Below are 281491 nucleotides of genomic sequence, written 5' to 3' on the forward strand. Positions count from 1 at the left end.
GGTATAAAGCAAACTTGAATTCTGCCCACTCAGTCACTAAGTTGAATCTTTAGGTATTTTCTTGACTTTCTCAAGGTCCTGTGTGGGGACACTGCTAGCCACTTTTGTGGTATTGTAAGTTTAAATAATTAATAATTACAGGCAAATGAAATAAAAATAAGATGGCATTTAGTTTAGAATGTAATACAATAAAGAAAATAGGCAAACAAACATTTTTCATAAATGTCTCTAGAAAAAATTGAAGTGTAAATTTCAGAAATTGAAGAAAATTAGTAAATGTTAGTGAGCAAATAAAATGTTTAAATATTAAATCAAACTGGGAAATGTTTTACTTCCTGAAAATTGAATTCTAACTAAAGTGGGAGATACTTAGAATTATCTTTAGTTAACAGGCTGCAGCAATAATTTAATAAATGACTTCAGGTATATTAATTGATTGTATTTGATATCATGGTGTCTGTATTATGAGTTTTATGTCCTTGTTAGTGAATCACAGGCATGCATTTCATGCATCATAAACTGCCAATAGGCCCAACACTAAGAGCACATCTTCATTTAAGTTTTCATGTCACTGAATCTCCGAGTGAATATTCTCACTCTAATTGTCAGTATCACTTAGAAGTTGATGGAATTTTTATTCAACTCACACGTAGGCATTTAAAATTAGTTTTTTCTACTTTTTTGTGGTAAAGCAAAACAAGTAAATGTTTTACAAGTGAAAGTGAAGTTTGGCACCAAGGTGAAACATCAACAGCCATTACTTTTAATCACTTTTCCAGCAGACTTGGAGCTACTGCGTTTCTATGTGTACAATGGTGTTCACTGATTTAGTATCAGGTCCACAGAAGCCTACTGCACTGCTCCATCATCTTACACAGAAACATGGAGACATGCAGAAATACTCAGAATCCTAAAATAAAGTTTAGGATATGATTTTTAATTTAAAAATGTCATAAACAAGGAAATACCAAAGCTGTAAACATTTTTATTATAAGTATCATTATGTTTTCATTAGAAGGTTTCTTAAATGTTAGAACTTTTATGTCAAAGCAATTTGTCCTGAGTTTATCAGAACTTGCCATTGATTGTCACACCTATCCTCAACCATTGCAGCGGTGACGGATTTGATCTGGGGGAGGTTGTTGTCTGCATCCTGGGTGCATGAAATGTCTTAAAGTCTGAAAAAAGCATACATCAGGGAAGGCAAAAGACAGTGGAGGAATGGGCTGCATGTGATTCAGTAAACTGAACTGAACATTTAGTAGGTGATGCTTGAGGAAGTGTAAATCCAGTGTACTTAGAAATAAGAGGGGAAAGCACATACGATTAACTGTTAGCTGTGATACAAACTTCTTTTTGAATACTACAGTAGTTTGAACGGGAGTTTCCTGCACGTGAGGCAGTTCCTTTATCGTTGGGGTACATCCAAGCTGTTAATTGATATAATTATCTTTTCAGTGTTGCTGAAAACAAAACTGAGGTCCTTGTGCATGCTACACAAGCACACTTCCACTTAGCCACCTACATTCTCAGTTTAGGATACAATTTTAAAGTGTGTGCTAAAATGACACCACGTTAGTGCTGTGACAGAGACTTAGAATGGCAATCCAATTCCCTTAATTACTACAGAACTCTCCTCGGAAGTCATGACACTTGAGCTGGCCATTGAAAAGTGACTGCTGCCCCAAAATACTTGTAGGAATGCAATGTTAGAATCAGCTGCTGCCTAGAATACAGTGCATACACCAGACTTCCTCTTTCACAGACTCCTTCAGGTCCCCAGCCTAGACACTGTCTCTCCATTTCTAGCTAAGAGACTTCACGTTCCAGAATATGTCACTTGGGGACTGAGTTTCCATCAAATGGGTGGTATTGGTGGCCACAGATCCGGTTTCCCATCCATCCTGGCCTCCAGCCTCAAGCAGAGGAATCAGAGCCTGGCTGGAGACTTGTGCTCTTCTGTGCACCACCCACTCCAGAAAATTGTGAGGCCCTCGCTGCTGCTGCTGGGATTCTGATTTCCTCTTTCCAGAACCCCTGCCATGTTGTCTGTCTGGCGCTGGTACTGAACTCTCTCAGAGGCCCTTTCATGCTGTTCCCAACTGTCTGCCTGTCCACATCATTAGTAACTTCTGGAATAAATTCTTTACTCTCAACAGTCCATCTAAGTGTCCCCTTGGACCCCAATCTGAGGCCATTCGGTACTAAAAAAGAACTGTGCATCTTAGAACAGTTTAGAGAAGGGGTGTCCAGTATCCATTGCTAACAGAGGACTGTGTCCTCTCATAGCCCCAAGCTGATTTTAAAGACAACTATTCTGAGGGGGTTGGCTGTTCTGTAAAATTAGGATCCTCAAAATAACCAAATGAAAACAAGATCCCTATTTGGAAAGCTAAAACATCAGATGAACCCAAAAGGGAAACAACCTATCTTTGTAAACGTCTTAAAAGTCATATTGTGTTATTTCTGCAGCTACTCTGTTGTTCACATGAATAGCTCATATTTTCATACCTAAACATAGGTTGGAATTTGGTAATAACTTCACATAATTGATTTGTAAGCACAACTGCCTTTTAAACTTGATAAATCCCCCATAATCATGACATCTATATAGGGCAAGACCATTAGAATTTTAGAGAATTGTGGCATTTAAAAAGTAAGTGTATTTGAATTGTGAGACTTGTGCAATCAAATAACTTGAATTCATCTATCCCCGAGTTATTATGAAGTTAAAGTTATCCAGCTTTTGTTGCACTGTTGAAAACTTCAGCAGAGTTTTGTGTACACAGGGAAGAAAAAAAAAGTATTTATCTGAAACAGTTGTGTAGACCTGAAACTAAATGTTTGGCAAGAGTAGCAGTTTCCAGTTTAAAAAAAACAAAAACAGTAATACCAATTTCATTACTTAGGATCTACAGTGCAGATAACTGAGATTCTTCCATGTTTATCTTATGTTTGATGTGTTGTTCTAATGCAATCACAGTCACTGAGCTCCAGCTCCCAGAAGTGTGCCTGAGACAGTGGGGCCCAATGGTTTACCCAGACAACATTGTACTCACTTTCTCTGCAGAAGAATGAGATTTGAGGACATCCTCATACCATTTATGGTTTTTTCTACTGCAATAATTTGAGAGGCTATTTTCCCTTCTGTAGGAATCCTATTGCCAAGGGAAATAAGAAGAATGAGCCCCATACCCTGAAGCCATAATTCACAATGTCTCATGTGGAAAGAAGAGGCAAATTGTATGTAGTTATATCTAGTTCAATAGCCTGTCTATTTCAAGAGGACAGGGTCATTTGTTGGCAAGATACTAACCTTATATGACCCTTTTCTCAAGAAACTCTACCATTGCGTAATGGAGGGATAGATGATGCCTAACAGTCTTTCATCCTAAGATCTAAGTTTTGGAAATCTGAAAACAGGTACCTGAGAGTAACTAGCTAAAATACCCCTGAGTATTTTCATGAAATTGATGTACATGCTAGTCCACCTGACCCAAGATATCCTTCAAAGTAAGATAAAAATATAAGCATATGCAAATGCCCTGGTAATTTTTTATACTTATTATAATGATTGAAATTTTCAATATATGAAAAATGCATCAATTGTCATTGACTGTCATTCAACAATAAGTTACTGAAGTTATTATAGATTGACAGGGTATGGGTATTTACACTGTGCTCTTTTTAGTAAGTCTTTCTAGAAATCTTCATTCATTTTCTATCCCAATTGGGTTTATAATATAGTGTAATTTCTTAGTCCCATTAAAAAAAAGCACATGAAGGAAACAAACCAACCCTCATTTCCTTTTTGACTCCACAAGATTTTTTTGTGTAATAGGTACATAATTCTAAAATTTAGAAAAAAAAACTGTAGGGAAATGTATGTTGTAAAGGTTGCAAATAGTTACTTTAGTTCACACATATTAAGACCAAGCCTGCCTCTCTCACTAGTGTTGTAGTTCATAAAAAGGGAACTCTTCTACAGTCACTGTGGCCCAATCAGCAACACTTGGCAGCAGCTTTTATTAGTCCATGCTCAAATGAAGATAATTTGACTTATATATGACTGTAGCCTTCATTTTTACTTATTTAAACATATTTGGACAAAGAATTCTACTTTTGTCTACACTATTCTTGATGCTAGACAGATTTATCATTTCACTATGTCTGTTATTGTGGACCGACATCTACCTCAACTAGCAGTATGAGTACACTGAGCTGAGACCTGAGATGTCCATAGCATGTTTTCTATTCCAGGATCAAGCTTGTACAGGGATTTGAATTTCCTTAACTATTCTCCAGAGAATCCAAAGACAGCTGCCCCATGCACATGCACAGTGCTTCATAACAACTCCAGCTCCATGGGCACTAACATAGATGTCCCAGCCTTGTTTTCCTCAGGGAATGAATTCAAGTCTTCCTTAGAAAAATAGGTAAGGTGAATGAAAATGAAATGCAGATAAGTGTTTATTTATGGACTACTATGAGAACTAAAACAGTATATGCTAGCAATTTGTATATCTACATTTCTCAAATGACTGATAAACTGATAAAAGAAATGGGTTACTAAAATATAGAAGCCTATTTATGTGAATTAGATTGTGTCCTAAGGGCAAGCTTTAAATACATAGCATTAGTTTAATAGCATTTGAACAGGGTTTTGATATAAAGCAGTCAATATTGTCTGAGTCCCTTAATAGGGTGCAGTATTCCATGTGCAGGTGTAAAAGATTCCAGGTACCACCAGCACCCCCTGTGATGGAATGAAGGCTAACACAGTGAGGACGGTTGACAACAGCATTTTTTAATATATAAGACTCTAATAGAGGGATTATAGAAACACATTTAATATATAATAGTGAACTTTAGTGTACTTACTGTGAAAATAGCACATTTATTTAGAGAGGGAGTTTATGTCCAAAGTTCTTATTGATGTTTTGAAATACATCCATTTCTGTCTCTTGCTGTAATTGTTACCAAGAAAAGGAAAAGTACCAACCATTCTCCTTGAGTCCTTATCCAAAGTCTTCTCTTTGTGATTGATGTTTCTCAGAGTCATCTAGAATGTCACATTAGTAAAATATTCTAGAAAAACATGAGAGTTTTTGTATTGTGAAGTCTACATTTGCCTGCATTCATGTCTTGTGCACATGGCTTGCCGTTCGATTCTCCACGTACCCTCCTCATAAGTACAGTGACATATGGTGCATTCATCGGTCTTCACTTCTCTACCAGCTGGGATGACAGCAGTTTCTGCAAAGCAGTTTGGGCCTGAAATGCAGAAAAAAATGTTTCATACTATTGAGTGTATAAATGTACAATGTATATATTAGGTAAATAGCAGTATAGTGTGTTTCATTTACCCTCTTATGAAGCACAGTTAGAAAAGCCAGAACTAGAAACACAAAGAACAACAACTTTTTTTCTGAATTGGAACCAATGTTACTTAACACTTTAGGACTTAAGCATTACTACTTTCACACGTAGACTACTCCATTTGGTGGGGGCTTTGTAGAAGTCACATCTGTAATCATCAGATTTAACTACTGTTGTTAAATAATTACTTAAAGAGCACAGCCAACCAGTAGCTTCAGAACCAGGCTCACTCTTCTTGGCAGGTTTAATAGAGAGAACTCAAACAAGAAAACTGTCAACCCACAACTTCCTACCTGTATTAAAACATCAGGTTTCACAATCAGAAATCACAGGATTTCTTTTCAATTACTGGCTTCAGGCCCTAACACCAGAGTTCCTTAAGTTTAGGGGCCAAATAAGTAAGTTCTTAGGTGATGATAATGCTTATCTGGAGACCACAGTTAGAACAACACCCCCAGTTACTGTACAGGGGTATGTCTTCCACAGTCCTTAAGAACCAAGAATGCCTGCAATCCTTGCTAGTAACACCAAGTAAAAGCTGATCAGCACAAAGGTGTGCCTTCAGTGCTTAATTTTAGGTATAAATTCAAGGGCATGAAATATGAACAGGAAAAATATTTCCAGTGTGAGTTGAAACTAATGCTGTTATACATGATTACTTGTTTGGGCCTCAGAGAAGACACTTTGAGGTCAGTTCTCTTCAGCAATAGGCAGCTACTTTCCACCTCTTGGGGACAATCAAGGGCAATAGGAAACCAGAAGGTGCCATGCAAACTTTCAAAGACAGGAAGCAACGGACTGTCCTATTCAGCTGTGCTAATTGTGAACCACAGCAATGACTAGCGTGACACCATAATCCTAAGGGTACTACTGACACACATACATTGATGATAACAACAGCTCTCTTATTGTACTTAGGGCCCACTCAACAAGAGGGCCTAGTACTGGAAACCTAGGGATCTTGGTTTCCATGGATCTTGGAAGAGAACTTACAACTGCCACTTTACTAAACCAGAATGATCCCTTACTGCATTCTGAATATTTGTCCTTATAGCCACAGATAAGTAAGTATATCTCAAATACACTGCATCAGTGTGGACTGCTTTGTATTGGAAATGGCTTGATTATGTCTTCTAAGGGAATTTGAAAAATAGTTTCCAATATGGTAACAGTAAGACTTAACAGGAAATGCCCGTATCACTTAGGAATGAACAGAATTAAGATTGTTGTTGTTGGTACTCCTGAGCAGCATTTCTGGCTTCATATCTGGTGATTTGGTCCATCCTTGTATACACTGCTGACAGCAATGCTTTTCATCATGAGGTGCTTACCAGGGACATGCAGCCAGTATGAACTTCTGTGAGTGGGAGCTGGATAAACTTCCTTTTTAATAAAGTAGCTTGCCTTGAGTTATGGTGATATAGTTTATGGTCTAATAAAGCTTGCCTGCAGATCAGAATGCTAAGCTAGCCACAGCCATAGAGGCCAGGCAATGGTGGTATAAACCTTTAATCCCAGCAGCCACACTAGTTAGCCACAGAGGCTGGATGGTGGTGGTGTATGCCTTTAATTCCAGCACTAGAGAGGTATATAAGCCAGGAGCTCAGGGTCTCATGCAGCATTCAGTCTCCACCACGCTGAGGATAGGATCACCCTAGCCTGACTAGAGTGCAGTCTGAGATTGGAGTCTGAGGATTCTTGAAGACAGGATCACCCTTTCAGTCTGAGGTAGAGATAAGAGCTAGTAGCTGGCTGCTTTACTTTTCTGATCTTCAGCTTGAACCTCTGTATCTGTTTCTGGGTTTTTATTATTCATACTACATTGAGTATATTGTTATATTAATGAAAAATTGGTTAAGATACTGACCCTTAAAGAATATATTAGATTGGCATTTTTCATGCAAAATAACTTTTAGAGTAGAGGATTATTTTATTATTATCATTTTTAAATGGTAACTTTTAATTGGAATTGTATGCCATGTTGCTATGTTTTCTTGCTTCAGATATTTATTAAGACACTACAACTCTGATAGTTTATAAATTATTTTGAATCAAAATGATACAAAATGATTGGTGAATTATATTAATCTTACTAAAATTTAAATTTTTTTTTTTTTTTTTTTTTTTTTTTTAGTTTTTCCGAGACACAGTTTCTCTGTGTAGCTTTGAAGCCTATCCTGGCACTCGCTCTGGAGACCAGGCTGGCCTCAAACTCACAGAGATCCTCCTGCCTCTGACTCCTGAGTGCTGGGATTAAAGGCTTGTGCCACCAACGCCTGGCTTAAAATTTAAATTTCAATAACAGTTTCCAATTATAGAAATTTTCTACAGCTTTCATATTTCAAGTAGCAGTGGTATAAATTAGCCAAGTTGTTTGTTATGGGACATTTGTACACTGTGTGAAAATGTATTGCTGTAATTGGTGTAATAAAATGCTGAATGGCCAATAGCAAAGAAGAGGCTAGGTGGGAATTCCAGAGGCATAGAGGACTCTGGGAAGAAGAGAGGGAGAGAAGCTAGTCAGGCACACAGAATGGGACAGAGGTGAAAGCCATGTGGTAGAACATAGATTAATAAAATTATGGGTTAATTTAAGTTATAAGAGGTAGTTAAGAACAAACCCAAGCTATAGTCCAGGCTCGCATAATTAATAAGATGTCTTTGTGCCATTATTTGTGAGCTGGCTGGCAGGACAGAGAAATACTCATAATTATTTGTGTCTGCAAGTGTAGGTATGCTTATTTTCTTTATCAGGCATAGTGATTTGTGGCAACATATTACTTATGAATTATCAAAGCTGGCCTGAGCATTCAAAAAGCAAAGTCAGCCTCAAGCTATAGAGATCAGGAAGTGGTGATACAAACCCAGCAGCCAGAAGCTAGGAGGTATTGGTAAACACCTTTAATCCTAGGACTCAGGATTAGGAGTTAGACTGGTCTCTGTGAGTCCAAGGGTTCCCCATCTAACCAAGATTGATCCAGTCCAAAGAGAAACAGCTCACACAAAGATAATCTTAGCACCTGGGACCACACACCTTTAATCCCAGCACCAGAGAGGTATAAAAGATAGGAGCAAGGTCTTCAGTAGTCAGTATTAGGCATTCATTCTCTAGCCACATTGAGGATAGGAAGACACTGAAGTCCCAGGATTCTCCAGCCACACTGAGGAGCGACAGTTGAAAGGTTTGGTGAAGCCAGGATCACCTTTCAGTCTGAGATAGAGTAAGAGCTAGTGACCAGCTACTTTGCTTTTCTGATCTTCTACTTGAAGTTTGAACCCTAATACCAGTCTCTGGGTCTTTTATTTTTCATGTTAAGGTTTTAAAATATTCAGATTTTGTATTTGCCAATTTAAATCAAACCATGTGGTTGCAAAGATGTAGTCTGAAGAGCTATGACACTTCATGCAATAGTTCACATTCATTGTTTTAAGTAATTATAACACAGTATTGAAAAGGAAGCTGCCATGGCATGATGTGTATGTACATCTTGGTTATTTTTTCATTTATTGAGTTTTTTATAATCAGTGCCTTAATCAACAACAACAAAAAACCTGTTTCCTTATTCATGAGCTCCCTCATGCCATGCTTCATAGTCATGTTATTCTCTTCTTCCCATCACCTTTAACACCTCAGAACAATTATAGCATTATTTTCTGTGTCTATAGTTGTATCATGAAAAGAACATTATGTAATTAGAGACATACAGCCAGTTAGTCTTTTGAGATTGACAATACAACAGTATAATTCCTTGCCTTTTGAGATTGACTCAGCACAATCCCTTACTGATTCCAAGTAGGGAGTTCATTCCTTCTTATAGATAAGATGTACTTCATGCCATGGGTATACTGCAGTTGAGCCATCTATTTATCGAGAGACCTTCCCTACAAATTTTTGAGCATTATATGTAAATATCTACAAACATCGCTATATGTTCCTGGTGCAAATAAAGTTTTCATATCTCCAAGGTGAATGCTGCAGAGAACAATTGCATGCGTGTATGATAATTGCACTTTTAGTTTTATAAGAAAGTGTCAACTAGAAATGTTTCCTTTTTGTGGGATAACGAAACCTCAGTGGGCCTGACAGCTGGCCTAGAGCATGAGCAGTAGATATCTCCTGACAGTCTGTCCAGAACAATAGTAAGAGCATGCACTGTAGATATGTTCTGACAATAGGGCTGGGTCTGCCAGAGGGCCTTGACAACAGCAGACAAGGGATGATGTAGACCTATGGATAGGGACCACATCACCTCAGCAGACACCAGCTTATTGGATCTCCTCCCCTGGGCCAGAGTTGGGGAGTATATAAGGCTTACCCTTCCTGGAATAAACTGAGCTTGTTGCTTCAACTTGTTCTGGATGCCTTTGATGTTGGTATCATGCCTACTTTCCCCACTCCCAAGGGACATCTGTCAGGTTCCTGCAACACATTTTCTTTAAAATTTATTTTTATTCTTTGAAATTTACATACATGTATAGAATGTATTTTAATTTCATCCACCATTACCTCCCTCCAATCTCCTATGGTCCCTCATTCCACCACCATCCCAAATTCATGTCCTTTATTGTTATTAATAACCATATGAGCCCACTCAGTACTGCCCATATGTGATGGTGTCTGTGATGACATACACTGAGGCATGGGCAACATGTCCCCAAGAAGAGTGCATTTCATAGCTATGCTTTTTACCTGTCCACTCTTGCATTCTTTACCCCCACTATTCTCTGATGTTCTAAGTTTTTAATGAAGAGAGTGGTTAATAGAGATGATTCATCTACAGCTGAGCACTCAGGATTATTATACTTGGTGCTTTGGCCATATACGTGTCCCTGTATTAAATGCTACCCACTAAAAAAAGTTAAATCTGTAACTAATTTGAGATCAACCCAAAATTAGGGGCATAGACATAAATATTTGGGAAGTAGTTTAACAGCATGTCCATTTACTATAACAAATTTCCCCAAATGTCAACCTATAAGTTCCCTTGTTATGGGCTTTTGACCAGGTTTACAATATAAATACCATCTATGGAGCAGGACATCATTTCATCTCCAATCAGAACGTAATTGGTTATCCCCATAGCCATCATGCCACTATTGCACCAGTTGGCACATCTTGCCAGGCAGGTCAGTATTGTATGTATCTTGCATGGCTCAGCACTGATTGAGACCACTGATGACTTTTCTTTCCTAAAAGTCTGATTAGCATCTTCTCATACTATTAAGCCAGCCAGAAGGGAGAGTTTCCTGGTCAATGAAGTTCTATGGGTGGACAGAGCTACTCCCAAAAGACATGAGCTACTCAATGAAAGTCTCAAGTGCTAGCTACAGGATACCTCCTTACAAGTTACTGGTCAGCGAGTCCTCAGCAACACCCAAAACAAAAGGTATTCCCATTGCTCTTGATTGTCCACCATAACTAGATGCTATTGCTAAAGACACTGATCATCTTGTATGCAAGATGTAGAGAATGGTTTTCTACAGAGACATCAAATTTTACACTCCACCCAAGCCCTGATTATTTGCATATTTAGGCGCTTTTGGCATTGTCACATATATTAGCTTAAGCCATTCTGAAAGAGAGGTAGTTCATTCTCAAATTTAAATGTTTGTTTCTTTAAAGACTGATAATGACCTTCATATAGTTTCCCTTAATCCATTTTGATGTTATATTTGTAAGAAAATATCTTGTTTGAAGGCTGTTTTGTCATTTTGGAAAATCATCAACTACCATCATTACAAAATATCTCAGTGAATGTACATTGCAAACTTTATGGTAACTGATGAAAAACACTAAGAATAGGGAGGGTTACAGATATTCTATGGAACCATAAAATGCCCAAATGAAATAACAAAGTGCATAAAAGTACTAGAGACAAAAACATGAACAAAGAACAAAAACAACAGATAGAAAAGTGTAGCAAATATTACAGATATAAATAAGTAAAATGATAGCAATTAGCACAATGAGTGTTCAATAGGCTGAATATATCAAGCAAGATTGTTATAACTTTTTTTATTGATATAACTTTAGGAGAAATATATGAATTTCTCATACACTTGTAACTTCAACAGTCATATACTAGAATGGACACATGCAGCAAACAGGAAGTAAGTGAGGACTGAAGGACCAGAAGAGCATCAGCCATCCATTTGGTCTCATTGGCTTCTGTTCATGTCATCCAACAGCAAGAGAACACACTTTTTTCTCAAGAACATTCGGAATGTTCACTAAGACAAAGCAAGTTATAGATCATGCAATGCATGTTAGAAAGTTTAAGAAAGATGGAAAATCATACTGTAAGTGCAGTTAGATCATGTTGGAATTATTGTGATTAATCATAGTGAAAATGCATTAGATCACAGCTGTCATTAACAGAAAAAACAGCAGTAAAACCCCAAATTACAATCGTACAGATACAATTAGACTGGAGTGCATGGATCAATTAAATAATATTTTAAATTAAATTAACGATGAAAACTATTAAAACCTGAGTGGTAGAAAAATCAAGAAGGGAACATATAGGATTAAATGCATTTAAAAAGCATTTTAAAGTATTTAAGTTTGTATCTTAGAAAACTAGAAAAGGTAGAGACAGTTAAATCAAAATCAGCAGAATAAAATGAGTCTTTCAAAATGTGGCACTGAAATCTTTGGATATGAAGGACTAGAAGACTCAGTCCAAATGTCCCACTTTATACAAAATTACTGGGTAGGTAGAACACACTTAAATTAAAAATGTAACAGTTTTATAAAGTAACAGGGTAAAGTTGTCAAAACACAGAATTCTTGGTGAGTTTTTGCATAAACATGAACATGCATGGTGAGGATGGACATGGCAGTACATGCCACCCATCAAATCAAGCCCTGAGAGGGGAGCAGGAGGATAGTGAATGAGAACTGTCTGAGTTATATAAAAGAGACAATTGGCGCATTTTATTTCATTCAAACATAAGCACTACTCTGAGAAAGTGTCAAAAACTAGGAGCACAAGCTACAAGATAGAAGAAAACATGTTGCAAGTCTTTTGTCTGGTAAAGAAAAAGTGCCTAGACTATAAATATAAACAGCTAGAGGTAGTAGATTATTCTAACTAAATAGCTTTTTCCAAACACAACTGGCATGCACACATGAAGTCACAGGTACTGTGACAACATGCATAAGACCTGCACATGTTCAAAGCAGACAAAAATCCCAGCAGGGAGAAGAAGTGGACACAAAGCTGCACCCTAAATGACACTTGGACATCAACCACACACAAAGGAGGCCACTCAGGAATAGTTGGCCAACACAAAATGGACTCCTTGTTCCTTCTGTGTGTGCACATGTGTGCTTTTTGTCTTTTTAATTTTAATAAAAATATATTAACTTTAGCCTTTTTTCTTCACTCCATATCTAGCCTCCCATGTCTCCTTGCTCTAACTCTCACATGTGCACTCCCTCACTTTCAAATTGATAGCCTTCTTTTTCTTTGATTGTTATACAATATAAATATATAACTAGCTTAGTCTCTTTTTGTTTGTGTGTATATGGTTTCAGTTCTGACTGCTTGTAATGGGTAACCAATTAGATGCCTCATTCCTGAGAAATCTAATTTCCCTTCTCTCAGAAGTCACTAGTTGTTTGTAGTTCTCTGTCTAAGGGTAGAACCCATAAAATTTCCTTCCTTCATGTTACCATGTCTATTGATATTGTCATTCCCCAGGCTTTGTGTTGGGAACCAAATCTCAGGGCTTGGCATGAGATCCTAGGCCATGCTTGGCAGGCCACATAGTTAACCTTTACATAGCCGCTCCTTAGAACCTAAGCTCAAGAAAAGAAACAACTTAAAGCAGTCCTCCACCCACAGGCTCGGTCAGCTAGGCAATCCTTCCTGGACCTTTTACTCATAAACTCTTTATCCTGCCAAACATCCTCTTTGTGGCTTCCTAATATCCTGCCTACACTAACACCTGGCTCACAAACAACCTATTCTACCTCTCCCCATATCCTGCTCTGCCGACTACATAAGCTAGCCTGAGAAAAAAGTAAAGTTTGCCACTTGATCAGAATCCTGTCTTATGGTCGTTCTTTCTGTGTCTCTTGTCCCCATTCCCTATCCCTGACTCTCTTGCCCCAGGTTGATGTCCTGCAGGTCGGGACAGCTTTGTTTGCACAGCTACATCTAAGATAAATGGTCTCACATCAGAGTTCCTGGTACTTTTGCTCTCACAATCTTTATGCCCCCTCTTCCATGATATTCCCTGAGCCATAGATCATAGATGTAGGAGCTGGGCTGCAGATATAGCTACTGGGCCTGGGCTACGCAGGATCTGTTAGTCTCTGTACTGTGCCACTTGGGCTTGCATTATTCCCCACAAGAAGCATGGACTAACAAAAATTCAAGTATCAACTGTTTGGTTGTGTTAGTCCTTACTGACCTCAAAAGCAATATAGACTACTGTTGTAGCCCTTGGTTGCTTCTCAGAGGGTGGGGGTGGGAACTAATGATAAAGATGCCAGGCACATTAGTGTTATAATAACACAATAGTATTAGACACTGAATAACATTAGTGTTAGAACTTAGAATACTGGGTTCAGATATCAAGATGGATCTAATCTCAAATCCTCTTTCCTGAGACCTAGCTTCCATAGTGCCAGAAGTTATGATGCAAGCTTCCAAGTCCTTCCCAGAAGTGACATGTATGAACCACAACAATGACCAGAATGGCAATATATCCAAAAAATTGCAATAGTGGAATCCATATGTTTGTGGTAAACAACAGCTGTTTCATTGAACTTAAGACCCTCCTTAAATCAACTGGAGGAAAATTGGTTGTGGTACTAAAACCTAACCAAATATTGGGTCTAGTAAGTTAGGTCATGGATACTAACAATACTCAAATATTTTCTTTTACAGATTAGTGTAGCTAGCACCCCCATCAAAGAAGCTTCTCCTACAGTAAATGGAAGCCAATGTTGAAAACCACAACTGGGCATGGCATAGACCAATGCGTTGTGAGGAGCCCAGGTCCAGTTATTTACTTTTAGGGGAAAATATGAACTGAGGTGGTAGGGAAGTGGGATATGGAAAGAGTTGGGAGAAGGGAAAGAATGTGACCAAAATGCATTGCCTCAAAAAAAATAAAAAATCAAATTAAGAAAGGCACATCATTGAGAAACTTAAATAAGTCAGTAAGAAGCCTGACTCACGAGGTGAGCACTAATCAATGGGAAGCAGAATTGTCTCTCAGTTTTCAACAAATCAGACCTTTAGAATTCTGGGAAAATCATCACTCGTAATTAACTGATGGGAAAATATAAATGAAATAACCATACTGGTGCATGAAATTGGACTTTGGTACTATAACCACTTAATGAAAAATGAATACCCATACATTTAGCTGTATTTATAATGGGGGAAAGCAAAGAAAAACCTTAAGTTTAATGACTTAATTTTAACATATAATAATCTTCTTAGTCATTTATTTGCTCTGCAATGGGCAAAACAACTTTGTAACTATGGAAAGTACATTCAGAAACTGTAAGTACTAATAGAGTCATATGGGTAATAAGTAATGATTAATTAAATCATTATTGACTTGGCCTAGATAACTAATGGTGGCTAATTCCGAAGTATTCTATTCTATAACAATAATGCTTTCTTTCCTCAGGGACAGTTGATGAATAAACTTTGGTAAACTGAACTTTCCTATGCTTGCCTGACTTCAGGACAGAGGGTTGACAGTCATATAGGCTGTTATTCATAATGTCTGGACCCCACAGATGCATGCCAGTGTTACTCAAAATCCATGAGCAGACAATTAGTGGACAGTGTGACAGTATTTAAGCGGGGTCATCTCCCAGCAGAATTGAACTATAAAATGTTTTCACAAGTGGCCATATCTTATAGAAGGGATTCACAGAGCCATTCTGCCTCTGCTCCTACCACTCCCTCTTAAGATGCCTGCCACCTTAAGAAAGTACCACTGTGGTACCACAAGGTACACTGAACTTGATAGCCACTTTATCTTGGACTTTTTCTGCCTACAGAACTGTGAGAAAATATGCTCTGATGTTTCTAAGTCATTGAGTTTGTAGTGTCTTACATTATTTGTTACTATTTTTATTTATGTTTGTTTGTGCAACTTACATGTGTGGGGGTGCTAGTGGAGGCCAGAAGAGTGTCAGATATCCTGAAGCTGGAGTTACATGCAGTTGCATGCCATCAAGTGGATTCTAGGACTTGAACTTGGGTCCTTTGGGAGATGGCAAGTGCTCTTAAAGACTGAACCATCTCTCTAGACCTGTAGTGTTTTGCTAGGACACAAGTATCAAGGATTGAAGGGCCTAGTAGCACTGTTACCAGAACTCATTCTTGGGTGGGTATTTACAGGAACCTTCCTACCTTTAATATCTACCAATGTCTCTACTGGAAAGGACAGCCTGTGCTGTGCTCTGGATACCAGCACAGGGTAAGCCATGACAGTGGTTCCTAATAGCTTGTTCTAACCTGACAATAAATTACACAGAGGCCCACAAATCCCAAGCTGGAACCTTGTGGGAGGATTGGAATCACTGCTGTCCCCATCTCTAGCAGAACTGCCTTCCACAATGCTAGTCATCAGTTCTCAACACAGGGCAGAACCCACAAGCTCACTGCAGCTCCACCCCTGTCTCTAGTACTTCATGCAACACAGACCAGAGCTCTATAAAACCTTTGTTGAGATTTTAGACTCTGATAATGAACTGTCATTCAGAACACCCTGCTAAAAATGGCAACCCTGTTGATGTGTATGCTGCTAGGGATTTTTATTACAATATGGTAAGGTATAGGAAACACAGAGCCAAGTGAAAAAGACACAAATAAGTGTGTGAAGTCATGCCCTGCTCCCTTTCACATGTCATTAAACACCCCAGAATAGCAGAGCAGTGAGATACAACTCCAGATAGGTGAAGCACTGTTTGTTTATGTTACAGTGTTTTATTTAGAGATTAGACTGCAGGTGACCTTTCCTTTGAAACCGTGAAATTAGAATAAAATAACCACTAAGTGCCAAACTTTACCTCCCATACCGGTTTAGAGACAGCTGTATTTCTTTCTTCCTTCCTGTGAATCGTGCTCCTTAGCAGAGCCCTGATTCCCATATATGAATTTCCACCACCATTATTTCTATAGATCAGTGTGGTTCTCAACCTTCCTAATGTTGCAACCCTTTAATAAAGTTCCTTGTGTTGTTGTGAACACAACAATAGAATTATTTTCACTGCTACTTTATAACTAATATTGATAGTTATAAACCATAATGTAAATATCTGATATGTAGGATATCTGATATGTGACCTCTATGAAAGGGTCATTCAATCTCCAAAGGGTCATGACCCACAGATACAGAGGAAGCAATCTCTTACAACTCAATTTTTTGTGCCTAAATCCTAATTTGTATGAATTAAGTTCACCGAATATAATCTCTAGAGGAGAGGAAAATTTGTTTTCTTAAGATCCTGTAATTTCAGCTGGGCATTGGTGGGGCACACCTTTAATCCTAGCACTCGGGAGGCAGAGGCAGGCAGAGCTCTGTGAGTTTGAGGCCAGCCTGGTCTACAGAGCCAGTGCCAGGATAGGCTCCAAAGCTACACAGAGAAACCCTGAAAACCAAAAAAAAAAAAAAAAAAAAAAAAATCCTGTAATTTTGTAGGCAAATGGATGGCCCTGAGTAAGGAAGCCCAGTCACAAAAAGACAAACATGGTATGTACTCACTCATATATGGATTTTAGACATGGAGCAGGGGATGGCCAGCTTACAATTCACATTGCCAGAGAAGCTGGGAAACAGGGAGTACCCTAAGAGAGACATGCATGGTACCCTGGAGAAGGAGAAGGGGACAGGATCTCCTGAGCAGACTGGGAAGATGGGGGGAGGGGGAGAAGGAGCTGGGAGAGAGAGCAAGAATAAGAGGGGAGAAATGAGGGAGCAGGAAGGTTGAGTCTGGGGAAAAATAGAGGAGAGCAGGATGAGAGATATCATAAGATACAGGGTTTGAGGAGAGATCTGGCACTAGGAAGATTTCTCAGAGATCTACAAAGATGACACCAACTAGCAATCTAAGTAGGAGTGGAGAGGCTACCTTAAATGCCCTTCCCCAATAATGAGATTGCTGACTACCTTAAATGCCATCCTAGAGCCTTCTTCCAGGGGCTGACGTCAGCAGAGACAGACACCCACAGCTAAACACTGAACTCCTGGAATCCAGTTGCAGATAGGGAGGAGTGAAGAGCAAAGGGGTCAAGACCGAGCTGCTGTAACCAACAGAAACAGCTGACCTGAACAAGGGGTGTTCATGGACCCCAGACTGATGGCTGGAAGGCCAGCATGGGACTGACCCAGACCCCCTGAACATGGGTGTCAGTGAGGAGGCCTCAGCAATCTATGGGACCTCTGGCATTGGATCAGTATTTACCCCTGGCCTACAAATGGACTTTGGGAGCCCATTCCATGTGGAGGCATACTCTCTCAGCCTAGACACATGGGGGTGGGCTTAGGCCCTGCCCTGGATGATATGACAGATTTTTGGGGATCCCCCATGGAGGGCCTCACCCTCCCAGGGGAGCAAAGGAGGGATGGGGTGGAGGTTTGGTGGGGAGGCAGGGGAGGACAGGAAGGAGAGAGAGCTGGGATTGACATGTGAATCATGCTTGTTTCTAATTTAAATAAAAACAAGAAAGAAAATAAAATGGATCATAGCCATCTATATCTTATAGTGTAGTACATACAGATTTGGTAAGGGTAAAGAAGACTGAATATAGTAGTTTCAAAGAGGAAGTATCAGTTAGCAGTTATTATGATTGTTTTCTTCTTAGAATTAAATAAACTCTATAGGGTGAAAACAAAAACAGAAAAAGATCCTGTAATTCAGGGTCCAGGTGGTGGTGGCACACACTTTTAATCCCAGCACTCAGGAGGCAGAGGCAGGCTGATTTCAGTGAGCTCGAGACCAGCCTGGTCTACAAGAGCTAGTTCCAGGACAGCCTCCAAAGCCACAGAGAAATCCTGTCTCAAACCGCTCCGCCCAAAAAAAAAAAGATTCTGTAATTTAATAGTGAAGCAACTAAAGCCCGAGTCTGTATGTGCATGTGTTTGTGTACACATTGTACTTGCACACACATAGCATGTGTTTGTGTACTTGTTTCTCTGTTAATCTACTACAAAGTTGTTTTTAACTAGAAAAGTTAAACATAGCAAATGACTCCAAAGCAAGTATGAAAACTAAGCAAATTTGGGTTCTTCAGAAAAACAATAGAGCCCTTTAAAGGAAAATGTGTCAGAAAACTACACCACCAAACCATCTCCTGTTCCCAGCATGGCACTCATGCTTACACTTCCTTTCTGCCTTCTGCTCTTCCCTGGGCTACTCAGAGTTCTTTAGTTACTTTATCCTTCAAGCTGATGTGGTATATCATATACCAGTCAATCTCCACAAAAATTCATGAAGTAAGACAGTTTTGGCCTGGTGTGGTGGCACATGTCTTTAATCACTGCTGTAAGGAAGCAGAAAGGGTTCAAGCCTGGCTTACAGAGTGAGTTCCAGGACAGCCAGGGCTACATAGTGAGACCTTTGTTCAATATATTTTCATTTATTATTATTAATTACTAAAGTATTTTTAAATTACATCACTTACCCCCTTTGCTCCCTCCAGCACCTCTCATGTCCCATCCCCCTCCTCAAATTAATGACATCTTTTTCTTCATTATTATATATAGTAAACACACACACACACACACACACACACACACACACACACACACACACACCTTGATGAATCCATTAAGTGTTGTTTGTGTATATCTGATTTCAGGGTTGACCCTGGGAGAGGCTATTTCTCCTTCTCAGCAGCCATTAGTTGCCCATAGTTCTTTTTCTAGGGCTGAGTTACCATGATATTTTTGCCTTCCAAGTTAGAATGTCAGCTGGTACTGTCCAGGTCTTGTTTAGGTAGCCATATTGTTGACGTATCATGAGTGACTCTTCCCTGTCACTCTAGAAGACAACCTCTCACAGCAGAGTTCCTGGCCCTCTGCCTCTTACGATCTTCCCACCTCTAATCTTTTCTTTGCATCTCTCTTCCTTGTTGTTCCCCAAGCCTTGGGGGCTAGAATTGTGTTATAGATGTACATGTTGCTTCTGGGCTCCCCATGATTTTTGTATTATGACCACTTGTGGCTTTCTGTAACATTTGTTGTAAAGAGAAACTTCTTTCAAGACGGTGGTAGCTACACTTAACCTGTACATATAAGGATAAACTTTGGAATGAAGTTAGAAATTATTGCTGGCCTCGTAAAATGGTGGTGATAACTTCTCTTTTAAGATTCATGACCTCACTAGCTCTGGGCTGTAGGGGATGCTGTAGCCATGCCTGCTTAGGGGCTGGCTACAGGTGTGCCTGACCATGCCTTCGAGGACATGGTCAGGGTGACATAGGGAAAGTTTAAGAGTGAGGGATGCTTACATGGCAGCCTGTTTTCGCTTTCATCTTTGGCTTGCTGTACTTACTGCTGCCCATCAGCTGGCTAGGTCGCTCTGTAAGTAAGGCTTTTCCATATTAAATTCCCTTGTAGTTTTACCTGGCTCCATATTGGTAATTTCTGCCTTTTTCTGGTTGTCCAAAGTGGGATCTTGTAAACCTAGGCCCCTTTTGGGAGAGTCTGCAGGTCCCACCAGGATGGCGGCCTAGACCAGGAAAGCGCCCTCTCTCCACAGATACTGCTGGCTTGCAATCGACCCATTACTCCACACAAGCACCCATTCTGGCTGCTGCTGCGCTGCTCAGAAAAGTCTGCCAAGCTGGGAGAGTTCTCCAGACCTCCCACGGTTTTACCACTGTGTGCATGGGATCAGCCTGGACTGCGGCCTACCAGTGCCCAGACACCTCCTGTGTTTGAACCAAGTAGGCCTCAGGAGTAGGTCTCAGCTTTCAGCAGGGACTGTGGCTTCCCCTGGCTGCAGCGGCCATAAAGGGCTTGGGAAAGAGAAGCACCTAACAGAGGTCAATAAAGGTACCAAGAGGCTAGAGGTTACTAATACTATGAACCAGAACCCTGGGTAGAAAGATCTTTCCCCAGGAGACTGTGAAGGCACCAGGAACCCAGATGTTTTAGCTGAGGTAGAATGGGACATATCAAGAGAAATTATAGACAAAAGAATTCTAACAATGCCTCATATGGAAGGCCACTGCCTTCTGTATTGTGTAGAATATGTGGTAAGGGAAGACACTGGACCAATGAATGTAGATCGACCAGGGATCTGCAAGGAAACCTGTTAAGGCCGGGAAACCACAAGGGGAGCCTCAAGAAGGCCCCCCACATCGAGAAAGGTCGGTCATTCCTAGTAGCAGTGGAAGACAATCTCTCACCGGACGAATAGATAGTTCTTTGACTATTGTGAAAAATGATACTGCTCTAAATGGGAGTTTGGCTAATGATGAAGAATCAAATGTGAATGGACAAAATGAAAACCACCTATTTTGGCAAACTTCTATTAATGATTAAAAGTGCTCAGTTGAAAGTGAAAATTAATAATAAAGTTATTATTGGCTTAGTAGCCACTGGGGCGGATGTGACTATTATTACACAAAAGTCTTAGCCTCAGAAATGGCCTCTTAGAGAGGCAAATGTACAATTTTTAGGAATTGGAACTCTATCTAGAGTTCAACAGAGTGTTGATTGGGAGGTCTGCATTGGAACGGAAGGACAGAAAGGGAGACTGAAACCATACGTGTCAGATATAGCTATAAATCTCTGGGGTCGTGATCTCTTACAGCAATGAAATACTCAGATTAATATTCCTCCAGTGTCAGATACAAATTATGTACAATCTTTAGATAGTAGAAAAGATCTGGTAAGACGCTATGGAAAATGGTTACCAATCATCCATGCTGTACAGAAATTAAATACAAATGATAGACCTTCAGGGGAGCCGAAGGCCCTGCCATTGAGGTGGCTTACAGATGAACCAGTTTGGGTAGGACAATGGCCTATGACCTCTGAGAAGCTAGAGGCTTTAGAAAGACTAGTTCAGGAAAAGCTAGATGCTAGACGTATAGAGGAATCTACCAGCCCTTGGAATTCTTCTGTATTTGTTATCAAAAAGAAGTCAGGTAAGTGGAGAATGCTGACAGACCTGAGAGCCACAAATAAGGTAACTCAACCAATGGGCTCTCTGAACCTGGAATGCCGTTGCCTTCCTTAATACCTAAAGGATGGCCAATCATAGTCATTGATCTGAAAGACAGTTTTTTCACAATACCATTACAGGAAAATGATAGAGAAAAATTTGCATTTACTGTACCAACTCTTAATAATTCACAGCCAGTTAGGAGACATCAGTGGAGGGTTTTGCCACAAGGAATGCTAAATAGTCCCACTTTGTGTCAACACTTTGTACAGCAACCTTTGGAAATAATTCGTAAGAAATTTTCACGATCTCTTGTTTATCATTACATGGATGACATTCTCTTGTCAGATTCTAATACAGAAACCTCTGGAACCTATGTTTGAAATGGTGAAGGAAGTTCTGCTTCATTGGGGGTTACAGCTTGCCCCAGAAAAGATACAAAGAGGAGATTCTATTAACTATTTATGTTATAAGGTAGACTTACAAGGAATCAGACCTCAAAAAGTTCAAATTAGAAGGGACTGTTATCAAATTCTTAATAGTCTTCAGAAGCTGCTAGGGGAAATTTCTCAACTACATACGATTATTGGTGTAGAAGGGCATGACTTAAAACATTTAAAAATGGCCCTTAAAGGTGACAAGGACCTAAACAGTCCGAGAATATTATCCAATGAGGCAGAAAGAGTTACAATGGGTAGAAAACAGAATATTGGATGCACATATATATATATATATATATATATATATATATCGGATAAACCTTAATTTAGACTGTATTCTGGTTATCTTGCCACCCAGAGAATACCCTTCTGGGATTCTGATGCAGAGGGAAGACACCATATTGGAGTGGATATTTCTGCCACATAAACAGAATAAAAAGTTTTTAAAGTCATATATAGAAAATAATTCTGATTTGATTCTAAAGGGCAAATTAAGACTCCGTCAACTGACTGAAAAAGATCCAGCAGAAATTATAGTACCTTTAACTAATGAGGAAATTTCCTCCTTATGGAAGGATAATGAATATTGGCAAATAGATCTTACTGACATTTTGGGAATGATTAGCAACAACTATCCCCAAACTGATAGAATTAAATTCATAGAAAAGACAGTCTGGATTCTTCCACATATTGTAAGACAAACTCCCATTTTTGGAGTTCTTACCTTCTACACTGATGCCAACAAATCAGGTAAGGCAGGTTATAAAGAAGGCGAGGTAAGTAAAATAGTTCAAAGTCTGTATACATCTGTACAGAAGGCAGAATTATATGCAATTCTCATGGTACTTATGGATTTTACAGAACCTCTTAATATAGTTACTGGTTCTCAGTATGCAGAGAGAGTCATCTTATACATTGAGACTGCAGAATTCGTTCCTGATAATACAGAATTAACTTCACTGTTTATACAATTACAGGAAACAATCAGAAACAGAAGTAATCCTATATACATTACACATATCAGGTCCCATACATATCTTCCAACTAGCACAAGGCAATGATGAAATTGATCGTTTATTAATTGGAAGTGTGCTAGAAGCCTCAGAATTTCATAAGAAACATCATCCAAATAGCAAGGGCTTGATAAATGACTTCTCCATCACTTGGCAACAAGCCAAGCAGATAATTAGAAACTCTCCTACTTGTTCCTTTTATAATCAAACTCCATTGCCAGCAGGTTGTAATCCTAATGGCATTCGGAGAAATGAGGTTTGGCAGATGGATGTCTTTCACTTTGCAGAATTTGGAAATTTGAAATAAATGCATCATGCTATAGACACATTCTCAGAGTTCCAATGGGCTACTGCTCTTAACTCTGAAAAAGCTGATTCTGTTATGCACCTGCTAGAGGTGATCCCAGTTATGGGTATACTTGCAGAGATAAAAACTGACAATGTTCCAGCATATTTCTCCACTAAATTGAACAGTTTTTCAAATATTATAACATAAAGCATATATCGGTATACCACATAATCCTACAGGACAAACAGTGGTTGAGAGATCTAATAGGACACTAAAGGAGATGCTCCATAAACAGGCCAAACATAGGTTGCATAATGCTTTATTAACACTAAACTTTCTTAATGCCAATGAAAAAAGGACAAACAAGTGCAGAACAACATTGGAGAGGTGAAAAAACTGCTGAACTCAATCAGCTGGTATACTTCAAAGATGTACTAACCTCTGTATGGAAACTAGGACATGTGTTACGATGGGGTAGAGGTTTTGCATTGGTTTCCACAGGAGAAGAAAAAGTTTGGATACCATCAAAGTTGATCAAGATTCGAGTTGAAAAGAAAAAACCTCTAGATAAGGAGAAATGACAGGTATTCTGCTAAGGCATATCTCATAAACTAAATAGAAACCTCCCAAAGGAAAGGGAAGAGTTTTGCTTTTATCTTCATAGGAAAACTCATCTCCAGAAGTCAAAGGACGCTGCATGGGTAGATACTTAAGAATAGAAGGTAGCTATAACCATCAAACAAAAGGAACGTGCCATACGGTAAACTTTGCAGCTGTCTTTCTGAGAACTCTATTTCTCTTTATTTCTAGTCCCTATTCAATTAAACCAGTGCTGGTTTGGGGGTGGATTTGGCTTTCCTCCTCTAAAATCCAAGCACATTGTTTAACTAAACTTTAGAGTTTCTGTATTGTATCAAGAAGCCAACTAATGTAATACAGAATAAGAGAAAAATTTGGGGACTGTCTTGGTCTTTTCTTGGCTCCTTCTTTCAAGGTGTATACCCTCTCATAATTGTTATTCTCCCATGGTTGCCTTTTCCAGTATACATACTTACACCAGCAAACATTTCTCTGCTAACATTTATATTTGTGTCCCACACAGCCAATGAAGACCTGCCTGACAGCAATCCCTGGACACCCTGGAAAGAAAATGGGCCACACCTCCTTGACTGCACTGGATCCAACTTGCTCCACTTCAACTGACACTCTGGCCAGAGCTTCAGGTACTGACTTCAATCAACTTGAGGATTTCAAGTGAGATTTCAGTCAAGAAAATCCCATCTGGATACATTCCATTCAAGACTTTCACTATACTAACATTTTCTTCTCACAGGACCCCAAGAGGCTATTGTCATCCCATTTCAGCAGGAAGTAACGTGGAAGATGCTACACCCCCTTTCCCCCATTGTTGTCAGTTAGATACAGTGTATATACCTAGTAAGGGATAGCTTCCTATTGTTTATGGTTGGGATTGGAAGGAGGTGTTCAGGCTTGGACACCTTTCATATGACTTTAGGGTTTAGTTAAAATAGACATAGTTAGGATGTGACATAAGCAGATTGTTGTATCTTCTTATATTTCATCTTTATGATTGTTAATTTTGGATACTTTACACTGTTAAGTTATTTTTATCCTCTTTTAGACTAAAAGGGGAATTGTAGGGGATGCTGTAGCCATGCCTGCTTAGGGGAGGGCTACAGGTGTGCATGGGGAAAGTTTAAGAGTGAGGGATGCTTACATGGCAGCCTGCTTTTGCTTTCATCTTCAGCTTGCTGTACTTACTGCTGCCCACTGGCTGGCTAGGTCGCTCTGTAAGGCTTTTCCCTATTAAATTCCCTTGTATTTTTACCTGGCTCCATATTGGTAATTTCCCACATTACTGGGCAGTTAGGTAGGTTTCTAGTACTAGGCTTGATTTCCTTCCTATTGAGAAGCACTAAGTAAATTAGCTGTCAGTTATCACTAAGACATGAGTGCCTTTAGAGATACCTTGCCATTCTGGACATTGATATAGTTCATAGGCATCACAGCTGTATAGGTCTACTAATCACTTTCCTCCCTTGGCAGCTTACATAATATTTATATAGTACTTATTTACATAGTACTTACATGTACTGTGAAGGCTAGACTGCAGAAAGAAGGCTTTCAGGTTAGAACTGGCTCAAATCTTTCATGTTCAGTCTCTGAAGTTTGCAGTGTCTTAAGAAATGGGGACTTACCTTCAACCTCTGAGTGGTAACCAAAGCAACACTAATAGCCTATATTGTTGTTTGAGGAGTCACATCATTTACTCTCAAACTCAAACTGAGGTTTCTCAAGCCTGGTATAGGGGAAGGGAGTGTTAGTCTATGGCTCTAATGGAGATAATTTTCAGATCAAGTGCATAAGTTCATTTAAAATACACACACACACACACACACACACACACACACACACACGCTTTTAGTAAATTTTATTTGTCATGGGAGATGTATAATAATATTGAATGTCGCTTCAATTTTCATTTTCCCAATGATAGTTATTTAGATCTCTTTCAATACATGTGCCATTTCAAATCTTAAATATTAAAATAGGCATTGCTATTGCTTTCTCCTGAGTTGCTAAGACTTGTGTAAATCTTCACATATTCTGTACGAGTCCTTTATCTGGTGCGAGACTGCAGATAGAACTTTGAAATAGAGTCATGAAAGTCATGTAATCACTTTCCCAGTTTAGTTATTTCAAGTGTTGCTTTACCTGTTTCAAAGCTATGCTCTGTATATACGTTAATTTAGCAGAGTTGCGTATTCCACTTTGAGTCTTGCATGTGTCATTAAAAGAAACACAGCTTTCATGGAGCATTAATAAAACAAGTCAGAAAGTATGGCAATGAGAGATATGACGATCTCTGGTAAACATCCCTGTGACTTCAAATCACCTTTAGTAAAAGACCTTGAATATTCAGGTCTAACTATATTCCAATTTGGATATTCAAAACTCTCCTTATTAGCCTGACATCCACAATGTTAATTTGTCTTGTACCTGCTAAGCCACAACTAATTTGCCATATGCGGATGGAAGTCATAAAAATTATGTGACTACTCAAATTTTTATTCCAAATAGATTTTCATTTAAGTTTTTAGTTAACATGCACTTTGGGATATTGAAGCTTAAAGTGTCACTTCTTAGATGTCATGTCTTCATTGTTTTTAAAATTTCATTTGTTATGTAAAATGTTCCTATTCATTTTTTATAATTATATATTTAGTTTTCTAAAGGAAATGCTCAAGTATCAGAAATCCACTAAGTGCCGGGTTGGCCCCATGGCTATGTCTTCAGTGAGGCAGAGCAGCATGTTAGGCAGCATGTGCTAGAACAAGTTGCTCATCCCAAGGCGGTCATGAAGCAGAGAGAGGGAAGGCACTGGCATTTTTTGTCTCCTTAGCAGGCACGCAAACAATAGCCTAAAGTCTGCCCACCGTGTCCACACCATCTTCCAGTAACCCCAGTCTGGTAACTAGCCTTCAGCACATAGACTGAGAGAGATTAAGGCCAAATAATAGCACCAGGTACCTGGTTTCTTTCTCATTTGTCATATCCAGGAACCAAGAGTGTCCCCAAAGTTTATCTGAATATGTGGGCATTCAGTTCCTTCTTCTGATCTCTATTACCTGCCTGTTCCAGGGACCATGTCCCCAGTGTAGTCACTAATGAGTTAATGATCTAAAGTTAGACCCAGTGATAAGACTGTCTCAAACACACACTGTTAGCTCTGTGTACTTCTCCCAGCTAGAACTTAGAGAATTGCACTAGAAAAAGACATGTTTTGCTTCTCTTGTAAAACTAAGCCTTTGTAGTATGAAAGGGTTGCCTGAAGAATCCTAAATATTTATGGAGTATTACATTACAGGATATGATTTAATAAGGTTACCTTCTTAAATCAATAAGTGGAATTTTCCTGTATTTTTCTTTGCAGTGCTGTTTTTAATGAGGCTGCAGTTTAGAATTATCCTAATTTTGTTAAATTTATTGAGAGTTGTTCTGCTTTTATGTGCTAATTTTAATTATTATATATACTACTTGCTTCTCAAAAACTAGCAAAAGTCATTCTGTAACTAAATAATTTAACAAATAGTTCACTTTTTACAAGTGTTTCACACCATTCAAATTCTGTCATTTCTTTCCAGTCATTATCAGTAAGACCAGAAATTAGCCCACCTAATTGAGACTTTAATCATTTATGATTATTGAGTTGTACAGTATCTCCCATAATAAGTTTAGCTCCACAACTATGGTGCCCTCTGTATATTTCATAATTTTGTAAGCTAATTCTTCTAATCTTTTATTTTTGACTTACTGAAAGCCATTGTTTTATTGCTCTGGTCAAGGAATTTGCTTTCAGGTTTACCATTTTTTTCTGTATTCTTTTACTGTTTTCCACTTTGTTTAGTTTCTAATTTTCAGACTTCTGTGTTTCTGTCCCTTAGGTCTCTATGCTGACTTATGCTTATCTTGTTTAGAAATGAAAATAGCAAGGCCTGGATTACTCCAAGTGGAGCTGCTGCTGGAACTTAGAGGGTCTGAAGGTCTGGCCTGCAGCTCTCATCTCACCCTTCCCTGCTTTTGCCCTTCCAGATGCACACCTCTGCTTCCTTCCTTCAGGGGTCTTAGTGGTTCCTTACACACCAGGAGGACCACTTTCTCTTGCTCTAAGCTGATAGGCTTGGCCACAACTGTGTCTTCAGGGCCAACAGCCTGGCTTTCCTCTCCATTCCTGCTACTTGAGGTTTGCTGTGAGATGTGCTAACTCCCCTCCACAACCAAGAGAACATCTTATATTGTCTCTTCCCACCCTTCTTTGTGACATGACTCTAGTAAAATAAAAAGTGTGTGTGTGTGCGTGTGCGTGTGCGTGTGCATGTGAAGGGGGGAGAGTTTCTGTTGGAATTTCGCATAACTTGAAGTTTTCATGGAAGGAATTGAAACTTTTAGTGGATTTTGGTTTTAGGAATTGAAGATAAAGGAAAATTCAGACAATAAGAAAGATGGAGTTGAAGCTTTTGATTGCTATAATTCTGTTATGTTATAAAGAAAAGCAAAAAACAAGATTCTATTGCATTGATCCCAGCAGTGAAAACCTGGAAGTGGAAAGCTGAAAGCTCTAGAGGAACTGCAGTGTCTGCCTGTAGACTGTTTCTCTCTTCCTCTGTGCCCACTTCCTCCCCACCTCCCCGAAGTCTCTCTCTCTCCCCCAACTCCCTCTCCCCAGCTCCTTCCTGATCTTTACAATGACAATATAAAAGTGTGGGATGTGTGTAGAGAGAAGACAAATGGAGGTAGTGGATGGCATATTGGTGTAAAATACCGGTACTAGTTTGTTTTCAGTGGCCTCACATGATTGCAATGTTAGTCGAATGGCAGAGGATAGGGAGCTATACAGAATCTCTCCTGGACATCTAATTAGAAGCAGCACAAACTTTTAGCCACTTCCATTAAGGGCTTGTTGCTTCCATTTGTTTGTTGTCTGTTTAGTAAGTTAAACCAGTGAGGAAACAGTGACTACACCACCAGCTCATTTTTTCAAGTTTATGGCATGTGTGGATATGTTTTTAAATATTTATACACAATTACTTTATGCTTTAAATAATTTGTAAAACAGAAAATCTGTGTGTGACTGATAAGCAAGCAGATGGCCCTTGGATGCTGGTGTAAAATCTGTCTTCATTTCCTTGTGGGCTCATAAAATTGTATGAAAATCTAATTTACATGACAAGTTTAACACCAGGAAGGAAAATTTTACTCATTTAAGTGGATATTAAGTGTGCTGTATAAAGAGATTATTATTTTAATATTCATTCTTCACAAACATGTCTGTAAATTCAGCTTAGAAATGTATGTTTAAACAGTGCAAAAATAAATGACTAATTATTGTAGTAAACCATATTACCATATGAAAAAGATTTCAATAAATATTTTTTTAGAAGAGAAACTACCTTCAAGTGCCCATTTATAATCATTCTCTATGAAACGTAACCAAGTCAAAGACTTTTGGTGAAAATATATTCTGAAATAGTACTGTGGCAGTTTAAGACAAGCACATCATGACATATGGGAACTATCAGAGGGACTCAAATAAGCAATGGCACACTGTTCTATAGATGTAACAACACAGATCTTGGGAGTCTAGTTTACTTCCTGAGACAAACCAAAGAACTCAGGCCATCAGCAGAGTAAACAGAGGAAGGATGTGAGCATGAGGAGAGACATGGGAGGCTCAAGCTGACCTGCTAAATTTCAACTTAATTACAATATTCTTAAATTGTAGTTAACGAAAATGCAATTCCAGGCTTTCCTTTTGTGTTTCAGAAGTCCCATAGGTGTATCGTCAGATGTGTGGGGTGTCTCTGTTGGCTGAGAACACTCCAAAATATGAGCCACCTGTGAAACACATGCACTTACATGGAAGGAAGACGCTGATGTGGGACTCTATCCTCCCACTAGAGCACATGGGTCAGCACCAGAGCTGGGCAACTTTTCGAGCCTGGGGACAGTGAGCACAGGAGGAACCAAACCTGGTTTTCTGCAAACTTAAATATGGAAAACAAACAGCAAAAGAACCAAAGAATATAAAATAGCTTCAATAAACATTTTGAAACAGTGATAAGTCTGTGTAAGGAAGTCTAGACCTCTTGCAAAATCAAATAGCCTTGAAATATTTGAAAATAAATTTGTAGAAAAGGATAAAATGTCTACTTACAGAGGAAATTGTACCTAACATCATAAGAGGAAAATGGTCCAAGACAGCAAAGAGCACACAGTAACTATCCACAGAAATAACAGAATAACTGAAGAGAAAGACTCATGGGGTACAAGAATTGGAAGACATTTTTATCATATAACTTAGTCCAAGGCCACATGAAGGGTCAAGAGAGATCTGCCAATCAACACCACTTTTTGTGTGTTGGGAGTTAGAATTGATGACTTCCTGTTTACTCCTAGGAGTAAAGAAACACAATGGCCAGAACCTTATGTGTAGTGAGGTCCAGATTGGCTAGGTTTGGATGGCAGTATATATGCTTCTGTAAACCTTCTCTGGGTAAAATGACATTATCTTTAAATGTCATTAAATATCTTAAATTAGTTCTATAAAATACCTCAAAAATAATGTTCAAAAAATTTTTTTAAATGAGAAGCACATGAGATTGTACAAGGATAAGGTCATTAAAGCCAGTTGTTCCACATTCTGGAATTACCTAACACAGAATTTCAATTATGTTTACTCAATATACTCAATGACAGAAATCATTATCAAGATTTTCGAAAAAAATAGGAATCAAATAAGCTGAGATTCCTCAAGTGGTAATAGTATAAAGAGGTAAAAATATAGAAATAAGATAAAGTAGAAAATCTGAAGGTAGAATGAACTGAAAATATTCTGAAGAAAATGTCAGCACAAAATAATAGAACATTCTGAGAGCATGTAATAGATATAAAGATGTAGTGACATAATCTAGTCACAGTTGTCTAAAGGACCAGAGACCAAATATTTATACCTGGGCACCATAGTCTCTGAGGCCAATTAAGCTTTGCCATTGTGCACAAAGGCACAATATGTAAGGAAGAATAGCGGTGGTTCTAGTAAAACTTTATTAACAAAATCCTGGGAGCTGGTTTGACTTGGTTAGGGGGCCACACAATTGCTCATTCCTGGTCCTATCTTTGGAAAAATAAGGTATGATGTTATTACTAGAGGACAAGATACAAGATTTCATTTTAATAAGATTATAGTTGGTAACTTAGAAAAGATGCCAGGCTACATACAGATGGAGGCTTTAGAAAAAAGGGGATTTTTATATTGAAATATACAACTTAGGGGAAACCATTGTGAACCTGTTGAAAAGAGCAAAGGTAACCATTACTGGCAAAGCAAAAACAAGACAACAAATAAATGTCAAACTGCCTCCAAAGAACTGAAGAGCAGAAAGAAGGGATAATCATCACCCTGGAATTCAGAGGAGAGCAAAATGCCTCTGAGACTTGAAAGAGATTGTTAACTAGAGGTTCAGAGTGAGCAACAGATTTAGAAATAATTAGGATATATAAATCATAATGGGGCTCGACATGCCATTTCATTAGTGTATATGATGTACTTCAATTATACTACATGCAGAGTCTCTGAAAAGGAAGGCAAAATAAATAGCTTAAAATGAGCTTTTTATTTCATCTACTGTGCCTTTTGTTTATGGAGTTATACTGCAGGGAGCCTTGAGGCAGAAGGGACTGGATCCAGATGCTTGTGACCACCAGGTAAGTGCTGTCTCAGTTCTGCTACAGGGATTGAGCAAGTCATTATTTTTACAGTATATCCCACATCTGGGATACAGTCATGAAATTGAGCACAGAGAAAGAGGGCCATTGATGACTGCATGAACAAATGACCCAATGTCTATTTATGACAGAATGTCAGGAAACAGCCCCCTGTCTTGAGTGTCTTCTAATACATTTTCTCATATGACTCTAGAGCAGTGCAGTTGTAGATGCTGGCAGCATCATATATCCTTTCTCTTCCTTGGGACATCAGTTCTAATTATGGAAGAGACTTGACAGTCACATGGAGTACTTTGTACCCCCAGACTGCCCTCGAGAATAAACATGGCTAAATGTATTTGAACTCTGGAGACCTGTCAGGAGAAATTGGGTAAAGCCACAATAGTGTGAGCACATCAAAAGGATGGCATGTATAAATTTAGACTTTGTGTTTTAAGTTGTCTTGGCAGGTTGTGTCATCATCTTCAGACATGAAGGCTGAGCAAATAAGGCACCTCTACAACTGTAATTAAGAGAATCGTTTCCAAGCTAATTATGCCATATTTATTCATACAAAATAAAACTGTGTTGACAGGTAGTGATTGAATACAGACATGGGCTGTCAGGAGAAAGGGGGAGGAAGGAAGCTCTTAAAATAGGATAAATGTTGACAGTTTTGTAAAGCATGGGAACTAGTTTCTGGATCTGTTCCTGGATGCTCTCAGTTCATTCTGAGTCCCTGCAGTTAGCTTTTTAACTGAAGCACTAGATGACACAGGAGTCATGTCACATGCATAACCCTGAACACTACCTGAGAAGCCTGTAGGAGTCTGTGGTCTTGAAAGAGCTTTTTGAATCATTTTCATAGCTAAGTGGCAGGTGCTACATTTCTACTTTACTGTAGTAGAAGCTGAAGCCCTACTTGCCTGAGCTTGTCAATCACAAACTCCTGTCTTTTAAATGAAAGCCTAATGTGTTTTTCACAAAACTAAGCACAAATACTCAATAAGGAAAACTTGTCAATGTTTGTCAAATTAACATGCAGATACATTGCTGAAAGCTTCCATCACACTAGGGCTTACTGCACTTATAACTTAGAACACTCAGAACCTTACTGAATTCTTAAGTGTCAGGCACAGCTTCCATATGAATTCTGCTCCATGAGTTTAATTCTTTCCCAAGGATAAGCTTCTAGAAGTACAATCCCCAAGCCATAACAAATTCTGAACATTTTCAGAACTTGATACCCATTGTCAAGTGTAGATCTATAGATATACATCCACAGTAGAAAACAAGTATGTCAGAAAATTACAACATAATTTTCTCCTGTTTATTCTTTTGGCAAATAATTACTGGACATGAGCAATCCCTAAGGACACAGTGATGAGAAACAGGCATTACACAGAGTCTCAGAGTCTAGTAAGAAGATAGATGCTAAGAGGAATAACAATTCCAGTGTGACCTGCATTTGGAGTGCATCTACCATGCCTAGGCACTGTTTTTGGTACTCAATGTGTGTTAATGCAATTACCATAGAATTCCATTAAGACACTTAAAGAATGAACATCTCTAATACAAAACCATTTATATGATGCCAGAGGAAAATCCCACAGCATAAAATCTCATTCCATGTGCAATTTAAAAAAATCATAAAAAATTAGCATTGGGCCATGTGTGTATGAGCTATAACAATTAAAATATATCTAAAGTTTTAATAAATATTCCCAAATCTGAGAAAACACAAACCACAATGTACTTTGCCTTTGAAGTACTCTGAATAAGGTAAACTCTACTTGTTATCATTCTTACTGCACATAGAAAGAGCAAGAGAGAGTGAGTGGAGCGACTGAGAAAGGCTACCCTGTAAGGGGAAGAAGGGGCTGTGTTTGCACCCAGCAGTGCCCAGCACTTACACTCTCTGCCTTGTGTCACCATTTGATAGTCATACAAATGAATGTTAAGCCACATGCCAGGGTCACCGGTTCACCTTGCTGTAATCTAGTTTACAACATTGACCTAGAATTGTGAACTGTGTACTTTAACCTTTTTTCTTATCATATTGGAATTTTTTTTTTACACAGAGACAGCATCATACATGGTTCCATGCTCTGTCTTCAGACATCTTTTACACATTTGAAAACATGTTATAATAATAAATTCAACTCCATTCCCACACAGCCTAAACTTGTTTTTAGTGGATATTGCAATTCCAGGCAGGCAGTGCTCTTCCAAAGCTTAGAGGCAGCTTTGATGTTTTCCGCTCTTGCTCTACATTCTGATGAAAAGAAGAAGGACTGAGTTTACATTGGAAGGAGATGGAATTGGAAGGAATGGGATGGAAAATTGGATTTGCAATTCTGGGTCCTGTCACTTTAGAGTGCTTCTGACAAGAGTGTACCATCTGCAGTCTCTCAGTGTCAGCTTGACAGCTGTCTAGTAAATTTCTAAGTTCCAGAAAAGAAAAAGAAACAGAGCACAAATAACTCCAATCCCATCACACAGGCAGGAGAATTCACTAGTTTCTAAGGGTCACAGATGTAGGGTATTTAGTTTTGCTTTTCACAAATCTTTAGTAAGGCACAAAGAGTGAAAAACTCATCTGCTCCCAGCTACTGTCCCACTCCTTTCAGTTTCACAAGGAAAATACCACACACATTAGATAAATTATCATATTATGTCAACAGGGCTTCTAACAGGAGATGGGACCATTAGGAGGTAAATAGATTAATCACTCCACAGTTTAATGAATTAATAGATAAATGGTGTTCTGTTGGGGTTTGTTACAAAGCTGAGCTCTTTCTGCCTGGTATCTGTGTATCCTGCTCTGAGTGATGACTTTTGATCCAGCAGAGAAGCCCTCACCAGATACTCAGCTGCTATCTCCCTGTTTTAGTCATTAGCAAGAATAATATAACACTGGCCTTTCTCTTTCTCTTCCAGTCCCAGGCACTTCTGGAGCCGCCGGGTACTGTTCAGACATGGCCAAGTCCAAAGAACCACATCATACACAACCAGTCCAGCAAATGGCACAGAAATGGCATCAAGAAACCCCAATCACAAAGATACGAATCTCTTAAGGGAGTCGACCCCAAGTTCCTGAGGAACATGCGCTTTGCCAAGAAACACAACAAGAAAGGCCTGAAGAAGATGCAGGAAAACAATGTGAAGGCCATGAGCGCACGTGCAGAGGCCATCAAGGACCTTGTGAAGCCCAAGGTGGTGAAGCCCAAGATGCCGAAGGGCCCCAGCCGCAAACTCAGCTGCCTTGCTTTCATCGCTCACCCCAAGCTTGGGAAGCGGATTAGAAGCTACATGGCCAAGGGTCGCAGGCTCTGCCAACCATAACCCAAGGTTCAAACCAAGGCAGAGGCCTCGGCTCCAGCTAAGGCCCTGGCTTCATCTCCACCCCAGGCTCCCAAACGTTCCCAGGCCCCTGTGAAGGCCCCATAGAAAAGGTTTCTTCCACTGTGAAGACAGATGGACTGGTGTGACACATGTACACACTATCTGCAGGTTATCATGCCCTGTGCTGTTTTTACAAAGAAACTTGAGGCAAGACCTGTTTTAAAAAAAAAAAGAATAATATAACACATATATACATTCAAGATTTTGTGTACAAGACCCATTAGGGAGTCTCTCTTCTATCCCAAAATGATAGTTACAGCATTATGTCTGCCTATGCACACTTACCACTTTACATATAATGCCCAACTTTGCAACAGGTTTGCCTTGCAATCCATGCACACTGTAGCTGAATGCCACAGTTTCCTTACACCTCACCCAAAGGCTGTCTGAATGTTCCTGTATTCAAAATGGTTAAGGTGAAATCCAAACTGTAAGTATGGGGACTTACAGCATTTGAACAAGTGTTTACATCATGGTGGTGGAATCCTCCTGGTGGGGTTAGTGACTTATAAGTGAATCCAGAGAAGGTCATTCTCCAGTCCACCATATGGTGGCCCAAACCAGGAAGTGAGTTCTCTCTAGATTAGGAATTGGCCAATGCCTTGGCTTGATCTTCCAGCCTCCAGAACTGTTAGAAAAAAATTATTTCCAATTATAATATTCCTTGTTTTGGTATTTTGTGCCAGCAGAATAAATAAATCAAACACACATTGTGAGTTTTGTTTGTTTTTTGCTTCAAAATAATTGGCAAGAATTGTTTTCCATGTTATTTTATATTTCTCTGGAAACTATCAAAGTGGAACATTCTTCATGTAATTTGTTTTATGAATTCTTGCCACTTCATGCCCATTTCTGGTTGAAGTTGCTGTTACTTTGTTTGCTGGAATTTTATAGGAACTTGCTTTACTTCAGGGATATTCAGGTTATTTTGGGTGTGGGGCATTCACATGTGGAAGTCAGAAGACCGATTAAGAGAGTAAGTTCTCTCTCCTTCCACCAGGTGCATCCCAGTTGTGGAGCTCAGATTATCAGTCTGGGCAGTGCATGCCTTCACCCACTGAGCCATCTCAGCAGCTCCGTGGTGTGATTTTTGTTATCAATATTTCAGTTTCTCTTCTTGTTGCTCTCTCCCATGTTGCTTTCTTCTTGATTTATAACGTAATCTACCTAGGTACCAAGTTCTCCTGCCCATGGTTTTATTGTATATTATTATGGAAATATGTTACATAATTTCCTTAATATTTTATAGTTTCTTTCCCATATCTTAAGGAATTCTAATTTCCCATAAGCCATAGATCTTCACGAATTCAATTTTCACAAATTTAATTTACTTATTTTTCACATTAGGATCCCAGATGCCTGGATTTGCTTTTGCTTAGCTATGATGCAGAGATCTAATTAAATTTGTTTCCATATGGAAACCCAATTTTCTTGGTAACATTTATTGGATAGTATCAGTGGGAACTAGGCTTGTGAGTAGACAACAGCCAAAAATTGTGTTTTCTTTCATGACAGGGAGAGAGAAGGCATCAGCTCAGGACTGTGCCATCAAGAGTGCATCGAGACCATGCGCCTCCTGTGGTCTATCCCACAAGTTTCTGGCTCCCACAGTCCATTTCCAGAAATGAATGCAATGCTAAATCTTCCTATCCATAAGCCTGCTGTGTGTATGGATTTATATTTGCTTTTTAAAAATACTTTGTAACTGAAGTGGTATAGACTTATTTGTTAGAGGGTTATTGTCATTATGCTATATATTTCTGAGAAAATGAAAAGTTTATATGGCTTAGGATAGTATTATTTAGTACAATACAGTCAAATTTCATTTTCAAATGAGAATATGGAGGGATACTGAAGTGTACAACATCACTGTTTTCTCTCAGGACTAAGTATGTCTAAGTATTTAAAGTCTTCTTGCCACTCATGTCCATTTCTGGTTGAAGGTGCTGTGACTTTGTTTGCTGGAGTTTTATAGGAACTCGCCTTTCTTCTGGGGTATTCAGGTTATTTCTCCTACAGTTTCACTATGAATCTGTAGCTGGACATAAGGCATGGTTTGTGTTGTGGTTCCTGGTAATCATAATTAATATTGACAAACACTTAAGCTTGAGGCCTTGTTGTGTTTATTTGTTTCTCAAATATCTTCAGTAACTGTGACTTCAACCATGGCTTCTTTGCCACTCCCCACTCAGGCCAATTCTCAAATCCACTCTTTAATTTTGGCCAGGTAATTGGATTTGAGGTTCAATGTCATGAATGTTTTCAATTGTAGGGCTTCTTTTTATACCCTGCGTGTACAGTCTACAGTTCTTTAAATAAATGTTATTTTTTCATTTGTTTTAGCTTTTGTTAGATTCAATCACTTACATAGATTCTTTTTTTAAAATTTAGCTTACATACAATTTTCCCTTCCTCCTTTCCTCCCTTCCTTCTCCCACTTCCCTCCCCATACCTCTCTCCTACCCATCCACATCCACCTACAGAGACAGCTGACTAGAGTTTGTGGGAGCTCATGGACTCTGGATAGCTAGGTAGCTGGCATGGGCCCAACCTAGGCACTCTCCATCTGGGTGGCAGTTGTGCAGCTTGGTCTTTTGTGGTGCCCCTAGCTGTGGGACCAGAACCTGTACCTGACACATAAGCTGGCTCTTTGGAACCTATTCCCTACGGTGGGATGCCTTGACAAGCCTTGATGCAAGAGGGAGGAGCTTGATCCTGTCTCAACTTGACTGAGGAGGAGTGCATCAATTCCTTTATCTTTGTGTCCTCTCCTCCTCCTTTGTTTCCTCCTAATCCCTCCCATGAGTTTGTGTGTTTGAATGTATAATTTCCTATAATCATGATTATAAAATGCAGGCTATTTTCTAAGGACATTACATTTTTAAAGAAATTTTATTTTATTTTGATGTTTCTCATCTTTTTTATTTTAAATTTTTGATTCATTTTATATACCAACCACAACTCCTCAGAAAGTGTCAGGCCTCCCACTGGAGTCAACAAAGCCTGGCATATCAAGTTGAAGCAGGACCAAGCCACTCCCTCCCTGCATCAAGGCTGAGCAAGGCATCCCACCATAGGGAAAAGGTTCCAAAGAGCCAGCTTATGCATCAGAGATAGATCCTGGTACCACCACCAGGGCCCCCCAAATCAGAAAAAAGCCATACAACTGTCACTCACATGCAGAAGGTCTAGTTGGGTTTCATGCAGGCTCCTCAGCTGTCTCTGTGGGTTTCCCCGTTATGATCTTGATCCCCCACTTTGTTCATATAATCCTCCTCCCTCTCTTTGACTGGACTCCCAAAGCTCAGTGTGATGCTTGACTGTGGATCTCTGCATCTGCTTCCATCACTTTTTTTTCTTATCTCACTCAGATTCCTTGCTCACTTGTGAACAGTATCACCATGCATTTTACCTCAGTATCATTCCCTTCTCTAGTGAAAAAAAGAATAGATTGACTAAAACTACAGAATTTCTTATTTTATTTTACTTAATGTTCTTCATGGGGAAAAAATTACACCAAATTGTCTGCCATTTGTTTTTAAAAACACACAGAACTCCCAATAACCCAACTCGTTCCAATTAAGTTATCCATTTTCTTTTTTTTAAAAAGATTTTATTTATTTATTATGTATACAATATTCTGCCTCCACGCCAGAAGAGGGCACCAGATTTCACTATGGATAGTTGTGAGCCACCATGTGATTGCTGGGACTTCAACTCAGGATCTCTGGAAGAGCAGCCAGTGCTCTTAACCTCTGAGCCATCTCTCCAGCCCCTAAGATCCATTTTCAACAAAATATATTTGCCTATTTTACCTGGTCATTCCATTACTAACAAATATTCATCATAATTCCACAATTTTCACGATAAGAAATGCAATAGCAAAAATGAAAACTGTGGAATATACATCCACATGTTTACATTTTAATACCTTGTAGTTTTAGCAATAAAAGGTTGAAAGGTCTTGACTGCACCCTGGCTGGCGAAGCCAGAGGAATAGAGACCTCAGCAAGAATGCTTGCTTTCCCATGCAAGAAGGGGAATAGGTCCACCAGCACACACAGCACATATTCCAACTCCCTGCTGGTGAAGGTCAAGGACTTATGTACCCTGACCCTGGTGCATAGTTCCACCAATGCCCTCCACCCACCTGACATATATACAACAAAAAGGAATTCTTTTCCTTTTTGTTTCTAAGGTTGTCCTTGAATTCTCCATAGACCAGACTTGCCTCAAACTCAGAGATCCACCTGCCTCTGCCTCTGCCTCCTGAGTGCTGGGATTAAAAGTGTGTACTGCCACTGTCCAGCTATACCCCAGAATTTTTAAAATTTTAAAAAAAACAAAACCAGTGCTTCTCAAATTATTCCATAAAACAGAAAAAGAAGAAATTCTTCTACTTTTTTTCAAAGTTAGCATTATACTGATAGACAAAAAGATTAAAACATGACCATAAAAAGAGAAACAGACAAATCTTCCTGATGGACACTGACACAAAAATTCTGAGTTAAATACAGATCAAAATCTAGAATCCATCAAATAGATCCTTCACCATGATCAAGTAAACTTAAGTGTAGATAAATCAGTAAACATAATTCACCACAGAAATGGATGCAAACACAGAAATTACATAATCAACTCAATAGACACAGAAAAGGTCTTTGAGAAATTTAGCATCCCTTCAGAATAAAATCCCTGGAGAGAATATGAATAGGAAGAGTGCATCTCAACATGATCAAGGTTATATAAACAAGCCTATAGGCAACAACATGCTAACCAAGAAAAATTTGAATATTCCTGCTAATGTCAGAATCAAGACAAGGGTGTGCACCTTATCCAATCTTATCCAGTGTAGTGCTCAAAATCTTAGCTAGAGCAATAAGAGCAAAGTAATAAACAGATACAAACAGGAAAAGTCAAAATATCCTTATTTGCAGATGGCCATTATTTTATCCATAAAAGACTCTACCAGAGAATTCCTAGAGCTGATAAACACTTTCAACAAAGTATCAGGAGACAAGATTAGCACATAAAAATCAGTAGATTTATTATATGCCAGTGACAGACATATTGAGATAGCTATCAGTGAAACAATCCCATTCACAACAGCTTCAAAAAACATAACACCTTGTGCTTTGGTTAGGGTTTCTATTGCTGTGAAGAGACACCATGACCATGGCAACTCTCATAAAGAAAACAATGAGGTGGCAGCAACCTGGCATACATGGTGCTAGTAAGGTAGCTGAGAAATCTACATCTTGCAAGCAAGTGGAAGAAGACTGAGACACTGGGCAGTATCCTGAGCATAGGAAACCTCAAAGCCCACCCCCATAGTAACACACTTCCTCTAACAAGGCCCACTCCAACAACGCCATGCCTCCTATTAGTCCCACTCCCTATGAGCTTATGAGGGCCAATTACATTCAAACTACCACACTTCGAAATAAACATAAGGAAGTGAAAGATGTCTGCTGTGAAACCTTCAAAACACTGAAGAAAGTAGTTGAGAGACATTGGAAGTTAGGAAGATCTTTCATGAGAAGGATTAATGTTACAAAAACAAGAATCCTACCCAAATCAATCTACAGATTCAATATAATCCCATTCAAAATTCCAGCTCCATGCTTCACAGAATTTAGAAAAAAATGTAAAATTCATAGGGAAACAAAATATTCCACATAAGCTGAAGCAATCATGAGCAACAAGAATGCCAGAGGTATTATTTTACCTGAATTCAAGTTATACCATAGAGGCATAGTAATAAAAACCAGTATTTTCATAAAAAAATAGTGGGAAAGCTGGATATCTACATATAGAGTGAAACTTGGTTTTTCTCCCATCACTGTCTTGGTTACTTTTTCTATTGCTGTGATAAAACAAAACAAAATACCCAACAACCTCAGACAAAACACTTAGGGAAAAAAAGGATTTATTTTGGTGCATGGTTCCAGGTTACAGCCCATAATGGTAGAGAAATCACAATGGCAAGTACCTGAAGAACCTGGTTATCTCATATTCATAGTCAAGAAGCAGAGATGAATGTACAATGCTGCTCCATTTACGAAGTCAAGCATCCCAGATAGGGAATAGTGCTACCCATGATGAGCAAGTCTTTTCACTTCATTTGACATAATTAAGATATTCATTCACAGCCCTGCCCAGGAGCCCATGTCCCATGTGTTTCCAGATACTGTCAAATTGACAACACTGACTATCACAACTCTAGAAATCTTTGTTCATCCAAATAAGGACTAAGCACTAGCTGTAATGCCCCAATATCTTGAACGTTCCTCTGACAAATTAATTACTTCATTATTCTTAAATTTAGCTATACTTAGTTTTGAGGATATGGACACAATTAAACAATATTCTCTACCAAATATCACACAAATAGCTTCTAGCCAGGTTCCTGATAGAGACAGTGTTCACTTCTGAACTGTTATGAGCTGGGCCTCTACCGTCCATGTTTCTCTCACTCTTCGTACAGTGTTCAATGGCTTTCCTAATGCAAAGTTCCAAACTCTTCCAAATTCTTCTCACAAAACAGCTCCAAGGGCCTAAGGGCCATATGGTAAGGTTTATCACAGCAATGACCACACTTCTTGTTTCTAATTTCTGTCTTAATTTCCTTTCCTATTGCTGTGACTGCCCCCCACACTCCCTCAGTGCCCACCCAGCCTACTCCCAATTGGCTCTCCCCTCATCACCATATCTCAGCTCACAGTTTCAGAGGAGGCACCATGCTGGACCAGAGGCCACACCAGCCACCAGAACTCCAGGCCCTCAACTCTGATGGAGGACCCTCAGGTGGACAAGAGGCCACTCCAGATACCCTCCACTTAGGCAGAAACACCCTACCAATAAGAGGCTGACCTGGCCATCAGAAGTCAAGACCCCAATTCAGGTGGCAATCCTCTACTCAACCATAAACCATTCTGGCTAGAACACCAGAGAGAAAACAGAAACCAAGGGACAAAACGCCCATCTAATGAAGACAAACTTGGAAACCAGTGCCTAGACCTATAACCATCCAAAATTCAGATGTCTAGATGCCAGTGTGAGAATACAACAGCCAAAGTAATATGTCACCACCAGAACTCATATATCCCACTACAGCAAGCTATGAATATTTCAACACAGCTGAAGCACATATTCTTTAAACCAACTTTACGAAGGTGATCAAGGTGCTTAAAGAGGAAATGAATAAATCCCTTAAAGAAAGCCAAGAAAAACAAATAGATGAAGGAAACAATAAAACTGTTCACCTGAAAATGGAAACTGAACAAACAAAGAACAAACCGAGAATTCTAGAAATGGAAAATCTAGGTAAGCAAACAGGAACCACAGACACAAGCATCACCAACAGAATACAAGAGATGGAAGAGAGAATCTCGGGCATTTAAAATACAATAGAAGAAATAGAATCATAAGTCAAAGAAAATGTTAAATCTAAAAAATTTCTGACACAAAACAGCCAGGAAATCTGGGACACAATGAAAAGACCAAACCTAAGAATAGAAGGTATAGAAGAAGGAGAAGAAACCCAGCTCAAAGGCTCAGAAAAATGTTTTCAACAAAATGATAGAAGAAAAATTTCCTAACCTAAAGAAGGACATGCCTATAAAGGTACAAGAAGCTTACAAAACACCAAATAGATTAGGTGAGAAAAGAAAGCCCCCTTACCACATAATAATCAAAACACTAAACATACAGAACAAAGAATGAATATTAAAACTGTAAGGGAAAAAGACTAAGTAACATATAAAGGCAGACCTATTAGAATTACACCCAACTTCTCAATGGAGACCATAAAAGCCAGATGTGCCTGGACTGATGTCCAGCAGACTCTAGACCACAGATACCAGCCTAGAGTATTATACCCACCCAAAGTTTCAAACACCATATATGGAAAAGAGAAGATATTTCATTTTAAATTCAAATTTAAATAATATCTGTCCTTAAATCCATCCCTACAGAAGGTACTAGAAGGAAAACCCCAATCCAAGGAGTTTAACTATCCATATGAAACCACAGGCAATAGATAATCTCATACTAGCAAAACCAAAAGAAGGGAAGGAAACTATCTCCATCTCTCCCCCATCTCTCCCCCATCTCTCTCTCCTCTCTCTCTCTCTCTCTCTCTCTCTCTCTCTCTCTCTCTCTCTCTCTCTCTCTCCTCTCTCTCTCTCTCTCTCTCTCTCCCTCTCTCTCTCTCTCTCTCTCTCTCTCTCTCTCTCTCTCTCTCTCTCTCTCTCTCACACACACACACACACACACACACCCCAAAACCACCACCAACAAAATAAGATGAATGAAAAAAATCATTGTTTTTTTGTATCTCTCAATTTCAATGGACTCAATTCTCCAACAAAAAGACACAAGCTAAAAGAATGGTTTAGTAAACAGGATCCATCCTTCTGGGGCATACAAGAAACACACCTCAACATCAAAGATAGAAATTAACTTAGAGTAATGGGATGGGAAAAGATTCTCCAAGAAAATGCACCCAAGAAACAAATTGGTGTAGCAATTCTAATATCTAACAAAATAGACTTTAAGCCAAAATTAATCAAAAGAGACAAGAAAGGACACTTCATACTCATCAAAGAAAAAATCCACCAAGAAGACATGCACTTCTTAACATCTATGTCCTAAATTCAAGGGCAACCACATTTGTAAAGGAAACACTAGTAAAGTTTAAACAACATATTAACCCTCACAAATTGATAGAAGGAGACTTTGATTCCCCACTCTCACCAATGAACAGGTCATCCAGACAAAAACTAAACAGAGAAACACTGGAGCTAACAGACATTATGAACCAAATGAACCTAACACATCTACAGAAGATTTCACCCAAACACAAAAGAATACATCTTCCTCTCAGCACCTCATGGAACATTCTCCCAAACTGACTACATACTCAGTCACAAATCAAGTTACAACAGATACAAGAAAATTGAAATAACCCTCTGCATCTTATTAGACCACCATGGATTAAAGCTGGATTTCAAAAACAACAGAAACAACAGAAAGCCTACAAACTCATGGAAATTGAACAACTCTCTACCGAATGACAACCTGGTCAAGGCCAAAATAGAAAGAAATTAAAGACTTCCTAGAATTCAATGAAAATGAATGTACACATACCCAAACTTATGGAACACAATGGAAGTGGTGTGGAGGGAAGTTCATAGCACTACATGACAACATAAAGAAATTATAGCGAGATATCCCACTATCAACTTAGTCCACTTAAAATCTCTAGAACAAAACAAAGTAAACTCACCCAAGAGGAGTAGACTATAGCAAAACCAAACTGAGGGCTGAAGTCAATAAAATAGACACAAAGAGAACACTACAAAGAATCAATTAAACAAAGAGTTAGTTCTTTGTGAAAATCAACAAGATAGACAAACTCTTATTTTTAGATACAGCAGAGGGAGCGTATACAAACTAACAAAGTTAGAAATGAAAGGGGGTCAAAATAACAGACACGGGGAAATCCAAAGAATTATTAGGTGGTACTTCAAACACCTGTACTCCACAAAATCGGAAAATCTAAAAGAAATGGACAACTCCCTCAATAGATACCAATTACCAAAGTTAAATCAAGATCAGATAAACAATTTAAAAAGACCTATAACTCCTAAGGAAAGATAAGCAAACATTAAATTCTTCCAACCAAAAAAAAAAAAATCCCAGGGCCAGATGGCTTTCATGAAGATTCTACAAGACTTTTAAGGAAGAACTAATGCCAGTACACCTCTATTCCACAAAACAGAAACAGAAGGAACATTGCCAAATTCATTTTATGAGGCCACAGTGACTCTGCTACACAAACCACATAAAGACCCAATTAAGAAAGAAAATTACAGACCAATTTCCCTCATGAACATAGATGCAAAACTAATATAATAAAATATAAAATATTCAATAAAATTTCTACCAGGGAACTCCTATAGCTGATAAACACCTTCAGTTAAGTAGCTGGATACAAGATTAACCAGAAAAATAAAACAAACAAACAAACAAAAAAACAAATGACAAATCAGCTGAGGAAGAAATCGGGGAAAGAGCACTCTTCACAATATCCACAAATAACATAATATACTTTGTGGTAACTCTAATGAAGCAAGTGAAAGACTTGTGTGACAAAAATGTCAAGTTGTTGAAGAAAATATAAGATGGAAAATTCTCCCATGCCCAGGGATCAGTAGAAGTAATATAATAAAAATGTCCATTTTACCAAAAGCAATCTACAGATTCAAAGCAATCCCCATCAAAATTCTAACACAATTCTTTTTTTCCCTTATTCTTTGATAATTTCACATCTTGCACCCACTCATCTCCCAATCCCTCTCTCACCCTTGTAGTGCCCCCAAAGGAAAACTAAAAAAGAAATAATAAAAAATAAGATAACCAAATAAATAATAAAAATATAAAATGTACAAATAAGAATATCAGTATCAATGAAAAACAACAAAAATAAGTAAACAAACAAACAAACAAAAAAATGACTTTGCTCCTCCATCTTTGCTGCTTTGCTTACTGGTACATCATCAGTACTTGACCCTCATAGAAACTCCTCAGATATCCTGCTGTTGCCCTGAATCACGAAGATCATGAAGCTATGGTTCTGCAGGAACAGTTCCTTCATGCACTCCAGTGGTCGGATAAAGGGTAGATGTTGGAGCATGCCAGGTCAAAGTCCAGGATGTTTACCTGGGTTGCTGCTGATTTGGTCATTCTGGATTGCTGGGACCACTCCCCTCAGGTTAGTTGTGGAGCCAGCTTTTTCACACTTGTGAAATGGGTGGGGCCATATCAGCAAGGTCCTCATACTTCACCACATGGTTCAGCATATGGTTTTTATAGGCCCCTGTATAATAGGCATCCATCAACGCAGACCCCAGCTTCAGCAGGATTACAGACCCAGACATGACCAGCAGCAGCAGCTTGGGCCTAGTTGTCACCATGGTCCACGGTGGCAAATCAGATTGACACAGGCCCAGATGCAAGGTGGACCCTGGACTCCAACATGATTCCAGGTGGTGGTCCAGACCCTTGAGAAGTTCCAGGGCCCCAGATGGTAAAACGAGCCACTGATCTCAACAGAGACTTTGGCTGTTGGAGGGTCATGGACCCAGACATGGTTTCAGCCACTCTAGGCCAGATGTCTACATGGCACTGGGTGGAAGCACAGACCATTCTGATTGACATTACCCCAGCAGCAGGGTGACCCTCAAATACCAACATGGCCCCAGAAGAGTGTGCAGACACTGGGCATCCAGCCAACCTTGATGGCAATAGGCACCTTAGATTCTGGATGGGGTAGAGCCACAGACCCAGACATGGCCCTCAGCCACAGCTTAAGCTGAGATGTCTCCATGGCCTCAGTTCTCAGTCCAGACCACTCCAATTAGGATGGACCCTGTAGTGGCATGGCCCTCGGGAACTGACAAGGTCACAGGTGGTAGCCTAGATCCTGGGCATCCTCAAGGGCTTTTTTGCTGGCTACAGGAGCCATGCACATCAACATGGACCTTACTGCAACAGGGCCATGGACCAAGACATGGCCCTTGGCAACATCCTAGGATGGGTTACCACCATGGTTCCAGGTAGCAACAGACCTCCCACATCAGCCTGTTCCTCACCACCTTTGCCTCTTTATATCCACCTCTCTCCACAGAACATGAGACTCTCTGCCTCTCTCCTGCTCCCTTATATCTCCATAATTTGCTCACCACAATGGCATCTGACTGCCTGGGTATTTGGTTTCTTCCCACCTTCCCAGGGTAAACTGCTCCAGGTGAGCTTGTGTGAGTCCATCTCTGCCATTTAATGCTAGTGTTGCCAAGCAGGCCTTTGGTTTCCTTCTGCACGCCTATGGTAAACTGGTCCGGGTAGGAATGCAACACAATTCTTTATAAACCTTGAAAGGACAATACTCAACTTCATATGGAAAAAAAATGCAGAATAACTAAAACAATCCTGAACAAGAATTACAGAGGTATCATGATCCCTGATTTCAAGATATGCTACAGAGCTGTAGTAATAAAACCTGCAAGGTATTGGCATAAAAACAGTCTGATAAATGGAATCACATTGAAGACCCAGATATAAACCTATATATCTATGGACACCTGATTTTTCCTCTAGTTTATCTTCAGCATCTGAGATTCTTTCTTCCATCTCTTGTATTCTGTTGGCTATGCTTGCATCTGTGGTCCCTGATTGTTTACTCAGCTTTTCCACTTCCAGAATTCCCTCAGTTTATGTTTTCTTTATTGTCTCTATTTCAGTTTTCAGGTCCTGAACTGTTTCCTTCAGCTGTTTAATTGTATTTTCTTGGCTTTCCTTGATTTCTTGCATCTTTTGGTTTGTCTTTTCTTCCATTTCTCTGAAGGATTTTCTGATTTCCTCTCTTAGGGTCTCTATCATCTGCATGAAGTTGTTTTTAAGGTTGCTGTCTTCTGCTTCATCTGTGTTGGGATGTTCATGTCTTTCTGGTGTAGAGTCCCTAGACTCTGGTGGTGTCATATTGGTTTTCCTGTTGTTGGATATGTTCTTATATTGTCGTCTTCCCGTCTCTTCTTCCAGTGGGTACAGATGTTGTCTCTTCCTTTCCTTGTTTGTATGGGTCCGTGGTTCTCTTCAGGTGGGTGCAACTGGCTCTGATACTCTGAAGGGTCTCAAGGTGGGTGCAGGCAGGTCTGAGGCACTCACTATCCAGGTGGGTGAGAGCAGGACTGGTGCAGAGATGTCAGCAGACTCTGGGTGGCTTGGTCCTCAGGGGCCGAGTCGACCTGCCTGCAGACTCCTGGGCAGGAGTTCCCAGAGTGGACATGTGGAAGTTGGGCCCAAGTCAGGGACCAAAGCATCTCACTTTTGCACTCTCTGCACTCTGCACTCTGCACTGCCTTGGGGAGGAGTAGCCAAGTGATCTCAGCAGAGTCAGGGTCCCTGGGTCCTCAGGGATTCAGTTTGCCTGCAGAATGGGGTGGGATTTCCCAGCCAGACACCTGATTTTTGATATAGAAGATAAAAATATACGATGGAAAAAAAGAAAGCTTCTCCAACAAATGGTTGTTCTACATGATGCCTGCATGTAGAAGAATGCAAATAGATTCATATATATCAGTCTGTACAAAACTCAAGTCCAAGTGGATCAAAGACCTCAACATAAAAGCAGATACACTGAACCTGATAGAAGAGAAAGTAATGCATTGGCACAGAAACAACTTCCTGAACAGAAAACTGATAGCACAGGCACTAAGATCATCAATTAATAAATTGGACCTCATGAAACTGAAAAGATTCTGTAAGGCAAAGGATACCATTATTCAAAATAATGGCAGTCTACAGAATAAGAAAATATTTTCACCAACTCTATACATCTGACAGAGGGCTAGTATACAAAATATATAAAGAACTCAAGAAATTAGACATCAGCTCACCTATAAGCAGATATTAGGTGTTAAGTAAAGGATTATCATGCTACAACCTGCAGACTCAGAGAGGCTAAGTAACAACAGGGATTAAGGGAGAGATGCATGGATCTCCTTCAGAAGTGGAAATAAAATAGATTTTGAGGGTGGACTCAGGGGTGAGGATGTTAATAGGAGGGATCAAGTGGAAGTTGGGAGAGGGATGGAGGGATAGGGTACTGGGAGAGATGACTGGCTTTGGGGGGCACTGAGGAAGTAATGTGAAAACTGAGTAGAAATTCCCTGGAATCTGTGAGAATGACTCTAATGAAGACTCATAATAATGGGGATACAGAGGCTGAGCTGGCCAACTTCTATACCAGGGAAGGCTCCTAGCAGTGGGACTGTGACATCAACCCAGTCACAATACCTTTGACTTACAATCTGCCCTGCCTACAAGAAGTATTGGAGTAATCTTGGTACAGAACTTGTGGGAGAGGCCAACTAATGACTGGTCCAACTCAGAGGGCCCATGCAGGAGAGGGAGCCCATGCCTGACACTGCTTGGATAGCCAGGAACCAGAGGCTGGATATCCCGGTGACCAAAGATAGAATCAAACATGACTAGAACAAGAAATCAAATGAAATGATTCCTAATGATAATCTGCTATACTCATAGATCAATGCCTAGTCCAATATTCATGAGAGAGGTATTTGCCAGAAACTTTTGGGAACAGATGTAGAGACTCACAGTCAGACATTAGGCAGAGCTTGGAGAATCCTGCAGAATGATTGTAGGAGGCAGAGTGGTCCAGGACACCATGAAAACATAGCTCACAGAATCATCTAAGCTGGGCTCATAGGGACTCACAGAGAATAAAGTGGTAATCACAGAGCCTGCACGGGACTGTTCTAGGTTCTCTGCATATATGCTATTGTTAGGATAAATCTTTTGGCCAAAAGCTGCCGGAGCCCCACTGCCACATGTGCGCTTTATGCCAGCCGCCCACCCAAGTTAGGACTAAATGAATACACAGAAACTTGTATTAGGTTCAAAGCTGCTTGACCAATGACTAGGACTTCTCATCTGCTAGCTCAGTCTTAATTATCATAAATCTATATATTTTATAAGGCTTATCTTATTGGACACCTTATTGGCGTCCCTCCTTGCTGGTCGTTCACATTCTGCCATTGGAGGAGAAAGGGGAAAAGAGGGGACCCTTCCTTTTTCTCCTTGCTTATATAAAGTACTTGTTTGGCCAATGAGACAGCAAGTTAGACAGGACTAGGAGTCAAAGAGGATTCTGGGAAATATAGTAGAGAAGTGCTGATCCAGGTAGGAAGTGGCATAGCAAGGAGACTCCTATTTAACCAAGGAGAAATAGGAAGTGTCCCCTTTTTTCCCCTTCCTCCTCCAGAGGCAGGATGTGAGCCACCGGCAAGGAGGGACGCCAATAAGGCATCCGATAAGATAAGTCTTACAAAATATATAGATTTATGATAATTAAGACTGAGCTAGTAGATGAGAATCCTAGTCATTGGCCAAGCAGCTTTGAACCTAATACAAGTCTTTCTGTGTATTCATTTGGGCCCTAACTTGGGCAGGCGGCTGGCATAAAGCGCACATGTGGCGGTGGGGCTCGGGCGGCTTTTGGCGGAAAGATTTATCGTAACATGCTATGGTTGTTTACCTGGGGTTTCCTCTGGTACTCCTAACATTAGGATTATGGAAGTCTCTCTACCTGTGCTTAGGGAACTTTTCCTCCTACTGGGATGCCTCATCTAGTTTTTATATGAGGGTAAGTACCTAGTTCTATTGTAACTTGTTATGCTACATTCAGTTATATCCTGGGAGGTCTGCACTTTTTTGAAGGGAAAGGGAGGAGGAATGGATCTTGGTGGGAGGGGAGAGGTGATGGTGGGGGACTAGGAAGAGTGTAGGGAGGGGAAACTGTATTTGGTTGGGATGTATGAGAGAAGAACAAACAACAGTTTTTAAAATAAATCAAATAAAAGTTCTAGGGCAATTAAATCTCAGATATCCCATAACACAGGGACTACAACCCTAATTTACAATATAAGATGAGAAAAATAGCTTCTTACAGCATAGATCTTGCTTTGTGAACATTATGTGTCCATCTGTAATAGTCCCCTCCCCACTGCCTTGTGCTCACATGAAATGAATGCACCTTCAGGTCTTGCTTGGTAAACATTCCTTTACCTTGCTTCCCTGAGTCTGGAAGTGCAATTATTTCTCCCATTTCCTGTGTGCTGCATGAACACTCTATAATAATTAAACATATGGAATATGAGCAGTGTCTGTGTCTTGTCCCAAGCTATAAGCTGCCATGTCACATTTATGACCCTGGCTCTGGTTAAGAGTTTGAACCCATAATTAGTATTCCAAAAGTATTCAGGGGAATGAATGAGAGTACAAATGTCTCCCCAAGTAGATATGGTGGCCTTGAATTAAATTTGCTTCATCTCTTAGTCATGAAGTAATGTGATTACCAACCAATTTGTAATCAAATAAATGAACCATCAATTGATACATTGAAGCATTTATAAAAAAAACTTGGAAAAACAAGAACAAACCATTTCTAGGTGTTTGAAATGAGTCTATGCCTCTTATCAATAAAAGCAAACAAAAATCATACCAGGTATGTTACCTTAAAACACAGTAGCACAGTGACCACAGGGAGAAAGAATTGTTTGTGTGTTCTTCATGTATAATATAATTTCCCAATAACACACACACACACACACACACACACACACACACACACACACACACACACACAGTGCTTATATAGAAACTAGAGACCATAAAAGTGCTCAAAAGGTGTTCTACTCTTTTTTTTTCCTTCTTCTGTATTTGTATCTTGGGAAGTGTCCTCATCCCAAGTTCATGGCAACTGACAGATAAACCATAGGAACAGAATTCTATGGCTTTGGATAGAATTTCACAGATGGGAAAGTTAGAAGAAATTCACATTTTCTTCCAGAATACCTCAAAGCCTGGTCACTCACAGAATCTTTAGCTTTCTCTGCTAATTGTTCTTAAGACACTAGTGGTCATGTTAGCACACTAGGGAACTCTATTTACTGTAATACTTTCCTAATGATCTTCTTAAGTCTGAATACACAGCACCACTTCTCTATTGATTTGACACCCCGTCGATCACAGAAGCTTCTCATCTTGAGGTGTAGCTACATTCAATAAACCCACAATGAGCAGAATATTTATTCACTACACCCACCTTACCAAATATCCTATCTCCAAGTAGCTTACCTTAAATGTAATCAGAATATGTAGGGCTCATGACAGTGTATATGTCACTCTCAAATCTACTCCTGCCTGCTGAGCAGCAAATTCTGACACTAAATCAATAAGTGAGCAGACCCAGTTCCTGGTGGTTCCATGACTCCTTTTGTGGGTAGCAAACTTTAGGAATGAAGTATCTGTAAGTGTATATGGGTTTTTATTTTGGTCAATATTTGCCTGTGGAGTTTATAGAGAATAACAAAGGTTAAGCCTTTCCCAGGAAGCTGCCTGAGGAAGGGTTTTCCTCATACCCTTTCAAGTGTGTTCCACTGTTGAGAAACAACCCCTTTCTGAGGAGATAGGTTACTATTTCAATGTCTTAAGTCACCTTTCTCTTCATTAGAAAGTGCAAAGACAAAGTGACCATCCCCTAATACCCCATCTTTGGTCTATAGTCTCACTTAGAATTCTCTTGCTAACAAAGAGAAGATACTAGTCTCCTTGTACAAGCCATGCCCAATGTCTGAGACCACTTCTGTTTGCCTACACAAGATATAGAACTCTCAGCTACCTCTCTGGCACCATGGCTACCTGCATGTCACCATGTCCCACCATTGATGGGGAGGACCTTCTGTGTATATGTTTGTCTTAGTGGTTGATAAATAAAGTACTGTTGGCCAATAGGAAAGCAAGTTAGGCAGGACTAGGAGTCTAGGAGGATTCTGGGAAATGTAGTAAAAAGAAGTCTTGTGATACAGGCAGGAAGTGACATAATAGGTAGACTCAAATATAAGTAAGGACAAACAGGAAGTTGTCCCTTTTCTCTTGCTCTTCCTCTTCCTCCTGCTCTGTGCTCTCTGCTGTCTCTCTACGGAGCCACCAAGTGATCCAGTCAAGAGAAGACACCTGAGCTGGTGTCCAATAAGATAAGTCTTTATGTTTGATACTTAAGACTGAGCTAGCAAGTAAGAAATACTTGTCAATTGGACAGCAGCATTTGTACCTAATATAAGTCTCTGTGTGTTACTTGGGACCTGGATATGGCGCTGGGTGGAACTTGGGCAGCCTGGCAGAAAGCGCCCATATGGTGACAGGGCTCCGGTGGCTTTGGCAGAAAGATTTATCGTTACAAAATAGTGTCAGTGAGTAGGATCACCCCACACCCCGAGGTTCCCAGAGGAAGAGTGGAACCTGCCACTGTGAGCCACGAGCCACCTTCTAGAGACTAGTCAGGTGGCGGCAGAACCCGGGCAGCTGGCAGTAGTGTTACGAGCTTCCATGTACACTTCACAAAAGCTTAAAAGGGATTTTAGAAGCAAAAGAGCAGAGACAAGCACAACTTCTTCATAGCAGCATTTTCTCGGGCAGTCTCTGTTTTGCTAGAGACAAGCAGAGACTTGAGCAATTCCTTTAAGAGAGGTTTCCAGTCTCAGCATAAGCGGCAAAAACTGAAGGGCTCTTAAGATGTCCTGCTGACAATTGTATGGCATGTACGAGCGGCTGTCAGTGGCAGTGACCACATCTCCAAGCTGGCAGCATGCTCCTTGGTAGCAGCATAGACCAAGGCAGTGAACACAGCTCTCAGAGCTGGTGGTAAACTTAACCCCGCCATCTTGGAAACACAGCAGCTATAGCAGCCGCTGCTGTAATTTTGGCAGTGTTGTTTAACAGTTTAAAGACTTTGTGGCCAGAAGGTAAAGATTTACAATAAAGACAGGTTCAGATGGAGAGAAACCTCTAAAGGTTTGTGCTGTGTTAAAAAAAAAAAAAAAAAAGAGTAGCTGGGTGTGTTGGCACAAGCCTTTAATCCCAGCACTCAGGAGACAGAAGCAAGCAGATCTCTGTGACTTCAAGCCCAGCCTGGTGTAGTGAATTCAATGGCAGCCAAAGTTACACAGAGAAACCCTGTCTCATAAAAGGAAAAAGTAAAAGAAACAGAGTAATAAAAAAGCCATGCAAAGATGGAAAATACACAGAGTCTGGATACTATATGCTATATTGTTGTCTTAAATTGTTTGATTGCCAAGGAAAGAGCTACAGCTGCTAAAATACATTTGATTATAAGTGCTGCTGAATTAATCCAACTTATACATTTTAAAAATCCTTTGACTTCAAAATTTAAATCTAAGGACAAGCTACTTGGAAAAATAGTTTCTACTTATATTTTCACAAAAATGAAAAGCTGTGGATTCCTTCCAGACTAATATAGTTTGATCAAGCAAGACCCCCCTGAAGCAGTGGCCCAACTGATCCTACATCCAAAACAGCTGAGATGATGCAGCCATAGATGACTACAGCCAGATTTCTGTGTTTTATCATGATCCTCACAGTATGGACATCACCCCCAACCAGCAGGAAGCAGTTTGGAATGAATGACGCCCAAATTCCCAAATATTGTTTACAAAAGTTTGTTTTCATTTAAATGGGGTTGTTTATAAATGGTAATGAAAACCCTTCTTTTTATTTAGACAGAAAAGAGAAGATGATGGGGAGGTCCTTCTGTGTATATGTTTGTCTTATTGGTTGATAAACAAAGTACTGTTGGCCCATAGGAAAGCAAGTTAGGCAGGACTAGGAGTCAAGGAGGATTCTGGGAAATGTAGTAAAAAGAAGTCTTGTAATACAGGCAGGAAGTGACATAGTAGGCAGACTCATATATAAACAGGGACAAACAGGAATTTGCCCCTTCTCTCTTGCTCTTCCTCTCTTCCTCCTTCTCTCTGCTCTGGAGTTGCCATGTGACCACCAGGAAGACAGGACACATTCTGCAGGTGTCCACCATAAGATTAGTCTTATGATTATGGATGATAATTAAGACTGAGCAAGCATATAAGAAATCCTTGTCAATTGGCCAGCAGCATTGCAAACTAATAAAGACTCTGTGTGTTATTCTGGCCGCCCACGTGGTGGAGGGGCTCAGATGGATTGAATAAAGGTTTATAGTTACACACCATAATTATAATGCACTAAACTTCTGAAACTGTAAACCACCCCAATTAAATGTTTTTCCTTATAAGAGTTGCTGTGGTCATGGTGTCTTTTTATAGTGATAGAAACCTTAACTTGGACATAAAATAGATTTTGGAAAATCAACTGGTCAGAAAAAATGGCAATCCGTGTCAGATGTGGCACAGCTAACATCTAGAGTAATGAGAGAAAATCAAGTACTGGTGAGCTCTGGATCTGATAAAGTGTTGCTTGGTTCTCACACCTGTCTCTGATACTCTACCAGTCAGGCAATGATAAGGTAAGCAAGTTTAAACTGTTTGACTTACATGCAGAGTTTAGAAAAGGAGGACAAGCCAGGACTCTCTAGGTGGAAGATTGGAACTTTTTCACATCTCTAATGTCTCCACCTGGCAACAGATTTTCAGGAAGAACTAACCTTAGGAAAAAATAATAGAAGCAAGTTGTGTGTATGCACACATTCAGTTATGTTATATACCTTCCAGTGTTGATACTGAGATTTGATTCATTTTGTGGGAAAAGTTGGAGCAGGCAGGAATTCTAAGAGATGATTAGGGCTCTGCAATGTACTCATTCATTCACATGATTAATAGGTTAATAGATTATCTAGCGTGTAGATCTGTTGCAAAAGCCCAGGTCATGTGTTTCCTGTCACTTGACATGTGACTCCCAGCACCACCTTAGGACTCTGCAAGGAGACCATCACTAGATGTGTCCCTTCAACTTTGGACTATACCCATGAGCAAAATAAACTTTTTAAAATGATTTATTCAGCTTGTAGTATTCTGTCAGCTACAGAAATAAACTAAGCTGAGAAGGTTGAGGCTAAACATTGAAATCACTCACTAAAGCTTACAAAACTGAGAGGGGAGAATCAGTCTGTGTTTTGCTCCAAGTCTGGATTTCAAACCCAGCTCACTAATGGTAACTTGTCAAAAAACTTTCACTCTTAACCATGGTCCTCAAGGAGTGTCATAGAGAGTCCGAATAAAAAGTAATAGTATTTCCACATGATGGTTCTTAAAAGTTCTTTGCAAAAACCAAATCTTTTTCAACAGATAGAGACGATGTCAGCAAAACATCTCCAGCCTTCCATCCCTCCACAGAGACACTGGGTAGCCAGGAGGAATTGTCAGAACCAGTTTTGTTAGAAATGTGGAAAGTAGTCCAAGACTTACAGCAAACATGCAAATGCTGAATCAAGAATAAGGCAAGCCAGGCATGGAAGTGCATGCCTGAAATCCCATCATTCAACAGAGTGAGGTGAGAAAACTGAGGCCAGCTGCAAGGCTACAAGGTGACACAGTTTCCAATTGGAAGTAAAGAAGGGGTGCAAACCTTTTATTTGTTCTTGCTTTGCCCCTTCTAATAGAACCATCTGGAAGACTGGAAATGAAAAAAAAATGGAGTAGTGATAAGCAAAATAGAGGACAGAAAAACAAGAGAGAAGTCAAATCTAAATGTTACTTTTTAACTATCGGCAAAATATAAGAACCACTATCTAGAACAATGAAGATAAAGATATCAAAATTACCTAAATCAGAAGTGAAAGTGGAAACTCCTGGGGAAAGAGCATCACATGATACTAGCATGACCATGCCTCCTACCTTTTTCTGTATACTCTGAATGAAATAAAAATTCCTAGAAACACACAACACATACACTCATTTAGAAAGAAATAGAAACTGTTTTTAAAAATCTGCAAAATCAAAATAGCTAATCCAAAGAACAGTGAAGATTTAGGTTTTATTATTGATGAGACCAAACTTTTTGATGTATGTTTTAATTTTAATGTGGTTTGCTATTGGTGTGTTGTTTTATAATCTGGTACTGAGTATGCATGAATAGTAAAATATCTTTGTTACAAAGCATTACACTGTAAAGATGGATTCATGGTTCTTATGTGACTGTCATTGTTACTTGGTAATTTTATCCATGTATTTAACACATTCTGATTACCCTCTCCCCAAACCCTGTTTATCTCTCTACAATCCTGATCAGCTGCCTCATCTCTTCCAGTCCCTTTATCACATTCACAACTTTCCATTTACCTTTGTGACCCATTTTCTTTAACTAGGGCCATCAACCATTCAATTGGAACTCTCCATTGGAGACTGGTAGCATCACCAGTGTGCACAATGCTTCTCCCTCTTCCTGAATCTATCAATAGAAGACACTTTACAGTGAGGGGTAGAGTACTCTGAGCCTCTCCATAGTCTATGCCTGACTGTGATAGGACTGTTCTTGTATTGACTCAGTGCAGGCATCAACAACAGCTGTTGAGTTTGTGATTGCAATGGCAGAGTCCTGCCAGGTGATGACACTTCATGGTCCTTCTACCCATCTCTCAGATATTCCATTCTTTCTGCTTCTTCTTACACAGTGTTCTCTGAACCTTAGAATGGATGGTATCAATGTCTTTAGAGCCAACCACTCATCAGCACTTTGTGCTGCCACGAACCCCAAACCCCTGCATGCACACTGCTGGCTGGACAGAGAGGCTGTCTGAGTAAGGCTGAGAGTGACATCTGTCTATGGGAATAACCATAAATTTGTAAAAGGCAGCCTGACACTCTATTAGTTTGCTAAAGAACAGTATCTAGTTTCCCCCTAGTTGTGTGTGTGTGTGTGTGTGTGTGTGTGTGTGTGTGTGTGTGTGTGTGTGTGTGTGTGTGTTTACCTTGATTTATAATACTAGACAGGCATTCCCTTGTGGTATTGGTTCCAGATCCCATCACAGAGGAGTTGGTTATGCCATTCTTGCACAAGTGAATGGGCTCATCCTACCTTCCTGGCTAGTCTTGTAGATTATAGTGTTCATAGCTGAGTTCAAGAGCAGTTACTCAGGAGACTACACAGCATGCTCTTGAGCTAATTCCATGTCAGTTCCACATTGATTTTTTTCTGTATTATACATCCAAGGTGCATGGTGTCTTCTGCAATAGGGTCTTATATTAGCACAAGTCCTTCTCAAACTATTCCATATAGTAGAAGAAAGGAGATGGCTTTCTTGCAATTGGTTACAGAGGTCAACATTACACAATCACATAGACAGACAGGTACATCAAATAAAGCTGTAAGAAAACATCTGCAATGACTGTAAATTTAATATCATCAACAAAAAGCCATCAAATTGACTGTGACAGCATATTAATAATGATTATACATCATGACAAAATGGTATTTATTCCTTGAGTATTAAGGTGGCATGATGCACACTTTAACTATGACCCCTAATTTTTTTCTCCCACAAATGCAAAATGCATCCAAGGCTTCTGAGACAAGAACATATGCTAAATAAAAAGTGCCTCCTGGGGACCAATTTATAAGCAACTGCATTAATAATAATAATAATTACTATTATTGTTATACATTATTATTATTATTATTTTATTGGTTTTTTAAGTCAGGGTTTCTCTGGGTAGTTGTGGAGCCTGTCCTGGTACTCTCTCTGTAGAACAGACTGGCCTCAAGCTCATAGAGATCCTGCATGCTTCTGCCTCCCTAGTGCTGGTATTAAAGGTGTGCACAACCACCACCCAGCTGCATTAATTATTAAGAACCTCAGGTTAATATGCTTTAAACACCCATGATACATTTTGTTTCTGCAACAACTGCTTTATGAAGGAACATATTTATTTTTCTACTTTAAAAAAAGGATGCTGAGGACTCCTTGTTCTATTTGAATGAGACTGTCATCAATCATGTACCACATAATAAGATGTAGTTCAATGGCAGGTAGAATACGCAATAGCGCTTCTACAGATTACAGTGGAGCTGAGGCATTTCTATGGCTCAGTGTTCTTAGTTCACACTTTTCATTCAGGAATGCTTAGATGCACAAACACTTGTCACTGTGTCATTCTCTCTTATAGCACCCAGGGCAGTACCATGATGCAGGCAGGCACAGCCTGTGTGCAGACTGTGTACACTTTATAATGTTAGGATAGTGACAGGTTCATTTAACAATGCATTTATCAGTTCATACCCCCCAATCATTAAGTCACGCATGACACTACCTCTCTTTGCCTCCTTATGTTTTTTCATAATTGTCTTATGATAACTAATATATGTCAGTCTGGTCACCCTGGACCAGTCTGTGTTACATTGGACAATAATCTTTATATCCTCATCTAAAAAAGTAAAATATTATAAGAACATACAGTATGATGCATGCCTCATATTAAGGGTGTAGTAAAAATGGCAAACAGGAACAGGAATTGCATAAGCATGCATTGTATAACCTGCTCATTGAATTTTGCTGTAGGTTTTTGTTTCACCAAGATTAAAAATAACTTTGGTACCTGCTCTGCTTTATCTGTGTTTTGAACTTCAAGTTATCTGAGGACACAGCTTGGATTTGGGAGCAGTCAGATCCTGGTGCTGAGCAGACAGATGGCTGGTATTCCTGAGATCAGGGGTGAGTTTAGCTTCTAAGATGACTATGGATGATGACCCTTTCCTCAACAGAGAGCATGGCTGGCTTGCAGTCATCAGAGGAGGCCAACTGCCTAGCTGAACAGCTCAGCCCACACCCACTATTAGCTTGAATATGTAGAGTCTCACCTTCAAGAAGGAGCCTACAGCAAATCAAAGCCCACTCCAGCCATGTTTCATATTGAGACTCGTTTGCCCCTCCCCCATAACTCTGTCAATCAGGTTAGCTGTGTTGAGTTCCTGTGGCCTTTGCTTCCATTCTTTGCTAATGATATTGCATTTTTGAAGTGTGGAGTGATGAAGAGAAGGAAGATAAAGATGAGGGTGCTGGATCAGAGTAGACCTGTGGTAAAGATGGTTGGCTTCTTAGGGAAACTTAGTATCCCTTATCCATCCTTTCTATTGCCAATATCAACATTGGCCCTGGGTTTAAACTGGCTTCCATATGACTATGTAGTTAAAGGACTCAGGCATGAGATGTTGAGTCAGTTCAAGTCATGGATGACTATTCAAAGTTTGAGGGCAAAGAGTGGGGTCTATCATTGTAAGAAATCAGCAAGGAAAATGTAGACTCTTAAAGTTGAAAACCCACAGGAGGATCCCCTCATAGTACAGTCATACCAGGTGTGATGGCTATTCTTGGCTGTCAATTTGGCTACATCTGGAATTATCTAAAATGCCAAGTGGCTGGGCACACCTCTGAGGGATTTTTTTCCTTAATTAAATCATTTGAAGTGGTAAGACTCACTTCTAATCCAGATCTTTTGAGGAAGGAAGATCTACCTTTAATCTGGGCCACAACTTTGGTGGCAGCCTGTATAAAGGACATGCAAAAAGTGAGTGTTTGTTCTTTGCCTGCCTGACCTTGCCCTCGATGGCAAGTCCACTTCTTTACTGGCACTGGAGCCTTCTTGTTCAGGATTCTGGTGTATACTGAAGACCAGCTGAGATATGCCGCCTCTTGAACTGAAAAAAACTCTCTCTCTCTCTCTCTCTCTCTCTCTCTCTCTCTCTCTCTCTCTCTCTCTCTCTCTGTGTGTGTGTGTGTGTGTGTACATAAATTCTGTTCCTCTGAGAGGAGGCTAGACACATGGTTCTCAATCTACTCTATCACTTCTCAAAACACCACACTATCAAAACACCACAAGAATAGCAACAACCACTATATAGTATTACCTCAGGTATGATCTTCTGCTCCTCAGTTTTAAAGTATTTATAAAGACTTGGTTAAAGCATAGAACAGAATCATCTCCCTAAAGGGCTGAACAATGAATAAACTTCTAGCAAGTGCTATCAATAATGTGCACTGCAATGAAAGGGTGCACACTTCAAGGATGGCCACTGGTCTTCCTCTCTTCTAACTGGCAATCGTGGCCTTATCAACACTCATCCATAGTCCTCAGAGAAACAAGCCACAGGCCTAGGATGCTGTGACCCAGACTCCCCAGGACAGAACTATTGAAATTGGCTTTCCATCTGACTGTTCAGTGGGAGGTAGTAGCCAGAGGGTCTGGAGCAGACAATTTGTCAGCATCCACTCTCCACAGAGTAGGGATCAGTAGGGGGAGTTCAGGAACCTTTGTCAGGCTCCAAGCTCTCTGACTATTCAGGCTTTCATGGATCCAATTCTTTATCCTAGGCATGCAATAATGACCTATAGACCAGGTGGTGGCAGTACACACCTTTAATCCCTGCACATAGGAGGCAGAGGCAGAGGCAGAGGCAGAGGCAGAGGCAGAGGCAGAGGCAGAGGCAGAGGCAGAGGCAGAGGCAGAGGCAGAGGCAGAGGCAGAGGCAGAGGCAGAGGCAGAGGCAGGTGGATTTCTGTGAGTTCAAGGCCAGCCTGGTCTATAGAGCGAGTTCCAGGACAGAATCTCTATAGAAAGTGGAGATTTCAAATTGTCTAGGAGCCATCAGAATGAACATGGGAAGAAGTCTGGAGGTGTGAAGAGGAGACCCTGTGTTATGGAGTAAATTTTTAAAAATTTCATCTTTGGTGCCATGACCCCAAGCTGTCTTATGTCACATATTGTTGCATGACACTGTTACTAGGTGTGCTGGTTAGGTTTCATTGTCAACTTCACACAATCTAGAGTCATCTGGGAAGAGGAATTAATAGAGGACTTGGCTAGATCAGATTGGCCTATGATCATGTTTGGATTGATGGTGGGGAGGAGAGGACCCAGCTCACTGTGGATGGCACCATTACTAAGTGGGTGAGTCTGAACTGAATAAGAAAGCTAACTGAGATGAGTCTGGGAAGCAGGACTCCTCCATGGTTCTTGCCTGTGGGTTGTTGCGTGTGCGCTTTATGCCAGCTGCCGGCCCGAGTTAGGGTCCAAATTAATACACAGAAACTTGTATTAGGTACAATGTTGCTTGGCCAATGACCAGGATTCTCATCTGTTAGCTTAGTCTCAATTATCATACATCTATATAGTTTATAAGACTTATCTTATCGGATGCCTTATTGACATCCCTCCTTGCCGGTGGATCACATTGCTCTGCTGGAGGAAGAGCAGAGGGGAAAAGGGGACACTTCCTGCTTCCTTTGCTTAAATATGAGTCTCCTTGCTATGTAACTTCCTGCCTAGATCACCACTTCTCTACTATATTTCCCAGAATCCTCTTTGACTCCTAGTCCTGTCTAACTTGCTGTTTCATTGGCCAAACAGAGCTTTATTAAACAATCAATAAGATACACATACACAGAAGTACTTTCCCCATCAAGAATCTTCCTATTAGTTTACATAGGCCTCTAATGCCCTGATGGTCAAGAAAAGAAATGACGTCTCCCTAACGTCCACTGAGAGCAGGAGTCATATTTAATGAGCCAGATTCAGCAGACAGAGCAAACTGTCTCTCACTGAGTGCCCATCTTCTAGCTTCTGCTAAAATAGTCTCTTTGAAATAAAACAGACAGCACACGGTAAAGGTAAATAGACAGCATTAGACCAGAGCAGTGTCTTAAGTGGCAGACAGATTCTGGATTGGGTAGAAAGGTACAGTAACATGCAGGGCATGTATTTGCCAGAGCTGAACTTTGCTTGCAGCATAAGCAGAGGGGTGAAACAGTTACACAGAAGTCTGCATGAGATGGGCTGCACCCCACATGCAGAGCTGTGAGGAGCCCTCCTCCTCCTCCCCTCTCAGCTACAGGGACCATGCTCAGACCCTGTAGGAGTACTAGCTAGATGCACAAATATCTACCTTGCATGTAGTCCCCAGGGACTGCTTGGCCCAGTTTATTTCAATAATGACTTTTGAGCAGACTATTAAGTAGAAATTTGTTTATAAAAGGAAAAAGCATTATATAATCAAGGTATGTTGACTGCTTTTCCCTATGGAGGAGGATGTTGATATCAGGGTCTGTGAAATATGAGCTACTGTGAGAACATTAAGTCAAACTTGGAAAATTTGAGCAGAGGACAGTGTTGACATCCTCAAAATTCTGGGTAAGTTCAAATGCTCTTATACAATGGATATGGAGGCCTGGTAATGGTAGTTCACACCTGTAATCCCAGTACTCAGGAGGCAGAGGCAGGTGGATCTCTGTGAGTTTGAGGCCATGCTGGCCTACAGAGTGAGTTCCAGGACAGCCAGGGCTACACAAAGAAACCCTGTCTTGAAAACAACAAAAAGTAGATATGGAATCCAGAAAACTCCTAAAACATTAGTAAAACTATAATATTTGGCTAATTCATCTCCTTCTTAAAGTTATTTTTATCATGTAGGGGTGGTATAAAGAGATTTCTGCAGATACCTACAGAAGGAATCAGATTCTCCTGGACCTGGAGTTACAGGCTGCCTGACATGGGTGCTGGGCACCGAACTCATGTCCTCTGCAAGAGCAGTACATGCTCTTGACTGACTGCTGAGCCATTTCTACATATCCTGGCTAAATTCCTTTCTGATCTACAAATCTAGAGAAAGAACATAATTTTACTGACTGTATTTTAATGTTCTTAATTCATAGAATGCAAGTAATTTAAAGAACAGATAACAGTTACAGAAATATCAAGCTATATCATTGACATACAAAATTGATATGAAAGAAACAGAGAAATTTGTTTTCCACGTAGAAGATTCTGAACACAGGTGTTCTGAGGAAATAGGAAGTGGCAGACACTGAATCACAGATATAGAGTTGTCATGGAGGATTAGACTCAGAATACCCCATGGATAGCAAGCTCTGTAGATGCTCAAGTTCCTTACATAATGGTACAGTTTGCATATAAACTAAGGCCTATTGACCTATGTTGCCTATGTCATCTTTAGATTACTTTAAATGCTTAATACGTCATGGGTACTACATAATTAGATGGTATACTGTGTTGTTTATAGAATAAAGACAAGAAAAGTCTGTAGGTGTTCAGCTCAGATATGTTTTTTTGAGGAGGGGTGCAGATATTGTCCAACTACATATGGCTGAATCCAGAGACACAGAACCTTAATACAGAGCACTTATAGACACATATTTTTGGCAAGATATTACAAATGGGAAATGGGGGAAGATGACTCCTGGGAAAATAAAGCTATAGAGAAGCTGACTGGTAAATAGGACAATGAGAACCATATTCAACATCTGAGAACACTGGATTATTACACAAGACTCTATCGCCCCAGCCATGTGGCTCAAAAACATATACAAAAGAGTGTTATGATGCTTTGTTCAGGCTCCTTGGTCTGGTTCCCAGAGGTCTCAGGGAATCAACTGCTTCTTATCAGTGGAGGAACAGGTTATCAAGGGAATCGATCCCGGGCACATCCTACCTTAGCTGAGTGGAAGTGCTGTGCATCCAGCAGCTAGTGTTGTGTGGTCGTCTGTTCCTGAGAGTGGAAAATTCACATGCTATCAAACCCTGTCCCGAGTCTCCCAGCCACTCCAGCCCTAGCTCCACCTGGCTAGGTAAGGCACTATGTAGACAGAATGAATCAGACCTATGGCGGATTTCTGCCCTCAAGACTGATCTAACTAGTGGCCAGCACTTGCTACTGCTCCATTTGAAGCACCTCACCGTAATGCTCATCTTTTACTCTCTAAATTCTGATGCTATTATATCCAGGGTCTTGCTAACTTGGAGGGAGCATTTTGCAAGATCAGCATATTCCCAAAGACAACCCACACCTAAGAGTCCCTACTCCAACCCATGGGGCTCTCGCTATGGACCACTTTTCACCTGTTCTACTCACTTGACTGCAGAGCCAGGTCCCAGGCAACTAGGTCCAACCTGTGCCCTAAGCATGCTGATATTCCCCCCACCAGTCAGTCCTAAGTGTAAAAAGATGAGTCATAATATGAAAGTATAAGCTGAATAAATCCTTTCATCGCCAACTGAGGTGGGACGCCCTTCAGTGTGTTGTGAATATGTTTTATTACCATTGGTTAATAAAGAAGCTGATTTGGCTAGTAGCCAGGCAGAATAGAGACAGGCAGGAAATCCAAACAAAGATACAGGGGTAAAGAAGGTTGAGTCTGGGAGTCTGAAACTGCCAAAGGGGTAAGATGCCAAAACATTACCATTAAGCCATGGCCAGGTGGTGATACACAGAGTCCTAAAAATGGGTTAATTGTGAGAGCTAGTCAGTAATACTCCTGAGCCATTGACTAAACAATTATATTTAATATTAAGCTTTAGAGTGGTTACTTGGGAAATAGAGAAACCTCTATTTATACCCCACTTGCTTTTCAGGCATGGTGTTTCATCTCAGCAATAGTAACTCCAATTAAGACCCCAAACTTGTCCATTTGTTTTTATAGATGCCACAGTCAAAGTTGTGGTTCTGTCTTCCTCAGGCTGCCTCAGGTGGGGTATAATGATGGCTGTGATAGTCAGGGACCACTGGCAGTCTCTGTACCCTTGATCTTAAATGCAACTAGTTTCCAAATACAGGCAATCCCACTATGCCAATTTAAATATGAAAACCTCAGAATTATAGATAACAAAGGACTTGTCATATATACTAATCATGCATACATTATAAAATGCTCACACTTTTCCTTTCCTAATAATTGCATCACTTAGAGCACTGGTTCTCAACCTTCCTAATGCAGTGATCCTTTAAAACAGTTCTTCATGTTGTGGTGATTGCCATCCATAAAATTACTTTTGTTGATACTTTGTAACTGTAATTTTGCTACTGACATGAATTATAATGTAAATATATGTGTTTTCTGATGGCCTTAGGCAACCCCTTAAAGGAGTCATCACACATAAGATGAGAACCACTGACTTAGAGTATTCATACAGCCTGGCAATGACCCTTTTAAGATCTATCATTCTTAAAGCAAAGTCATCTACATAGCTTGCTATTTCTTTTTTGTTGTGCAGCAAGTAATGAGCCACATTTTAAAGCTTTCCACCCTTTAATACAGACCTTCAACTTAAAGCTGGGTTAAATTGTGCAGGTAGGAGATTTACAGCTTCCCAGCTTTCCATGCAAAGGCTGCCAAACTGCTAATTATCCCTCCAAAGAAAAAACAATCATATATTTGTATCGTAATATTTTACCTCATCCGGGCTAAACTGTCATCATGTCTGTATGATTGGGAAGCCTTCTCTGGCTGTTAACAATGCTCTGAGATGTTTATGTATATATTAAGGAGGAAGTATGAATTTCTAAGTCAGCCTTTATGTAGCACAGGGCATTTTGTGTTATCCGTTTTTTTAGACACCGTGGAAGCTGAGATGAAGAAGTCCATATGGTGTTTAAAACTCATCAAGGAAGTATGTGAGGCAGGAGAGCAGAAGAGAGCCATGAGACTGGTTTGGGAGCAGTACATCAGGCCACATTCAAGCTGGAGAGCTTGGGGTGGAGGCTAGCATGTTGGCTGGTAGGGAAGCAGACATTTTTGAGGTCTGCTAGTGGTCAGATCACAGAGGTGTTGGAATGAGCAGCTGTGTGTGGGAATATTATGTCTGGCACTACAAGGGCATCATGCAAAGATGTAAGCTGGGAGCTGATGTGAGCAGAGTTTGATCTTAGAAAAATCAATCTGGCTGCTGTGAAGTGTGTGGATGGAAAAAGCTTGAGGCCAGAGAGGTAGAGAGACTTCAGAGGTCCCGAGAGAAGAAAAACAGGCAAAATTCCAGATTAAGGCCATCTGGGCGGTGAGTAGAGAACAGGAAAAACAGCGAAGGTTTCAGGTTTGGCTGTGGAACTGTTTGGGTGTGGATGACAGAGGGCAAATGTTAGACCAGTGCTTCCCAATTTTCCTAAAGCTACAACCCTTTAATGCAGTTCCTCATGTTGTGATGACCCCAGCCATAAAATTATTTTTGTTGCTACTTCATAACTGTAATTTTGCTACTGTTGTGAATCATACAGTAAATAGTTTTGGAGACAGAGGTTTGACAAAGGGATCATGACCCATAGGTTGAGAACTTAGAGGTTATTGTTGATGGAGAGGAACTGACCAAAAGATAGAGAATTGGTGATGTTAAGGTATATATGGTACTGTCAGGTAAAGGGTAGACTTGGTCAGACATGACTCCAACACTAAGTGGGAATCATGGATTTGGGGGGAATAATCCACATTAGATGATATGAAAGTGCAGGGCCTTTGAGAGCATTGATTCTAACTTGTCAGCCTTACAGCATGGCAGCATTTACATTTGGGAAGTTTAGTTAGTAACCTACCCATTTTCACCATTCACACAAGCCAGGCCAAACTGGCTTTGATCTGTCAGTTAGCTAACATAAACATGATGTATTTCCAAGTTTACACTATGTAAACTTCCCTAGGAAAAATTTATTCTACATTACTCAATTAGTTGGAGCCATTGGTTAATGTAAATTTCTACATAATTGGTTATGACAGAGCAGCAAAAGGCAGCCCTAAGGTAGGGGACAGGGACAGCAAGAACAGTGATTGGGGTCAGGGGACCCAGCATGCAGGATGTGTCCTTAGGCAAGTCACTTCAGTCTCCAGAGACACATTTTCTACAGAAAGATAGAATTCTCCAGAAGCACACATTTTCTATTGGTGCCATTGTTTAAAAGGCCAATAATGAAGGAATGTGTCTAACACAAAGACAGGGAAGGTGTCATCTGTGCAAACTTATATGCAAATAAACTTCTAAGCTGTTAATAAAACCCAGAAGTTTTGTGACCAAGAGGAATTCTATAAAACAGAAAGCAGTTTTCAAAGTTAGACCTGTCTAACTTCTGGATACCAACCCTCAGTGGTAGATGCCATCAAAGAAAATTGTAAATCTGACTAAAATCACCCCTGAGATTCTAAAACACTGTGGTTTTCTCTGGCTCCATGGTAAGTCTTGTGAGGATCACAGACATTTACCATGCTGGAGCTGTGAATGAGGGCATCTCCTTGGGAGGAAATGAGCAATCCAGTAAGCGAACACATGTGCAGGGAGTGAGGGGGTGAGCAAGGGGTGAGGGAACTCTGCTAGTATTCACTAATCCTCAAAGATTTTGACTGAAGATGCACTGAGGCCTGGGCTATGGGTGGTTTGATTTAATCCTTTCCTAAGAATATTTTTATAGAATGTGGCTACACTCAATAAGATTTCTTTCTTTCATCCATTTTTCCAAAAATATTTAAAATAATAATATTTTAAAACTACATGCTGTTTTTTTTCAGACAATTTCATAATGTTCCTTCAGAGTGGCCATCCTTAGGACTGAGGCAAATCTGTTGACCTTTCACGGTCCACATATCCCTTACCCCAGTAGATACCCATACATTTTCAACATTTCATAGCTATATTCTGTAGGAAGTATCACCCACAAACCGTTGACTTGATCTTATACCTTTGCTTCGTCTAGAGTAAATATGAAAGGGAATTAACTGACCAAAGCTACAACATGGCTTCTGTCTACACTGTGAATACTGTAGATGTAAAGCCTTTTCTGTACTCAATAAAATAAATCTATTCATCAAAAGTGATCCTTGATTTAAGGACTGTTTGTTTGCTTTAGTTAAGTAGCTGCTTAGGTAAAAATAGTTGAAGTGGTCTGGGTAGTTGTCTGAGTGTATCATGGCTCTGTGGACTCACTACTGAAATACTTTTTGATCTTTTGAATTATGAAAATGATACCAGCATAGTTCAGAGATTCTCATTGAGGGTAGCTCTTCTCTACCTGGAGTCTTGGGCCTGGTATCTCTGACCTACAGAGCGTGTGTTCTATGTGCCTGATGTCATCAGGAACATCCATAGCAAAAGAGGGGCTAAGACAACTGAAATGTGGACTTCTATGAGTGTAGCTTGTTATTGGAATTGACCCCTAGGTATCTTTTTACTTCTTACAATAAGCAAGAAATTTAAAAGGAAGAGACAAGCTGGGAGACACCTGTCATGGGAAACATGATTCTTTTCTGCATAGTCACACCAGCCTCCCAAATCAGCTTCCACTCTAGTCTATTATAAGATGGCCTTAGTCACACATCCATATTCATATCATACAATTTTGTTTCACTTCAAAATGCTCATGGATATAAATCACTAACATTGGACTTGCATAAATGATTACATTGTTTCCCATGTTTATTCTCAATAGTATTAATGTCAATCAATGTGCAAGTATATATGCTATTCCAGATAAGGGCTTTCTTAAACTCACTGATGCATGATGGGAAGGGGGCACATTTTAGGGAAACAGGTAAAGATATGGGTTCATTTTCATATTCCCGAGTCCCTCTGGGTAACTACTTTTCTCATACATGTTCTCATACATTTATCTAAGTTCCTAAGAGCTTTTCAGGACTTCCTTGACTAAACTGACACACCCAATAGCAAATGTCTCTTAAATGTAAGAGAGCCAGCCACGGTGATGCACAGCTGTAATCTCAATACCTGAGAGGGTAAAGCTGGAAGCTCATTTAGGAGACTGGGCTACACAGTAAGTTCCAGGCTACCCTGTATTAAAAAACCCTAAAATAAATGTTGAGCAAGAATTTATTTAAATATTTTGAAGCAGATAAATATATATTCAGGACTTTTAAAATAATTTTCCTCAGTGCTGGCTATTATTATCTATGAGATGTTATACAAAAGCCATTTCTTCATTTATGTATATGCTCTCAAATTTAGTATGTATTTATCAAATACTTATGAATCCTAATAGTGTCACTTACAAGAATTGAATTCAGAATGTTCTCTAAGCAGTGCTTATTTTTAATCCTATTACTTGAGAAGCTGATGCTGGAGTATTGCTAAAAGCTCAAAGCCAGCCAGGATTATGGTGTGAGACCTTATCTCACAAACATAAAAAGAAAATCTACAACAGTAACAATGGCTTATTTCAGTCCATGCACCATGTGAACACTATATATTTAATACATACGGGTGTTTGCTTGCATGTAGTTCTGTGCACTATGTGCATGCAGTGCCTAAGGAGGCCAGAAGAGGGTAACAGATCCCCGGGGACTGCAGTTCCAAAGAGTTGCTAGTTGCTGTGTACTAGGAATGGAACCCAGATGCTCTTAATATGTGAGCTATCTCTTCATATGACTAATGTCTTTTTTGTCACATGGACAAGGTACTCACTCAGAAACAGAGGCTGCTATGATTTGAATAGTTTCTACCAGAGCTCATGCTGAATTTAAATCAGTCTGTAAGATATTTAAAAAGTGAAACTTAATCTGACTACAGATTGGAAGTTTGGTGGGTAATCAATGCTGACTGAGGCCATAAAAGTGGTGGCCACATCACAGAAATGCAACTCAAAACAATTCTGAAGTACCATCTCACACCTGTCAGAATGGCTAAAATAAAAAACACCAACAACAGTTTATATTGGAGAGGATGTAGAGAAAGGGGAATATTGTTGGGGGGAGTGCAAACTTGTGCGGCCACTTTGGAAATCAGTATGGCAGTTTCTCAGGAAAATGGGAATCAGTCTACCTCAAGATCCAGAAATTCCAGTAAACAAGGAGGACCCTAAGAGAGACATACATGGTCCCCTGGAGAAGGGGAAAGGGACAAGATCTCCTGAGCAAATTGGGAGCACGGGAGGAAGGGGGAGGGAGCTAGGAGAATGAAAGGGAGAAGAGGAGGGGTGAAGAGGACATGAAGGAGCAGAAAGGTTGAGTCAGGGAAGAATAGAAAAAACAAGAAAGGAGTACCATAATGGAGACATTTTAAGTTTACAGAGAAATCAGGCACTAGGGAAATGTCTGTAGATCTACAAAGATGACACCAGCTAACAATCTAAGCAACAGAGGAGAAACTATCTTAAATGCCCTCCCCTGATAATGAGATTGATGACTGTTTTATATACCATCCTTCATCCAGCAGCTGGTGGAAGTCGAGGCAGACACCCACAACTAATCACTGAACTGAACTGGAAGAATGCAGTTGCAGAGAAGGATGAGTGATGAGCAAAGGGGTCCAGACCAGGCTGGTGAAACCCACAGAAACAGCTGACCTGAACAACGGGGAGCTCTTGGTCCCCAGACTGATAGCTGGGAAACCAGCATAGGACTGCTCCAGACCCCATGAACATGGGTTTCAGTGAGGAGACCTCGGAAATGTATGGGACCTCCTGTAGTAGTTCAGTACTTATCCCTAGCATAGGTGTAGACATTGGGAGCCCAATCCACATAGAGGGATACTCTCTGAGCCAAGACACACAGGGGTGGGCCTAGCCCCTATCCCAAAGGATATGATAGAGTCTGATGACCCCATATGGAAGGCCTCACCCTCACTGGGGAGCAGAAAGGATATGTGATTGGTAGGGTTTTAGTTTTGGGGGGGGTGGTTGGGGAGGACGAGAAGGAGAGGTAATTGGGATTGACATGTAAAACCATCTTGTTTCTAATTCAAATAAAAAAGATATCGGGGGGGGGAAAAAAAGATCCAGCAATTCCACTCTTGGACAGATACCCAAAGGATGCACTTTCATACACCAAGGACATATGTCCAACTATTCATAGCACCATTGTTTTTATAGCCAGAACCTGGAAGCAACCCAGATGCCCCCCAACGGAAGAATGGATGGAGATGATGTGGTACATTTACACAATGGAGTATTACTAAGCAGAAACAAACAATGGAATCTTGAAATTGGCAGGCAAATGGATGGAACTAGAAGAAACCATCCTGAGTGAGGTAACCCAGTCACAGAAAGACAAGCATGGTATATAGTCACTCATACATGGATATTAGACATAGAGCAAAGGACTACTAGCCTACAATGCACACCACAAGAGAAACTAGGAAACAAGGAGGATCCTAAGAGAGAAATACATGTTCCCCTGAAGAAGGGGAAAGGAACAAGAACTCCAGAGCAAATTGGGAACATGGGGGAAGAGGAGAGGGAAGTAGGAAAAGAAAAGGGGAGGAAGGGGGAGGAGAACATGAGGGATCAGGAAGACTGAGTCAGGAGAGGAATAGAGGAGAGCAAGAAAAGAGATACCTTAATAGATGGAGCCAATATAGGTTTAAAGAGGAATCTGGCACTAGGGAAATGTTCGGAGACTCACATAGATGACCCCAACTAAGAATCTAGGCAGTAGTGGAGAGGCCACCTTTGATGCCCTTCCCCTATGATATTGATGACTACCTTATATGCCATCCTAGAACCTTCATCCAGTAGCTGATGGTAGCAGAAGCAGATACCCACAGCTAAGCGCTGACCCATACTCCTTGGAATCCAGTTGTAGAGAGGGAGGAGTGATGAGTAAAGGGGTCACGACCATACTGGAGAAACCCACAGAATCAGCAGAGCTGACCAAGTGAGAGCACACAGACCAAACCAAGCCCTCTGAATATGGGTGCCAGTTAGGAGGCCTGGACAGTCTGCAGTGGAACCAGTATTTATCCTTAGTGCACAAATGGACTTTGGGAGCCCATTCCCTATGGAGGGATTCTATTTCAGCCCAGAGACATGGAAGTGGGACTAGGCCCTCCCCCAAATGATGTGACAGACTTTGATGATTCCCTCATGGAAGGCCTTACTGTGCTTGGGGAGTGGATAGTTTGTGGGTTGGCAGGGGTCGTTGGATGGCATGGGAGGATGGGAGGGAGAGGGAATGGGGATTGATATGTAAAATAAGATTGTTTCTAAATTAAATAAAGAAATTTAATAAAAAAAAAGTGGTGCCCCATCCAATTAGATTGAAACTCCAATAGGACTGACACTTTTTAAGATGAGAAATCTTCCCCGTTCATTTCTCAACCTTGCCTCTGCAGTCTCCACACTACTGCAAAGGTAGTTTCTTTGCCCTTTAGAGTCAGTGAGTGCACCAATCACAGGTTTCCACATGGTTTCTGGTGACACCACAGATCATAAACATGGCCCCCAGCTGTAGTAGGACAATGGACCCAAACAAAGCCCTCAGAGGCAACCTAGTCCACTGATATTGACATGGCCTCAGGTGGCAATGCAGGCCACCAACATCAATATGACTGGATGACAACACAGCCCACAGACATGAACATGGCTTCAGGCTGCAGCATAGATCCCAATATCCACATGGCCTTCAGTGGTAGCACAGGCCATGGACATCAATACAGCCCCAACCACAATAGGACTATAGATCCAGACATGGCCCTTAGTGACAGCATGGATGAAAACTTCTGCAAGAACCCTTAACACCCCCAATATCCTCCCCGACAATAAAGGCAATAGCTTAAACAGGAAGCCATTGAAGAGAACACTTAAAAAGTAAGATAAGCTTGCTGAAGTGTAACTCTCTGCAGTTGTGAGTGTGGGAGAGGAAGGACTAAGTTCTATTTAAAAGGTAGACCACTGAGGGTTTGACCCTGCTGCAGTGAGTGTAGAGATAAGTTGGACTTTTTTCTTTAATTTTCTGTTTCTTTATTTTTTGTTATGGGGGTGGTCACAGAAGGACAAGGGAAGTGAGTATGACTGGGGTACATGATGTGAAATCCCCAAAGAATCAATAAAAAATAATGCTTATAAATAGAAAAAAAGAAGAGAAGAGGACTAAACTGGGACATTTTTTTAAAAAAGAAAATGATTTAATGCCCTGTATCAGCTTTGGACTCTGAAGAGAGTTTTCACCTGCAAAACAAGTCCCACCCTGTTTGTATACCCAGTCTTGACACTGCAAACCTCTAGAACAATGAACCAAATAAACCTTTTTTTTCCCTCTACCAGTTACACAGTCATCATTATTCAGTTACAGCCATAGAATGCAGATTAAGGAGAAAATAGTTTCGCAGAAAACATATCTCTATGAAAAATGCCTGTATAAACTTCCATATGTTCTAAGAAAATTAGACAAGGTTTTCTAATAGGATAGGGAATCAGAAGAAAATGAAGCAATCTATCTAGCACCTCTAGAGGTGTCACCTAGGGCTGGGGAGAGTAAAAGCTCCCATCCATATGAATGTAGAGCATTTCTGTACAGTTTCTCATAGGTTGACAAAACCCTCTACAACATTAGAGTTCAGAAGCATGAAATGAACGAAAAACACCTTCAGATGCAAATATGCAAGAATTATGTATTAACATAATAAACACTGAATCTCTGCCTTAAATTATACCATCCCACTTAATTTTCCTTTTCCGCTCTGAAAAAATACTGTTCTGCTTGACTATGGAACTTTGAGTTGGAGGTCTGGCTCCTGCCTTTGCCTGATCTTCTTACATTACAAAACACAAATACAATAATGCTCTTTCTGCAAATGGTACTTCTCATAACATAGCCAAATTCACCTCTATGGGCAGAAAACTGTCAGTCACTTTTTGCCATCCCTTACTTGTCTTGGAGTAGAAAAGCCACTCTATCTGGAATCCTCCTGGGTTGGAACAAATAAGTCCCCTGTATGCATTATGTCTCATAATTCAGACAGGAAGAATTCCAAACCACATTTCTTCCCACATCTTAATAAGACAAGCATTTCAACCTTGGTCTTGTGAATGAAGGCCAATCAAGAAGAATGAGTTCCTCCTAGACCTCCTAGCATCATCTCTATGTGTGCTTTGCACACCTTAGAGCTTTTGCATGCAGAGCACCTGCAGTCCTGGCCTGTTTGCTCTGATAGGCAGATAGCTTGGGACTAGTCTACTGCAGTGCCTTGGGGTCTAGAGAAAAGATGGAGAAAAGCAAATAAGGTGTAAGGTAGGCTTGACTCCATGAGAGCCTGAAGTACATCAATGCTACGAGTGGAATTTTGGGAAAATTTTCCTGAATGCCTCATCCATACAGATGAACAGCAAAACAGTGACTAAGCAGGTTTTATGCATAAGACTCTTAAAGCTGCACTGAAGCAATTTTCTAGCGATTCAGGAAGAAAAAATAGTCACACCAATACCTTCCTGCACACAAGATAAAGAAGAGCAGAGGAGCTTCCAAACATTTACCCATTTGGAAATCTACCACTGATGAAGGCTTGCTGTCCCATAACCACTCCCTCCCATTCAAGCACTGCAACCCAGTGTTTAAGTTGTACTAAGCAGCCTCCTGCCCAGAGCAGCAATGTCAAGCACTAGCCTATAAATTCTGTTGTGTAAATAGATCCATCAAAGGCAATCACTGATCAGATATAAAGCAGATTCCACATGGCAGTTACAACCTCAATATTGTGGAGGTATTGCTCTACTATGATTAGAAATTTTCAGAATTATTACTGGGGATGCCCTCTTTTATCCTAACTTCCACGAGCCTCTGGATTTTGAGTATTATTTTAATCATTTACAAATGATAGCCACAGAAACATCTGTTCATCTGTAAGCCATCTTTGGAAATTATCTCCTGGATTTTTTCTATTAACAAAAGAGAAGTCACCCTGTGTGGAATGTGACTTGCCATATGACAGAATAAATTTTTGTCATCCTTGAGGATCTGTATGGATAAAGGGAGGAAGAAGTACAATATCCAAACAATATGCAGGTTCCTTGGGGCCTCATCACAGCTTTGACTTAAAACAACAGCCCTCTCTGGAACTCCTTCTGCTCTCCCACATAATGTAGCCTGTTTGCTAAGAGATATAAAACAACCCAACATTGTTCCCTACCACATGGAGAACCTGTCCTACTACTCTTCCCCCTGTGATTGGTGGTAAAATACAGAAAACACCATGGCCCTGTCCTAGTCCCCACCACTTCAGGAAATTCCACACAGCTCCACTAAATGGGGCCATGTGGTACTTCTCCAGCACCATTTCTGCCTGTGTGCCACCAAGCGTCCTGACATGCTGATGACATACTAAACCTCTAAAACTGTAAACAAGCCCTAGTTAAATGCTTTCTTTTAAAAGAGTTGCCATGATCATGGTGTCTTGTTGCAGCAATAGAACACCGACTAAGACAGAAGTTAGTACCAGGGACTGGAGTATTGCTGCGACAGGCCTGGCCATGCTGTTTGTTGGAAGAACATAGAAGACTTTGGACTAGAAAAGTGGTTGGATGTTTTAGGTGGGGCTTAAAGACAGTGCTGAGGCCAGTTTGAACTGTGAGGGTCCAGCTCAAGAAGTTTCAGAGGGGAAGAATATTAGTTAGTGGCCTAGAGACCTTTTGTGCCACATGCTAGTAAAGCTTGTGGCTGCTTTTTGCCCTTGTCCAAAGAAATCATCCTGGGGCTAAACTGAGTGATCTCAGATTGATGACCTTGGCAGAAGACATTTCAAGACACTCTAGTATTGACTGTCATGTGGTTATTAGTTGTCACTTTTATGCTAGTTCATAATGAAAAGGAGCAAGTTGAACAGGGAAAAATACAAAATATAGTTTGAGGAAAAAAGGAGCACCACCAAATGTAATGGAGCTAAGTCCATTGCTCCACGAGATGAAATGTTTAAAGAATGGAATGGATGTTATATGGCATAAGGGAGTGGTGATCTCAGGCAAGACCCCATCCAGTCAAGCTTCCAAGTTATAAAAAAGGAATTGAAGAAAAGCTTGAGCAGTGAAGGAAACCATTGAAAACAGAAAGCAGATGAAATGTATTTAGATGAGGGGGCCAAGTTCTATCCTGGGTAAGCAGCAGAAGTTGTCAGCTTTGGTCACATGGTTCTGGCTTTAGAGCCAAAGACAGACAAAAGGAGTTATGGAATTTCCCTTTGTAGCTAAGGAAAGCTGCTGAGGCCAGGTAAGTGGCAGGGATGTACCTGAATGGAGGTCCAGAGAGGCCATTTTGTGAAGGTGAAACCTGGACTTTGTTGGAGACCCTAAGATGTCAGAGATGCCAGAGTCAGGAAATACCTGCTGAGGAGAGATTGCAGTCAATAAAGCCACAAGGAGCTGGAGATCAGAAGACCAGGGGGTGGGGGGTGGGTGGGTTATAGGGTTTCAAAAGCCCAAGCTAGGCCCAGTGGTTCTCTCATTCTGCTGTATGTGGATCTGGTTGTACCAATCTCAGTGATTTCTCCATCGCCATCTCTGCCTGTGTGCTGCCATGTTCTGCCTCATGATGATAATGGACCAAACCTCTAAAACTCTAAGCGAGACCCAGTTAAAGGCTTTTGAAAAATAATCATAGTGTCTTGTCACAGCACTAGAACTCCAAGACAGCATTCAAAGTTCTAAATTTAAAAACACAACTGTCAATGCAAACTGTTATCCCCAGCAAATTTTTCTTTTATAAGCAAATGAGAAATAAAACTTTCCACAATGAAAACAAACCAAAAGAGTTTATGATAACTAAGACAACTCTATAAAGGCTGCTAGAAGGAATACTTCAGAAAGAGAATAAGAACAAATACACTATCTGGCAATGGGGGCAGGGATAAACAATACTAGGACAGCTCATCAAAAGATATATATATATATATATATATATATATATATGTATATATGTATATATATATAGATATAGATATAGATATAGATATAGGTATATATTTAAAATTGCAAGAATAAACACACCTGTCAATAATAACTCTGAATGTTACTCAATTCCTTTGATAAAAACTATCAGAATGGATAAGAAAGTAAGATCCATCTTTCTTCTGCCTCAAGAAATACATTGCACTAACAGAAATAGACACCACCTTAGGATAAATAGGATGGGAAAGGTATGCTAAACAAATATAAGTAGGAAACAAACTGGCATATTCTAACATCTGACAAAACAGACTTATTTTTTAACCTATTTTTGTAACTTAGAAACAAGCTTCTTTGACATGTCAATCTCAGTTTGCTCTGCCTCCCCTCCTCCCCTGGCCCCCTTCATCCCCCATCCTAACCCCTTTCTGCTCGCTGGGGGGGGGTGAGGCCTTCCATGGGGATCTTCAAAGTCTGTCATATCATTTGGAACAGGGCCTAGACCTTCCCCAGTGTGTGTAGGCTGAGAGAGTATCCCTCTCTATGTGAAGAGGGCTCCCAAAGTTCAGACAAAACAGACTTCTAACTACAATTATCCATGAAAAAATGCAGGTCACTTCCTAATTCTTGGAGAGGATATTAAAATCCTAAATACATACGCAGTAAGCAGAGGTGCACCCAGTATAAAATAAATGCTAGTAGATCTAAAGCCACAGGGAAACTCTAGCAAAGTTATAATGTGCCCAAAATACCACACTGTCATCAACAGACAGCTCATTTGGGTATAAAATAAACAGAGGAACATATATGTTAAAATGATATTATGAAGTACCTAAAATAAAGAATTATTCACAAATGCTAGAGAATACACATTTTTTTCCCTCAGCAGTGCATGGAACTTTCTCCAAAATACAAAGCAAGCCTTAACAAATAAAGAAAAATTGAAATGACATCATGTATTCTATCTGAGCGTATGGACTAAAGCAAGGTATCAAAAAAGAGAAACTATAAAATGTATACAAACTACCAGAGATTAAACCACATAAATTGAATGATGAACCTGTCACCAAAGACATCAAGAAGGAAATAAGAAATTCCAAAAGTTGACTGAAAAGAAAACTAAGATCTATGAGATAGATACAAAAACAGGCAACAGTAGTAGGATAAATTATAGTACTAAGCTCCCCCATCAAAAAGTCAGAGTCAACTACAGAAATAACTTACTGATGCACTTTATAGTTCTGGAAAATTAAAAAATAAAGAACAAAGAAACAAATAACAACAAAACACTCACACACAAACAAAACCACCCAAAGGCATTAGTCAAGAAATAAAGAGTAAGAACAAGGTAGAAATGAATTGAGATATAAATATTAAAAAAGTAAAAATAGCTGAAATGAAAAAGCGAACAAGATTTTGTTTGGCTTGAGCTTATGCAAGTGCATGCTGTCACAATCTCTGTGGGTTAGTATGTGTGACCGCCCTCTTGTGTCCAGAAGATATTATTTTCTTACAGTCCTCCACCATCTCTTGCTCTTACAATCCCTCTGCCTCCTTTTATGATGACCCCTGAGCCTTGGGAGGAGGGATGTGGTATACATGCCTCCTTTATACATAGGCACAAATTATAAGAAATCAGTGCAATACTGTATCTGTAGATGAGTAGCAGAAGTAGATTCTCACTCTGGTCTATGACCTGTCTAGTCATAGATTCTTATTCCTGATAATGTGGTATGGGTTCCGTGGGACAGGCCTTAAATCCAATCACAAAGTTTGGTTACTTCTGTGAAATATTTCTAACCATTGAATATATTTTGCCAGGGTCATCACTATTATTTTTCACAGGGTTCACAAGTAGTTTAAGCCGATGATCACTTTTCTGCCTCTGATAGTGTGCACAAGCATAATCCAGCACTATGAAATCTAGCTATTAGGACTGGAGCTTCCAGGTCAGTACTAGCTTGACTTCTCCATGTTCTTTGGCTTAAGTATGTGGGAATCTTCAAAAACAGAGTTTTACCATCAAGTTCTGGAGTGTAACCAAGAGCATCAGCAATAGAGTACAATGTCTGAGGGTCTCTGAAACCTCATTGGCCAGCAACTCTGAAAGTGGTAACACATCCCTGGCACTTTGCTTTGAATTTGTTAGCCTGTAGTATCTAGTAGAGTACTGTCACACAATCACTGGGTACCTTCACTTACTTAAAACGTTTTTTATATTATGTGTAAATGTATGTGTAAACATTATAGAAGGCTTCTACAATGGTAGGCTTCCATATGGTATTTTTAGACATCATTAATGTTAGTTATCTCTCCCCACATTCCCTCCTTTCATCCCCAGCCCCATTTAACTCTTCCCAGTGGGCATAAACTCCTATCCCTAGCCAAAGATATATTGCTAATGAGAGCTGCTGGGAGAAGAAGACTTATTTTTTTGGAGGTATGGCTCATAATAGGCTAACCACACTCCAATGGATGGTCCCTCACTTAAGAGTATACGAGAGGTAAAATTGAAGTTGATTTTTTTGGGGGGGAGAACACAAAGTTTGGAGAGTGTGGAAGGGGATGAACCTGGGAAAAGGTGTGTGCTAAATATCAGTATCTGTGAACCTTAAATGATATGTTAAAACTCCCAGAAAACCTTAATAAATTTTAGATCTTGTAAGACAAATTAGGACTCCAGTCATTGAAACTTTAAACAGATTTTTCGTTTAAGAAACAGTTATCCATTGCTGTGGTCCACCCCCAGAACAGTAGGAATCTTGCTACATGTACAATTTTTGGATAGGACATCCTGAAGACTGGGCATCTGTGTAGCCCTCCCTTCTGTTGGATGCTAGAAGAATCACTTATGGCTGTTTGCATCCCCAGAACTGGACCTCTGGCTCCTCTCTCCCTGGGCAGATCTGAAGACACCGAATCACCCACATCCCACTCTCAGAGATTTCTCATCAGCATCCAGATGCCTTTTGAAGAAGTCCAGCTAGTTATTCTGAAGAAAGTCAAACTGAGCACTAATCTGATAAAAAAATAAATGATTTAAGAAAGAGGTAATAGATAAATAAATCCCATATTTCACACAATTTTGTTCAAGAATCTTGGACAAGGAACATTTCCCATTTATTCAGTGTTTTACCTTTCATGGTTATATGCTATGGGTACTTGCTTTTCACAAACAATGCCCCTAACATTGCCTCAAGGTTCTTATCACAAGGCTAGCATACTTACAGATATGGAAGACAGCCTTTGGGATGTTCAACTATGGTGGACTCTATATCCAGATTAAGCTAGGCCATTGGAGACTTTCTTATCAGGACTAGGGAGTGAAGGCTTTCCTCCAAATTGCTTCTACTGAATTGCTATTGGTATTATCACATCAGTGTACAAGAAGGAAGCATGCAGGCTGACTTTTGAACTTTATTCTTGTATTGTGAAGGTGGGAAATGTTTTTATTACACTGCATCATAAAGACTAATGGAAACATTCCTTTCAAATCTCACAATGAGAAAGCATGCTCTCCTGAGCCAGTCATTTTATTTTTATTATCAGTGTGAAGGGCTATGGGATGGAGTACATTTCTCTATCCTTGTGTGTAATAAAATTAAAAATTAAATTTGTATTTCATCTCTAATAAGTTCATCTGATGTTGGAAGGCTTTTGGGGTCATTTTCTTGCTAGGATTTGTCTTTTTCTTATCCCTATCAAACTGCCTCAATGTTTAAAACTGTTAAATCCCTTTGTGTTCTGTATCCTGTGCCAAGCTGCCAAGTCCTTTCTGAAACAAAGAGGGCTTCGAGGAATAAAGCTGCTTTTCCCATGTAACTCCCAGTCTTGATCTCTAAGCTATCTTTTCAGTGAAAGTGATTTCCCTGCCACTGGGCCCTCCCTAAGTCCCTGGACTGATTAGGGGTCCCAAGGCCTTGTACAAAGGGTCTCTACTATCTTACCTAGCCTTCAGAGACCCCAGTGTGAAACATGTTTGCTGATAAGAGACACAAAGTTCTTCACATGATCTCTGACATTCATGCTCTTGCCTGAAACAGTAACTATTTCCTTTGGTTTCCTTAAGGTTAGAAATGTTTATTTATTTTGTAAACAATAACAGAATTTCCAGCAATTACTCTAAGTATGTCTAAATTTAATTAAGTTCCGTTAATCAGGCCAGAATGTAAAATGCTTGCAGAGTTCATTGGATCCCATGGAGTGCAGATTAGTTATTGGTTATCACAGTTACTGGCTATCACACTCACAATTCTTAAATTAAATTGTCTCTATCTCTGTGGAATATGCTTAATAAAGTATTCAAAAATTGCTGGGTTATTCATATTAAGGGTATCAATTCACTTCAGTAGTTGTCTTGTATTATTTTCTGTGAGGCCAATTTTTAATATTATGCAAACTGAATAACAAAGACTTCAAAGGCAAAAATATAAGGATGTAGTGACTGTGGACATTAGAAATTGGTGGTACACATATTATCACCATTATTGATGTTCTCTACAAGGGCAGGACAAAGATGGTGGGAACCTGAGCTCACCCTGTCACTGAGAGGACACCCTCTGAGAATAGATGCACACAGTGAAGCAGCAGCTTGGCTTCTTGCTCAGTGAATTAACATTTTTGTATATAAAATTGTTTGAAAGTTTTTGCTAATTCTTTGCTTTTGTTTTTTTTTTTATAAATTCTGGACCTAACAAAGTATACATTATAGTTATAGTTTTGAGTAAGGGCATAGATAAAGTCTTGCAAAGTTCCTGATGAAAGACACCAACTTATACATATAGCTCCACATTTTGTTATAGAAATATAAATACAATTAGTGTATTTATTTGCCTACAATATTCTTCCTAAATTAAACATGATGGTTTGGTGCCCTATTGAAAACAAAAGATAATGAATATCTCAGACATCTGTCAAAACACAGCATGAAAAAATATTCCCTTGGCAATTTCATTTGCCTTCTGTTTATTACCAATTCTAAGTGTGGTTCAACATGAGGTGGATAAGCACAGAGCTGTATTTTTTCCAAAGCTAAAGCTGTAAATAAACTCATTGCCCCATTTCTGTTGACATTCAATATTACTTTCTCTTAACACAGGGAGAAAATTTGGACCCAAGAGCCAGGCCTCATAACAGGGGGTCTGGTAGCATGATCACAAGTCTCATCCTTAATGTCTCTGTCAACCTTAAATTTCCAAGGTCTTTGGGGCATTGACCATCAGTTATGACTGAGAATCCCTTTTCTCTTTATTTCTAGCAGTTGTGGAAATTTTACTTACATTTGTTTTTCAAAATAAGCTATAGTTGTCAAGATTTTTCAAAGCAAATTTGCTTAGGCCTATTTATGGTAAGAAGGTGTCATGAATTTTGGTTCTGTCAGCAATGTTGCTTATAACCCATTCCCTATGGCTATTTTAGTATACAATTCAGACACTGACCCTTTCTATAGCTAACAAGTATGTTCAATATTTGAGTTGCTCATTAACTTGTCGCCTGAATATATATTTATGTGATTTTAATCCTGTTCTTATAGTTTTTTTTCTCATTTATAGTATGGTTTTTTAAAATTAATTATGAAACCTCTCTGCCCTGATTCATTCTCTATATACCATTCAATTACCACTGACTACCCCAGGGAATGAATTAGCCACAGGGAACAATGAATAGAGGGCAAAGAGGCACACCAATGAATTTCATCAAGTCAACCTTGAAGTTTGCCCCAAGGCCCACATAACCTACACAATGTTGTGCAGCTAATCAGAACACCCATGCTCACAGGTCAGAAAAGACTATTTTGAAAATTAGGGTGTTTTGGAAAATAGCAGGCTTCCCTCATTACTGAATCCTATCTATTAGCCTAGAATCTATCACAATTTCTATTATGTTCAAACATGACTGTCCTCATGGTACAAGGTCAACTCTATGGCTAAGATGTTCCAAAAGTCATCTTCAGATTTATCATTCTGGACTGGACCACATTTCTAAATTCCAGACTCTAACTCTACACTGAAAAAGTGACTTGGGTCTAAAGGAGGTTTACCAAGTTGTATATATCCAGGAAGAATTCCTGTTCTCCTCTTATTCCATTATGCCCACATTTTTCTTGCTATCAGATGGTATCACTCCCATTCATCTATTTGTTCAGACTAAATTCTCTACAGTTGAGCTGGATGCCTCTCATCTCTCATGCATGAATGTAAATCATGATATGATGCTTGTTGTCACAGACTTTGAAATCTCACCCTTACTATGGGCATCCTGACTGCTACAAAAATTGACAACTCAAGACATACATGACCTACCGCTGCAGTCTCCTGGGGGTAGGGTCAGTGTTTGGTAGCCCAAAGGCCTAGTGAAGTACCTAGATATACTTAACACATGGTTAAGGAATACTAAATGACACATGGGCACAACTCCTGATAACAAGCTCGAAAATACTTAGAAAGAATTAAATAGGAATGATAGTGAACACCCTGACCTCAAGCCCTGGAGATGCTAAAGTAAGAGGATCTCAAATTTGAGGCCAGCCTGAGTTTTATAACACCTACTTAAAATACCAAGAAGTGGGAGATGGAGAGATAGTTCAAAAGTTATAAAGAAAAACTGATAAAGTCTACACAATGATATATTTTGCTTTGGTCTTGTTACAGCATAAGTGAAAGGGATCTTTTGGCCCAAGGTCCTTCATCAAGCCCCAGGAAACCAGGCCAAACCCAAAGGAAGTCCAAGATCCAAGTATTAGTTCATTAAACTGAACCTTAGGAAAGGTCAGTTTTCAAAACACCAAGAGACTCCAATCAAATTGGATGAGCCTAATAAGGAAGTCCCCTGTGATTTACCTATTAAAGAAAAACAATTTCAAAACCCACAACCACTTGTACTATTTCTGCTTTCTTTGCCACTTGGACATCTATGAAGCCAAACTTCTTTGTCTAGGCGTGAAAAGGTCCATTCTGTTCTGTGGAATAAGGTGTTGTGTATTCTATAGTTACAAGTATAAAGCAACTAGATGCTTAAAGAATTTGTTATCCTAACATCGTTTTGTGCCCCTGAATTCATCTATATGTAAAGAATCATTTCTTGTCTTATGGGTTAGGTAAGACTCATAGTCCCCTTGTTTACCTATGGTATGGTTAGACACAGACCTACAAATGATCTTCTCCTCTGTTACATCAATGATTACTGAAATGTTTCTGTACCTGGAAAAGCTTCTCTGCTGACACAGCAGTCTAAATCAGAACAAATCAAACTGAATTAGAAAAGGCCCAGGTTAGGTCTTAAACATGTAACAAAGCCCGGCATGGTGGTGCACGCTTGTGCCAGCATTTGAGAGGCTGAGGCAGGAGGTTATAAATTCAAGGCCAGTGTTAACAGAGTGAATTCTATTCTTGGCTATACAGCAAAGCCTTCTCTCAAAAGAGAAAATTTACAATCCAGCTTGGATTGTGACTCATTTAAGGCTAATGAAAAGCCAGAGTTGTCAAATTCTGCACAAACACTGCAGGAGATGGAGACAATGTCTGACCAACCAAATTTCAGAAACTGGTTGTCTCTGTTAATTGGACAAACAATATATTTGGCTGTGTCATTCTAAAATCATATTTTTGAAATAAATTTATTTTTATTTTTAAAAAAGAAGAAGAAGAAAAGGCCCAGGTTTAATGGATACAACACTTCCAGATGATTTTCCAGCCCCCCAGAGAGGAGACAGAAAAGACAGGCTGGTAACCATGAGTCTGTTTTCTGGGGGACAGTTTAAATATCCTATGGGAGTGGTCTTGAGCATATGGGGGGAGTTATCATTTGGTGTGCTTTCTGAGATGCAAAAGGGTTTGGAGACAGATGGGGAAGGGAGGCTTGGGATGACACCTACAGTAGAACATTCCAGAATATTTGGATATATAGATGCCAGGGGCTGGGGTAAAGCTTCCACCAGAACAATTACTTGAACTGCCTTCTTTCCACTGACCCACCTTTCTCTGGACTCCTGAGATTTTGGCCCACAAGTGGCCTCAGGTAGAATATCCCTGGTCTAACCAGTCATGCAGCTCTTTCCTCCTGCTTCCCACACTCAGTTCTTCCTGTCTTTACCTACTCATATCTATGAAAATAGACCTCTGTTTTTCTAACTCTTGAATCTTAGCTCTTTGGTTAAAGACACAATGCTCCCTCAAGTGTGAAATAGCTGTCCTTCTGGACTATACCAAGCCATTTTCCCTATTGCAACAGCACACCCCCACTACAGCAATAGCTATTTCCCTGATGAATAAGTCCCTTCCTCATTTGCTATAGTATTTTTAAATAGTCCTTCCTAAAATTGTTTGACAGTTATCACCTTATTTTTATTTTTGTGTGTTTTGCCTGCTGTTGGGGGTGGGGTGGGGTGGGTATGTGTACTGCATGCGTGTAGTGCCTGTAGAGGCCAGAATAGGACATTGACCCCCCCTCCCATCCTGGATTTACAGATGGTTGCAAGCTGCCATGTGGGAGCTGGGAAATGAATCCAGGTCCTCTTGAAGAACAGCCCATGCTCTTAACCACTGAGCTATCTCTCTACTATCAGTTATAATTTTACTGATATAATGAACTTTTGGATTTTGCTGCCAAATTTCAGCTGTCTTCACACAGTAGCTCAAGTGAGGCTAATGAGCCTTTGTTCTCCTACCTCTGAGAGCTGCAGATTACTGACTTCCTAGGATCCATTTTGGCAGCCATTAGTTTTCATTGTCAGAAATTTCTCTTTACAGGGAGGTAAAATCTGCCATGTCCTAAAACTGTATGGAATAAATAGTATTTTTTTCCCATCTCCTCATGAGATTAGCATAACTATTAGCCACTAGGTGAGACAAGCACTTTTAGGAGCAGAATCATATTTTAACATATTAATGCACCTTTAGTGTCCTTTCATTTATTTTCAGCAAGAACTTAGTGACAAATCTGAGCATGCTCAGATGCATTCTTGTCTACCATTTTGGCCTTTCAAACATGAACATATCCAAAATGTCTTTCATTTGCAAATTATCACCTCAATCAGAGCATGCTCAGGATTGTGCCCACCCTTAAAGCTTTTAAAATGAGTATGCATAGCTTCCTGGAATGAAATCCCGACTGAATGCTTCCTTTGTTGCAGGAGGGTGCTGACTTGGAAGTAACTCCTCTGCTCACCCTCACCCCACTAGTAATCAGTCTTTCTCTCCTTTCTCTCATGTCTTGTGCTTATTTTGACTTTGTATTTACCAGGATGTGAATCCATTGTATTCGGTTACATAACAAGCATTTGTGGGGCCTTGGTTTCAGGATTCCCTCAAGAAACTAGAAACTATGGATGTTCAAATCCCTTATATAAAATGGTATAGGATTTCCATATCACTTATATACATGCCTCTATGTATTTTAAATCAACTCTTGATTACTCACAGTTTATAATAAAATATTTCACTATTTATAAGTAGCTGTTGAGTACAAGTGCAAACTCCAGAGGCTTTCATTTTTAATCCACAAAAGCTGAACCCCTCAAAATTAAAGAGCCAACTACTACAGTCAATTTTCATAGCATTTCATCTCTTAAGTTTCAGTGTTTCCTTTCCACATTAAATAATTATCTTCTGATTAAATAATTGTGCTAATAAGTAGGACATCTCTCATAGCATCCTGAAGTCCTAGTGTCCAGACAACATAGAAGAGGTCTGCTTGTTACTACTTTTGAAAAAAATAGCTAATGCGTATGACAGAATGTAATAAAGAACCCGTAGCTACACAAATTAGAAGTATGAATAGAAGCAATGAGAAACTCGAAGGGGAAAAGGTGGCCACCAAGACGCACATCTGGTGATACAATGATGAGGAGCAGGTGGCTGGATGTAGCTTCCTTAGCTCCACTTCATCTCCCATGAGTCAGAGAAAAATGGCCAACTCCTTGAACAAGGTAGACAAACCCATGCTAGGCTGTGGGAAGTGCTAAAACAGAAAGCCCTCAGCAAAGTGGAAGATTACCTAACTTTCTTGAAGTTTTAACTGAATGATAAGAAAGAACAGATCAGTGATAGACAGATGTTAGCCCAGAAGAATTACTATTGGTTCCATGGACAAAATAAATAAATAAATAAAAAACAAAAACCCAACAACACAAAACAAAACAAAACAAAACAAAACAAAAACAACAAAAAAAACTTCACTAACATAAAGCTAACTCACACATTTTGACACCACATCAGGGCAATCCAATAAGCATTACCATCAAGATTCTGAAGACATCAGAATTACAATACCCCACAAAAAAGCCCTTTTCTGCTCCAGTCCTCCTTCCTCTTAAACAATCTTTGAAACATTGCAAGCTAAAAACAAAGGCTTCAGCATGGTCAGGAGAAAAGAAACTGCTTCCCTGTGCAGGGCAGTGCTGCAGAAGGAGTCTAGGACAGAGAAAAGAGGACCATTACCTCAGCAATGGCCACAGTCAGCTAGGTTGTCTTTTTTGTTGTTGTTCTTTGTTTTTGTTTTGTTTTTATCAGAAGAAAAATGTCTTGGAAGCTGGAGGACCTGAGAAAAATCTATAAACACAGTCCCATGGCTGTAAAATTTATTACAAGCAGCAACAGAGAGCTGAGAGCAAGTTAACTAGGGAGAATGACAATAACCCACAGATAGGTAATGATACACAAATCAGTCAAGATGGAGCTCTGCTTCCAGCTGCCACAGGAATGATTTCAAAGAACTGTCACTGCAGCCTTAATAAGAATACTTTGCATAAACTACAGGACCACAGACTTTGGTGTGATTGCTGGGTGGTCTTTTTAATGCATTTAACCAACAGCACTCAAAGAGAGAGCCACACAAACCTGAGGCAGACCAGGACAGTCACTGCCATGAGGACAGAGGCCCCCCACAGTCCTGATGTCATCTCTGTCATGAGAGGATGAGAAGGGGGCTGTTTAGGCACAGGCCTGGAGAAAGCAAGGGTTCACTGTTTTGGTGGAAAAAGTAGATTGCACAGTGCTTGGGCCCAAGGGGAGAATGAGCTGGTAAGCAGGTCTGTCCACAAATACATATCCTTTCTTGTGGTCTTCTCCTCAGGAACAGGGGCCATGAGCAAAGAATATTTTGGAATAGGCAAAAGAGACTCCCTGCCAGCCAATGAAGAGCTTAACTGAAGTAATATGGAATCATCCTAGGGCATCAGATCAGAAAGACCTCCAACCTGAGGACATCAGGAGCACAGATTGTGAGCTAAGTGAATTCCCCCAAGAACAAGAAAGATACAGCCAGGTCATGAGCAAAAGGAGACTCAAAAACTTAGGTAGCTCAATTATTACAAAATAATCACAAAATTAAAGAACATTTGGTTCAGCTCTTAAGCACCACTAAAAGCAAAATTCTGATTTGCTCCTAAAAAACATCTGGAAGTGTGCAGGAGATTTGTTTTAAAATATAGTGTATTAGCAGAAATAGGAGGTACAGCCTGCCCACTACTCCAGGAGACAGATCTCATTGTCTTGATACTCAACAATCCCCCAGTTCCCAAGAAGAAGGACCTGAAACTTTCAGGGCTCATGCTAGAAGAGACTAGAATCACAAGGCAGAAGGAGATAAAAGGGCCCTTGGCTAGGGGCCTTTGTGGGAGACCCAATGGGAAGGGACAAAAGTACCTCAACAGGCTAGCCTGAGTTTCTTCTTGGCTCTCAGGTGTAGGGACTTTCTACTTTCTATCTCTAGGTGGATATAAAGACAGAGAAACAGTGGCTCAGAGTGTGAGAATTTTCTGGCGAACTAGATGAAGAGGGAGTACCATGGACTGGTTGGTTTGAGTTTCCTGAGTGTATCCATAGGTGAGCTACTTCATATTTTCTGAAATTGCATAGCACCTAGAGCATCAGTCCCTCCAGACTTGGTGCAAAGTACCAGGACATAGAAAATAAGACTTGTTGAACTGAGAGCAGCCAAGTAGTGGCAAAGCCTGGAGCGTGCTCAGCACATGCCACACCACTAACCAAAGGCAGACAGGAAGACTGACAGGGCTAAGTGGAGGCGTCATGCTTAGCAATGGGGACTCACACACTTCTGCTAGGACTGTAGAACAGAACAGATAGCTTAGTAAAAGATTGCCACACATGTATGAATACTGAGTTCAATTCCCAGGACCCCCATAAAAAGCTGGTTATGGCGACAGATTGCATGTGGGAGAAACTCTGGCCTCCACACATGCACAACACATGTGTGTCAGCATGTACAAAAACACACAGACACACACACACACACACACACACACACACACACACACACACGCACACACGCACACGCACACACACACACACACACATAAAGCAACAAATCTTTTGAAACTTGTCAATTTCACATAACTTTAAACAAGGCTAACTCACAAGTTACTCATTAGTTTTTATTTAAGACTAATAGAAGCCAGCATGAAAATAAGCATTGTGACTTATTCATTACTTGGACTGGAAAGGAACTGGGTATCTATCAACAACAGTTCGATGGATTTACAAATTACAGGTATTTGTAAAATAGGATGAGAAAGCATGGAAAAAGGAAACAAAATTCAATACATAAAAGCAGGGCTAAAGCTCATCGATGTTACATCAGATGAAAACAGACACAACTTTCGGGAGATTCCATTTGAATGATATCTAGAAACAAGAAAAATAACCTACAGGGATAGGAACCAGAAGGCAATTCCCTTGGCAGAGAAAGTTGAGTGGAAGTCACATGGTTATACTCATGTAAGAATTTTGGAGATGATGGCTTGGTTAGGTAAATGTATGGTAATAATCAAAATTCACACGAGGGTCGTGTGAGATATGGCTCAGTGGTTAAGAACACCTTTTGCTCCTACAGAGGACCTGGGTTCAGATCCCAGAACCCACATGGTAGTTCACAACTGTCAATAACTCTACCTTCAGGGATCCAATGTCTTCAGCTGACCTTCAGATGCACTGCACTTACCTAGTGCACAAACATCCACACAGGCAAACACTCATACTTGTAAAATAAAATAAAAATATTACTGGCTGACTAAAATATAGCTGAATTATTTCATGAGACCCATGCATCAAAAACAAAAGTTTAATCAAAATATGGGAGGGGAAACTATGTTCTCAAAAGCTTACATTTCAGAAACAGTCTGGAGTAAGAATTACACCTTATTTAATTGGGGATCGAACTCAATTAGGATGTTGTGATGCCGAGACTCTGGGCTCACTCTCTAGTGCCAATAAATAAAGAAGTAATGGCATGTGCACAGGAGACCATTCCAATGCCTTGGCTGCAAAAGTCCCCTCAAAAGAAAGGAGAGCCCAGAAGCACATGAGCCATTACAGCAGTTTAGAATCACTCTGTACAAAGCAAACCTCTTACATAGTGATTTCTACAACAAGGCATGGTGGTAACAATAACAGAAACTAAAGAAAGTGTCTTAGTTCAACATAAATAAATGTCTGTGCAACTACCTCCATCTGATATGAAGAAAAACAAAGTGTCACTGCTCCTACCATATAGCATAAAGACCTAGTGACAGGGGCAAGGGAGACAGCTCCACCAGAAAAGTGCCTGCCTCAAAAGCCTAGGAACCTGAGTTAATTTCTTAGAATTCACATCACAAAAATCCTAGCACAATAGAATTCTCTGACAACCCTAGTGCTGGGGAAGTGGAGACAGGAGGATTCCTGGGGATCACTGGCCAGTCATCCTAGTCCTATTGGTAATCTCCAGATCAAAAGGAGACCTTGTCTCAGAAAAGCTGAGTGGTGTTTTTGAGGATGATACCTGAGGTTTCCCTCTGACCTACACACACACACACACACACACACACACACACACACACACACACACACATGTACCAGCACATGTACATGCATGCACACTATACATACATATATGCACAATGTACCTGCACAAGCATGCATACCACACACACACACACACACACACACACACACACACACACACACACACACAGAGTCACATAAAATCACCTACACAAAGGGAGAAAAGGCTAGTCATAATGCTGAAGGCCTCCTTGGAATTCCCTTAGGTCCCTGTGAGCAGCTGCCCAAGGAATTCTCCAGTTTCACCCTGCATCCAACCCCAGTTCAGGAAAGAAGACAGAAGCAGGAGCTAACCTACAGGAGAAGGTCTGTGCCAGCTGCTCATGGCTGGCTCATACTCACTTGCAAGCCATGAAAAGTGTATTAATTCTCCAGTTCCCATGGAAAGAACCTTCTGTGATTTGTATACTAGATGAAGCAGGTGGGTAAACACACTGCCGTGCTGCTCCCTGTGCTGTGCTTTCCTCTTTTGGAGAATTCAATGTTGGGTGGCTTTTCATCTATTTTGTCTTTGTCAGTTATGGCAGTAAACCATGTGAGAAGGAAGAAGAAACATCCTTTTCCTCACAGTATCTCTATTAATGCAACAACAAAGTGCAATGGACCTTTCTAAATAAAATAAGACACTCACTGGACTATACATGAAGAAAATTTACAAAAGCATGCCAACAAACGTACACACACATTCTAAAGAATCAACAAAGCTACTCTTTATCTGGGTATAACAACCCAAGGATATGGAAATACACAGAAAATTTAGACAAACATCCAAATCCCACTCCAAAACACAACTGCAGCCCAGGACTGTAACTGCAGAACACTATTTCAGGAAGATTACCATGAGGCTATATAGCAAAACTACGTCTTCTGAAATATGACTAAATAAATAATACCAAGCTTCCTCCAAACCTGTAATATGCTGTGTTTATGTCCATGGGATATGAAAGATGAAGCTAAGCAAGAAACAATTTTAAAATTTTAAATTATACAGTGTCATATTGAAATATGGGAAGGGAAGGAGGAATGAAATATCATGTTTATGTGCAACTAACTGTACATAAGACAAAGAACAAGACAATTGTGAGTAAACTATTTTTCCTGACTCTGCAAACTGAACAAGCTGAAGATGAAAATTTTGTCTAAGAAAATATCCCAACCTTTAGTGTAAAATTTACCATATGATAAAAATATGATTCTTCCTGAAAGTCATGACAAAAGTTCATGTACACAGTGTTCCTCTCAGTTGCCAACATAACTTTAAGTCACCTTTTCATGTCATATATTCAAGCTTCTAAATAATTATGCCTGTATGTATGCATAAGAAGCATACTGAAGATTTATTAATTTATTAACATTTTCCTAACAAAAATGGATGTATTTGAAATTATTATGGAATTTTGGCATGTGATATTTATGTTAATTCATTTCTATGCAGCATTCAGCATTTCTTTAAGCTAAAAATAACTGAGAGAATTTCAGGTTTGTTTGAATTTTTTAAAGATGTATTGAGGATGGGGGAAGTACTTCTGTGTATGTTTATCTTATTGATTGTTAAATAAAATACTGTTTGGCCAATGAGACAGAAAGTTAGACGGGACTAGAAATCAAAGAGGATTCTGGGAAATGTAGTAGAAAAGTGGTGATCCAGGCAGGAAGTGACATAGCAAGGAGACTCATATTTAAGCGAAGAAGAAACAGGAAGGGTCCCTTTTTTCCCCTCTGCTCCTGCTCCAGCTGCACAATGTGATCCACTGGCAAGGAGGGACACCAATAAGGCGTCCAATAAGATAAGTCTTATAAAATATATAGATTTTTGATAAATAAGACTGAGCTAGCAGATGAAAAGTCCTAGTCATTGGCCAAGCAGCTTTGAATCTAATACAAGTTTCTGTGTATTCATTTGTGCCTAACTCAGGTGGGCAGCTGGCATAAAGCTCACACGTGGTGCTGGGGCTCAGGCGGCTTTTGGCAGAAAGATTTATCATAACATATTTTTATTTATGTGTCTGTGTGTCTGTGTGTAGGGTATGTGCATGTGTGTGCATGTATCTCTGGAGGGCAGAAGGAGGCATCAGGTCCCCTGGTGCTGTAGTTATAGACTATCATGGGTGCTGGGAAGTAAACTCGGGTGCCACAAACACTGTTCATTGCTGAGCCATCTCTCTAGTACCTAGTTGTATTTTATAGGTTATTAAAACTATATGTAATTTCATAGACAGACCATGCTTCATCCCTCTATAACTTACCTTACATTTGTACTTGGTACGTTACAGGAACCTGAGTGAGGATTGCTGAACAGTCTACAATAGGGACTGTGAGTTTCTCTTTTATTTGTCAGTTATTATTTTATCTGTGGCTTAAATGTGATAGAATATTTGGAAGAAATTTATTCACAGTATTAATGCCTTAAGGGGTTTATGGTTGGCAAAACATCTTGGAGATACTAGTGGGGAACAGTTCTGTGAAGTGAAAGAGGCAAAGAAGGAGTATGGCTCCTAATCTGAATAGAAACTTTCTTTCTTGACCAAAAATAAGCCATCATGAGTAGTGGTGATGGTGAAGAGGTTCAAGAGGCAGCATGGTGAGAGGACTCTTTCCTTGAATAGCAGAGTGTATCAGGAAAGGTCTGCCAGCTTGATGCCCTAAAAATGTATGTATGTGTGTAAGCCAGAGGAGAACCTGCCAACTTCCTTTAAGACAAGATCTCTCATTGGCTTGGAGCTCATCAGATAAATTGCATGGACTGTGAGTCCCAGGGACCCCACTGTCTCTGCCTCTCCAGAGCAGGGATTGCAAGTGCATACCACCATGCACCGGATTTTTGTGTAGGTTCAGGAGATGAAACTCAGGCCCTCAGGCCAGTGAGGTAAGCACATTAACTACTAAGCCATCTCCCCAGGCACACCTTGATGCTCTTTAGACTGTGGTTTCTGAACACATAGTTGAGAGAATGCTGAAGAATTATTGGGATAAGCTTTCAAAAGACAAAGGTGGAAATTCTGGAACAGCTGAAAAATGACAGAGAAAATCTGAGAGCAAAGCAATCCTGAAGTGGACTGGCTCAAATGCCACCAGGAACAGCCCAACTGCCTGCAGCAGTGTACACAGACACAGTGTGATCCCATCAGCAGCAGGCTGAAAAGGAACAAACCACAACAACAATTTGGGTGAGCTGCTGCATTCCACAGGGATTGTTATATTCACGATATGCATATAGGCAAGACAAGAGCCTACAGGAGCAGTAAACCACCAGTCATCAGAAGAAATGACAGAATCCAGAGTTGCTGCAGCATAAATAAGTACAATGCACAGTTCTGAATAAAAAATTAATATTCAGAAAAAGAAACAAAAACAAAATGTGTTTTCTTTGTAGAAGTAAACAAAACACTATATGAATAGATTTTGAGAGGTTCTGAATATTGGAGCCTATAGCCCTCAAAACAGCTGTTAATATCTAAGCTGTTAATAACAGCATTTCAATATCTAAGAGAAAATATATTTTTAATGAGTTTCGGTGGATTAATACACAGAAAATCAGAACAGGGGAATGAGGCTCAGAAGAGTTCTGTGGAGTTGCCAGAGTTGAAAAGGTCATCACTAAAGTAAAAACTCCTCAGATAAACTAAGCAGAAGGTGGACAGGGAGCAGGAGCGAGAATCAGCAAACATGTTAGAATTCATCCAGCTAAAAGAGTAGATCAGAGGGCGGGGGAGATGGTTAAGGGCTCAGTGGTTAAGAGCATCACTGACTGATCTTCCAGGAGACCCAAGTTTGATTCCCTGCACCCACATATGGCAGCTCACAACTGTCTCTGACTTCAGTTCTGGGTGATCCCAGTGCCCTCGTCTGACCTCACTTGTCCTGCATGACTGTGGTACACATGCACACAGACAAAATGCCCATAAACTCAATAAAATAAAATAATTTTAAAAAAGGATAACAGAAAGATTGAGGAGACAATGGACTATATTCTCAAACACCTATTGGGAAGTAAAAGATACTCATACATCTAAGAAGAATCTACAAAGAATATGAGCAAGAAATGGGAAAAAATAGAAAAAAAGAGAAAGAACATCTGAAAGTTGCATAAACTTGATGAATTCATCAGGATAATAAATCAGGGTAAATCGCTAGGCGTTATCGGTGCACACCTTTAATCCCATCACTCAGGAGGCAGAGGCAGGTGGATCTCTGTGAGTTCGAGGCCAGCCTGGTCTCCCGAGTGAGTGCCAGGATAGGCTCCAAAGCCACAGAGAAACCCTGTCTACAAAAACAAAAACAAAAACAAAATCAGGGTTAATCTGCTAAAGTCAAATACAATACATTTTTATATTGATGACACAAGTAACTTGGAAATGTTTCTGCTCAATATTGGAAAAATAAAATATTAATTAAAGTACAAAAGTGTGTAAGACTTACACAATAAAACATAAAACATCCTTGTGAAGAATTAGAGACAATCTGAATAAATGGGGAAGTGTGCCTTGTTCATGGACCAGAAATCTCAAATGCATTTTGATGTTGAAGTGGCTAATCTTGGTTGTCAACTGAGATACTGCTTCCATAGTATTGGCCTGTGGTCATGTATGTAGGGCATTTACTTGCTTGCTAATTTATATAGGAGGGCCTAACTCATATGGACAATGTCTGCTCTGGGCAAATGGTTCTGAGGCATAGAAAAAAATGTAGTTGAGCAAGCTAGAGAAAGTAAGCCAGGAAGCAGAATTCTCTCATGTTCTTTGCTTCAGTTCCTACCTCCAGGTTTCTGCCTTGGACTCCCTTCATGATGCGCTGTAAATAACATAAACCCTTTTTCCTTCAAAGTTAGTTTTTGTCATTTTTTGTCACAGCAATGAAAAACAAAACATATGTCTTTTCCCTCCCACTGGTCTGTAAATTCAATGCAACCCCAACAAAACCCAAACAAAGATTTTTGTAAAGACTGACAAGATGATTTTAAAAACTTATCAGAATATAAAGGCCAAAGAAAAAATTTAAATGTTTGCCATTTCAGACTATCTGATTTACTTATAGTAATTCTGTAGTAAGCAAGTTGGTTATTGACATAAGAATAAATGTATGGATCAATGGAGCAAAATCAGTAACCTTAATAGGTCCACACTTATATGGTGAATATATTTTGATGCAAAATAAGTCAGTGTGGAAAGATAATCTTTTTCAGAGTGTTACAGGCACAACTGGATTTCAACATGTTAACAGTCACTATCAACCCTCTCTCCCTCTATACGTAAATATATGGAGCATAAACCTAAAATTGTATAACTTCTGGATCACAATTAAAAAGAAAAAAAGCTGTGATGATCTTGAATTGGGTAAATAGGACATAAAAATATAAATTACAATAGGCAAATGGGCAAATTAAGCTTTATCAAAATTAAAAGCTTTTGTTATTTGAAAGATACCCCTTAGAGGTGAAAGGCAAGCCAAAGCCTTCAAGCAAATATACACAACACACACACACACACACACACACACACACACACCACACACACACACACACACACCACACAGGAGAGAGAGAGAGAGAGAGAGCAGAGAGAGAGAGAGAGAGAGAGAGAGAGAGAGAAGGGGCTGGCTTGAATGACCATTTCTAATCAATAACAATGATCAAGCAAATTCAAAGAAAAGTGAGTTAAAGGTCTGAACGGACACCTTAGAAATTCACTGTTCAAATGGACATAAAGCCTTAGGAAAAGATGCTCATCCATCCTTGGCCGTCATGGGAATTGAAGTTGAGGTTCACCTTCTAGAATTTCTAAAATTAAGTGCCATCAATAACAACTATTGGCAATGACGTGGGTACACATTTAATTGAATACTTCACAAGTGCTGTTTCACCAAAACTGGATTTCTGACTGAAACTTCTGTATTCTGAAATTCTGAACTCTGAAAGCAATACAATTTGCTAAGTGCATTCACAGTGATTTCTCTTAGGGGGCTCTGAGAACTGAGAATTGAGTATGTATGTACCCCACTGCCAGAGGTTTCCCTTGGTACCAAATCCCCAGAAACAGCCCCTTCTCACTTACTCTTACCTGTTTCCATTTCCAGCTAGCTCCACTAAACTCTCACCCATTTTGGGGCCCCAAAACTCCCTCCAGGAGGTCCAGTTTGCTGTGTTCATATGTATCTCTGGACCCAACACACTGTGTTCTCATCCATAAGTCACAAAGCACACTGCTTTTCATCTAAGTATCTGTGTTAAATCTTGTGATCCAAGAAACCCATAATTATATGGAGCAGCATGTAATTACGACACAATCAGAGCACTCACACCCTCCTGAAGAGAATGAAAACAGAACAGCCTTGATGGGAAGCCTTGTAGGTTTCTTACCATAGAAAACATGCCTAACTCCCAGTATTTTCATTCCTGGAAATCTAACCCAGATAAATGAAAACTTACTCTCACACAACAGCTGATTCGTAAATGCTCACAGAAACATCACTCGTGCTAGTTAGAAATGGAAAACTGAAATAAGGTGGGTGGTGAATCAAGTGGGATTCGTATGCTAAAAATGAGGACGACAGTAAAGGCAGCATCATGATGAGTCACAGAGCCTTCATGGCAAGTGAGTCCATCCAAAGAAATTCGGCAAGCCAGACTTAAAAGGAGTACAGCCACAGAGAACACAAGCAAAAGGAGAAGGGAGGGAAGGCTGGGAAGCATGCAGCACAGTAAAGGAAAAGCTTTTTATTAGCATATGGAATTGTGGAATATATATATATATATAATATATATATATATATATATATATATTAGCAAATCTCTAAAACTTTAAAACCTGGAGTTTTTCTTTTTATTTGGTAAGTACTGTTATTATCATCTTCTAGCTGATTTTGAAAGAATAATGCACCCAGACCTCACTCACACTCAGAAACTCTACGAGGTGCCAGGGAGACATAAAGCAGTAAGGCTGAGCTCCAGGCTGGTTTAGTGGAAACCCACTTGCTGAAAGTGCAAAGTATTTCTTGGGTGCAAACATGAATAATACACACAGCTGAGCTGAGTCCACATGCATTTCTCTCTGCTGTCTTAATCAATCAGCAAGACCATGGGTTTGTAGTAATATATTGATATGTCAAAACTTTATTCACGTTATCTCTCACAAAACATTTGGTTTTTAATGTTAGCATTTTCAAGCAAATTTAAGATAAAATTAGTTAATAGCATTAAATATTTTTAATTTTGGTGGAATTATCTTCAACCAGCTTTGATTCTACAAATTTAAAACAAACACACACACACATGAACACATAGTTCCAGGACAGCCTCCAAAGAGAAACCCTGTCTCAAAAAACCAAAACCAAAACAAACAAAAAAATTGGGTGTTCCAGCACAAGATATTTGGAAGTATGAGGATCAGGAGATAAATGTTATTTATTTTCTAATTTAGAGACAGCCTGGGTTACATGAGAGTCTATCTCCAAAAATAAACAACACTGATATTTAACTGATCCTGTACAGACACACCCATTTTTTGACATCTTATCAAGCAATACACTCTTTACATAGCATTAGCATTGTGTTAGGGTCTATAGATCACATCAAAATGACTTAAGGTATATAGGGGGATGTAGGTAAGAAGGTTCATTATGTGTAAGTGACAGGGGTCCTGGATCCCATCTCACAGAAACTAAGAAGTGACTGTAGATGTTTCTCTGTGATCATATTGCCCAAAAATAACAATCAAAAAACCAGTCCTTACTTCAGAATCCTGTTCTGAGAGGGACAGCAGAGTGCTGCTTTGGGGTGTGGTCCAGCTTGGTCTATGGAACAGGTGGAAGGACAGCTGATGTGTCTCAACTCCTTCCCTCCTAGGACTCCTGACACTTAAGCCTGTGAAGTGCACTTTTGAGTAGGATTGTCAGTGGTCACCTTTTGGGTATGTCCCAAGAAATGAAGCATTGGCAGTATAATTAAAGATTAAAGAGGCAATGTGAAGTTTGTGATGGGAAGAGGAAATAGGGGCAAAATACACTTTATTTTCTGTACTCCTGGTATATAAAAATAACCATCATTGCATTTCTTTAATATATCCTCTTAGTGCATATTTTTCTGAAGAAGCTGTTACTAATGAAACATTTCGGTAGTTAAAAGACATTTTAAGCAACTGAACGTCACTTTAATCATTAAAAAAATGCACATCTCCTATAATGTTCTTCTAAAGTAAGAACAGACTGGACAAAAAATGAATTTCTTTAAGACAGATAGCCTTTTATTCTTCCTCTAGTTATGAAACCTTAATGAGAGAGCCTTCCTTCAGGCTTTCATTACCCATGGGAGCCAGTGGGGAGAGTCTGGGCATCTTCATTACTCAGAGGCTGCATTTTAGATCGTGACCGTCAGGCTGTTTGGTGATCATTGTTCACACAGCCAGGGGAGCAGTCATTGTCACTGGTGAGAAGTTTCTTGCACTCTGGACATTCTCAGAGATCCACAGAGCCTGCAGGCTACAGAGTTTTGGGGTATTTTTAAATGCTTAAAAAAGAAAAATCAGCATTTTCTTCAAGGGCTCCAGAGCAAACTGTAAAGCAGGGTCTCTCCAGAAAGGGCAGGTTGCATGGTATCTCTAACTCCAACCTACTTAGAAGGGAATAAACTTGGCAATCAATTAAAGGAGAGAAGAATATGAAGGAACTGAAGACAATGCAGTGATGCATTAGAAGTGATGCAGCAGATTTCCTGTATCCCTTGTATTTACCTAGAAATTGAACACAGAGTCTCCATTGCCCTCCTCACCAGGGAGATGGTGAGGCCTCTTTGGCTCCTCCTGGGACTGGAGACAGAACAAGAAGACTCTAATAATAAGCTTCACTAACAACCTTGTCCAGCTATTCACTTTCCCACAATTGCTGATCTTAGAGATCCACACCCTTTCTTTGTTTTGTCACTCATTGCTCTAAAACTGTGCATCTTTGTTAAGCAGATCATATAATCTAGAATCCAGTGCACTCCTGTGTGCATATGGAAATGCATATCAACAACCTTCTGTTTGTCTTCGAATAGCAGTCTGTGCTTTGTGCCAGAGCACATGACAATTGTGCCCTCAGTTTTATCCTACAGCAGTTACACGGTAGGTGCCACAGCACAGCCACATGTCAGCTTCCATATCTTTTGTGCTTTGGTTGACATGGCTGTGGAGGCCAGAGAATGAAAACGAGGAAGCACTGGACACTGGCTTTGAGACTCCCATGGGTTTCACTTTCATCTTTGAAGTTCACTTGGGTATGGGCATGCCCAGTGTTAAGTCAGGATTGACCCAGGTTATGTGAAAATGTAGGAGACTGAAATCGACCTCAATAGAAACAGAAAGCACTGCTTTTTCTATAAGAGGCCAACAACTTTCTCTCAGGAATGAAGGCAGTGCCTCATTGGGGTGGGGAAGCCAGGGTTTTACAGGAGATGGGATTTTGGTTGCTTTTTTGAGAATGGATAGTTGGATGGATGCCTGAGGATTTTCCAGAATGGAGGGTATAGCTTGGGGGAGGATCCTTTATCATGAGGGGCTGATGTTTCATCTCAGGAGACAGGGAGAGTCCCAGTATTTGGTGGCCCTACTTAGAGGTGAAATCTATCATGTTCCTTTGTACCTATTCCTGTCTCCTCCTCATGTAACTAAATATTTATTCAGATACCTACTATCTTACCCAGTATATAGCAGCACAAGGTCTGTCAGTGGCTAAGTGCACTCATTCCTCCAAGAGGCATGTGGTTCTTATATCTGAAAAACCTCCGTGTTCCTAATTAAAGACTTGGCAACATTTCCCTCCCATCCCATATGCTAATACTTTACTCCGTGATGGCTGATGTGTCTTCTACAGACCTCAGTGAATGTGTGATTAAAGAAACACTCAGTTCACAGCTGTCAGGATTAGCAAGTGGCAAGTACTCTTAAGTGGAAGTATTGGTTTTAGAAAAGATGAGATGGAGAAGCAATGTTCAGAATTGGGCATTTATGGGAACCTCCCAGGGCAATGGAGTCTTTTACACCTGGAGTTTATCTTCATGAAAGCCAAATAAGACATTTGGATTTGGCTGTTAGGTAAGAGCAGGATGTGTCTTCTATCAACAAGAAACACATTCTGCATTCCTTGGATGCCCTTACTACAACCCTTGCTTTGAATATTCATTGGTTCCTATTGCTGAGAGGAGACAGATTGGGCAAGTCATCCATGGGATTATTTGTCTTCACACTGTCTACCATTGACAGGTCATTTCTACCAGGATGTGTCCCTTGTAAGTGTTTTGGATACAATTCAAGTTACCTCCAGTAATGGTGCCATTGATCATCCTGGGGATGTGGCAAAGCAATCTGTCTTGTGTTGAATGGCTTTATTGTGTGTTGTGACAATTGATCTTCCTTTTCCAGAAGACACAGAGTAGGAGGGTTTTAGACCACTGTACTAATGACCAAGAAGCTTCTAAAAGAGAAACAATGATGATGAGAGAATGAATGGATAATCTGAGAGGTTTGGCCTATGCAACACAGCCGAATATAAGCCTCTTCTCCAGCCCTAGCCTATAGTCTGAGGCTGCACAACTGTTATAGGGTTTTCAGGATAAATTTCAGAGGCTTATTGAAAGGAATTTTGGTACTATATGCTACTCTTTTGTTTCTTGAGATAGAGTCTCATTATAGTGCAAAGGTTTCTTTCAAATTGAGTATTAACTGAGATTTCATTTCAGGTAAAAAAAAAAACTAGGGGGCAAGGGGTGGGAAGGAAGCAGTCTTGATTCTTAATCTCAATAGTTGGTTTTTTACTCATTTATTCCTCATAATAACCTTAAAGTGATGTACAGCAGATTGTGCCCATTTTACAGAAGAAGAAAGTAAATATTATAAGCAAGATGGACAGGACACAGGTAATGAAGTGAGAAATCGCAGTGGTCTAGCTCCAAGTTAAGGGCTTTCACACTACAGAAAGAAATCTGACCTAACCTGACAATTCTGAGGGTTGAACAAAGCACATCCAGAACTTGATCTTTCATCAGGAATGCTATTATTATTGGTTTTAATGTCAAACCACTATGAATTAGAATCACTTGAGTAGTGTTCTGATTGCCTTGACTGATGCCCAGTTCAACTGTGGGCAGCACTTTCTAATACAATAAGATATAAGGAAGAGCATCTTGCCTCTCGATCACTTGACCTTCTCTATCATCAAGTTAATCTGTTGCTAATGCTGATTTCTCTGCTAATGTCAAAAATAGGGTTACCAGACTCTCATAATGGTTCACACACCAGTGCTTCTCCAGGAACCATCTGGGTTTTCAGGGCCAGATTGGGACTGCTGAGCTAGCCAGCAGTTGCTTATGGACCAAGCAACTACCCAGTTGTTGGGGCCCCTATAGTGAAAGACAGTAACTGTGAGTCTGCCCTGTGGGAATACACTTACTGCTAGGGTACCTAGCCTCAAGGACCCAGCAACTACTCAGCATTCATGTGTGATTCTGCTATTCTTACCACTTTTATATCTGACTTAATACATTTTTATACACACACAAACACACAGTTACTTATCCCATTGGTTTTGTTGCTCAAGAGAACCCTGACAAATACACCTGCTCATCTGTTATTCCTCCCACTTTTCTTACTTAGAGACCCTCTCTACTATCTCTGCTGTTGTCCAAATCTGAAGTAGAGAACCATTCTTAAACTTCTGGTTCCCCCCCTTACAGAGTCAGCACTGAGATGTCTTGACCTCTAACGTGTCTCTATGATGCAACTTCTCCCCATTACTATTGGCCATGTTCAAGTTAAGCCACTGTCATCCTTCTCTGGATACAGTAATAGCCTCTATTCTGAGTCCTGCAATCAGATTGGATTTATAGATTTCAAATATAACTGTGCCACTTCTATCCTAAAATACTTTCTTTGCATCTCATTTCTCAGAATGTCTTCCTCCATGATGAGGTATCTAAGTCTTCTATGAGGTGCTTTGTGACCATACTCATGCCCTGACCTCACACTGCCTCACTCCTGAATCATCTTATACTCACAGAGCCATTTTAGATCCCCAACAACTGTGTTTCCTATCTTAACATGTGCTTTCCTTCTCAGCCACTATAACCTTATGTGGAAAGGATCCCTTCTTTCATTTTGCCTTACCTACACTATGTCTCTGTTAGGGTTTCTATTGTTGGGAGGAAATGGTTTATTTCATCTTATTGCTCTCAGGTCACTGTGGGATGTCTCAGACTAGGAGCCTGGAGGCAGGAACTGAAGCAGAAGCATAGAGGAACACTCCTTACTGGCTTGCTCCCCATGGCCTGCTAAGTGATTTCTTATAGGACTCAGAGGAGGCAGCATTACCCCACCCTTTGGGCTGGACCTTTTCACATCAGTCATTAATCAAGAAGTTCCCTACAGACTTGCCTACAAGCAATCTGGATAGAGTAATTTTCTCACAGAGGGCCTTCCAGATGACTGTAGGATGTGTCAAGTTGACAAAAAACCAAGCAGGACACTATGCTTCTGAAGTCTTTCTATTTGTCATTTTTCATTTCTGAGGCATAGAGAAGAAGAATCAGGTAATCTCTGCTGAATGAATTTATGGAATATTTCAAAATCCATGATTGTATTAACTATCATGGAACATCTGTGTATATACCCACAGTTACAGATACAAAATGGTTATAGAGAAATCAGGTTACTTGAAGGTCCCACTCTGGAGATCTTACTGTATATATGGCGCTCCACCAACTGCTTTTGATGTCCCTGGCTATAAATCACCAGAAACTATTTAAATTGTGTCTGAAGTTATTTGTTACAAAGGTAGAGAAGTAAGACGTATTGTAGAAAGAAAGAAACACTTTCTAGCTATTTAAAAGTTTAAATGTTCAATACTGAAAAAATGAACTACTCTTTCCTCTAAATTAAGTGAATGGGAGTTGAGAAAGATTAAAATGAAACCAGAATAAATCCTCACAACCCTTTACTGAACAACATGGCAATATATTAGATCATAAATATGCTCTAAGCCTCTGGTTTAATCAGCTCACTCCTGAGAATCCGTTCCAATAATTCAAAAGCAAGCTGAGGTTACATATATAGTGAGGCTACTGTGGAGTTGCAGTTTTTTCCTGTCCCACTCTCCACTTTTATCACAATTCAAGCAGAACCACAAATACAAGTTATTTACAAGGCAGACTCCCCTCTAGGCCATGAGCTCATTACTGGCAAGATGCCATAACATGATCCATTTTCGTACTTACAAAAAAATAAATGGTAAGGAACTCATTGTTTTATAAATAATGATGGGAATGTGCGCGCGCGTGCGCGCGCGCGCGCGCACACACACACACACACACACACACACACAAACACACACCTCTCCAAAAGCAGAAGTAAATGCTGAAGAAAGCTCATTTATCATGGTGTCTCCAGATCCTCCACTCACAGTACTGCCTGCTTGAGACTGCAGACTCTGAGGACAGTCAGCATAAGAAACTTGCTCTGGAAGCTGGGCATGGAAAGTTTTTCCAGTGAGAACATGGGCACATGCCTTTAGAGATTCAAAAAGGGTCACAAAGAGACAAAGATGAGTAAGGGACACCAGGACTAGTTCTCAGCAAGGTCAAAGGGCACAGCATAAAATAGAAGTGCCCATCCCTGACAGACTAAGGTTTTTTTTGTTTTTGTTTTTTTCTTGGAACCTTAGAAACAGAATTAAAGCCACTGACTAGGGGTGTACTTAAACCTAAAGAAATTATTCATGTAATAAACTGCTAGAAACTGCTTTGGGGTAGGCTGTCTTTAACTTATTTGTTTTTAAAAGGTTGAGCTGGGCTTGGTAGAATAGCCTGGGCTATTTAGTGAGACACTGTACAAAAAGTCTGAACCATTATTTGTCAAGAAAGTTGTTATTTTTTAATGTTCTTAAATTTGCAAAGGAAGGCTGTTATTCCAAAGATCTGAGGTAGAAAGAAACCAACTTCTCCTGCAATTTACAAACCAACTCTACACACTTCTCTGTATCTACCTTGTTATAAGTGAGAGGGTCTCTCTTCTACTAATACAATGTGGAAGCCTGGAGCAGACAGCAATAAACATAGAAACAGTATGAACTACACAAGTGACAAGAAACAGTGGAAAACATGTATTCCTGTAACAGAGCAAACACATATGTAAGGGAACATGATAACTGATTTTCACAGTTTTAGAAGGATGAATGAAAGCCATTTGAAGAACTCCAGCCTAGGACTGAACCAGGCCCCCTGAATGTGGGGTGTTAGTTGGGAACTCCTATACCACCAAATGTGCATAAATCAGGACATCCCTAGGAGAAGGAAGTTAGCACTTTTGAGTTGAGTTTCTGACTTGGGGAATGCTGAGAAGTTGAAGGAAGTTTTAAATATTTAAATTTTATTTATGTATTCATTATCAGGAAACCTGATGACTACAGAGTTTTCTCGGCTTTTGTACCAAGAAAAACAGAACTGTGCTTTTCTTTGTAGCTAAGATTTATTATGTTTCTTTTTATTTTGGCTCCAAGACAACAGTAAGACTTTGTCTTAAATAGCTAACTGTACAGAATGAGAGAACACATTTCTGTTTTAACCTTTTCCAACTTAATTTACCATTCAGCTGTCATTTTTCTCTTTGACCTGATATTTTCAAAATAAAAAATTACATTATGCATTTCTATAAACTCTCAAATCTCTAGGAAAACATGAAATGTAACTAATAGAGTTGCAAATGCATTTAATTCTCCAAATGATCTCATTCCATGTTTAATACCTTAGTATTCTATTGTGCTCTTCTCTCATTAAATCTGACAAGGAAGAAATATCCAACTAGAGTGGAAAAATGTGAGTGCAGGCCAGCAGTGTTTTACAGTTTAGGATTTAGCCCAGCACTGACAGAAACACCTCAGAGGGAAGGCTCGTTCAACTTAAAAATGCAAAGGCTCTGCCCCAACCCAGATCTTGAGAATCAGAAACTAGAGAAGGGTCCAGCAGCCAGCCTTCAAGGTGATACTTCTGCATATACAGCCTTGCTAGCCATGGTGTGAGGGAGCTGGTGAATTTTGCAGAGAACAGTGCCGGTAAGAGACCAGGAGTCTCTCCCTGACTTTCATTCTTTCTGCCCTTTCATAGCCATGTTTGGAAAGCTGAATTATAAAGTAAAAGAGCCTAGATTGGCAAGGGCACGTACAGGGCTTGAAGGAGGGATGGAAGTATTTGTCCTACAGGAGAAGAGTGACCAGAGCAGAGCTGGAGTGGCTGGGGTGTTGAACAGCCACAGTGTGAATATGGAACTCTGGAGTGTGAGCAAAGACTCGTTTCATTATTGACTTTCGCTGCATCACTACACTTGCTAGCCTTTACAGTTTTCTGTCTCAAGGTCAAAATAAAAAAAAAACATGGGTTGTTATATAACAAACTGAAACCTAACAGGATGGAACTCTCTGAACTTCTGGTTTTTAGTGTTGCCCAATTTGGTTCATAAATTGTCCTTTGAGCAAATAAATTTCGTGAAAGTTAATTTCTTGTTTCCACACAGGTAAAAAGTATATATTCAAAAAGGCCTTAAAAAGGCCCTTGGCTTCCTTCTGTTTCCATACTTTTGCCAACATCACAGACTCTCCCACTGAGATGACAAACCAACATAAATGCTTCTTTCTCTAAGTTGCTTTCAGTCATGGTGTTTATCTCAGCATCAGGCCAGTAACTAATACACTTCCTGTGTCTTAAGAGAGCATCAGACAAGCATTGGACCAACCAAGTCCTCTGAATGTGGGTACCAGCTAGGAGGCCAAGACAGTCTATGGGACTTCTAACAGTGGAGCCAATCTTTATCCCTAGAGCACAAATGGACTTTGGGAGCCCTGTCACTATGGAGGAATACTATTGCAGCCCAGATACAGCAAGGAGGGCCTAGGCCCTACCCCAAACAATTTGACAGATTTTGAAGGTCCTTGGTGGAGAACCTCACTATCCCTGGGGAGGATTCTGGGGGTAGGTTGTGGGTGGTTGGGGGAGAACAAGGGAGGATGGGAGGGATGGATATGTAAATATAAGCAGTAATTAAAGAATTTAAATAAAAAAAGAGAGCACCAGCATTTTCGGCAGCAGTGTTCAGGTACACCTCACATGCTATAGAATTTACACACAGTGACATTATAATTTAACATCTTTTGGTAAGTTTATTTCACTGTGTGGCTAATTAATACAACTAATTAATCAACCAAGTTAGTTATTTAACTTATTTAACACACATATTACCACTTGAGCAAATTCCCCAGGTCTACATGCAGTAAATTTTAGTTTGATAACAGCCATCTGCTTCTAACAGTCAATTTTCCATTTATGTAAATTTATCTCCTAACAATGTTTCCAATAAATCACATATATAATCTTTTAAAACTGGCTACTAGAGTTCATTCATGTGGTAGCATGTGGCTTTAGCTTTTTTCTTTGTATTAGTAACTAACACTAACAAACATTTGTATGGATAGAGTACATTTTGTGCATCTGTTCACTGACAGACATTTCTGATTACTTAGTGGTCACTGAGAATGTAGCTGGTGTGGTGGCTCAAAACAATAACTACAGCACTTTAGAGACGAAGGTAGGAGGGTCATGAGTTCAAGGCTAGCCTCAGCCACCCACGACTTTGTCTGAGGAAACGAAAAATAATCCTGTTATGAACATCTGTACACACATCTTTGTGACAACATATGCTCATAGTTTTCTAGGACAGAATCCTAGGAGTGAATTACTGAAATGTGTTTTTTCCTTCAATTTGAAAGAAAACATCAAATTGTTTCCAAGGTGGAGGCTGCTTGGCGTTCTGTCAGCCATATTGAGGGATCTAGCTTTTCTCCATCATTTCCAACATTCGTTGGTCTTATTTCCTATGACAACTGTTTTCATGTTGTCATAGGACCAAAGACCAATGAGAACATCTAATGAGGTTATTTATATCTGTGCATCTTGTGCAAAGTGTGCATTCAAGTTCTTGTCTTACTTTTGTTAGGTTTTCCTTTAAATCGTGTGAGTTCCTTATTGATTCTAGATAGAAGTATTTTATCAAGTATATCATTTCAGACTATTTTATCGTAATCTGTGGTTTGTACTTTATTATTTTTAGTTGTATGTTTTGAATTACAAAAGATAAATTTCCATGATATTCAATTTTTGCTTACCTTTTATTGATTGTGAGTTTTACATCAAATCTAAGAACGCTGCTTAACCCAAAGCCATAAAGTATCCTCCTCTAGCCCAAAGGATAAACAGTTTAAACCTCTAGGTAAATCTGTGGTTGATTAGTGCTAGTGTTTGTAGATGATGTGATTTAAGGGTCTAAGTTCTTATCGCTTTCATGTTTTTAATCATGCGATTTTGTAATTGTCCCTGAAGGATTTTTCTGGAAAGGCTATTTCTACCCCCATCAAAGTATCTTATACTTTGGGTTAAAAATAAGAATGCAAAGATTTATATTTTTTGTGGTTTCTCAAAGATACATTTCATGCATTAATTTTACATGCATGACATTTAAATCCAAGGTATTATTTGTTCTATATTTAATATTATTCATATATGTAATATGTCATATACATTCAACGTGTTTATAGTACATGTTAAATATCTGCATGGACATATATATATATATATATATATATACTATATATATATATATATATATATATATCACATACAAGCACACACAAACTGCCAGGCATCATAGTGGCTCAGGTTTATAATGTCTGCGATCCCACTACTAGGGAGTATGGGGCAATAAGGTCAGGACAAAATTGAGGCTATTTTACATAAAACAGTCACTTTGAGGCCAGTGTGAACTACACTATGAGATCTTGTTTCAAAACAAAGAGACAAATATTTTTATACCAATACTTCAGTATCCTTACAATTCTCCAATATGTGCTGAAACAGAATAGTGAGATTTTCCCAACTTTGCTAGTACTGATATTGGTTTGTCTGTAGTTGGTGAATTTTAAGTTCAACTTCTCAATTTCTGCAAAAATGATTGTTGGTTTGTGTAAGAACTGCATTGAATTTATTGTCCAATTTGGAAAGAATTATCATCTTATCAATAGTGAAGTGTTTTTTAATACATGAAATAATAGCTTTTTCATTTATATCTACTATTATTTCTTTTAGTAATATTTTGTAGTTTTCAGTGCTCTTATCTTGCATTATTTAAACTATTTATACTCCTCGGTAGCCTATTATTCTGATAAATAAAATTATGTTATTTAATTTTTCTTTTTCTTGAGGCAAAGACTTTCTGTGTAGCCTGGGCTGACTTCAAACCACAATCTTCTTGCTTTACCCTTAAGTGTACTGTAGAGTTACATTGTCAGGGAAGGCCCATTTAGGGAAAGTTGTCTGTCACCTTCTATTCAAAAGAATGGAATCTACCTCTGGGTGGGTATAGGCCATTCTATTTTCCCTTATGAGTTAATGCAGTTAGGCTAGCCAATCACATAAAGAAGGAATCTGCCCCCCTTAAACCATGCTAAAGAGATAGGAGGACTAAATATCTGTTTAATGATGTTATCTACTTTCCCTTTTCACAGTTCCTACCCCCTAGTTCAGTCTTATTGGGGCCAAACATGCAGTCTGGTAAATCAGCCAGTTTTTCTGAATTACTCAGAAAAAAATGCAATTGTCTCCTTTCTTCTCTTTAGCCCTTTCTTAGGTATGCTTTTCCTAACAATTGGGCTTTATTTTCTCTAAAGCTCCCCTCCCTGACTGCTGCTGGTCTATGTGGCTTGCTTCCCTGGTGGTTTAACTCAAGAAATGTGGCTTTTCTCTTCTCTTCCAGGAAACTGCTGAGACTCAAAAGTTGCCTTCCCTGGGATTTTTCAAACTCAAATAAAATTGCACTCAAGCTTCCATTTGAGTTTTTAAATTCATTTATTAATAAAATCAAGAACAACAAAAGGGTCCCCATTTCCTCAGTATTGTTTGGTAATTGGTAATGGTAATTTTTGGTAACACACACTAAATAAGGAATTATTTTCTGAATTTAGTTTTTTTAAAAATTCATAATATAGTATGTAAATTGATTTACTTACGTGGTTGGTATCACTAATTATTAGCCCTAATAAATTTGTGTATGTTTTCGGAAAAATTTCACACTCAGATTTATGATCTCCCTCCCTGATCCTTTCTCTCCATACTACATTGATGTTACATTGATAAATATAAGAGATAAACAATATCCTTGTTTGCTCTATGATCTTAAGATTCAGGAGTATTGTGAGAACAATCATGCAAGTGATTAGCTGTGAATTATTCAGTTACCATTTATCAACTGGCAAACACTCCTTTTGTAAGTAATTTATTAAAAAGCATTAGCCATAATTGAATGTTGGATTTTGTCAAATTGCTTTTCTGCATCAATTGAGGTGATTTTTGTTTCCTTTATCTTGCTAATGCAGTAATTCATTCACTGGTTTTTCAGATGTGAAGTCAACATTCCTTTCCCGGGCTACACCCACTTGATATAGTGCTACATCATTTTCATGGTATTGGGTTCAGAGTATTAATACATTCTTAAAGATTTTTCCATCTTGTTAAAAAAGAATTTTTCTGCAGTTTTCTTTTCTATATGGTATATTGCTGTAACTTTGTCAGCATCAGAATCAATGGAAAACTAAATTGGGAAGAGATCCACTTTCTCCTGAGTCAATTTGTGAGGAAGCATTATTATTCTTTTAATTATTTCAGATAATTCACCAGGGAAAGCACACAGCCTGGCTTTTATTTGTTAAAAAATGTTTTGCATATTACGATAAACCAGCCTGTCTCCAATTTAGGCTTGAAAGCCATCGTACAGTAAAGACGAACTAGGCTCATTCCTGTTTATGATTAAATCTGTTTCCCAAGGATTGGGTTATGCCTCACTTGTAATCTTAACTAAAATTGGTTTTGAACTGCCTGTTCCAGGAAATGGCAACCATGTATATATTTCAAAACATTGCAACCCTACCTTTGTTTTAAAAGGTTATCATAGCCACCTGTTGTTACCATTACCTTGTTATGACTACTTTATGTTTTGTAACCCTGACTCTTTGCCTGCCAAATCCCCTATTGGAAACTACCTACCCCGGAACTACAAAAACCTGATCTTCCGGTTGGGCATGACTTTGTTCCCAGAACTTGGGAGGCAGAGGCAGGTGAATCTCTGTGATTTCTACTACATACTACATAGTGAGTTCATATTACAGCCAGAGATACATAGTGAGACCCAATTGCAAAACAAACAAAAACAAGAAACAAACAAAACACATTAAAACCACCTTATTTTCCCCATATCCAAGGCTGACTTGTTGAAGCCGACCTTACTGGGGAGGCATTCTATATACATGAAAAAATACTTACTTTAATGAATTTGGCCATAATGGTTTGGATTGATGGTCTTTCTCCTCACATCTTTGGAATTAACATTAATTGTAATTTTTGTAGTTTTTGAAGTATTTGTCCATGTCTTCCAAGTTTTCTAACATATTGCTCTAAAACTTTCCTTAATATTATTGCCTTGTGGTTGTCAATCTTGGAGGGTTATTTGTGGTATCCATATGTCATTCTTCAAGTCTAATGAAGGCTGTTAATTTTATGGTTTCAAATAACTTTCATGATCTCCCATGGAACATGTCACCTTCCCTGGGGAGCAAGAAAGGGATGGGATGGGGGCTGGAGGGGGGCATGGGAGGATGGGAGGGAGAGGGAACTGGGATTGATATGTAGAACAAGATTGTTTCTAATTTAAATTTTAAAAAGAGAGGAAAAATAACTTTCATAGAATTAACAACTGGCTGTAATGACTCTTTCTTATACATTTGTATCTTCTATTTAATTGAGTTCTGCTTGCATTTTTTGGGTTGTGTCTTCTGCAGGCTTCCACATTACCTGTAATATTACTTTCCTACCGGCAGGTGTTTACAGCTTATGCTGCCGACTGAGAGATGAAGTTCTTTCTATATTCACACCCCAGAAGCTGGTGTAAGTTTCTCATCATGGTAGCTTAGAGCTGCTTCAACAATGAAAATAGGCTCACTTCTCATTTTGTATCAGTTGCAGGTATGCCCTAATATCTATGTGATTTCTTCTTCTGACCCACAGGTGATTAAAAACATGTTTGATTATCTAATGTTTTCAGATTCTTTAGATTTTCTGAAGCTGTTAGTTCTAAGTTGATTCTGTTGAATTCTGTTGTGTAGTTATGCCTGCCAAACTTACTGAGAATTGTTCTACAGCTTAGCAATTGGTCACTCCTTTGGAACACCCATCTGCAGCTGGCAGAATGAGTACCTCCAGTTGGGCAGTATATTCACACCCCAGAAGCTGGTGTAAGTTTCTCACAACCCTGCCAATTTTCTGTCTAGAATGTCTATTAGATGTTGCTTACTGAAATTTATAAATATAGTGACTTACTTTTCTATTTATCTTTTGAATTCTTCAAGCTTATCTCCTGTATTCTGGGCTTTACTGATAAGAGCATATAAACATTTTGTTTTCTCTATTTTCTATGCTTTGTCTCTATTTCTCCTCAAATGCTTTTTTTAAAGTTATGCATTTTTGTGTTTGATGCTTATTTTCTTTGTTGATTACCTTAGTGATCTAGATGAGCCTTTATTTGTAACAATGGACTCCATGTTAGTACTAATTCACTTTACACTTTCAGTAGAAAACTCAATCTGAAGCTCCAAAGCTTCTGTAATTAATGCCTATTCTAATTGTATAGAAGTTCATTGAATTGTGCAGACTTTGGGTCTGGTTCATTTTGGTGTGCAGTGTTTTTTTTTTATTATTGGCTTGCAAGCTGTTTTATAATAAAAGTTCATAAAATGAAAAAGAAAGAAATGAAAATACTAACTTATTTATTTAATTCTGAGGTGAGGAATTATTTTTCTTCCCCCTTTATTTATGAACTAAAGATAGGCAATGTAATTGGACAACAGTGTGAGGAAATAGTGATAGAAATCTGGCATGTAAAATGCTCTGCTGAGTTAGAAAAGACACCAATATTCAGAGGCTTGGGAATCTCCTGAATCTATTTCTGTCATCTCTCTGCTCAGTTTTATTGCATTAGAATCAGAGATACTTGTCATGTAAATGTATTACATACATTTTCCCATGATACATGATGGGGGCTATATTTAATTTGTTAATAGTTTGATAAACATTCTTTTACTAAAGTTCATCTTATCACCTTTTTCATGTGGCTGGTGCTTTTAGTGCCAAGTTAATTCTTGCCTGTTGAACATCATAAAGATGTGTTTCTCTCAGAAATTATTAGTTTCAACTTCCATATTTAAATCTGAAATTTATTGGGAATTGAGAGGATTTTTTCTCCTCTTTTTTTATATGTAGTATGAGGGAAGAATCAAGAGTTTGCTTTTTAACTCCTCTGCTATTCAATTAACAAGCATCATTTATTGGATGGTTCTCCCCTTTGTCCAATGTGCCTAAGGATTGGCTGAGTTGCCTAGCATGTGATCTGCCCATCACAAGTCTCTTCTCACTCTATTCTGTTCTATTTGTCATCAAAAACCTTAACAGTATGCCAACGTCTATGTTATTGAATGAATCCTCTTATCTCACTCTGCACATTCCCAGTTGTTCTTGTATGTTTTTGACTTTCATATTTCTGTTTGGTTTTTAGAAGCAATCTGATGGTTGGAATTCTGTTGGATCAGTAGATTCATTTGAAGCAGTTAAATATCTTTTTTAAGCCTGCCTGTTTATACTATGGTAAATCTCTTCACCAGATCTTCTTGGCTTTCTTTTGGTAAACTTTATTATTCTATATATGGACCTACAGAACAATTTAGTAGGATGTATTTCTGTTCATTTGATATATATGATGATATTTGAGAATGCTGTTTGGAATTCATTCCTATGTGTTTCCTGTGGGTGTCTGTAAAAAAACAATTCTTGTTGATGGTATTGGGGATTGAGGCTAGGGCCCCAGACACTGTAAGCAAGCATTCTACCACTAACCTATATCTCTAGCCTTGGTCTTACTTTTTCTTTTGAGACAGAGTTGCTAAATTCCTCAGGCTAGCCTGGAAATTACATTCTTTTGTCTCTGCCTATTGGGTGGCTAAGGTTTTAGGCCTAGGCCACCACTCCCAGAGCACAGATGCATGTTAGACATTGACCTAAAAAAAACTTTCTTGTTACAGACAATTCATTCTGACATTTTGAAATTTTGGAAGTGTTATAGAAACATCTGTAGATAATAACAAGAGTGCTCTTAGGAGATGGGTACCATTGCTTTGGTAAACTGTAGAATGATGCAACCTTAAGTATCCCCTTATGAGAGACTCTGCATAGCAGCCCACACACCTCTATCTTATACCAGGCTCTCTAAGTCTTCACCATAGTTATGTTCTGTTTTGAAATACTAAGAAAAACAAACACAACTCTGCCTCATTTTCTGTCAGTGCTTCTCGTGTAGTCTAGGAAAGTACATCTAATGATTTCAAATTTCAGTGTTTATTTTAAAATTCATGCTATTCATACTCATCTAGAAAAAAACCTACATTTTCTTATGAAGATAAAGCTGTAAATAACTGGTACCAAATGGCAATGAGAAAAATAAGCTTCATGCCCCATGCCTTTGTGCCTTTGGCCCACATGTTCTTTTGCTACTACTGAATCTCTTCACTGAGAAGTACAGTTAATCCCAACAATTGGAGCTCTTCCTCCTTGTAGCTGTATAGTGAGACCACAGCACACATGCAGAGCTGTTGTGGGATATTTGTACACTGTGTGTAAATGTATTGCTGTGATTGGTGCAATAAAAAACAGAACAGCCAATAGCTAGGTAGGAGGAATAGGCTGGACTGCAGGGCAGAGAGGGGACTCTGGAGAGAAGAAAGCACAGCAGCCACCCAGATGTGGAGGAAGCAACATGAGCAGTATGGAGAGATGAGGTTATTAGCCACTCAACAGAACATAGATTAAAATAAATGGATTAATTTATGTTATAAGAGCTAGCAGGACAAGCATAAGCTAAGGCCAAGCTTTCATAATTAATAAGTCTCCATGTTATTATTTGGGGCTGGCAGTGGAAAAGAAAACTTGAATACAGAGAACAGAGATCTGATCATTGGTAGAAGCCACATGCCTATGTAATGCTGACAAACATGCCCATGATAAAAGTGTATGAATGACTGGGTGCTATTCTGATAGAAGCTCCACCTCAGCCACTGTCATCCATATACCCACAGAGCCTGGGATGTTCTGATGGAAGCTCCTCCTCAGCCACTACCATCCATATACCCAAAGAGTCTGGGATGTTCTGGTGGAAATTCCACCTCAATACCCCTTCCCCCATCTCTCTCTCTCCAAATCCTACACCATCCCAGAAAGCCCACCAAACAGAGCTCCTCCCCCAGAGATGCTCAAGACCACTCCCACAGGGCATTTAAATTGCCCCCCAGAAAACAGACATGTGGTTTTTGCAGGGTCTCTAGTTCCTCCTTTCTCAGGGATGGAAAATCATCCAGGAGTGTTTTATACATTAAACCTGGATTTTTTTCTAATTTGTTTGATTTGGTCTGATTTGGATTGCTGTATAGAGAGGCTTATCGGGGTGCAGAAACTTTTCAGGTGTGTCCACCACCAGAGAAAGCCTGAGTTCCTGAAACTCAATACAGCACTCTGTATAGTAGTGGGGGTGGGGGAAAACAGTTCCATAACATTCTTTTCATTAAAAGGAAAGCACATTGAGAGATTGATCTATACAAGTCAACAAAGTGAATAGATTAAGCCGAACTTGGTCATTTATTTATACTCAAGACACTCTTGGCTTCAAACTTTGCTCTTTTGATGTAAGTGATGGACAGCCAGAAACTGAATTACAATTTTCATTCTACCAAGAAAAGGGCTGTTTAATGCTGTAGATCAAGTTATACTAGCATGAGGATAATGGGTAGCTCTGCAGAGATCAGGTTAAACCTCATTGCTTCATTCAAGTCAAGTCGACCTAAATGTTTAATATACAGCACCCACTTTTGATATCCTATAATTACCTACACAAAATAATTTTTTTACAAAACTATCATTTTTATTTGTGGGGATCTGGCCTGGGCCACTGAAAATTATTCATTAACTTCAGTCAGTTATCATAGAACATCCATCTATGACAGACACAGACTTCATTTTCAAGCAAGCATTTTTCAGTCAGATTTGATACACTGTCAAGGTCAGAATGTCTTAAAAACAGAGACCTCAAAGTTAAGAACTGTAGTAATATTTTGTTTGTGTTTTAATAATACTTGCCTGATGATTGGAGTGCAAAGCTAGCCACACTAGTTAACCAGGGAGGCCAGGCAGTGGTGATACACACCTTTAATACCAGCACTCAGGAGACAGAGAAAGACAGATCTCTGTTAGTTCAAGGCCACCCTGAGCTACACGAAATTGATCCAGTTTAAAAGAGAAACAGAACTCACACAAAAGTGATCTCAGTACTTGGGATCCCACGCCTTTAATCCCAGCACTAGAGAGGAATATAAGGCAGGAGACAGGAACTCAGTGCAGTTTGAAATTTGGTAAAGACAGATGCAGTCTAGAGATGCAATCAGAGCACATAATTGCCCCTTCTGTCTGAGTATTAGTAGAGGTGAGAACTCTCTAGTGGCTAGCTGCTTTCTTCTCTGACCTTCAGCTTTAACCCCAATATCTATCTCTGGATTTTTATTATTAATACCAATTAGAATTTATGCTATAAAGAACTCTCTGGTGAATGAGGCAAAATCTCATCATAGGTATACAGTGAGACATATTTCAATGTATTTATAGTTGTAGTCCTTAAAATAAGAAGTTGTTGCATTTTGGTTTAATTTGCTCAAATCTCTGAATGTTGTAGCTTTCCATAAAATAAATCTAGTTTATAAAAAATCATCATACTTTTAAAGATTTTTAATAGGTCAAAAACCATGTCTTGGCTTAATCTCTATTGTTCCTAAAAGCATACAGTTAAGCAATAGGTGAATATTTAAAAGTTTACTATCAGGACAGCCACCAAGTAGACACTTGCCAAGTCATTGAATACTTCAATAGTAAAACACAAAAAATCTCTGATTTTACTTTATTTTATAGCTCTTATTTTTAAAATGCATGCTGTTCATTCAAACAATAAAATTAAATCTAAAATGATAAAAAATTGAATGCAGATGGAAATAAATTCAGATTCCTTTATGGTTTGTTTTGCCAATAAGATTTATCCCAGTTAGGGGACAGAGTCATCCAAAGACCTTTACACTGAATATTTGTGAGTTTTAAATTTTAATTTCATTTTTAATTGTGAACTTGAGTGCAGGTGCCTCAAAAGTCAGTGGTATTGGGTTCCTCCAGAGCTGGAATTTCAGGCAGCCAGCCAAAGTGGTCCTGGGACTCGAACTGGGGTCTAACTTGGGAAGAAGAGCACATGCTCTTAACTGTTGAGCCATCTCTCAAGCCTGAATATCTGCAAATTTTAGTATATCAACACATGCCAAGTAATTCCTTTAAATATCTATTAAAGGGACCACTCTCCCTGTCTAATTTGCTTTTGAAAAATATTCAATGTTTCTACTTTAATTCACTTAGTAATGAAAAGTAAACGAGACCAACAAGCATGTTTGATTTGTCATGGAACAGAAACAGCTTTGCAAGAACAAAATTAAATTAAAATAAGTGATTCTCCTCTATGGTGAAATTGAATTCCCCCCTCCCGCCCAAACTTCATAACATCTATGAAATACAAGGCAGACACCAGCAAGATAGAGTGTCTTGATACTCAGCATGCTCATTGGCCCCTACTCCTGACCTATAGATGGTCTATGTGGCAGGACAGGGACAGGTCTACAGAAAACATACATGTCCACATATTTTACTGACATAAGCTGAGAATGGCTGGGGCTGCAGGTCACACTGTCCCAATGGGTGTTCCACCTACCGTTTTTGCAGATGGGGCAGCACTGGTCAGGCTCGTACACGGGGTCCACACATTCCGTCTGGGGACAGGCCGACACTGTACACAGCACTTCACCATTGGCTTCACAGCGACACCGCTCACATGGAGACACCTGAGACACAAGTCCATGATCAGGGTCACACCTCCCACAGTCCTTGTCCTATAAAGTCATATCTTTATTTTTAGATATGAAGATGTCCTGATGTTTTAGGAATAACATTTTTAAGTTCTTGGGCCCAGTATTTTTTCAAATGTGGATGAAAGTTCCTGGTGTTGCCTGAGGAGTAAATGCAGGTATTCACTGGGGCTCCAGTCAGGGCAGGGACTACTTTGAAAGCATCCCTTTGAAGAAATATTTCTGTTGCTTCCAAAAATCAAGTTACTACTGATTTCTTGCTCAACAAAGCCTTACTCTTCCATAGCTCTGTCAACTCTACACTTAATCTAGCATGGACTGTTCCTAATATTTCTCAGAACCGGGTGGAGGGAGGTAGGGAGAAAGGAAAATACAAGACACTCACATAGTCCTCTGAGGCCAGGAGGCCCTTGTCAGGAGCTGCATGACCTTGATGTCCCAGAGGTCTTATAGCCACACTAAGTGCTCTGCTGAAATGGTTGGCCCTGTCTACTGGAAAGGAACCTGAGACTTGGAGGCATTAGGCAACTTGCCTTCACCAGGTATCCTAAAGGATCAAGCTGAGATGCCATAGAGGGCTCTTGACTATAGCTCCATGCTACCTCCTCTCCAATGCCTCACAGGGTCATTCCTTCATGTCATCAGTGGTACCATATTCTTCTGGGAACCAAGACTTTAAGAGGTATTAGGGTCTGTCTGTATGTATGTCTCTGTCTCTGTGCTCCCTACTCTGAATGAGTCTGTCTGTCTGTCTGTCTGTCTGTCTGTCTGTCTGTCTGTCTGTCTGTCCTCTGTCTTTTTGTGTATGTATACAGAGAGGGGGGACACTTAAATATTTCCCAATAGCCCAGAATAAAATGTTGTCCTATTTTTCAATTTAAAACCAACTTTACAACAATATCAAGGCACAGGTTTAAGAAGTATTTTTGGCACAATATAGAGTGGGGGATTTTGTAATGTGAATTTTTGTTGTTGTTGTTTTCCTCAGTTTTTCCTGGTTAGAGCACTGCATCTCTGTCTCAAGAGCAGATGTAGACAGCAAGTAACATGAGGAAAATATTCTGAGTTTTAAAAGCAAAGACCTTGAGTTGCAAGGGAAGCAGTCAAGTGCATGTCAGATCCCTTTAACTGGAAGGACTTCAGGCAGAAGCCAAGAAGCCCAGATGGTATGGCTTAGAGATGCAGAGCCACGATGCCCCAAGGGAGCACAGGCCTACCCAGCTTAGGGCAGTAGAGCTAGCAATGGGCAGGAAGGTCACATATTTGCATATATCCTTAGGAAGCTGCTCTAGGAAGAAAAGATGATGCTCAATATGAGATGGATTTAAAGGAGACAAAATGGTCCCTCTGTCAATTCCTTAGGCAAAACATGCACTTGAAAATCAGACTGAATCAGTATTCAAGCAGGTGGCCTTTTGGTGAGTCCACCCTTCCACATGAGGCCTCAACCTGTCCTAGAAATGAAGTCCCCTATCTCCACGCCAAGCTAAAGCCTTCCTATGTGAGGGCTGCAGAGTACAGTTCACCTGTAGACATACAAAATGGTTTGTTATTCTTTATTCTTTTTGATTGTGGGTTTTACTGTCACTAGATATTAAGAAGTCTGACTCAGCTACACAGGAATTTGTTCACTTCTCAAACACCAGAATTAATACTCCATCTGGGTTACCATGAGTGTCCCTCTCCAGACTCCCCTCTACTACCCATATCTCCTAAAATCAGCTCCCGCACTGGGGCTGCCTTCACTCCAATCCCAGTCTCAGGCCACCCCAGCTCCTACAAAGAGAGGGTGGTGAGAGGGAGTTTCAAGTCTCTGTTGGTTCCCCGAGGTGCTCTTCTGGTAACACCTGGGAAAGAGTTCTTCAGCAGGTCACAGGCCCCTAGTTCCTAAGATACCAGTCTTTCCTGTTTATTAATGGGGTGCCCACCTTGTCCAGGACCCAGCCTCACTTCAGAACTGCCTGTAGAGTGTTCATGTTCCTATCTTCTGCAAGACAATACAGTCTAATACTTGCTTCTGAATCACACAACTGACCATCCAGTTTCTGTACTCCTCTGTGACCAACTGTCAGTCTCTTTTGCCACTCCTTGTGCTGATTCCTAGTCATTGATTAAGCTACAGCCAGGTAACCAGGCATGCCTAGGAATAATGCTACCTCCTTATTTGTGAAGCTCAGTGATACTTATCCTTCGATTATCTTGGCTTTCACTCTTCTGCTCTTCACTTGTACAGACCTGTGCACCTTTTAAATGTCATACCAAATCAATCTCTGCTGACTATAGAGCCATCTGAGATGTGCCCATCAAAGCACGGATAGAGTTGGGGTCTTTCCTCCAGTAAGCCATCACTCAACTCTGTCCCTTGGCCTGTTACATAGCCCTGAGAGCATATGAAATGTTGCTAATTTTAAAAATAAAACAAGACAAAGGAAATAAAAAAATAACCAAAATAGTGTTCATGGGACCTCATGAGCCAACCAAGAAAGTTGTAACCAGGCTCAATCTTAGCATAGCACATTAAAAATTAACCCCTTGAGGCTGACAGGGACCCAGAGGGACTCAGGCTAGATCTTGTTGCACCTCTGGCTCTGACCCGGACTGGCCATCTAAAACTGACTCTGTTCAGCGGCCCGGGGCACAGCAACCTACCAGGAGTGATCCTAACATGTATCAACAAGAAAAGCATGGTTTTTCCCAACCAGGAAACGGGGATGAAAACATTCTCTGTTCATGCCATACTTCCAGCTGCAATTCAGAAGTGTGAACTTCTTCTGCCACCTTTTGGAAGGGTGAGGATAAGATTGTGTTTGAGGTGAGGTATGTATGCATGTGTGTGTGTGTGTGTGTGTGTGTGTGTGTGTGTGTGTGTGTGTGTTTGTGTGTGTGTGTTGGGGGGGCTGATGAACAAGTAGGGTAGCTGGACATAGCCCCTGCTGGAACAGCTCTAATTTCACCCTGCTGGTCTTTGTCCCTTGTCCACGTGGCTTTCTTAGTTACCATGTGTGTTATGCTGGCAAGCAGCAGCTCATTGTTAGAGGAAATCTAAGAAACATACTCTAAAACCAAAGCAGAAATTTTTCAGTAAAACAACTCTGACTACAGCATGAACAACAAAGTGTAAATAAATACAGTAATTCAATGGTAATAAAAGTAGATCAGGCCGGGCGTTGGTGATGCACACCTTTAATCCCAGCACTCAGGAGGCAGGGGCAGGCCGATCTCTGTGAGTTCGAGACCAGCGTGGTCTACAAGAGCAAGTTCCAGGACAGCCTCCAAAGCCACAGAGAAACCCTGTCTCACAACCCACCACCCCAAAAAAGTAGATCAGTCATTACTTGGGGTGCCCTCACAGCGCTCAGTAGATACATGACATGTGTCTCTGTCACATGAACAGCTGCCGCAGTCTATGCAATAAGTACTGAGGCTGTATCTTTTGACTCAGTAGAAGTGGATGTGGTGGTTTAAAAACAAATAATGTCCCCAAAGACAGTGGCACTATTAGGGGGTGTGGCCTTGTTGAAGTAGTTGTGGCCTTGTTGGAGGAATTGTGTCATTGTGGGGGTGGGCTTTGAGGTCTTTTTGTTCAAGCTTCACTCAGGGTGATACTGAGACCACTTCCTGTTGCTTGCAAGATGTAAGACTCTCAGGTTCTTCTCCAGCACCATGTCTGCCTGCATGCTGCCTTGTCTCATCATGGTGATAATGGACTGAACCTCTAAATTGTAGACCATCAATTAAATGTTTTCATTCCTAAGAGTTGCTGTGGTCATGTGGTCATGGTGTCTCTTCACAACAATAGAAACCCTAAGACAGTGGAAAATGTAGTTAATACATGAAATTAGTTTCATGTATAAAATGGAGACCATAAAAATGAACACTGTTCCTTACACATGAACTATGTATCCCCACATGACCTAATCACTTCCTTAAAGATCCTACCTCTTCAAGAGTCCATCCATCACCACAGGGATGATCAAGTCTCAAACATGTGTACTCTACAAGATGGCAAGTTGTATATAATTTGTATTAATGAACTTGGGTGGAATTCGGTGTCTTTGTGTATGAAGCTCTGCCTTGGTTACTTTGTAAATTCTAATTACTGATATCACAAGAGGGGCCTACAGAAAACTCCTTAAATTTAAATCCTGATCTTGCCTATGTCTCTCAATTCTTTCCTGTGGAAAAGAAGAAATCTCTCCTCCCCTCCCTTCCCCTCCGCTCCCCTCTCCTCTCCTCTCGTCTCCTTCTTCTCCTCTCTTCTCTTCTCCTTCCCCCTCTGTCTCTGAGACAGGGTCTCACTATGTAGCCCTGGCAGTCCTGAAACTCACTATGTAGACCAGCACAGAGACCCACCTGTCTCTGTCTGCAGAGTGTTGGGATCAAAGACATGCAATACTATGCCCTCCTGGAAAACAAGAAATCTTTCCAGATACTTCCTCCTGCTCATTCCTGTTTGCATCACAGCATTTTCTCACCACACCAGAATTGCTCCCTGCTCAGGAATTCCGTGCTCCTTTCTCAAATCAATTCAAACGCTGTTCTATGCTGCAAGAAAGGGGCATTGGTATATAGAGTTGTGTGTATGTCAACCATCCTGTTGTAATAAGTCCTCTCTATTATACTCCTTGTCCAGAGGTTGTCACTAAGAACTATCGAGTAGAAAGAAATCAGAGAAGCATCACCCTTTACAATTGCCACAAACAACATAAAATACATTGGACTAACACTAACCAAAAAAGTGAAAGACCTGTACCGTAAGAATTTTGAGTCTCTAAAGAAAGAAATTAAAGAAGATACCAGAAAATGGAAAGATCTCCCATGCTCTTGGATAGGTAGGATCAACATAGTAAAAATGGCAATCTTGCCAAAAGCAATCTACAGATTCAATGCAATCCCCATCAAAATCCCAACACAATTCTTCACAGACCTTGAAAGAACAATTCTCAACTTTATATGGAGAAACAAAAGACCCAGGATAGCCAAAACATCCCTATACAATAAAGGAACTTCTGGAGGCATCACCATCCTTGATTTCAAGCTCTATTACAGAGCTATAGCCCTGAAAACAGCTTGGTATTGGCACAAAAATAGACTGGTAGACCAATGGAATAGAATTGAAAACCCTGATATTACCCCATACACCTATGAACACCTGATTTTTGACAAACAATCCAAATTTATACTACAGAACAAAGAGAACATCTTCAACAAATGGTGCTGGCATAACTGTTTGCAGACATGTAGAAGACTGCAGTTAGACCCAAGCCTATTGCCTTGCACAAAACTTAAGTCAAAATGGATCAAAGATCTCAACATAAATCCAGCTACACTGAACCGATTAGAAGACAAAGTGGGAAATACCCTTGAATTAATCGGTACAGGAGACCGCTTCCTGAACATTACACCAGTAGCACAGACACTGAGGTCAACAATTGATAAATGGGACCCCCTGAAACTGAGAAGCTTCTGTAAGGCAAAGGAGATAGTCAGCAAGACAAAACGGCAGCCCACAGACTGGGAAAAGATATTCACCAACTCCACATCTGACAGAGGGCTGATCTCCAAAATATACAAAGAACTCAAGAAGCTAGTCCCCCAAATACCAAACAACCCAATTAAAAAAGTGGGGTATAGAACTAAATAGACAATTCCCAATAGAGGAATCTAAAATGGCTGAAAGACACATGAGAAAGTGTTCAACATCCTTAGTCATCAGGGAAATGCAAATCAAAACAACTCTGAGATACCATCTTACTCCTGTCAGAATGGCTAAAATCAAAAATACCAATGACAGTTTATGCTGGAGAGGATGAGGAGAAAGTGGAACACTCCTCCACTGCTGGTGGGAGTGCCAACTTGTACAGCCACTGTGGAAATCAGTATGGCGACTCCTCAAGAAAATGGGAATGAGTCTACCACAAGATCCACCAATTCCACTCCTAGGCATATACCCAAAAGAAGCACATTCATATAACAAGGACATATGTTCAACCAAGTTCATACAGCATTATTTGTAATAGCCAGAAACTGGAAGCAGCCTAGATGCCCCTCAACCGAAGAATGGATAGAGAAATTGTGGTACATTTACACAATGGAGTACTACTCAGCAGAAAAAAAACAATGGAATCTTCATATTTGCAGGAAAATGGATGGAACTCGAAGAAACCATTCTGAGCGAGGTAACCCAATCACAAAAAGACAAACATGATATGTACTTACTCATATGTGGACCTGCTTTATAATACACAGTAGTTACCATGCTTTATCAGAGCTGTTTTTAATGATGTTGCTCAGAATGGTTTCCTCCCAGATGATGACTGAGAAACTAATTAAAAAGTGGTGCCAAGTACCACAAGAGTAACAGAACTGCGCTGTTTTCTGGGATTTTGTTTTTTACTTTTTTGTTGTTGTTGTTGTTTGTTTGTTTTTTTGTTTTTGTTTTTGTTTTTTTAAAATGGAGTGTGCTGGATGTCTACACAATTTTGTTCAAAGGACTGCAGAACCTGGAAATGCTATTGCTGCTATTGATGCATAACATATTGCCAATATATATATATATATATATATATATATATATATAGAGAAGAGAGGAGAGAGAGAGAGAGAGAAACTCAAATATGTGATGAATCCAAGGTGTTTCAGTGAGTGCTCACCTGTGCATGCAAATTTGATTTCATCTTTAGTAAGTAGTAAAGTTATATGCTTGCCAAAAATAAGTGACACACTGGAAGACAAATGTCACACAATTTCAATTTTATGTGTAACCTAGAAATGATCAACTTATGGGAACAGAGAGCAGAATTGTGGCTATTAGGCTTCAATGTGGGTCTTTTAACAATGGGGAAATGATTGGTTTAAGGATATAAAACTGCAGTTGGACAAGAGGCATGGACTCTCTGAAGTCTTGAGGTCTACTGAGAGCATGATAAATATGGTTGATAACAATATGCTATATTTTAAAAGTTGTGAGATAGTATACTTTAAGTGTTCTCAAAACAAAAATGATGAATATGTGTGATATAACATGTTAATTGGTTTAATTTAGCCATGCCATTGTGAACATACTATATTCTGTATCATAATTGTGCATGACTTTATTTATGAACTAAATAAATGAATGAAAAAAATAGAACTGTGGAGTAGGTACTATGAAATCCTATTGTGGCAAAAGTCAGCACCTTTTGGTGCCTAAGGACCAGTTCTATGATAAATGCAGATGCTAAATCAACAGCAGACAAATGGGAGGGATGAAAATCCCAGACTGATTTCCCAAATGATTGCAGTGCTTTGGTTGATGGGATTTATTTAAGTTGAGAGAAGTATGAGTTAATAGGCTTCAGATTAGACCTTTCTCCACCAAAACTTCTCATAATAAAATGAAGCTCCACTTCACCACTTATTTGATCAGTTTATGCATTTGTCTTCCCATCCTCCTAAGTGTTCACTCTGTAATTACACAAGACAAAGTCATCATGAAAACAAAGAGATATACCAAAACTCTTTCCCCTTCTTTCCCAATCACTTCTTCTCTGAAACTATTTTTGTTCTGGTATCCCCTGAATTTTTTCAGGCACAGAGAACATAGTCAAACTCACCCCCTCCCCAGTGTGATGACTTTACCATAAGACCCTCAGCAGAGGCTGGACAATGGGATGATTAGCCTTGGACTTTTAGCATCCCAAGCTATAAATTAAACAAACTGACTTTCTTCATGCATTCTCCAGCTGCAAGTAATTTATGAAAGCCCAAGAAACCATATGTATTGACTGAATCAAGCAAAGGAATGACGGGGAAGGAAGGACTCCTGCTTCCAAACCAAATTTAAACTGCACAGGGCATTTTGAAAAACATAAACTATAAAATTTAAAGCTGTGTTTTACAAGGCTTGCCTAATTATATACAAAATGATCCAGTATTAGATACAACACCTGAGGAATCAGGACATTTAACACACAAGGACATGCAGGTAATAGTGTGATATTAATTAACGTGGTAATTAAAAATATTTTATTATTAGCGTGTGTGTGTGTGTGTGTGTGTGTGTGTGTGTGTGTGTGTGTGTGTGTGTGTGTGTTAGCACATGCTTATGTGGAGGTAAGGGGACAATTTAGAGGAGTTGGTTCTTCCACAAAGTGGGTCTTGAGAATTGAACTCAGGTCACCAGGATCATGGGGCAAGGCAAGCATCTGTACCCTCTTTATTCCATTGGTCCCTAAAGTGGTGACTTTTAAAATTGAGGTCTGAAACTGTGTAAAATGGTACAGAGTATTAAGCAGATAAATATGAAGTCTGTGATCAAGATTGTTTCTAATTCTGAACATTGTCAGAACCCACAGCACCAGTTACTCCTCTCTTCCAGTCTAACCCTCCACTATTTCTGTCAATGTCTTCTTTAATCAGATATATTTTATAATGAATAAGCAAAAATTCATACTTTGCTACTGGCATAATTAGTCTATTTTTCAAAATGGAAAGTCTAAGGTGTGAACTGTATTCTGCACAAAGCGGGGAGGCTAGATCTAAGTGGGACACCACAGCGCAAAGAAACCTGCACCAACAAACTGTACATTTGTCCACCAACCACTGAAAAACTTGTCACAGACATTACAACAGGCATCTTTGAGAATCCTGTTACTCGGGGATACATGCAAAGTAACACAAAAGCCAAAATGTTTGCCTGGGTAGGAAGAAGAGATATAAAGGAGAGAGGGTGGGGACCTAAGAAAATGTAAAGTGCTAATTGAGATTTGTGTAAACTGAGAGTTTCAACAACAAAGCTTTCTTTCTCTACTGGTTCAATGACTGCATATAGAATAAACTAGGATACAGCTAAGTACTGTAGAGAGGATTGTTGACTGTGGCACAGAGGAGACCATATGAACAAGAGGACAACGTTTAGACACAGACCCATATACAAAGAATTTTGCAAATGCTAGGCTGGATGAATATAACTATAATGGAAATACACAATAGAGTATTGTGTCAGAGTCAGCATGCAGAAAGGGAGGAGATACAGACACACTGGGGCATGAGCTCTGTGGTGATGGACATCCTCTGCTCATGGTCCTTGCACAGTAATACAAGATCAGCGTGGGTCTACACTAGCCAGCGACAATGCATTCAATTCCATTTACCTGCCCTTCTGAATTCACATATGTCATTACAAGGGTTAAAGACAGTGCAGCCAACCTCACATTTGTTTTTATCATTTCTTTGCCTCTGTGCCCATTACCATGAACTGAAAAACTCAATTGCTACGGTATTGGAGGTTTATCACAGGGTGGCACTATTAGGAGTTGATGGACTTTTGGAAGTAGGTCTAGTGGATAGCCTTGGGACCATTTGAGACATATGGAACAATAGTCTCTTCCTCACTCTCATTTACTTCCTGGCCCTGAAGTAAGTAGGTTTGCTCTCTGTCCCCTGCTCATGTGATTATGGGACACCTTATCTCAGCATCACTGGCTGAAACCTCCAAAGGTGTAAGCTGAAAGAACTCTTCTCTTCTCTTCTCTTCTCTTCTCTTCTCTTCTCTTCTCTTCTCTTCTCTTCTCTTCTCTTCTCTTCTCTTCTCATCCGAGTACTAACCAGGCCCGACCCTGCTTAGCTTCTGAGATCAGATAAGTTTGGGTGAATCAGGTTTGTATGGCCATAGACAACTCATTTCCTCTTTATAAGTACATTGCCTTGGGTATTCTGTTATAGTGACAAATACTGAATAATAGAATAGTAGTATTTAGTTCATTTGAATATCTATAGGAGATGAAATGAAGGAAGACACACAAGGCTTAATAAATGGCAGTTATTGTAGCTGACACAAATCATGATGGAACTACATACAAGTACTAGTAACTAGAGTGTGCAAGAAATTCTATAAATCAATTGTGAATTATTTTTACAAATTGAAAAGAAAAAACAATCAAAACTGAAGGCATGGCAAAGACAGTCTAAATGGTTAATTGATGTATGAAAGAATATGCCATCTGATCAAAAATCTGGGAAGTTCAAACCAAATGAGAACATATCCTTGGGCACTACACTCACATGGTGAGAATGTAGAAAATAGCAAGTTTGAATGAACAAGAATTCTTATCTTTTCTGACTTGCAAATGGGAATTAGGGCTTTGGGTCATGCTGTAAGGCGGTAACCAGGGAGGGTGAGAAATGAGAGAAATTCTCTCAGGGTTTGCTTCTGCCTCCATCCCAACTCTTGGTGGAGGGGGTAAACAAGGACACTCTGTAGCTAACTCCAAGGAACTCTCTGAACATGTTCTCCCTAGCTGCCAGCTTGCCCACAGGATGAGGGAATTTGGGACCTCCTTTCATAAGCTTGCAGGATCTACCCAATAGATAGGCTTTGGAAAAGCATAGGCTTCCACCTGGGTTAACATCCAAGCCCAAGATGCTGACCTTGTGGCATCAGCTAAGCTGAGAATGAGAACCTCAGCAGTTGATTAAATAGAACTGAGAGACAACTGCCTGTTGGCAAGAGATCCGATAAGCCCCTGTCACAATAATCATGAGGAATATGGGACACAGAAAAAACATAGGAATAATCATACAGAAAACAAATATGTGAATCTCAAAAACACTACCAGGAACAAAGCAAGTCACAAAAGTCTTGGCATCTCATGACATGTGCATAGAAACACTATACCTTGCATGCTCATGCAACAAAAGGCATGGTTCATAGGTGTGTGCTCATAGAGAAAATGAGAAAGTCAACACAGGAGGCTAATTTACCTATCTTCTTGTGGCAGTGAAGGGAGAGGAAGGACCAGGAAAGGATGGGGAGAGAGGTTTATCTGTATCCTTCCATCTTGTTAGAAAGTGGGGATCAGAAACAAATACAGTAAAATACAGCACATGAGAGAATCATGAGGTACCTACACATCTACCCACTGATTATGCTTGTTGGTTTATTTTATATGTGATCTTTTAAAAATACACTTGTTTTATGTAAAAACATTAAAATACATTTACTATATGCTAGGAAATACCCCTAAATCCACTCATAACCCCCACCAGTAACCACCTCGTGGTGGTATTATTTCTATGGGCTACATCACTTCCATGAGGTGCAAACACAATGAAGAGAGTGCTAAGGGCATTCCATGCTGCTCTGCTGGCCCTTACCAGGGGGTCTGCATGATCTTTACCACAGGGTACTGAATTAAACATGCCTCACAAACTGGGCAGATGGAGCACATCTGTCATGCCAGCACTCAGAAGACTGAAACAGGTTAACTGCAGGTTCCAAGCTAGCCTGGGCTATATAGCAATACCCAGTCTTAAAACAAACATGAAAAGGAGCAAATAAATAGTCTCTAGGAGCAAATAATCCAGTTCTCTAGGGGTGGGGATGACACTGACACTTAGGTCCCACAGCTTGTGTACGGCTCCTCTGGGCCCTGGCATCACCATCCCAGAAGGATAACACAAGTGAAAGAATCCTATGTGCTTGTGCCCCTGAAACCAGAGGAAAAGGCAATGCAGTAACCCCTACATCAGCCTCCCGCAGATGTCCAAGGAGAAATTCAAAGCTGAATGTGATGGTGGGGAGGTCTCTGGCAACAAGGACAAAATGTTTTTCCAGCTTTTCCCAAGCAAGAACAAGTAAGGGTCAGGACAGAGAGTCAAAATACCAAATGGTGGAGGTGGTGGGGTAGTAGTGGCATATTTGTCCATATTGTGATGGCACAGTGATTTCAGAAGCAAAACTAAGGCTGGTTGCACTTCTTGGTGTACCTCTGTGCTTTCATATGCCAAAGCTACGAGGAGGAAGGTATCCAACAAACAAGGTCCAATCAGAGCACCACAGTGCCTAACATATGGATTTACAACAAATTATCTATGTTAGTGTAAGAGCAAGATTGACAGCCTGATAATGGGTCCATTCCCAGGTCCGCCCAATTGACTATGCAAACTAGGACAGGTGACTTGTGTTTCTGTGCCACATCTGAAAGATGGGCTTAAACCATCACTCACAATATGCTTAGGCATGAATGAACACAAATTGCTATAGGGTATAGACTGCAGTTAGAGAAGGCTAGTGTTGTCTTCTCTCACTATTCATATTGGATTTTTCTTTAACCATAGGGATCCAAACCTACAGATATTCAAGTCTTTTCTATAAAATGGAGTCATATTTGTATGAAGTCTATGTACATCCTTCTGCACATTTAAACTAACCTCTAGGTGACCTATAATACTTACTTGTACCAAATTTTCTAGGAATAGTTGTCTGACTATATTATTTAGGGGACAAGAAATTCAGATGCAAATCTTAAGTATTTTCAGCCTACAATAGCTTGAACTCAATGCTAAGCCCATACATAAATTGCTGGGTAAACTCTGAAATGTTGCCAAGCCCAGATTTCTTCTCACCAGTCTGTCCAGGCCTGTATTTTCACAGAGAGCCCCCAAACGTAGTTTTCCAAAGAGCAAAACCACCTAGAACCACTAATGGGTGATTATGCTTAATTTGTAGGTATTACTGGAGAGAAACCTTCCAGAAAGGAAGTGATCATTTGCAGTGTTTCTGGAGATGAGCCTTTAGACACCAGGAGTCAAAAGTCTGCAGGGTGAACTATAGTGCAGAAAGAATGAAAGTGTGATTTTCTGAACACATCACAAGAAGCCTAATCAGATGCTTGTGGGAGAAAGATTCCATTTTAATACTAAAATTCACAAGTACTGGAGTCATTCGGTGTTTTGGCAGAGAATAGGCACCTATAGCAGGGACCTGTGATGACAAGGGGTCTAGAAGGAGCTGGAACAAGACAACTGTCAAGAGTAAAGGCTCTAACACCATCAGGGGCTGAAAAGAGGCCAACAGTCTTTCACAGACATGGGAGCCACGATGCTGTTCCCAAGAAAAAACAGGACCTTCAGCACCTCATACAGTTGGCTGGATTCTGCACCCAAGAAACCAGGCATGAAGTCAGAGAGGTGCTAAAGATAGGGTACCCTTCCCAGCAACCTGATGCTACTGGAGTCCTTCCTCTCTGGGGTAAATGAAACTTGGCCCTGTCATCATGGGGAAAACCACTGGATCACTGAGTATTTACCCCTAGTAATGGGATTTCTGACAACCTCAAAGACCAGAGCATTCCAATAGAAGTTCAACAAAAACTAATAAGGACAACTATTTCCAACCATCTTCTGATTTTAAGGAACCATGTGCTAAAGTAAGTGTCCCCAAACTAAAGCTAATGATCTTCCAGCTCCCACATGGGCATTTGGTGTGTTCCTCTGTCCCTGCTGTTCAGTTGTCCTGATGAGCCCAGACTCCAAGCAAGTTGCTAGAGGCAAGAACTAAAAGCAAAGGGCTTTCCCACTGGCTCTGAAGGACAAAAGGCTCCTCAAAAATCACTGCCACAGTTTTGTCACCAGGTGGCGAAAGTGTCCTTTCTAGTCACTCAATCTATCAAAACTGTCCAGTTCACTTTCTGAACATGTGGCTTACAAAGTCACTAAGTGCTCTTCTGTGTGAATATCTCATTACCTTCTGGTAAGGTAGAACTTTATTATTCAGAGATGGGACAAAAGCAGAAGTGATACCTTTTGACTTGGTTTTGAAAGAGTGAAGAAAATATACCGGTGGTCTGATCAAATGTCCAAGTCAGGTCCGGTCTATAGATAAAAGCCTTCACTGTTCTAGAATCAGAACACACACACACACACACACACACACACACACACACACACACACACACACACACACACACACACCCTTGGCTACAATGGCCCTAATTACTCTACTGGATGTCTTACACCTATAGGACACACTTGGAATGGACTCACAGTCCCCTTTTCATCACTTCTACCCTGCTTCTGCATTCTCCCCTGATATTGGCTTAATAAACTATTCACCCACTGTCCCCCCCAAATCTGGCCAGGGGCAACAATCTGTGTGAGTCATGGGGTGGTTCCCATGGTGACAGAAAAGCTGCCAGGCACCCCCTGTTTTCTGATGGACAGTGATCCAACAGGTCTAGCATAGGCAAGCTCTGCTCCTTCTTGGTGCTTCAGTCTCCTTTCTATGGAAAGAGGTATTTCCAAATTGGAAACAAATAGATCTTTATCCTCAAATCCAAGCAGCAGTGGACAGCCGCAGGGCATTCCCCCTGGCTGCCTGTGCTCTTCAGAGAAGACATTTATGTTATTCCTTGTCCTCCATGCTCCATCAGGGAATTGATTTGCACAGAAAGGGACTTAATTAAGAACCATACCCAGAAACTGACAGTTTCTGAGAGTGTTGAAGAAAAACAAAACTCCATGAACCACACCAAAAATTCACAGAGCAGCCTCGGAACAGAGGGGAAGTAGCACAGCTTTTTTTTCAAGCACCAACCAGTAACTCTGTAAGATTCTCATCTGCCAAAGTCTCTCAAATGCTTGTTGGAACAATTCCCTCAGATTATTTCAGATCCTACAGGAGTCTGCTAGGGCAGTTAAGAGTAGAAAATGCCAATGGTGTTCACATGGCACGTTTATTTGGTAGCAAAGAACTGAGTGATTTAGAGGAATAGAAGAAAGCCAGACAGCTTCCTCTTCTGACAGTTCAGACATGGTGCAGGCAGACTGATGGATACACAGTCAGAATGGACGCAGTGATACAAAGTATGCCATGTCTGGCATGCCCCTACACACTGCTGGCAAGAGCATGCCTCTTTGATTAGCCTTGCCTCCTCTCTGGCCATGGCAAAGAACAGGTGGGGTGAGATTTTTCACGAAACATCAAGGTAACACCCTATTATCCATTCAACATGGCCAGCAGCTGGGCTCTGTAATACCTAGGGAGGCTCCTGCCCATATCCTGAGCCTTTAAGATTCTAAGGTTGGCAAGGGCTTTTGGTATTCACCAGGATCAACACAGGAAAGTTTTGCTTCCCAGCATGCCAAGGGCCACAGGGCTGTATACAAGCAGTCAGACTCAGAGGCCCCAGACACCAGCCTTAGGGACTAGAGTAATAATAACTTACAGTTTACTCAATCACAGATTCCCAAATTAAGCCATTAAGTGATGCGTATATATGATCAGCTACTTTGAGCCCAACTGCATGAAAGAAGCCCTTCTCACAACTTTCACTAAAAGCCAAACCATTCTTTTCTTTAAAACAAACAAACAAAAAATTCTCAAGATCCAAAGTACTTAAGTACTTTTGGGAGAATGAGGCAGAAGGTCTACTATTCACTGAATATATAAAGGAGTAAAATAAAATATCTTCCAAGGAGTAGGGTTTGAAAAGACCTGTGAGCTGATCCCACTGTAGGGAACATAAATTCAACTCAGGGATCATTCAGGTAGGAAAATGAAGCAGTGAACTAGCTGAACAGAGATGGGGTCTCTAGCCAAGTGAAGAAAACTTCAATGCGCTGAAACTGATATGCATATATCTTTACACGTGCACACACACATGCACCACACACATGAAACACAGCTCCTTGCTTCCTTTTATCATTTTAAATGTGAGATGGCATCTAAGATGGCAAACAATGGCCATCTTAAACAGATAATGGTGACAATGCCCAAACATACATTTCTTTGCCTTTAAACAGAGCTGGCAGGATCATGGCCACAGGGATCACACCCATATCTCTAAGGTGTCTCTTCTGGAAGCCAGTGTGGACACCACCAGTCCAGCTGTCATGTCAAAACCATGCAAATGCATCAACTGTCAATTACTGAGTGCTAGAGCTCAGAGCCAGCTCACTGTGAGCTCCCTTCTGCTTCTGCCCCCTACCTCTGCCCCAAGCAAGTCCCCTTCTGTGCCATTCATACATATGTGAATAGAGTACCAGCAGTGTTTCCAGGTCACCCAGCCCCTTTGTCTGAGGTCTTAATCTCTATGCAAAGGAGCCTTCTGGGCTCACCCACCCACAGAGGGACCCACTTTTGCAAGCAGACATACTGGAACCAATGTCCCTGTGACCTAACCATTAAAGTGAGTCCCTCCTCCTTCCCCACTATTCAGGGGCAAGATGATCTTATTTTCTTGTCTTCCTGGAGAGTCTAGAGACCAGAAGCTCTGCCAACAGCAAGAATCTGTCCAAGTCCAGACATGAGAGCACAGTTTATCCCTCAGGCCACCCGCCTGCCTTCCTCCAGCCGGAGGGAATGAACAACCCTGTCAGAAGCCTTTTGTTTTTTACACTCATTACATTTCTGCATTCCCGACATAGCTAGGCACCAACTAAGTACAACAGTGTTCAGGGCAGTCCTGCTCCACATGAGAAGGTATGTGTCTCACTGACCACACCCAAGGGAACTAAAGACAGTTCTTCTACTGTCTCAGGGAGGAGGGGCTGTGTCTCCAAAGTGACTGTCACAACTCCTGACACACCAAAAGTAATTAATGAGAACAGTCACTTGCTTGGAACTAAATTGAATGTGTTTTACTTGAAGCCTTCCAAAAACACTAAGAGATCTTTGCAAAAGGCACCCAAAATATGAAAGAAAGTCTAAGGGGGTGTTGTGGAAGCTGGGCATGCAGAGTATCTGTATGCTTGGATGCACTGTTTCAGAACTGCCGGGTCAGTGGCAGATACAGAGAACCAACTAAGAAGGAAGATCATTTTGAAGTACTCTAATCTTCATTACAGAAAGGACAATAAAAATGGCTGTGGTCAAGGGGAGTCTAGTGGTGCCTGCCACAGGGCAGCTTTGGCAGAAGGGGGACTCTGAATGTGTCCACCTATTTCCTGATCTGGCCCAAAGCTGAGACTGACCCCTGGATTTCCTTTCTGAGAGTACTTGAAAGTTGGACTTAGAGGGTTTTGCTGTTTAAATTTCCCAACTCAAACTCCAGGGCAGGAAAATCAACCCAGGCATAGGCAGACCTGCTCACTCTGGCTTTTCCTTCCTCCCACCAGGGAGGCAGGCACTATGCAGGATCCACTCATCTAACACCAAGCACCAAGGGTGTGGGCTGTCCAGCTGTTTTGCACACAGTAGGTTTCCATTCTAGCTTCTGTTATCTGATGCCAGAAAAGTCCTTCAAAACCTCTGGTAGTCTGACAACTCATTAACTGAGACTGCAGGCAGAGGCCATTTTGCTCAGCTTATTATTACTTTCTGAATCAGAAAATTGGTGTTGCTGCAGTGACAAACTCTTGGAACTGTCTCCTGATTTCTCCCACAGTCTACAGTCTAGGAAGAAATCACTAGACCTTAGCTTTTCTCCTCTCTGCAGTAGAACATCTCATTCCTTTATTCTAGCCACATGTCTGCTTCTTCAGACTTATTTGCTGACTCACTAAATTAACTCTTCATCAGTGTCGAGTCTTATATTAGCTACTTTTCCTGTTACTGACACAAAACAATGAACAAAAGCAATGTAAAGACAGCTTATTTGGAGGTGGAGTATATAGTATATCATGGTGGGGAAGTCAGGGTATTGGGATGTGAGATGGATGGTAACATTGCATCCTCAGTTAGGAGTTTGGAAAGAGATGATCGCGCAGTATGAAGTTTGATTTCTCCCTTTTTTCTTTTAATCAGTCTGGGCCCCTATTCCATTGTGTAGTGCAGCCCACAGTCAGGATGGCCTCTTTCCTCCTTCTGCAAGCCCCTCATTGACATGCCAAGAAGCATATCCCTTAGGGGACTCTCAACCTAGTCAATTTAACAATGAAGATTAACAATTGCAACTTCTGCTAAACCCACTCACTCATGGACATGACTCCTATTTTGGCATTACTTCATTAATGCAGGTCACACATGATTCTTTTATTTTTTTAAGGATAACAAGTAGTTGGAGTATGTTTCTATCTCCTACTTGATTTTAGTTTCAGCATTCATTTCTTGATTCATATTAAATGTACTCATTTCCCATTCCAGAATCTCAGAGAGGTTCAACAGCTTTGCTCTTGATTGACTCCCACTGGTAAGTCCCAGTTTTCCTCTAGTTAAGATTTTATTTGGAGATCATTCACATTGCTTGGAGTGCTCTCTGTGGTGGTTTAGTAGCCTAGGTAAAAGGTGCATTCCCTCTGTGTGCTTGTTTAGGTTAAGTAGCTTTGGTCTCTTTTTAAGCAGTTAACTTGAGGAAAGCAGGAAAGCTTGTATTTTTCACACCTCTTGGGGAAAAATGAACTCACTTTCACACTTACAAGAGGGCATGAGTGCAGAAACTAGGACAAAGAAATCCTGAGTCTCTTTCTCTTCTAGCAGTACTAAGGCTCTTTGAGGGACAGACCCTGGCTTTATGAGGCTAATATTGATCTGATTCCCTCCATGGCTCATGAGACTGGCCCAATGAGAACTAAGAAGAGCCAAAAGAGGCTTCCAGATATCCACCATGTCAAGGCAGACTTTGCTGTGCAGATTATAATTTCTACATCTAGGGATCAATGTCTTTCACTTTCTTACCATCTCAGTTATGACTTTCAAAAGATGTTCCTTTGGTTGGCCTTTTATGTGCCCTTTAACCTACAAATTAAAGGCTCAGTTCTGAAGTAACACTAGTGGGAGGTAGTGGGAACTCAGATTGCTAGAGACTACAGATAGATCCATAGCCTCCAAGAGGGTGTCCTTGAAGGGGATTGTAGAACCTTGGCCAATCCTCTCTTTTTGATCCTGGGTCTTGATGTTACTGGTTCTACCCTACCAAGTAGTCTCAACAGGAAGTACACAGCCCCTCACCACTGGCCAAAAACACCAGGGCCAACTGAGAATGGATTATAACTTCCAAAACTATAAATCAAGAAAACCTCTGATTTTCTTACTTTAGTAGAATGCTAACAAACATGGATATGTTTTGTATGATACCTAGGATTTTGTGCATTTTGTAAAACACAGAATTTTTGCCATCTTCCCTTATTGCCATGAAAGGAATGGCCTCCTTGTGTTTAATGCAGCATCATTCTGTCATAACTGGAAATGTACCCACAGAACAGTTTGAATTTTGGTCTTCATGCTTCCCTACTGTCCTAGGCATTATGTGAGAGAGACTCAGAAGGCCACAGGCAGATGCCTGACATCATCTTTCCGTAGATCCGAAAGGCGGCCCATGTCCTGGCCGCACCCCAGTGCCTGACAGAAATAGAATGAGAAGAGAGATCCAGCTGGCAGGATCTCAGCCTGGAAAAGCATGAGCAGCAAGGAGGACTTCCAGCTACATGGTCAGAAAAATACTGTGAAGGATGTTTACCAAGCAGACAGGCCTGGCTAGCAAGTCTATCCTTCATTAACTCATGGTGGCTACATTTGAAGAGCTTTTTCTGTCCCTTAATACCTCTGCCCTGAAGCCACTGATCATTTAAAAATAAGTCATCAGCAAGAATTGAGTTTATTATTACTAATTCCAAGTAATAACAATCAAGAGTGGCTTCCTCCTGTCCAATCAGTGTTCCACACCAAGACCCTCTGGACACGTTGTACTACAGAGGCCCTGCTTGTCAACTAGAGGCAACTCATTTGCTTCTCACTGTGTCTCCAAGATCTATCCTGATACTTGGCACATAGTAATCAAAATATTTTGAGGAAGTAAATGCAAGGGATGATTTTATATTGGAATATATCAAATACGGAGATTTTTATCTAGATAAAAATGCTTCAAACACAGCTCCACAAATCAGTCCTTGATGAGTGTTATCCTCAGGTGGAGGCCCCGGGAGTGCAAAGCCACACAGTGCAAAGCCACTCAATAGCATAGCCACACTCAATTCTTTGCAGCAGAACTCATCTGAACATCCACACAGGTGTTGAGAGTAGGATTTTCCTCAAGTCTTTTCAAAGCTTCAAAGAATGCAACCTGTTCTCAGTCACTTCATTCCTTCTGATGGTAAGAGATGTTCAGGGTACTGTCTGCTTTACCTTGCAGAAGATAAGACAGCCTTGAAAATGTCCCAGGACACAGGATGTAGCAGACAGAGACTCACAACAGAATGTTCACAATCTATGAACTCTGTGCCCACAAATATAGAGGGAGGGACCTAATGGCCAGGGATCCAAGGACCCTAGGACTCCTTCAGAGGACAATTGGCTATAAGGCACTGAATAAGGTGAAACTTCAGGACCAGAGCCTATAGAAACAGCAGCTGCTAAGCAGAGAGGAGGCCATGTGAGGAATCAAATGGCTTCTAAGACACAGTGTGCTAAACCTGTCCCTCCACAGTTGCCATCTAAGAACCATTCTATTTCCACAGGAACCAAAGAGCTGCACATTGACTTGTTCGATACTGGCTGTAGATAAATCAATGTCATAGACATGAGCTAACCACTGGAAAACCTCCAGCTGGATTTGATTGGGCCTCAGGTAGTTATGGTCTTCTCCAAGGTCCTGCCTACATCTTGAGACCTAATGTTCTGTGATTGACTGAATCATTGCCCTTTGCTCTTGTGGAATGCCTAGGATTAAATGTTTGTATTTCATTATGATTCAATAGTTCATAATTTTAAAGATATAGACATTTATGTTATTTTGAGTCCAAAATGTCATAAATTCACATAAAAAATGTTTAGGTAAATGAACACAATTATTTGTTAGGCATAAATGTCATTCAGGTGCCCAAGGTTGTGTAAATGTTCCTTTTGTATAGGTAGGTAGATCTAAATGCCATTCTCACTGACACACACAAAATACTACTTGCTCAGTGACAGTAGATAGTAATCGCATTGTTTTTTTGCTAAGCAACATCAGCCAAAAGAATATAAACACCATTAGACTGAAAATATGATTGATTTTGTTTTACTGGCACATATCCAAAATTGCAACAGACATCTATTTAGACAAACATTTTTGTCTCAATTTTCATGTGAAAATATTCTTCTCGTTGATGAAATTCTAGAAATGAGAATTTTGTGATGCAGTTAATAGCAAGCCATACACTCAATCTTTCAGAGAGAGAGAGAGAGAGAGAGAGAGAGAGAGAGAGAGAGAACACTTGCTTTAACTTAGTAGCCCCCATCCAATTTGCAGAAACCTCACAGTTCTTTCCTTCTCAATAGTTCTTAAGCACTGACAGATGGTCCATCATGCAATTTCTACTAATAATTCATATTTTCTTTTCCAAAGACATAGTAATTGCCAATTGAGCTTCTGATTGCTGTGATAACAGTGCTAACACCTTGAATTTATACTATACAACCAGAAGCAAAGAAACATGAAGTGTTAGCTATCAAATACAGTCATACTTCAAAGAGCCCCATGAGTTCCACCAGCTTAAATAAAACACTGAACAAGGCTACAGACTCCCATTTAGGCCTTCATGAGTCCCCCAGAACCAGAATGCCCACAGTAAGAACAATTTTGTATAGATCAAAATACAATTATTTCTTGCTAATGGATTTCAAATTCAGTCAGCTTCTTCAACAAATGGAAATCATCATAGTGGGGCAAGTTTAAAACTTAACAGAGCAACAGAGTCACCTTCTAGCTATCTGTGACTTGAGAGTGCAGCAGCCACAGAAGCAATGTGAAAACTCCAAAAGTGGCACTCACACAATGAAACCAACACAATTAGATGGGTCAAGCTGATGTTAGTCAGCCTGGAGTTATTATCTTTCCCTGTGTCTTCCTTAACTTCATGTAAATATGTCCCTCTCTACTCCACTTGTCTTGTTTTTTCCCTTAATCTCATTGCCACAAGGTCAACTCTGGTCATTGGCACAATGTGCTATGGACTGAACTTATTCTAACTTTATGGTTAAGTCCCAACCCTCATACCTGATGATCTGACTTCTTTGGATATCTAGTCTTTGAGAGAGGAAACAGAGTTAAAATGCCGTCATTGGAATGACAATCCAACAGTACTAGTGTCCTGGTAAGAAATTTGGGGCGGAAGGTTTAGCTTAGAGTGTTTATCATGTGGAGATCTAAGGATTCAACCCCCACTATAACACTCATGACCACCAAAGAAGGAAGAAAAAGGAAAAAGAAACTTTGAACATAAACATTCAGAAGATAAAGCAAATAAAGACACAGAGAGAAGACAGCCCCCTACAAACCAAGGAAACAGATGGAATCAACCCTCTATATGCCTTCATCTCCAATTTCTAGCCTCTAAGCCCATGAGGTAATACATTTCTATGTCTTAGGCACCATTTTTTTTCATCTTTTTAAATTTTGTACTTGTTATGGCAACCCTAGCCGACTAATATTCCTAGGAAGCACAAAGCAGATGAAACTTGTTCTAATCTTGGAATCTTGGATGACTGCTGCTGCCATAAGCTGAAGAACAAGACATTTGATATATAATCAAGAGGCAACGGAAAACATTTTACTACTAACCACCCCTCCCATTCAGGAATCAAATGGGATTATAGCCACCTGGAGGAGTGAGGCCATCATCCTTGTCATCACTATCATCTTTGTGGCATTTTGTTGACTAGTAAAGTCTTCTACAGTTATGTAGCCATAAATTGAGGGGGTTTTGGTAAGGGTTAAGTATCCAGAAAGGAGAGAAAAGGCAGGAGTGAGCCTCTGCAGCAGAAGGGGTGTGTAAAATGTGCTAAAGGACAGGGAATCACAGGAACCAAAGAGATGCTGATCGCTTACAGGAACCAAATGCCCCACACACATCATGGGTACCTACTGGCAACTGGCAGCCCCAGAGTTTCATCTGATGTTCACTTCAAATATTCACCAGGCAGGGCTAGCAATTTCCTCTGTCAGGAATCAGAAAGAAGCCTGTAGCTGGGCTCCTTATCTCCTCAGGAAAGAAAGTCCTTCTCCCCATAACTACCTCTAGCTCACAGCTCTGAGCATCACTCTCCTATGTCATACAATAGACCGATGGACAGATAATGTCTCTTCTGAATACACAGAGCAAGCGTGCTAACATTTGCAAAGTAAATATCCATTACTGCCACCCACAAACTCCACAGACTTGAAGCTGACTGCACTGTTCTTTCCTGATCCTTTGCAGGCTCCATCACCCAAGTGTTGGTTCCTTGTGCAATGTGGAAAAACAACAGCCACTGGCACAGATGACTTCTATTAGCCAAATCAAATAAAACAAACGTCTTGAAATTCACTTGATACCAAAGGTAAGGAGCAAGCATGGCATCATAGAATAAAATCTTTATACAAACTTTGTAAGAGAAAGCATGTACTTAAAATTATGCCATTTGGTAATATCTAAACATGTGACATCCTAGCGTGTGGAAAGACTGCCTAGAAGTTAAGAATGAAAAGTCAGGCTGGACATGACTCAATTAGTTTGCTGTGCAAGTATGAGGATCAGAGTTTGGATTCCCAGCACCTACATAAAAGTTGGGTACTGTGGTATATCCAGGTAATCCCCATGCTTTTAACCTTAATATTTAACCTTAATATTTTCTGTTTCTTTTGTCACTATTACCCCCTCTCCCAGAATTTGCAAACACATTCTCTCTATTCAATACCAGGGTTTGCAAGCAGGAATCAAACAAAAGATTGCCCTCCTCCAAAGGAAAACACAGGTCCCTTGCTTCTAATACTCGCATTGAATTATGAAAACAGAAGTTTGAGTTCTTCTATATCTGTGATTTCAGGTGCAGGGATAGCTCCTCTGGGAAGTGTCTCAGCTCTATTTTTATGGTAAAATAATTCTTCAGCTCACCTCACAAAGCTCTTCTAAAGTGCCATGGAGCTCTATAAACAGAACAAGCAGCAAATGTTATTAATTTAAAAATAACTATTTATCTTTGACTTTATAAGACCCTGATTATCTTATGAACACAAACCACTTAAGAGAATTGTGCTGGGAACCCAAAACATCTAGAGATCTGTCTGGAAGCCTCTCCAGCACACAGGAGGGCATTTTGAGGATAGTATTCTCGACTCTATAATGTATCTTCTGAGTTTGGGTCCTATGGCATTTTCATTAAAGTTCTCAAAGGGCTGAAACCAAAGAATGTGGTATATTTGAAGCTACTCTCTGCCCATGAGCCTTGGAGATAGTAGATTCCCTAATCTTATATAGGCCAAAAATGAAATCCAAAGGGGGCACGTGCATGACTTGTTTTAGTCATGCACTTGAATAGCAGCCAAGTCCAAATGGAAACCCATTTCCTGACTAAATCACAAAGCTGGTAACACAGTTTACACACTATCTGTAGATCAGTTCTTCCCGGCTTTACATGTCACTATGCTCCACATGCCGGAATCCACCCCCCTCATTAATGTGCTTTTCACACATGAAGTCCAGGAGTCAACAGATTTACAGGGGATTACAATTACGAAAGTCTTCCTTCCTGGCTTCCAACCTCTTCTTTAGGATTTGCAGCAGGATGCCCTCTGCTGTGGGGAGGGGGTGGGCAAGAGGGATGCCTTTGGCATGTTAATTAAGTCAAGGGCCAGGGTCAGACAAACCATAGGTGGAAATGGGGTTGTTTGTAAATGTAGTCCGAAGTACATTTCAAAGGTTCCTAACCCAGAAGCAGACATTATACCCTGCACACGCCCAGCACATGCAAGCAGGGCAGAACCTCAAAGCAAACTTAAGTCCCAGTAGGCCAGAGCTGGAGTTCAAGTGGAGTCTGAGGCTTAAAGCCTAAGTTATAGAGTAGAATTGCTTAGTCTGGTACAAGAATTTGCATGTTGTTAGCTTCCCTGCCTTCAACTCATTATTTAGACATTCTCTGTCTCAGTTCCTTCTTCTTCATAAAACAGAAATAGATCACCTATCTCCTAGCAGGATACACAGTCCCAGTAAATCACTGCACTAAGACTAAGGAAGTCTTAGCCTGGGACCCAACACAGAGGATCAAGAGAAGTATAATTCCTTATATTCCTCTCAGATTAAAACACTTTAAACCAGAAACTGGGCTTCTCGATATTGCTTTTCACCGTGTTTTGACAATTAGTAAGCAAAAAAAAAAATGTTTTCTTATGATATTTAAGAGACCAGATCTGGCAGAGTAGCTTATGTAAATGATGGTCTTTCTTAATTAGCCAATTACTAAAGACTATGTCCCAAGTGGCAGGGTAAATTACACTGTGTTTGAAAACAGGTTGAGACCTTTACTTCTAAATTAGGAGCAATGAATTCGTGTTGACAGTATAGCCAATAACTTGCAGCTGTTCTCCTGGTGTCACGGCTTCAGTCTAATGAAACCCTTTTACAGCAAATATCAGATCACTCAATACGGACTGGCCACACTAGTCTTATAAGGACTACCGCAGCACTGAAAAGAGGGCATGTTACAGGGGTGCCCAAACCACCACTCCCCATCTCAGAGAACCAGGGAGAACCTTCCCTTCAAAGTGTGTCAGGGGAGGGGGTGGGGACGGCTGTCACACAATCAAAGCCATTCTGTCCCTTCCTGGAAAGTGTCAAGTCGCCCGCAGGCGCTTGCCTCTTACCACGAACTCCTCCAAAGTCTGGTAGGTCTTGCCTCGGAACTCGCAGTAGTTCTTCCTCTCCTTGCACTGTGGACAGCACTGGCTAGTGTCGACGTGGATGCAGCGCGGGTGAAGCCGCGGGCACTCCGGCTGCGCGCAAAGGGGACCCTCCTCGGTACACAGACACGGGCAGGCTGAGGGACCCGGGGCGAACTTCTCTCCGATTGCATACACGAAGCCACTCTCGTCCACGCAGCCCTTGCCGCGGTAGTCTGGGTAGGCGTATTCCTCAGGCAGCTCTGGTGTGGGCACGAGTTCTAGGCTGATCGCTTCCTGGGCCGCGGCCGGGGGCTCCCCCTGCGGGGTGTCCCCCCGAGGCCGGACCTGCCAGTCCGCGGCCTTGACACTCCCGCCCTGGGCAGTCCAGGCCTGTTTCTGCTTGCTCCACGCCTCCCGGCTCGCGAGCGCGCGGCTGCCCTTACTCTTCCAGTCCCGGGCACTGCTGCCTTCGTCCCTCGCTGCGCGCCCGAGCTCGCTCACCCGCCCGGGGCTGTCCCGAGACGCGTGCTCGCGTTTCTCTTGGCCGGGTTGCTCAGGAGCTTGGGCCAGCTTCTCCAGCGGGATACTCGGACTGCACAGAGCCACCATCAGGCAGCAGGTGACCAAGAGGGAACTGGAGAGCGCGCCAACTGCCATCGCAGAGGAGCTAGGCATCCCCTACCACGTCCCGGCGGGCGGCGCGGGGAGCGCGGAGGATGAGCGAGTCGCATTCACAGCCCGGGGGCGCGCCGCTGCCAGCCGGGAGTCGCCGTCCCTGCGGAGAAAACAGCAGCACAACTGAGCTCCGTGGCCCGCGCGCACCTCGGCCCCGCCGTGGCCCCCACCCGGCCCGGCGCCGCCCGGACTCCCGCATCGCTCTAGATTAACGAGCAGGACGCCGGGGGCGGGGGCAGTTTGCCCAGTGTCGGTACACAACGGGCTTCTGAGACATCACACATGTGCAGGAATATATAGCAAGCGAAGTCCAAGACAAACACCGAGCGCGGGGTCTCCTGCAGTGGAGATTAGTGCTGAAGATGGTCACGGGCAGGTTTCGGAGCCCGGAAAATGCAGCAAGTCGGGCCAGTGCGGGCTGCGAGGCTTGCACTCAAAGCTCAAATTCCGGCACCTGGGCTGGGTCCTCCCTAAGTCTTGGCCGCATTTCCCGCAGGTTACTACATGGAGAATTCCGCATTGGAGTTGGAGACCGACAAATGGGCGCACAGATTAAAGAGAAATCCTTCCTTTCTTGCCCAAGGGGTTTGCGCTTGGAAAGGGAGCTGAGGGGTGGGGAGCTGGCGAAAACAAAATAAACAAAAAGCCCACTGCTACTCCGAAGACCCCCACAAGGCATTCGTAACTTCTGAGCTGTCTCCTGTCTTGGGAGCACATGTCTCCTCCTTTTTCTAACCTGGACACTACCTGGCCTATGCCTGGTCGACCAGGTCCGGGTTTCCTGAGGCTTTGCTCCTTTACCGCTACCTGCCACCCACCTCCCCCCACCTCCCGTACCCAGCTCTTCACTAGGCGATTTGGAGGGTGACGTGAGCGCTGTCTTGGAATAGCTTTTAACCCAAAGGGGTTTTGGTGATGGAGAAGCGATGCCTGCCCAGGAGTACAGACAGGGAAGGTGGGAGATGCAGGGCATAGGACTCCGGCCAAGATTATTTCACTGAGGGGTGTCTTCCAGCCTCCGTAGGTCTCAAAGTTTCTGTCGCCCAAAGGAATCTACAGCCCCAGACACCGCTGGGCACAGACATGCCAGTCTCTATTTGCCTCATCCAAGCACCCACCCTCTCAGTGGCACCAGTGCGTCTGCCCCCTCTGCCTGAGCCTTCTCTATTAGGACTCTAATCATGCTGGCCCCTGGCTCACAGCCAACCCCAGTGGACCTCAGCCCAGGGCGAATCGCCCATATTTAAAACTTGGGAGGTAGGAAGGGGTCCTCCCCAGCGACTGGGTCATAGAATAGTTTCCGGAGGCGTGGACCTCCAACATGCACCCTCACCCCGGCGGACTGGCACCTACATACATGAGCTCAGGACGCGGGAGGGACGCCGGGCTCTAGCGGGCGCGGCCCCGGGGCTCCAGTGCCCATCCTGGGACTGGCCGGGCACCAGCGCAGGCGGACCGCGGAGAGCACAGTCCGACCTTAGCGCTCTGCCCGGCACGTGCACCCGACTAAGGCATCTGACCCAGCCGGTTCATCCCGTAGCCGGTGGCCGGTAGCCTCGGCCCCAGTCCTGTCAGAACCAGCGCCACCTTCCGCCGCTCATCCTCGGTTCTGGTCTGGTCCCTGAGTCTCCAGCACGAAGAGCTCCCTAGAGGGCCGCTGAAGCGCAGCCTAGCTCTCCCCGCTAGGCCGGCAAGGAATTTCTCCAAACTGAGCCGCGGGGATGGGTAGGGGAGCTGCTGCTCCCAGGAAGAGAGAAGCAGCTCTGAGCGCGCCCGAAGGACCAATGGGACGCAGGCTGGCTGGGAGCCCGCGTGCCCGCCGCCTGCCTCCTGTCGCAGCTGCTTGGCGCGGGGCTCGCACTCCGCTCCCTCCTCCGCTGCCCACGCTTGCTAGGCGTCGCCACCGCGGCCTCCGCTGCCCTTGGTGGGTGGGAGGCCCCCGACGCACGCGCTGGCGTAGCCACTGATGCTCAGCCCACCTGTCAGCAGCTCTCAGGCTTCCTTTTCAGTCTTGTCACTCACTCCCCTCTGGACTTTTCATCTTGGCTTTTCTGCTTTCTGTTTATGTTTTTCTTTAAAATCCTTTCTCCTAATTGGCCCCCTCCGACTTTGCTCTCTGTGGACAGACAGATTGCTTTTGCTGCTGTTGGAAACGTAAACCAAACTGTTGAGTTTGGAATTCCGCGGAGGCATTAATACAGACTGTTTGGGGGAGGTTTATTCCACCTTTACGTTCAGAAACCCAGAGGTACAGAAGAGGAAGAGGAAGGAACTGGAGGATATCAAACAGCACACACTCTGATTCGCTAGCGCTGAGGCCACCACAGCTGCTGCTGCTGTTGACTTGTTTCAGTGCTGGAGTGGTAAGCAAATCTGTTAGCTCCAGTCTGCTCCTGAACCCGGAATCTGCTGCTTTTCTTGGACAAGATAATAAAGGCCAGTGGTATCTGTCCAAATTTATCTCTGAAGTGGGATGTTTAAATAATATTTTCTGGACAGTTATTACTCTCCATGCCAAGGTCGATCAGATAGTTACACATAACTTCACAGGGTCAGGCCCTTTGCTGGGAGTAAGGACTACTACCTAAGGATTAATTATTTTCTCCAACCTCTGTGTTGATGATCAGCCGAGGTTTAAATGGAGAGACCTGAAAGGACAGGGCCTGGGAATTCCCTATGAAATCAACCATACACACTGACAAAAATGTAGGGCGTTTCCAGGCTCAGGATGATCCCATCCTTCTGCTTCTGCTGCAGCCACGACTCTTGTCACCTTCAGGGAAACCGAGCTATCTTTGCCTGTGGGGCTGCTGCCTTCCCTACAGCGATTCCCTGCTCCTTGTTGGCTGCTCGTCAATCATAACTTCTGGGGCTGTATGATGCCTCTAATACAGATGTCATCACAGGCTACCATGTGAATGGGCTGGAGGTGTCATCATTTCTAATGGGGAAGTCCTTCATGGAGTACCTAAAGACAGATGGTTTGTAGAATCAAGGCTGTTATCGCTAACTGCTCCACTCATGAAATAGCTCAAGCTTTATCAAGTGTTTTTTTCTCCATTCGGTTATTGGTGGGAACCTCACCCCCCTATACACTTTCTAGGACTATGTAATGATATGTGTGAAGAAGCACAACTGAAAAAGCAAGGGTCCAATGGAAGGAATGAAGATGTTTTATTTGCCTCACCTTGATCCCAATGAGCATGTTTTGTCTTTCACTGACCCAATCCCTTTGAACCTGGATGGATATGTGACTTGTCCCAACCTCCTGATCATAATGTAGGGATATTAATATGAGCATTCAAGCTTGCAAGAAGAGGCTTGTCAAGCAAGGACTGGTTATGCCACCATGTGTCCAAACTGGGCTTTTTCAGCTGATACTCTGAAATAGTGCATTAGGGAAGATAAGATGAAGGAACAATGCAGTTTCAGAGGAAACCCCTTCATTGCTGAATAAGAACAATGTCCAGGCAGCTTTGTTAGTCCAATGTCTGTCTTAGGGTTTCTATTGCTGTGATGGAACACTGTGACTAAAAGCAACTTGGGGAGGAAAGGGTTTATTTCACTCATATCTCCACATCGCAATTCTTCATTGAAAGCAGTTAGGGCAGGAACTCAGACAAGGCAGGAACCTGGAGGCATGAGCAAGTGCAGAGGCCATGGAGGAGTGCTGCCTGCTGGCTTGCTCCTCTTGGCTTGCTTAGTCTTCTTTCTTATAGCACTCAAGACCAATAGCCAAGGGGTGGCACTAGCCACAATGGGCTGCTCCCCTACACCAGCCACTAATTAAGAAATGTCCTACAGGCTTGCCTACAGCCTGATCTTATGGAGGCATTTGTTTTTCAATTGAAGTTTCCTCCTCTTGGATGACAAAAACTTATATCAACTTGAAATAAAAACCAACCAGGACAATTGACCGCTTGTCAAGTTGACATACAAATATATCACTTTTCATCTAGAACTTTCTTTTCTCATTTCCCCCAGGATGGGATGTTAATATTTCAATATAAGACAAAAATAACTGAAATTCTGTAGTTTTTACATGTAGCATGAATAATATAAACCTAGAGACAGATATTGGTGTTCAAACTGAAGATCAGATAAGCAAAACAGCCAACCACTAGAGAGTTCTTACCTCTACCAAGGCTGGGGCAATCCTGTCCTCAGAGTGGCTGGAGACTGAATGCCACATGAGACCCTGAGCTCCTATCTTATTTACCTCTCTAGTGCTGGGATTAAAGGCGTGCACCACCACTGTCCAGCCTCTATGGCTAACTAGTGTGACTGCTGGGATTAAAGTTGTGTGGTACCACTGCCTCACCTCTATGACTGTGGCTAGCTTTGTTTTCTGATCTTCACGCAGGCATTATTAGATCATAAACAATATGTCACAACATTTACAAATTCAAATACCTTAAAAATTCAGTTTGTTTAAAATAACTGATTCCTTTTAGAATTCAAAGTATCTCTAGAAATGCAGTCTCTATAAAACTCTAAAACCTCAAAGTCTCTTAAATGTGGGCTCCTATAAAATCAAATAAGTTGAATACATTCTTATTCCAAGAGGGAAGAATGAGGGCACAGTACAAAGCAACACCAAATTCTGAGAGTGTAAAGTCAGACTTCTGGGACTCATTCACACTCTTCTGGATCTTTCAAAGGGTTTGGGCAGCCATTCTTCGCACACATAGCTTGTCTGCTAGGTTCCAGTCTGGCTGCTTTCTACATCTGCTCCGGCTCCTGGTGGTTGACCCATGATGTTGGCATCTCCAAGATGCCAAAGTCTCCACTACAATTGGGTTGCACCTTCACTAATAGTCTGTCTTGGACTTTCTTCAGGGACTCTGACAATGCCACTTGTGTCAAGCTTCAACTTCTCTCCATAACCCCTTCAATTCTGGGGCTTTGGCTGCAACTGAGGTGGCACCTTCACCAATAGCTTCTCCTGGACTCAGTTACTCTCTAGGATCCTTTCACACCTTCAAAATTAGCACTGTCTGGTGACTCTTACACTATCAAGTTTGGCTGCCAGCATGAGGAGCAGTCTTGGCTGCCTCTGGGTCACAGCTTTTTTGTGCGGACTCTGAGGAAAGAGTTCCTCAGAAGATTTTTGTCTCAGTGATGCTGATCCCTTAAACAAGGTTTATTTCTTCCTTGCAGATGACTAGCATCAATTATTCCAGGAATGCAAAGGTTTCATTTCAGTGGTGCTGGTCTCTTATTGTCCCACAGATTCTTAATTAAAAATAGTAAATTATTTGGATAGAGTCTTTAAACTTCCCTCTAAAAATTCATAAACCAGACCACCATCATCTACATCTCTCTCAGCATTCTTATTTTCTTAGCTTTCAAAGAACAGCTCATTGGTCTCTGAACATTCAATGGCTTTTCCAGCCCAAACTCCAAAAGTCCTTCCACAATCCTCTCCAAAACATCATGGTCAGGTCTGTCCCAGCAATACCCCCTAACAGCAATACCCCCTTACAGCAGTAACCATTTACAATACCCCTTATAGCAATATACCCTTACAGCAATGCCCCCTTCAACAATGCCCCCTTATAGTAACACCACTTTACAACAATACCCCTTAAAACAATCCCCACCTTACAATAACACCCCCTTACAACAACATCTCTTTACAGCAATACCCCCCATTGGGGTCCATAAAATGTCTTTGCGTCATCTTGACTTGAGGTCAGAAAGTTAAAAAATATCCTTATTCTTCCAAGGTTAAAGTCATAAAACCTAAAGGTCTAAGGTGTAGATGTCTTATCTAAATAACAAGAGACTTGGTCTAAGGTATGGTTACTCTTAACCCACAAGGTCAGATGACGAGGGATTTAGTCTACTGAATGCTTAGAAAATTAAGAATGTAAGTCTATTTATTCCTTGTATCTTGATAAAGAAGACTCCTGCCTTTCCCCCTTTTTGATTTGGGTATATTAAGAATGTTGAAGAATAAACTTGGGGCCCTCCTGACTCTATTCCATGTCTCTATCTTTTCCTTAGTATCTTCACCTGCCATTTTCTTAATCCACACTCCTCCCTCACAGGTATGAACTGGGCAAGTCAGCTGGATCCAACTGAAGCTCCCCAAAGATGTGTTCCTACAACTCTCCCTACAGCAATACCTCCTCATACCCAGCAACTAGAGCGGACTTTGACACTATGGAAGGAATTTGACATATCTATAGCCAAGTAAATTCCTGCCCATTTTCTCCTGCTTTCCACCTTTCCTTTCTTCTTTTCCATTTTCCTCCCTCTTCTCTCTCCCTACCTTGTGTTTTTAGGTTAGAGAATGAAGAACAACAGCTGAAAGACCTTTGCCAGAGAGCAGGGTGACATGAGCCTCATTCAACCCCATCAAGTCTAGCTTTAAAATATGGGCAATTACCCAGTGTTGCACGGGTTCAGATGTGTCTAAAAGGAAAATAATGGACAAAGGTTAAGAACTTCTTCATTTTGGGGAATGAAGCACCCCATCGCTGCCCCTGTGTTGGATTTTAACTGGGTTTATTCCTTCTCTGTTTCTTTCTTTATTCAAGAGTTAAATCAGTCAGCTGCAGTACAGTTATATCTAGTGGCCAGGCTGAAAATGTGTGACCAGTTTCGGGGTAGCCCTGAGCAACAGCTGTGCATGTGGGTTCTAAGCAGGGTTCAACTTTGCCTGGAAAGGCAGGTCACCTTTCCTGTCCCCTTAGGCAAAATTAATCTTACCTTCTGCCTCTCCATCCAAGCATAGTTTATGTCTCTATTACAGCCTTATAACACTCAACTTTTTCATAGCTCCAGGGTGTCAGTACTCACACAGGAAATAGCCTCTTAGTAAATGGCTGAGCTGTGTTTCATTCATCTTTCTATCTATAGCGATCAGGGTCCTAACAAGACCTCTTGGGGAGGAAGGAAAGCAAGCATGGAAGTGGGAAAGAAGGTAAAATCTACCGTCTTCAGTTAAATGGGCTGTCTGTCCAGCTAACACCACAGTGATTCACCACACACACCACACACTCACAAGAGCAGTGACACAATGGTGATATAAGAAACTAGGACAGGGTGTGTGGCCCTTTAGGTCAGTTTCTGGGCCTTCTTTATCTGCTTATCTCCTGTAGGTCCTACTTTAGTGCTCAGCTATAACTGGATTCAAAGCTTGTTTGCACCTTCATGGGAGACCAGACGAATGGAAGCATGGCCAAATGGGAATACCTTAATAGGAAACATGATCCTGAACACATGGAACCAAGGAGTTAGAACTTCTTGGCAGAAAAAGCAAGATGAAGTGCTTTGGGTTGGGATGGACATCAGCAACTCATTTGCAATTGAAGAGAAGTTAGGAAGCAGAAAATAATCCAATGCAACAAAACCATCTGCTGGAACTAAGGGCCTTGGGCATTTGTGGATAGAGAGTAAAGATCTGGTGGTATCAAATGAAATACAGAGTGAAGATAAGGTGACAGAAAATGGCCAAGAAATGTTCCTATGGGTTCTGGAGAGCAGATAGGTGGAATGAACACACACCTTAGGAATTTTCCTGGCAAGAAAGAAGCTGTTTGGACACACAGGTGGAAGGTAGCCCAGAGTGGCAGAGGAGAGACACATCTGACTGCCAACAAGCCTGTCCTTGTGGTGGCAAAGCACAAAGATGCTTACAAGGAGAAAGAGGTACTCTGTGATTTCATGTTCTCTGCTCATGAGAGTAGAGCAAGAAAAGCAGGGAATGCAAAGGGTGCAACCATGTGTCCTGCTGATGGCCAAAGGCCTCGGCCTAGATACATAAGAGCTGACTTCACTTAGTTTACACCTTTGACAAAGGCACATTCAATGTGAACTCTGGATATGAACCAGAGAAGGAGGTGATGTCAAATGTTCCTCTTCCAAAGCCAGGGGAAACAACAGCTACTTTCACCTGAAATTACAGTAAGCATAATTTCTGTGGTTCAGGATGAAGGCTGACCATTAACTAAAGCTAATGAGTAAGAGAAGCCACCATCATGTTCAGATGGCTTTTTATGGATGTTCACTGAGCAGGCCTGGCTGTTAAGGGAACCACTAATTAAAGTTCTGCTCGAGAGCAGGCTACCAGTCGACAGAGCAACAGCTCTGTTACTGCTTACCTTTTGATACATGCCTGGGATTGAGAGTTACTGTTCCCTGGGCTGACCTGCTGCACAGGCTGCCTGATTACAACACACCTCAGGGACTCATCCCTTCTGCTGTGATGGCAAAAGTCAGTAGCATCTGTTCCGATCATCAAATGGATGACTCAGGTTTTTTCCAAAATCAGTTGCAAAAGCTTGCTAGGTTTCCAGGGATTCATTTTTCTATATTATAAATTAAACCAATGTGTGAGCATCATAGACATCAATACTTATGGGAAGAAATGTTTTTTTAAAAATAATTATTTAAAATAATTTTTAAAAACAATTATTATGAAGGATACTAATTGGTCTGAGTATATTGGTCTGGGAGTGCTATAAGGGGATTTCTCTGAATTCTTGGGACTGCCCTGGCAGGCATAGCTGTCTCATAGAAAAGGGCCCATGTGTATCAGAGATAAAAGATTTCAAGTACTTCTGGTTTTTCCAGCGCAAGCTCTGAATCCTGATGGCTTCTTAGCTTCTGATCTTCCAAAGAGCAGAGTATCAGACCTGACAGCGATGCCACAGAAGATGCACCGTGGTTCATAACTTTCTGTAAATCTCCCAAATGGGCAGAGTTTTCAGAGAGTGGGGGCAAGAATGGGAGCGCTATTTCCAGGTAGGCTGATGGTGAGTCAGTGGCACGTGGACTTTTGGTAGAACCAGGCACCTGTCTCCATGATATGACTTGTCCCTTTGACCTCAAACTCACTGGCTTCCAAAACAATCCACAGTAAGGTGAGGAGCTTTAAAATCTTTTCTGGTGTTTCCACACCAGCTATTTTGAGAAATGATGGAATCTGAGAGGGGCTGGTACTCTGTAAGTGACAATTCAAAGTACCCACTGCTCTGATCATACCTGATGCTCAGATGCCAGACTGTAGATGTGGGCTGGGGAAGTCAGTACTTGTTTCACAAGAGTCTGAGGCCCAACTGGCATGCAGAGTTGGGCTTTTGCCTCAAACTATCTCAACATGGAATCCAAATATAAGAAACTTCAGGTATTTGGGATACAAAGGAAAATGACAACAATAAAGTCATAAATATGAAGTAAAAGCAAAATGTAGGGGCTATGCAGAAAATGATCACTAGTAAGTGCTTAGAATGGGGGACACTGAAAACCAAGGGAAGGTAGCAGTAGACCCTAGAGTTTTGAAGTGATGCTCACCAGGGCATCACTTTGATGAGACCACTCAAAGAATTCTGCTCATAGTGACTCCCATGGTACTATTAATCCTTTGAAGCTGGTACTAATTTCAGTTAGCCTAGCTAAAGATATATGGAATCCATAAAATTGCCCAGAAAGCCTTTGTTTTCTAATAGAAATGCTTAAACACTTGGAATATGTACATGTTTACATGACCTTCAGTACCCACATAGGATCGGTTCTAAGACTCTACCACAACACAAGAATGTTATGTTTGTATTCCTCTTTAGAAAAAGGTGTGGTTAGAACCTACACACTTCCTCCAGCGCACTTCATATCATCTGTTGAGTACTTAAAACACCTAGAACAATGTAAATATTATGCAAATAGTTGATGCATTGTTTAAGAAACAATGAGAAAATGTCTGTATGGCTTAGTGAAGATGCAATTTCTCTTCTGAATATTTTTATTTATTTTATTTTATTTTTAATTACTACTTGCATGTGTACTGTGTTTCTTCATGGGTGGATATGTGCAAATGGGTGCAGGTGCTGGTGGAGGCCAGATGAAGGCATCCAAATCTGGGGGTACAGGCAGTTATGAGCTGCCAAACATGTGTGCTGGGAACTAAGCACTAAGTGCACTTTACTACCATCTCTCTAGTCTTCTGAATATATCTGATGGACAACTCATTGAATCTGTGGATGTGGGATCCATAAATACAGAAGGGCTACTATGCTTGATTAGTTATCACTTCTAATCTCTATACCTCAGTCACCACCACAGTGATCTCTGAATTTCAAACAGCCGCAACATGTCACATCTGTAGTATGTTATGAGATGAATTTAAAAAAGAATTATTAAGCCATATAGTGTAAGATGGGTTTCTCTGCATTTCTTAACATTCCTCTACCTCCAGACTAGGCTCAGTCATATAGAAGAGTCCAGCAAAGACACAGAGCTAAGTGTACATGGAAGCATCCTTTGTTTTCTCAACTGTTTATCCCCACTCTTTTAGTATACTGTTCCCACTTAACCTGTTAGTTAAGCACCAGCTCCTGTTATGGAATGAAATGCCTTCTCTTTGGTTCCAAGTGTAGAAGTCAGAAATCTCTTTGCTTTAGGGTCCCAAATTCCTGTTCTATCGCTCTGTTGATAACATTATTTCCTACTTCCTTGTTATGTTCAAGAAAGAAACCTTTTGTGGGCTTCTTGAGGTATTCAGCACCTAGTTTGCACCACAATCCAGTGAAGAGGCTGCACAAGGTTGACCAGCATTTGAGAACAGGGGTGCCTCTCTTCTTACTGTTGCATACACTGGGCTCTGAGCTGAATGCTGGTTTTTTGCTCTAGCCTTTCATAAATTACTAGATTTGGTTCATTATTCTGGTCATTACCATTCCACTTTAGAGCAGGTTAAGTAACCTGTCCCTTGCTTCATCAGAAATTTGGTTTATTATTGACCACAGATGCTCCTACCATGCAAGTGCTGGCTTGCTTTCAGACTAATTCAGTCCACTACTTCAGGAGCGTCCATTAGATCAGTGAAGAAAACATGCAAATGCCTTTTTCGCTTATTTGATAATATTGGAAGTTGAATTTACTAGCAACAAATTTCTTAACTTCTGTTTGCCTTGGAAAGAATTTACTTGTCTTTAATGTTAAATATATCTTTGGGATGGTACCCAGGTTTGGGCATCACTGTTCACTACTGCAGACTTAATAAGTGCTGTGAACTTGAGCTCTACTAAATTTATTTAATCTATTTTTGTATCTTTAACAACAATTAACTTCTTACTTTAGATTTTGACAGAGGCAAGAGGATCACAGGTTTGAGGTCAGCCTATGTTTCATTGGGAAGCTTCGTAAGTAGTAGTTGAAGCCTGGAAAAGCTTCTGGTTTACCCTACATAGTGAATTTTCTTGGGAATTCTCTTCTGCTTTTCTAGGTTCCTTTTCTCTTGGACCAGGATTCTCAGGATCCTTTAAGGAACAAAATATTGCTCAGTTGCAGATAGCTATGATTTCCATCTCTCTTCTTAGAAGATTTCTAAGATGTTGCATAGTTTTTCTGTTTGCTCTTTCATGGGAAAAGTTTTTTTCCCCATTTCTGGCATTTTGTGAAACTTTTATTTCCTCGTCTTTGTTTTCTTTCTCTGTCCTCTTCCTTCTTGTTTTTTTGTTACAAGACATCCTTAAACTTGTTCTTTCCTATCGTACCATCTGCCAATCAGCTGATGGAAAGCATTCTTCATTTCTGTTAGTGCTTTGATCCTTAGCATTCATTTTTTAGCTCTTTTGGGGGGATTTATTCCTCTTTGCATATAATGCTCATGTGTTACTGTCTTTATCCAATGCTATCCTCTCCATATCCACCATGAGTGTTTTAAGTTCCTGTGAAGAAAGCATCTTTTCCTGTTTGGCTCTGATGTTTGCTCTGTCTTCAAATAGTGAGGTTGCGCCTGAGAGTTCTTCCCCACAAAATAGTTATTTCTGAGAACACTGCAGCAGGCTAAACTCTGGTTAAATAGGGTCTCCTAAGGGCAGACATTGTTAAAATGAAAAGAGGGTATTCTGGTATATTTCAGAATATCTCCTGTTTCTTTCTCTTTGCTAGAAACAGAAACTGGGTGCAACTTCAGAAGGTACAATCATAAAAGTTGAGGAATCCCAGGGTGACAGGGTCCAGCTGGAGATTCTGATACCTGACTTTCCCACACACCCCCTCCAGCAATCACAGTTTCAGTTCATGTTTCATGACCTACACTCAGTTCCCATTCAAGTTGGAAGGTAGATTTCTGCTCCAATAAATTCTAATTCTTCATATTCAATTATCTGTCTATTTAATTTGGAGCTCAGAGGTCTGCTTTGTGAACATAGTTTGCTGAAAAAAAATCTAGTGTTTGTTTCAGTCACTTGAACTTTTCACTGTAAGAGAAGATGTCTGGGCTCTTACATTGTGGACCAGAAACCAGACTCTCTAGTATCCTTTCAGTTATACTGTTTCAGGTATTTCTATAGAAGCCTGTATCTTTTAACCCACATAATTGCATTCAATAATTTCTTCCTTGTTTCTCAAACACAACCTCACACAGTGTGTCCATTAGAAGCCTATTTATGCTCATACTTAGTTTATTAGAGCTTGTGTGAAGTGACAGATGCTGATAGCTTTATGATGATATAGCAGAACACTTAAAATAGTTGCCACTCAGTATCCATCTTTTTTTTTTTTATAACAAACATTAACCTGCTTTTCGGGTAGAGAATAGAAGCCCATTTATTTGAAACCTACCAATTTCTCAGGCAGAACTGCTGCCTGGAACAAGAGAAAATGTCTGACCGGCATCTTCCTCGATAGGCCATGATGGGAAGTGCACAGATGTGCGCTCGATGCCTCTGAGACAGGGACAACCAGGGCTAGGACTTGTTTGTATCATCTAAAGATGTATTTTTTTCCTCCTCCTAGTAAAATTTAAGGGTCTGTGTGCTGAAGGCTACCTGTGTGTTCTACCTGAAATGGAGACAGCAGAGAGGAAAATTCAAAGAAGACAATCAAGTCCTGATAATGCTGTGTGGGGCGCCCAGGCTCACAGGATGTTTATCTCTTTGGCTGCTGGATCACCTGTGCTCAGTATTTACTCCTCCTCTTCCTCCTCCTCCCCTCCTCCTCCTCGCCTTTACTCTCCTCTTCTTCCTCCTTTCTCGTCTTCCTCTCTCGTCTTCCCCTCCTTTACTTCTCCTCTTCCCTCCCCTTTCTCTCCCTTTTTCTACCTCTCTTCTGCCACGTCATCTCTTCCATTTTCTTCTCTTCTTTCTTATTTCCCCTCAGTCTTCTTTTCCTTTCTCCTTGTCTTCTTTTCCTTCCTCCTCCTTCCTCTCCTAAGCAGATTTGAATTTGATTTTTTTTTTAAATACATATTCACAGCTCTGGAAAATCAAATGCTTCGTTAAATCCCCTAATTGAATTCTGCTCTGTCACAGTTCAAACAGTGGTTCCTGAGCTTATCTACAAATGTCAAAATCCCACCGTGATGATGAGAGTGTGAGTGGATCTGGAGCCTATCTTCACAGCTCTCAAACGTGGCCTCTCACTTAGAAATGAAGCCACTGCCCTTCATGCACAAGAGTTTCTTTCATGCCTTCCCAGTAGCTCTGTCTGTGTGCTTGCAGAGGCAGAACTGGCCTGAACTGTGCACAGAGTCCCCATTGCCAGCTCTGCTACTTTTTTTCTTTTTTCTTTTTTCTTTCTGGCAACCCAGCCTCCAGTCAAGATTTCTGGACCATTTCCAATTACAACACCATTTAGAAACACTCGACATATTCCAGTCTTTCGTAATGTATTGATGTATTTTAAAATAGGAACTGTTCACATGGACACTCATTTTAAAATCTTTTTATTATAATTTTACTTACACATATGCAAATACAAAACACTGCATATCCTTAGGCTTACAGCTGCTAGACAATTACAAAAATAAATTTACAGATCAGATGTAAAATAAACTATAAAATGGATGCTATTGAAACCAGTCACACTAGTTAGGAAGAGGGGGAGGGAGTCTTCCTGAAACCCCATGGCTAAACACAGTGTGGGAGGCCCATATCTGTAATTATTCTGTTCCTTGAAGCCCAGCACTGTCAGAAGATTCATGCCTGGTGGGGCCTGGATCCTCCAACATTTTTCTCTATTTAAACTATTTCAATGCTTCATTAGCAGGGCTTCCCATAAAGTCAGTGGCCTCTATTTAACACGACTACAGCTGTTATTTATGAAGACTCACTGCTGGCTCGTACTGAGTCTGTGGCTATTAAAATTGTACCAAATGCCAAATCAGCATAATAATAAACATTTTGGAATTGTGAGAAATAAACTCATATGATGGTTCTCATTAGATGACCATCTAAGGATGTAAAATCTGCTTATGTCATTTGAAACTAACTTTATCAGGAAGGAGCTCACATATAATGCAACAAATGTAGTATACAATGCACAGATTTCATGGATTTTGATGCATTTTAACCTGAGTACATATATGTGTGTGTATCTAACACACTAGACATTTTTACTGCCACTTATTCAGAAATCTCGCTATGATATTTTCAAGACAATTATTTATGTGACTTCCAGCTCTACCCCACGCATCCTAATTGCCAAGAGCCCCTTTCATTTTGCTTTTGGGTTTCCATCCAGAGACTCACACACTATGATTTCATGATTCCTCCTATGCCCACATACCTCAGGAAGTTGTTCCTTTCTTTTATGAAATGTTCTGGTTCATGGATCTACCATTTTTTTCCACCAGTAGTTAATGGACATTTGAATGATGCCTACATTTTTACTATCAGGATTGAGGCAGATTGAGCTCCTTTTACATAAATAGTTTTGTGAACATATGCTTTCAGAAAAATTAAATTATTGTTCTTATGGTCTGTATATAGCTTTATAAGACATTACTGAGTTATTTCCCAAAATGTCTGTGTACTTTTTATGCTTCTTCCAGAAGTCCTTGAATGCTCCCATGGTGCCACATCCTGTCAGCATTGATGTTAGGAACTGCAGATTTAACCTCTCTAGTGGGTGTGAAGGGATATCATCATGTGGTTTGCAACTGTGCTTGCCTTTTGACTAACCAATGTTGACACTTTCTTATGTACTTTTTGCCTTCCATGTCACATTCAGTGAAGAGTCTGTTCATAAGTACACTTCTGGAAAAACTGGTTGCCCAGCTTTTGTATTGAGTAGCTGGGGTTTATATATTTTGGTTCAAAAATCCATAAAATATTATATTTACCTCCATTTTCATTAGTTTTAAAAGATTCAACTTTTAAAAAATGTTCTTGAAAAGTATCAGCTTTTATTAAATAAATCCCAGCTTATAGAACGTGTTTTCTTCACTGATATTTTAAAAGTCTTTTAAAAACAACTTTTGTTACCCTGAAATTGAGGAGCATTCTTACTATGTTTCTTTTGGGTGCTTTATAAATTAGGTATTTATACATGTATCCATTTATTTATCTATGTGCATGTATCTGTATGTGCAGGTGCCTGCATATGTTAGACTAGGGTGCTTGGATTTCTTGGGTCTGGAACTACAGGGGCTTGTGAGCTGCCCAAAAGGGTTTGGAAACTGCATTTGAGTCCTCTGCAAGAGCAGCATACACTCTTACCTGGGGAACCACCTCTCAAGTCCTGGTAATTCATCTTTTATGTGTAGATCTACAGTCTGTTCTAGGTTTCGCTGGTGCAGCAAGATTCAGGGCTGATTTATTTTCATACAGACACCTTCAAGTTCTTTAGCACTTTTCACTGGCTCACGTTCCTTTCAGAACTTTTAAAATCTAGTTGCTTCCTAAATTCCTATTCTGTTCCATAGGTTTCTTTATGGACACATATCTTATGCTAACATATACAGTGCCTGAGTTAGTAACTTTAGAAGACCTGCAATCCTGCTAGTTCCAATAGCTTCTTAAATATTTGTATTAGTTTTTCTAACTCTTGGATTTCTACCCGAATAGTGGACTCTTTTTTTTCAGTTGAGTGAGTCTACAAATGCACTAGGGAGAAATGTCCTCTTAAAAATATTGAGTCAACAACCTCCAACCAGAAACTTGTGTGGGACTGCCCTAGGCCCTCTGCACATATGTTACAGTTGTGTAACTTGGTTTTCTTGTGGGACTCCTGGCAGAGGGAGCAGGGGCTGTCTCTGACTCTTCTGTGACTCTTTCCTAGTGGTTTAGTGGGTTGCATTGTCCAGGTTTACTACGAGAGGAGGTGCCTAGTCTTACTGCAACTTGATATACCATGGCTGGCTGATATCCGTCGGAAGACTACACTTGTCTGAAGAGAAAGGAGAACGAGTGAGTGGATAGTGGGGTGGGGGGGCAAGAGGGCAGGATGGGGAAGAGACTGAGAGGGAGGGGAAACTGATCAGGCTGGGAAAATTAATTAATTAATAAAATATTGAGTCTAATCCATGAATAGAGTATATCAATATCTGTGTTTATTTTCTCTTTTAGTGACATTTAGGTTCTTAAATTTAAAAACAGATGTGTTCTTAATACTGGTCAGTTATCAGGATGAATAAGGTAAATAAGCTCATTTCCCTCCTAAAATATGTTTTTAAATGCTATCATAGATAATGGTATCTAAAATTGTTATTTCTCAGTTCTGTATTGAGAGTATACAGAAATAGAATTGAGCTTTGTATATTAACCTTCTACTCTGCAACCTAGCTAATTTTTTGTCATAGTAATAATGGTTTTGTATATTCTTTACAAAAGGAGTTGCATGAAATTGAAATAAAGACAGTTTTAATCTTTTTTTACTTTTTCTTTCAATGTAGCATCTCATTTATAGAAATTGCTAAATCACATAGCATAAAAAAACTCATAGAGCCTTGCTTCCAGCCCTACATGAAAAGCTTTCATAATGTTTGTGGCCATCCTTCACTGGATTGAAGACATTTCTTTCTATTGTTGTTGTTGATTTTTAAAATTTATAAACAAGTATAGACTTTCATCCTGGGCTGATGATGAGCCATAAAGCTCCTGCTTCTGTGATGGCTCCCTAGTCTGGGAGCAGCTTTCTTCTGTGATAGCTAGCTAGTCTGGGGGCAGCTTTCTTCCTAGGATGGTTCGATAGCCTGGGAGCACACCTTCGAGGGATGGTTTAGATAAAGGCTAACCTCTGAGAATGTCTGTAAAGAGCTATATTAATTAAGTGTTTGGATTTAGGAATACACAGCCTAAAGGTGAGCAACATCCTTCCCTGACTTTGGATCCTTTCTTGTATAAATTAAAGGATGGGAAGCATCGCTCTCTGCTCTGGACCGTACATATAAGGTGACCAGTTCTCCCAAGCTCCAGTGGTTGGGATGGGACTTCTCTGCTGTAATGGACTATTAACCTGGAATTGTGAGCTAAATAAACCATTTCTCCCTGAAGTTGTTTGTCAAGGTATTTTATCACAGAAACAGGAAAATAAAACACTCATTTTGGAATTTTTCCTTTGGTGATTAACAAAGTACATAATATACTTCACCATACATACATACTTTAGAGATATTTTTGTTGTAAGGAATTTGCACTTGATGGGTTTTCTTCATTTTTACTTGCTATTTTCATTGTATGGTGCTGTTTTACTACTAACATTCTCTAAAGGGAGACAACATTATGCATTTAGAGTACATTATATATGTCATCATGTTAGTGTAACTTTCTATTCTTATATTTAATAAGAACATTGCTGATAGGGATTTTGTTATAATGTATACATGTTGTGCCAGGTACCCAGAGCCCAGAGACTAACCCAAGGAGTCAACACTCTGATGCAAAAGCAAAAGGTTTCTTTTTATTTCAAGCTGGCCAGCTAGCATCTCACTGCATGGTGGGCAAATGAGATGCCACCCAGCTCAAAAGAGAAGCTTTTAAAGGGGCAGACCATAAGGTTGAAGGCCACAAATTACAGAGTTTTCATGGTTACTAAAGGTCATACAAAGTACAGAGTTAGTCAGTAACTATACATTTTAAGGGAGATACATTTGACTGAGATAAGAGAGGGCATGGGCTTGCAGGGTTACAGAGTCTGCCAGTTATCCCCAGGGGGATCTTTATGACCAGAAATTAGCAAAGGAATGTTAACAGGAGTGATGGACAGTTACCTCTCTTTCTGTGAGAGCAGGGGATCAGGCGCCAGTCGTGCACTCCTGAATTAAGGAGTTAAATTTTCCTTTATCATTAGACGTTCCCTTTCAGGGCCTAAGTTTTTAAACTTTTATTAATTTGAATTTTTGGTCCCTCATACATAATAAATAAAAATAAATAAATGTATAAAGGAATCACTTTATGATCCTAAGTTCTGGAGATCCATATTTTATGGAGCCCAAATTTCTTATAATCTTGTGAGTAATTTGCTTATCGATATTAAATATTATATAAAGTGCATTTAACAAACATATCTGCTCCTTTAAGATCACTTGGAAAGCTATAACAGTGTGTAAGATGTGTACTTATAAGCAATAATGTGTCACCCAACAGAGGCTCTTAGTATTTGCTGAATTGTCTTCCTTGGATATGGGTATGAGTGTGTGTGTGTGTGTGTGTGTTTGTGTGTGTGTGTGTGTATGAAGATCAATGTCTCAGACTCAAGTAGACAGCTGTGATAACATCTGCATTTTGCTAGAAAGTTTTTTTCTCTCTTTTGTATTGTTTTGTTTTTTGAGACAGTGTTTCTCTGTAGCTTTGGAGCCTGTCCTTGAACTCTCTTACAGAGATCCTCCTGCCTCTGTCTTATGAGTGCTGAGACTAAAGGCGTGTGCCACCGCTACCTGGCAAAAGTTTTTCTTCTTAGCAAATATTATTTTTTTTATTTGTGAGTGTCTGTGTATACTATATGTGCTGATGCTGGAAGAGGCCACAAGATCAGATCCCCTAGAATTAATATTAAAGGAATTTGCAAGAGGTTGGTGCTAGGAACTGAATTCTTCCACAAGAGCAGCAAAGGCTTTCAACAACTGAGTTCTGTCTCTTCCTCCCCACCCCTCATCCTCTGCTAAAAAGCTTTTATCAGAAAACTGCAAGTTAACTTTTACGCACACATTTGTAATTCTGCACACCTAAGATGCCACTCTCACACTGCTGGTAATTTTTACCTTGACTTTCAAGTTTGGAAGGATGCATGCAGTCTCTGTAAGACTAGTTACAGTTCCCCAATACCACGTGCAGAAGGTGCAGTCTGTTGCACAGAGTATTGACCATTGCAGCAGAGTATTGACTGCTGCTTGTTGCTTTGAGCCAAGTCTGTAGTCCTCGCTGCCATTCTTCTGTTACATTGTTTCCTTGCTCCTGGATGAGTTGCTTTTACTATTTCATGCCAAAGTGGGCAAGGGCAATATGAAGTTGCTGCTACAACTGTTGAGGAAACTTTAAGACTGTGCTTACCCAGAAATATGCTGTAGCTGTTAGAACTAAGGGCATGTCATTTTCACAGTCTGGAAACAGTAGTCTATGATTTGATTTTACTAGGAGATGAGTCATACACTATAAGTTTACCATAGTAATACAATGACTGATCAGATGACCTAGAGGTCTACGTAGTTGGTGACTTTGTCCTTACAGCTGGTAGAAAAAGCCATTGTTTCTATAATAATATGTTGCTTATAGTGAATAAATGTTTTTTCCAACTTTTTTTATTTAAATTTTTTATTTAAATTAGAAACAGGATTGTTTTACATGTCAATCCCAGTTCCCTTCTCCCACCCATTCTCCCCTACCGCCTCCCCAACTAAGACCCTATATATCACATATCCTTTCTGCTCCCCCTAGATAGTGAGGCATTCCATAGGGTGTCAGTGTCTATTGTATCCTTTGGGATAGGGCCTAGGCCTACCCCAATGTGTCTTGGCTCAGGGAGTATTCCTCTATGTGGAATGGGCTCCCAAAGTCCACACCTATGCTAGCGATAAGTACTGAACTCCTACAGGAGGACCCATAGATTTCTGAGGTTTCCTCACAGAAACCCATGTTCCTTGGGTCTGGATCAGTCCCATGTTGGTATCCCAGCTATCAGTCTGGGGAGCAAGAGTTCCTGGATGTTCAGGTCAGCTGTTTCTGTGGGTTTCACCAGCCTGGTCTGGACTCCTGTGCTCTTCACTTGTCCTTCTCTGCATCTGGGTTCCAGTTCAGTTCGGTGATTAGTTGTGGGTGTCTGCTTCTACTTCCACCAGCATCTGGATGAAGGCTATAGGATGGCATATAAGTCAGTCATCAATCTCATAATCAGGGGAGGGCATTTAAGATAGCCTCTTCTCCATTGCTTAGATTGTTAGCTGGTGTCATCTTTGTAGATCTCCAGACATTTCCCTAGTGCCTGATTTCTCGAGAATAAATGTTTTTACATGAAAGGTGGCCACAATTTTTTCTTGGTCTGGAAAAAGTCATCAATGGAAAATAAATCATTCAATCAATTATAGGTGCTAGAAAACCATATGATGGCAATGAAGCTGTGATGTGATGCAATACATACATTTTTCACACATACATCTACACATAGGGTCATTTCTGTGTTCTCCAGCAAATCTCTCTAAAATGGCTTAGATTTGGATATGTGAATCACCCAACTAATTTAACTACTTATTGGGCTCTGGAATCCAAACATCTTCATTCCATGGGTCCAGTTCTTCACAGAGATGAATCTGATGGTTGTCCCACCAACTGTCAGGCTTTACATTAATCTCTCCTATTGCACATTCTTCATGAATTCTCCCTTGCTCTGGAATTTTGTAGTCAGTTTTAACTTACACTCATCAGTTCAAAGCACTCGCCTAAATGATTTTTCTTCAAAAGCCCCTTTTAATGACCATGACGTATATATCCTGGTATAACTAATTTTTTTTCTGCACACACTACAGGCCACCTCTAAACTTCAGCCTTGAATTTTATGCATCTTCTTGAATAAATATTTGTTTGAAATGTTGATCCTTTTCCCCACACATTGTAAGTCCCTTGAGACCAGAACCCTCGCTGGATTTATCTTTATTTCTTTCTCAGAGCTAAGATCCTCGTCTACAGAGAAGGGTTACTATAAACACTTTTTAGAAAATTGATTCATTTAGTAAAATATAAAGTACTTTACCACATAGTCTCTTGGGCTCATTCATCATTTTGTGTCCCTAAAAGTCTCTATCTTTTATTGATAAAGTTGCTTTTCTAGTCTCTAGCTACTTTTAAATAAATTATAGCATACTCAATAGCAGCATTTATTACAAATGATAATGCTATTTTCTTTCTTATATTGAACAGCGGCATTCTAAGAAAAAACAGATTAGTAAAACTACATAACTCCTATATATGTGTGTGTGTTGTGTATATGTGTATGTATACAAGTCTAAAAAGATATGAGCCAATATATTAATGATTCTTTTCCTACTAAATGGAAATTTACGTAATTTTTTTATGTTGGCTTATCTGTAACTTCCAGTTTTCTGCAATGACTCCCTACTACTCTAGTTTAAAAATGAACACCATACCTAAGTGAAACAAAGTGTGGAAACAGCATCACCAAAAACATCCCCATATAAAGGTATCAGGAACTTCTGCCATTGGTGTTTGGGGAGTTGTAAGTGCTGACCAGCTGAGTGTAAGCTTTTCTAAGCTAAAGTGAAGTTCTGAAAACAGGATTGAAGACCTCAATGCCAAGCCATTAAGAAAAGCAAAAATCCCAATATCTATCAGTGCCATATTTAATACTATGAAACCCAGGAAAATTATGACCCTTGGAAATCTATTGAAGTCCACATTTCATGAAGTGCTCATGATTTTTAATAGAGGATGAGGTTGACATGAGATGTAGAGTCATAATTTTTAATAGAAAATATCCAGGTAACCGAGTGGCATTTCTAAGTATTCACTATCATTTTATTGCCATCTTTTATTGTTCCCTCTAATATTTTATTTCATGGGAACTCTGTTCCAAATGGAATGTCATTTGTAGAGGTAAGGGATCAGAGAGACTTAGGAGTATTTTATCATTTATATGGATGTCATTTAATTAGCCATGATCAATAATTATAAGCCTTTCCTAGTTTGCTTTCTGTTTCTGTGATAAACACCACAACCAGAAACAACTTAGGGGAAGGAAAGGGCTTCTTTCAGCTTACAAGTTGAGGGAAGCCAAGGTAGGAACTCAAGGCAGCAACTGAAGCAGAGACCATGAAATAGTGTTGCTGACTGGATTCCTCTTTGTAACTTTCTCAGCCTGCCTCTTGTACTACCTAGCATTACCTGCCCAGGAGTGGCACCATCCATAGTGGGCTGGACCCTCCCATATCAATCATTAACTAATAAAATGTCCTAGAGACATATCACAGGCCAAGTAGATAGTGGCAATTCCCACCTGAAGCTTTCCCTTCCAAGTAACTGAAGTTTGTGTCAAACCAAAAGAAAGTAACCAGAACAGAGCCACATGCAAATCCAGGCTTTAATTGGGAAGTCCTGGCTATTTTAGTCCTTCCAAAACATGAATAGATGCTTTACACTCCATTCACAGAACCACCTAGGGAGTTCTGTTCACCTGGTCATTATTTTTCTTAGAAAAGAAGTGATATCCTCAGAAATATCTTTTTCTTTTGTATGCAGGTTTTTTCTTCCTTTTTTGAAAATTTAAGTTAGAAACAAGCTTGTTTTACATGTCAGTCCCAGTTCCTTCTCCCTCCCCTCCTCCCTTGCCCCCCACCAACTCCCTCTCCAATCCCCTTTATGCTCCCCAGTGAGAGTGAAGCCTTCCATGGGGGCTCTTCAATGTCTGTCATATTATTTGGAGCAGCCTAGACCCTCCCCATGTATCTAGGCTGAGAGAGCATCCCTCTATGTAGAATGGGTTCCCAATGTCCATTCTTATACTAGAGATAAAAGTGATCCACTGCCGGAGGCCCCATAGATTACCCAGGCCTCCTAACTGACACCCACAATCAGGGGTCTGGAACAGTCCTATGCTGGTTTCCCGGCTATCAGTCTGGGGTCCATGAGCAAGCCCTTGTTCAGGTCAGCTGTTTCTGTGGGTTTCTCCAGCCTGATCTTGACCCCTTTGCTCATCATTCCTCCCTGTCTGCAACTGGATTCCAGGAGTTCAGCTCAGTTATAGCTGTGAGTGTCTGCTTCTGCTTCCATCAGCTACTGGATAAAGGCTCTAGGATGGCATATAAGGTAGTCATCAATCTCATTATCAGCGAGTAGTCTCTCCACTATTGCTCAGATTCTTAGTTAGGGTCATCCTTGTAGATCTCTGGACATTTCCCTAGGGCCAGATTTCTCTTTAAACCTATAATGGCTCCTTCTATTATAGTATTTCTTTTCTTGCTCTCCTCTATTCTTCCCCAGACCCAGTCTTTCTGCTCCCTGATGTCCTCTTCTCCCCTTTTCTTTCTCCTAATTCCCTCCCCCCCCATGCTCCCCATTTGCTCAGGAGATCTTGTCCCTTTCCCCTTCTCTGGGGGACCATGTACCACAGAAATATCTTAATTACTTTGAATATGAAGAATGCCACACTTTGTGATGCTCCTTTTTACATTAAATTTTTGAGAGATTTTATTTATTTATTTTATTAACATTTTTCCATTTATTTTACATACCTACTACAGTTCTCCCTCCCTCCCTCCCGCCCTCCCTCCCTCCTCTTCTTTTATTCCCCCTCCCACCTACCCCTGTCCCTATCTGCTCTTCCTCCTCTCCATTCAGAAAAGGACAGGCCTCCCATGGGCTTGAACAAAGCTTGGCACATCAAGTTGAGGCAGGATCAAGCTCTTCCCTCTGCATCAAGGCTGAGTGAGGTAATACAGTACTGGGAACAGGTTCCCAAGGACAGTTAAGTGCAAGGAACAGGTCCTAATCTCACTGCTAGGAGCCTTACAGACAAAGCTACACAACAGTTACACACATGCAGAGGGCCTAGGTCAGTCCCATGCAGTCTCCGTAATTGTTGGTCTAGAGTCCTTGTGATCCCACAAGGTCAGATCATCTGTCTCTGTGGGATCATTGGTCATGACCACCATGCTCATACAACCCCTCCTTCCTTTATTCAGCATGACTCCTGGAGTTCAACGAAGGGCTTGACTGTGTATCTCTGCATCTGCTTCCAGAGAGTCACCAATCTGATTACAGTAGATGGCTAGTTCAGGTTCCCTCTCCACGATTGCTAGGATACACATTAAATTTTAAAGTAGGAGATAAATTTGATCCTTTTTTCTTGTCCTTTTAAGTCTTGCAATAACTCTCATCAGCCTACTCGTGTAGCATATGAAGGGGACAGCAGTATTCTTGAAACATACATTTCACAGGCATGGTAATTAGTGTGGGGATTGTGATGACCCAGCTTGCCCCATAGGCTTCTGTGTTATTTTCATCAAGGAAGTGTGAAGCTTACACCCAACTATACTAGCAATAATCTTCTACTAGAGTTCCCTAAGTTACTATTCTCAGTGTATATAATTTCACCTAGTTATAAAACATTAACCAACATCTCTCATCAATCACTATCACTATCATAGACAGTTGATAGAATAAGCCATAGTTTTATCATGTGGGTCTGAAAGCCAGAAATGCAATCTTGATGTCTGCCATTCTTCCTCACCCTTCTGCTTATATGGATTTACTTTATTCTTTTCCTGTGCTTTCAAAATAAGAAGTTAAATAATGAATTGGAAGCTTCTTTTGTAGTGCAAAAATTTGATGCTATTAAGTTTTTTTTCACACTGGTTTATGTCTATGTGTAATATTTTGCTTGCCTTTCCCTGAGTAGCTCCCAAGAATGTTTGGGGAGAAGAGGCTGTGAGCTGCTGACATGACTTGGGTTCCTCTGCTTCTAAGAGCTGAACATTTGTATGAGCCTGCACTTGGCCTTTGTCAAGGGTTCACATGCTGTTTTCCTTGAATGTTTCAGTTGTTACTGAGGTTTCAGGTCCTAGGTTCCCCCAAAGAATCAGTTTTCTGAAGGAATGAAGAAAAGACTTGTTCCTGTAGATTATCCCCCACCTTGTTTTGAGAGCATGACTGGCCAGCTTCTGTCCCATCACCCAAACTTTGTTGTCCCAGGGTTCTTGAATTGTTTCCCTAAGGAGAATCTTGGGGATTATTTATAAGTTATACTGACACATGTTAAATATTTATTATAATTTAATATCATTACTTATTTTGCTGACAGAATAGTTTAACAAATATTGTATGTGTATGTGTATGTGTGTATGAATGGATATGTAAGTACATGTGTGTGCCCATGTGTGTAGAGGGCAGATGACAACCTCAGCTGACTCCCCTCAAATGCCATCCAACTTGCCTTATTTTCTGAGACAGAGTCAGTCTCCCATTGGCATGGGGCTTGCCCAATCTTACCAGGCTGCCTGACTGGCCAGGGATTGCCAATATCTGACTTCCCTGAGAAGGTGTGTGGCAAGGTGTTTGTTTGGTTGTTTTGTTTTGTTTATGTGAGCTTTAATGAATTAAACGCAAATCTTCATGGTTGCATGGGAGATACTTTACCAACCCAGCCCATAATGTTTATTTTGATTTCTTTGTTTCTCTTTGTGTGCTCCAAAATTTTATTTCTATTATTTTGAGAAACATCTGTCTTCCACAGAAAGAGCTTCTCCGATTATGCAAGGCTGCCTTTTAGTAGTTAAGAGTAGGGGACTCAGAAACTAATGGGAAGTTTAAATATGTAGGATTTAATGTTGATTGTTATGCTAGGAGTATACAGGGCCAAATAATGACAAGATCATTAGGTGTTTCGCACTGGGCTACTCAAATCACCCAGAGGGAGTTGTTCTATTTCTCACAGGTCAGGAAACATTATCCTTCCCTTCAACCATCCTGCTGCCTCCTGAAAGACTGTGTTCTGATTTTTCCCTGTTCTTAGAGCTCAGTGTGCCTAGCGGCTGTATCCTCTCCAGTTCTTTGCATGCCTAAGTGCCTAGTCCAGCCCCCAAGAGTACGGGATGGTGAGAGACTTATTATTACATCTAAGTCTTTCACTGAGCTCTGTCTTACCTCTTAACGTACAGACTTCGGTGGTGGGAAAAGGGCAGTAGCTGAGCACAAAGGCAGCCTAGTGGAGCATGGTCCCTCATCTTGCTTTTGATTTTAGCCATATTTTAACAGTAGCTCTACTTATATGGGTACTAAAGTGGTCATTTCATGGTGAAGTCAAACATATTTCTTCTTGGCTTACCTTGCTGCCTGGGGACATGCTTAGACAGTAAACCTCTCCACCATCTGTTCAGTAGTTTATGTACCCGGCCTTGATCTTCCACCAAAACCCAGAAGTCAAGTATAATATGCTGGAATTTCTCTCCATTTCCCCCATGCCAAAAACATTTTGTAAAGGAAGATAGTGAAGGGTGGCCATTCTTAATCTTCATTAAAGTCGGAATGTTTAATTAATTAAGAAATTGAAAATAATCAGAGCTAACATGATGGTTCACTTGGTAAAACACTTGTCTCCCTGACCTGGCAACCTGAGTTCAATCCCCGGAGTTCACGTGGGTTGAAGGAAAGAATTGACTCCCAAGGGAGCATTGTCCTTTGATCTCTACATGAATGCTATGGCATGTGTGTGCCGCCCCCACTTCCCTCCATTCCCACCCCACCCCACACACCAATAACAAAATATTAAAAAATTTAAGATAATCAATGGAAAAGAAGTTCTTGAGAATAGGTTTCAGTACAAGTATTAACACAATATGTTATTAAGGTGTAATTATAAGTAAAAAAAAAAAAAAGAGGAATGAGAGTTTTAGAACTATGCAGCAGGAGTGGATAAGATTACTTGCTGCTCTTGCAGAGGACCTGAGTTCTGTTTCCAGCATCTACATGGGGCAGCTCCCAACTGCCTCTAACTCCAACTTCAGGGAATCCTCATCCTCTTCTGGTATCCATGAGCCCCTACACTCACATGCACATACACACACAGACTCACACATACACATAAATTAACCCAAAAACAAATCTTTGAAAAGAACAATATAAAATCATACCAAGAAATCAAAGTTATACATTTGAAATAAATTACTTGTGCTTAGACAAGAAAGTAAGCAATATATAAAGTTCACAAGCATTTTTCACCCACATTTTTGATGTTTTGCTGGATGCAACTTATTTTTATTTGTATTTTTATGTAATTTCAAAATATTCTACTTGAGTATGAATTAGGTAATAAAATTTGACACTAACTTAGAAAATTTGCAAACTTCAATTGTCTGAAATTTAAAAACAGCATTAATGAAATCCATGTTTATAGGATGAAATCTCAAGTTCCTGGTCAAGTAAGGATTTTAAAAATATTTGTACCCAATTTCTACAAATGTTATCTGACAAGCACCATTTTTTATAGACTCACATGAATGAACTGTAAATTGTTTCACTTCTATGGCTAAGATGACAAATATCTATGCAATTGCTACTTTAGCAGCACCATAAAGTGTCCTTTCCCTGTTAATTGTTTCCCTGTCAAAGAGAAGATAAAAGAAAGACATCAAACACAGATCATCCTTCAATATCACAGAGGCTAAAAGTTTATCCACAATTTTAAAAATATGTCAGAATTTTTAGAATTTCACCCTTACTCTTGGCAATATGTTTGGTACTAGGAATAAAGTGATTAAGAAAACTTGGGCCTGTCCCTGCACCTGCAAAAAGAAACAGTTAATCTTGATATTAATATTGTGGATTTTGTATTGTGTTAAATAAGTGATATAACAGGAATGAACTGTCTGGGGAGTGTATATAGCTTGCTGTGAATAGCCCTGCTTGTAAATTCATCGCAGCATTTGGGCAACTTGCTAACAATATTCCATTGCAACAATTGAAAACACAATGGTAAAAAAAAATCTGGTTGTCAGATTGGACTAATTTACCACCTGAGTTATTTGCTTCTACTCAACATGAATCAAGCAAACCAATCAAGATCACGCTTTGGCACCGATGCTTTCGGTGACACCAACAAAGAGTGGAGGTGGAGGCAAGCCTGTTCCCATGCCAACACTCTGCCTTTCTCTAAGACTAGGGTGCAGCTGGTCCAGTCCAGGACATCTGAAACAATAGCATATAGACAATGTCCATCCTAATTGATCAGTGTCTGTTCCACAGCCATGGATAAATGTTTTGTATGTAGTCTCTGCTCCTGCTGACAAATTTGAATATCTAAAGGTGAGCTCTGAAATGAATTTTCTTGATGAATTTTAATTAAGGAAAGCTGTGAAATATTTTGCATAACTCAGTAGGAGTGAATACTAAACACAAAGGGCACAAGTCCAGTGGGATCTCTAAGCATCTTCCCATTTCTTTGCTGGGTATTATTATAGGTCATTTGGAGAGATTGTCTGTTCAGTTCCATTATGCATTTGAAAACTATGTTGTTTACCTTTTGTTTTTGAAAGAGTTCTTTATATATCATGAATACTAACCTCCATGTCATGTATATCCTTTGTTTTTGTTAATATTTTACAACTTTCATTTTTGCTTTCTTAATGATGCCTTTGATAAGGACAAGATGACAAGATTTTAATCTTTTTTTTTTTTTTTTTTTTTTTGTCTTTCAAGACAGGGTTTCTCTGTGAAGCTGGCCTTGAATTCCCAGAAGTCTGCCTGCCTCTGCCTCCTGAGTGCTGGGATTAGAGGCATGTAACAGATTTTAATCTTGATGCACAATTTTAATGCTGGTAGTCTGTGCTTTTGATACCTTATCTGAGAATCTAAAGTTGTGTTTGAGTATAAGGTCTTAACTTTAGCCCTGCTTTTCCTTCTATGATTTTCATTGTATACATTTTATGTCAGTGATTCATTTTGAGTAAAATTTAAATGTTATGAGAGGAAAATCATGAGAGGTACCTTTCTGTTTATTGATGCATAATTTTCCAACTCCTTTTATTGAGTTATTACTTCCTCCTACTGAATAGACTTAGCAGGTTTGTTGGACACATGTTAATATAGATGTATGAGTTTATAGATTATAATTATTTTCTTGTCTACGTATCTTTCCTTATGCTCATATTGCTCAGTTTTGATTAGTAAACTGTATTGATAACTTTGAGTCCTTTAATTTATTGTGTTTCAATCATTTTGCCTGCTCAGCTTTGCTTGCAATGACCTATGAATTTGAAGATCAGTTTTCCCAATAATCTCTCTCTCTCTCTCTCTCTCTCTCTCTCTCTCTCTCTCTCTCTCTCTCTCACACACACACACACACACACACACACACACACACACACACACGAGAATTTTTTGAGTTTTGATGTGATCAAAGTAAATCTGTAAAGGGCTTTGGGCTATATTTTCATTTTAATAATACAACATTTAAAATTCATGACCACATTATGGTTTTCCATTCGTTATGGTTTTCATGTATATTTTTATTCAAAAGTATTTTATAGTTCTAAATATAAAAGATCTTTGCATCCTTAGTTGAATTTATTTCTGATTATCTCATTGTTTGTCATCGTGTTATACATGGAAATACTTTGTGGTTAGAGGAGTAAATTGCCCAGTTACTGTGAGCAGACAACCCTTTGGTTCTCCTTGCTTGCTTTGGAGTCAGTGGGTTATTACTTGGTGTCTGTTCCTAGGCTGGGGTCAGGAAGTATTGAGACAATGACTTCTAATAACTGTATATACCTGCAAAACAAAATTACGATCTACAGAACATGGCTATTACCTACTATGTCTTCCTAGTAATTGCATGACTAACACCAGACAAAGGATTCTCTTAGGATTTTTCTCTCCTACACTACTCTGGATTAATTTTCCTGTTTTTGAACTTCATCTAAATGAAGTCATGTTTTTCAAAGTATCTTTGCCCTCAAAATGATTGCAGTTTTGAAGTTTTTTTCCATGTTGTTGTGTATTTCTTTTTTAACCTTGCTGGATTGGTTTCCATTTGTGTATTTGTGTACATGTCACCACTTTTTTTTCATTTTCTTATTGGTGGATACCTGGGCCATTTGTAGTTCAGGACAGTCAATTGTATGCCATTGCAATAATGTTTGGCGGACATGCCTGGAAGTAGAACTGTTGAATCATTTGGTAGGAGCACTTTTAGTTACCAAGCTGAGATAGAGAATTCTTTTTGTTTTAATAAAAAAATTGTATTTACTTAGAAGAATTCAGAATGTCAACAAAACAGCTGCGTTTTTTTTTTTTTTTTTTTTTTTTTTTTTTTTTTTGCAATTACAGAGTGGCATTCAGTTAACAGAACAATTATTTTCATATAAGCTGCATCAGAGACAACTGAAGATGGAAAAAAAAACCAAAACAAAACAAAAAAAGAGAAAAATCTACCATCCCTATATATAACTAATTTGTGCTGTGCACCAACAAGAACCTGCTTTAAATTTCCATGCCAATTTACAACCCCCAGACTGTATCAGGCAAGGATAGTGACTATTGAAAATACCACCAGGACAGGGATATCTAAAGACACATTCGGTACTGTGCTAACTATATAAAAAATGACACTGTACAGTTTAAAAACAAATCTTACACAGCCTTACATTTCAATTTTTTTCTTTAAAAGGAGTGAGTTGTGTACAGGGGGTTTAAATGCTTTATAGACAAAATAAAATACTGCACTAGAACCAACTTATTCACTTTCTTCATCTTCATCTTCCTCTTCTTCCTCCTCTTCCTCATCCTCTTCATCCTCCTCATCTTGCTCTTCCTTCTTTTTCTTGCTCTTTTTTTTTGCCTTAACCACCTTTTTTTTTTTTTGCTGCATTGGGTTTTCCTTTAGCTCTGTAAGCAGCAATATCCTTTTCGTACTTCTCCTTCAGCTTGGCAGCCTTCTTTTCATAGGGCTGCTTGTCACCTGCAGCTGTGTTGTTCCACATCTCTCCCAGTTTCTTTGCAACATCACCAAGGGACAAGCCTGGGTGTTCTCCTTTGGTTTTTGGGCGATACTCAGAACAGAACAAGAAGGCCGAAGGAGGCCTCTTGGGTGCATTGGGGTCCTTGAACTTCTTTTTGGACTTCCCTTTGGGAGGGGCGGGATGTAGGTTTTCATTTATCTTTCATAACGAGCCTTGTCAGCCTTTGCCATGTCCTCAGATTTCCCCTTTTCTTTAGCAGACATGGTTTTCCACCTTTCTGAGCACTTCTTCGAGAACTCTGAGAAGTTGACAGAAGCATCCTGGTGCTTCTTCTTGTGTTCCTCTCGGGATGTTTGCATAAAGAATGCATATGAGGACATTTTGCCTGTCGGCTTCTTAGGATCTCCTTTGCCCATGTTTAGTTGATTTTCGTCCACGGGGCACAGAGTCGCCCAGTGCCAGTCTGGCTCACGCTTGCCCTGGCGCTGTCTCTATGGAGCTCAATGCAATGGCTGTGAGAGCGGAGGCCAGACACAGCCTCCTCACTCTCTCTGCTCTGTAACCGAGCTAGAGAATTCTAAAGTGACATGTGTTGCCAGGACTGTGTGTTGTCAGTCACTGTGGCAGGTATGTAGTGAAAAATAATTCTGTTTTTAATTACAGCTTTTCTGGAGCATTAAAATGATGGTAAATGTATTGGGTTTAAGGTTTGGTCACACCTTTGTCTGTTTTTATTAAGAGGCCTTCCTTTCCTCATTGAGCTACAGTATTTATTTATACAGTCCTTTGTTTGAAATGCCTTGCCAATATATTTTAGAAAGCACAATTTTATAATCCAAGTGAATTTTAAGGTTTGTTTCTGTAATTGAACCATTAGGCTTATTTTTTTTCAAGACAGTGTTTCTCTGTGGCTTTGGAGGCTGTCCTGGAACTAGCTCTTGTAGACTAGGCTGGTCTTGAACTCACAGAGATCTGCCTGCCTCTGCCTCCCTACTGCTGGGATTAAAGGCATGTGCTACCACTGCACTCCCCTGTAGACCATTTTTTTTTAAATTGGATTACTTGATTCATTGATATCTAGTTTCTTGAGTTCTTCATATATTTTGGATATTAGACCTGTATCAGATGAGGGGTTGGTAAAAATCTGTTCTCATTCTGTAGGCTGCTACTTTGTCTTATTGATAGTGTTCTTTGCATTACAGAAGATTTTCAGTTTCTTGAGGTCCTATTTGTTAATTGATGATCTTAGTGCCTGAACTATTGGTGTTCTCTTCAGAAAGAAGTCTCCTGTGCCAATGAGTTCAAGGCTATTCCCAACTTTCTCTTCGATCAGGTTCAATGTGTCTGATTTTCTATTGTCTTTTGTCCACTTGGATTTGAGTTTTATGCAGGGTGATAAATATGGATCTATTTGGATTCTTCTACATGCCGATATCAAGTTTGAGTAGTACCAATTATTGAAGATGCTTTCTTTTTTTCAATGTGTATTTCTGGATTCTGTATAAAGAATAAGGTTTTCATAAGTGTATGGATTTATGTCTGGGACTTCAATCTAATTCCATTAATCCATGTGTCTGTTTTCATGCCAATACCATGAGGTTTTTATTACTATAGCACTGTAGTACAAGCTGAAGTCAGGGATGGTGATACCTCCACCAGTTCTTTTTATTGTTCAGGATTGTTTTAGTTATCATAGTTTTTTTTTCCATTGAAGATGAGAATTTCTTTTCAAGGTCTGTAAAGAATTGTGTTGGAACTTTGATGGGGATTGTGTTGAATCTATAAATTGCTTTTTGTAGGATGGCCATTTTTAATATGCTGATCCCATGAACCCATGATCAGTAGGGGATCTTTCCATCTTCTGATATCTTCTTCAGTTTCTTTCTTCAACAACTGAAGATTTTCTTATACAAGTCTTCCATTTGCTTAGTTAGAGTTATCCCAAGATTTATGTTATTTGAGGCTATTGTGAAGTATGTTGTTTCCATAATTTGTCATGGTAATCATTCAATGGGGAGTAAGATATAATACCAAAGTAGTTTTGATTTATATTTTTCTGATTGATATTAATAGTGAACCTTTAAAAATGTTTATTAACCATTTGTAGTTCTTCCTTTGAAAAATTCTTTTTATGTACCATGCCTGGTAGTTTGAATTTAATTGGCCCCTATAAGCTCATAGGGAGTCACACTATTGGCAGGTGTGGCTTTATTGGAATATATGTGGCTTTGTTGGAGGAAGTGTTTTACTCTGAGTTCAGATTTTCAAGCTTCCTATGCTCAAGATACCACACAGTGTGAAACTCAATCTACTTCCTGTTGCCTGCAAGATGTAGGACTCTCACCTACTTTTTCTCCAGTACCATGTCAGCCTGCACACTGCCATGTCCCTCTGAAACTGTAACTAAGCCATCCACATTAAATGTTTACCTTTATAAGAGTTTCTGTAGTTATGGTGTCTCTTCACAGAAATAAAAAACAGTAACTAAGACACTATGGTTCAATTTTTATTGGAGTGTTTGGTTTCTCAACATTTAGGGTTTTTTTTAATTCATTATATATTCTGGGTTTTAATAATCTTTCAGATGTATAGATATCAAATATTTTTCTACCACTCTGTTCTTCACTTGAGTAACAGCTTCCTTTGTTATATAGAGACTTCTAAATTTCATAAGGGCCCATTTTCTTGTTGCTTATTTATTTCCTGAATAGCTCAAATCTTATTCAGGAAGTTTCTACTTGTACTTATATCTTGAAATATTTCCTATATTTTCCTCTAGAGGTCTCATAGTTTCTGGTTTTACATTAGACTATTTGATCCAAATGGATTTGATTTTTATATAAGATGAGTGATAAGGATCTAGTTTCTGTACTTCTGTGAGGCAGGTATTGGCAAGTTTAGGGGCCATTGGTTATCAACCCCTACATCACAATTAGCTTTGGACTTCACCTCTATCTTTCCTGGTAACTAATAAAAGGGAAGTACACCACAACTGTACTTTATTCAGATTTAAATTACCATATTAATAGGTGGAAGTTTCAGAGCTTTGTTGAGTTTCATTAAAGGCTATAGTGGGAAATTACCAATATGGAGTCAGGTAGAAATATAAGGGTATTTAATAGGGAAAAGCCTTACTTACAGAGCAACCTAGCCAACCGGCGTGGCAGCAGCCTGTACAGCAAGAAGCAAAGTGAAAGCGAAAGAGCAAACACAGTCACACTACGTCACTCTGACCACGCCCTCACAAGCGTGGTCAGGCACACCTGTAGACAGCCCCTAAGTAGGCGTGGCTATGGCTTCCCCTACAATTCCCCTTTTAGTCTACAAGAGGATTAAAACTTAACAGTTTAAAGTATCCAAAATTAACAATAATAAAGGTAAAATATAAGAAGATACAACAATCTGCTTATGTCACAACCTAACTATCTATGTTAACTAAACCCTAAAGTCATCTGAGAGAGGTATCCAAGCCTGAACACCCCCTTCCAATCCCAACCATAAACAATAGGAAGCTATCCCTAACTAGTTATATACATTATCCTAAGTGTCCATTGAAATGGAGCAAGTTGGATCCAGTGCAGTCGAGGAGGTGTGGCCCATTTTCTTTCAAGGGTGTCCAGGGGGGCCATTTTTAAATGCTTTAAGTCATGTCCTTCTACACCAATAATCGTCTGTAATTGAGAAATTTCCCCTAATAATTTTTGAAGAGAATTAAGAGTTTGATAATGATCTCTCCTAATTTGTACCTTTTGAGGTCTGATTCTTTGTAAGTCTATCTTGTAACCTAAATAGTTAATAGAATCTCCTCTTTGTATCTTTTTTGGGGCAATCTGTAATCCCCAATGAGGCAGAACTTCCTTCACCATTTCAAACATATATTCCAAAGTTTCCTTATTAGAATCTGATAAAAGAATATCATCCATGTAATGATAAACAAGAGATTCTGAAAATTTCTTACAAATTATTCCCAAAGGTTGCTGTACAAAGTGTTGACACGAAGTAGGGCTATTTAGCATTCCTTGTGGCAAAACCCTCCACTGATATCTCCTAACTGGCTGTGAATTATTAAGAGTTGGTACAGTAAATGCAAATTTTTCTCTATCATTTTTCTGTAACGGTATTGTGAAGAAACAGTCTTTTAGATCAATGACTATGATAGGCCATCCTTTAGGTATTGAGGAAGGTAATGGCATTCCAGGTTGCAGAGAGCCCATTGGTTGAATTACCTTATTTATAGCTCTCAGGTCTGTCAGCATTCTCCACTTACCTGACTTCTTTTTGATGACAAATACAAGAGAATTTCAAGGACTGGTAGATTCCTCTATATGTCCAGCGTCTAGCTGTTCCTGTACTAACTTTTCTAAAGCCTCTAGCTTCTCAATTGTCATAGGCCATTGTCCTACCCCAACTGGTTCATCTGTAAGCCATTTCAATGGCAGGGCCTTTGGTTCCTCTGAAGGTCCATCATTTGTCCCTAGTTTCTGCACAGCATGGATGGTTGGTAACTGTTTTCCATAATGTCTTACCAGATCTTTTCTATTATCTAAAGATTGTACATAATTTGTATCTGACACTGGAGGAATATTAATCTGAGTATTCCATTGCTGTAAGAGATCACGACCCCAGAGATTTATAGCTATACCTGCCATGTATGGTTTCAGTATCCCTTTCTGTCCTTCCGGTCCAATGTAGACCATTGAGTTAACACTCTGTCAAACTCTAGATAGTGTTCCAATTCCTAAAAATTGTACATTTGCCTCTCTAAGAGGCCATTTCTGAGGCCAAGACTTTTGAGCAATAATAGTTACATCCGCCACAGTGTCCATTAAGCCAGAAATAACTTTATTATTAATTTTCACTTTTAACTTAGGCCTTTTATCATTAATAGAAGCTTGCCAAAATATGTGTTTCTCAATTTGTCCATTTACATTTGATTCTTCATCACTATTCAAAATACCATCTAGAGCAGTATCTTTTTTTACAATAGGCAATGAACTATCTATTGTTCCTGTGAGAGATTGTCTCCCACTGCTATTGGGAATGACCCGACCTTTCTCGATGTGGGGGCCTTCTTGAGCCCCCCTTGGGGTTTTTCGACCTTAATGGGTTTCCTTGTATGTCCCTGGTTGATCTACATTCATTGGTCCAGTGTCTGCCCTTACCACATCTTCTACACAATCCAGAAGGCAGTGGCCTTCCATATGAGGCATTGTTAGAATTTGTTTGTCTACAATTTCTCTTAGTATGTCCCATTTTACCACAGTTGAAACATCTAGGTTCCTGGAGCCTTCGTGGTCTCCAGGGGAAGGCTCTTCCTCCCCAAGGTTTTGGTTCATAGTAGAAGTAACCTCTAGCCTCTTGGTAACTATGTTGACCTCTGTAAGGTGCTTCTCCTTGCCAAGCCTTACATCCTCACCTCTAGAACTTTTCATTTCCTGTTGCCTTTTTAAACCTTTTGAAATGGCTTCTCCTACCCAAGCTCCAGTATCTTGTACATTATAATCAATGTTGGCTGCATACAAAACCCATTCTTCTAGCGGAGCTGATCTGATCTTTAAAGGCAAAAGTATTCTTTTGCATATTGGGTTTGTATTCTCATAAGCTATTGTACATATAATTGATTGTCTTGTTTCTGGATCTGTTACGTGTAATTCTACTGCCCTAGTTAACCTTTGTAAGAAATCCTGGAACTGTTCTTTAGGTCCCTGTTTTATTCTGGTATAAGCTTCTAGGCGTTCTCCTGGCTCACGAACCTTATCCCAGGCATTTAATGCTGCTTTCCTGCATAGAGACAGTATGTCGTCATCATATTCAGCCTGAACCTGTGGGTCAGCATAAATACCCTGACCAAGAAGCTTATCTAGAGGGGCTTCAAAACCTTCCTTTATGCCCTGACGCTCAAGGAGCTTTGCCTCTTCCCTTACTAATGCCTTCCACTGGATTTGGCATGAATTCTCAAGTACAGCTGCTACCAATCGTTCCCAATCTGTGGGTGTCACCCTGTTAAAGGTTGCCCATGAATGTAATAGCTGTTTTATGTATGGGCTATGGAGACCATATGAGACAACTGATTCTTTAATATTCTTAAGATCCTTCAGCTGTATAGGTTGCCATTTATAAGCCATCTGTCCATGAGGGTGTTTCTTAGAAGCTGGCTTTTCTACCATGGTAGCTGGGTACACTAATGGTGTACGAGTAACAACCTTAGAAGAATAGTCATGATACCTGGGTGGAGTAGGTGCCTGGGATTGGAGTGATTCTGCTTCTGAGGCATCCCAATGATCTTTAAGCCTAGTAATGATATCCTTTTGAAAAGTTTCAATCTCCTTAATCATAAAAGATTCCAAGCATGTTAGTGAATCTGTAAATTGCTCTAACTGCTCATCTACATGTTTTTCTAGGTCTTTAATATGATCATCCTTAGGCAGAATCTGGATGGCATGGAAACTGCCTTCTAGGTATTGGAGTCTAGATTTCAGGTCATGATTTGCTGATTTTGAGTCCTCAGCAATCGACCGTATGGACCTATGTAATCTGTCAGCCCTGTACTTGTAATTATCTTCCAAACATTTAAATCTAGACTCAAATTTCTGATCTGTTACCTTGGATGCTTCAATAACTGATTGAATGGCATTGTCCAATTCTTCAACCCTATGCTGGGCATTTTGCACCGTTGCATCTAGTTGATGAGTAACATTGCCTATCTGAGTTTCTAGCTGGCTACAGATATTCTTTAGCTGGTCATGGTCTTCTGACAGCCTAGCCTCTAAGGCCTCAGACATGGAGGATCTCTCTGTGTTTATCTTATCATAAATACACTGCATCTCATCAGACAGCTCTGTCTTTAGTGTATTGGACACAGAGCCAAGCTTATCATCCAATTTCTGTTCCACTTGCTGCACAATTGTGGTCTGACCTAATCTGTTCTCCAAAACCTCACTGCGTAAAGCTGTTATTTCCTGTAAATAGGTGGTGAAATTATCCTTATCCCTATTCCTGAGTCCTCTGGCTAGTAATACTATTTGTACCAGCAAGCTAACTGCCATTATGGCATGTAGGCCAGTGTTTGGCACATTAACATCCTCCTCAAACAATGAATTCACGTAATAAGCAAAAATATTACCAATTTTAGCAAATGATAAATATTCTGCCATAATTTTACCTGATTTCTACTCTAGATGCAGTAAATATATTTGACCAGCAGGTAGCATAGGCGTTCAGTTATTCCGAGGCATTTGTCAGCAGTCGATCAGCAGTGGAGAGAGGTCACAAAAGCGGCTGCGCTTATCTTAGAGAGTATATGGTCTTGCGGCCGCAACCACTGAAACAGATGCAGCTTTACCAAAGCAGTGGCCAGGGGAAGCCTCTGCTGAAAGCCGAGGCCTACCTCGACTCTAGGCAGCTAGAAACTGTCTCCGAGCTGGGTGGATGGTTCTGAGCAGCTCAGCTGCAGCGGGTTGGCTGCTAGCTGGGAGCAGCTGTGGAGAGAGGGCGTTTTCCGGGCCTAGGCCGAGGGCCCGATGGAACCCACAGCCTGTCCCAAATGAGGTGTAGGTTTCCAATATCCAGCTTCTGACAACCAGATATAGTGGGAAATTACCAATACGGAGTCAGGTAGAAATATAAGGGTATTTAATAGGGAAAAGCCTTACTTACAGAGCGACCTAGCCAACCGGCGTGGCAGCAGCCTGTACAGCAAGAAGCAAAGTGAAAGAGAAAGAGCAAACACAGTCACACTACGTCACTCTGACCACGCCCTCACAAGCGTGGTCAGGCACACCTGTAGCCAACCCCTAAGTAGGTGTGGCTACAGCTTCCCCTACAAAGGGCCTGTTCAAATTAATGGAATGGGAGCTTTACTTCTGGCCCTGGGTGGAGACCAGATGATTCTAATCTGCGGCATAGATTTGAACATTATATACTATTCTTTCCTTCACTAAGAGTTATGACAGTGGTGCGGGCATCAATCACCTGGCCAGAGAAACCTCCTCACAAAAGTTTGTTCAACTCAGGAAATGCTAACAAATTGGGAGGATAATTCTCTCCATAATGGGATAGTGTAATTATGTCACTCAGAAGCTGCATCCCTTAATGCAGTTGCTTGATGATCTTCACTGTATAACACTACCTGATTTTGTGAGTCCTAACTTAGAAGCCCAACTCCCACTTGTACTTTTTTCTTTAGATAGAAACTCAAATCCTTTGCTTGCACTGACATTCTTTCTCTGAAGACATTCTTTTGTTTCTCCATTGTCTCTCCCTCTCTCCTCAGCTTCTTTTGTGTTGCTTCTGGCAGATACCCATTACTAAACCTTTCTGATTTCTTGCTCTCTTACTCAAATGTTGTAGTTATCTCTCTTCTTCTTATCTATTTTTCTCCTCTTAGCTGCTAGAACCTAGCACCAGCCAAGAGTCACAGCTTGTCTGCTCTGTTAGTTTTCTCTCAAATTTCAATAACATGGTTCCCAAGCATTTGACTCCATTCTGAAGTTATTTAATCAAAGAGTGTAAGAATATGTAAAAGGGTACTTTGGTTTCTTGTAACACTTTTACATGTAGGCATGCAGTTTCCCTAATACCATTTGTTTGAAAGGTGTGGTTTCTTTTTTTCTTTTTTTCTGTGTTTTTGACCCTTCATTTTTCCCTTGTCAAAAATTAAAAAAAAAAAGCTTAAAAAAGAAACCACACACATACATTAGGCCCCCAGTGGGACCTTTTGTTTTCATTTTTCTGTAGCTGGCCTGCTTTGTTCTGGATTCTCTTAGCAAGCCCATGGCCAGGCTGAAATCTCAGAGAGAATTCCTCTAAGCCCAAATAAGGGAATGCTCAAAGATCTAAAACTAATGCCAGAAACATGGTGCTATCTTATTTACAAGTTAATGCATTGGCTGTTACTCTTTCCCAAAGACAGAGAGAGAGAGAGAGAGAGAGAGAGAGAGAGAGAGAGAGAGAGTTTTTATTGATTAGTGCTTATCTTCTTTATACCAAGCACTGTATTCTCTAAGAGGCTAGGTGTGCACAGACACACAGGTTTTACGTTGTCTGTACTTTTTAACACTGCAATTTAAGAGTTGTTTAAACTCAACCAAAGGGATAGCAGCTGTACAGGCTGTGGTATTATGAATTTTCAGTGGAAGGCAGGGGAGGAGGGGAGGGAGAAGGAACTGGGATTGACATGTAAAAGAAGCTTGTTTCTAATTTAAATAAAAAAGAAAAAGATGTTACGTGTTTTATGGTGGAAAAATTGAATACCTGTTGATTTTACCTGCAGAGCAATAGCATGTTGGGCCAAGCCACAGGGACTGGTAGAGTGTGAGTGTGGTAGGCCAGGCCACTGAGACCAGAAGAGCATGAGCATGGTGGGTCACAGCCCACACCTATGCCAGTTAGAGGAAGAGGAACCCCCTGAAATACAGACTTCACCTATATTGGTGAATTGGAAGAAGAGAAGGGTAGACAACAGTGTAAGAATAAACTAAACAAGCTCAGTGGTGGTGGCACATGTCTTTAATCCTAGCACTTGGGAGGTATGGGCAGGCAGATCTATGTGAGTTTAAGGATAGCCTGGGCTACAGAGTGAGTGCTAGGACAGGCTCCAAATCTGTACAGAAAAACCCTGTCTCGAAAAACCAAAAGCAAACAAAAAGAATACAGTAAACATCATGAAGAGAAATAAATGCAACATCAGAAACTAGTGGTTCTACAATAGCAAGACTGAACATGCCAACACAGATGAAGCAGCAAAAAACAGCCGTAACAACTTCATGAAGATGATTGAGGCCCTTAAAGAGGAAATGAAAATTCCCTTAAAGACATGGAGGAAAAGAAAAAAATGAAAAGAAATCAACAAATCCCTTAAAGAGAACCAAGAAAAAGCAATCAAACAGGTGAAGGAAACAATTCAAAACCTGAAGACTGAATTACAGGCAATGAAGAAAACACAAATTGGAGTGAATTCTGGAAATGGAAAACCTGGGTAAACAATCAAGAACTACAGATGCAAGCATAAACAACAGAATACAAGAGATTGAAGAGAAAATCACAGGTGTTGAAGATATGATACAGGAAATAGATTAATTGGTCAAAGAAAATGTTAAATCCAACAAATTCTTAACACAAAATATCCAGGAAATCTGGGACAACATGAACAGACCATACCTAAGAATGAAATGCATATAAGAAGGAGAAGAAGTACAGCTCATAGGCACAGAAAATACATTCAACAAAATTATAGAAGAAAACCTTCCCAACCGAAATAAGGACATGCCTATGAAAGTACAAGAAGCTTACAGAACACCAAATAGACTGGACCAAAAAAAAAGTCCCCTCATCACATAATAATCAAAACACCAAACAAACAGAATAAAGACAGAATATTAAGAGCTGCAAAGGAAAAAGTTCAGGTAACATATAAAGGCAGACCTATCAGAATTACACTTGACTTCTTAATGGAAACAATGAAAACCAGAAGGTCCTGGTCAGGCATTATTCAGACACTATGAGATTACTGATGCCAGTCCAGACTACTATATCCAGCAAAGCTTTCAATCATCATAGATAGAGAAAATAAGATATGCCATGACAAAACCAGATTTAAACAATACCTATCCACAAATCCAGTCCTACAGAAAGTACTAGAAGGAAAACTCCAACCCAAGGAAGTTAGCTACATCTACAAGAACACAGGCAATAGATAATCCCACAACAACTAATCCAGAAGAAGGGAAATACATGCACAATACCACCACCACCACCACCAGAAACAAAAGTAATAGGAACTAGCAATCACTGGTCATTAATATCCCTTAATATCAATGGCCTCAATTCCCCTATAAAAAGACACAAACTAACAGATTGGATATGAAAACAGAATCCATCTTTCTACTGTATACAACAAACACATCTCAACCACCAAGACAGACATTACCCCAGAGTAACAGGTTGAGAAAAGGCTTTACAATCAAATGGACCCAAGAAGCAAGCTGTTGTAGGTATCCTAACATCTAACAAAATAGACTTCAAACTAAAATTAGTCAAAAGAGAAGAACAAGGACATTTCACATTCATCACAAGAAAAATCCATCAAGAGGAAATCTCAATTCTGAACATCTATGCCCCAAATACAAGGGCACCCTCATTTGTAAAAGAAACATTACTAAAGCTTAAATAATACATCAAGCCACCCCCCAACATACACAATAATGGGAAACTTCAAAACCCCACTCTCACCAATAGACAGGTCTGCTGGAGAGAAGCTTAAAAGAGAAATAAAGGAACTGACAGATGTTATGACTAAAATGGGTCTAAGAGATATCTATAGAACATTCCACCCAAACACAAAGAATATACCTTCTTCTCAGTACCTCATGATCCTCCTCTAAAATCAGCTACATACTTGGTAACAAAGTAAGCATTAGAAGATCCAAAAATTGGAATAACCCACTGTATCTTATCAAATCATCATGGCTTAAAATTAGAATTCAACAACAACACCAATGGCTGAAAGCCCACAAACTCATGTAAATTTAATAATGCTCAACTGAATTACTACCAGGTCAAGGGAGAAATAAAGAAAGAAATTAAAAAGTTCCTAAAATTCAATGAAAATAACCACACAATATACCCAAACTTATGGGCACAAGAATGTGGTGCTAAGAGGAAATTCATAGCACTAAATGCCCACATAAAGAAACTGGAAAAATCCCACATTGTCAAATTAACAGAACACCTGAAAGCTCTAGAACAAAAAGAGGCAAACTCACCCGGGGGAGTATAAAGTAGGAAATAATCAAATTAAGAGCTGAAATAAACAAAATAGAAACAAAGAAAACAATGCAAAGAATCAATGAGACAAGGAGTTGGTTCTTTGAGAAAAATCAACAAAATAGACATACTTTTTTTTTTTTTTTTGGTTTTTTGAGAAAGGGTTTCTCTGTATTGTTTTGGAGCCTGTTCTGGAACTGGATCTGTAGATCAGCTGACCTTGAACTCACAGAGATCTTCCTGCCTCTAGCTCTTGAGTGCTGGGATTAAAGGCATGTGCCACCAATGCCCGACTCAAAATAGACATACTTTTATCCAAACTAACCAAAAGACAAAGAGGGAATATACACATTAACAAAATCAGAAATGAAAAATGGGACATAACAACAGACACTGAGGAAATACAGAAAATTATCAGGTCATACTTCAAAAACCTGTACCCCACAAAATTGGAAAATTTAATGGAAATGGACAATTTTCTGAATAAGTACCACATACGAAAATTAAATAAAGACCAGGTAAACAAAATAAATAGACCTATAACCCCTATGGAAGTAGAAAAATTCTTCAAAATTCTCCAACCAATAAAATCTCATAGCTAGATGGTTTCAGGGCAGAATTCTACCAGAACTTCAAAGAAGAGCTAATACCAATACTCCCCAAATTGTTCCACACAATAGAAACAGAATTAACATTGGCAAACTCTTTTTATGAGGCTAAAGTTACCCTGATACCCAAACAATAAAAGACACAACTAAGAACAAGAATTTCAGTCCAATCTCCCTCATGAATATTGATGGAAAAATACTCAATAAAGTACTGGCAAACCAGGTCCAAGTATACATCAGGAAAATCATCCACCATGACCAAGTAGGTTTCATCCCAGAGATGCAGGGATGGTTCAACATATGAAAATCTGTCAATATAATCCACCATATAAACAAACTGAAAGAAAAAAAAACACATGATCATCTCATTAAATGCTGAAAAAGCCTTCACCAAAATTCAACAACCTTTCATGATAAAGGTCTTGGAGAGATCAGGGATTAACAGGAACATACTTAAATATAATAAAGCCAATATATGGCAAATCGACAGCCAACATCAAACTAAATGGAGAGAAACCCAAAGCGATTCCATTGAAATCAGGAACAAGACAAGAATGTCCATTCTCTTCACATCTATTCAATATAGTACTTGAAGTTCTAACTATAGCAATAAGGCAACAAAAAGAGAACAAGGGTATATAAATTGGAAAAGAAGAAGTCAAACTTTTACTATTTGCTGATGATATAATAGTTTACATAAGTGACCTGAAATATTCTACCATGGAACTCCTACAACTGATGAACTCTGTTAGTAATGAAGCAGGATACAGATTAACACAAAAAATCATTAGCTCTTCTATATACAGACGATAAATGGGATGAAAAGATATCAAAGAAACATCACTCTATACAACAGCCACAAATAACATAAAAATCTTAGGGTAACTCTAACCAAACCAGTGAAAGATCTGCATGACAAGAACTTTTAAGTCTTTGAAGAAATAAATTGAGGAAGTTGTCAGAAAATGGAAAGATCTTCCATGCTCTTGAATAGGTAGGATTAACATAGTAAAAATGGCAATCTTACCAAAAGCAATCTACATACTCAATGCAATCCCCATCAAAATCTTAGCAAAACTTTTCCCAGACCTCAAAGGGACAATAGTCAATTTCATATGGAAAAACAACAACAACAACAAAAAACCCCAGGAGAGCCAAAACAATACTGTAAAGAAACTGCTGGAGGCATCACCATACCCAACTTCAAACTCTACTATACAGCTACAGTAATGAACAGCTTGCTACTGGCATAATAGCAGACAGGTGGACCAATGGAGTCAAACCAAGACCCTCATATCAATCCACATACCTATGAACACCTGATTTTTGACGAAGAAGCTAAAATCATATAATGGAAATAAGAAAACATTCTCAACAAATGGTGGTGGCATAACTGGATGTTGACATGTAGAAGAATGCAAGTAGATGAATATATCTATTGCCATGCCTAAAACTCAAAGACCTCAACATAAAACCAACCGCACTGAACATCATAGAAGAGAAAGTTGGAAGTAGCTTTGAAAACATTGGCACAGGACACCCTTTCCTAAATATAATACCAGTAGCACAGACACTGAGAGCAACAATGAAAAAAAATGGGACCTCCTTGAACTGTAAAGTTTCTGTAAAGCAAAGGACATGGTCAACAAGACAAAACAGCAGCCAACTCAATGGAAAAAGATCTTCACCACCCTCTTGTCTGACAGAGGGATGATCTCCAAAATATACAAAGAATTCAAGAAACTAGACATCAAAAGACCAAATAACCCAATAAAAATGGGGTACTTATCTAAATAGAAAAATATCTACAGAGGAATCACAAATGGCTGAAACACCTCTAAGGAAGTACTCAGTATCCGTAGTCATCAGAGAAATGCAAATCAAACAACTCTGAGATACTGTCTTACACCTGTCAGAATGGCCAAGATCAAAAACTCTGATGACAGCTTATGTTGGAGAGGATATGGAATAAGGGTACCAAAGCTCCATTGCTGGTGGGAGTGCAAACTTTGTACAGCACTTAGGAAATCAGTATGGTGGTTTCTCAGAAAATTGAAAATCAGTCTATCTCATGATATTTTACAAAATGTATACTATAACATCATCATAAAATGAGGTTCCCAGTCTCTCTGTGGACTATATTTATGGATTAAAGTTTATTTTGATTATAAAGATTTTTTATTAAAAATTATAAACATTAAGTTTCAAATTTACTAGATGATGGTTCTCAAATCCCTTAAAGAGATCTGTTTAATATGGCATTTAAGGTGTTTAGTGGAAAGGAGGAGCAGGAAAGGATGGAAAGGGCTTTCCATGATAGACAGAAATCTCAGCTTCTGGCAGCATACCCGAGGAATCCTCTGAAGATGATGGGGAACCAACGGACTCTACCTGCAGCTTGCTTTATGTATGACAATACTTATCACTTGGCAAAGAACTGCACATCACCTTGTCTGCCACCAGACCCCGAGACAACTATGGACAGGAAGAACACTAGAGGGTTGGCAACTCCTCTCTGCCTCACCAAGTTCTTCCACACAAAAATATTTTTGATTTTCTTGTCATAGTGGATGAAGATTTACACTTCTCTGGAACCTTAGTGGAGGAGCCCAGAGTGGCTATCTGGTAACAGCTAAATCTCTGTCATTTTTAATAGATTCTGGGGCTACTTGATCTATACTTCCTTGTTACGATAAATCTTTCTGCCATAAGCCGCCTTAGACCCACCGACACGTGTGCACTTTATGCCAGTGGCCCGCCCGAGTTAGGGCCCAAATGAATACATAGAAACTTGTATTAGGTTCAAAGTTGCTTGGCCAATGAATAGGACTTCTCATCTGCTAGCTAAGTCTTAATTATCATAAATCTATATATGTTATAAGACTTATCTTTATAGAGGATGCCTTTTGCTGGCACCCTCTCTTGCCAGTGGCTCACATCCTGCTGCTGGAGGATGAGAAGGGGAAAAGGGCCTTTCCTGTTTCTCCTTGCTAAATATGAGTCTCCTTGCTATGTCACTTCCTGCCTGGACCATCACTTCTCTACTACATTTCCCAAAATCCTCTTTGACTCCTAGTCCTGTCTAACTTGCTGCCATTGGCCAAACAGTATTTTATTCAACAATCAATAAGATAAACATACACAGAAGTACTTTCCCCATCACTTCCTGAGTATTCTGGTAAAACTTACCCTTTTCAGATCTCTGTGATGGGTGTCAACAGCCAGACTGATCAGGCAAGAGCTATACATCCTTGACTCTGTTTCCTCTGGAGCCACCTGACCACCTACTCCTTCCTTGTTATGCCTTGTTGCCCAACCCCATATTGGACAGGGATATCATGGCTAACACTCTTCAACAAACTCCTTTCAAAATTTTTCCTCTCCTAGTATCTGAAGAGCCTCCTTGTCTACTAATGGACTGACACTAATTCTTCACCCTGTTCTCTTCCAGACTCCTTCCTTGACCCACAATTATGGGACACCTCCTTTTCTTCTCTCACTTCCTATCATCCTCTGATTAAGATCCTTCTCCAGGACCTTTCCTACCATTGTGACTACCAATACCATATCTTTTAAAAATATAGACAAGACTTAAAATGTATCATACAGTACCTTCTTAATAAAGGTATTCTCAAACCAACTCTCTCCCCACATAACACCACTATGTTGTCTATCTGCCATTCTAGATCTTAAGGACACTTTCTTTACCATTCCTTCACACACCCAGATTCACATGACCTCTTTGCCTTCATCTGAGAGGTCCCTGATGTCATAGCATTTTGGTTTACTTAGACTGTCCTCCCCCCAGGAATTCTGAGATAGTCCTCCCTCCCTCCCTCCCTCCCTCCCTCCTCCCTCCCTCCCTCCCTCCCTCCCTCCTTCTCTTTCTTTCTTTCTTTCTTTCTTTCTTTCTTTCTTTCTTTCTTTCTTTCTTTCTTTCTTTCTTTGCCAGGCTGTTGCCACTGATCTCTCTGGCCACTGACCTTCTTTCTCTTGACCTCTCCCCAAGCTGCTTAATTTAATATTCATGTGACCTTCTACTATGCAACCCTTAGCTCTGACTGTTACAACATACTGTTCAGCTTCTTAACTTTCTAGGAAGCAAAAGATACAGAGTATCCCCTTCCAAAACCCAATTTTTATCCTTTAGGTCAAATAGCTAGACTTTCTCTTATACCTTAACAGCACCCATTTAATACCATATCTGTAGGCACCGACACCTCTGTTGACCAAGAGAATGATTCTATGAGTTTTTGGGTTGGTAGGGTGCCACAGAACCTGGGTTCTAAACTTTGCTCTTTTTGTTCACCACCTCTATGAAGCAGCCAAAGGTCCTCTAACCGAGCCTCTAGAATAGATACTACTAAGCCTGTCACACCTGCTTTCTCTCATCTCTGTCTCCAAGAGGCACCCCTACAGGCCTCTGTTCAGGCTCTGCCAGAGCTTGATCAAACTTAGTAACAGTTGTATCCTGTATACAACTGAAAACTGGGGGGGGGGTGACTCTGGGGATTTTGGGACAAATGAGAGGACCTACCCTTTCCCCTGTTGCCTGTCTTACCAAAGAGCTAACATAACAGGTGATGGCAACCTTTCCTTTGTGTGCTGGTAGCAGCCTCCATATGGGCACAGGAGACTGCTAAGTTCACCTTTAGTTCTAGACTGAATCAGGACCTGCTATCACACAAGAGCTTCTCTGTGTTATCCCTCTTAGATTCAACTTGTTCACATTACTTTCTTAGAGAATCCTGGTATCTCACTTAATTCTTGCCCTCCTCTCAACACTGCTATACTCCTTCCCAAGACCATTACTGTCACCCATTCCTCCCTAGAATCACTTGAAACAACCCTTTCTGTTAATCTTTCCACCAAAAGTTGCCAAGCTCCGCTGCCACACATGAGCTTTATGTCAGCCGCCCGCCTGAGTTAGGCCCAAATGAATACACAGAAACTTGTATTAGGTTCAAAACTGCTTGGCCAATGACTAGGATTTTTCATCTGCTAGCTTAGTCTTAATTATCATCAATCTATATATTTTATAAGACTTATCGTACACCTTATTGTTGTCCCTCCTTGACAGTGGATCACATCCTGCCGATTCAGGAGGAAGGAAGAAGGACCCTTCCTGTTTCTCCTTCGCTTAAATATGAGTCTCCTTGCTATGTCACTTCCTGCCTGGATCACCACTTCTCTACTACATTTCCCAGAATCCTCTTTGACTCCTAGTCCCGTCTAACTTGCTGTCTCATTGGCCAAACAGTATTTTATTTAACAATCAATAAGATAAACATACACAGTACATTCCCCATCATCTCCTCTTTTCTGTCTAAATAAAAGAAGGATAACTTATCTTTTATAATAACTGAAGAAAACTATAACCATAACTATCTGTCTTTAACTCTATCAAAGACCACAGAAGGATAATATATAAACTCTAGAATTGACAGAGACATCTTGATACCTGGACAGTCACCCAACGTTTGTCTGTAAGGTTGGGGCATCCATCTTCAGCCCATAGGCCATAGTGTGTCTGGCACACTTCTCCATTTCAACAGGAACCCTTTAGTACTGTCTTGTTTTGTAAGTTCAGCAGTCACTTTCTTGTGGGTCCTATATGTCCAGTTTATACAGCAACAAACAGTCCAGGCAAGAGCAGTTTCTTGACCAAATGGCTAATCTTGCCATGTTGAAAGCAAACTCCATAACGAGTTTCTTCGATGCCCATCCACCTTTCTTGATGTGCCAGGAGCAATTGTGTATCACTGCCAAGATAAACCCTAAACCATTTAAATGCCATATTTGTGTAGGTCTTTGAAAGGTTTTAAGAATACCTAACCATCTCAAATACATCTCTGTAAATCTAGAAAACCTAACCTAATTATAAGTTCTGACTGTTATAGGTAACTATATAGCCTGTATTTAATTATGTATATCATCTTAAAAGATCTGTATAAACACAATACCTAAAAAAGAGGAGACATATACATATCACAAAATTGACTTTAAAGTTGTATCAATGAAAATCTATACCAATGTAAACCCATCACCTTTCCTACAAAATCCACTATTTTATATTTCCCCCTCTGTTACATCCTCACTATACTCAGTTCATAGCTCATCTCTCAGCTGCACTGGCTCTTGCCAAATAGGCTGTTGCATGTTCTTCTCTGACCAGATTATAGCGTGTGCCCCTTTACCACCATGCTCTACTAATGCTATAGCTTTGCAAAATGCTTCTACTGACAGGACTGCTAAAGTCAGCCAATGCCATCACTGTCACTCCACTTCCTCTTGGCTCCTCCATGCTTAACTCCTACCAACTTTGAATTCCTTCCAGCTGCAGGCCCTATCTTCCCTAGACAATTTAGCAGTCCTGACACCTGCTGCTACAGTGGAGGCAGGCCTGGCCAGGTCCTCCATGGAGGCTGTAGCTGCCTGGTCAGTCCACTCATAGCTAGAGAGTGCATTCATCTTAAAAACAATCTGGCTTCCCAATAACTTTGAGTGCTAAAGATGTGCATGTTGCTTGCTGATGATATAAATTTGAGAGCTTTAAAAGAAAGTTTAAATTATCAGAGTCTCTTAGATGAAACAGCTTGGAAATGAAGTTCAATTACCTCTCAGCCTAAATTAGTTTTAAGTGTAAAAGTCAGGCCTTGCCTTTTCCTAGAGTTAACAAGACAGGTTTCAATTTAAAAAGTGAACTCAAAACTACCCTGCTGTTGTCACTGACTTAAAAAATTGCTTTTTACTATCCCGTTTATGCTCTGATGACAATTTTCAATGAGTCTAGCTTTTTCAATGACTACTGGCAACATCCAAGTACCTATGTCTCATGGTAAATGACTCGTTTCCAGATGGAAAGGAAAGGCAACCAGTTAAGATCAAGATGGCTGGATGTTTCTAGAATGCAAAGATGCATGTTGTGAATATTTAAACAAGTGATAAATTTGATAAATTTAATTTATCAAAAATGAGTCTTTGGCATATGAGGCCAAAACTTCAAAATGAACATACTCATCACTGGAGTTCTGGTAAGTTATCAATCTAATCTTGGTAACAGTTATGAGCACTGGCTTCTAAAGCTTTTTAAAAAAAATAATTAAAATTATCATAGTTGGAGGCTCAAAAATTAAATTTTCTTTTCTAAATATAGATTTAAAATGCTTATCATTGTGTTGGAAACATTTCTGTCCCATCTCTGTCTACCCAGTCCTCTGGAAAGAGAAAAGAGTGTTGTTCATGCTTCTATCATGTTGACAATTTGTCAGGCTTTATTTTGCTATGGTTTTAGGGAGTCATGACTTGGATTTAGCTACCATAAGTAACTGATAAGGATTCCTGTCAGTCTACAACTTAAATTCTCCTCCTACTGCCTTGCTCTGAGGTTGGGCACTTTCCTCACCCATACTGTTGGGAGCTATCTTTGTTTTCTGAATCCCCGCCAGGCAGCATGACAGTCCCAAAGTTGCAAGTATACACCCAAGAATTGAATCACCTAAGCACCTTAACTTTACCTTCTGTTCTAGCTTATATTTATCCCAGAAGATTTCCACCAGTCCTGTCAAGTGGAAGAGAGGATTAAAATCTAACACAATCTAGGTTACAAACTATGGCCTTTAGGTACCAACTGCAATATGGGATTCTCCTATGGTCTGCTCTGGGGTCCTGGTTTCTACCACTCCTCTGCCCACTTGACTCTATCATTCTCCTAACAATGATACTTGACTCTTCATGTTCCTTTGGGAGAGTCAGTATAGCAGATGCTTTGGACAGAATTTCATCAGGTCTCCTACCATCATCTGCTGGCATGAGTGCCTGCTTTGGACCAGCATTCTAGACCTCTCTTCTTAAGCCCACAATCAAGAGGAAGTAGCCAGAGGGTTATCATTGCCCCTTAGCATTAACAAAAGGCTGGAGTGTTTAGGTACAAAGTGCTTCCACCAAATGTCAGTGCTAGTGACAATGCCCTAAAAAGAAGGAATTTGGCTTGTAAACAGAAAGGTTGCTATTAGGTAAAAAGAAGCCTAAAGGTAGGTTTCTTTTGACCAGAAAAGCAGATTTTGTAAGCCAGGTTTCTGCTTACCAGGACCCTCCCCTAGTCTGTCACACAGGGAATCTACTCTTCAGGTCAATCTGAACATTCTGTATCAGTTCAAAGGCTCCACTCTTATGAGTAATATAAAATCTGCTTGCTTTTCCACCATTTTGCTTTTCTCTGTCCCCTGAGAAATAGCCTTGAAAGTTTGGCCCCCAATAGCTCTTTTTTTTTCTACAAATGGCGTGGTCTAGTTTTGTGGCTTTACTGGGCCCTTGAATATACATATGAGTTTTAAAACTGTTTTTCCTGCTGGACATGGTGGTAATCTCAGCATTCAAGAAGCAGAGCCAGGCATATCTCTGTGAGTTAGAGACCACTCTGGTCTATATTGCTAGTTCTAGCTAGTCAGATCTATATGCTGTAACTCTGTCTCAAGAAAAGAAAAGCTTTTTCTATTTCTCTGAATAATGGTTTAAGAATTATTTTTTAATTTTTTTTATTTTATTAGTTCTAGTTAGGGAACAAGCTTATTTCAAGTCCCTTCTCCCTCTCCCTCCCCTCACCCCCAAACTTCCTCCCCCACCCCATCCACCCACCACTCCCCAGGCAGGGTAGGGCCCTCAACGGACACATGGGGAAGGGCCCAGGATCAGCATAAGAAGACTTGGTGGACTTTGCAGAGGTTTAAGAATTTTAATAGGGATTGCAATCTATAGATTGCTTTTAGTAATATACTCATTTCAGCATAATACTGATTCAGGCAATCTATGCTCATGAGCAGTGTTTCAATCTTATAGCAACTTCTTCAAATTCTCTTGAGTGTTTTAACATTTTAATTGTGTACATCTTATAATTAGTTGGTTAGGTTTATTTTGTCTGTTGGTCTGTCTTTCTCTGCCTGTCTCTGTCTCTCTGTGTAAATTATAAATTGTATTGTTTTTCTGAATTCCTCCTCAGTGTGTTTGTTGATTTTATATAGGAGGGCTATTTTTTTGAGAGATTTTTTTTATCTTTCTAATTAATGAAACTATTTGTTAGCTCTAAAACTTCTCTGGAATTGTCTTGAGAGTCTCTAATTATAGTATAGTAAGTATACTTTACCTTTTTCTCTTCACATTTGAATTATTTTAGTTTCCCTTGTCTTATTGGCCTAGCTAAGAGTTTCAGCACTGTATTGAATAAGAGTATAGAAATTAGACACTCTTTTGTTCTTAGTTTAGTGAAAATCTTTCAGATTGCTCATCCCCTTATAGTATAATATTGGATATAGGTTTTATTGAATGAAGTCTTTATTATGCAATGCTACTTCTTTCTTCAGTTTATCAAGACTGTTATCATGAACAAATGTTGAATTTTGTCAAAAGCCTTTTCTGCGTTATTGATATAAACAGGTGATTACTGTCTTTGAGTCCCTATGACGTAGTACATTTACCTATTAATCCATATTAAATCACTCCTGCTTCTCTAGAATGAAGCCTACTTGATTACAGTGAATACTCTTTTTGATGTGTTTCTGTATCCTGTTTGCAAATATTTGTGTCTACGCTCATTGGGAATACTGGTCTATAATTTTCTTTTTTGTTGTTTTGTCATTTTCAGCTTTTTTTTTTGAAAAAATAAGGGTAATGCTGCCTTCATAAAAAGTGTTTTGTACTTTTCTTTCCTTCCTTATTTTATGAGTAATTTATGATAAGAAATGCTGTTTTATCTTATTGAAGGTCTAGTACAATCTGGCCCTGGACATTTTTTTGTCAAGAACTTTTTATTACTCTTTCAACCATATTGCTCATTAATGATATCCTAAAATTGTTTATTTCAACTTAGATTAACATGGTAGGAAAAATGTATTCAGAAATTCATCTATTTCTTTTTATATTTTTTATATTTTCGTATATATACATATATATATATATATATATATATATATATATATATATCCTTTTGTATTTTCTAATTTAGTGTTTTATGACACATCCTTACAATTTTTTGAATTCCATAGCTATTTGTTATTATGGCTCCCTTTATTAATTTGGTTCTTTCTCTTTTGGGTAATTGGTTAGTTTGGCTACTAATAAAACCACAATCAAGGCATAAGTACTTTGCCTAAAGCTTCTCTATGTACTTTATCTTTTAAATTACATTTGCAATAATTTTTAAACATTCACATACACAGCATATAAAGAAGTGTTAGTGCACCACTGCGTTATTAGCTGTAGCTGTAGTTTTGAAGATCAGATACTAAAACTGCCTCTTGTTCAGTAACTTGTAAATACATATTCACTACTTACAACTTCTCATTTTCTTTATAACTTTAGTTCTTGTAGACTGCTATTTTACTCAAAGGGAGAAAATACTCTACTCCTGTATCCAAAACAGCACCATTCACAATACTGAAGCTATGGAAACAATTCAAATATACACCCACATATGAATGAGTTAAATAAAATATGGTATATGCATTCAGGGTTCAGATTTTAGGGGAGAGGATCTTACCATTTATGACAGTGCGGATGATGTGACACTAAGAAATTTTATTATTCAGTCTTCATTATGTTGTGTTTTAATTATCTTTTCATTAGAATGTTTTGAATTTCAATCTATTTATTTACATTTGATGTAATACCTTAGGTTGAATTTTGAAATATTACGTGAGTCAGAATTCTTCAAACCCTCAAGTCAAGCAAAATTTAAAGCACTAGAAATTGTCTTTGCCTTTATTTCATTTTTTCTTCCAAACTATCTCTCCCTTCAAAATTACAAAGTTCATTTCATCCAAATTACCTCATTAATCATTATCACCATGGCTATCTCTATTGCATCCTGTAATCCAAAACCATTTTCCCCTTTCTGGATGTCAGTCACAACCCAGGAATCTTCTAATCTCTGTTTTTAGAAGTCAAAGATTAAGCAATTAAAACATGATTTTGCAGGATGACTTTGGCTCTATACTGTCACTTATATTTAATACAGATTTTAACATAAAAGATACAGTCAATGAGCTAGTGCAGGGCCTAGAGAGATGAATTAAAAGGTATGTTTTAGTGCCTAATTTGTGAACTGTTAGACTTAACCTTTGTGTACTGAGTGTCACTTCTTGTTCTAGATCATGATGTAAGCCATTCTTGGTACAACAAAACAAGAATCTGAAGTAAAATCTACACAAATTAGAGAGGAATAAACAATTGATATTTCATATTGTATTATCATTTATATTGAAGTAACAATAATTCTTGGAATTTTTTATTTAGATGGATTAGAAAAAAATTTCAAGAAATATAAAATACCAATTAAATTAGTTTTATCCATACAAACAATGAAAAAGTAGAACTTGAAGTAAAAATAAGTGTCCAATTGGAATATTTAACAGTGACATAAAAATATGAATAACAATAAAGAGAAAACTTCAAAATTCCAACAGAAAAAAATCAGATAATATCTAAATTAATAGGTGTCCTCAATGTTAACATTTCTGTCACCTGTAACTTCATATAGAGAAAAATATCATCACAACTAAAGCAATCAATTTTGTTGACATTGATTAACTGACTGTGGTTTATAGGAAAGTCCAGAAGGTCCACATAGTTATTAACAACTAACATTAAATAAGAACAAAGTTAGACTGACACTATCAAACTTAAACATAGATTATGAAGATTCAGTGACTAGAATGTAATGGTATTATTGGAAGAATACCTTTAAGCATCAATGGAAGAAGATAGATATGATAGTTCTAATCATCAACTTGACAAAAGTTGACATCACCTTGGAGATGGGTTTCTGAGTATGTCGATGGAGGATTATTTTACTGTGGTTACTGAGGTGGGACAACTGCCCACTGTGGGTACTGCAGTTTCTCAGATAAGGGATCCTGGACTGTGTAAGAATGGAGAAAGTGTCCTGAATACCAGCATAAATGTATTTACTCCTCTTTTCTGACTATTGAAGTAATGTGGCCAAGTACTTCAAGCTCTTGCTGCTTTCACTTCCCCTCATTGATAGAGACTTCTGTACATTGACCCATGAGCTAAAATAATCCATTTCTTACCTGTGTTTCTTTTGCCACAGCAATAGGAAAAAAAACTAAGATAAGGGAGAATCCAGAAACAGTCTAGGAAATATATTTAATTTTTCACAGATGAAAGTCAAAGTCAGATGCTATATAGGGCTAGATTTTGCAACACATGGTACTTTAGCAACTCACAGTACTTTCAAAACATTAATCCACACACAAGCACATCTTTCACTAAGTTAGGTCAATTTTGGATACTGAACCTAAATACCAGATTAAAACATGCAACATACCCAGAAGAATAGATAGGAGAAAAAATGTAATGAGGTTTTTTTCTTTTTTGAAGGTATGAACTAATATTACAATATTGTCTAAATGGAGGTTTTTAAAATTTAAGCTCTGGTTCTATGGAAGACACTGTTAATAGACTAAAAATCCTAGCTAGTTTATGAGATGTTTCCAAATACATGTATTCAAAGTATACAAACCTCATAAAATTTAACAACAAAAATTAAACATTCAAATTGAAAAATGAGTAAAATATGTGGATAGTCACCTCATCAAAGACATATTGCAATAGCAAAGAAGCATGACATTTTAAATAACCTTGGTCACCAGAGTACTGCAAACACACAATTATGTACATACTAGATGGATAAACTCCAAAAACTCAGGCAAAACCAAATGTGGTTTAGGATGTAGAAGTCAAGGAGCACTCACATATTTTGAGTGGAAATGCTAAAAAGACAGCTACATAATAGTTTGGCGGTTTCCTACACAGCTCAACACAGCATTATTATACAGTTCGGCAATAACCTTTCTCAGGTTGCTGTCTATTTTTTTTTTTTTTTTTGGTTTTTTGAAACATGGTTTCTCTGTGGCTTTGGAGGCTGTCCTGGAACTTGCTCTGTAGACCAGACTGGCCTCAAACTCACAGAAATCCGCCTACCTCTGCCTCCCGAAGTTCTGGGATTAAAGGCGGGCAGCACCAATGCCTGGATTTTTTTTATATTTTTATTTGTTGATATTTGCTAGTTAGTGGTAATTTATTCAAGTGATTTGCTAACATTTGTATAAGAATGGTTACAGCAGAATTATGTGGATCGTCCCTAACTGTTGTCAATCAAGATTCTATTGGTGAATGATAATGAATAAATAAAAGCATGTTAACCTTTCTCATAGAATATTATGTGGTCCAAAAGAAGAAAGAATAAACTATCAAATAGTTAATATATAGATGAAATCTAAGTAAGCATTTTTAAGTTAAAGAAGAACTATACACTATGTGACTTTAGTTGTGTGATATCATGAAGTGCAAACATATTGAGATATTAAAATAAATAGTTGTTGTCAGAGGTTTTGGGAAGTGGTGAAGGACAGGAGTACTAGGTAAGAGAAGCACAGACTGGCTGCTCTTCACTGTTTTAAAACTATTCTGTGAAGTACTATAATGGTGAATACTTTACTGGTGCATTTGTTTAATCCTGTAAAGGTGAATGACTGAATGTAGTGTGTGAAAAACATTAAAAAGTCATTTAGGAGATCAGGGTCTTCTAGGATGGAGTGAAGAATGTTCCCAAACCACTTAGAGGCATTACAGGTGCATACATACCTCAGTGGAAGATGTGGAAATAAGATGCTTACTAAAGTTATTTCAAAGTAATGTGGAGTCTGTAAAACCAAGGGCAAAGTAAACTAAATGTAACTATTGCAGTATAGCTGATAAGGTTCTTCCCTAGGCATCTGATGCTCAGACTTATACTATCATATATACATACTGAAACTGCACAGCTAAACAATAGTTGGTGGAATCCAGGGCCTGACTATTGTAGCTGCGAAAATCAGGAGGGGTGAGGGACTAGAATGCACCATGTAGCAACACATTAGAGCTTGGAATAAGAGACTTATTGTGAGACTATATATATATATATATATATATATATATATATATATATATATATATATGTTTTTATGAAGAAATATTGATGACTATATGTCTACACACTGATTAGTAGAGACACATATATTTCGTTGCTTTGTTAGCTGAATGGGCCCCAAAACATGACCTCAATTATCATGAACACACCTAGCATATGAGTTATGAAACAGCAAGAGAACCTAGGAGAAATGAGTAATTCTAGACTGAGGGGAAAATGGACAAAATGAACTCAAGTCATTTTGTTGGACCAGAAAGTTAGGAAGTGCTCAAAAACAAAATTTCCTCAAAGCCAAATAAATGCTCCAACAACAAAATTTCCTGTGATGAGATATGTTAAGAGGTACCATTAATAACTGAAAATCTGACAGTGGCTAAAGCTAAAGATTTGAGGAACTAAGGAAGATACAACTGGTTCATAATCTTTTAAGTATAAAGTAAATATTCACAAATCCATATTGGTGTAATTTATGCAACAACTAAACAAATTATGTGGAATATTACATCTAAATAACTGGCGAATTCTTAGTTAGTTATATAGGTGGTCTTCCATGTCTAAGACCCTTAGTGCCTCTCTAAGTGTGGGCTGTGCAAAATGAATCATCCAGCAGATATTTTAATTAAGGCATACCCTTCTCATCCACCAGGCTCTCCCTTTGAATATAAATTCTTGCTTATCATTGTTTTCTGATTTCCATCATAAATTGGGGACAACCAGTAAATAAAACATAGGCTAATGATAGTGTACAAATCCATTTTAATATAGAAATTACATTCATGTGATCAGGCAAATCTTCATGGCATAAACTAATTGCATGAGAAAATGGCTAAGATTTTCTGTTCATTACCATTTCTCCCTCAAATCTAAATCTATTACCTTTAAGGCATTCCTTTTGTCTGGTTACTGAGAAAGCATAAAACAATGACCCTACTTTTTCAACTGAAAGGCAATTATGCCTCAATAAAATGATGTCACCATGGTTCTGCAATTGAGCCATTTGGATCAACATTCCAGAATATCAAATTCCTGAGACTAACACCACACTACTCATTTTAAGTAGAAAAAATAGCCAGGTATGTAGCTTAGTCACTGAAAATCAAGTTTGGCAAATTATCCAAGGATTTATTATGCCTTGTGAGAAGGAATGTTAGGAAAAGATAGGAGGTTAAACGTATTGATGTAGAAAGAATGTGAAAACTTTGTGTCCTGTTCTAAGGTTCAAATATGTTTTTGCAGCAGAAAGAGCTTTTGGTAATGCATTATCCATGAAGAGGCTCCTTTGTGGCTGTCAACAGCATCCTCCAGCCAACTAGCACTCCTTATTGGCTCACTGCCATGAACCAAGTATGTCTCTTTCCCGTACTTGTACATGGAAAAATCAAGTGTTTAACTTGATTGTATTCCAATGTGGGGAACTTGGGGTGGTGGTTAGATTTAGAACACATAAGGAGTGTGGAGTTTCCATAAGGGGGACCTATACCCTTACAGAGAGAGTAAAGGACATAATAGTACTTTTTCTGAGTTTATTCACCGAAGAATGCCACCTGATGACATTCTAGGAAGGGCATTTCACCAGGAAACTCTCCAACCACACAGACATCTTGACTTTGGAGTTTTACCTTCCAAATAATCAGAAATAAATGTATGTTAAAACACTCAGACTATAGTGGTATTATAGCAGCCCAAAACATAGCACTGATGTGCACATACGTTGGTGGCAGGAGTCAGGTTTCTATGAATTCAATATATGAACATTATGGCAATGAAATTGGTTTGATGGCTGCTGTTGCTGCATCATCACTGGACTCTTGGCTTGCTCTGTTTCCCAGGACAAATCAGCAGCTTCCTGGAAACAAGTCAATGAAACTGTTACTTTGGAGTCCTTTTCATTCCAAAATGGTGAGCAGAGATGCTTCACTTTCCGAGGACGAGATTTGTCTTATTTACTTAGAAGGTTTCTGCCCACTTCACTGATCTTGAAATGTACTCCATCACCCTGGAGTAGTGAACCAGGTAGAGTTCTTTCATGTGCACAGGTAGATTGTGTCTAGAATAGCATTACCTCTGCAGCTGTGTTGCAGTCTGTCATATTGTTCACATGCTGAGCCAGGAGCACAATATCAATTCACTTTGCAAGATCTCTGCTTTATTTCTTCAAACCTGACTTCTTCTGATTAGGAGAGTATGCTCAGTCAGCCGAGACTGCCACCTGGCTCACTTGTTTCCTTAGGACTCCCTTTGGCCTACATGGTGATCGTTTCATGCCGAATGACATATCCCAGTTATTAAAGGCAAATTGGATTGATAATCACAAACAGTCAAGCGACTTACATGTGGAAACAAGGAAATTCTACAGAGTTCCTCAGAAGGATCAGTAGTAGACATCACTAGAGGACTACACTGACTCAATAAAGCAAAGACACTAAGGATTCTACTAGGCAAAGAGCGCTGATCAGTCAAGTGAAAAAATGCTTGTCCCTACAACAGAACTATTTAATTTAAATGACTTCACCTTTAAGAATTGAGCTAGAAGAAGCAAAGCATTTTTGCCATCTCCAAAGACAGTATGTCAGAATGAGCATCCTATCTCAGGGACAGATTCCTGGCCAGGCTTCCTGTCAAGAAGCAGAACCTTGTGTAGATATCATATGCCACAGAAGAAACTCTGAGAGTTTAATGTTTCTGTGAAAGTGAATTGACAGGACTAGCTGCTTCAGTTTGCAGTGAAAATGTGAATCTCTTAGTCATCATGTAACCAAGCATGGGCTTTTTTAGAGTGCCCACTGTGCAGTACCTGGTACCATGGAATAGACCTTATTAGTCAGAGTTCAACCAGAAAACCAGAAACTACTTTCAGTACTTGAAAGAGAGTTGGTACATCAACACCTTGGAGGTGCTGTGGAGTTGGCCATTCAGATACAGAAGAGCAAAGAAGACTAGAGGAGACCTCATAGCACAGCAGAGATGAACACTATCAGAAGCCATCATCCTTCAATCTGAAGGTGTATCAGAAGAAGGCTCTCTTGGTGCCTAGCAGATAGGGCCATATAACTTTAATTCCTGTGTTTCTGAGAATCAGGGCTTCGGCCTCTGTCAGTTTGCTATTTCTGTCTACAGCACTTACCATGATTTCTCTCTTGCTTCTTTCTGCCCTCCAGGTTCATCCAGTGCACCTTTACTCACCAACCCTGATTAGAAAGAAAGCTGCTACAAAATGCTGGGTCTAAAGAGTCAGCTGAAGGATACAAGTTCATGATGGGTGTATAAAGGACAACCTGCACACTACCAAGGAGATAAGCAACAATGCTGAGTAACTGGCAATGTGTTATGTAGAATGACTGCCTGGGTTGATGAGGTAAGATTATAATCAGGATAATGGATAATGGATGATGAAGTCAGAAGCTGGGAGGATTGGCAAGTCTTTGCAAAGGGGCCAGTGTTTTGGCGTATTGAGTCCATGAACAAGACAAAAATATTGCAGCCTAAGTGTTGAATGTACTTAATGGCTTTACATGTCCCATGTTTTGCTTAACTTGAGACATTGCAGTATGAAAAACATAGCTTTGTTTCTTATGAATTAGTGCTGCCATGGCTCATCTGAGGAAAATAGACAATTTCTTCCTTTTACAATCAGTAGTCCAAGGTGTTATGAAAGAAGATCTGTTCCTATCTGCTCAATTTGCAATTGAGCCAAAAGAAGCAAAGTCTGTTGTCTCCAAAGACAACACATCCAGAAGCAGGGGATTCTGCCTCCCTTTTCTTGGTCCATATTGAAAATATAAACTCACAAGGGGGAAAGCCCATATTTTAAGAATATCTAGCTTGTCATGTTGATAATTGCTAACATTTCCACAAAGCTTAATGTTTCCATTAGCACACTAACTAGACATCTATAAGCATTTCCTTTTATGGTCCCCAAACCCAGTTACTAACAACTTCTCTTGAGATTGAGGATGTCATAAGGGTTACATAGGTACACTCCAAGGCCTTTCTAACCGGCACACTGACACCATACTTTTCAATGAACTTAGATTCCATCTTCAGATATGTCCTAGTTTTGAGCTGAGGATAGAGTATTAGATGATTGTGGGTACACTTGAAGTTTGATAAACTTCCTTTCTCCATACCCCTGCTTTAAGTAAACATTTATTTTTCACATTTCTCCTTCTAGTTTCCACCATGTTACCATTATTTGAATGTAAGAAACACTGTTAACAATACCAGCAACAAAATGCTAGTTATGTTTTTGTCTGTACTTTGATTTGGTTTTAACACTCTTGTTAAAGAGTTGTTTTCCCAGTTCTCCTTCAATTGAACAAGAAGATTCTACCAAAGTTGTAGTCTTTGCACATTCCTGACTCAATGTGAAATGATTCCTCAGTAGGAAAGGCCAAGAGACCTCAAGTTTGCATCTTGATCACATAGAATTATTTCTCCAGGACAGCTGCTATAAGGTAGAATTACATAATGACTCAAAAAAAGCAAATGTTTCTGTGAAACTGACTAAGAACCTCTGTGTGTTCTGCTTAACTTCCAGCTCTGATGTCCTTTCAATATGTGGTCTTAGGTCTGTTTGCTGTACTATCTCATAACTTCATTGACAAAACAAAGAAAACTCTATATGTAAATTATTTGTAATTGGGTCTGGCAAATAGGTATCAAACCTAGGATATGCTTTTTTATTTCTTTAGATTAGAGATGGATTTTCAACAATTTATAAAGTGTACACTCTTGATCTGTTTGCACTATCCTAACCAACTAGGTCTTTCACCCTGCTTGAAACTTCCTTTCTCATGTGGCAGTCCATTCCAGACTCTAATAAGCCAGGTTTTTCTGAGAGTGAGTGGCTCAGACAGCAGCTTTGGGCCTGATGGCCCTCCCCACCTTCAAGCTCTGTCTACGACCAATGACAAAGAATCACCATTACTGAAGACAGATTTTCAACATTCATGTGCCTTGGAATTCTACTATAAAATTTGAACCAGTGTCTGTCAGCTTCAATAATAACAAATAGGTCAATGACTAATAAAAGCACCACAGGAAGTTTTGGGTTTTATAGTGCTGGTGATCGAATTTAAGTTCTCATGAATGCTAATCAATCTTTTTAAAAAGGAGCAGTATTTCCAATCCCAGAAGGTTTGGGCTTTATTTGAACGTGGGATCTCCTTTCCTCATTAATCCCCAGGTAGGAAAGCCTAGCATGGCAGACAGATTCTGAATTAGCCTTAGGTCTTTATCATTCCATGCTCACAACCTTCCTTTACGCATTCCATTGGCTTCCACTGAGCTGCTTTCCTGGTTCCCAGCTTGATGCCAAGAAAGTCCTTATTGGTGTTGTCACGGCCTCTTAGGACTGATTGGTGTGCTGGCATACTATAAATAAGCAGATCACATTGCCTTTTCATCCTTTAAAAATGATGAGTGTGTGGCTCAAGTCTTTGATAAATATGTAGAACATAAATGAAGAATACTGAATCTTATTCTCCTATGTTGTTTCAAATAAAGTATTTTTTAAGATTTGTTTTTAATATGTATGAGAATTTACCATAAGTTTGTAAATAGCATGTGCATGGAGGGCCTGTAGAGTCCAGAAAAGGGCATTGGATTTCCAGGAACTGGAGTTACAGACAGTTGTGAGCCACCATTTGGGTGTTAGGAATCAAAACTAGGTCCTCTGCAAGAATAACAAATGCTCTTAATTACCAAGCCATCTCTTCATCCCCAAGTGTTGTTCCAAATTCCTGTTTTTTGTTTTGTTATTTGTTTGCTTGTTTGTTACTTTTGCATCGAGTATAATAAATGCAAGTACATGGTTTGTCTTGGCACTTAATGGAATGGCTGAGGGGAATGTAAACACCCTGTACTTAAGTAATCAAATTCAAGCATTGATTCTTTCCTTTTGTTATTACTATAGACTTGTTATATGCATTTTACCATTAGAAAGAATATCAAATATTACAGCATAAACAACATAAGAATATATATGAAGAAAACATTCAAGTGTAGGCATGTTTGTTATTATGGGTTCTCCTTTAATATGTTGTGAATTTAATGACAAGTTCACCTTAGCGGATAATGTTCTGTATTGACATGCATAATTTATTGTCTTAAAAGGAAGGGGTGAAGCAGAAAGGTCATCATGAGGACCTCTCCCCTCCACATCGTTCTGCTTTCTAGCCTTTGTAGCAGAGGCCATGGACCACTCATCAATATGCTCAGTGGATTCTTAACCTGTCACAGGATCTGTGAAGAGGGCAAGCAATTAAAGACATTCTTTTGGCTGGACTGGACACACTTCTAGCCAGCACTTGATTGAGGCCCTCCCATTCTTACTGCAGGTCATTGGGCAGTAATAACTTTCACTCCCTACAGTGTAGAATGGTGTTTAAACTGACCAGGAAGGGTGAGTTACTGATTCTTAAGAAACAAGGCATTTCACCTTGACTCTGATTACAGAATGGCTCCTTTCTAAATGGAGAGGGAGGGTTTTGTTGTGTTGTAAGTATGTGCTAACTTTACCCAGGACCTGGTAGTGTGCAATAGTAACGACCATGGAGGCATCAGGGACATGTAGTATTTCCTATACATTAAAACAAAACAAAACACCTACAACTTCCTTGTAATGTAGGTATTTGGAATTTTATTTAAATAAGGGAATTAAGACTCAGAAAAGATAACAGTAATTTCAAATTCCAAACATACAAAGACAAAAATTCAGTTTTTAATAGGCAACTATAAACAGTTTTGTAAATGGTGCATTCTCCAATGGAGATGCAGATTGGCTCTGAGCTTTGAAAATACTCATGTAAGTTTTAAATGGTAATAGTATTTCATACTTCTAACTAGTAGAAACACACAACAAATAAAAATTAGCCATGCGGCCTTTTAACACATTGTTTATCAATAAATGTTTTTGTTTTCTGAGACAGGATTTCTCTGTGTCACTTTGGAGCCTGTCCTGGAACTCAATCTGTAAGACCATGCTGGTCTTGAACTCAGAGAGATTTACCTGCCTCTGCCTCCCAAGTTCTGGGATTAAAGGTATTTGCCACCATTGCACAGCTCCTGATTGTTTTAAGGTTCAAATCCTATTGAAATTTGAACAAATTTCAAAGTTTATCCTAGTTACTTTTAGTTTCTTTTGCTTTGAACATATGTGTACAAAAACTTCAAGGAAAGTGCAAATCCCTTTATTTGCAGGCCCCACAGTTATCTGTTTGTGTCAGGTATAATTCCATCCTTCCTTTTACAGAGGGAGGAACACCCCCATGTAACAGATTATTCATGAAGGCAAAAAAGTTATTTCCTAACAAAGCATCCCAAAGGCTCATTTATTCTTCAAAAATTTTCTCTTTCTGCCCTTACGAGAAATTCAACTGTTTCAGTTCCCTGGATAAAGTCATCAGTGATTTCCCAGAAACTAGGTAGTGAATCTAAATCCCTTTAGGCACTAAGGTTGGCTGAAGGACTGTCTCCTGGGCTTTGACTGTCTCCATAGGTTGCATTTTCTTTTTCTGAGATATTTCTATCACAGACCCCTAGCGTCTTTCCTCAAGCACAGCTCTCAGTTCTGCCTTGTGCATTGGCCACTGGGTTGACAGATTTCTCCTATATATAGTGTGGGCAGAGGCAGCTATTGCATATGAACAAGTAAATAAACTATGTACACCTCTGCCACTGCCAGAGAACAAAGTCCTTTGCCATATGGATCCTCATGAAGAAAGACAGACAGGTGCTGGAGTGTTGCTGAGACTAATCCACTAGCTGGTGAACAAAAAATAAATACCTAGGTTTCAGGGCCATTGATATTTTGGGTATGTTTGTTATGCAGTTAGAACTAGCAGTTATAATTTCTAGTATCTGGAGCCTACTAGTGTATTTTCTTCTTTTACCTGAGTTCAGCAAACCCAAAGGATGGTAGTGCCTTAGAATACTGTACTGCTTCATACCATTTACCTGTGAGGGTGCATGACAATTTGCCCCTCTCTTTAGCTATCTACTGTTCTCAGAAAAGATGGTAGCCACAGGGCTTCAGGGAATGACTTTGAGAATCACATACTACCATACAGTAAATAGAGACTCAGCTATTTAAGATTGGGGTCATGTGTCTAATCCAACCTTAATATTATTTTTCTGGAAAATGTGAGTAACAGTGAAATATATATATATATATATATATATATATATATGTATATATATTATTTTAATCTTTTGTGGCTTTAGTTTAATCATCTCTGTATGACTTGTTAATGGAGTAAATCCTGTTTTTACAAGGTTAGTGCAAAGAGCCCTTGTGGAATTGCCTACTCCCATCTTCCATGTTCCTGTGTAAATGTATTATTCTGTATTGTTCTAAGATTGATGAGATCTTTAGCACTAAGAGAGGAATGGCTGGCACATAGTTCTGAGGTTTACATTTTTCTTTTAATATATTGAATTTTGCTTATGTGTTACGATCTAGCTGAAGCTCGGAGTTCCCAGAGGGAGCTTGACTTCTTGAGTGTGTGGTTCAGTCAAGCTTCTCTGCCTCCCTACTTCTGACTGTGCTTATGTTTACTTCATCTAACAGGAACATTAATCATTTTGTATGTTTTCTTCTACCGGGACATGATGGACATGATTATTCATATTCAGGAATAAACAAATTTGGCTTGTTTTCTTCAGGGAGCCAATAAACCTGGAAGCTATTAATTTATGTTGGAGAATGGGAGTTTAAGAAGCTTTTCTTTTTTAATGATGCAGTCCCTACAACGCTATTGCATTTCATCCGGGAAATAGCAGGAGAGTCCTCCTGTGGCTAATTTAACATCTGCTCTAGTGTGGAAAGGTCTTTTTATTTGTACATTTTACTTGTTACCATTGGCGAATTAATTCTGCTGCTTTTCTAAAGAAGAAGAATAAGGTTAAGCATCTTTCAAAGAATTAAAGAAGATGAAATTAAGTAAAAATTTGTGGGTGTTTCTATCCTTTATTATTTGGAACATGGGATATGAATATAGAAAAAGTTACATTAATCCCTGTACAGTTCCAGGCTCTCTCTACTTTGCTGAAACTTTAATATGTTTCACAGTTCACCATGAACATAGTACTGGGAAAATCTTTAGGGCTTACCTGGGCATGTAGGGTGAAGCTGGAATCCAGAAGGCACACCTGAATGTCACAATAGAATTTCTTTCTGTTCTTACAGGTATACAGGGGTGGGTTGAGGAGGTTAGGGGCAGACATAAGAATTGAGCAGTGTTCTTGCCTGTAAGTTGAAGCACTAGATATTGGTATTTCTCAGAATGTCTGTGAAGGGCTGTGGGGGAATGGCTAAAGCTGGAACTGAAGGAAGGCAAGCAGTGGAGGTGGGGACTGGTAGTGCTGTCAGCCTGGCAGAAGTCTCATCAGTCACTCTTGCTGCCACTCTGCTGTGAATCTCAGATACTTTGGGCTTTTTGTTTCTAGGGAGCTACCTCTGTGTAAAGCTGCTCCAGACCACCTTCCTATTTCCTGTCAACTCAAAAAGGAAGGGAAATCCCAATCTCCTCTGGCTTCCCTGAGAGGAAGCATTAGAAGACACAGTAAAAAGATGGCTCTAGTTTTAAGAGTCCTCCAAGTACTAGGCAATGAAAGAGCAGTGTGAAGGTGTAAGTAAAATGATTTGGGGCTTTATAGGTAGTTGCAAACATGTACATCCTTCTGCAATGGCAACTATGGATTTGACACCATTAGGCTTAGTGTACTTGATAAGACAAGCCTAACATTTCTGTAGTCTTTTTACTGTGCTCTATTTTTGTCTTCCTCCTTAGGGTCTACAAGGCAATCCATGGTTCTATAGGCAGCTTTGTTCTTTGGTACAGTGAGACCTTTTCTAGGAGATAATGTACTGATTTGTGGTTTCAGAGCTCCCCCTGAGCCAAGTGTTCTCTTGATTATTTGTTACTATGGTCAAACTCTGTTGGGTTTGCCTGTGCTGTCCACACTCAAAACAGTGTTCAGAAAGTTCTTTTGTGTCCTTTGGCTCAAGAGGCTGGGTGGTGTTTTCATTTTATTCTTGAATAATTGCTACTTAATTATCCAGAACTCAGTTCAACTGTCAACTCCTTTCTGAAGTCTGTCATCTCTTAAATCTGCTTGCTTCTCTAAGAGCCTAGTGTGTGTGTGTGTGTGTGTGTGTGTGTGTGTGTGTGTGTGTGTGTGTGTGAAAGAGAGAGAGAGAGAGAGAGAGAGAGTCTATGCACTAGTACTTGTCTACCTTATGCTACTCATCAACTGAATACTCGATTTTTAATGCACTTATAATTCAGGGATATTGAATACAAGTATTATTATGGAAGATATTTGGATCTATTGGTCTGCACTTGACTTTTCTTAGATGCAATGATTGGGATTTCTGTTTCTTCTCCCTGTTGGGTGAGGCTGCCTCAACTTGCTTGCCAGCTTCCCTACTCTTAATCTGTTTTAGATTGTGCAAGCATCAGATTAATTTGGCAGTCCAAAGACAATCCTCCCCCCACCAATGTATCTCCTAATTCTTCCTTTCTGCTCCCATGTAAACATTTGCACTGCTGACACAACTTCTAGTTAGCATTTATTTCTCTTTTTACGAAATTAGGCTAGTTATTGCCTAATTTGCATACAAGACTCACTATTGGGGAAGTGTTCACAAATCACAATAATTAATACTTACTCTCACTCAATATCACCTATCTACAAAGCAATTTAAATTTATTAACAAAGTCAACTAATTGGTAAACAAGCACACACCACCATGGTGCTGACAGAGTGGAAAATTGGGATGTGGCAGTGCTGAGTGATTTGTCTAAGCCATTCAGTAAATGAGTTGCAGAAAGAGTGTCTGTACTAGGCAGTTGTTGGCTCCATGCCCCACATCTAGACTACTGGCACAGATCAGGCTACACAGACAGCAGAGGGCAATTAGCTATGCAAATCAGGTAATTACAGACGTAAATACTCATTGCCTCTCGCCATGTCTGCTGGCCAGAGATGGCCCATTTAAAGCCAGGTCCTGAAGGGCTGTATTAAGCTCAGCAGGACTTGGTAGCTCCACCTGGATAGGGGAATAAATTATTATCTAGTGAATCTTTCTTACATGTGGGCTGCATAAAGAATATCTGTGCTTTCAAATCCATTGTTGTTATAAGTTTCTTATGAAACAGTTGTTAAGCCTTTCCACGATAGATATTTCAATGAATGGAAAACCATGGTCTTTCTTTATGAGTGTATCAAGGAAGGCTGTTATGTTCCAGGGATGTTAAGACTCGTCATTTCTCAAGAGAGCTCTGGGAAGTGTCATTATTTTTAATTTATGAATGGAAGCCAAGGCAAACACAGAGACTTTCCAAGAACTCGGGGAAGAAAGGAACTCCTAAAGATTTAGATTTTTGCAGTCTCAGACCTCAGATATACCACTAAATGCATTCTGAATGCAGAGAAGCGTGCATGGTCAGAGCCTTAAAGTAACCCCCCCCCCGAGTTGGCAACACTGCAGTTAGTCCTGCCTTCAAATCAGAGCTGCAGCTTCAGGTACTTGCTAAGAGATGGTACTGTTCCAGAGACCACACACCTTGAGTCATCACTTTCAAGGGAGGAGGCAAGGGCCAAAAAGAAGGTCAAAGCTACTGTGCTCATGAACCACACAAGTTCTACTGCATTGCTCTATGGAAGAAGGCCACTCAATTACAGTTATATTCTGATTGTGGAGTCTCCAGAAGATTGTGACAGATATGAGGAAAAGACAGAAAAGTCACCACTGCATGTAGAACCTTTGGACTCTGTAAGCAAGAACCTTTCCTCTGTGGGGCAGCCATGCATTAAGACAGAAGGCTGTGCCTACAGAGACAGTGTTAAGGTTATAAGAGAGGCAAGAAAGAACTGAGAGGAAATGAAGTTAAAATATAGGCGGTACTATTCCAACTTATCCATTCTTGTGAAGGAAGGCTGAAGAATGAAGGGCAGGATAGACTGAAGCCTGGTTCCATGGCTGAACTGGCTTGAAATGTCGGGATGAAGCATGAGGTAGGGGAAGGAGGCAGTACAGACTCTTCAGAAGCAACCTTGGCTCTAGCATCCTTTCCTCCTAATTCAAGAATTTTGTATTAGATAATCTCTGTCTTCAAACATTCTTCAAGGACTCGTTTTTCAGCCAGGATGCCCTGTGCTAAGGAGAGTAAGCCATGCGATAGAGCCAAGGGCTCAGGGGTCAGAGTCTGGGGACCATTCCTGCCTGCATGCAGACCTAAGTCTGCAGCTCACTGGCCATGTACTCTTGGAAAAGTCAGTAAGGCTTTCTATGTCTATTTTTCTCTGTAAAACAGGGACAACAGTGACTTCTGTAAGTTATTTCTTGGGAGTTCAAAGAACTAATAAATAGTGCCTGGCACACAACAAAGCCTCTCTGAAACTTGGGCTCATCAGGCTCAGGAACCACCATGTCTTTTAAGTCACATGCAGCCACTCCCCTGCCATTGGGACACTTAATCAATATTTACCTCTATTTATGAGATCAAAAATACAAAGTAAAGAATAGTTCTGCCAAACTTCAACCTGGGAACCAATGAATTTACTGGACTTACTTAACTAGGAAGAGGTGAGGTGCTGCTAGGAGGAGTGTGGGTGGCACCAAAATAGTCACACTGGAAAGACTTCACCCATGATGGATGATGACTTTACCATAACTGGGTAGATAGAAGCCTCATCAGTTAACCTCTCCAGCCAATGCACTATGTATTCTAGCATCCCTATGAGAAAGTCAAACCCTGAGGCCATGTGCATTTAGGGTAGAACTGCACACAAATGGGGTTGGAGGAGTTACTAGAATCTCAATGAGGGTCCCTAACCCATCCTCCGAGGGATTGCCAACAGTCAACAGGCAAAGTCACAATAGTCTCTTCCAGAAGTCACAGCTGAGCTGATGAAAATGGCTGCTGTTTTGCTGGGGTGGGAGATTATGGCTTGTTACTGCATTCCCCAAACCTGGTATGTGGTTGGCATTTGGCACACATTTGTTGAAGTCAATATAATTCACAGAGGAAAGTATACATAAGCTGGGGCTGAATTTCAGGGTATTGGTGGAATTCCAACACATTCTCATCTTTGTCTATTCCTTTGAGCATAGCTTTATAGATAGACAAAAACCTCTCTGCATTGTATCCTAATACTACATAGCCTTAAATTGCACTACTCCTGTGAAGCACAGGGTGGAAAGGGTCCTGAAAGCCTGGATTTTTCTGGCATTTGTGAATGAACTTGTCTTCCCACATTGTACTGTAGGGTGGGAAGAAGGCAGCAGCTAAGTAAGAAACAAACAAGGGGATCTTGGGAAGTAATTGCATGGTCCTGGAAGAAAGGAATGCTGGATAGATCTGAGCATCTCTTTGTAGCTCTTTCCTTAGGGTGTGGATGTTACTTCTGGACTCTGAGGTTACTGGGTTGGTTTAAAAGTATAGAATATGAGTAGGTCCTCAACACTTCAGGCCCAAGTCTGCTCCAGTCTCAGTGGAACCTGGAATGAATCTCATGGGTACTTAGGGATTCTGCTAAAATATAAAGCAATCACATTTAAATAAAATAATGCCACCCAGAAATAAATAAAAGGAGGCAAACACACGTCTCAGTGAGAACATCGTCTCTCACAGTGGAGAACATAGTGTCTCCTTTGATCTTTCCTCTGCAGATTAATTTTTTTGTTATTAAGAAGATAAATAGTAGACAATCTACACTTCAATCTGGATAATGTGGAAGGCAGCCGATTAATTTCAAAGGAGAGAACTGCACTCAGATGAACTTACCCTGCAAGGAGAGGCTCATGTATCATGGAGAAAGAATCAGATTAAAATGGGCAAGGTTTGTAATAAAACTAAAGTATCCAGCACCTGGGAATTCAGCCAAGGAGAAGCCCAGAACTCAGTTTTTCATGAGAAAAAAAATAGAAGTATAGAGTGTCATGTAGTGGCTGTTTCTGTTAGGTGAAGTCCTGCGGGTTGATATTTAACAATGCAACTTTTTAACAATAATGATATGTTTGTATTCATTCATGAAGCTTAAAATACATGGAATATTACTGTACCATGTTTGTATTTTTTTGCACACATGTACATGTCAGGAAAGCACCAATAGAGTTGAAGAAAATATTGTTAAAGTATGTGAGAGAGCACTGTACCGATTGATCACAGTCAGGGATAATGATGTGGGTACCATCTTGGGCTTTTGTGGTGTTAGGCAAATGTTCTATTTTTATATACATTTAACAGATGCTATTCATATACAGCATTCACTTTGAGTGGTTGTATATGTTTATTGAGATAGGATAGGATCATAGAATGCTGTCATTTTCCTTGAAGATTTATTAGTGTGCTTTGTTTTTAAAACCAAACTAAACCAAACCAAACCAAACAAAACAGCACCAAGTCACTTTGATGTACTAATAAGCACCAAATATTCCGGAAAATGTAGGGAAATGTTCTTACTGTAATACTTAAAATTCAAGTTGTAGCCGGGCATTGGTGGCCCATGCCTTTAATCCCAGCTCTTGGGAGGCAGAGGCAGGTGGATCTCTGTGAGTTCGGGATCAGTCTGTTCTACAAGAGCTAGTTCCAGGACAGCCTCCAAAAGCCACAGAGAAACCCTGTCTCAAAGAACCAAAAAAAAAAAAATCAAGTTGTAGAGTACTCAACACAAACAAATAAAACCTCGAAGTCTGGGAGGTTTTTACCGCACTGTGGACTTCTCTGGATCTTCTCTCACAGAAGCTTGTCCTTGGTCAATCTCCACATTCATGGACAAAAAGGAAGCTCAGAAAGACTTTTTTGAATTAACAAACTTTCTATAAATCCTCTTTGTGTTTGGTCCACTGACCTTCAGCATCAATTGCCTATATCTTTATTATTATTGAGGTAAAATTTCGTTTTTAACACAACAAAGTAAAAATATAATAATATAAAACCAAAAGCATCATGTCAAGGCTGGGCAGGGCAAACTGAAAGAAAGAAAATAGTCCCAAGAGTAGGCCCAAGAATCAGAGATCCCTCCTTCATACATTCAGAAGTACTACAAAATTACCAAACTGAAAGCTATAATATATAAGCAGAAGACATGTTGCAGACCTGACTTGTGTAGGCTCTGTTCTTGGGCTTTAGTCTCCATGAGTTTATATGAATCTTGCTCAGTTGTTTCAGAGGGCCTTGTTCTCATGGTGTCCTCCATTCTGTACAGCTTATAAGCTCTTTCTGACTCCTTTTTAATGGGGTTCCCTAAGCCCCGAGGGGAGGGATTTTATAGAGACCTACTATTTAGACCTGTGTGTTCCAAGGTCTCTCTCTATATATACATAATGTCTGGCTGTGGGTCTTTTTATTTGTTCCCATCTGCTGCAGGAGGAATTCTCTTTGATGATGGCAGAATAAGAATATCATTAGGAGTTATTTTATCACTACATTTTTTCTTTGTTCATTAAATAAGTATTATTTGCTTTTTCCCTAGGTCTCTGGGATAGTTAGTCTCAGGTTCTTGATCAGCCAGGCAGTGCTGAGTGGGTATGGTTTTTAGAGTGAGCCTTAAGTCCAATCAGTTATTGTTTGCTTACTTCCACAAGCTTTGTGCTACCATTGTTCTAGTATGTGTTGCAGCAGGGTGCCACTATAGATTAAAGAGTTTGTGGCTGAGTCTGTGTTTATGTTTCTCCTTTGGTAGCTTGCTAGCACGTCTGGTGAAGGCTCTATGTGGACACCAACTGAACTTCACCAGGTTCAATGAGTTATGTAGATGTCTTCAGCAATGGGGCCTTACTTTCAGTTTCTGAAGAACAATCTATTGACTTGGCAACAGACAGAGTTGTTTAGAAGTTCCCATGGCAACCCCTTGGCCATCAACCCAATTATGTGTAACAATTTCAGTCCTGTAAGCTTCATTTGGTGACAAGAAAAGGCCAGTTGGGCCTGTTTCTCACCCATTATTTGATGATTCCTTTAGACCACTTTCAAATATGGATATATTTTAGATAGCTTCCATGCATTAGGTTCATACTGCCCTTCAAATGACTCTTAATTTTAGTGGTATCTCCCCATATTCCCTCCATCTTCTTCTTTCCTCCCTGTCTCCACTCTGTTCTCCCATTCCACCCACATCTGTCTGTTCTGTTTCCAATTCTAAGCAGCTCTATCTGTAGTCCCTTACTCCATACCTAACCTCTGTGGTTCTACAGATTGTAGCTTGGATATCATTGGCATTTCTAGTTCCATCCATTTACCTGTGAATTTCATGATTTCTTTTTGATTAAGTGAGTAATATTCCATTGTGTAAGTAAACTACAATTTATATTTCCATTATTCTGTTGAGAGATGTTTCAACAGAAACATCTCTTGTTTGTTTGTTTTTCAATTTCTGGTTGTTATAAGTAGAGCCACAAGGTAGAGGAAGTATCGCAATAGAATGAAAGTCTTTGATTATATGCCTAAGAGTAGTACAGCTGCATCTGAGGTAGACTTATTCCCATTTTAATCGGGAACCAACATATTGATTTCCATAGTGGCTGTACAAGTTTGCACTCTCACCAGCAACGGAGGCGTGTTTCTGTTGCTCCACATCCTCTCCAGCATGAGCTGTTGCTTTTGTTATTGATCTTAATCATTCTGACAGGTGTATGATGAAATATCAAAGTAGTTTTGATTTTCAACTCCCTAATGGCTAAGGATGTTGGACATTTCTTTTAGTGTTTTCAACCATTTGTGATTCCTCTATTGGAAATCCTCTGATTAGATTCACACTCCATTTTTCCTTTTTCTCTTTTTTATTTAAATTCTTTAATTACTATTCATATTTATATATCCATCCCCCATTCCCTCACCCTCCCATCCACCCAAGTTCCTCACCAACCCCCAAACCAACACCCCAACTCCTCCCCAGGGATAGTGAGGCCCTCCACCAGGGACCTTCAAAGTCTGTCATATTGCTTGGGGTAGGGCCTAGGCCCTTCTTGCTATATCTGGGCTGCAATAGTATCCCTCCATAAGGAATGGGTTCCCAAAGTCCACTGTGCTCTATGGATAAAGACTGGCTCCACTGTTAGAGGTCCCATAGACTGTCTTGGCCTCCCAGCTGGCACCCACATTCACAGGGCTTGGTTTGGTTCAATGCTATTTCCCCAGCTTTATGTCTAGTGTCTCCATGCTATCAATAGGCCAGGTCCACTATTTCTGCAGGTCTCTCCAGCCCCATCTTGGCTCCTTTGCTCATCCTTCCTCCCTCTCCACAACTGAATTCCAGTAGTAGGGTTCAGTGCTTAGCTGTGGGTGCCTGTTTCTGCTTCAAACAGCAACTGGATGAAGGCTCTAGGAATGGTAACCAAGGTAGGCATCAATCTCATTATAGGGGAAGGGCATCAATGGCATCCTTTTCACCACTGCCTGGCTTCTTAGTTGGGGTCATCCCTGTGAATCCCCTAATATTTTCCCTGTGCCAGACCTCTCTCCAAACCTGTACTGTCTCTCTCTATCAAGGCATCTCCTTTCTTGCCCTTCTCTATTCCTCCCCTGTGTCAGTCCTCTTGTTCTCCTCTCCCCCTCTCCCCTCTCCTCCTTCCCTTCTTACCTCCTTCATCTCCCCATCCCCGGGCTCCCACTTTCAGGGATTCTTGTCCCCATCCCCTTCTTTGAAGGACTATGCAATTTTCTCTTGGGGTCGTCCTTGTTTCCTAGCTCCTCTGGCAGTCTGGATTGTAGACTGGCATTTCTTTGCTCTATGTCTAAAAATCATATATGAGTGAGCTCATACCATGTTTATCTTTTTGTGATTGGGTTACCTTACTCAGGATGGTTTCTTCTAGTTCCATCCATTTGTCTGCAAATTTCAAGATTCAATTGTTTTTTTCTGCTGAGTAGTACTCCATTGTGTAAATGTACCACATTTTCTCTATCCATTCTTCAGTTAAGGGACATCTAGGTCATTTCCAGGTTCTGGCTATTTCATAGAATGCTGCTATGAACATAGTTGAACATATGTCCTTGTTGTATGAGTGTGCATTCTTTGGGTATATGCTCAAGAGAGGAATTGCTGGATCTTGAAGTAGACTTATTACCATTTTCCTGAGAAACAGCCATACTGATTTCCAAAGTGGTTGTACAAGTTTGTACTCCCACCAGCAATGGAGGAGTGTTCCTCTTTTTCCACATCCATTCCAGCATAGATTGTCATTGGTGTTATTGATTTTAGCCATTCTGAGAGGAGAAAGATGGTATCTCAGAGTGGTTTTGAGCTGCATTTCCCTGATGGCTAAGGATGTTGAGCACTTTCTCAAGTGTCTTTCAGCCATTTTGGATTCCTCTGTTGAGAGTTCTATAGTTAGTTTTGCACTCCAACTTTTAATTGCATTGTTTGGTGTTTTATTGGCTAGCTTCTTGAGTTCATTGTATATTTTGGTGATCAGCCCTCTGTCAGATGTGAGGTTAGTGAATATCTTTTCCCATTCTGTGGGCTGGTGTTTTGTCTTACTGACTGTGTCCTTTGCCTTGCAGAAGCTTCTCAGCACAATGGATATCTCACTCCATTTTTAATTGGATTGCTTGCTTTTATGATATCTAGTTTCTTGAGTTCTTTATATATTTCATACACTAGTCCTCCATTGGATGTGGAGTTGGTAAGAATCTTTTCCTACTCTGTAGGTTTCCATTTTGTACTCTTGACAGCATCCTTTGCCTTATAAAAGCTTTTCAGTTTCATGAGGTCCCATTTATTAATTGTTGATCATAGTGAATATGCTAATGGGTTGGTTGGTTCAGAAAGTATTTTTTTTGTACCAGTAAGTTAAAAGCTATTCCCTACATTCTTGTCTATCAGGATCAGTAAATCTTATTTAAGGTTGAATAGGAACCATGTGGAGGTCATTTTTGTGTAGGGTAATAAATATGGATCTATTTGAATTATTCTATATACATCTTTCCAGTTAGATCAGCATCATTTGTTGTTCTAGATTTTTCTGGATTCTTCATCAAAAATCCAATTATTTATAGGTGTGTGGGCTTATGTCTGAGCCTTCAATTCGATTGATCAGTATGGTGTGTGTGTGTGTGTGTGTGTGTGTGTGTGTGTGTGTGTGTGAATATCATATTGTTTTGTTGTTGTTTTAAGTATAGCTCTGTAACACAATTTTAGGTCAGATTGTTGATACCTCAAGCAGTTCTTTTATTATTCAGGAATGTTATAGCTAGTGTGTGTGTGTGTGTGTGTGTGTGTGTGTGTGTGTGTGTGTCCCGCGCGATTGTCTTGCCGGCAAGAACAACACAGGACACTCGGATCCTTCTGCAGTAAAGCTTTATGCGTCTTGAGAGAGAGAGCATAAGCTTACAAAAGCGGAGACCCCGAGCCAAGAATCCCGTCCCCTAATAAAGGCTCACAAACTCTGAGCGATGCGTGTACAGCTGGGATAGGTGGATGACTCGTCACCCTATATGACGCCATGGAATAGGCGGGGCTAGGCAGTGGAAAAACACTGAGCACATGCATACCAACGTTGTTTACTTGATCCGGCAGCAGATGTCAGCGCCATCTTGTAATGGCGAATGTGAGTGCGGCTCCTCACATGTGTGTGTGTGTGTGTGTGTTGTGTTTATATGAAGTTGAAGATTGTCCTTTCAAGTTCTGTGAAGGATTATGTTAGAATTTTGATGGGGTTAGCACTGAATCTGTAGATTGCCTTTGGTAGAATGGCCGTTTTTTAACTAGGTTAATCCTACTGAATCTTGAGCATTGGTGATAGTACCATCTTCTGATATATGCCTCAATTTCTCTCTTCAGTGGTTTGAGTTTGTTTTTAATCATATAAGTCTTTCAATTGATTGGTTTGAGTTACCCCAAAAGCCAGGTGGTGGCACATACCTTTAATCACAGTACAAAGGAAGCAGAGGCAGGCAGATCTTTGTGAGTTTGAGATAGAGTCTGGTCTACGAAGAGCTAGTTCCAGGACAGCCTCCAAAAGCCACAGAGAAACCCCATCTCAAAAACAAAACAAAACAAAACAAAACAAAACAACAAAAAGAGTTGCCCCAAGATATTTTATATTCTTTCAGGCTATTGTGACAAGTGATGTTTCCCTGATTTCTTTCTCAATTTATTTGCCATTTGTATATAGAAGGGATAATGATTCTTGTGAGTTTCGTATCCAATTATTTTGAGGAAAGTGTTTATCAGTTTCTTGGTGGAATTTTTAGGGTCACTTCTGTATATTATCATATCATCTGTAAATAACAGTACTATGATTTTTTCTTTTCCAGTTTATATCCATTTAATCCTCCCCAGTGGTCTTATTGCTATAGCTAAGACTTTAATTACTATATTGAATAGGTATGGGGAGAGTGGCCAACCTTGTCTTGTTCCATACTTTAGAGGAATTGTTTTGAGTGTCTTGTTGTAAACTGCCTCTATTATGTCTATGTATGTCATTTGTATCCTTACTATCTCCAGAACTTTTATCTTGAAGTGGGCTGAATTTTGTCAAAGACCTCTTCTGCATCTAATGAAATGATCATGTGCTTTTTTGTTTCAGTTTGTTTATATGGTAGATTACATTGACAGATTTTTCAAATGTGGAACTATCCCTGCATCTCTGAGACAAAGCCTATTTGTTCATGGCGGATGATCTATTTGATGTGTTCTTGGATTCAGTTTCTAAGGACTTTATTGATAATTTTTGCATGTATGTTCATGAGGGAAATTGATCTGTAATTATCTTTTATTGTTGGGTCTGCACATGGTTTGGCTATCAGGGTGACTAGGGTCTTATAAAACGAATTGGGCAATGTTCCTTTTGTTTCTGTTTCCATTTTGTTGAATAGTTTGAGGAGCACTATAGCATTAACTATATTTAAAGTCTCATAGAATTCTATGATACACCCATCTGGCCCCATTTTTTTGTTGTTAAATTTTGGGGGCATTGGGAGACTTTTAATTACTGCTTTTATTTCATCAGGTGTTATTAGTCTGTTTAAATTGATTCTCTGATTTTTATTTAACTTTGGTAAGTGGGATGTATTGATAAATTATTCATTTACTTTAGATTATTTTTAAATTTGGTGTAGTATAGGCTTTTAAAGTATGTCCTTATGATTATCTGGATTTCTTCACTGTCTGTTGTTATGTCCCCCTTTTTGTTTATTCCAATTAGGTATTTTCTCTCAGCCTTTTAGTTAACTTAGATAAGTATTTTTCAACCTCATCTATTTTCTCAAAGAACCAACTATTTTTTTTTGTTGTTATTACTTCTCTCTTATTGGTTTCAGGTGTGAATCTGTTTACTTCTTCCCTTTTGGGTGTAATTTCTTCTCTTTGTTCTAGATCTTTCAGTTGTGCTGTTAAGTTGCTAGTATAAAATCTCTCTAATATTCTTATGTAGACCAGTGCTATGAATTTGCCTCCTAGAACTGCCTTTATCTCATAAGTTAGGGTATGTTGGGTATTTATTTATTTTATTTAAATTAGTAACAAGCTTGCTTCACATGTCAATCCCAGTTCCCCCCCCTCCCCAACACCTAGCCCCCTAAACCCCCACCCTATTCCCCTCCACTCCCCAGGGAGGTTGAGGCCCTCTATGGGCCTGGGCCCATCCCAGGCAGGGTCTAGGCCCTCCCCCATGTGTCCAGGCTGAGAGAGCATCCCTCCATGTGGAATGGGCTCCCAAAGTCCATTCCTGCACCAGGGATAAATACTGATCTACTACTGAAGGCCCTGTAGTTTGCTGAGGCCTCCTCACTGACACCCACATTCAGGGGGTCTAGATTAGTCCCATGCTGGCCTCTTAGCCATCAGTCGGGTCCATATGAAAGACGCCCGTGGAGGTACTTTCGTAGAAGGAGACCCATACCCAGGAATCAGCGAGACCACGAACTTGGATGCAAACTGCAAGAGGCTTTATTGGAGACACGGGTACCTGGGGCGACTTAGCTTCTGTGAGGCCAAGCGTGCCGAGCCAAGGGAGAGGGGTCCTTATATAGCAAAAAGCGCAAGCGAGAAGCAGGGATTCTATTGGATAATTCAAATGAGGCGCAGTACAGAGCTATTCCCATTGGTCAATGTAAATGAGGCGCTACTCAGGGTTATTCAAATGAGGCGAAGTATAGAGTCATTCAAATGAGGTGAAATACAGAGTCATTCAAATGAGGTGAAATACAGAGTCATTTCTATTGGATGGTTCAAATGAGGCACAGAGCCATTCCAGACCAGCATATTCTCAAGGTCTGGTGTCTGGTACAACAGACTCAATTCCCCCCTCCGCGTCCAGATGGCTGACCTTGGGGGTGGAGACCGAGTGTTCCCCATCGGGCGGGGGCTCGGGGGCAGGGCCCCAGGCCGGCTCACTTGGTGTTCGCTCTCGTGCCGGCCCACCTGGTGCTCGTCCTCGGGCCTCCTCGCGGGCTCCTTGCTCGGCCCCAGCCCCGGGGCGCGGTGCCAGGCGGGCAGGCAGGGGGCGCGGGGGCCCCGCCGGGTGGACCAGCTTTGGAGGGAGCTGGCGGCCGGACGTGTGGCGGCGGGGGAAGTGGAGGCCAGCGGGGGTGGAGATCGGGGAGGCGCAGGAGCGAGGCATCCGCCGCGCACCCCATCAGCTGCCGACCGGAGGAGGAGGCAAACTTAAGAGCTAAGGGGCAGGGGTCTTTCACATGAGCTCCCCCTTGTTCAAGTCAGCTGTTTCTGTGGGTTTCACCAGCCCTGTCTTGACCCCTTTGCTCATCTCTCCTCTTACTTTGCAACAGGCTTCAGTGTTTAGCTATGGGTGTCTGCCTCTGCTGCCATCAGTCACTGGATGAAGGCTCTAGGATAGCATATAAGGTAGTCATCAATCTCATTATCAGGGAAGGACATTTAAGGTAGCCTTTCCACTATTGTTTATATTGCCAGTTGGTGTCATCCTTGTAGATCTCTGGAAATCTCCCTAGTGCCAGATTTCTCTTTAAAATTATAATGGTTCCCTCTCTTATGTTATCTCTTATTTTGCCCTCCTCTATTCTTCCTTGACTCAATCTTCCTGCTCCCCCATGTCATCCTCTCCCCTCTTTTCCCCCCTCCTTCTCCCAGCTCCCTATTCCCTTCCCCCATGCTCCCAATTTGCCCAGGAGATCCTGTCCCATTCCCCTTCTCCGGGGTATCATGCATGTCTCTCTTAGGGTACTCCCTGTTTCCCAGACTCTCTGGTGGTGTGATTGTAGGCTGGCAATCCCATGTTCCATGTCTAAAATCCATATATGAGTGAGTACATACCATGTGGGATATTGATTTTTATTTAGTTTAAATTGTTTTAAATTTCTATCTTAATTTCTGTCTTGGCTCATATTTCATTCAGTACCGAGTTCTTCAGTTTTCATGAGTATGTAAGCTGTCTATTGTTTGTTTTCTTGATATTCAGCTTTAATCTGTGGTGGTCAGATAGGATGCTGGGTATTATTTCAATTTTCCTATAGCTTTTGATACTTGCTTTGTGTCTGAGTATACATTCAATTTTGGAGACAGTTTCATGAGATGCAGAGAAGAAGGTATATTCTTTTTTGTTTGGGTGAAATTTTTTGTAAATATGTGCTAAGTCTATTGGGTTTATAGTGTCAGTGAGCTACAGAATTTCTCTGTTTTGATTTTGTCTGGATAAGCTATCTATTCTCTAGAGTTGGATATTGAAGTCTCCCGTTATCAGTATGTGAGGGTCAGTATGTGATTTTAAGCTGTAGTAGTGTTTCTCTTATAAACATAGATGCCCTTGTGTTTGGTGCATAGGTGTTAAAAATTTCAGTGTCTTTTCTTCTTTAACTCTTTTTGATTTTTTGTGGATTTCACATCATGCACCCTGATCCCATTCATCTCCCCATCCTTTCACATTCATCCTCTGCCTTTGAAACCTATCCCCAAAATAGAATAAAATAAAACTTAAAAGAAAAACAACAAAAAATCCTAAGCAGACAAACAAAAACACCTCCCCCACCAGAAAACAAAAATCTCTGCTTTAGTGTGACACAGTGAGTCAGACTGAATACCCTTTAGCCCACTCATCTTGTAAGTGTTCATTGCAATGAGGTCTGGGTCCATGTCTCTGGCTTCTTCTACACTAACTATACTGGGCCCTCAGTGGGACTCTTCTTGGATATCCTATTGTTGCCTTGTATCATGGAGATCCTGCAGATTTGAATCTGTAGTTCCAACTCCTTCACATGCTCCAGCACTTCATAGATGAAGTGAATGTTGGGATGGGCTAACTCATAGTCCTGGTTCTAGGTGTGGGTGGTAGCTGGCTTGGTGAGCTTGCCTGTTTTCCCTCATTGTCACTACCAGGGTGAGCTCTTCAGTACTTCCTCCACCAGCTCACCCACTGCAGCAGACTACCACAGGGTGTGTTGGGGGGGAGGGTGGTGGTGGTTAGCTATCCTGTTCTTATACCCTCAGGGCCAGCTCTCCTATGTACCTGCCAACAGGGTCAGCTCTACCCCAGAGGAGTGCAGGGTCTCCTCTCCTGAGAACTGCAGGCATTGAGGGGCAGGACCTGTTCTCCAATGCTCATAACCTCATGGCTAGCTCTCCTACCACTATAGGCAGCAAGGGGTGGGGTATAGGGGAGGGCATCTCTCCCTTGCCCACTGTACCATACGACAGGTGAGGGGTGGGGACAGATGTCCCACGCATGTTCGTGGAGCCAGATCACCTGCACCCTTGTCAGTGGGGTCAGTTCAACTATGTTGCCCAGGCAGTGTTCTGGGCTTGTTCTGCTAAGTGCTACACTTGTTGATGACTGACCTAGCCAGTTCTTCCTATTGCTACAGCCAGTAAGGGGCAGGGCAGACTTTATGCAGTTTTATCTTCACTGCCTTTGGTGGTAACAGGAGCCATGGATATCAACACAGACCACTGCTGCAGCAGGATCAGAGACCCAGACATAGCCCTTGGCATAGCCCGTAGACACTAACATGGCCTCTGTTATCAGCCCAGACAACAGGCCTCTGAGGCAACAGGAGTCACTGACACCCACATAGAAATATAGGCTGTCCCAGGGCCAAGGACCCCAGACATGCTCCTTGTAGCAATATGGGCCAGAAAATCCCCATGTTCCCAGGTGGCTGCCCAGGCCTCTTAGACCCGGCATGACCCCTGTATGGGAGCATCACTTGGACACCAATATGATCACAGGTGGTAGCTTAAACTTTGGACTTGTGCAGGGCCCTCGATGGTAACAGGAGCTATGGACACCAATACAGAAAACCACAGTTGTGGCCCTTGGCAGCAGTCCAGGCTCGGTCATCACCATTGCCCTGGATGGCAAGCAGGCCACCCATATCAGCCCATTCCTCATGGCCCTCACTTCTTCAGATCCATCTCTGTCCCTAGCACACGAACGATTCTGCGCCTCTCTCACTTTCCCATTTTCACACCATATACTTGCTCACCATAATGGTGCCTGAAAGTCAGGTGCCAGAAGCGCTAGGCTGCTTGTTGATTTTTGCCCACTCAGGCAGTGTCCTGGAACAGAGCTGTGTCTGTCCTCCCAGTGCTCCGGGTTCATGGTGCCCAGTGGCTTGTGGTTGACTTCTGCCTGCCCAGGTCCTGGGGTGGAGCTGTCTGCACTGTCCCCCTGAATGCTTCCTTTGATGAGTATTAAATATATAGTGTCCTTTCCTATCTCTTCTGATTAGTTCTGGCTTGAAATCTATTTTGTAAAATATTAAATTGGCAATGTAAGCTTCCTTCTAGCACCTTCTGTAGGGCTGGATTTATAGATAGTGCTTAGATTTTTTTTTATCATGGAATATTTCCTTTTCTCTGTCTATTGTGAATAGTTTGGTAGGTACAGCATTCTGGCTGGGCATCCGTGGTCTATTAGAGTCTACAGTACACCTGTCCACACCCTTCTGGCTTTTAAAGTCTCCATTGAGAAGTCTGGTGTAATTCTAATGGGTCTGCCCTTATATGTTACTTGGTCCTATTCCCTTTCAGCTTTATTTGTTTGTTCTTTATAAAGCAACATTCTTTCTTTGTTGTGCACATTTAATGTATTGATTATTTTGTGCCAAGAGCATTTTCTTTTCTGGTCCAGTCTATTTGGTGTTTTATATGCTTCTTGTACCTTAGTAGGCATCTACATTTTAAGATTAGAAAACTTCTATGATTTTGTTGAAATTATTTTTGTTTCTTAGAACTGAATTTCTTCTATTCCTCTATCCCTATTATTCTTAGAACTGTGTTTTTTTAGAGTCCCAGATTTTCTGGGTGTTTTCTGACAATGTTTGTTTTTATAGATTTAGCATTTTCTTTAACCCTGCTATTCATTTCTTCTTCTTTTTTTGCAGATTTTTTTTATTTGAATTAGAAACAAGATTGTTTTACATGTCAATCCCAGTTCCCTCTTCCTCCCTTCTTCCCCTACAACTCCCCCCCACACAAAAACTCTACCTGTCACATATCCTTTCTGCTCCCCAGCAAGTGTGAGGCCTTCCATAGGGGGGGTCATTAGAATCTATCATGTCCTTTGGGATAGAGCCTAGGCCCACCCCCATGTGTCTTGGCTCAGGAAGTATCCCTCTAAGTGTAATGGGCTCCCAAAGCCCACACCTATGCTAGGGATAAGTACTGAACTACTACAGGAGGTCCCATAAATTTCTGAGGTCTCCTCACTGAAACCCACATTCTCAGGTTCTAGATCAGTCCCATGCTGGTTTCCCAGATATCAGTCTGGTGACCAAGAGCTCCCCATTGTTCATGTCAGCTGTTTCTGTGGATTTCACCAGCCTGCTCTGGACCCCTTTGCTCTTCACTCGTCCTTCTCTGCAACTGGATCCATTTCAGTTCAGTGATTAGTTGTGGGTGTCTGCTTCTATTTCCACCAGCTGCTGGATGAAGGCTACAGGGTGGCATATAAGTCAGTAATCAATGTCATTATAAGGGGAGGGCATTTAAGGTAGCCTATCCTCTGTTGCTTAGATTGTTAGCTGGTGTCATCTTTGTAGATCTCCAGACATTTCCCTAGTGTCTGATTTCTCTTTAAGCCTAGAATGTCTCCCTCTATTATGGTATCTCCTTTCTTGTTTTCTTCTATTCTTCCCCAGACTCAACCTTTCTGCTCCCTCATGTCCTCCTCACCCTGCTTCTTCTCCCCTTCTCATTCTCCTAACTCCTTCCCCCCTCCTCCCATGCTCCCAATTTGCTCAGGAGATCTTGTCCCTTTCCCCTCCTCCAGGGGACCATGCATGTCTCTTGTAGGGTCCTCCTTATTAACTAGCTTCTCTGGCAGTGTGGATTGTAGGTTGGTAATCCTTTATGTCTAAAATACACATATGAGTGAGTACATACCATGTTTGTCTTTTTTGTGATTGGGTTATCTCACTCAGAATGGTTTTTTCTAGTTCCATCCATTTTCCTGCAAATTTCAAGATTCTATTGATTTTTTTCTGCTGAGTAGTACTCCATTGTGTAGATGTACCACATTTTCTCTATCCATTCTTCGGTTGAGGGGCATCTAGGTTGCCTCCAGGTTCTGGCTATTGCAAATAGTGCTGCTATGAACATCGTTGAACAGATGTCCTTATTGTATGAATGTGTAATTCTTGTGAGTCTCTCTTCTATCTCTTGTTTTCTATTGGCGAGGCTTGCTTCTGAGCTTCCTGTTTGCCTTCCTAAATTTTTACTTTCCAGATTTCTCCCAGTTTGGGTTTTCTTTAGTGACTATATTTCCACCTTCAGGTCTTGAACTGTATAATTTATTGTCTTCCTGTTTGTTTGTATTTTGATAGATTTCTTTTTTAAAAAAAAATTTAAAAATTTAAATTAGAAACAAGATTGTTTTACATGTCAATCCCAGTTTCCTCTCCGTCCCCTCTTCCCCTACCCCCACTAATACCCTACCTATCCTATACCCTTTCTGCTCCTCAGGAAGAGTGAAGTCTTCCATGGGGGGGATCTTCTGAATCTGTTATTTCCTTTGGGATAGGGCCTAGTCTCTCCCCCATTTGTCTAGGCTGAGGGAGTATCCCTCTCTGTGAAATGGGCTCTCAAAGTCCATTCCTATGCTAGGGAAAAGTACTGATCTACTACAAGAAGCCCCATGGATTTCTGAGGTATCCTCACTGACACTCACCTTCATGGGGTCTGGATCAGTCCCATGCCGGTTTCCCAGTGATCAGTCTGGTGGCCAATAGCCCCCCCCCCCCTTGTTCAGGTCAGCTGTTTCTGTGGGTTTCACTAGCCTGGTCTTGACCACTTTTCTCATCACTCCTCCTTCTCTGCAACTGGATTCCAGTTCAGTTCTGTGTTTAGCTGTGGGTATCTGCTTCTACTTCCATCTGGGTATTTTAAGGTCTTTGTCTTGTGCTTCAGCTATGTTGCATCACTGAGCATATACTGTGGTAGGATTGCTGGGCTCTAGTGGAGACATTTTATCCTGGCTGTTACTTATTATGGCTCTATGCTGATGTCTAGGTCTCTGGGGTTGGGAAGATTGCAATGCTATGTGTTGGTATTGAAGGGACCAGCTTCCCTTTCGGCAGCCATAACAGCTGAACACGTGCTTGCCATAAACCTGCCTTGGTCACTTAGAGGTCAGATGCCTGTCTCGTGACAAGGAACCAATCGGTTGTTAGCTGGTGGCGCTATGCTTTACAATCCCTGGGTGTGCTTTACAGACAAGCACACAGCAATGTCGTAGAGAGCATAGCAATCACCCTGGGAGGGCCTATGGACCATAACAACCAGTTGACCAATCAACATAGGGCAAACCCTCCAAGCCTGGAGGCACACCAATCCTGAGCCTGTGCATACCCCTAGACACTCCCCTTACGCTGCCCTATAAAGATCTGTACGCAGCGGCTTCCAACTGTCTTTGCTAGCCATCCGCCATGGTGGGTGGGTCAAAGACCCGAGCTAACATGGGGTTAGCTCGTTAAACTACAATAAAGCCTCATGCAATATGCATTAAGCTTTCGCCTCCATTCTGTGATTGGGTTGGCCATGGTCCTGGGCTAAGATTCTGGAAGCCTCAGCTTTCTGAGGGTCTTACATTTGGGGGCTCGTCCGCGATTTGCGACCACCCCTCACCTGAATGGAGTCTTTCTTGGAGGTAAGCAGGTACCCTGTATTGTCTGTGTCTTTGTGTTTTTGTGAAATATGGTTCCCGTCTGGGAGTCGGTGAGGGTATGGTAGTTCTCTTGGATTGGGGAAGTTATCCGTCCTCCCAGCCGTCTGTATTTCTGGAGTGGTTTTGTCTGTCTAGGTGGAGACAGACATCTGATAGTTTTTGTCTGTGTGTCTTGGGTGTTGTTTTGTCTTATTTGTGACTTTGATGATGGGACTGACCATAACCAACCCCCCTCAGTCTGACTTTTGACCACTGGACGGAGTTAGTCAGTTAAAGTTACGACACCCTCTTTCGTTGAGTCACGTGACACCATACTAGGTAACTTTATTTTCCAGTCTTTGTTTCTGTATGGTTTCTGTACAAGAATTGTTTAGGGCAGAGGTTCGGATGACAGCTTCTGCAGTCTGTAGGAGCAGGACTTGGTAGGACCAAGTTGCTTGCTCCATCTGTAAGGGGACCCAAGCGGTCGCCCAATCTGTAGGACAGGGGCTTGCTGGGAGCAAGTCATCTAAAATTCCGAATAGGACCCTAGTCTATGTTACTGTCTGTCCACGTTTCATATTTGTGTTTGTTTGTTAAGCATCTCTTTCTGTCCCTACTGCCCACGCATATGGCATGCATGGGTCAGGGGTCTTTTCTTGTTGCCCTGAGCACGTGGCTCGGGAAAGGAATTCTGCCATATGTCACGGGTTAGAATGTGTTGTGTTGGAGTCCCCTGAGACTGCTTTTCTGAACTCGAACCACTGCTGCAGCCCTTACAGCTAAGCCTGGCCGATGCAGGTGAGTCTTTCCCTATCCCCACCTGCCGGTTTCTGGCATGCAGAGTGGGGCTCTCTCTGCCCCAACTGCCATCCTGCCGTGGGTCCCTGCCATCTGCCTAGCTGCCCGGCCTTCTTTGTGCTCCACACACATGGTATGCAGGGGGACTGCAGGGGTCTTTTTCCCACTCCTGCATTGGCCGAGGGTCTGGGAATACCAGCAGCAACCCCTCCCCAGGTCTCTTCCCTGATCACATGGAGCTAGCTCAGGTGGGTGAACCATCTGTCCTGATCCGGATGTTCCAAAAAAAATAAGGCCTTAAAGTTATTAAGAACTGTAAAAGGGACTTTGATAAAATTTTTATGTTGACTGAGAAATGAGAAAAAAATGTAGGAGACTTAAATAATAAAGAGGGAAAAAAAAGAAAATTTTTCTAAGAATGTCTAACAAAGTCAGATAAATAAACTAAAAGGTTATAGAGAGTTAAAGCAAGTCGTAGAAGGTCAGAGGCAGAGAAAAGATTGTTAAAAAAAATTATAGAGGGTTAAAGCAAGTCGTAGAAGGTCAGAGAAAAGTTGTTAAAGGTCAAAGAAAAGGTTTTTACAAGTCAGAAAAAATGTAAACTGTAAACTGTTACGGTTTCTCATGTCTACAAATAGTAAATTTTAAAAATGGTAATATAAGTTAAATTTTTAACCATATTAAGCTAATTCTGTTTTAAAAGTCCTGTTTATTTCTCAAGTAAATTATGTATACTTGTTTTAAAATGTTCTGTTGCCTGGCATAACCTAAGCTTTGCTACATGGCTGACTGGTAGCCATTTTGCTGACGTTAAAAAAGGATACCTAAACCGCCATCTTGACTAAAGGTGACCACATGGAAATTAGAGGTACCATCTTAGAAACAAGTTTTTCAGTTAAGATTTAAAATGTTAATGCTTCTATATATCACAGAAAAACCTTAAGGGAATTTAAATTTCTTTTTAAAACCAGTTTTTTAAAATGTTTGTTTTTATTAATGTTTGTACTTAAAGAACTTCAATTTAGAATTATTTTTAAGCAAAGCCTGACAATGTAAAGTTCTTGTTTTATAAAAGATACTAATCTATTATAAGATGTTACAGTTTGTTTTCAGAAGTTTAGGGCATTGGAAGCACATGCCTCTAAGTTCAGGGTGTTGGTGGCACACATCTTTAAGTTTAGGGCGTTGGTGGCACATGCCTTTAATCCCAGCACTAGGGAGGCAGAGGCGGTTGGATCTTTGTGAGTTCAAGGCCTGCCTGGTCCGGCAGATCGAATTCCAGGACAGGCTCCAAAGTCACAGAAAAACCCTGCCTCAGAAAGAAGTTAAGCTACTGGTTAAGGAATATAAGGTAGCTCTATGCAGTTTTAAGCTCAGCTGTACTAAGTTCCAAATATTTTACTAAGATAAATCCAGTTACAGTCAGACTGAAAATTAGTTACAGAAATAAGACCTAGCCACCTGTATGCTTAATGTGTGCTTAAGGAAAGTAACTAAAACAGACAAACAGACCTCTAATGCTTCAGAGATCTTCAGAATATGGCATTTAAATTGTTACCTTTAAAGTTTATAATGTCAGACAGACTGCCAGATCCTGACAGTGACCCAAAGTCTCCAAAGAAGATTATGAGGCACCCAGTTCCTGCACCTGGACCAGTGAGCGAGATGCTCAGAAGTGATACCTGCCGCCTGCCAGGACCTAGCTGAGACTGGACAAAGCTGCTGGACACTGGAAAATTGATTGCACCCCCTTTGCCTAGACAAAACAAGGTCAGTCTTTTCCATGTCCCTCTTCCACAGAGGAAAAAAAAAACTCTCACAGTATAGGCCTGGCGAAGATTACTGTTCTTTGAGACAGCTGCCTCCAGTGGTAATGGAGAAACTTGGGTATGGCTAACTGTATATGGACTGGCTTCTAACTGGCTTCTGTCACTTTTTAGTAGATTCAGATAAAATATACCCTTCTCAGATCTCTGAAATATTACTGATTGTCAGCTTGGCTGCATCCAGCAGTCAGATCCACTATAGACTAGTCAGTATGTTAGCTGATAAAGTAGTGACTACCTATTTGTTCAGGCACAAGCTCAAGGTTTTTAAGTTTATTTTGGTTGTCATCTTTTCATCAGGCCAAAGGCACCTCTGTCCAATCCATACCTGGCTCTCTGGACAGAAGAAAAATGTACATGCTTATAGCCCAAATCTGTAGTTTTTGCTAGGACTCAAAGTTATAAATATGTTCCTGCTGTTTAAACAGATATTCAAATATCTGCTTTTTCTGCGCTGTGGGCTTCAGTAAATAAGTTTTAACCTCTGTTCTTAGTTTAAACATGTCTTAAACAGGTTTCTGCTTCTGGCAGACATCTGAATATCATTTGCTGACTACAGGCTGTTCTAAGTAGACTGCAAGCCCTGAACTTGCTGTGGATGTGAACCAGTCCAGCTGATATGGACACCCCCTGTCTCTTCAACAGTGTCTGCTAACCAGAAGCCCCTGATGGATTCCTCATTGCCTAAATTCCTTTTGGCTTTTGACTAGCATTTCAACCTTCTGGGGTCCCTAACTTCGTCCCATAGTCAGCAGGAAGCAGTTTGGAAAAGAATTTTGCCGTCCATTTTCCCAGGTTAAAATGCTAAGTCAAAAGGAACTCCCTTGCATGGGGATGCCAATATCTATCACTCCCTGATGGGGATGCTAGAGAGACAGCAATTCCATGATTGGAATTTCCAAAAAAGAAAATGGGGGAATGAAGGGACCAGCTTCCCTTTTGGCAGCCATAACAGCTGAACACGTGCTTGCCATAAACCTGCCTTGGTCACTTAGAGGTCAGATGCCTGTCTCGTGACAAGGAACCAATCGGTTGTTAGCTGGTAGCGCTATGCTTTACAATCCCTGGGTGTGCTTTACAGACAAGCACACAGCAATGTCGTAGAGAGAGCAACCACCCTGGGAGGGCCTATGGGCCATAACAACCAGTTGACCAATAACAACCAGTTGACCAATCAACACAGGGCAAACCCTCCAAGCCTGGAGGCACACCAATCCTGAGCCTGTGCATACCCCTAGACACTCCCCTTACGCTGCCCTATAAAGATCTGTACGCAGCGGCTTCCAACTGTCTTTGCTAGCCATCCGCCATGGTGGGTGGGTCAAAGACCCGAGCTAACATGGGGTTAGCTCGTTAAACTACAATAAAGCCTCATGCAATATGCATTAAGCTTTCGCCTCCATTCTGTGATTGGGTTGGCCACGGTCCTGGGCTAAGATTCTGGAAGCCTCAGTTTTCCGAGGGTCTTACAGTATCTGGTCTTTGCTGGATGGTTCAATTTTCTCCCCTTGGTTTCTGTTGCTCTCTGTAGTTCTCATAAGAGTGTGGTGACTGTGTGATACCTGGTAACAAAGTCTTCTGGTATCCTGATAGGTGTGAGCACTGGGTATCCTGTGTAAAAATGTTTTCCTAGTCATTGGGAGATGACACTTAGCAATAGGGAAGGGCAAGAATGTGGAGTGCTGAGGGGGTCCACAGAGGTGAAGAAAGCAGGGTGTTCACTAGGATCTATTTAGTCCTCTAGGAATGGGGTCAGAGAGAGAGGAAAGGCCACAACAGGTAGTCTGCTATAGATCTGAGTTTAAAACTGAGATATTAATTATGGAGAATGGGAGGGAGACTGAAGATTTGAAGGTCACCTATCTGCTTTGTTGGCTTTATTGTTTCTCCAGCAGACATAACTGGAGGATTCTTAGGGAATGCTTGTTGGAGTTGGGAGATGGGATAACAACAGAATGAGTGGGGAGAAAGGTTTGAGAAGAAGTGCTTGATCCGCTAGAGATGGGGGCAGAGAGGAGGGGAGGCTGCAGCAGGTGGTCTGCTACAGAAATGGGAGTAAGACAAGGGGACTGGTTTTGGAGTGGGGAAGGAGCAGTGAAGATCCACTGGCTGTATGGCTAGAGTGGTCTTTGAGTTCCTGAGAAATAGTTTTTGGAGTTGGGGACTAGAATGAAGCAATGGGTAAGGGAAGAAAGGCTAGAGGGGAAGTTCTGTGTTTTCCACTGGAGATGGGGTTAATGGGGAAGGTAGGCTGCAGCAGGTGGTCCTCTACACTCCTGGTGAAAGGACTAGGGGACTGTATTTGTAGGAATGGAGGGATGGGTAAAGATCTGTGGTTAGCCTGTTAGATCCCCAGAAAACTCAAGTACCCGGGGTCCCAGGCCACGTTCGCGGTCACCCCAATCACCAGGCGGATTCGAGAGCTTGCTGCAAACTGCACGAGGCTTTATTGTAATTTAACGAGCTAACCCCATGTTAGCTCGGGTCTTCCCAAGAGATCTTATAGGACAGCATAAGGGGAGTGTCTAGGGGTACGCAAGGCTCACGATTGGTGTGCCTCCAGGCTTGGAGGGCTTGCCCTATGTTGATTGGTCAACTGGTTGTTATGGCCCATAGGCCCTCCCAGGGTGGTTGCTATGCTCTCTACGTCATTGCTGTGCGCTTGTCCGTAAAGCACACCCAGAGCCATAAAGCATAGCGCCACCAGCTAACTTCCGATTGGTTCCTTGTCAGGAGACAGGAATCTGACTTTCTAGTGTCTAGGGCAAGGTCATAGAAGCATGTGTTCGGCCGTTATGGCTGCCAAAAGGGAAGCTGGTTCCTTCAGATGTAAAGGACTTTGTGTGTGTAAACATGGGTGTATGAACATCCTCATGAAGAAGAACACCATGGACAAGTGTTAAACATAGCATGACACAAAGTTGATAAGTATTGTATTTGAGGTAGCTCCAGGATTTTATGTCCATCTTTCATTGAGCTCACTAAGGTGGAAATACCATTAACAGCAGTGGGAAAACATTTTGAACATGGATTCATTTGGGGAACAGATGATAACTTGTCATCAGCATTCCTAGAATTGTGGTAGCAGGTGGTTTGTAAAATGCTTGCCAAAAGAGGAGCCAGAGAACTCCAGTGAGGAATCATTCACTCTTCTGACTTCTAACAGTGACAGATAGAAGTCCCTAAGGCTAAAGCTCAGATGCATTCTGTTTTTCCTTGGAGAAAAGAGTATTATTAATTTTTTTACATGTTATTGCTTTCCACATCTAATTGCTGAATTGTATTGACTTATTAAGGGGAATTGAGATATTCACTGCTGTAGCCTTCAACTTGATTAGTCATATATGAGTCAAGAGATCACAAAGACATATGGACTGTGACTGAAAAGGGTAGGAATTTAGCTACATAAACTTGAAATATCCTTATGTGTGACTAAGAGTGGGAGCAATGGAAGTGAGAGTAATTTAGCATTTATGATGTGCCAGTCACAGTGCCCAGGATTTACAACCATTACCTCATTCTGCCCTCATAGTATTCTCAGGCAGAAAGCAATAAGAACCACCATTTTCTAGGCTAGGGAATTGAGCTTCTGAGAGGGAACACACAGCTAGAGGAGTGTCATGCTGAATTTAGACTGGGATTTCTAGACTCAAAGTCTCAGCTCACTCTCAAATAATGTTAATCTAGACCTTAATTCTGGTTCTTGACTTTCCTAAATGTATACTCTCTGCTTATAAAACAAAATCAGAAAAATACACCAGAAAAGAGAGACATACTTTGGAAAAGTGGAGTTTGTATTATTGCTAACATTTCCATGATACTAAATATATAACACTTTAAAATTAAATCTTAACTTATCAGAGTTAGCTTGAAAGGCTGTATTATCAGGTACAAAACATTACTACAAGTTAACTGCAATGATAAGTAGAATGCAGTGGGGGAGTTGACCTAATTAGTAGCAAATGTTTTGGGTGTTTTAAAATGACTTAAAAACAGTACGGTGTTGTGTTATAGTTTTAATAAATACTGATTCTCTTAACATCATGATGGTTAGTAGTATAATTTTTAAGATAGTGAACTGCAAATAAAAGTTGAGGATTGGTCATTAAAAATTAAGTATAAGGCAGCTAGTAGTATTTAAGTGATGTTTTAAAAATATTTATCAATAAGTAATATTTACCAACTAAGGAGAAAAAATTAAATAATAACAATATAAAATAAAATTATAGACAATCAAAATTCTTTAGAATGAAAGCAAAAATTTAAATAATGATCAATATAAGTCTACATGCTTTTTGAGTTTTTGATGGTTTTAATTGGCTCAGGATATTTATATATATTTTGGGGGTACAGTGTGATAATTTGACAAGTCAATGTGTAATGATCATTTGTCATTTTTATGTTGAATCTCTCTTCTAACTACTTTGAAATATATAATAAATTGTCACAGGCTGTATGAAAACACCAGAACAATTCCAATCTAACCGCATTTTAGTATCTGCTATAGTGAGCCCCACACTTTATCAATTATCAGAGGAAGAATCAGGGGAGCTGCTCCTCCATGGTGGGGCTGCAACAAATGCCTGGGCAATTCCACTGCAGGGACTTCTTAGGTGGTTAATAATATATGCTCTTCTCTCCCATAGTTTCTACTATTGAGTGGCTCTCTGCACTAGATAGAGGCACAGTAGTATATCATATTTTCTTCTTGGTGTTGGGCAGTGTTGCATGTCTATGCTGAAAGGACTCACTGAACAATGCTGACTTTTGTGTAGGGTGTCCCATCAACATCTTCATTGTTTTCTCTCTGGCTGAAGGAGACTGAGGTTACGTCAAGTTATACTCTAAGGGAAAATTAGTCAATCTCTTTGCTCATTTGTGGTGGACCAATTAAGAATTGCTAGGTAGACTGTTGTAGTGCTGAAGGTAATCGTGTGGCACATGTGGACTTCCTTCTATGTCTGTTCTGTAATTTTCACAGAACAAGTAGAACATCAGTCTTGCACATTTATCCTTCAGTGGGATGCCTGTCTCCCACTTTCCTTCTCTTCTGATTATATAGACAGAAGAGGGAAGAGGGAAGAAAACAGAAATGAGGCAAAGAGACACTAATGGAAAGGTTGTCTCAGTGGAAGAACTTTATTTTTGGCCAGACATCTTTCTGTCATTTTATTGGAGTCTCCAAGCCATGTTTGAAACAACAAATGGCTAGGCCCATGCCAGAGTTTCTGGGTAATTTTATCTATAACATTGATGATATTTCAATTATCCCAAAACTCCTTGCTTATTACCAATATTCCCTTGTTCAAATATGTACCTAGGTTGAAAAGTCAACTAACAGGACTCTCAAAATGATTTCTGTTCTTAGGAATATAAAAATTGTCTGGATCCCACAAAGGCAATGGACATTGGACAAGTACCAGAAAGAAATGACTTGCCATAATGACTAGTGGGACATTTGGTCTTGCACTGAAAGAACACCTGAAGCTCTATTCTGTGCTTTGGGGAGAAGTCTTTATCTTAGTTTAGCTTTTACCACTGTGGCTAGATGACACCAACTGGGTGATATATAAAGAAAAGATAGGGTTTCTTATCTATGGCTGGAGGTCCAAGAGTATGGTGTCAGTATCTGTTCAGCTTGTGATAATGACTACTACTGCTTTAACTCATGATGGAGGACAGAAGAACACTTGGATATATGCAGAGAAAAGAAAAGACTTGAGATCTCTTTGTTTTATAAAACCCACTCTTGAGGTAAATAATCTACTCTTGAAGATTATTACTGAGTTCTCACAGAGAACTCAGAAAATTTGGCCAGTTCTATAGAGCTGCATTAACATGCTGAGGAAGCAACCTCTTTTAAAAGCTTCCCCCTTCCCCTCACATTCAGAATCAAATTTAACATAACTTCTAGAGTGGACAGACCTTATTAAAATTACAGCCATCTTCTTTGGGTCTGATTTCAGTCAGACACAGACTCACAATGAGAATAAAATGTTTATCACAAGAGCAGATGAGAACGATGTCTGGCCATTGCTTCGATTAAATTACCCCAGATGCCCATTCGGCAAGTTGTGACCAGAATTGTGAGAGAAAGGAAGAGCAAATGTCCTGGTAGCTACACAGCATAGTTGCAGATACTCAAAACTCTCACATAGTGTTCAGGTTGAAGATGGATCAAGATGAACGATGTGAAGCTGAGGAGCAATACTCTATGCAAGTAAAAGTCAAACCAAAGTGAACAGAGAATTTAATCCTGATGGTACAGAAAGGGTGGGCAAAGGGAATTTTCAAGTTGAATTCTGACAGGACAATAACTGGTTCTCCTCAGAACCCAGTAAACTAAGCAATGTTAAAGTCTTTTGACAGAGAAAACCTGAAGGCCACCTCAGAGTCCCTTCAAAATGAGAACATTTATTGTCAGTTACCTCTGAAGCACTTGTGTATAAGGATTCCTGGAATTAAGGGGAAGTATTTTGCCATACAACTGCCATCCTTTTAACCATAACAACTTTGTTACAAGTTTGATTTGAGTTATATTTTCTGTTTCTAGCAAAAAAGTGTCCATTGTCTTAATAAAAACAAGTTTAGAAGCTAAAATCTTAAGGTTGAATATAGCCCAGTAATTCTAAACAAATCCTTATCGTAGCTGTAGTTTCTTTCCAGCTTGGTCCTGCAGTCGATTAGCCCCAAACAAACACTCAAAGACTTATATTAATTTATAAACTGTTGGCCAATGACTAGGGCTTCTTACTGGCTAGCTATCTCTTAATTATTAACCCATAACTACTAATCTATGTTTTTCTACATGGTCTTATCTTACCAGAGAATGCCTGGTGCATCCTTTCTTCCTGGTCTCCACATGGTGTCTCTCTTGGTGGCCTCTCTTTTCCTCCTCTCCCCAGCCTTCTCCTGGTCTGGTAGCCCTGCCTATCCTTCCTGCCTGGCTTATAGCTCATCAGTGTTTTATACATCAACCAACAAAAGAAATATATATATATATATATATATATATATATAATATATATATATTATATGTTCATCCCCCATCACCTTATTTTCCTGGGGAGTTATAAATAAGCAAATAGGGAACCAGTGACAGACCAAATAATGATTCTACCAAATCCAACTTGGAGAACCATTGAGTTCAGTGGTATTACTTACAGGAGTTAATTATAGGAACATGGGTGACAAAAGGCAGCTGTATCACTGAAAAGCCCAGGCCATCATAGATGATATCTCACAGACATCACTGTACAACTTGCAGGCATTTTTTTCTGGTCTGACAGTCTCCTTTTCCCTCCAATCATTATTACTTCTCTAACCTTTGGGAAGGGTTTTGTGAACATTGTAAGTTTCAGGAACTTCCTGAGACATGTGAGTTTCTTTATGTTGAGTCTTAGGTATAATTTACTTTCTGATTCTCAAGGACCTTTCTTCCAGGATGGGATGCATTTTTTGTTTTGTCACCATATATTAAATCACAGTGGCATGCATTGTCACACTAACTACTATGAGCAAGAAGATGTAAATGAGGATTCAACCCTGGATATCTGCCTCAAGGTCTGAGCAGGTTCATAAGTGCCTCCACTAAGGCAGACTTCAATTTTGTTATTTCCACCATGAATTCTTCATGCTACACATTAACAGATTTTATGCTTTTTGTCAAATTCACATTCAAATATTGTTTAGTGTACTCATCATTTGGACAACAAAATAATGAAGAAAAGAAGCAACTTATGTTTCCTAGTTAGTACTGCAAAAATAAAACAATTAAAATGCATGTGTAATCCTTATATCTTATAGAAGAGCATACATTTTAACCAAGATTTATACAGCTAAAGATGGTGGCAATTGTCTTTGTTTTTTAAAATTATTTTTTGTAGTAAAAATTATGACCATATATTAGAGTACAGGGTGGTGCTATGTTTTACACACACACACACACACACACACACACACACACACACACACACACCCATACATAATATGGAGCAACTGGGTTGATAAGATTAACAAGGTTTTCATCTGAAGTATCTATTATTTATTCATTTAGTTTAACTGAATCTTCACATCCTTTGGTCAAACTCTTCACTTTGTCACATTGCATAAACCCTAGCATATGATTACTAGGCTCCACTTATGCTGGAGGATACTTTCAGCTTTTATGAGTTCCATTGGTCAGATTCCATTTGATACCATGTGATATTTTGTGTGTTGGTATTGTATGTGGCTTATTTCATTGGACATAATAATCTCCACATTTATCTATCTTGTCACAAGTATCATTTCCCACTATAAGTTAAATATTTATTTCTTTCCCATTACATATCTGTAGTTGTAAGTACTACATTTTCTTTATCTATTTGTTGATGGACACCTCTTAGGTAGATTCTCTAAATTGATTTTTGAATATGGGTATCTAACATATAACATAGTCACAACAGTTAATAATATTGTTCTAATAAAAGAAAAGGTTTTGGGCTCCATATCCTGGCCCACACCTCTGGTTGCTTTACTGGAAGCCAGGTTGGTCCTAGGGACCCCATGTAAGACATTACCCACTGCCTGCTGACATCTCTTAAAGACTACCTAACAAATCCAGACTGCACCCCCTTTCCCTGGGCTCCATATTCCAGCCCACAACTTCAGCAGAAGACAGACTTCTGCTTTACATGAGGCCAGACTGATACTGGGGATCCAATGTAAAACACTGCCCACAGCCAGTCAATACTCCCCAAAGCTGGCCCAACAGCCTCCGAATATATCCCTCTCCTGAGCTCTCCACATTCCGGCCTACAACCTGGGCAGACAACATCTGCTATATTGGAGGCCAAGCCATATCAAGAATCCCAGAGACCAGGTATCCAGAACCTCAGAGGCTACACAGGCACTTGGAACTACAGGGGCATGGTTGGGACACAACACCCCAGAGGTCTTGCAGACCACACCCTCCCTGGAGACATCCTCCTGGTCCTCAAGACTCACTAGTCACCAGAACATCTGTCCATTTACTTAGGCCAGAAGACCAGAGAAGAAACAGAAACGAAGGAAAAAAAAAACACACATCCAACAAAGACAAACCAAAAAGCAACATCTAGACCTGTAATCATCCCAAACCCAGATACTTAAACATTAATTAACTGAAAGTGCAATGTGGTACCACCAGAGACAAGCTATCCTACGAATCAAGACTTGAACAATCCAACACATAGAAGCACAAGAAAATGATCATAAAATCGACTTTATGAAGAAGATAGAGGTCTTAAAAGAGGAAATGAAAAATAACTCTGAAGATTAAAGGTTGCAGCGTGTGCTCAAAGATGAACTGTAGTCAGTGATGGTAAAATCTCTTTATTCAAGAAAGCACCAGGGCAACACACAGGCCAGAGCGAGGTCACAGGAACCCAGCAAGCGTGGCCAAAAAGAAGGGGCTAGGGTCTCCACGTGCAGTCTTTAAGAAGCTTCCCTTATGTCACCTTGGCTTTCCTTCACCACGCCCTTTTGGGCAAGTCCCGGGTCCACCTGGTACCTGTCCCAGGACTATTGGGAGGGGCTAGGGTGTCTCCCTACATAACTCCTTAAAGAAATTCAGAAAAAGATGAACAAAAAATTGGAGGAAATCAATGAATCCCTTAAAGAATGCCAAGAAAGCCAAGAAAAGCAAACTGGTGAAGGAAATTGTTCAAGACCTTAAAATGTATATAGAAAGAACTGAAAAACATTCATAAGTGGAGGGAATTTTGGAAATAGGTAAGCAAACAGGAACTAAAGATGCAACTATCACCAGCAGAATACAAGAGATGTAAGAGAGAATCTCAGGTGTTGAAATATAATAGAAGAAATAGATTCACAATCAGAGAAAATGTTAAATCTAAGAAAATCTCTAACACAGAACATCCAGGAAATCTGGGAAACTATGAAAAGACCAATCCTAAGAATAGTAGAGATAGAAGAAGGAGAAGAATACCAGCTCAAAGGACCAGAAAATATACTCAACAAAATCACAGAAGAAAATTTTCCTAACCTAAATGTACAAGAAGTTTGCAGACCACCAAATAGAATGGACTAGAATAAAAACGTCCCTGTGCCACACAATAATCAAAACATAAAACATACAGAACAAAGAAAGAACATTAAAGGAAAAAGGCCAAGTAAGAAATAAAGTCAGATTTATTAGAATTATACCTGACTTCTTAACAGAGACTCTAAAAGGCATAAGGAATGGACAGATGTCTTGTATACTCTAAAAGACCACAGATATCAGCCGAGACTGCTATGTTTAACAAAACTATCAGTCACAATAGACAGAGAAAAAAGTATTTCCAGACAAGTCAAATTTAAATAATATCTATGCACAAATCCAGCTGTATAGAACTTATCAGAAGGAAAACTCCAACCCAAGGAGGTTAGTTACGAGAAAACACAGGCAATAAGTAACCTCACACAATCAAAACCCAATGAAGGAACACACACACACACACCACCACCACCACCACCACCACCACCACCACCACCACCACCAAAATAACAGAATTAACTATCATTGGCCATTAATATCTCTCAATATCAGTGGACTCAATTCTTCAACAAAAAGACACAGGCTAACAGAATGGATACAAAAATGTGCTCCATCCTTCTGCTGCATATAGGTAATCCACCTAAACACCAAAGATAGACATTACCTCTGTATAAAGGGTTAGAAAAAAGACTTTTCAAGTAAATGGATGAAAGAAGAAAGCTGATGTAGCCATTCTAATATCTACCAAAATAATCTTCCAATCAAAATTAATCAAAAGAGATGGAGAAGGACCTTTCACTCTCATCAAAGGAAAAAAATCTAAGAGGACACTGCAATTTTTAACATCTATGCTACAACACAAGAGCATCCACATTTGCGAAAGAAACATTACTGAAGCTTAAATCACACATCAAACCTCACACATTAATTGTGGGAGACTTCAATGCCCCACTCTCACCAATGGACAGGTCATCCAGACAAAAACTAAACAAAGAAATAATGGAGTTAACAGATGTTATGACTAAAATAGACCTAACAGATACCTACATAGCATTTCATCCAAACACAAACAAATATACTTTCTTCTCAGCATATCATGGAACATTCTCCAAAATTGACCATATTCTTGGTCTTAAAGTAAGTCTCAGTAGGGACAATGAAGTTGAAATAACACCCTGTATCCCATGAGACCATCATATATATTAAGCTGGATTTCAACACAGTAACAACAGAGAGCTTACTAACTCATGGACACAGAACAACTCACTACTAATCCAACACTAGGTAAATGAATAAATAAATAAAGACAGCATTCAATGAAAATGAATGCACAACATACACAAATGGATGGGACACAATGATAGTGGTGCTGAGCAAAGTTCATAGTACCAATCCCCTTCATAAGAATTTGGAAAGATGCCATAATAGTCACTTAATAGCACACCTGAAAGCTTTAAAACAAAAGGAAGTAAACACATGCAACAGGAGTAGAAGGCAGGAAATAATAAACTGAGGACTGAAATCAATAAAATGGAAACAAAGAGAACAATACAAAGAATCAATGAAACAAAGATGTAGTTCTTTGGGAAAACCAACAAGATAGACAAAACCTCATCCAAACTAAGAGACAGAGAGAGACCATCCAAATGAACAAAATCAGAAATGAAAAGGGGATATAACAACAGACCCCAAGGAAATTCAAAGAACCAGTAGATCATATTTCAAAGCCTGTACTCCAGAAAATTGGAAAATCTAAAAGAAATGAACAATTTTCCTGATAGATAACACTGAAGTTAAATTAAGATCAGATAAACAACTTAAATAGACCTATAACCACCAATAATGTCATTAAAATATCCCAACCATCCCAGACCCAGATGGTTTTAGTGCAAAATTGTGCTAGACGTTCATAGAAGAGCTAATACCAGTACTCTTAAATAGAAACTAAATTCTGTTTTTAGACCACAGTCCCACTGATACCCATGCCATGAAAGACTAACAAAAAAGAGAGAATTACAGATCAATTTCCTTCATGAACATTGATGTAAAAGTACTGAAAAAAACTTTTAATCAAAATCCTAGAACACATAAAAATGATAATCCACCATGGTCAAGTGGACTTCATCCCAGAGATGCAAGAAGAGTTCAACATATGAAAATCTGTCAATGTAATCCACCATATAAGCAAACTGAAAGGAAAACAAAAACACATGATTATTTCAATAGATGCTGAAAAAGCCTTTGACAAATTCCAACAACTATTCATGATAAAAGTCTTGGAGAGATCAAGGATACAAGAAATAGACCTAATATAATGAAGGCAATACACAGCAAGCCTATGGCCAACATAAAAATAAATGGAGAAAACATTATATTATATAGCAATTCCACCAAAAGCATTGCTAAGACAAGGTTGTCCATTTTCTCCATATCTATTCAATTTATTACTTGAAGATTTAGCAAGAACAATAAGACAACTAAATGAGATCAAGGGGATAAAAATTGGAAATGAAAAAGTCAATGTATCACTATTTGCAAATGATATAGTTATATACATATATATATATATATATATATATATATATATATATTCTATCGGAGAACTTCTCCAGCTAATAAACACCTTCAGCAAAGTGGCCAAATACAAAATAAACTAAAAAAATCAGTAGCCCTCCTATACAGAAAAGATAAATGGGCTGAGAAAGAAATAGGAAAACAACACTGTTCACAATAGTCACAAATAATATAAAACATATTGTTGTAACTCTAACCAAGCAAGTGAAAGACCTGCATAGCAAGAACTGGAAGTCTTTGAAGAAATTGAAAAAGATATCAGAATATGGGAAGATTTCCTATGCTCATGATTGGCAAGATAAACATAGGAAAAATGCTGTCTTACCAAAAGCAATCTACAGATTCAACATAATTCCAATTGGAATTCCATCACAATTCATACAGAACTTGAAATAATAATATTCAACTTCATAATGAAAAAACAAACAAAAAACCCAGGGATAGATAAACAATCCCATACCAAAAAAAAAAATAAACCCCCAAAAAACCAAAACAAAAAAACCCCCAAAAAACAGAAATCAAAAAACAAAAACAAAAAAAAACAAAACAAAAAACAAAAAACAAAAACCTTCACCATCTCCTGACTTCAAGGTGTACTATAGAGCTATAGTGATAAAAAAAGCATGCTATTTGCATAAGAACAAATAGGTTGATCAAATGAACAGAATCAAAGACCCACATGTAAATCCAGGAACCCATGACCACCTGTTTATTTTTTTCATTTGTATTATTTTTTCAACTTTTTTTTATTTGAATTAGAAACAGGATTGTTTTACATGACAATCCTAGTTCCCTTCTCGCTCCCGTCCTCCCCTCAACTAAAACCTTACCAATCACAGTCCCCCCTGGATGGTAAGGCCTTCCATACCATAGGGTGTCATCAGAGTCTATTGTATCCTTTGAGATAGGGCCTAGGCCCACCCCTGTGTGTCTTGGCTCAGGGAGTATTCCTCTATATGGAATGGGCTCCCAAAGTCCACACCTATGCTAGGGATAAGTACTGAACTTCTACAGGAGGTCCTGTAGATTTCTGAGGTTTCCTCACAGAAACCCATGTTCCTGGGGTCTGGATCAGTCCCATGCTGGTATTCCATCTATCAGTCTGGGGATCAAGAGTTCCCCGATGTTCAGGTCAGCTGTTTCTGTGGGTTTCACCAGCCTGGTCTGGACCCCTTTCAGTTCAGTCGGTTCAGTCCAGTTCATTTCGGTGATTAGTTGTGGGTGTCTGCTTCTACTTCCATCAGCTTCTGGATGAAGGCTATAGGATGGTATATAAGTTAGTCATCAATCTCATTATCAAGGGAGGACATTTAAGGTAGCCTCTCCTCTGTTGCTTAGATTGTTAGCTGGTGTCATCTTTGTAGATCTCCAGACATTTCCCTAGTGCCTGATTTCTCTGTAAACCAAAAATGTCTCTCTCTATTATGGTATCTCTATTCTTGTTATCATCTATTCTTCCCCTGACTCAACCTTTCTGCTCCCTCATATCCTCTGCATCCCTCCTCTTCTCATTCTCCTAGCTCCCTCTTCCCGTGCTCCCTATTTGCTCAGGAGATCTTGACCCTTTCCCCTTCTCCGGGGACCACGTATGTCTCTCTTAGGGTCTTTCTTGTTTATTAGCTTCTTTGGCAGTGTGGATTGTAGGCTGGTAATCCTTTACTATATGTCTAAAATCTGCATATGAGTGAGTACATAGCATGTTTGTCTTTTTGTGATTGGGTTACCTCGCTCAGAATGGTTTCTTCTAGTTCCATCCATTTCCTGCAAATTTCAAGATTCCATTGTTTTTTTTTCTGCTGAGTAGTACTCCATTGTGTAAATGTACCACATTTTCTCTATCCATTCTTCGGTTGAGGGGCATCTAGGCTGTTTCCAGTTTCTGGCTATTACCGCCATACCACCCTGAATACGCCCGATATCATCAGGTTTTTTTTTTTGTTTGTTTTTTTGTTTTGTTTTTAAATAAGAAGCCAGAAATATAAAATGGAAAAAAAAAACATCTTCAACAAATGCTGCTGGTCTAACTGAATAGCAGCAGGTAGAAGAATGGTAATATATTCTTATCTGTTACCCTGAACAAAACTCAAGTCCAAGTGGATCAGAAGACCTCAAAAACAGATACACTGAATCTGATAGAAAAGAAATTGGGAAACAGCCTTGAACTTACTGCCACAGAAGGCAACTTCCTAAACACAACACCAACCATGCCATCATTAAAAGCAACAACTGATAAATGGGACCTCATGAAATTGAAAGCTTCTTAAGGCAAACGACATGACCAAAAGGACAAAATGGAAGGCTAAAGAATGGGAAAAGATCTTTAACAACATCCACATCTGATAGATGGCTGATTCCTAAAATATATGGAACCCAAGAAATAAGATACCAACAATCCAAATAATCCAATTACAAAATGGGGTACAGATCTAAACAGAGAATTCTCAATAGAAGAATCTCAAATGGCCAAGAAACACTAAAAAAAAATGTTGAACATCTTAGTTCTCAGGGAAATGCAAGTGACAAGTGATACTGGTGAGGATGTGCAGCAAGGGGAATATTCCTCCATTGCTGCTGGTAGTGTAAATTTGTATAGCTACTTTGGAAATCAATAAGGTTGTTTCTCTGAAAATTGGGAATGACCTATCCCAAGACCAGTTATACAACTCTTGGGCATTTACACAAAGGATAATCCATGTCTATCATAGGGACACTTGCTCAACTATGTTAAAACTTTATTCATAACAGCTAGAAACTGGAAACAAACTAGATGTTCATCAAGCAAAGAATGGATAAAGAAAATATTGTATATTTACAGAATGGAATATTACTCAGCTGTTAAAACCAATGACATCGTGAAATTGGCCAGTGAATGGATGGAATAAGAAAAGATCATCCTGAGTGTGATAAACCAGACTCTGAAAGACATGCAGGGTATCTACTCCCTTATAGAGAGATATTAGTCATGAAATAAAGTATAACTGTGCTACAATTCATAGACTCAAAGAAGCTAAATAACAAGGAAGGACCAAGTGGGCATACATGAGTCTCACTTCGAAGGGGAAACAAAAGTCATCACAGGTAGACAAGGGAAGAGATGTACATGTGGGGTGGGCATGGTAACAGTAGGGATCAGGTGGGGAGAGGATAGAGGGAGAGAGTACTGGGAAAGGCAACTGGATTCAGGGGCATGTCTGGGACAAGCTAGAAACCTAGCACAATGGAAACTTCCCGGAACCTATGAGGGTAATCCTAGCTAAGACTCCTAGAAATGTGAGATATGGAGCTTGAACCAACCATCTCTTAAAAATAGGCAAGATTTCCAATGGAGAAACAGGGACCCCAACCTAGCCACACAACCTCTGACTTAAAATTTGCTCTGTCTACAAGATGTGCTGGAACAGAGGTAGTACAGAAACTATGGGAGTGGCAAACTAATGACAGGTTCAGCTTGAGATCCTTACTGTGAAAGGGAGTCCACCATTGACACCTTATACTGCCTGGAGGAAAAGGTCTCAGACCCTGGACAGCCCAGAGACCTAGGATAGAACCAAGAATGACTGGTAAAAGAGAAAAAAATTCAGTGAAATGATTCCTAATAGATCACTGCCTAGCCCAATTGTCATTGGAGAGACTTCACCCAGCAACTAATGGAAACAGATTCAGAGATTCATATCCAAACAGTAGGCACACCTCATAGAAGAATGGAAGGAAGGATTATCGGGAGCCAGAAGGGCCAAGGATGTCATGGTAAAATCCACAGAGTATCCAGGCAGTGGTGGCACACACCTTTAATCCCAGCACTCAGGAGGCAGATGCACTCAGGTCTCTGTGAGTTCCAGGTCAGCCTGGTCTACAGAGCTAGTTCCAGGACAGCTAGGGCTGTTATACAGAGAAACCCTGTCTGGAGAAAAAAAATCCACAGAGTCAACTGACCTGGGCTCATAGGAGCTCATGGAGACTGAACTGCCAACCAAAGAACTTGCGTGGGCCTGACCTAGGCCTTCTGTAGTATGCTGAAGGTTGTGTGGCTTGGTACTTTTATGGGACTCCTGGCAGAGAGAGTAGTGGCTGTCTTTGACTCTGTTGCCTGCTCTTGGGGCACTTTCCTCCTGCTGGGTTGCCTCCTCCATCCTTAATAAGAGAGAAGGTGCCTAGTCTTGCTGCAACTTGATATGCCATGGGAGGCCTGTACTTTTCTGAAAGGAAGAGAGTGGATAGGGGTTTGGTGGAGGGACTGGGAGAAAAGGAGGAAAGGTGGGCAACTGTAATTGGGCTGGGAAAATTGATTGATTAATTAAAAACCGGTTTTTATGTATCCACACCACACACATGTAAACATGCTAAACATACTCACAAATGGTCAGTGTGAGTGGTGCTGATATATTTACCATTTTGTGGTAGCTAGCAGACAGTGAATATGTAGATTTAAATTACAGGGCTGTAAAACATTACTGTGGACACAGTTTTTGGACAACGATTCCATTGCTTATTGTATTATATCAGCTTTTCTAAATTGTTGAAGAGACCACGTCTGGTAAGCTAACAAGGGTTGAAAACTTCTAGGAAAATGCTTCTGCATGGCTTTGGGATTGCCTTAACTGGGGTATGAGGGGATGAAGAAAGTACACACACAAGCACATGTACACAAAAACACACCACCAGCAGTTGGGGAACTCTGCATGTTTATTTTATATTGCTGAGAAAGGAGGAGGGTTTATTGCATGCAGCTAAACATGTTCATTTTGGTAGGAGGTCTTTACAAAGGAGCAGTCTCAGGGTAGACAAGTGGGAGGAGGACTCTGCAGTTATACTTTCTGCACCATCTCTATCCACACCTTGATCAGGGAAGGGCTTTCCCACTTCTCTGAGCCTTAGTTGGGGAATTTTTTACTCTTCCCATTGGTCTCAGGCACTGGGGTCCTTGACAAGGCTGTGTTCATGTGAATAGCATACATTCACTCAGGACTTCATCTGCTTGCCACCATGTCAAGTGCTGGGGAACACAACATAGGGATGATCTCAGGTGTACCCACACTGGCTTGTCTTCATGCAGACTTGATTGGTGTGATGGTTTGACAGAAAATGGCCCCCATAGATCCACAGGGAGTGACACTATTGGAAAGTATGCCCTTGTTGGAGTAGGTGTGGCCTTGGGGGAAGTGTGTCACTGGGGATGGGCTTTAGGGTTAAAGGAGCTCAAGCCAGGCCAAGCGTCACTCTCTCTTCCTGCTGCTTGTGGATCCAGATGTAGAACTCCCAGCTACTTCTCCAGCACCATGTCTGCCTGCATGTTGCTATGCTTTCCACCATAATGACAAATGGAATAAACCTCTGAAAGGATGAGCCAGCCCCAATGAAGTGTTTTCCTTTTTAGGAGTTGCTGTGGTCATGGTGTCTCTTGACAGCAACAGAAACTCTAAGACAACTGGGTTCTCTAGTTTGTCGCCTGGAGATATTCATTGTGCTACTCTTGATGAAGAAGTAGTGCAAGGTCAAGTTCATAACTGAAATTTGATAGCATTGCTTGATCCTCAGCCAAGTATATAGAGGGAGAAATTAGAGGTAAGAAGCCCATCTTGTCTTAAATCTAACTCACAGATGAGCTATTCAGATTGCCCCCTTGAAGCTATTCTCACCATAATAGTCACCTATGCCTCCACCTCTGGAAAGCAGCTTCTAACAGGCACTTATGCCAGTGCCCTGGAGAGCATCTCCAGCTGACCAAAAGAAATCATCTTTGTTCCAGGTGTATGAGCCTGGACTGATCAGACTGTATTGGTTTTAAGACTCTGATTCAGATTTTTTTTCCATGTGTAAGCTAGCATGGAAGCAGGGCCTTATAATTTTCATAGCTGAGTTGAAAATGTAGGGGACTGTAGTGTTTTATTTTAATTTTATTCTACATAATATGCTCCACTGAGAATTTTTTAAGGCCTAATGAACCTGCACAAATAAGCCTTTTCATGTAGGCTTTTGGTGAAAACAGTATCTTTCCTTTATTCTTTAACCTTTAATTTGAATTTTTGATGTAATTTTATTAATTCAAATATTTCTGTTGCTTTTATCACTGCTTTGTCCACAAATGTTTTTAAGCTACATTATTTTAATGACTATGTATATCTAATCATGGACTCATCTTTTTGCAACGATCAGGTCCAGTGAGTCTATTTAAAAAAAAAACAAAAAACAAAAACTTGAAGCGATAGTTTTCATATTAATAGATCCAAGCATTAAAAAATACAAATGAGCTCTTGAAGATTTCTCTCTTTCTCCCTCTCCTTTACCCTGCCTCCCTCTCTCCCCTCTGTCTCTTTCTTTTTACCACAACTTGTCCTTGCTTTTAGAAATTTATGTGCCATAAGTTCATATTTTTGAGATTCCAAAATTCAGTCATCAACACACCAAATATAGTTATTACATTCCAATTCCAAATCAGAGGAACTGATTTTCTTTTTTTACAGTTCACTCACATTACAGCCTGATCAGGAGGTGTGGAAGGACAGTGCTCACCTGTAGGATGTTATAGCTGATTTCATGAGAGATGTGAGCAGCCAGAAATTACAGGCCAGTGCCAGAACTAAATTCTAGGTGGACATTTTCTTATCATTAGAATGTTTACATTTATGAGATAAAAGAACTATAGGAAAGATGGGAAGAGAATTGAAGTGGTAAACTATGAGTAAAAAGTTAATATTGAAATACACAAACACACACATACACACAAGAGAGAGCGAGAGCGAGAGAGAGAGAGAGAGAGAGAGAGAGAGAGAGAGAGAGAGAGAGAGAGAGAGAAGTACAGTGGTAAGAATGGAAGAAACAAGGCCAATAACTAATATGTCATTAGAGACTCTTGATTCAAACTTTTCTGTGGATATGGTAATGCTCTCTGTCTGTTTGCCTGTCTGTCTAGGTATCTATATCTATGTTTGCTAGTCAATTTAATCTATTTCTGACTTTTTATCTCTCTGTTCTGATATCTATTTATCTAACCAATTTTTTTTACATATATTCAAGTGTCTAAAGATTTAATTTTAGTATCAATATGTTATCTATCTATCTATCTATCTATCTATCTATCTATCTATCTATCTATCATCTATATCTGTCATCTATCATTACCTGGTTAATCTTCACCTATTCACTTCCTACACCTAATAAGGGTGGTCTTCTCCTTATAGCAGACATAATTTGTGATGTTAGCTTTTCTGGACATAGGGAAAAGAGTAAATGTCTCTTAGAGATGTGTATAGACCCTGAGTACAGAACTGTCATGGGAATCTGAGTTCTATTACCTTGTTACTATACTACCATGTCCTTCTTCCTTGCCTCTCAGTGTTGGTGAAAGAAGATCCACTCTTTGGTGGTGACTTTTCTATTCATAATCTGAACAGCTCTTTGGTAATATCAAAGGCAGCATCTAAAGCAAACAAATTGCAAGTTGGATTACTATCTTAAACATTTTCAATTGTTCAGGTGGAGGAAGTTTACTAGACTTTCTTAGCAGCTACCTATTTGTACAGTTCTGTGAATGGGCCCTCTCAGACACATTTCATTTGTATGTGATTTCTAGATTTTTCTTAGAGTTTATAGTTAGCAGGAGAGAAGGGAAACTACCATTTTAAGTTCCAAAAATTGAAACAATATCTAAGGCTAACTGATACTGTTTCTTTTTAAGTTACTATTTTATATTTTAAAAGGCTTTCGTATTGCTAAATCAATGTTTCTATAAAAACAGAAATTGTAAGTAAACCAGGAGAGAAAATATAATCATAATTTTACTGTCCTTGTTATTCACTGTCAATACTATGATGACTCTTGGGTGTTTTTTGTTATTGTTGTTTTTTGTAGGGAGCCGTCCCTGCATTCTCCATTACAAGATGGCGCCTGCATCCGGCAGGCACCGAATGTAAACAAGATTACTGCGCAGGCGCTGGGTAATTTTCCATTCCTTGATCTCTGCCTATTCCGTGGCGTCATATGGCCGGATGAGCTGCAGCCAATCATAGGGTGACACGTCCCAGGCGGCGGCTGCCAGCCTTTATTAGGGGACGGGATTCTTGGCTCAGGGTCTCCGCTCTGGGAAGCTTATGCTCTCCACTCTCAAGATGCATTAAAGCTTGTCTGCAGAAGGATCCGAGTGTCCCGTGTATGATTTCTTGCTGGCGAGAAATACAGAGCGCGCGGGACATATGGTGCCGAAACCCGGGAACATGTGAACATCTCTGGCATCGCGGAGACCCCTTGGCTACAAGGCGGATTCAGAACTGCAGGGTGGTAAATTCGGAGAGGTATGTTTTTTCTGGACTTTGGCTTGGGAATGTTGCTATTGTGGGAGGTTAATATAGAGGCTTCTATGCTTTTACTAGGAGCTATTTTGACTTTTCTCACTGTTGTAACAATCTTAAAGAAGTCCAGAATTACATGTCAGAAACCGAATGTAGTGAGAGATGGGGCGCGCCCAACAATAAAATATAAGGAAAAAGGACCTCCCGGGTTGTCTAATGACATGGGAGTGTGTAATTTGTTAGATGATTCTGTAAATAAGTTTAAAGCTTTAAATCTTGATAGCTCTGATGACTCTAAAAGCTCAGGAGATGAAGTCTTAAATACTGGGGAAACAGCTCAGCTAGGTGAAAAAGAAACAAAAATGGAGGGAGAGAAAATAGGGGATAACCAGTCACACCCCGGTAAATTTAAGAGACCTGTTAATCCAGCGGGTGTACTTCCATCAGCACCCCCATTATTTGGTACCGACTCCTTTTTACCATCAGAGGAGCGGAGAAAATTACAGATGGCTTTCCCAGTCTTTGACAGGGGAAAAGGCCGCACATGTTATTCAAAACTTCTTAGAGGCCTGGGGTGCCTGGGAAAAGCCTCATATCCTAAAGATGCTCAAGTAATTTATGTATGCTTGTTTTAAAATGTTCCATTTCCTGGTATGGCCATTTTGTAGCTGGTCACATGACTGACGGTAGCCATTTTGCTAAAGTTAAAAAAAGGATACTTAAACCGCCATCTTGACTAAAGGTGACCACATGGAAATTAGAGGTACCATCTTAAAAATGCTTCTATATATTACAGAAAGCCCTTAAGGGAATTTAAATTTCTTTTTAAAACCAATTTTCAAATGTTTGATTTTATTAATGTTTGTACTTAAAGAGCTTCGATTTAGAATTTTTAAGCAAAGCCTGACAATGTAAAGTTCTTGTTTTGTAAAAGATACTAATCTATTATGTTGGTAGCACACACCTTTAAGCTCAGGGTGTTGGTGACACACGCCTTTAAGTTTTGGGCGTTGGCGGCATACGCCTTTAATCCCAGCACTCGGGAGTAAGAGACAGATGGATCTTTATGAGTTCAAGGCCTGCCTGGTCTGGCAGATCAAATTCAAGGACAGGCTCCAAAGTCACAAAAAAAACCCTGCCTCAGAAAGAAGTTAAGCTACTGTTTAAGGAAGTTCAGCTATATTACAGAAATAAGACTTTACCTAGCCACCTGTATGCTTCTTAAAAACAGATAATGGGCCGGCTTATACCTCTCAAAAGTTCCAACACTTCTACAGACAGATGGAAATTACCCATCCAACTGGCCTACCTTATAACCCTCAAGGACAAGACATTATGGAACGTGCCCATCGCACACTTAAGTCTTATTTAATCAAACAAAAGGAGGGAATGGGAGCATCCTTACCCTCGGTGCCAAGAGTTGCAATATCCATGGCACTCTTTACCCTTAATTTTCTAAACACCGACGCTCAGGGCCATACAGCGGCCAAGCGTCATACCTCAGAACCTGAAAGGTCTAAGGAGATGGTAAAATGGAAAGATGTCTTAACTGGTCTTTGGAGAGGCCCGGATCCTATTCTCATAAGATCCAGGGGAGCGATATGTGTTTTTCCACAGGATGAAGAGAATCCCCTGTGGATCCCGGAAAGACTCACCCGAAGAGCCCCTTTGGACCCTCAAAAGTCGGAACTCCACCCTCTCCCCGGGAGTTGAGAGCCGCTATTATCCAGATTAACTCCTGTCCTTGACGGAGGGACTGTCATCATGGATTGCTTCAGCTGTCTCCTATTTTAAGGAATGGGTGGAGGTGGGATTGTTTGGTGCAGCCGTTTGCTGCGGATTGATGTTGCTTCTCTGGCTGGTCTGTAGGCTCAGGGCTCAAACTAAGAGAGACAAGGTGGTTATCGCCCAAGTGCTTGTAGCTTTGGAACAAGGGGCTTCCACTGATATTTGGCTAACTATGCTTAAGCAATAGGCCGCTGGCCAGACAGCTCTTGCACACCCGGAGCCTAGGCTCATTGCACAGGGTAGAGTGCCTGGCTTGAGCAGCCCATGAGGGATGTCGAGCAAGGCATCGCACAGAGAGTTGCCCAATATGCAGGCTTCTCTGGGAGGCATGTTGTCCTGCATAAGGGTTGCCTGCCCTAGTCTCCCTTTCCCAGAAAAACGGCAGAGGACAGGTCGAGAGTGCTTCGGGTCAAGCTAACAGCCTGATGGCGACTCTTGTACACAGTCTTAATATTTGATTGGGAAGGTACAACCTCTGCCTCTATCCCTCAACATTTGGGTGACCTATTTGCTTGTAAAAATATAAAGCCTTTTCATTAATTAATAAAAAAAGGGGGATATGTAGGGAGCCGTCCCTGCATTCTCCATTACAAGATGGCGCCTGCATCCGGCAGGCACCGAATGTAAACAAGATTACTGCGCAGGCGCTGGGTAATTTTCCATTCCTTGATCTCTGCCTATTCCGTGGCGTCATATGGCCTGATGAGCTGCAGCCAATCATAGGGTGACACGTCCCAGGCGGCGGCTGCCAGCCTTTATTAGGGGACGGGATTCTTGGCTCAGGGTCTCCGCTCTGGGAAGCTTATGCTCTCCACTCTCAAGATGCATTAAAGCTTGTCTGCAGAAGGATCCGAGTGTCCCGTGTATGATTTCTTGCTGGCGAGAAATACAGAGCGCGCGGGACAGTTTTTTATCTTATTTGGGTATATATACATTTTATTTTCACAAAATTAGATCATATAATACATTTAATTTATTTTGTAGCCTTCTTATTCAAAAACATCATTTTTATTAAATATTTTCTCATGCTGAAAAAATATTAACCATTTAAAAAACAAAAAACAAACTCAGTCTTAATAAACAGGACGAAAGAAGTAATTCCTGCTACATTCATGCAGAGAGCCAAGCAGAGAAAAGAAAGAAATAAGAGAAATGGATGTGAATAGGACACAGTGCCCTCATCTTGAGACAGGTCACAGCACATCTGCCCAGGAAGGACACATTCCCATATCTAAATCATAAACTGGCTGCAGTCACAGGAGTGGAAGCGTCACACATAACATTGAAAGGCTATGAAAACTAGAAATTTTGACAAACTACTTTGCCCTCTCCAGAAAATAGGAACCCAGCTTGAGAAGGCCAGTAGAGCAAGTGTTGATGAATAGAAGGGCTCAGTATAACATTGGTCTGAGGGTATTGCAAATAGAGTAAAAATAACCAGTCTTTGCAGAAACATTGTGATAGAGACAATTAAACACAACAAAATTGTTTCAAACAGAAACTTAATTAAAAAATCCATTTTATTCACCAATCAAGATTATTTTTGTAATCAAGGAAGAGAGACTCCAGAGCCATGCATGACTCAATGGTTAAGGGCATGCTCTTCCAAAGGATCCAATTTTATTTCATAGCAAACACAGGGCGGCTCACAACCACCAGTAACTGCATCTCGTTGAAATTGATGCCCTCTTCTGGATTTTGTGGGCACTGCACTTGTATGTACAAAACTAATAAAAACAAATCTTATTTTTTTAAGTAAGAGTCGAATTGAGAAAGGAGGAAATGAAGCATGATCGAAATCAAGAGAGAAGTAAAATAAGAGCAAACAAGCACAATACAATTAAAAGCAAAATTAAGAGACTGGAGACAGAAAACTGAAAAGAGAGGTAAAGAGAAAAGCAAAAGGGATAACATGACAAGAAGTTTTCAATGTAAACTGAAGGAAAAAAAATCACAAAACACAGGAAACGTCTATCCAAGGAATACAGAATTTGAGTCTTCAAAGGACAAAGTAGCCACAATAAAGTGGACTATAATACAGAGGTATAATTTTGGAAATTATATGGAGTTAAAGCTCATGTACTGGTCACCACATACCAGACCAGATCGACTGTTCCTTGGGGTTTAAGAATGAGACAGAGGGATAGATCTCATATACACATGACTAATTGAACTAATTGAATTCTCTGACAATAGTCATTATTAATATAATAATAATAAATTAATAAATGAGTTCCAGATTTCAAAGCAACAGTCAACACTTTCAAGATAAGACTCTAAAATCACATGTTAAAATATTTCTGAAGAAACTTTGAACCATGGATTAAAATATCAACCAAATTGTCTTGCTGTAAAAACACCTGCGGAGCAGGAATTTCTAATCTGCAGAAAATCAGGTTTTATTTTGAGAAAAACCCTAGGAGATATATGTTAACTCCTAAAACAGACCCCAAAAGACCTGTAAAAAAGACTGGGCATGAGTTTCAAGTATATTCAACTACAGGGCTTGAGAAACGTTGTGTGGCTGCCAGAGTGACAAAGGAGATTGAGAATAAAATAGAGTAGGACTCTCTCTTATTTGGAAGGATTGGGGATAGAAGCATTTTGGATTTTAGATATTTTCACATTTGGGATATTTATATACAAAGAGATGTTTAGAAGATAGTATCCAGAGCTTAACCTAAATTTAATTTATGCCTTGTAAGAGTCATGCTATGCACATATATTTAATAATTTTGTGCATGGAGACCCCTTGTTGGTATTGGATTGCTACTTATGGCATAGTATCAGGGGTCACAAAGCTTCAGAGTGTGCAGCATGATCTGTTGGTTAGGGATACTCAACTGTACACAGTAAGAGTGTTTTGTCTGTGTGTATGTCTATACACCACAGGTATTCCTGGTACCCACAGAAACTCCAAATAGGTATCTGATCCCTTGGAGCTGGAGCTACAGCCAGTTGTGAGCAATGAATATGGACATTCTTTTTGGCTCCTATGCCAAAAACAACCACACAACTGCTCACAATGAATTTTATGTACACAGTTTCATTAAAGTTCAATGATTTGTCTTGCATTTTGAATTAATCTTATATCCATGCACAGTTTTTGCCTTTCAAATCCCACCATTTGTTTAGCTTATTCTTATTTTTTTAAACTTTCAAAAATAAGAAAGCCTCAAGCACTTATCTTAAAAAAACCAGAAACTGAAAGTCAACTGTAAAAATAAGGCAGTCATTTATAAAAGCAGAATCCAGAGTCTATGTCAAATGTGGCACACTGAATAAGACAAAGTGTCACTCCTTAATCTGTGGAACCAATGGAGACAAGGAAAAGTTGACTATGAAAATTCTATCCCAGAACAAAATAAATAACTAATCTGGGAAACTTCCCTATCCTAAGAGGGGCAACCCATCAGCACTATGACTGCTATGGGCATACAAGGCTGATAGACCACATTCTGAGGTAGTCTGCTACAGCTGTACACCAAAGCAGAACTTCTCTCAGATTACAGGTTGCCTGCTCACAAAAGGTGGGTATGTGAAGTTTCAGGTGACTCTAGTGCTGGAAGTGGAAGTGGATGTGCATTTGTTGGTATGAGAACAGGTCTTCCTCCAAGAACAGACATTAGCAGAGGCTACTTGGGCTCCATCCAGACCTTTCCAGGTGTGAGTATGTAGCTGAAATTACCAGCATTTCTTGGAGTTTGATGGCCCCATTGAGTGTTGAACACATGAACTGGTTGTCATGCAACAAGAAATATCAATATTGGTCTTTATTTGAGTGAGAAAAAATAATCTGCATATAAAAGAATTGGTCTGCTTCTGTTTTAATGTGAGCTTTAATTGATGTGGTGAATACAAGCATGCCACACATGGCAAAACATACACTATGCTTATTCTGTGAACCACACAAGGCTTGGTTGGAGAGCAATTTGATTAGGGGGAAAAAAAAAAACTCCTCTGATTCTTACTCAGTGTAATCAACATCTTTGAAGGTGGTGAAGTTGTCTTTCCAAGGCAACAGTTAGAGACAATGAGAGCTATTCCATCACAACATGAGAAGAGAAACTGGCAACCATGGCCATGGTATCAACAGCAAATAGAGCTAGCCTTTTTATAGATTAATAAAATAGCTCTCTACATTTGATAATCTAAGGAATATTTATGCTCCATCCTAACCCATTTTCTTATTTCTTTTAATCTAATGATTTTGAGCCTACATAATTTCTCTGTGTTTACTCAATCTTATTAAGGTAGATTTGATAATATCCAACAATATCACTTTGGATCAATTTAGCATTCTCCCTCACTATCAAGGGCAACAAAGTGATATCTTCTGTTTGCTCCTGGTGATTACTACATTTCTCTGTTGCAATAGTCAGCCATAGATGGACATCAATGGAAATTGTTAGACCTTTTTGAGTCACTATAATGACAAAAGATCAAATTTAACAATTAATGTGTAGGTAATAATATGAAATTATTGCATAAATAATATCTAGACATAGAAGTAAAACCTTTCCCTTGAAAATATTTTAATAAAATAAAATGGATATAGTGGTTCTTATGTATCCTCAAATTAATAGAGAACACTTCATGTGTCAAACAAATAGGTAGGAAAAATTCAGTAGAGAGAAAACCTTAATTAACTAAATAAATTGAGTGCTAACTCAATTAGGGTAGAAGTAATCTTTTGGGAAAATTAAACAGTGGCCCTTGAGACCAAATTAAGAAACAATACATCAAAATAATTTTAGAAAATATAAGGAAATAAAACTAAGATATAAGTTTCATATAATGTGAATATAATATAACTCATGACACGAAACTACTCACAAAAATGAAGAAATAATTAAGAGGACATTTAAAAAGGGAGAAAACGAAGAAACTGGTACAAAAATAAACAAACCTCTAGAATTGCTTGGAACAGGAATTGACTAATTCTTTTCGCAGATGAAAAAATTACATGCAGTTAAGAATAAAACAATGAAATGCATGAGGAATCATGACAGTACACATCAGAATATAATCTACACAATGAATTGCACTCTGAGAACATGAGTAGACCTTACATACATAGAAATTCAGGTAAAGAAGCAGACATAATCACATATGTAAGTCATGGGTCTAAATGTGGACTAGAAGGAGTACACATCATTCTAAGAAAGAGTCTACACTCTCTTAAAGTGACAAGGACAGAATCCAACTACTTATGGACTGAATTTTATTAAGTCCTGCTCAACAAAATGAAACACATACCTGGTGCTATTCCTGGGCCAAAAGCCTATGGCTATGTAGGACATAGGAGCTGGGGGGAAAACTAATAATATTATGCTGCTAAATGGATATAGTAATATACCAACTCTTAATGACTTGTTATACACATAGCTCATTATGTCTTTCAACCCTAATTTGCATAGCTCCTAATTGCAGTAGGAGATGATTAATACTGAGAGCCACAACACTAAGGAGCAAGAGTAAGAGACTTCAGAATGTTCAGCCCTAAAAGGAATATATACTGTACCTACCTCAAGTCTGAGGGATCATTGTAGAAGAGAGAGTAGAACGAATATAAGAGTAAGAGGCAGAGGGTGATTACAAGGAAACATCTGAACACAAAAGGGCTACTACATGAATAAGCTCATTGCAGTTGTGACAGTTTGTACAAAACCTGTGCAAGTCAAAGCCAAACCAAATCTCACCATAGAGAAGAGAGTTGAACAATTCCACCCCTTGCTATAGAGCAAAGTTAATTATTAGCTGCTAAGAAAGGAAGGGTCCATATTCTCTAAGAGTGTATTCACTGTTAAGTTGACCAGTCTTCAGTGGAAAACCAGGCATCTAAGAATATTCTGGGCAGCACAAATTGTCTTCAAGTATTTACAAAACAGGTGAGTCCATAGTTAAAGGGGAATATCTGGGAAGATTTCAGGGGTACATGTTATCAAAACAGATTGAACAAAACTCAGAACTCTCAAAGAACTAATATTAATAAAAGAAAACAGATGACCACAATGAAGATGTGGGAAAACGGCATATAAACTGCAGGTAGTACAGCAAACTGCTAGAGCCATTGTATAAGTCAGTTTGGCTATCCCTCAAAAAACTAAAAATAAAGATACCATATAGACTGGGCTATCCCACTCCTTGTGTCCTGGAAGGACTCTAAGTTAACATTCTGCAGAGATGCTTGCATGCTCATGTTTATTGTTGAGCTGCTTATAATAGCTAAGAGATCAAAATATCTTGAATTCTCATCAATGGATGAATAGGTAAATAAAATGTAGGCTTGCAATGGGGAAGGGAAATGATGTAAATATATTATAAACTCAAAAATAGAAGAAGTAATTTAAAAATTGGGCATGGAGGGAGAGTCTGGAGGGAGGGAAAAAGGGGAAAATGATTTAACTCTATTATAATCTTCCAAAATAAAAAGTAATAAAAACCAAATTTAGTATATGTACTACAGATGGAAGTTTCCTGTCCTGACCACCTGGTCCCAAATAACCAGCAGCTGATTTCCAAATAACTGATACAGTGGCTTAATATTACTTATAAATGCTAGGTCAATAGCTCAGGATTATTACTAACTAGATGTTACACTGTAAGTATTTACCCTGTGCCATGTAGCAATACCTTTATTAACATGGCATGTTCAGCTACTGCTCTGTCTGAGTATGGCTGGTGACCCCAGACTCTGCCATTCTCTTTCCCATCATGCTTAGTTTGGTCATCCCCACATATACTTCCTGCCTGGCTATAGGACAATTAGTATTTTATTATGCCAATTTGATTGACATGTCTTTACCGTGCACTAGAGGATTATCACACAGCATTATTTTTCATCTAGAAACTGAAACTATGATGTGTATCATGAAACTGGTGACCCCAGAAACATTATCTTAATAAAAATAAACCCAATTTAGAAAGACAAATATTGCACATTTTTCCTAGTATGTAGAATCTAGATTTGTGTGTGCTCATGTGTGTGTGTTGTGTGTTCCTATGTCCTGACAGTAGAGAAGGATGCAAGAAAGACAAGACAAGCAAGGGATTTGAAGGTTATTTGGAGGGGAGGAAAGAGAAGGTAATAGAATAAATGTGGCCTCAAATAGAAGTGGGGCTATTTGGGAAGGAAAAGGAGACCAGAAAAAGGGAATCAAGGGGGAATGGTGGAGGATAGATAACATGGGAAGAGGACAACTAAGAACCAACCAGAATGGATATATGTAAGTACCAAAATAAATAAAAATAACAAATGTTTTCTAATTTATTCTCATGAAATCCTTATATTTGTGAGTAAAGAATTTATTTTTTTACTTTGACTTTGGTAATATGGGCCCCATAGTGACTTTGCTATTATCGCCTTTCCTCAATATGGACTTTCTTTTTTTTTCTCCTATGGACTTCTCTGAAGAAGAGATCGGGCATACAGAAATTACCCAACTAATCCTAGGAGAATTTAAGTGATGACACAAAATTATCATGGGATTTAGTCTCTCTGTAGGACCATTTCCTCATGGAAATGAGATGACGATTTGCTAAATGTAGAATTGTGCTCTTGGGCCAACAAAGTAGCAACATTACAATTCCACTCATACAGTAACAACACTTTCTCTCCTAATTTGAAGGCCAATAATGTGATTTCTCACTGTATGAAGGTAAGCACTTCAGAACTGTTGATATGTGGAAATGATACTTGTAAGTCTCTGGTATAAATTATGGTATATCCATACTCTATTAGTAGGCAGCAAGCCCAAGCATCAAGCATATCATTCAAATAAGACACAACTCTGGACATATACAAGAGATCACATTATGCCTAGAGATCTTTTCCATCCCAGAGTGAAGCAATAGGAGCTGTAGCAGCTGTAAATTCTGTGTATGCCAATCGGCAGTTGTTTGGTACTTCGCAAATTATTAGCACTTGTACTATAGTTAGAAGCCAATTTTGCAAAATCCTAGGAAGCAATTTTATACTAACATCAATTTTAAAGCTGGAATATCACTGGGAAAGCACACTGGGTCAACATTTATATCAAACTGACACTTCAAATAACAACCATGTTGCAGAGATTAGATGTCACTTATGACTTAGAAACTCTAACCAGGCTTTGACACTGGAAGATAAAAGGAAGTTTTCTCTTTTTACTCAATTGGGTACATGAGCATGATGAAAAAAAGCTCAACAAGAGAATTCTTCCAGTAATAGGTGAGCAATATGCTCATTGTATACCATTTTAAAACTATACAAGTTTTATACAACTGAAAAAGTAGTCAATCATATTCCTGTTTCTTGGAAATGGTTATCATTATTTTCACAAGGTTGAAGTCATGAGGGTGTTCATTCTCCATCTACTTTTTATTTGTTCATTTTTGTTCATGCCAACTTTTAGTCATAATTATCGCCATACATTTCTTGCTTTTCCTGTGTTCATTTATTCTTGGCTGGCTTAGAACTTTAGATTTTTCTTCTGATCCTCCTATGACTACATCTTGAGTGAGTACTTGAATTAGAGGTATATGTTACCATGCCAAGCTATTATTATTTGCCTTAAAAATATATTTGGCTATATTCTCTGGTTGCACATTGCAGCTAAACTACAGTTTAACAATTCCTTGGTACTAGTGATCTGCTCTTTTAGTCTTATTTCCAAACTGTGGTAAATATACCAATCTGATAAATGTTTAAAATTCATTTTCCCTAGACTAAAAATAAAGTATTGAATGGTGGAGTATTTTTTTTACCCTTGACTGTCCTGGAACTTGCTTTGTAGATCAGGTTGGTCTTAAAATCACAGAGATCCACCTGGATTGCCTCCTGAGTGCTGGGATTAAAGGCATGTGCCTCCACATTCAGCAAGTGATGATGTATCTTAATTTTAAGTTCTTGGAATATATTTTGTAACTGGTTTTCAGAAGATAATAAAAGTTGCTTATAATGATTGTGAATCATTTACTTTATTCATTGTTAAATTTGTTGTTGTGGAGTAATACAATTGATGGATAGAAAGTTCTTTAATTCTCTAACCTTGACATAAACAAAAAGGAGTTTCTTCTAGCTATATTCCCTTGGACTACTCTATGAAAGTCTTATGACCATATCTGACTAGGATGAAGACTGTGCATCCAGCAACTTCAGGATAAAATATTCATTGCTTGGAATAGACTGGGGATGTTGACACATTAGAACAGGCAAACATTTGGGAATTGATGACTTGAGTATCCTCCTTCCATGTCTGAAATTGTTTATGTGTGCTGAGTAGCGGGTCCTGAGATAGTGTTGTGGTAACCATTGAGCTGACGGAAACCTCATTATATTCAACACACTTTCAACTGTTATGGATTGAATGATAAATGCAACCCATGGGCTCGAAGTTTGAACAATTGATTCCCATCTGCCTGTGCTGTTTAGGAAGTTATAGAATCTTTGGAACCTCTAGAGGTGAGGCTAGGCTCTGGCTCTGGCTGGTACTCTGCTTCCTAACTGTAAGACATGGAGCTGTAATCTCATTTTCTCTTTTCTGTAGTCAGTGCTGTCCCAGCTGTTAATCCTTCCTTATCATGATTGGCTGAAATCCTGGAATCTGTGAGACAAAATAAACTTTTCTTAACATTGCTTCTGGTATTTGTTTGGTTATAGTGACCTACATGCTTGACAGAGATCAATTTTCTGTAATTTAGAATTTCAAATGAAATTGTCTACAGAATATGTTTATTATGTATGGAGGTTGAATAAGAATGTCCCCCATGAGCTCACCTATCTTAATACTTGGTTCCCTGGTTGGTATTTCCTTAGATTTATGAAGTGCAGACTTGCTACAGGAAGTACATTGCTATGGGCGGGCTTTGAGAGTAAAAATCCTCCACCATTTCCTGCTTGCTCTCTCTGCTTTGTGCTTATAGTTCAAATGAGCTTCTGGCTTCCTGTTCCTGCAGTCTTGCCTTTGCTCACTATCATGGATCCTTTCCCTGTGGAACTGTGACCCAAGTAAACTCTTTCTTTCATAAGCTGCCTTTCTCATGGCAATAGAAAAGTGGCTAATGCAGTAACAGTTTGTAACACAGTTCAGAGAGCTCCTTCCTCTCCATGAAATCTCTTTTAACCTATAGCCTTATTAAGAAATAAAAGGAGCTTGGGATAATGATATCTTTTATTAGAAAAATACCAGCCAAAAGCAAGCCAGAGCATGCCAGGAGCAGCAAGGCAGGCAGGCCAGAGAGAAGGGCTCCCATGTTCCTTGCAACCCCTTAAAACCCTATCACGAGTCATCCTGACCTCACCTCGACCACACCCTGACAGGCATGGTCAGGCACACCTCTAGCCAGCTTCTAGCAGGTGTGGCTTACACTGTCCCCTACAATTCCCCTTTTAGTCTAAAACAGGATTAAAGTTTAACAGTGTAAATATCCAAAGTTGACAATCATAAAGGTGAAATACAAGAAGATACAGTAATCTGTTATGATACCTCCTATGTCTACATCAGCTAAACCCTAAAGTCATCTGAAAAGAGGTGTCCAAGCCTGAACACCTCCTTCCAATCCCAACCATAAACAATAGTAACTTATCCCTAATTAGGCTTACATTACCCTAATAGACAATAATGGGGGAAGGAGGCATAGCATCCTCCAAGTTATTTTCTGCTGAAATGGGACAGCGGTAGCCTCCTGAGGTCCTGTGGGAAGAAAATGTTAGTATAGTGAAAGTCTCTAATGGATTATATCCAGTCCGTGTTAGATGGGATTTGCTTGATTGTAGATCTAGGTTGAAATCCTCAACTTGATTGAAGTCAGTACCTGAAGCTCTGGTTGGAGTGTCAGTTGAAACAGAGTACATTGTATCCAGTGTAGTCTAGGAGGTATGGCCCAATTTCTTTCCTGAGCATCCAGGGACTGCTGTCAGGTGGTTCTTCATCGGCTGTGTGGGACTCAAACATAAGTGTTAGCAGAGAAATATTTGTTTGTATATGTATGCATGCTGGAAAAGGCAATGGTGGAAAAATAATGATTATGAGACAGTGTACACATTGAAGGAAAGAGCCAAGAAAGACAAAGACAGTCCTCACATTCTTTTTTTTTTTTATTCTGTGTTACATCAATTGCCTTCTTGATATAACACAGAAACTCTAAAGTTTAGTTAAACAACGTGCTTGGATTTTAGAGGAGGAAAGCCAAATCCAACTCTAAATTCAGCATTGATTTAATTGAATGGGGACTAGGAAGTAAAGAGAAATAGATTTAATACATATTTTACCATATGGCTCATTCCTTTTGTTTGATGATTGTAGCTACCTTCTCTTCTTAAGCATCTATCCACGTAGTGTTTGTAGACTTCTGGAGATGAGTTTCCTGTGAAGATAGAAACAAAACACTTCCCTTTCCTTTGGGCAGTTACTATTTAGTTTACTAGATATGCCTAGTAAAATACCTGTCACTTGTCCTTGTTGAGAGGTTTGTCTTTTTCAACTCAAATCTTGATCAACTTTGATGGTATCCAAAGTTTTTCTTCTCCTGTGGAAACAAATGCAAAAACCCTTACCCCAACGTAACACATGTCTAGGCTTCCATACTGAGGTTAGTACACCTCAGCAGAGCTCACAAATATGCCATTTTAGGGGAGAAGAGATAGCTCAGTGGTTAAGATCATGTGTTACACTTGTAGAAGTTCCAAACTGTTGCCATCAGCCACTTCAGGCAGCTCACAACAGACAGACAAGACTATAACCCCATCTCCATGCCATCTGATGTGCTATTCTGGATTCTGTGGGCACAACCCACAGAAGTGCCACCCACAACCACATATACAAGTAATTTTAAAAAATGTAAAAATTAACAAACAAGCCATTCTTTGTAGAATAAAAATGTATGTGCTCACCATATTGAAAATAAAAGTGAAACACCAGAATGGATAAATGAGTGTAGATTGGTGTTCCTGTAGACAACATGTGAGTATTTAATTAATTTGGATAATATACTAAGAACTGGCTACAGTCCTGTAACTTTCTAGGACTAGGGAAACATACTGTGTTCTCTCTATCCCTGTAGACTTCAGTAGCTGACTGGGGGCACATCCCAGTCAACTTGCCTGTATACATGCATTCCCTAACTCTGCAACAGATATTCTTGTGGATACTACAACAGTGCAACACTAAGGTTCCTCAGATTCTCTTCTAGGCTGTTGGGAGATAATTCAACCACACTGTGAAGCTTGAGCATTTGTGTTAATTAAATAAAGCTAACATTGGGTCAGGAGGCTGAGTGAGCAACTAGTTGACAGAAAGTAATCATAGAGCATCAGAGGGCATCTGGAAGAGATTGAGAGATGCATCAGAAGTAGTAGGCAGGAATTTGGAGTGGTACTTTTTTGTTTGTTTGTTTGTTTTGTTTTGTTTGGCAGAACAGAAGGATGCCCCCTTTTGGAGATGCCAGCAAGGACAGAAGTTTAGCTAGGTGCTAGTCAACCTTTGTGATCTAGTAGGTTTTCACCTTGACCTTTCAATCTTGAGTTTTATTTATGAATAGAATGATAGAGATTTAGTTAAAGATACCTTTAGAAACAGCAGCAGAGCCAGTGACTATGGGAACAGAATTCCAGTCAGGCTGCCACATAAGTAGTCAAGCTGCTGCCAGAGAATCAGGCCTGTAACTGTGGAGTCACAATTTCTGTCTGCAATAGCAGTAGATTAAGGTATAGCCACTGTGTTGAAGTGAAGACAACACTAGGCATCCATGTGCATGGCTCATTGAAGAAATTGCTTTAGTCAGGGCGTAAGAAGGCTAGACTCAGAAGCATCCTCACATATTTTTCCAAGATCTTCATAGTATTTTTAATGCCTAATACTTCTGTTTCCCCAATACTAGCATCTGCAGTCTCTTTTCAGTCCTTCAAGAGCTTATGAAGGATTGCTCCTTCATGTCTGCTCCTCAAATAGTCTCCTACTCTCTCCTGTGTAGATGCCAGCAATGACCTCCCTAGATATGTCCTCAGAAGATGCTTCTGCTCATCATAGTGATCTGAGCATTTGACTGACTCTATGAGAGTCCAAGGTTTCTCCTGACTGAGGTGAAATAGGGGCTAGCTATTATGTGTAATCATCACTAGAAATTATCCCAAAATGACATCAGCCTAGAGAGCAGGCTACCAGGGGTGTGAACAGATATCTAGGAAGGCATAAAGAGTGGGAAACTCTGTAAGAGGAAGTGACCTGAGTCCTTTAGTTGGTATCTTGCAACCAAGATTTATGCATTTAGGGACTTCTCTGTGTTAACGGCACAACCAGGGGTCCACTTCAGTCCATTGCCCAGAGAGTGTAGAATCCCTGACTATCCTCCCAGCACTGCCTGTCAGTTTCCCCATGTCACTGTTGGAGTTAACTCTAAGACATTCCATCTCCTTTTTCTCACATCTCTTTACTTTCTTAAATTAGATAGAATTATGCCTCATACATGCAAGCTGAGCTTGTGGATATATCCTGACAGTGTTTACTGATATCTGAGATGTTTATGTGCAACTTTTATGGAGTACCATGTACCTGGTCAGTCTGAGCAGCCAGTTTGAGAACTGGATGGTATTGAGGATGGTGACAAGAAAAATTTGTGACTCTCTACCCAAACTGCTGGACTGGAGCACAAGGAACTTTATTCATCAGGATGTGGTCCTTGCAAGGTGGTGTTATCAGAAGGCACTACGATGGATACACTACATAGCAAAGATCCTCATGGTTTCAAGCAGATGTCACTGTGAAGTTTCATTTACAGACTCTTTCTATCCTGTGCCTTCAACCTCATGCTGCCTGTCCCAGTGTTCTGTCATGAAATGTAACACCTAATTCTATCTCAGTCTCCCTTGTTTATTGTTTTTATTACCTGAAATGCTCTAATACACCCTCTTTAGAATCCTACCTACACTTGGGGATTCACAAGTTGTCCCTGTGAATCTTTAATCTTGTTTTCTGTCTGAAGGCTTTCCTTTATGGTTTTGCATAGGGTGCATCAGTTGCCCCTGCCATTCCTAACTCATAATATTTACTTATTACAGAACTTTCTATGGACCAGTTGTACATTTTTTCTTCACACACTCACCTGGAATTCTGATGACTCACACTTTCATTCATTGTCTGTTCCCACTTATAGAGATTCTGAGTATCCTGGATCCCAGACCCATGGCTCCATTTCCCTCCTCATTCCCCCACCACAGTCTTCTTTCAACATGTGTGGCCATAAGTCCTGGTTGTGGTGGTGGTTGGAGATGCTAAACTGCTTCCTGACCTCTGAAATGTAACAGTAACATCTCTAACAATTTCATATTATCACCGCAGTGATCTATACATTTTATCTCAAATATAGAGTAGCCAGGTCTCCTGATTTGCCCTTAAATTTCTGATGTTGGCACTGATAAGACAGAGATGACTTCTATGTCTCTCTATGTCTCAGGAAAACCAGTATGTTCCATTCCCCAAGTCTGTGTTAGGTGCCCCAGCGCCAGGGAGTTATATGCTTCACTTTTTAATCCCTGTAAAGAATTGTGGCAGGGGGGAGGAGGAAATGCTCAGTAAATGTTTCTGTAATGAATGGACTAACTGAAAAACACTGAGCAATGGCAAACAGACATGACTCAAGTGCTGACTCCATGGCACAGACTGTGGGGGTGGTTTTCCTAGCAGTCCTCCTGTGTACAGCTGGAGCTGGGGGATGCTTTCACCTAGAAGCAAACATTTCAATGTTAATGACTGGATGGGTATGATTCCCAGGAAAGGAAGATCACTGGTGCTGAGTAAGCTGCATATTTGTATCTGCTGCATCCTGAGCAGAAAGCTAAGAGAACAATCAAGATGCTCTGGGGACACCAGCACATCCTGTAACTGGCTCTGTCTTGGCTGTTATTCATTTCTGGCCTTGCTATCGATTTCATTTATTTTTCTTTAGATTTGTGGTAATATAAGTCCAAGAGATAATTTCCTATTCAGCAGTGGTGCCTATAAACTATAAAATTCTCTATTTCCTTGTTGATTTTATAGATTTCTTGTTTGAGGCTGTGTATTCTGTGCCATAGTATGTTATGTGAGAGTCTGAAGTTGGTTTCTTCTGATGCTTGTACTCCCCTGCATACCAGTTGTATTATTTCAGCCACTTGCCGGAAAACTAATTATCACCTGATGCCTATTCTGTACAAAGAACTGCCCTTGGGTATGTCCCTTCCTGAAAACTTTTACAAGCTCCTAGTTCTGGTTGGGTTGCCAGTCAGAGCCATGTGGAACAGCTGTAGTGGGCAGGTGATGCCAGAAACTGGGGGATGGGAGGTCATAAGGTCACATGGGAGAAACAAACCTCAGATGACAGAAACCATCTTGTAGAGGGAGTGGGCAGAGTAAGGGTGCAGACATGAAAAGCTAGAAGGAAATGAGGGAAGTCACAATGCTCATGTCAGAAAGGTGGCAGAAGATCCCCAAAGGAAACTCTGACAGGCTGAAAGAGTGCAGAACCATCTGCTTATTCATGAGCAAGAAAGGGACCATGGCATCTAGCCTAGCCCGTTACTACCACATATTCCTGTGTCTGCAAGAGAACCCTTTACCAGGTAACCCCGAAGAATGCAGAATGCACGGAGGTTCTTCCACAAGTGGTCTGATATTACTGAGGTTTACTACAGCATTCATTAAATTGGGCAAGAATCGCCCTCTCTCAGCTCAAATTTTACCATCATGAAATGACTGATTTATTTTTTAATTTTACTTATTTTTTATATGTATAAATGGTTAGCTGGATGAAGAGTGAGAGTGACATTGAATTTCAAAGGAGGGAGATTTTTTTTCTTTTCTGATGGGGAATGTCCTTTCTGTATGCTGTGAATATATGTTTGTTTTATTGGTTTAATAAAATGCTGATTGGCCAGTGGCCAGGAAGGAAGTGCAGGAAGGGCTACCAGACTAGGAGAATGCTAGGTAGTGGAAGGCAGAGAGAGCCACCAGAGAGATGCCATGTGTCTGCTGAGGAAGACAGGGGACTAGGCATCACCAGTAAGCCCAAGACCATGTGGAAACACATAGGTCAATGGATATGGGTTAATAACTAAGAGAGAACTAGCCAATAAGAAGCTTGAGCCATTAACCAAGCAGTTTATAATTAATATAAGTCTCTGTGTATTTATTTGAGGGACCGTTTAGTTGAGGGACCAGGAAGAAAAGAAACTACATAAACACTTTTCTTTTTTAATTCCAACAAGGGAAGACTTCATAGGAAAGCCCACAGGGTAATTGGAAAGGAAGTTACAGGACTAGTGGTACTTGATATGGCTGTAAAAGTGGTAGGGCAGGGAGCTCAAGGGTATCAGTCTCCAATAACTAGAAGCTTGTATCATGTAAGTATATCATGAAATGTGATGGATACCTGAAAGAAATAATTTAAAGGGGGCAAATTTTATTTTGTCTTAAGGTTTCAGAGGATTTAGTCCATTGTTTTCTGACTCTATTGTTTGTGGCATGAGAGAGAATATTGTGAAAAAGAGTGGTTGAGCAGAGCCTTTCACCTTCATGATAGTCAGGAAATAGTAAAAGAAGATGAAAGCAACCAGGAACACAGCCACCCCTCAAATACACCTTCCATTAACTCCCTTTCTCTAGTCATGACACCAAATAGCCTGTTTACTATGAGCTAGTCAATGGATTTAATCTCATCACTTCTCTGTAGTGCTTCCACTTGAAGACCACACCTTCAATACATAAGCTGTTGGGAATAGTTTCAAATTTAAATTATTACACAGTGCACATATTAGATGTTCTGTAAAGTAAGGATAAGTTTTCTCTGAAGGCTTTGTAAAAGGGCTTGTTTGGCTGTGGATGGAATCTGAATAAATCTGACCTACCTAAATTTTACCAAATTTTACCTGGAAAGATAGGTCTTCTCTTAAATTTAAGATTGTAATGTAGAGAGGGAGCAAGTACAAGGTAGGAGGTCTGTGGGTTTCATGTAAATATTTTGCCATTTTATCATGAGGCTTGAACATCTATGAGTTTCTATGTCCCAAGGATCCTGAAACCAGAGACAACAGTCATAGTCTCATGTGTTCTGAGGCAAAGTACCTGGATTTTTGGTGGGCAGGGAGATGTATTCTGCTTAGAATACATTTTACTGATGGAAACCAGATGACTGGATCAACAAAACAAGCAAAATGCACTCATTTCTGTGTATGCATGCATTTCTGTATGTACATAAATTCAGTAAAATGTGTATTGAGTAGCAAAGGTGATGGAGAGTGAAATAAGAGACAGCTGAAGACAAGTCTATTGGAAGAAGTGACATTTGAGAAATGGACCGGGGAATAATATTTTTCAGTGCTGAGGGCCAGCTCTGTTCAGTTGTAAATGAAGAACATGACTGAAGTATCATCCCTGCTGAGATGAGAATTCATGGGCTAGCAAATTTGACTCTTTGTGACTCCCATTCCTTCTTTTTAATAAAATTGCATAGCACTATAGAGTCAAAACATTGTTTTGAGAATAGAGAGATGTATTGTCCTTTGTCACTGGCTGATACCTCAAGCTTAGAATAGTTTCTGCATACAGAGAACCTCAATAAGTACTTGTTAAATCAAAGATTTCGTTCGCATTGATTTTTTGTGTTGATTCAACAGGGGCATTGTTGGAAAAATTTTCAGATGTATTTCCATATATTTCCATATCTCATTCTTTATATTGCCTTGGAGGCTTCACTTTTATCCAAGCACTGAGTTTTAGTGCTTTAGAGAAACATGACATACCTGCTAAATCAATAAATTCTTTTCTCCAGTTTGACTGTCAAAATAGATTATTTTTTTGGTTTAAATCTATATTGAGATAATAAGGATTGTAAATCAAACATTTGCAAGGACAAATAGGGGCTTCAGTAAAATCAACAGAGAGAGAGGGAAGAGAGAGAGAGAGTGAGAGAGAGCGCACACGAGATTTTTAAACAGGGACTGGGTTTGTGTCTCAGTGGTGGAACCTTTGCTGAACATTCAGGCATCCATGGTTCTACTTGGAGCACACAAACCCTTTTCAAACATCAAACTCAGAGGGTTTACATTGTAGTGCTGCTTTTCGTGAAGTGTAGAGGGAATGAACAAAAAGAAATTTGTCTATTTTGCCCAAGACTTGCAAGTAAATGAAGAAGAGAAAGAGGAAGACGACTAGAAGGCAGAGGAGATAACATAATTTCAGTAAGAAATTGTTCCAATCTGATCCCTCCAGACTTGAAAGATGGTGGAGAGGAAGGAAACACAGATGATCCCGAAAATATGATTTTCCTTCTGTGTTTTCAATGGAAGAAGTTTTTAGAAACACATTGGTTGACATTGCCTGAGATGAAAGCCCAGGACTGCTGCCGTTTTGGTGGGTGGACATTTGGAATGACGTGGAGCAATCCATCTTAAAACACTGCACAGCAGTCTCCTTGAGTGAGCTGCAAGCCCTGCATAGCAGACCTTTAGATCCAATGCACACTTTCTGATGTAGAGACAAAAAATTGTTGACAACCATCCAAATATTGAGGACTCAGCAGTCTAGAGATCACACCGAAGTTATTGCCTCTGGGGAAGAGTGCTGCCCCATGTAAAGGCATCTTGCCAATGAACCTGTAATGGCGGCTACACCCCTTTGGGCATTGCTTCAGGAAGATAGAAGCATAGAGAGGGAAGTGTGAGGCATGGTCTAGGTTGAGCTGAATCTTTCTCTCGAGTCATTCGATCTGACAGGGAGGTCAGAGAAGCACTCCTGCAGTTCTTTATTACTATCTATATAAGTGTTCCCCAACAAATATCCATTTATCATTTATTTTGGGTCTAGTGAAATCTTTACACCCTGGCCTTCAGCCCCACACTCAGAATATAAAGGACTGGCCACTTTTGAAGCAGGTAGCAAATGGAATCTGTGGCATCATTTTTGGAACCCCCTTTTCCACCAGTGTTATGCAAAAGTTTTGGACATTCCCATATACCCACTTGGAAGCTCCAAGTTCAGGAGACTAGCAACACAGGTTCCAAATTAAGACAATTCTGCATGCAGTGAGTGTAATCGTGGATACTGAGGCAGGAAGAATCACCACTTGTCTCTAGGAAATATAAATGTTGCATTTTAACTAAAGAATCCAAGGCTTTGGTAAGAGATATGTTATTTTGTAAACAGTTCCTTGGTTGGTAATATGTTATTTTGTAAACAGTTCCTTGGTTGGTAATAAAATTTATTTTGGTTTTTAAATAGTTTAGGGGGATGTTTTGTGAAAGGCGGATTGTGATTGAAATTTAAAAACTGATTTTTTCCCTCTGAATGAACATCAAGGACAATATACATTAACTGTGCATCTTATTAGGCATCTGTGTCTACTCCTAGACTGCAAGCTCTTTGAGAAGAGGAACATTGTCTGTCTTTCCCATTTGAGTGTGTACACAACAGATATTTGAACAGTGAATTTATAAGAGAAAGAAGGACCAAAGACAAATGGCATTGGCCAGCAATGATACAAAAATTTTAATAGGATACTGCAATTAAATTATTTACTAGTATATCCAGAAAGTTTGTATCATGTTAACAGTAAAGGTCAGAATGCAGTATGCTTGATATGCATGGGGAAACTACACTGCAGAAAGCATTGTAATTAGCTGAATTTTTTACTCTAAATGGGTTGCACAAGCCTCATTTATTTTCCTCTTTATATTTTCAAATAAATTCACTTTTTTACTGTTGTGCAAGTTCTTGATGGAAAAATACTATGCAAGCCATTGCATACAAACACAAGCCTATGAGATAATGCTTTAAGGAATGTAGTGTAAGCTGCAAAGGCAAGAGAGATGGAATTAGAATTTAAAGGCTCTAGAAAACTATGGCTGCATGATGCAAACTAAGGCTGGTGAGGGCAAACACCAGCTTGCAAACTTTCTCATCATCACTCCTCCAGCACCAAGGACCAGAATGTGGGAAGCTAATAGCCAACTCAAAAGTCTTTTTTTTAAATGTGATGTCTTATTTTTAATTTCAAATTTTGACATTTTGAGAATTCCACACACAAATACACTATATGTTACATTTATATTTCTCCCTCTCTCCCTCTCAACTCCTCCATTGTCCCCTCATCCCTCTGGCCTCTTCTATAGTTATTATTAATATATACACATACATCTCTCTATATAACACATATAGTTACATATATCAAGAGTTACATATATTTATATTTTTTATCTGTATCTAAGTGTATTGTTCATAACTGACGTGTTTAGGGCTGACCACTTTTGATTGCCTAACTTACCAAGATGCTTGACACTAGAGAAAATGGATTCCCCCTCTCTTAGCAGCCATTGGTTGACTGTAGCTCTTCATTCAGTTGTAGACTCTTGAAAGCTTTCCCCCACTCATGTTGGCATACCACCTGGTGTGGTCATTGTGCTGGTATTATTTAGACAACCACATTGCTGAAATTTCATTGATGCAGCATCTCTATTTTGTCTAGAAAACACTATTTCCAACACATATTCTTATAGTCTTTCTACCCTCATTTGAAAAGTTACATGAGCCTTAGCTGGAGTGGTTGTATTGCGGATGTAGAAATTGGGTTTAGGCATCTCATAGTTACTTATTCTCCCTATGTGACTAGTTTTAGATTGTAGTCATTTTCTATGAAAGAAAGCTTTTGATAAGGGAGCAAGAGCTATACATATCTGTGGACATAAGGATAAATATTTAGAAGTAAGTTAGAAGCTACAGTGATTTAGGAAAATAGCTGTAGTAAGTTTTCCTATACAGTCTATGGCGTCTCCATTCATGGAAGGCTGGCTTGGCATATCAGTGAAACAGAACAAGAGACCAAAATCTAATTACACATAGTTGTAGCCATCTCAAATTTGACAAAGATGCCTAACATATACAATGGAGAGAGGAAAGTATCTTTAATGGTGCTGAAAATACTTGATATGCACATGCATAAGAATGGATTTGGGTCTATATCTATCAAACAGTAGAAAATCAACTCAAATTTCCTTAATGTGAAAACTGGTAGACACAAACACAATCAGTACCCTACAAAATGTAAATACAAGAAAAGAATTTTTGAATAGGATGACATTTGCTTCTAAATTAAGGCTAACAATTAATGGGATCTCATAAAATGGGGAGGGGACCAAACACAAAGAAAAACCAAATACAAAGAAAAAGAAAATGAATGGCCACTCTTTGGGATTTCCTGGCCTGGGGACAGTAGGCAGGCAGGCTAGACCTAGGAAGATTAAGCCATCCAGAATCTGTTGACATCGAGGTGCTGATCCTGCCTTGACCCACCAGGAGAAGGAGTGTCTTAGACTCATCTGTACCCATTGTGAGACCCATCAGAGTATTGGACCTACTTGCACACACCAGAAGAGAACCTTGGACACATACCTACCAGGAGAGGAAGAGAACCCACATGAACCCACTGGAAGAAGGGATGGGAATATGGATGACAATATAAGAACACATTCAACAATAGAAAAACCAATATGATACCACTAGAGTCTAGGTTCTCTACACCAGCAAGGCCTGATTTCCCAAAACATATCAAGCAGAAGAGAATGACCTTAAAAACAACTTCATGAAGATGATAGAAACCTTAAAAGAGGAAATGAGAAAATCCTTTAAAGAAATTGAAGAAAAAAAAAAACAAAAATTCAAGAAATGGTGGAAAAGACAAACCAAAAATTGCAAGAAACAATTCAAACAGTACAAGGTTTGAAAGCTGAAATAGAGACAATTAAAAAAATACAGTCTGAAGTAATGCTGGAATAGAAAAGCTGGGTAAATGATCAGGAATTACAGATGCAATCATAACCAACAGAATACAAGAGATGGAAGAGAAAATCTGTCATTGAAGAAACACTAGGACAAATAGATTCATCAACCAAAGAAAATTTTAAGTCCAACAAATCACTAACACAAATATCCAGGAAATATGGGACACAGTGAAAAGGCCAAACCTCAGAATAATAAGTAGAGAAGAAGGTGAAGAAACTCAACAAAGGTGCAGAAAACATTCAACAATATCATAGAAGAAAACTTTCCCAACCTAAAGAAAGCATGCCAATGAAAGTACAAGAAGTTAAAGTCCCCTAGCCACATAATAATCAAACCCCCAAACATACAGAATAAAGAAACAATATTAAGAGCATTAAAGGAAAAAGGCCAAGTAACATATAAAGGCAAACCTATGAGACTTACACCAGATTTCTCCATGGAAACCCTGAAAGCCAGAAGGTCCTAGATAGATATTCTACCAACACTAAGAGACTACTATACCAAGTAAAGCTTTCAATCACTACAGATGGAGAAAACAAGATATTCCATGACAAAACCAGATTTAAATAATACATATCCATTAATCTAGCACTACAAAAAGTAGTGGAGGAAAAACTCCAACCTAAGGAAGTTAACTACACTCACATAAACATAGGCAATAAATAATCCCACTCTACTAAAAGCCAAATGAAAAGCATGGTAAATCCACAGATAATACCACCACCACCACCAAATCCAAAACAAACAAGAATTAACATTCAATGGTCCTTAATTTCCCTCAATATTAATGGTCTTAACTTGCCTATAAAAAGACACAGGCTAACAGAATGGATATGAAGACAGAATCCATCCTTCTTCGGCATACAAAAAACATACTTCAACTTCAAAGACAGATGTTACCTTGGAATAAAGGGTTGGGATAAGATTTTCCAATCAAATGGACACAAGAAACAAGCTGGTGTAGCTATCCTAATGTCTAACAAATCAGAATTCAAACTAAAATCAATCAAAAGAGATGAGGAAGGTCATTAAATATTCATCACAGGAAAAATCCATCAGCATGAAGTCTCAATTGTGAACATCTATGCCCCAAATAAAAAGGCACCCTCATTTGTAGAAGAAACATTACTAAAACTAAATTACACATAAAACCTCACATACTTATAATGGGAGATTTCAACACCCCCCACACACCACTAGACAGGAACACCAGACAGAAACTTAACAAAGAAACAAAAGAACTAACATAAGTTATGATGCAATTGAGTTTAACAGACATGTATGGAACACTCCATCCAAACACAAAAGAATATACCTTCTTCTCCATGCCACATGGAACTTTCTCTAAAATTGACCACATACTCTGCAACATAGCAAACCTCAACAGATAGAAAAAAAATGGAATAATCCCCTGTATCTTATCAGACCACCTTGCTTTAAAGTTAGAATTCAACAACATAAATTGCAGAAACCCTACAAACTCAAGGAAATTTAACAATGTGCAATTGCATCATCCTTGGGTCAAGGAGCAAGTAAAGAAAGAAATAAAAGATGTCCTAGAATTAAATGAAAATGAAGACACAACATACCCAAACTAATGGGACACTCTGAAAGCAGTGCTAAGAGGAAGGTTCATAGCACTAAGTGCCCACATGAAGAAACTGGAGAATAGTCACACTAGAGAATTAACAGTACAATTGAAAACTCTAGAACAAAAAGAAGCAAACTCACCCAGGAGGAGTAGATGCCAGGGAAAAATCAAATTGAGGGCTGAAATCAATAAAGTCCGAAACAAATAAAACAATACAAAGAATCAATGTAACAAAGAGTTGGTTCTTCCAAAAAATCAACAAGATAGACTAACCTTTATCCAAACTAGCCAAAAGGCAGACAGAGAGCATACTAATTAACAAAATCAGAAATGAAAAGGGAGAGATAACAACAGACACTGAGGAAATCCAGAGAATCATCAGGTCATACTTTTGAATACCTGTACTCTACAAAATTCAAAAATTTAAAGGAAATGGACAATTTTCTGGATAGATATCACTTACCAAAATCAATTCAAGAACAGATAAGCAATTTAAAAAGACCCATAACTGCTAATGAAATAGAAGCAGTAATCAAAAATCTCTCAACCAAAAAATGCCCATGGCCTGATGGTTTGTGTACAGAATTCTACCAGAAATTCAAAGAACAGCTAATACTCCTCAAAAAGTTTCACACAATAGAAGCAGAAGGGTCATCACCAAACTCATTTTACGAGGCTACAATTACCTTGATACCTACACCACACAAAGACACAACTAAGAAACAGAACTACAGACCAATCTCCCTCATGGACATTGATAAAAAAATAATCAATAAAATACTGGCAAATTGAATCACAGAACACATCAAAGAAATCATTCACCATGATCAATTAGGCTTCCTTCCAGGGATACGGGGATGGTTTAACATATGAAAAGTCTATCAATGTAATCCTCCATATAAACAAACAGAAAAAGAAAACCACATAATTATCTCACTAGATAAAAGCCTTTGACAAAAGCCTTTGACTGTAAAAGCCTTTGACAAAATCCAACATTCCTTCATGATAAAGGTCATGGAGAGATCAGGGATAAGAGGAACATACCTAAACATAATAAAGGCAATATACAGCAAACCAACACCTAATATCAAACTAAATGAAGAGAAACTCAATGCAATTCCTCAAAAATCAGAAACAAGACAAGGCTGTCCACTCTCTCCATATCTAATCAATATGTACTTGAAGTACTAGCTAGAGCAATAAGACAAAAAAAGGGATCAAGGGGATGCTAATTAGAAAGCAAGAAGTCAATCTTTCACTATTTGCAGATGATATGATAGTTTACATTAGTCACTCGAAAAACTCTGCTGGGGAACTCCTACAGATGATAAACACCTTCAGCAGGTGGCAGGATATGAGATTATCTCAAATACATCACTATTCCTACTGTATACAGACAATAAAAGGACTGAGAAAAAAATCAGTGAAACATCACCCTTTACAATAGCCAGGAGCAACATAAAATATCTTGGGGTAATGTTAACCAAACAAGTGAAAGACATGTATAGCAGGAACTTTGAGTCTTTAAAGAAAGAAATTAAAGAAGATACCAGAAAATGGAAAGATCTCCCATGCTCTTGGATAGGCAGGATCAACATAGTAAAAATGGCAATCTTGCCAAAAGTAATCTACAGATTTAATGCAATCCCCATCAAAATACCAGCACATTTCTTTACAGACCATGAAAAAAAAAACAATTCTTAACTTTATATGGAAAAACAAAAACCCCACGATAGCCAAAACAAACCTATACAATAAAGAAACTTCTGGAGGCATCACCATCCCTGACCTCAAGCTCTACTATAATGCTATAGTCCTGAAAACAGCTTGGTGTTGGCACAAAAGTAGACAGGTAGACCAATGGAATCAAATTGAAAACCCTGATATTAACCCACATACCTAGAATCACTGATTTTTGACAATGAAGCTATGTTATACAATGGAAAAAAACCATCTTCAACCAATGGAGCTGGCATAACTGGATGCTGGCATGTAGAAGACTGAAGATACGTCCATATCCCTCACCATGCATAAAAATTAAGTCCAAATGGATCAAAGACCTCAACATAAATCCAGCCACACTGAACCCCTTAGAAGAAAAAGTGGGATGTACTCCTGGATTTATTTTTGCAGGAGACTGCTTCCTGAACATAACACCAGTAGCACAGACACTGAGATTGATAATTAGTAAATGGGACTTCCTGAATCTGAGATACTTCTGTAAGGCAAAGGACACAGTCAACAAGACAAAAGGCAGCACACAGAACGGAAAAAGATATTCACCAACCTCACATCTGACAGAGGGCTGATTACCAAAATATACAAAGAACCCAAGAAGCTAGTCACTAAAACACCAAATAATCCAATTAAAGAAGAGGCTTTCAGAACTAAATAGAGGAATATAAAATGGCTGAAAGACTCATAAGAAAGTGCTCAACATTCTTAGCCATCAGGGAAATGCAAATCAATACAACTCTGAGATCCCATCTCACTCTGGTCATAATGGCTAAAATCAAAAGCACCATTGACACTTTCTGCTGTAGAGGATGTGGAGAAAGAGGAACACTCATCCACAAAGTGGTTGGAGTGCAAACAGCCACTTTGGAAATCAGTATGGGGATTCCTCAGGAAAATGGTAATTAGTCTACCACAAGGTCTAGTAATTCTACTCTTAGGTATATATCTGAAAGATATACATTCATACAACAAGGACATCTGTTCTACCATGTTCATAGCAGCATTGTTTGTAATAGCCAGAACCTGGAAGCAACCTAGATGCCCCTCAACTGAAGAGTGGATAGAGAAAATGTGGTGCATTTACACAATGGAGTACTACTCAGCAGAAAAATAACAATAGAATCATTAAATTCGCAGGCAAATGGATGGAATTACAAGAAACCATCCTTAGTGAGGTAACCCAGTCACAAAAAGACAATCATAGTATCTACTCATTCATATAAGGGTTTTAGACATTAGAGCAAAGGATTACCAGTCTACAATCCACACCACCAGAAAAGGTAGGAAACAAGGAGGACCCCAAGAGGACATACATGGTCCCCCCAGAGAAAGGGAAG

General features: G+C 40.0%; 1 protein-coding gene and 1 pseudogene across 1 annotated transcript; both read right to left on the bottom strand.

Annotated features, from left to right (window-relative positions):
* Positions 1–5122: 5122 nt before the first annotated feature.
* On the bottom strand, positions 5123–143689 carry Vwc2 (von Willebrand factor C domain containing 2). Its single transcript, XM_027388123.2, has 3 exons — positions 142997–143689; positions 117548–117677; positions 5123–5274 (listed from the first exon to the last, which is right to left on the bottom strand). The coding sequence occupies exons 1-3, from the start codon at positions 143687–143689 to the stop codon at positions 5123–5125; spliced, it is 975 nt and encodes a 324-aa protein (XP_027243924.1).
* Positions 143690–174091: 30402 nt separating this feature from the next.
* On the bottom strand, positions 174092–174733 carry LOC100753951 (annotated as a pseudogene).
* Positions 174734–281491: the final 106758 nt, after the last annotated feature.

Source organism: Cricetulus griseus (assembly GCF_003668045.3).
Source record: "Cricetulus griseus strain 17A/GY chromosome 1 unlocalized genomic scaffold, alternate assembly CriGri-PICRH-1.0 chr1_1, whole genome shotgun sequence".
Taxonomy (NCBI): domain Eukaryota; kingdom Metazoa; phylum Chordata; class Mammalia; order Rodentia; family Cricetidae; genus Cricetulus; species Cricetulus griseus.

Bases quoted from the DNA above. Each gene is read 5' to 3' on its own strand.
- Vwc2 (XM_027388123.2), bottom strand. From the start codon at position 143,689: ATGCCTAGCTCCTCTGCGATGGCAGTTGGCGCGCTCTCCAGTTCCCTC. The intron at 117,678-142,996 runs GTAAGAGGCAAG...CTTGTGTCTCAG, and splicing joins AGACTTTGGAGGAGTTCGTG to GTGTCTCCATGTGAGCGGTG. The intron at 5,275-117,547 runs GTAGGTGGAACA...TCTGCATTTCAG, and splicing joins CTGCCCCATCTGCAAAAACG to GCCCAAACTGCTTTGCAGAA.